Source organism: Strigops habroptila, chromosome 2 (genome assembly GCF_004027225.2).
Source record: "Strigops habroptila isolate Jane chromosome 2, bStrHab1.2.pri, whole genome shotgun sequence".
Lineage (NCBI taxonomy): Eukaryota > Metazoa > Chordata > Aves > Psittaciformes > Psittacidae > Strigops > Strigops habroptila.
The window spans coordinates 2918837-3165848 of NC_044278.2; the positions used below are offsets into that span (position 1 = coordinate 2918837).

The 247012-nt window shown below is 42.0% G+C and overlaps 5 protein-coding genes and 3 long non-coding RNA genes across 14 annotated transcripts; 4 read left to right on the forward strand and 4 right to left on the reverse strand.

Annotated features, from left to right (window-relative positions):
* The first annotated feature begins 800 nt into the window (after positions 1-800).
* Positions 801-6761, forward strand: CREG1 (cellular repressor of E1A stimulated genes 1). 2 transcript variants are annotated; one of them, XM_030471792.1, is made up of 4 exons: positions 801-1172; positions 3473-3592; positions 4441-4625; positions 5172-6761. In XM_030471792.1, coding segments are annotated over exons 1-4 (588 nt in total). In that variant the 5' UTR covers positions 801-890; the 3' UTR covers positions 5173-6761. The 2 variants fall into 2 exon arrangements, with proteins under 2 accessions (XP_030327652.1, XP_030327653.1); XM_030471793.1 differs by having other exon boundaries at positions 862-1172; positions 4441-6761.
* An 8595-nt stretch (positions 6762-15356) lies between these two features.
* On the forward strand, positions 15357-67312 carry CD247 (CD247 molecule). Its single transcript, XM_030472024.1, has 9 exons — positions 15357-15480; positions 16120-16458; positions 58564-58670; positions 59598-59651; positions 61035-61118; positions 61783-61818; positions 62811-62867; positions 64760-64801; positions 66229-67312. Exons 1-9 carry the CDS (start codon positions 15357-15359, stop codon positions 66292-66294), a joined length of 909 nt encoding a protein of 302 aa, XP_030327884.1. The 3' UTR covers positions 66295-67312.
* Positions 67313-69139: 1827 nt separating this feature from the next.
* POU2F1 (POU class 2 homeobox 1) lies at positions 69140-188069 on the reverse strand. 6 transcript variants are annotated; one of them, XM_030471786.1, is made up of 16 exons: positions 187975-188069; positions 124689-124754; positions 117421-117521; positions 114453-114506; positions 112639-112758; positions 110727-110906; positions 104495-104612; positions 95419-95513; positions 92897-93070; positions 89031-89172; positions 86785-86930; positions 85735-85914; positions 83018-83123; positions 82283-82628; positions 81426-81514; positions 69140-80257 (listed from the first exon to the last, which is right to left on the reverse strand). In XM_030471786.1, exons 1-16 carry the CDS (start codon positions 188036-188038, stop codon positions 79947-79949), a joined length of 2292 nt encoding a protein of 763 aa, XP_030327646.1. In that variant the 5' UTR covers positions 188039-188069; the 3' UTR covers positions 69140-79946. The 6 variants fall into 6 exon arrangements, with proteins under 6 accessions (XP_030327646.1, XP_030327645.1, XP_030327648.1 ...); XM_030471785.1 differs by having other exon boundaries at positions 104495-104621; XM_030471788.1 differs by lacking the exon at positions 187975-188069 and adding an exon at positions 129237-130336.
* Positions 152931-155154, reverse strand: LOC115601581. Its single transcript, XR_003989401.1, has 2 exons — positions 154676-155154; positions 152931-153225 (listed from the first exon to the last, which is right to left on the reverse strand). It is a non-coding gene; the product is annotated as an uncharacterized LOC115601581 (long non-coding RNA).
* On the reverse strand, positions 158245-178173 carry LOC115601580. Its single transcript, XR_003989400.1, has 3 exons — positions 177862-178173; positions 160273-160277; positions 158245-158257 (listed from the first exon to the last, which is right to left on the reverse strand). It is a non-coding gene; the product is annotated as an uncharacterized LOC115601580 (long non-coding RNA).
* A 634-nt stretch (positions 188070-188703) lies between the features above and the next one.
* On the forward strand, positions 188704-190855 carry LOC115601609. The gene is made up of 2 exons (XR_003989422.1): positions 188704-189614; positions 190653-190855. It is a non-coding gene; the product is annotated as an uncharacterized LOC115601609 (long non-coding RNA).
* A 22107-nt stretch (positions 190856-212962) lies between these two features.
* Positions 212963-224475, reverse strand: DUSP27 (dual specificity phosphatase 27, atypical). The gene is made up of 6 exons (XM_030471858.1): positions 224335-224475; positions 223469-223601; positions 220982-221076; positions 219879-220110; positions 218908-219125; positions 212963-216738 (listed from the first exon to the last, which is right to left on the reverse strand). The coding sequence occupies exons 2-6, from the start codon at positions 223579-223581 to the stop codon at positions 213905-213907; spliced, it is 3492 nt and encodes a 1163-aa protein (XP_030327718.1). The 5' UTR covers positions 223582-223601; positions 224335-224475; the 3' UTR covers positions 212963-213904.
* A 10154-nt stretch (positions 224476-234629) lies between these two features.
* On the forward strand, positions 234630-241288 carry GPA33 (glycoprotein A33). The gene is made up of 7 exons (XM_030472025.1): positions 234630-234657; positions 235453-235604; positions 235865-236075; positions 236579-236737; positions 238987-239100; positions 239624-239747; positions 240411-241288. The coding sequence occupies exons 1-7, from the start codon at positions 234630-234632 to the stop codon at positions 240490-240492; spliced, it is 870 nt and encodes a 289-aa protein (XP_030327885.1). The 3' UTR covers positions 240493-241288.
* Positions 241289-247012: the final 5724 nt, after the last annotated feature.

Consider the following 247012-nt stretch of genomic DNA (forward strand, 5'->3'; position numbering starts at 1 on the left):
CTTTGACACATCCTGCACTTTGCAACTGGCAACACCTGAGCCGTGTCCAGCGGGAAACGATCCCGCGAGCTTTTATGTCCCAAACCAGCTCCATCCGGACCCTGCTTGATCGGTAAAGGACGACACTCGCCTCGAGGAAGGCTGAGCCACAGGCGCTTGTGGTGACACAGAACCAGCCTCTGAGACTGACTTAGTGCCAAGGGCGGCGCGCCCGATGGTTCCATAGCCCGGCCAGACCAACGGGGGGCGATGCCAGGGAGCAGCCGCTGCTGGGCACCGCGCTGCCACCATGGCCCACATCGGCTGGGTCACGCACACCCTGCGACACAGGCGGGCTCCGAGCGAGTGGGTGCCGGCGGGCGGGCACAGCCACCCCGCGGCACCGGGACCGGGACCGGCACCGGGACCGGGACCGGGACCGGGACCGGGACCGGGACCGGCTCTCCCCGCCCGGCGCCGACCGCGTCCCCCCAGCGCCCCCCTCAGCCCACCGGCCGTCCGCATCGGCCACACGCGCCGCGGAACATGATTGGCGGAGACCTGCGAAGAGGCCTTTCATTGGCTGCTGGGCTGCCACTGGCTCCGCCCTTTCCCCTCCCTCCGGCGAGGCGGCGCTGTCCGAGCTGTTTACAACCGAGTGCGGCTGCGGGGATTGTCCCGCCCCCCCGCAGCTCTCATTGGCTGACACGGGCGAGTCCATTGGCTGACAGCCAACAGGCTGATCTCCCACTCGCACGGCTGTCCCCTGCGCGCCGTCATTGGTGCAGGCGGGCGGGAGGGTTTGTTCCGATTGGCGGAGTGCCGAGGGGCCCGCCCCCCGCGCGGGGCAGGGCGGAGGGGCGGTGTGTGGCCGCGCAGGGCAGTGGGTGGCGGCGGGCGGTCGGAGCGGGATGGAGGAGCGGTGGTTCCCCGGCGCTGTGGCGTTGCTGCTCCTGCTGCTGGCGGCCGGCGGGGCCATCCCGCCGCCGGAGGATGCGGCGCGCATGGCGCGCTTCGTGCTGCACAACTGCGACTGGGGCGCGCTGGCCACGCTCTCCGCGCAGGAGGGGCTGCGCGGCCACCCCTTCGCCAACATCTTCTCCCTGAGCGACGGGCCCCCCGGGCCGCTCAGCGGCAGCGGCGTCCCCTACCTCTACCTGACCGACATGGAGATCTCCGTGCAGGACCTGGAGGTAAGCGGGAGCGTCCCTGCAGAATCGGGTCTGACCTAGTGTGTGCAGGCCCCAGGTGTAAATAGTGACCCCAGTAAAGGAGACTTAAAGCCGACAAGCGTGCAGGTTGCAGATGCAGTGTAGCAAATGGTGGTTGGAATTTCTTTTTAGGAGTCAGGGTTTACGCCAGCGTTTCCCGAAGGCAATGTGATGGTGCTGCTGGCTGCCCGTTCCATGGATGTCACCTCATTTTTGAGCCCTGGGGGCAATTATTAGCCCTACAGCATCTGAACATGGGCGGTGCTGCCTGTGTTGACGCTCAGTAGTCATAAAATCATCATAGAAACATAAAATGGTTTGGGTTGGAAGGGACCTTAAAAGCTCGTCCAGCTCCAACCCCGTGCCACGGGCAGGGACACCTTCCACTAGAGCAGGTTGCTCCAAGCCCCTGTGTCCAACCTGGCCTTGAACACTGCCAGGGATGGGGCAGCCACAGCTTCTCTGGGCACCCTGTGCCAGCGCCTCAGCACCCTCACAGGGAAGAGCTTCTGCCTAATGTCCAATTGAAATGTCCCCTCTGTCAGTTTAGAGGAAGGGACTGAAGTTTCCAGGACCACTGAGCAGTGGAATGAGGGGCCACAGAGTATTTAAACGGAGAATGTCACAAAAAATATCAAAACAACTTGAAGTTGGCAGTGTGGGACTTGAGTGAAGAGGGCTCCTATACGGGCTATTGAAGGAATAGTAATTAGGTCTCTGGAGCAGATTACAAAGGCAAGCGCATGGTGGGAGGTGTGCTGAGGCTCTGAGTGTAATTTGCCTTATGTCAGATCTGTCACTTGGCTGAAGGTGAGAGAGTTGGCTGCAGAGTTAGGGAAATAGCGATTGTGTGTGTCCTTTGGTGGATTTTTTGTTTTATTGTTGTTCCAGTAACTATTACAGCGTTAGTGAAATAAGCAAACACAAAAATAATGGAAAATTTTCAAACTTTGTTTTACTGTAAACCTTGTTGCCTCTTCACTGTCAGGTTTTAGTTTGTTACATTAAAATAGTTTAATTATGCATCTAAGTGCTGTAGAAAGCCTAACTTATCTTGTGTGTGTGTTCTTCTCTATCCCAGAATAACATAAAAATCACGGTATAAACTACTAACGAACATTTTCCTGTGGAAGGCTCTTCAACAGGCCCTTGTTCTGCTGTTAGAGGGCAGAAACACTTGATTGTGACAGTCACGTGTGAGGGAGATGGTGCTGAATAATCATGAGTCAGCTGTTTTGTAGTTAAGCAACTTCCTATCTGTCAGCCGGTTGCTCCCGTGCCATCGGTTCAGCGGTGCTCTGCCTAGTGCTCAAGTGACTTTTTGGATGGTGTGGGGTTTTTTTGAGATGAGCTTTTTTAAGGAAACCTCTCAAAGCACATGCACTTTCTTTGCTGGGAAATTTGTATATGACATTCTGCAGTAGGCAGTTCTGTTTTGCACGACTACTTGTCAAGCTGTGTTCACCAAATCAGTTTTCCTAGATCAATCAGGTACAGATTATTTAATTCTTCAAATCAGGTATCTTAAATACCCAGGATTTTTTAAACCTACCTTTAACAGTTCACTTTAAACTTCAAAAGAACTTCAAAAGAACTTCAAAAGAGCTTCAAAAGAGCTTCAAAAGGCAGCAGAGAGGCTTGTTTTGATAGGGGTGTTTGTATGTTTGTTTTTGTTTTAACTAATTTTATCAACAGTTGTGAAACTCAGTTACCTTTTTAGTACCCCTTTATCCTTCTACTAGGATTATCTTGATGAAGTTCACTGTATGTGCTTGTGTTCTGTGCTGTGTGTATGTAAATTGGAATATATCATAGAATCCCAGACTCGTTCGGGTTGGAAGGGACCTTAAAGCCCAGCCAGTTCCAACCCCCTGCCACAGGCAGGGACATCTTCCACTAGAGCAGGTTGCTCCAAGCCCCTGTGTCCAACCTGGCCTTGAACACTGCCAGGGATGGGGCAGCCACAGCTTCTCTGGGCAATGTCATCATTTGAATGTGAAATATCTAGACTGTATATTGAATTCAGAGTTTTAAGGAGTGCTGTTTTGTGAGGTTTGTATTTTATACTAACAAACTTAAGCACACTTCTAAACTGGGCTTTCTTTCACATTCGAAGCTCAGCTAAGTAAGGCCTTCATATGTAGTGAGGAAAAGATGACAACAGCTTTGTTCTTTTTACCAGTAATATTGAACTTAATAAAGTACAAAATGCTGAAAATATGATGGTTATGACATTTTTCTTGCAAAAGTATGTAAACCTTATTTTACTGCTTGCATTTCAGATCAATTCAAATGCCTCCTTAACTGTGTCTTTGGCACAGACTCCTTACTGCAAGAAGCACAGATATGATCCCCAGAATCCCCTCTGTGCCCACATCATCTTCAGTGGGAATGTCATAAAGGTAAGTAGCTGAAAGTTGACACTGGATAACATTATGTGCAAGAAATAGTATTGTTTAGTGGATGGAGAAGAGAAAGGTTGGAATTTCTGTGTGAAAATATATGAAGAGATGTTACGTGCCACGATACCGGAAGGCTACTCATAGTTGGTGTGAGGAAAATGAAGTTACCACTTGATATTTGCAGGAGCTCTGGTGTTTTCACACCTCAGATATTTGTACCTTACACTCCAGTAATCCTTTAATTGCTTTCATGAGTTCCTCATCAATAACAGGGATGTTTATTTCAATTAGTTCCTGTTGTAGCATACCCAGAGCTCTAAGTTGTTGATTTATTTAACCCTTTAAACATTCGCGCATTGTATATTAAGTGCCACCACACAATTCAGCTGCCCTTCTCTGTGGATTCTGTTGTATCACCCTATTTGTGTTGCGTGTATGCATGTGTTTGCACATGTCTGAACATGGTTGGGTCTGTGTGTGTCTGAGCAGGTGCGTAGCAGGTAAAATTACACCCAAAACATTGCACTGTAATAATTCAGCAAGTATCCACACTTCTCTGTTTTGTGATTTGTTGAAAGATTTATTCTTATGTTGATGAAGTACTGCCTTGCTCATGCTTACTTTAAAAGCACCCTTTTGATTTAATATTAAAACCTTGGAGTTTTTGTCTGTGTCATACAGTTGTGTGCCCCACTGAATATGAAAGGACTCTGCCACAGTAGTGGATCCTTTGGGACAAGACATGGCTGAACTGAAAAGAGCACCTTACAGTCAGCAGTGGTTTCTTAGCTAAAATTTGTCTTCACATGACTGTATCTTACTGTAATATTTTGCTGGTTATCTTTTAGGTGAATGATTCAGAAGCGGGCTTAGCAAAAAAAGCATTATTCAGTCGCCACCCTGAGATGGAAAGTTGGCCTAAGGATCACAATTGGTTCTTTGCCAAATTCAACATCACCCATATTTGGGTCCTGGACTACTTTGGTGGATTGAAAATTGTGACACCAGAAGAATACTACAATGTCAAGCCTTAGTAAGTACTGAGGTTTCACATACTAAATCTCATCATATTTGGAACCCGTAGAACTTCTGCATATTAAGTTTGTATTGCGTGTCTCTGTTTTTTATACACATTCATGTATTTTCCCTAACTAGTCTACTGGATGCAGTGCCTGAAATTGTAAGATACGTTTGAATAAGGGATCAACCTACTTAAAAATATCAAGTATAGTATCTAAAGAACTATCTGTGGCTAACTTCACTTGTACCTTGGCTTAAAAAATAGAGTTTCTTGGGAGGAAGGACTCTATAGAGTGGGCGCAGTCATTGTCCCCTTTTTGAGTTAATTGCAAGACAGATGATGTTTTGGTAAAAGTAGTGAGATATGATGCTGTATTAATGGGATTGCAGCAATGTTGCTTAATGCTTTTTAAAAAATGCTTTTGAGTCTATCATTACGATGTTCAGGTATAGAGAAATGGTGTTTTATTGTCTACATAAAAATAAGTCTGGAAAACTTTCAAATACATTTTAGCACAGTCAAGACTTACACATTTGATTTCACTCTTACTCCTTGTAGGTGGAAGAAGATCCTCGCTGATGCTGATACACAGATGAATTACTTGAGTTGTTTCATGAAAGATTTATTTTTTAATATGTGTTGTAGAGCTGAATTAATCATGCAAAAAAATCAAACACTTTGCATTGTTAATGAGCTTGTATAACCCTTCTGAAGTAATGTGAATTCTCACTAACTAGCACAGCTTGAATCATGTCACACTCAGAAACCTTTGTGCATAAGTCATAACTAGATCTTATTCACTGGACATGATTCTGGAAAGATATCTGTCTGACAGTCTGCATTCAGAAATGCTGTGTTTACTGGAAAATAAAGGATTAGTCCAGTTCTAAACCTTCCAGTGCCTTAGTTAAAGAACAGTGGTTTGTGAGTATTTCCAATTTTGTTTTATTTTTAATACCAGTTTAGTTTAGATCTTTATGGCAAAGTACTACAGGATGGCTCAGCTGACTGTGGAATGGAAAGCGTTGCTTGTATGACGATGGCAAATGATATGCTGAGTTCCCAAATTGTGTTAAGAATTTTCTTTGCACACTAATACATGCACTTGTTTGAGCCATTGTTCTATTTGTTACCTATATTGAGTGTGCTGTAGAATACAACTTGTGTTTATACGAACTATGTGTATAGCTCAGGATTAAGTTCTTGGTAACACTTAGTTGGCAGTGGTTATGGGCCCTGACTCTTTAAAAGAAGCAGGGTATGGTAATACCTAAAGTATCTGTCTTTAGCGTAAGGAGTGTAGTGGCTTGTAAGTTAAAGAAGAATGTTGTAAAGGGTAGATGTTTTCTGATTATAATTCTGAAATCTTCAGCTGTGGTAGTCTGATCAAATAGCAACATATCAGCTTTTATTACCCTCAGCAGTAGCAATGAGCAGAGTTTTGGCTTTGAAGGCTTACACAGTAATTTTGGGTTAGTAACCCAGAAGTGAGAAGAAAGCAATACAGTATGATAGAGATGATTCATGACTTGTAGACAATGAAAATGAAAGGTGTGCGTAATTAATTCTGTGTTAAAATAAGCCCCACACAACCACAAAAAGAAATAACACCTTTTTGCCTCCTCTCTCATCTACCACATGCTAGGTTCACAAATACCCAAAAGTGATTATGAAAACTGTTGATTTTACAATGAGCAAATATTACCTAGTTGTCAGAGTAAAGAATGTGAGAACTTAGACTCCTTAGAGGCAAATCAATGTATGGAACAGTGGAATTCATCATATCAAATCATCCCTACAGCTTAATGTGGTTATTATATTGCTGCTTGCTGGAATGATTTGTGAAAGTATTTTTGGTGTAATGTATTATGTTTTCCTTCTCTGCAAGGAGAAAAAAGGTACTTGTTACTGCTATTTGAAACTTACAATATGGAAACAATTTATATTGAACAGATAACACTGCCATTAAATATGAAATTAGAAAATAGTTTTATATAAAGCATAACAATTGTGGAAACTCAAGTGATCCTCTGGTATGGGCTCAGCTCTTACCATGGGGGCACCTGGATGCCTTACATGTCACTCTGCAACTTCTGATGCGTGAGATTGATGCTGTGCTTTTATTAAAATTAAAGTATTTTTTGACAAGTGGTGTTGCGTGTTACTTATTACATGTTCAAGAATATTTGCCTCCCTCATGCTCTCTTTCACCTGAGCACACTTTCTTCAGAGTTCTTGCTTTAGTGTTGCTCTGGAGTCTTTCATGCTTACTAGAATAAATGGTGAAACACCCCTATTATACCCGGCTTTCCCTCCTTGAGTGGTATGAGCACTTCCATGCTTCACTTTTTTTTTCTGCATCTAATATTGCATCTAATATTGCATCTAATAGTCTGCATCTAATAAAATAACAACAATGGAGTTTGTGAAAATGAATACAAGGAAGCCTTATTTGATTATTTCTTCTGGCTAGGGCTTCTGCATTTCTAAATGGCTGTATCATTGGCAGGCAGGAGTTCATCCATCCCCAGGAAAGCAGGGCTCCATCATACGTTAACAGTTACTTGGGAAGACAAACACCATCACTCTGAACATAGCCCCCCTTCCTTCTTCTTCCCCTAGCTTTATATGCTGAGCATGATGCCATATGGTCTGGAATATCCCTTTGGTCAGTTGGGGTCAGCTTTCCCGGCTATGTCCCCTTCAAACTCCTCGTGCACACCCAGCCGGCTCACTGGGAGGTGGGGGAGAGAAGCAGCAAAGGTCTTGACGTTGTGTAAACAACAGCTAAAACATCAGTGGGTGATCAACGCTTTTATCACAAATTCAAAATGTAGCTCCAAACAAGCTACTGTGGAAAAAAAATTATGCCAGGCTAAAGCAGTACAACACCTTTAGAAGAATCGTTTTAGTTTGAGGGTTTGTTACAGAATAAAACTTGGTTTATTTCTGGTTGTCTTGTCAGATGTGATGTTCCCATTAGTACCAATTCCCAAGTCTTGTCTGATTCAGAGTGGAAGGGCTTTTTTTGGTAACAATCTTAAACAGTTTTATAATGCTACTGCATTTTATCGGAACAGTTTCAGATCATCCAAATCTCTTTACATTTGAAGTTTGATAGGATCCCAGCCAGATACTTCTGGAAAGTAGCAAACAGCAGAATGGTTAAGCTACACATTCAGAGCTGGATTTGAGGATTCATCAAGGAAAGAACTGTTTGGGGCTGTTGAATTTCTGCATCTCACTGAACACTTGGATAAAGAGATTTTTGTATGTAGAAGTGGAATGTAAAGCAGACTAGGGTATCAGTTATACAGAACATCGAACGTCTCTCCGTTTACCTCCCTTAGTAACAGATATGTAAATGTTAATATCACGAACGCAAGGTAAGTCATCAGCTTTGGTCCCATATTTCTTCATCTTCTTCTCCCTGTGCTCACTTTTGTTGTATTAGGTTTATTCAGGAATTTGCTTGTGAGCATGTTTCCTTTATTCTTAATATCCAGAAATAATAGTATAGCTTAGAACACGACAGGCCAAGTATAAGAAATTAACACAGCTGTAAACAATGAATCAGCATTTTGGCTATGTGTATCCTCTACCATGGCATGCTTGACGTATCTGAACATACTCTGAAGAGTAAGGAAGTCAGCCTCCATACCCAGAAGCTTACGAATCTGAGATACGGGATAAACTGAGGCACCTCGCTAAGTCACAGGATGTTTGTTAGCTAGTAGTCTAATTAGGATAATCTCAGCCTGTCTCTCTAATGATAGTCATGTTTTTCCTTTGTCTACCTGTCTTGCTCATTGACATGTTTGTGTTTCTATGCCTTGATTTTCTATTGCTTTATTGTGTTATAACATAGGACTTGTGCCCAGTAGATTCTTGTGACAATGCTACATCATTACAGAATAGCACTTAGGTACATCAGCTGTTAGTTGAAGCATTTTTTCAGTTCTATCTGGAATTAATTTCTTAGCTATTTAACGTTGTATCTGTGATTTTCACAATAAAATAGAGGTATCTTAGTCAGAGTATTAGATTAATACAAAAGGTATTAATCATAACTTAATGGGTTAATTTGTTTGCCGCAGGCTTTTCCTGAATAACACCACAAGTTTCAAAATCAAATAACCTGCTATATTGTTGTTGAACACCAGAGGGTGCCATAGACTTACGTGCTGGTTGATTGTTAAATGTTTAATACCGAAAATTGGTTATCGAATTCATCATAACTCAAAGGTGCTGAAAAAGCGTACGACAAGGGCATGATACGAACAAATTCTTTTTCTACAGTGCTTTACATTATGAATGCTTTCCTCCATAAACACAGCTAGCTGCTGAAAAAGAAGCATTCATCATTTTTTTGTTTTGTAATCATTTTGTACTAGCGAGTGCTCAGAAGTAATATCCATGAAAATGATTTAAAGGTTTTTAAATTAAGAAACTCTAGTAAAGGAAATGGAGACAGGTATAGATTGCCTTGGAACATCAGCTGGGAGAAGCCGCCTCCAGACTTGATAGTGTTTATTTCTCTTACTACTTACTATAAGAATCTGAAGTGAGGGTGTTCGTTAGCATGATGATGCTTAGGCTTATTGTTAGCTGAACCAAACCACCTGATTCTGATTCGTAATTTCCAACAGCTAATTAATCTTGTTGGACTTCTCGTTGCCCCGCAGCTGTTCTCCCATAGTCTGGGAGGCCAGTCCTGACTACGTGCAGGTGTTTGGGTGATGAAGTAGAGCTGGGAAAAGCCTGGAAAAGCTTTTCCTGTTTGCATGGGAGCTGTGACAGAGCTCAGGCTCTTGCTGCTTGCCTAGTGCCGCTGACCTGACCTCAAACCTGCCTCAACTGTGGCTCATCCTGGTTGCTGCTGCCCAGCCTCCTCTTCTTGACAAGGTACTGTGGGAATGGGTGGTGCCTTAGCGGCGAGGCCACTGCCCTGCTGACCATGATGATCCTTGGTGCTCCCCAGGAATTGTAGTTTCCTTGCTGGGAAGCTCAGTCCAGGAGCTTCTCATGTAAAACTCCTGGAGTTGCTCCAAGGGCTTTTTGACTTAAGAGCTTTTGCATCTAGAGGCCTCCTCGGAGTTTCTGTGTTGAATATTACAGTATATTGAGATTAGAGATAAGATTAGACTCATTCATTCTGGTTGTAGTGGTTAATGTTCTCCACAGGCTGGTTTTCTATGTGAAACAAGGCTTAGGTAATGTGTTAAGTGTTGGACACTTGATTTTTGTCGGATTTTCTTACTCAGTTGGATTTAGTTTGAAACAGGTAGTCTGACTTTGAATCCACAAAGCTTCTATATAGGTCATGACAATTCGGAGCTCAAGAGAGGAAACAAAAATCTGGTTCGTGTCTATTAAAGGTACAAAATTCTTGCTTTTTAGAAATTTGATTTTCATGAATTGTGCTGGTTGCAGAGCTGCCTGGAGCCTTCCAGTTGGCTGAGATCAGGTATGCACTTAGTACCTGAACATTTTCTTTTTACCGAAAGAACATGATAGCTGTAGTATTTGTTCTGAATTATTATCTTCTCTAGCTCTTCATATCCTAGATAGAAAAGCCTTAACAATTCCCCATTACTCTCTGCTGCTGATTCCCGCAGCTTTGGCTTCCTTTTGCATATAATTTCTCCAGTTTAAACAAAAGAGTTGGTACATGTATGGTGGCAGATCCAACAACTGCTGTGGGTCTTGCTGAGAGAGGGGAGTCTCTCCCTCAACCTCAATAGTGCTGTCCGTGTACCTATACAAGCCCAGAACTACTTCACACAATTTTGCTACTGCCGCTGAGCTGGGATTTAACCTTACTCATTTTGCTCCCTTATTCCCTGCTCCCTTATCTATGAAATGTAAATAGATACCAGTTCGTGGGATTCATGTAGAACACTTACAAATCATCTCAGTACTTTTAGATGAGAGGAATGCCTTTTTGAAAACAAGGTACTTCTGCTTGCTACAAGCACAGAGTAACCTGGCAAAGCCATGCAGAGGGTGTGTATGTGCATGCAAACATGGAGGAGAAACTTTCAAGAAGCACTAGGTAGTACATACACAATTGCATATGTAACCATGAATATTTCAGTGAAAAAAATGAAGATACTTTGTGTTTCTATAAAGTTTTATGCCAATGGAACCTATTAAATATCACCCAGTAATGAAAAATAACTGTTTCTAGGTTGAAATGAACAATTGGTTAGATATAAGAAATAGAGAAATAATTGCACAAAACCTGCAGTATATGATTATAAGAACCTTGTGTAGTTATTACATGTTCTCATTTAGCCCAAACCAGTTGCCTAATCAAGCATGAATTGGATTTTTGATTTGCTTGAAATGCTAAAATGAATTTCAGTTCATTTAATTAAGTTTTACCCGAGATCAGCATTTGAAAAATGCAGGAGAGGTATGAGTTAAGGCTGGAGAGGGGAAGAAAATAAATGCAGATACTTGTCACAGGTCTTAAAGTCTGGCTTTACAATACTTTTATATTCATGAAAGACATAACCTTATGATCAATTATAGTCAGTACAGCCATGCAAGAAAATATTTAACGTGACCTATAATTAAAAATAGCATTTCCTGAATGTGTGTTTGGTGGTAAAGTCCCAGAATTTTTCTACATATGCTGTAAGGTGATAATAGAAATTCACCTGCAGTTAACAGGTGAAAATGTTAATGATTGAGAGAGTGGCTTGACGTGCCTAAAGGCAAAGCAGCATTGTGCTTCCTTCTTCAGATATGACATGAGCAGTGGTCTCTCCAGCGCATTTAAGAAATAAAAAATCCAGAGCAGATCATAAAGGCTTCACTGGGGAGGAAAGATCTGGACATTACAGACCCAGTAGTCTCAAAACTGAGTATTCAGAGGGGGCACATTTGGCTTTCTACTAACATATCCTTTACAGGTTTCCAAAATCCATGTTGCACTAAAAATTTTAAGACCATAGTGGGAACAGGGAACTGCTAGTCACAAAAAAACCCACAAAACCAAACCAACCCCAACAAGCAAACCAAAGTAATGAATAGGAATTAATTCTTACACTGCACCAGGGTCTGTTTATCATTTCCCATAGGCAGCATACAGTCCTGGCTGTGTTTGTCTTTATGACACTGTACAGGTGTCTGGTGTTTGTTTGTGGCTTTTTTCTTGTTGGATGTGGCAGGGCTTCTATTTGCACAGTGCAGCTGCAAGGAGGAGTGACAGCCAAGTAGTTTTCCCTTGGAAAAGTAGTATTTTCATACACAGAGGGGAGCAGTTGTAGCAAGACCAACTTCTCTTGTTTCCCTGTTGGGAGCTGCAAATCAAGGCTTGTAGTTAGACACTGTCTTCTTTCCAGCTCTCCGTTTGCAATGCTGGCAAAAGTGCAGGGCAGGGACTAATCCTCTTGGAATGCAGCAATTATAACTAAATAAGTATTAATTGCTGCATTCCAAGGCGATTAGCACAGTTGAACCCAATTACAGCAAAGCAAAGCTTCACTGTGAGGCGTTACAGTGCATTGAAATGCAGTGAAGCAATGTAGGACTGTCAGTCCTCAACGTTTTGTCAATAAAAACTGTGGGCTTACACACTGTAAACAGCAGACTTTCTCTTTTTGATGTTTTAGTCTTCTGCATGAACAGTGTGTCTTGCTGGAGGCTACAGCTTGCTCACCAGAGAAAATTGTTGCTTATTTATCACCCATTATCTTTGTGTGAACCGCTCCAAAAATGATTTTAATACTTGTTGAGTTAGTTCTGGCACTGCTGGATCAGGGGCAAGACTCTGCAGTCTGTCTGGACTCTCCCATCTCAAAGCTGCCCAGCTCCTCCATCAGGTGATGTAGGAATTAATTTTGTCTGCCAGTGCTAGCCGTATCAAATAGGCTTAGGAGAACTTCTGGTAACTGACCTGTTCTCAGTCCCAGCAGTCTGTGGTGATGATTACAGGAGAGCTCTTTGTGGCAGCAATACACGAGCCAGAGGGCAGTGTGTAGCTATTTTTCCATCCTCAGCTTGACTGTGGTGTGGGTTTGTTGTTCAGTTTTCATTTATTTCCTGTTAAAACTGCAAGCTCTGCTGCCTTTTTTTTCTTTTTTCATAGTAGAAGCATGACTGGTAAGCATGAAACAGGGATGCTTCTGGGGATGAATCAGCCCATTGCATTAGAGCTGTTCCAGGATTTCTTGTGTCCAGAGAAAGAATGGCGTACTGGTGCACAGAACCAACTGAATGTATACCTTGTCTATTTTAGGAAAGATGTTATCCTTGCAGATAATGACCTGCACCTTAACTAGCGTTAAACACAACTGAGTTGTATTTGGGTACCACTTCAAGTCCCTGACCCATTCTGTTTCAGGAACCATAGATCAAATCTTGCAGTCTTACCAGTGCAGGTAATTCCTGAAATGCACTTTCCTCCACCTGTATGTTGAGATACAGAGTTAAGTTTAGCTGAGAGCTTTTCTTAACCCAGCAAGGAGGGGTTTATGTCTCCACTGTGGCCATGTCTGTACTGAGAAGAATAGCTGCTGCTTCAGCTGCGCTAGTGTTGGCGTTCATTTCTGGTCCAGTGTTAACAAAGTTCTTACGATCTGACTGAAGTGAGTAAACTGAAACATCAGTATGGTCTGAACTGTTGGTAAAAATGCGCATATGAGATTGCCTAAGGCACAACATGGGTAGGAGGTGCTGAAGTTTTTACTGTGCTATGTAGTTCCTAGAGATACAAAGACCAAATAGGCTGAAAAGAAGGCGGTGCTCTGAGCAAATCATTCCTCATCGTGTAATTGCAACCTGTAGGAACACAAAAAAGCTTCTTCCTAGAGAAGAGACCACTTCCTCTTTATCTTTTTCTCTACTCCTTGACTGCATGGGATTTGCATCTCGCATGCTGTGCTTGTTGCGAGAATAACTCATAATACAAGCATGATTTGCTCTTTTGCATACTTTCAGTGTATTTAGATTATAATAATAAGCTTGCCCAATTTCAAAAGCTGAGGGATGGGGAGGAGAGAATTTCTAGGGACACTGTCATGCAAAGCCTTTTTCTGACTCTATCCACACTTCTAACTGCAGTCTATATACTCTGTTTCTCTGACCTTTCCCTATCTAGACATCAAAACACACTGGCCCAACTGCTTTTCTCCCAGTGTGCCTACTGTTGCCATTAATCTCCCTTTCTTATACGGCTCTTCATTCCTTTTCCTTACCTTTGGCCTCAACTCTTTATTCAAAGTGATAATTTGCTGGCTTTCTGCCGGAGGGAGAAGCTATGATCAATAACAGGAGGAGACAGGGGTCAGCGGAATAGTGATGAGCAGTGTCATTTGTTCCTCTGAAAAAACTGTTACCCAAAAATATCAAGACCTAGTATGATATTATTTTAGCTGTTGGATAAGGCATCTGTGAGATATAGGGAGCCTGCAGTGGGAGCAGAGGTCTTTTTCCTCTCACTAATTCCTTATTTCAGCCAATCTTCCGTTAGACAGGGAAGTGGACAGAAAGGGCTTTATCCGGCTCGCAGTGGAATATAGAACACGTACCCGAGCACAGCCATTTCTGGGACTAATGACACCTCTTTCAGGTTCAGTGCATGGCAGCTTTCACGGGCTGTGCTTTGCCTTCTGCCTGGCAGTGACTCAGAGGTGACACAGCCTTCTCTTGCAGATTTTGGGGTAGAAGAACCACAAAGGAAACCCTCCCCAAGGCTGGGGGAGAGCAGAAGCTCAGCAGTGCTGTCTAGGTATCACAGAATGGCATGTAGCACTAGGTTTGAGTAATACTAGTGTCTAATAATTTTGGTATTGTCTGGCACAATATATAATAATTATTAAATAAAAGAATAATATTGGTTTATTAAAGTTTTAGCCCTCAGTACTCCAGACAGCAAGGTGATGAATTTCTTGGTCTCCTTCTTCCAAGAACTTCAATTTAATTTGCTTTCAAAAGATTATAAATCCTTACTACTTATATGCACAGTAACTTACCCTGCCAGTTGTCTTCATACTATTGGGAAATAGTTATCACCAATCCTGTTCCTGTACCTGCTGGGGATACACGTTCCTTTTTCCTAGAATTAGAAATAGGAAAAAATATATATATATTCATTGAGATACTTGTGCTTCCTCCCAGCCTAAGCTCTCATCCTGAGGTGTATTGATAGTATTACTATTGTAAGCACTCCGCAATCTTCCATTGAGCCAGTTGTATTTTGATGGTGGGGTCGCTAAGCTTTAGGCTTTAGGTGTATCTAAGTCATGTTTTAAAGCTTTTCTAATTTACCATTGTCTAAAATGTACTTTTTATTTGTGTTAATAAAAGTGAAAATTTACATTTGTTCACATTTGAAAAGAGCACAATAACGTGAGATTTCTTACAAAGTGAGAGTTGGCACCACTGTGTCAAGTGGTATGATTTTTTTCATATAAATGCTGTAAGACTTTGCTGGAGAAATTGCTTCCGCCTAATACCTTCTCAGGAGGATTATCCTAAACCTCCAGATTTCACCTTTCTTTCTTTCATTATGCTGGGTTCCTTCTCCCCTCTTGCTCTGAATGAATCCCCCCACAGAGGTGGGCAGGGGGGAGCAAAGCGGGTGACAGGGGCTTAGTGCAATATGGGAGGCACTGCAGCCACCATGCTGGATGGAGAACGTGGACCTGTAGGAAACCAGGCTTGGCTGCTGCTGGGCAGACCTGCTCTGTTTTGTGTTGCTCCAAGAGCTGTGCTAACGGACAAGCCTACAACATGGGGCTGAAAAGCCTTGTTAGCTCCCAGACCGCAGTGGCCTTCAAACCACTCATCCTGCTCCTGGGGTCCACTGGTCTGCCTTGGGATCTGTCGCTAGAGGACAGCTTCAAGCAGCAAGAAGGTTGAATCCCATGGCCCACCCGCTAGGCAGGAGCAGCATGCATAGCTAGGGGCTGCCAAGCTTTCTGTTTCAAGCCAAGTGAGGAGGAGATGCACACCGTGCTCTCCCTCAGTGGTGGCACAGGCTCTCCTCTATGCAGGCTGCGACGGCTCAGAGCCAAAAATGGCTCCAGAGCTCTGCACACACTAACACCTTTTCAAAATAGAAAGGTGCGGTGTGTTCACATCAAAAGGCGTCTCCGTTTCATAGTCGGGTATAACTGAAATGAGCCAGGCAGGGCCAGTTGTGCTGGTGTTTTATGTCCCGTGGATGCTGTCTGCAAGAACAGGCACAGTCCCTGATGCTGGCCACTCCATAGCCCTGCGCGTTCAGCCATTTCCAGTGCTCACGGTGAGGCCATATTTCAACTACATTTAGAAATAAACTTTATTATCTTTACCAGTTTAGCCAGCTACTTGTTCAAGAGTGACTATAACTTACAGTTTTAAACTTCTATTTGTGCCATACTGCACACTGGGAACAGTTATATAGATTTCAAAGTCAAGACAAATTTGATTCCAGACGTGCTTCCTGTGCTCCTCGCAGAGATCAGCAGCTGCTGACTGGGATGACCTAGGAACCATCAGACAAACTGAAAAGAACCCTCCAATCACCAAAAACCATCTTGCAAAGAGAAAAAGAAAGAAAAAATACCAAAGGAAACCCCAGACATCAATAGCAAGAGTGTAAACCCCAGACCTCAGAGGCTGCGAGGCAGAGGAAGGCTCGTGCTCCGGCGCTGCTGCCGGCAGGTGGACTCCGAAAGCCCTCACAGGAGGAGAGCTTCCTGTGGGGCTGGCAGACGAGCAGAGCCTGGGGAGGAAACTCCTCTTCTCCTCGCCCCTGGTCTCCCGTTCCCCAGCACCACTGGAGCAAGCAAGATGAAGTGGAGGAGGATTGCGATCTTTGCCATCCTGCAGGCGCAGCTCCCAGACGCAGGTAGGGCAGGCTTTTATTGATGGAAGGGCATGATGTTTCTGTGGTGGATTTCCCCCCATTTTGGAAGCAGGAGGGTATCTGCGTGCGGGCCTTAGCCGTGTCTGCCATCCTGATCGTGGCTGCCTGTGAACAAGGTGGCAGGGCTCGTGCTGGACTGCGCTGTGATAGAGAACCTCTGGAGGCCTGCGAGGAGGAGGTGGTGAGGACAGCCATTGCTGCCGGTGCGGCCTCCTCTTGCTGGAGTGACTGGCACAGCTGAATAACAACTTATAATTAAACAAGGCTCTCAGCCCTCACCTGGGTGGCTTTCCTTGTGGTTTTTAAAAGGAGAAATTTGATACAATAATGAAAACATAGTAAGTTGCAGTAATCTGCACGAGAGAGGCTTTAATTTGGTTAGGTAAGATGAGAGCCATGTTGCTTGTAACAGCGTTTGTGTTTGCAGTAAAGAGCATACCCGGTAGGCTGGAAATGGGAGCATAGGTGAGGAGAAAAAGGGTAGGGTCCTTCCTTCTGTGTCTCTGCTTTCATGCTTGTCCCTGCTAGAGTGCAAAATGAAGTAACTTTTACTTTTACGTATTTACTTATGGTGGTGTATACGCTGGCCCTACTTGGGCTGAAAGTGAAGCAGCTTTGGTATGCACAAATCTTCACAAATCATGTTAATTTGGGGAGAGAGGAATATACTTCTTGGTAGCTTAGTAGATCAAAAGAGCAGCAAAATTTACACCCAGAGAAGGCTTCAGCCAAGCTCTGAATTTGGGGAAGTCAGCCAATACTAGTAGGCCACGTTTGAGCATGTATTAAGGCAAAATCCATTGGAATATCTTCCCCCACAATGTATGCCCTAACTGTGCTTGACAAACACACCATCCTTGCACTGAAGTGCTTTGGTGACTGTCACAGGCTTTTTATTTGAAAGCTTTCTGGAGATTAGAGATGGGTTTTGCAGCTGCTTGTTAACGCAAGGGGACTCTGTCCCTTTCTGGTACCTAAGTGTAACTATCATACTTCTGGTACTTATATTTTGTACATTGCTCTCTATCTGTTAGATGCATATAAGGATATAAAGGTATAGAAATTACTTTAGGTCAAAATGCACCTGCAAGAAACTTTTTGCGTTTTCTCATTTTAATCCGTCACAAGACATCAGTAGTTCAGGCTCCTATTTGTACATTTTAGCCGAAAACTTTTACTGAAAAACATGAAATGGAGTTTGCAGATGGGTAAAGCTAGTGCTGTAATGGTCTCTGGTGCAAAGCCCTTAGGACTATTCACACTCACAAAGAACACATGAGATCAAATTTTGAACAGGCTACCATTGCCATTGATTTGGGGATGGTTGCCTGTGGATTTGGGGCAAAGTATTTTTGATTGGATACTTGCAACAGTTTGAAGAATAGTAGTATTTAGCCTAAGAGTATAAATAGAAGAAATGTAGCACAGAACTTGTGGAATTGTTGCTACATTATTGATGCAAAGTACATGGTAACAGAAATATAAGATCGCCATGAGTTTAGTTCAAAGATAAGACCAAAGACCTGAGCAAAAAATATCATCTGTGAACAGAAGCAATGACCTGCTGTTGCCTGGACTGTTTTCAAGCCTTTTTAGAGTGAAATGAACTTTTAGTCATTTTTTTTTTAATAAGAAGTTCTAGAGATGGGCCACATCCTGGCACAGATTTTGAACTGTTGACACCAGACCGCAAATATCAGAATGCTCCAATTTGGCCTTTGAGCAGTTACAGGGGGAAGCCATATCCTACATGCATTTAGTTTTCTGTGTTTCCCCTCCAAAGCTACAGAAGTGTGCAGCTGGAAGTTTAGCTGAGGTCCTCCTATAACCCCTCTGTTAAAAAGCGCGTAAAAATAAATGAACCAAATGTCTGAGCAGGTTGCTTTAGTAATTGTGGTGTTCATTGAAACTGAAGAAGAATGCTAAAAGACTCCTATCCAAATATCGCGATTAAAATGGCAAAAATCTTTTTACAGTTTACAGAGCTTTTAGTCTGAAGTATGACAGGCTTCAATAGCAATAGAACAGTACTGTGGGCAATACTGTAGAATCGCTCCCCTTTTTTAAGGCTGATGAGATGACACTTAGATTTGTACAAGTACCCAACACACACATGTGCAAGGCTTCAAGGACAGCCCTTCCCTGCTTTTCCCTTCTTTACAAAACCACTTTCCTCAGAACTGTCTGCTAAGCAGAACTGGACAGTGGCCTGTTTTGAGCTAACTCTGTGGAAACTAAAACATGTCAGCCTTTGGCAGATGTTGCTTGCACAGCTTAGCTTCACAATGTTTTGCAGCTCCGCATAACTCTGTCTTCTGCCCATTGGGCGCCATTATACCAGAAGCCTTTTTTCAATCGGTTCATGGACTGGAAGTTACAATAGGTAATGGGGTTTAGGGTTCATTTGTTCTTTTTCATCAGGTGACTGGCAAGTCCCCAGACTACAAAATTTGTGAACTAGAAGTTGTTTACAAGCCGATCTGGGAAATGCAAGCAAGTAAATGCAGACTATTTTGGCTACCATCCCCATGTCCTTGTGCTGTCCTAAGTTCTCATAGCTGAATTCTTGTTACACCTAGGAAGCGGGGGGAAAAAAAAAAGCTTAATTTTACATGTTTCATTTGCTTTTACTCCTGCCTGTCCACCATGGTTCATTAATAATTCATGGCAAAAACTATGAACTGGCACATTAGTGAATGGAACAAAATCTAGGCAATGTAGCCTTTCTTTGTAAAGGGACATCTGTTGCGCTCTTGCAGTGCTATGTTCAATACTCTAATGCTTGTTACAGAGCAAATGCTTTCTATCTGAACCTTTCCAAGCAAAATTCCTAATGAGTGAAGTAATAAGTTAGTGATCGCCCTTCCTTTTGGTTCTTCATATACGCTAGATGGGAAGTATATACAAAATAGAGCTATCTGAAAATATATTTCTCCTGTGCGTGTCTTAAAGTAAGACTATGTAGATAAAAAGCCAAAGTGTGAGGGGGAAATAGGAGGTTTGCTAGCAGCTTCAAGGGGACGAGAACTTGATTTATGAACAAACATTGATGCAAGGACTGCTTTTGACAGCCATTTTCTGTTATTCACACAAACTTGAATTGTGACTAGCATGATAAGTAAACCCATAAGCAAGGAAAGAAAGATATATATAAAAATAAATCATTTGTTTCCTAACTGTCTCCAAACTGTAACTGAACTCCCTTTAAAAAAGAAGTAAAAAATACATGCTTGCAAAATTGCAGATAACCATCAAACCCCCCCTGCTCCTCCAATTCAGCATATGTTTGAATGTCTATATTTTATGTAGAACTGTAAGACACATCAGCTATTCTGGCAGGAAAATAGAGTGTGTTTTTAGTGTGGCATGAAGGAAAGATACAGCTTCTTAAAAATACTTAAAATATATATCCTGTTAAAGGTATCTACTTTGCCTGTGTGCATGTGTACTGATAAGCATATTGCTGATTTTCACTGTTCTACTGATACGAGTTCAACAGCTAAATTAAAGTTTCGCAGCTGTTTCTTTTTAGCATTAAGAAAACAATTTATGGTACTCCGGAGTCTGTGAAAAGATGGATTTTTATGGATTTTTTTTTTTTATTTGCACTGTTGTATAATGTAATATTTTGAGACTGGGTTTGAATATTGTTTTCTTAATTAAATTCAGTTGTGCTCCTTTTTAAAAAAAATACACAGTATTTTTAGCTTTAAAAACGTGACAGTCTGAAGCAGATTTTTTCAGGAAAGCAGTGAAAGCATTGAACTCCAATTTGTCCTACGCAACTGATTTATAACTTCATATATAACAGATAAAAAGTGCAAATGAAAAGCTTAGTTTGCAGTTCTTCAGTCTACTCGCTCAAATGCACAGATCTCTGGAGACAGTGGAAGCGCCTGTATTTAGCCACGTACAATGGACATATCAATCTTCGTGAAAGTTAAACTTACCAATGTGTAGTTCTTTCACTCCTTTGACAATTCAGCTATTAAAAATAGCAGTGGAAACAGCTAGCTCCTGAGTCTGAGATCACAAGCACTGGTGTCTGTGCAAATGCTGTTTAAGCGATAGTAGCCATATCATTTTTTTTGAACCATATGGATTAGAAATATTTGAATCCCTACTAGTTTCCGAGGAATAAGCCATCAAGCTCTGGAAGCCCTTAATGTATTTTGCTCTTTGTACTTTGTTATATGTCTGTAAAGTCTTATGAGAAGAACAGCAAGTTTGGGGGTTTCCATCACCATGTATTTTTGGTATGTGAGAGTATGTTAAACACCATGTTCCTGGCATACAGGTTGTGAAGCCTGATGAAATGCTCATACGAGTTGGCTTATTCCTTTCATGGGATGAAATTGTGATGAAAACTACTATATCCTACCTTAGAGTAGCAGAACACTTTTTAATTTGTTATATTTTTAAATGAAGGAGAAGCTGTAAGAACAACACAACTCTGTGAAAGCTCAGGTAACATGGTGGTGAAATATATACCAAATCAGAATTTGATGGAAACTGGCAAGGGAAAAAGGTTGGAAAATTTTCAGCAAATGGTACCATAAACTGTAGTGGGACACACAGGGGGTGGCAAGTTGCCAACTTGTTTTTTTGGGGGTTGTGTGTGTGCGTTTGTGGTTGGTTTGATTGTTTGTTTTTAAGAAATCTCGCCATATATGATTTACTTAAAATATAAGCTGTTGTCTTAGGTGAAAATCTTAACTTTCACCATAAATAAGCTTCTAGTTTTCATGTCAAGTTTTCTAGCTTGTAAAGAAATCCTGGAGAATGCAAGCCTTCATGGCCCCAGAAATGGAAACCAGCAAACCCGCTGTATAACCTGTCCCATATAACTTTTTTCTTTTTTTTTCTTTTTTTTTTTTTGTTTTCTTCCATGACAATTGGGTTTTTTGGGAGGTGATAGGCCAGCCTGCCTCAGGCTGCTGCAGTGCTCGTTGTTTCAGTGTCAAAGAAGAAAAGCACGTAAAACATTTATAACTGGAGAACATGTAGAGAAGCTTTCCTAAGAGCCCCAAAATCAGAGCCATGACAATGAATTAACAAATTTTATTCTTTTAAAAAACCCATCATACTAGTTGGCCTGTTCCTTTCATGGGATGAAATTGTAATGAAAACTACTATATCCTGGCTCTTTCAAAGTAGCAGAACATTTTTTAATTTGTCACATTTTTAAACAAAAGATAACAATGGACTGAAACACTTTTCTAATGGGAGAAGATGCAATATACAGGAAATTAATGAGGAAATACTAATTCGGATAGTGTTTTATTTCAAGTAATTGTACATTGGCCATGGAATAAAGGACTAAAACCTTTTTCCTGCTTGTTCACCCCAATTTTATGATGAGTTTGTTCCAGCCAAGAGCATGGGTGTTTTACATTCATTTCACTTAGAATGTTGCTGTCATCTATGTGACAGCCAAACCCAAAATAAGCAAAGGCTTTATCAAAATGCTTCCAAAACATTTAATGAATAAGTATGTATTGTGAATTCATTCCAGTTTCCCATGGTGTATATCTCATCACAAAACAACCTGAGGCTCAGGAGGGGCAAAGGAAAAATGTTCAGTTGGTAACTATTAGATGGGTGAGAATAAACCCTCATACTTGCATGGATCCTGCAAGTGGGTCAAGGTTATTTGCACAGGCATCTGTGTAGAGGAGCAGGGCCTGGACTAAGTAGATACTTCATTTGAAAAACGGTTATTTTTAATTGCTTAATATAAAAATTCAGCTCAAACTAAAAATTAACATACCATAATTTATTGCTTATCAGATCAATTTGAAGCCTGAATTTTGTATATTGTGACCATGTCACTTTTTAAAGACTCTCGGCAAATGTCGTAATGCTAGGTGCTGCATGTTGCTAGTTAGCAGGTGTTTGTTTTGCCATTCAGAAATAGCTGAATGGGTGAATGGTTTCTTTTGAAAGTATACATACATTGGATTTCTGGGCTAGGACCTTACAGCTCACTATATACAGCAGAATTTTAAACCTTTGCAAAGAAAAAATTGATTCTTACCATGTTATACATTATAGTCACATAATTACTACAATATGAGATCATTTTTTTTGGTTGCACATCGGCAAACTTCAGTCAGAGAGCTCAACGTCAGATCTTTGGTAGGAGAAGTCATTTCTGTGTCTGTCTGCTGTGTTGTTGTGATTTACATTGTCTCCCATCCAGCCATAAAAACTAGTTGCAAGAAAGAAGTTTTACGGGAATTATGTGGAGCCATCTCCGTCTCTTTCTCTTCTCTCTCTGTGATGCACAGTGTTGTCACTTTGGACTTGTACCTAAGTAAGGTAATTTCAGCAGTGCTTTGTCCAAGCATTCAGGTGCATTTCTGAAAATTGCAGAAGTCAAGTCTGCAAGTTGTTAAGAATCATATTCCGAAGGAAGGAAGACAGGATACACAGAAAAATATTTTATAATTGGTACTTTGTAAAAAAGTCTACCTAAACTAAAGACAGTTTCTAAGAAGCAATTCTGTGAATTACTCTAATTGCTCTGTTCATAAAATGTCTTGTGACAAATCAGTTCCTTTTGATAATTTTTTTAAAGAATGTTAGTTCAGTTCTACAGATTTCTTCCTAACAACTTGCTGCTAATTTTCAGGATTCATTTCTTTCTTATTTTATGGTTTAATACCTAAAGATATGATGCCTGACTGGGTGTGCACAGGGTGAACTCAGTCATCATAGGCTAGAATGTGTTAAGGGAGTTTGTAAGAAAAGATTTTTAGGAGAGGTGTATGGGAGTGGTGCCGTATGAAGTAATGTGAGTATGGATTACTATGTTTGGTGGGGTTTTAGAATTGCATATTTCTCAGGAAATGCCAAAAATATTGCTATAATTAGTTCAACATTGTTGGAATTTGAAGAGTTACAAATGCAACACAGCAAAAGTAATTCATGTGATAATTAACTGACTTTGGAGGCTTATACTCGTGAAAGATTTGACCTCTGCCTGTTCCCGGTATTTTTTCTCCTCATTTACCTGTAACACTTTTCAGTAGTAATGGGCTTGTAAATTCTTTGCGCAAGTTTTGCTGGGGGGTTACTCAGGTGAAAAAAGTATAAGAATTCAATCTTTGGAGGTGGTAAGCTTAAAGAGAATTGGTGAAAGTAAGAAAGATAAACTCACCACTTTCAACAACCATCCTCTGTTTTTCCCCTTTCCTGAGGAAGAAAGGGAGGAATATCCCATCACAAGTTGCCTAAATTTCAACTACTTCAAACTATTTATCTTTTAAATGTAAAACTGAGCACTCACATATTATGAATGTGACTATACCTGGGGACCAGAGAAGATAACCAAGGTGAACGCATCTGGATTTCAAGCAGAAGGTCAAATGCTGTTCCAGTTAACTCAAAACATTAACATCTAATATATGCCATAAAGGCTTTCTGGAATTTAGCTTCTCATTATAAGCATCTATATTGGGGGAAAAAAAAATCTCTAAATCTCTTTCAGTTGTTTATGCTTTCAGCAGGACCCAGTCTCACTTCTATTTGAGTAGGAAGGTGTTGAGAACCTTGCCTACACACGCACACCATGCTGTATATGAGCAGAACTATGCAGTGACTGATAACACCTGCAGCGCAGTGCTGTAACCTGGCCCACAGGAGCCAAGGCACAGATGGGGGTCCGTGGGCTGCCAGGGAGCTGTAAAATGCACTTACTTGAAAGCCCAAATGACTGCATGGAGCAATTGCTTTTCCCTCCCCAATTTTGGCAAATGGCTACTACTTTCTGCATCAAGCTGAATACAGTTCGCTGAGAATATGGATTTCTTTTCCCTTGCAAATTAGGAATGATTTTATTGAAAATAGCACAGCATCGTCCATTTTCTTTGCTCAGAAAGTTTGTGAGAGGACTCGGAGTAATTTATTTTCAAGCACCACCTTCCCAGATGATTAACAGCACTGGCTTAGATGGGATGTAAAGTTCTGATGAAGACTGTTTGTAACTTCAAAATTATGGTTTATCCCCAGAAATTTGAAAATAACTACAGATCTTCAGGGTTTTGCTTTTTTGGAAGAGTTTTGCCTAAAATATAATGAAATATGAGCAGTTACACATACTGGGTTCGTTGCTTGACTGTTCCTGAGGATGTATTTTGATCACATTTCAAGTGTTTCTTGTTGACTCAAAAGTTAAAAAACCCCAAGAGCCTCTCAAAATTACTTCTCTCTAGAAGAAATGGCTTCAATTTACCTTGTTTTGAATTATCTCTGAAGTTTAAGATGTCTCTGGTGTTAATGTGAACTAGGCAGAACTGGAATTTTCCCTCTCCTGTTTATTCATGCAGCTAAATTAATTTCTTTTCATCCAATAACTCGGATGTGATTTTAATACTTGCCTCAAAACCCAGCGATGCTATAATGTGTTGCTACTGTTAGCTATGTCTCTTCTGACAGAAAAGTGGCAGCAGATTTTCAGGCTTGAGACAATTTCGTTTCTTTATAACTCTCTTAAAGAAGTTATATATGAACCTTCGGCCCTATCTTACTGTACCATCTTTTCCAAGGTGTGTTTATCTGATGTTATCTTTCTCAGCTGCAGAGTAGCAGCTAACGGGTTTGCCCCCTTTCTCTCTTGCTCTTCTTTTCACATCTTGGGCCAATTGTTAGACATTGGGTCTATTTATTAGACAAGATGGCTTTTGTAGAATAAATATCAGGTTTAAAATAGAGCTTAAAGGGATACAACTTTCTGCAAAACTTCAAGATTTTAATTCCACCTCCATCCCCCTTGTTTTCCATTGGGGTAAACCAAATCTTTCCAAAATACTTTTGTTAGATGCTAAACAAAGTCTGTGGGCAATGTGTGTTCAGTGTTGGGGAAGAGGGAAACCCAGATTGGACTCCTTATCCTGTCTGACTCAGAGCAGGAGCTTGAATGGGACTCCCACATGCCAAGCCATTTGAGAGACACTGGTTTTGATGAGAAATTCTAATGGCAGTTTAGAAATACTCCCTAATGGATGTGCCATCAGAATTTGTACTGGGGAGTGTTTCTGATTAACTGAATAAACCTATTAAAAAAAAATATATATATAATAAAAAAATCTCAATTTCAGTTGCAGTATTTTATAGAGTCAGTTTAATTCTTTGTAGTCAATGATGGAGTATGTGCAGCTAAGGGTTTCCCCATCCACCCTTATAAAAAATGTTGTGCTCTCTTTAGTATTGACTATATCTTGGCACAACCAGAATCCCTAAGCCAGCTCCTGGGTGTGAGACTGCAAGATAGGGTATAGAGGTGGTACTGTTCTCTTATGCATGGGAATGTAAAAATAACATCAATATAAGCAGTGATAATATATGCTTGATTGTTGATGATTCTGCCACGTCTGAAACCACAGGTAATTATACAGGACTGGGAGATTTAGAAGAAGGTCCTAGGCTACTAAATCTTAAGGGTACGCAGGGATCTGAGGGAGTCAGCAACATGAAATACGATCAGAAGAGGCAGTTTGAGAAAGCCCAGAACATGTGGTGACCTTTCTTGAAGAGAAGGATTATCTGGAGCCAGAAAGGAGGCCTTCAGGTATTTAAAGAGACTTGTCAAGAAGCTTCATCTCTAAATGCGCTGTCTACATGTTGTAACTGTAATGTGGGGATGGTATTTAATTTCAGTCAAACTTTGCCATTCTGATTAGGTCACATCAGTGTTTCAGTAAATGCTGCTTGTTTAAACATACCTACGCTAGCTTTAAATTAGCTTTCTTGTTTAGGCAGCTCCCCGGTGGTGTCAGCAGGAGTTTACTTCAGACGAACTGCTTGGGCATTTACCAAACTGCTCAGCCACGTTTTTGCAGCTCACATGAAGATCTGTGCTGAAGGAAATATGCTGTTATCAGCAAGCTGAAAACTAATTTGGTGATGTTTTTGTGAGCTGTTGACATCTCCATAATGACTGCAGCATATACAAACATTTTGGAAAGGAAAAAATTCCTCATTCTCTGTCTTTGGCTGGGGTCTTCACCTCTTTTGAAGCTTCGGGATTATACTATAGTACAAAACATAGCAGTATTCAGCTTTATCCATAGCTAGAAGGTATCTTATACCCAAGGAAAAGAGTGCTTCTAAATAGCTATGCTACCTGGCTTTTATTGGTCAATTTGCATGTATAAATGATTTTACAAAGTGGTTTTAATCAAGTCTGCAGTTAAATAATGTTTAATTCTGAAAGCAGTTTTCTTTTGAGGTTTTTATTTTCAGTGTTTTTCTGTTTAACTCCTCATTATCTTGTTTCATTGTAGTTCTGAATATTTTTAAAGTATTTTCTGGTGCTTTTTCATCTATCTGATTAAGAAGATTGCCATTAAGATACTAAAAAAAAAAATCTATGTGAATGGAAGGCAAATTTTTTTTAATTGGAATCTCGAACTTTGGAATCTCATCTGAAGGATTTATAGATAATTCTGACAATTCCTGTCATTGTCACTGCTTGACAAAGTCTCTCTTCTTAGTGAAGCAGTGCTATATTTTAGATAAACAAGAAAATGGAAAAAAGGGGTCTCAAGTTTTTAGTTTTAATTGTGGCTGACTTACTGTGTAACCTTTAAAAAGCCACTGGAATACGTGTAGGCTTTCCAACAAACCACTGCCAAGTTTAATCAAGATGGGCACTGTGTTAGCTGTTTTTAACTGTAAATTGTGTATCTACAGATAACTGTAAATTGCGTTATCTACAGATAACGCTTAGAAAGTGTTAACACATTTGTCCTGAAAAATATATGCTATTTTAGTGTTTGATTAATCAGCAAAAGATCTATTTTCACACATACACGATGACGTTTTAGAAACTGAGATCTATCGAGTATCCTTTAGATCCTCCAGTGTAATGTATCTCATATATAGAAAATTAAAATAGTGGCTGTGTCTTTTTTGCTACTATATTCACAGTGACCCTTACTGCTTACAGGACAGCCTTTGCTTGCACTGGGAAAATGGCCAACCCTTTTCCTTCCCTCTCTTTAAAAAAACCCTTTATCATTCTAGATTCAATTGAACTGATGAAAGAAACAACAAAGTAAAATCTCGGTTATGGACACACTGCTAGTCTTCCTAAAGTGGGGAGAGAGATAAAAATAATGTCCTGTAACAGACCGTGCCTTATTTCACACTTACAAACATCTTGAGCTCTTTAAAAAATGTGCTGTAGAGATGAAAAACATTTATTGAGCTCCATGCAACACATTCAAGCTGTCACTGCTGATGCCGGTACAGCTCTTAACATGATGGTGCTTAAGCTGTTTGGCAGCCGAGTGCTATTGTTTAGAGACAGCAGTATTGGGATGGCAAATATATGTGAACAATTATTCTAGTCACTTTTTACTCCCATGAGAACACCTGTCCTAGGAGCTGATGATTGTAATGTCTAAATATCTTATTTAAACTAATTACAACATACGTTATTTTTAATGGAAATAGTTCTTGCTATTTCAGTAGATGTTGAAGTTCAGCTCTCAGCTGTTTGTCTTCTATAACAGCACGCTGCTTTTCTCACAGGTAGCTCCTGGCTACTGAGGACTTGCCCTATGCATTAACTATTAATAGTAGGCATCAAGGCAAGGACATCCTTTGGGGATTGACTGCGGTTTATTTGCTCCTTGTATGGAGCCTCTGTTGCCTCAGGCACCAAATAGAGCACCTTGGTCTTGAACTCCCTGGTCTTTGGCTTCTGAGAAGCGAAGTTGCCTAAGGGGGGCTATACTTCAGCAGAGCTTTTATTCAGGGTGTTTTGGCTTATACAGGGTAATATCTATAATGTGGCTTGGAAAATGCTCAGTGCTTGGCACTTACCTATTATCTGTGTCATATGTGAGAATGAGGGCAGGGGTGAGCTTGCCTGAAAGCTGTTTCAGGCTTTTTTTCCCCAAAGCCTTTCAGTCTTGGGGTCTTGAGCTTATAAGGGACGAGGGAAAGTGTGAAATATTTGGCAATAGAGCCCTGAAGTGGCACATTGAATGAAGTTTACATATAACTCATCAAAACATTGCCTCTTCAATACCTGTATGTAGCATGTAAAAGAACACCACTTGTGTGTTCTTTTGTGCAGAGATTTGAGACAGGTGATCACTGCTGTTTAAAATGTGCAGGGAGGAGAGAAGACGAGATGAAAATGAGAGTGCATACTATGAAAAATAGCTATAAACTGATAGCTGAATGCTTCAGGGGGATCAGCAGAAGAATTCACACCATCTAAGTAACTGTGGCATAGATTATTCTTGGGGCAAAGGGGATTCTTACTTGGGAGCAGTTTGCTGTGTTCATGGAATGGACTTTTTCAGGTGGCTGGCTGTAGGAGCAAAAGGCAGTTTGCCAAGGAGACCTTTCTCAGTCCTCTGTTCTTATTTACATATTTGAGAGGTATAATAATAAATAACAAGAATACCCAATGTTTAATCAAGCACATTACAGACATATTTATGCCATGTAAGTTGATGGCTAGATACAAACACAGATGCTATTCATGTTGCATAAGCATACGTGCAGAGAGCAGGATAAAAATGCTTGGATGTGTTTGTAGGAATGTGTTACAAGCAGATCTGTGCAAACCATTAAGCTCATATGTGATATTTGGTATATCAGCATGAAAACATGTTTCACTTCTATTATTGAAGCCATTTTTAAACGTGTATTTAATAAGGATCAAAGATGATCTTTAGCAAGTGTTTTGTTTACTGCTATATGCATGTGTATTAAAATTACAAAATTTACTGACAGACTTTCAGTTTTTATTAGATAAACAGCAGTTTTCTGTAAGTGAAGATCTACTTCTCCTGAAGGTTCCAAGCATTGGAACAGGCTTCCCAGGAAAGTGGCGGAATCACCGTCCCTGGAGGTGTTCAAAAACTGTGTAGATGAAGCCGTCGGTGATATGGTTTAGTGGTGGACTTGGCAATCCTGGGGTAATGGTTTGACTTGATGATCTTCAAAGGTCTTTTCCAACCTAGTTGATTCTATGATTCTCCAAGTGGACCACTACTGATGGTTGGATTATATGAAATCATGGAAGGATAGAGACCTCAGTGCTATGTTGTTCAATGTGTGAGATGTCGCCTTCACACCCAGTATCATGTATTGGAAACTAACTGTGTGAGTGTTGCACCCAGTGCATTAAATTAGTTGAGGTTGGCTGCACCAGAGTTTTGACCATTATTAGTGCCTCAACAAGAATATGTTACAATATGAATGGGAAATTTCCTAAAAGCCTCACTGTGAAAGCATACAGAAAGAAGCCACTGTGCAAATCAGTCAACCTATGCTGCAAAATCAGTTTTTTGATAGCTGTCATTGCAGTGTGGCCAACACATTTCGGTATTGTGGTGTAGACAGGACTATGAATTGTGCCTTCACCTTGCCCTGAATTGTGAGATAGCCTTTGGGTTTGGTTGGGCTGTAACATAATTTGGGAATGTGGCTTTGACACTATCAACATTGCAGAATAAACTGTGCTCCTAGCAGGGTTCAGCAGTTATCTCACAAGTACCTTCTCCACCCCCAGTGTAGACTTTGTTTTTAATATTTTAATGAATCAGCTCTTGCTACTAATCACATGACTTTCATTAATAATTTCTTAGATAGTTGAAGTGCTTCATAAGCATTAATATGCCCTCACACTACTCTTCTGAAGTGGAATGTTCTTGTAGTTTCTATTCTAATGGGGTAAATCAAGGCACAGAATTGCCTTTGAGAAAGTCTCCAGCAATGCTGGGAATAGAACTGCCAATTACTTTAGCCATTAGCTGTAGTATGTTTCGTTGTCTGAATTCATGACGGACCAATATAATGGAAGACTAGCCTAGGGCAGGCAGGAAACTATTTATACAAAAATCTATTTTAGGACTCTTGATTATGAAATTTTCAGCCAAAGCAAGGGGAAGTTGTTTCATGCTGCTATTTGTGAACAAAACCAATGATATAAATAGAAACCCATTTTAAGATAAGAAAGGTATCTCCACACGAGCAGCTGCAGCCAAAATGAGAAGATAAATGCAGTGCTGAGGCATGTAGTAGATGAGTTGTAAGACACTCTACATATCTTTACAACCCCCAAATTAATAAATAAAATCATCAGCCAAAGCAAAATCTGCTTGACAGAAGGTAAGTACCATGCCCAGCATGCAGAGGCCCAGACATAGCAGTATGACATAGAACATAGTTAAAATCTATTCAGTGTCAAAATCTATTCAGTGTTTCAGCATTAACATGCCACCGAAGCAATCTAACAGGAGGTTGGGGATGCTGAAAGGTGACTATGCAGAAGAGTCCAAAAGGACAAGTGCAAAGAAACATGGAGATAAGGAGTGAATGAGGTTCATCAATTAGCATTTAGGTTAACGTAGGAAGGTCATTGGAAAAGAGAATTCTTACCTGATATCAGATACAAGGTTGTTAAAGATACAATAGTGGTTGTTAAAAAGATAGTGTGTTTGTATAATACTACCCTTGTAACTGAGACTACTGAAGATGTGCTGGAAACCACAGGAGTAAGACAGCAGGATTTCTCTTAAGCAACCACCCGTTGGTAATGGAAACAACAAAGCTGGCTTTTCCTTGGAAGAGCTGAACATCACCAGCTGACATTAGAATGGGTTGTGTTATGGCCAGAAGGGAAATCTCTTTGCTTTGAGTCTGTTTTTCTCTTGAAACGGCAGTACTGTAACTGCTGTGTTAAATTAAAGGCTTCAGTGGAAGGAAAGTGTGTTTATCCACCTTCTTATTTCTGGCAACATTTGAATAGAGAAGTACATTTTCTTTTTGTTTCAAGCAAGTTCATATGAAGAGCAGAAATAAGGTCTTGAGTTCCCAGGGACTTGCTATGGGACTGGATAGTGTGTCAGTCCAGGTGTCCTAGGATTAGTGTTGGCTAGTCAACCCTCAGCAAGGTTGCTACTGGCCTTTGAAAGCAGCAGGATGAGAAACATTTGATTACCTCAAAATATCAGCATCTGTAACTGAAAAGGTATGTGTAAACTTGAAACAGCAGAGGTTTTCCAAGGTGTTGAAAAGGAGCAGGGAGAGCAGGAGGCAGAGGAGTCACCATAAATTTCCTCCGGGCACAGAGGCTGAAAATGTTTTGAGTTTTAGACTTGCCAGGCTAAGTTGATGGCAAGAACCAGGGGGCTTTCAGGAGAGCTCTGTGTGGGTGTAGAAACTGAAAACACAGTAAGGCCACGGTCTCCAAATTCATACAATGAATAAGTTCAATAATGTCATGGGGTCTGAAGTTGTGATATTCATTTCCCTCTTATGCAGGAAAAAACATCGTGCCTCTCTATGCTGGGTGTCATACGATGCTGCCACATATCGTTTGCTTGCGGTGGTTTTGGATCCAGGACTGTCACTGATCTGCCACATGAACTTCAAACAGCCACTTGCCTCTTTCTGTGCCTGTGCCCCTTACCAGCCTTTGTTACTTGTTTACTTGGATTCTGATTGTGTAGCACCTCATACAGTCCAGAAATTAATGCACTAATTGAAGCTAAGATTAACCAGAAGCACAAGTCTTTGCAGGACTGAAGGAGTCTTGCAGCTTTTTGGAGACAGCTGCTGTATTTAAGCAGGTACACCTGTAACACCACAAACTGTATCGTCAAACCCTGTGATGATTGAGGGCTGGGGCTGGCAAGACTATTTGATGATTTACGGTATAATTCGAGCCTTGCTGTTGTCATTTTATGGGCACTGAACACTCATCAATGAGCAAAACACAACTCCTATATTAAAGCAGGTAGCTATTGGGAGTATCATGTGAAGGTAAACTGAATAGCCAAGTACCTCTCTCAAAAGTCTCTAGGCAATTTAAAGCAAGACAGCTCAAAATGTTTGTGGTTTGGTTTTTTGCTTAAATTTTCTGTGCATCTCCAGAGACAGTGGTGTTTTCTTGCAAGAGCATCTTAGAAACCACTTCTCTCCCACTGCTGACTTGTTAGGACCAGGCAGGTGTTTCAACACCAAGGCTGACCCCTTTTGTTTTCAATGTATTTTGCGCACAGCCTCCGAAAAAAAACGAGTTTCAGGCTGCTTTCCCCGCAACTCAGCAGAAAATGCTAGCACTGCTGATCTCTGTGACGGAGCAATGGGTGACAAACTGCCTTGTCATTTCAATCAAAGCCACCCACGCTTGTCATTAGATTTATCCAGGGTTAAACTGTTCATTACGCACCAGCCTGGGCTGCCTGGGGATAGCTGTTTTTCTTAATCTCTTGTCATAACTGTTGTAGGTTGGAGGCGGGAATGAAGGCACCTGCTGGGTGAAGTGACAGCTTTATTCTAGGAGCTGAGGACTCAGCTGAAAGGAGGAATAAATGGGGGCACGAATTACTGGGTGTGCAGTTCAGAAAGATAATGCGTTTTGTAGAATTAAGAGTTTGTTTAAAAGAAATTATACAGCAGTTCTCCTCTCCTCCTGCTTCCTACATACCCTACTTTTTGCATGTGTTTTTCTATGTTCCTCTTGTTTCCTTCTCCCACATGAAACTGCTTTTTAAGTTTCTTATGTTTTGGTGGGGGTTTTTAAGAGACTTTGCAGTTTTAATTGGAATATATCCAACAAAACTCGTTAACAATTCTTGTGCCAGTTTTTGTGTTTAAAATGCAAATATATAAGGCGATGTAGCCCTAGCTGGTATAATCCATTTCACATTGTAACAGCACAACTCAAATGCATCTTTTAATTTTGTTTTGTTAACCCACTGAGACAGTTAACTTGTCCCAGTGTGTTAACTGTCTCTGGATTGTAAACTTATTTGTCTTCATCTTGTCTCAATAGTGTGAGGGTAACACAGTTCAATGCCTTCTCTCTTGGAAGTGGGATTCTTGTTTTGAGTCTAATATTGACGTGCTTTTCCTCCCACTTACCATACAGTTAAGTGGAAATAAGGATTTATTTATTTGTTTGTTTTTCACGAAGTACCATGCTATTTGTGGTGAAAGCCCAGCCACACTCCCGGGAGACAGCTATACCCTGAGTAGCTGAGGGAGACAAGAATAATTAGATTTTATTCCCCGGCCCAGCCACTGGAATAAAATATCGGTATTTGAGTTATTTGAATAAATATTCTACACTAGACTTTTTGGTTAGTTAAAGCTTAGTACAGGTTCATTAGACCTTTGAATTTTCATAATATATTTAAGTGCTAGGTATAGTGCACATGTTTTTTATAACTTAAACCACCTAAAATCTGGCAGTACTGCCAACTACGTGTTGCCGCTGGATAACTTTCAATGACTCAGGCTCAGCATGTACCTAACTAGGCATGATTATGTTCTCGGCATGTTGGACGTGCCTTCTCCCCGCACAGTGTGCAAGTGCTTTGGGGCCTCCTGGGAAAGGACAAACCAGGGCTGTGGAGTACTCCTGCTGTGTAGGTGTCCTGCAAGATAACAGGTCCAGGGGACCCCCAGAGGGACTAAAGAGAGCTGAGTGCCGAGAGAAATCATCACATTCCCTCTCTTTTACCAGGAGAGATCTTGTGATGACTGTTAGGGAAGAAGCGGAGGAAAACAGAGTAACTCCAAAGGACTTATAGTCTGGTGGTTAAGCAAAGGGAAGCAGAAGTCACCCTACATGAGGGGAGGTGGGATAATTCTGAGACACAATGGGTGTCATCAGATCATTAAATTTGTTCATGAGGTAGCAGCAGATGAGCCCTTTGGCCTGATACTGGAGGGCTTGGACCTAGGTCCCTAAATCTCCTAGACTAGGAGGAATAAGAGCAGTGAGACCTCGATGGTTACATGGAATCAGGCCTTCTGTTGTTACATGGGATTATGTGGTTACCAATTCCCCATTTTGAGTTTGAATGTAATTTATTCCTGGATGTTGTAAAACTGGAGTCTCCCCACTCCTCATACGTCTTTTCTGTAAGATGATAAGGGGGGAAGAACGAAGTAAATATGCTGTAAAATGTTAAACTAGCAGAGACAGCCAAGTGGGAGCAAAAGGGAAAGCATCAGAGGATAAACAGCAAAGCATAAGATTAAGGGGAGAATTGTAGATATGATGGTCCAGTATCCTCCTCTTTGTGTCAGAAATTATCCTGGGAAGCCAAGCTGTGTTTCAGAGACAAGATGCAATTCAAACACTGCTTTGCTTGTGATTTCTAAGGCAAGGATAGAAACAACCTTCCTAAAGCTTTGCTTTATAAGTACTTAGGTTTGAATAAACCTAATATTGTCCATCTAAACTGTCCACATCCTCCTTTTTAACGCTTTCTGTCCTCAGGTATTTCAGTTACTCATGCATTGGTTGTCTGTAAATAATCCTTAATGTTCCTTCACTGACTGCTAAAACTGGGGTTGAGCCACAGCAAATGGAAGAGCAGTGATCAACTGCAAATCTCTTTGCCTTGCGCCGCAGGGGGCTGAAATGTTTCCAGGTAAATTCTACGGGACACAAGAGAGAAGCATGGAAAGTAAGAGAAAATGCAAAGCAGCTCTACCAAAGGTTGATTATGGGGATAACGAAACTGATTATTCAGTAAAGGATTTTTACTTATCTTCACAAAGGAATGCATGGTGGATTTGTCTGGATTGTTTTCCATGGTGCTACATGGAAGAGTGAGGAAGCAGTTTAGTATAGGTGTTGTAAAGGGCTCGCAAGAAATTGTCAGTAGGACATGCTGCATGAGAAAATTTGTGCCTGAGGAGATGACTAGTGAGAATCTTCAGGAACTGATCAGGATATTATTATTCAATATGTTTAATAAGTGGCAGAAAAAGTAGGAGTGTGATTAAAATATACTGAGGTCACAAAATAGGAACACGTCTTCAGCACAGAAGCAGAGTGTAATATTAGACAGGATTTCATGGCCTGGTAATAGCACAGAAAGGATAGGCACGCTATGGGAACATATAGCAAATTTCTGCCCTACTCCAGTTGGGCACATAGTGGAGGAGAAGGATTGGTATGTTGACTGTGTGCAGTATCAGTGTCATCAAAACTAACAGTGAGAGAAGCCTCATAAAAAGGGATTCCAGGATATATTAAAAGCTGTAAGCTCCATAAACCAGAATAATATTTATGTCACTGCATAAAACACTGTTAAGACTAAATTTTGTGTTTTGTTTTGATCACCCGAATACAAATAGAAATAATTCAGGTGGATGAGGCAGGGGCAAGAGCTCCCAGGAGGATCAGGGAAACGGAGATCCTGTTCATTTTTAATTCCCCTGCTCCCTGGCAGACAGAACCTGAGCTGCTGTAAGGGACACCAAAGGTCTTTCAGTTTCCATTTTCAATTTGTAAAACATTCATTCCACACTACATTTTTTTGCGTTGAAGGAAGGCGATAGGTGAAGGATGGTGGCTTGGGTTTGTGTCAGTGTCTAAGACTGGCATGAGTCCCTGCCTCGCTATCCGCGTAACTGAACTCAGTCCTGCAAAAAAATCTTTACCTGGTTCTGTTTACTACAGAACTGTCAATGTGCCGTATTTTGGTAAAGTATCCTGTGCTTTTGGTTTTGTTTACTTTTGAAAACAATCTAATTATTTATGTAACACCATATCCTATCTGAATTTGCTTGTAACTTGTCAGTAGCCGTATGCATCCTGCCTCTACAGATTTCTTTTTCCCGCCCTTCTGTAGCAGGTACACCAGTCCTAGCTGTGTATGTAGCTTTAGGAGTTGCTGAATGCTTATGAATGGTTACCTGCACTGTCTCTTCTTGACCTCACTGCACTCTCTGTTTTTCTTATCTGAAACTTGCAGACATGCTGATGAGCTGGAAAGCTTTTCTGCAGTGGGAAGGGGTGTACTGGCAAAGAGGTTGCCCAGAAGACTTAGTGGAAGAAAGTATTGGTGACGAGCTTTTCAGTAAACCTCCTTCAGTGTCAGAGTATCATGAGGTTATGACTCTGGAGCACAGCCTGGGCAGTGGAACATATGTAGCTGCAGCGCAGGGACTGAAAGCAAGCAGAAGAAAACCCATGTAGAGTCAGAAAGATGATGACTTCTGTGAACTCTCGTGTTTCTACATGTGAGGCTGACTCTCATGGGGTCTGCTCTTGCCTTTTATCGTAAACAGTAGCATGCAGCTGAGCTGGTGCTTGCCAGGCAGAACTGACAAGTCAGGTTTGACTTTCTGGTGAACCAAACGGGCAAGTCTGCTGCCTGGTCCCTTTTTGATTAAAGGCTGGTGCTAGGGTTCTGTACAATAGAGATGAAGGTGGTGTATATCCCAGAGAAGATTCTGGTTAACTAAACCAGAGAAGCTTTATAATAAAAACTATTTCCTTATCATTCGGTCACTGAATTTTCTTCATCTAAAACTCCATAGACTAAATTCATGCTGTTACAAAGTTTCATGTATAATTATGGTGAATTAAACTGATAAATGCTGACCTTTAAATACCAGGATAGCAAAGAGATGTTACTGAATCATACCAAGAAGAAGAGATCCCAAAATAGTGAGACTTAAAACTCTTTCGTGGAGATAACTGGAAATCTTTTCTGTTTTGATTTCTGCCCCTCCTCTCCAAGAGTTTTCTTATAGCAGCCAAAAGGTTCTTTAATTTAGAAAGGACACAGTGTTTGATGTTTAAAAAAAAGACTTAATGAGAATTAAAAATGAAATATTACATGAAAATGTACCTGGGTTTATTTCTACTTCTGATATGTCAGGAAACCAAACCAAAAATGATAATAACAACAAATTTGGTTTTAATTATTCAGAAGAAAATGCTTGTAAGTTGTAATCTCCTCCAAACAGGTTCACTGAGCTTAAATGCTGTAGGAGCGTTTAAGCAAAGACAGAGCCTTTTGGTTTTTGGGTTGGTTTTGGGTTTTTTTAATAATTCCATTGATACAAGTTAGTGGCATGAAGTATTAAAACTGTATTTTTGCCACTTTTTAGTGCAATGAAAACTGCAGCGTTGGCAATGAGAACAATTTGTATTTACAGCACATTGATCAATGTAGCTTGAACTTTTTAGCGTGCAAGCTCAGCTACGAGTCCGGGGCACCAGGAGGGCTGAGTTTCCATCAGTAGAGTGACTTAGAGCACACGTAGCATTTTCTCCAAAGTGCATGGGGACAAAATAACTCAGCTTTTCAGCTTTTGGGGGTGGGTTATCAGGTTCATCTCAGGGTTGAAAAGGATGTTCAAGCAGGCAATTAACTTAGCAGTGTAAGTTAGGGCTTCGGTTTGCTGCTTCAAGCAGGATGTAATCAGGCCCTGGGCAGTTACTTCTCTTTTAGCATAAATGAACACATCAAGTATGAAATTTCACATGTTCCTATTTCTGCAAAGAAAAATGTTCTTGTAGTAACGTGGTATAAATTCCTAGTGTAACGTAATATGTACTCACAATTGAAGATTTTTAAGACCAACAAAAACTGGAGGAATAATGTGTAAATTTTTTTAAAATAGAAGTTATTGAAGCCCTTTTTGTCTACTCTCCCAATAACAAGTAAGTCCTTTTCCTTAGTAGCATTAGCAGGCTGCACTTTGTATAGTTTATGTACTTTATCTTCTTCTTTCCTGGTGCTTTTAACTATTATTGTCTGAGGCTCTGCTACCTGTCAAGGCAGTTTTGGCTAGCATAGCGCTGTATTGTGAACGAGAGCCACAACAGAAACTTTGGTTTTGGTTATCGATTACCTTCTTAGCTTCTGTGACTGGTGACTGGGCTTGAACAAGCACACAGAAGTTGTGAATATTATAAATAAACTCTCAGAGAAGGAAGAAAACAGCAGATTTTTTAGCTCTTCTCTAAGCAGTTGAAATACCAAACACAACTCTTTAAAGCACCACACAAACTCTGCAGTAGCCTAAGATACCACACACTGAGTTCATTTGTTAACCTGATTTTTGTTAGCTTCTGAAGAATACATTTCCGACCAGTCGTTAACTTCTTACCTGTCTCTCTCCGGGACAGTTTTTCTTCAGACCTTGGCTGCTGAGGTTCATGTGATCTCCTGTATCTTTAGGATTGTTTCTGAAATTTTTCTGAATTTCTCAACGACAGAAAAACTTCAAAGTACGGACAGCAAAGATTCTGATTAGAAAGAAAACAGAGGAAGCTTCTCTCTCTCCTGATTGCTAGTATGAATGTAGCACTTTCAATTGCCTATGATAACACATGTCCCACTTGACAGGTTGTTGAAATACATAACAGTGAACAGGGCTAGCACACGGGTGTGTGTACCGACACGTGCATGTTGTTCTAACCTTTAGCATTGTCCCTGACACGGTCTAGTTGGCACTCCAGCAGCACTGGCAAAGCCTAGACTGTAGGCAAGAAAACGTCACACTCTCACCTAGAAAACTATAGATTTTGGCCAGGCAAAACAACCTGCTCTCTCTTTGTCAGCTGCATTCTTCCTGTGTGCCTAGAGTGTTAGGTGTCCCCTGGCTATACTCTCATGTTCAGGGATGCTTTCTGAGCTGGAAGCAAGGCTTGCCCACTGATAGGGGTGATTAGCGCTAGCAAGAACGGGACAGAAAATGCTGAACAGATGAAATACTTTAACATTGTGCTGTTTTGTCTATATTGCTTAGGTCTCCTCCTTTAAATACAGGAGTCAAATTAGACATGAATCTGTAGTTCCTCTCCACTCAAGTGGAAAATATATTATTGTCTGGTTTTATGAACCCATTTAAAGCTGCTTTCTCTTCTTTTCCATAGCTGCTTTCTGACTTTCTCCTGCTGTTATCCAGCTTATTGCCTTTCCCCAAGCTCCTTCCACTCCTCTCCTACTAGACACTGATGTGAAAAGAGGCAAGAGTGACACAGCAGTAAAGCCAGGCTGCGTGGATGCCAAAGGTGGTTTCACGCTCATTCTTCCCATGCAGCCAAGAAGGGAAGGGACCCTGAAGAAGGAAACCCCTGGGGAGGTGGGAGCCCTGTGCTGAGACCTATTTCCAAAGTGATGCGGCTTCCTCTGTGCTACCATCCCTGTCACCCTCCTGTTTCTAAGAGAGGAGATGGAGAGGATCTCCTGCAACCAGGCAAAGCAGGGCAGGCGGCTGCCTTCATTACTGAATCTTTTTCTCATTTCACGTATGTGTTTGCCTGGCTGAAAGTCACTGGTGTTACACAAGTGGTTTGTTTGGATGTGCACCTTCTGTGCTCTGGTCTGTAACCCAGCAAGGCAATGAGAAGAGAGGGCTGGAGTGAGTGTATGTAGACATATCTGTTTCTGTATATGTACATACCTGGATACACCACATGCCCCTTACGTATATATATGTATATATGCACATACACCCTTGGTATATGGTATTGCATGTATGTTTATATAAAAGGGAAAGACAGCGAAAACGTTACACCAAAGTGAGAGAAAATGGTAATGGGTGAACCAAAAAGTTTGATAGGCTGCTTATTTAAACTGCATAGTGTTGCTGATCTAGCCAAGTCCTACCGCTCTGGAAGACTGCATTGGAGCAGAATCCTATCACACTTCTGTATTTCTTTCATTGTATCTGTCACTGTCTTACCAATACTTACTTCAGGAGCAGAATGCTCTAAGGCAACATAAATGCAAAATATTGAGGAAAAGGCAAAACCAATGTTGTTGAATCGAAGATATTTATCAGAAGTTCAGTATAGATTTTTATTTTGATTATTCCATCTCTACTACATGTTTGGAATGAAGTGGTTTTTGTATTTTTGAATAAGCTGAAAATCTTCAAATATAAATGATATTTTGTGATGCCTTTGTATATCTGATTGCAGCTAATACCAGAAGTTCCAAAATACCACAGCTATGGGAGTGGTGCTGTATTTTGCGGTTACCTAGAATTTGTATTTCTTATGAGAAAGATATTAGCCTAACCTTGTAAGACTTGAATTTAAACTTCTGGATGTTTATTCTGGCTTCTGAATGACAGAGGCTGCATGTTGTTGCTTGCTCATGGGAAGCCAGTACAGTATATTCCAGAAGGCACAAACAGGCCTTTTTTTACCCTTTGACATAGTAACTTGACTTATTTTTCCCTAAATCTATGAAGTCAGTTACTCAGATTGAAACCTTCCAATTGCTCATTATGAAGGAGTGGGAGTTGGCAAAAAAATACTCAGAAAATTCATGCTGCTATTCTGGGTGCCTCTTATAAAAGAGAGGGAGAGAGAATTTGTGTACCAGTGGTTACTCTCTATGGATGTGGATTTCTTTTTCCCTCTGGCAGTTTCATTTTAAAATTCCAGAGTCAACGCTGTCTTCTCAAAAGAGATCTGTATTTTGCCTTTTAAAAAAAAGAAAAAGAAAAAACCAACCTTGTAGCCTTCACTTTCTGTCTTAGCCCATCAGGCAGCATTTACACTCGTGCTGCCCTGTTGCACCCCGAGTCTGGCTGTGCAACACAAGATCGTTCAGCATGGTTTTCTTCTCCTGGGATGTGCTGAGACCTCAGGCAGCAGACGTGAGATGTTGAGGTATCCAGGTGTCTCTGCTGAGCGTTCTAGGCATGTCTCATTTCATGGATGAATGCAACAACTATGAAGACAGCCACATTTTGAAAACAAACCAGCCACCCCTTGCCACAACCATCGTGCTTAAAAGAAAAAGTGCATTGGTGTGTAAGATTGCGTCACACACGTATTGCCTTCAAGGTGTCAAAAGGGCTTTCTTTGGAGCCACATACTTCAAAGGAAACCCAGTCCCCGCATGTGCTCTGTACCACACTGTGCAGTGGGTTTGCTGCTTTGCCTATGTTTGTCTGGTTGAAAACCTGTGTAGTCTTTCTCCAGGGTCTGGCACTTAGCAGAGGTGGGATGTTGATCCCAGATGTTGCTACTGCTGCTTGTGTCAGTGGTGTTGCCTGTCTAATCATTCATGGTGTTTCTCAAAGGATCACTTGCTTGCTCCTTAAAGTCTCAATTTTGGGAAAAGAATGTCTGCGATCCAGATTTAAGGAAAATACTGTATTGGTGTTGCCCTGTTTTAGTCAAGAGCTCTTTTTTGAATTCCCTCCTGTAAAAAGAGGCTGAAGAACCACGAAACTACAAAGCCCTCTCCTACACTTACTGTATTTTGAGGTAACAATTTCTAGCTTGGTAACAGCAGCTTTTAGCTACTTTGAGCAAGTGCTTTCTCAGACGCACTTGGTATTGCCTGTCTTTGCTAACAAAAGTCTCAGATGTGTGTTTGCTGGGGCGGGTGTGTAGGGGGGTAGATTCGTATCTGTCTCAGGGAAGCGTAATGTCTCGCTTTGAGGCTTCAAAGGGGCTAGGGTGTGCGTGAGTGAGGGACCATGAGCTGTTTCGTCACTGCAGCTTGTAAGTGAAAGGGACTCGGTGGGCATGGATGTTGTGGTTGCTGTCAGACAAGCAAGTGTGGCCCCCCATGATTCTCTTGGAGCATAGAAACAAATCTGTGTAAAAAGGATGTTCAAGCCATTTCATAATCAGCTTCATAGCCAGGTCTTGGAAATACTGTAAGGGCTGCCAGAAATCAGTTATTTCGTGGAAGGAAGAAAGGTGGAAGAAAAGGAATAGAAAAAAAGTAAACATGACCTTACTGGTATTAACCTGGCCCGAGAGACAAAGAGGATGGAGACTTCTGAAAGCAGCAGCCAGCCTGTGTTGTGGCAATGGAGCGCAGCACAGCGGGTTGTGCAGTGCTGGAGGTGAGTTCCCTCCCTCACCAGCCCCATGTCCTGCCTGTTGTCAGGGAAAAGTAAACCAGAAAAATCACAGGCGATCTGCTGGGCAAACGGTTCCTAAGGAGTTCCCAAAATGGCCTGGCTGGCCTGATACTGGCATCACGCAGGGAGACTGCCAGGGAGAGCGGCTCTCTGTGGTAACGATGGGTTTCTGAGGCTGTGCAGGTTTGCAGCAGCAAGGGCTTGGAGCAAGAAAACACATTCAATTTTCTGAAAAAAGCTCTGATTTGTATGGTCTGTGCTGACACACAGATCTGATGTTTTCTCATCAAAGTACAGCATATCTGGAATATAAAAGAAGGGCAAAGAGAAGGCATGTAGTATCTATAATATCATACAGTATCTAGGGAGAGAAGTGTATCGTTAACAAAAACTGATAAAAGGATGATGAGTGGAAGCTGTAATGTAGAGGTGAGCAACTTGGATAGGTGTAAGAAATTTATCTGCCTGCAAAGGATAATAAAGTACTCATTCTCCACTTAACTACGGCTATAAAACTATTATTAAAACCAGCCTGGAGAGCGTCTAGTGTGCAATGCCAAGGGGGGCAGCAGGCTTAAGAGGGTGCCCTTGCCTGAGTGCCATGGCTCTACGTTTTCTGTTGCTCTCTGAACTGTGCTGATCAGCACTGAGTATCGTTAAACTGCAAGTACTGCAAGTAATTTTTCCTGCTTAGAAATCCTATTTTTCTAACTTTTTACAGTACAGGGTAATTCCAAAGAATATGAGAAACACTGAACAGTCTGTAGGTAACTATGGAAAACAATTTAACAAAGTCACTTTAATGGTTTTCTGTCCTTTCCACCATTAAGATTGCACAAAATGCGCTTCGCAGACTTTCGACAAGTCCTCATGAACATTGTGCATCACTTGTTTGGGTAGGAACATTCTGATTTCAACGCATTGTATTTACCTCAACACTTGTTCCATAGATTTCTATTCCTGATCATTCACTATGTAGTTATTAGGTTATAAAGTGTATTTTTAAATAAAGACAGACATGATTTTGCTGAAACTGCATGCGTGCCTCTCTTCTGATGTAGTGTCGCATCTGCGATTTGAGGAACTCGGATAAAAATGACTGGGAGTGTAATGCCGAATTCTCTATGATCTTGCAAGCAACAAGCAGAAACAAGCACTTCTGCTTTTACACTTCTGCTCAATAATAAAAATAAAACTCCTGACTGAGAATAAGTATATAAATTTTGCTTCATCAGTTGCAAAGTGAGTAATTATTGAACAAATGGCTATACAGTTTTTCCATGAGACTGTTGGTGTCATCAGCCACACTAGACTAAGCACAAAACATTTCTGTGGTAATCAGTAGAGTCTGTCAGGATTTCTGGAAGTCAAAAGAGTTCACAGGTTGACCCACATGTGTTAGTAACTTTGATTAGAGCTTTTAATATCAATTTCAGCACTGCCTGGATGGTAACGTTTAAGCTGCTCATAAGCTAGTAGAACTTGATCATTCATCTACCCTGCATTTGCAGAAGAGAAATATGATCCTGCTGAAAAGCAAGTCTGTATGCAGACAGACAAACGTAATCCCTTCACTAGAATTGCACAAATCTGCTGTGATAAATTCAAGGAGCAGAGTTTGTTTTGTTTTCAAAATAGAATTTACTGACACTTCATAAAAACCTGAAAGTACAACTAGCTTTGAAACATGACTGGTTTTAAAATCTTAATTTCTCAGTTATGCCTTGAATTACAAATTGGTTGTGCATGGATTCCAGTCGTGCCCGATATCTGGTATCGGGTTATTCTGCAGATAGCATAACCAGCTGCAGAATTTAATCTCTTAGAAGATGCAGAAATACTAAACTCTGAACAGCCTGTCTATGGGGTATTTCTATGCTGCAGTCAGCTGAGAATTTTAAGTGAACCCAGATATTCAGTGTGCTACTCTATTTAGCTTTACCTAAGTTATAAATATCACCATAAAACTGTCATTTGTTTACTGCTCCTAAAGAGTACATAATAGTTTTGTGAAAGATTCGTTAAGTAATTTTTTGCTGTATATGCTACCAATAGTATAACAGCGCTACAAGTGCAAGAGGGAAAAGAGAAGAAATATTGCTTCCAAGCTGCTAAACTATGTCTTAAAACCACAGGGTTTGGATGAGTGGTTGTTAGCACGGTAATAAACCACCTGAACAGACACTTTCTCTGTCCCAGGTGGTTGGGCTTTTTCTCTTTTAGGGACTTCAACTACTGTGATCATAAACTCATGAGATCAAGATACGTAATGGTGGAGCACTGGGGGAGAACGAGGCTTGTAGCAAGAAAATTTGGCTTTAGGGTCTTACGACACCAGTTTGGTAAAATAAAATTATCTTGGGTCTATGCAGTTTGGCATATTTTCTGTTGATATTTTCTTCAGTGTTTTCTCCAGCATATGCTATGCAATGTATTTGTTTAATTTAATATACTGTTTACTCTAAAGCTGTATCTAGATCTATATGCATGTATTCAATTTAGGTGACTGCATAGAATCTGTTAGGCAATGACTTTGTGTCATGCCCAAGCTGAAAACTGGCTGACAGGACAGATACACGATAAATTTTTCCCCATTGTTTTTTGTGAATCAGTTTTATATTCTAAGCAATATCAGGTAAAACAGGTTACAAAGCCGGACTTCTTTTGCTTCATGCACATGGACTTTTAGACCTTCGTATCTTGTGCATGTGCTGCGCTCTTCCTCAATGAAATTGCTTGGAGAGTTACATACATATATTTGATCCTGTGCGATGAGCCAAACCATCTTGTCCTTCCTGCCTTTTTTCCCTTCCCTTTGTAATAATTCCTTCTAAGGTAGGTCTCGTAATAGACTTTGAGTAAAGCACTGCTAATGTTTGTTGATAAAATAGAAATACAATTTCGGGGTGTATTGCTGTAAAAATAATGCTGTTTGAAGGGTTCAAAGGCAACTTTTTTGCTGATTTCTAATGTGTAGGCACGTGAAAATGAATTGCAGAATAACAAATTGTAAAGTCGCTCTGAAAACAGGGCAGAATACAGCAAATCTAAAGAAAAGAGTAATGAAAAGTTTTATTTTCCAGAAAAAAAATTATAGCGTCATAGCTCCCCAAACTTACAGAACGTAAAGATTTCATGTGTAACGAATATTGTGTAAGAAAGAAACATTTGAATCCATCTTTTAATTGCTGTTTATCACTACGTGTTTCTTGTGTGTCCTTGAAGATATGTGTGTGCCTGCTTTGGTACTAAACCTATTTTCATTGAATTAAATGGCCTGTGTTAACTTCTGTTGAAATCAATGGCATGGAGAATTAATTCACCCCATTACAGAATCTGGTCTTTAGTGGGAAGAGAACTGGGCCATTTATTTATAGTCACTTGTGTTTCTTCCTCCATTTGGATGCAATAAACCTGAATATAATCCTCTAAAGTGCTATCAGTTTGAATAGCTTTAGTTTTTTTGTCCCTAGAACCAGTGTAACTTCTCCAAGCAGTTTTCAAGGGATGGATTGAAATAATTAATGCACATCTAATGGCTAATTTTGGTGAGATAACGCTTTGCTTAATGGGATTAGTTCCATGCTTGCATATACAAGAATCTCCCGGAGGCACAAATGAGGCTACTGCCAAACATCACAAAGTGGTATTTGTCCCTACTACCTTCCCTCTTCCCCTCTATCATATAAGGCATACACATGAAGTCCTAGATGTGAATGAATTATGGATTAATCAAAGCTAATATCAAAGCACTTGTATTAAAGGACAATGTTTTTGTTTTGTTTTTTTACAAGCCTATGCATTATCTGGGCAGCCCAGCTTTGTGTTACGTATTTTAAATAGTACAATATTCAATAAACAGTTTTATGGTAAGAAGAAATTATAATGGATCGAAGTAGAAGAAGGTTTTTCATAGAGAGTACATAGCAAAAGTAAATGTAATGCTAAGCATCCTTTTCAAATTTAGGAGAAAATTTCCTTCCTGGGGGCATTTGATCATTTGGAAATCTTTAACCTCATCCAGCAGTTCTATAACTGCACTTTCCAACACTGTGCTTCGAATAAAGCTTACCTAAGCTCCCGGTATTATGAAAAATAGAGCTTGTGTAACTTTCCTTTGCATTCTAACTCCATCTGAGCTGCACATAGAAAGTAAACAAATACAGTTTCCAGGCAGTCTTTTTATCTGTCTGCACATCTCGGAGGCTTCTTGATAAGGCTTTTTGTGGGGAGAGAGGAGGTGTTGAAAGTAAATAAAATTTGAACATTTCCATCCATTTTAGAAGCAGCACTAAAGATTTTAAAATAAACCTGTTTTCTGAGACTGACAAGCAATTATATCAGTGCAGTGATAGTGCAATGCATAATTCTACACTTACAAAATTAGTTGAAGTGAGAAAAAGCAGAGAGAACATAGTATCCCATCTTAAGTGGCTGTTGCAGATAGGTGCTCTAAAACTCAAAGGTACAAACAGATTTGTTCTGTAAACTATACCTGGTAAGGGGCTGAGAGCTGCTTGTCTACATTAAGATGTAAAGAATAAATACAAGGAATCTGTGCTCTAGAGAAAGCCATAACATTTCCCCAGGAAAACAAAACCAAACAAAATCCAGTTAAAAACAACAAGGTGTGATTTCTGTGTGCAGTGTTTCTGGAAAATCTTCTCCAGAGAAATCCTGCAGAAAAAACAGTAGGGTAAATTCAATGCTGTAGATGAAATGAGCTTAAATTGCTGACGGTAGCTCGCCTTTCCAGGTTTCTTATACTGATTTACATGACCTAGACAGAGCTTTTCAGAAAAGGGCTCCTCTGTTTCTACACACTTTACAAAGCGTGATGTACACATACTAAACTTCACAAGTAAGATCAGCACTGTAGCTTAAAGCAATATGCACATTACCAGCCATGTTTCCTATTAAGATCAACCTTATGCAGCAACTGTCTTTATCATTTGGCCCATTTCCACCAAATTTAACAGAGGAGTTCGGGTTTCAATAGGGCAATTGGGTTTCTCCAGGTATCATGAGAACTGACGGCTGGATGGAGGGAGAAACAAGTCAGTGCCTGCGTGGCAGCAGCTTGAGCTCAGCAGGGACCTGCTGGCCTTAGCCTGCCATTGGCCGGCTGATGGGCACCCACAGCACAGACCACCACTGGGAAAGGCTGGTGTTGTGTGACCTGCAGGGATGGGAGGGAGGGAGAAGATTTAAGGCACGTTCAGAGATTCCGGAATTGGTTTTTATAGTGTAGAAATAAAAACGGAGGGAGGAGAGGAAGCAGAGATTTGCATCTGGGGATATAAAAAAGAGAATACAAATTAGTGTAAGGGATTTCAATAGCCCTTTCCCCCCATTTGTGCTAACTTTATGTGTCTATAATTCAACTTGTTCTTTGTTTAATGCAAATACAGATCAATCTCTGAAATCCCATCTCTATCATCAGATGTTCTTGACAGTATAAAAATCAGAGAGCCTGCAGTGTTATTTTTGGAGGACCGATGTCAAACTCTAGTACTCACTCTGGTGGATTCACTGTTACTGTAGAAAATTGCCATTTTTTTCCCTTTACAAAAAAGATCTGCAAAACCCCTGGTGTGTTAATGTTCAAATAATTTCTTCTTCCGCCCCTCTGAAACCAGCGTGTTGAAGAACTAGATGAAACCTCAGGGTCTTTAGTGTGTTCCTGTTGTCAACTCATCTATTTTTCAGCATGCAGAACATGAGCTGGTCACTTTGTCGTTAAATACTTGCAGGAATCGCTGTAGGTTTCCTAGTTAAGATGGGGTGTAGAATTTGGCCTGTGCTTATCAGAGAAGCTGACCCAGAGCATTGCTATGGGTCACAAAAGCTATGTGCAACTCTGTCTGTAATTATTGCTAGCAAATGAACTCTGAAGTTGAGCCTCTTCTGGAGCATGATTTTATGTTATTAATAGACGTAAGCTTAAATACAGATTGGTTATCTGGACTGTCAACAACATAGAACACTGACAAATTTAAAACTGCAAAAATTAAATACTTTTCCAGAAAGCCAACAATGCTGAGGATTTTCTGCTTTACCAAAAATGCAATTTTAAAACCCATATTATACTTAAAAACCAGAAACTGTGATTTACTTTTCTCCCTAACCCTGCACTATTATATTCTTAAATTTGGTGTTCTTACTAATTTTAGATAGCTTTGCTCGGAAGCTCTCGTGTTCCCTTTCAGCACAGTAGTTATTACAACCAGTGAACACCTGGAAAAAAATATTGTTAATAAAAGAGAAATTAACTACCAGAAGAGACCTCAGGCATGACTGGAGACCTGCTATTTGCAAAAGCAGTTTGATGGCCAATAGATCTCTCTTTTAACATTTCTCATTTATTAGTGGTGCTGTACGGATACATTTTAATGTATATATTGAATACGGGAATTAACTTGATAGATTTTAGTTATTAGTTGCATGCAGTGTAGATGTGAGTAAAGCGTAATTGTTTACTTTAATCTCAGTCACAAACACTGACATAGGAACGTTTGAACTCTTGCTGTAAATATAGAGGAAATTTGCTTTGTGATGAGGGCTTGGGGTCCTTTTCTTCCCTCGTTTTGCTTTTGCCACAAGTCTTATCTTTCCATAGAGAGGCAATTAAAAAGGTACTAAATCCTAGTGTCTGAGGTTTTGAGAGCACTTGATTTTTGGACAGTGAAAATATTACTTTTGTTGTTCTTATGGGTGGCAAAATAAGGGTATCGCAGAAAATTATTAATGATAAGGAAATTCTTTCCTATTTCCCCCACAGGAATGCATTGCTTTTTAAGTCCTTAATTCAGTCAAAATGTATATATAGGCTCTTCATATTTGCCATTTCCTGCTTATGCATGAGAATTATAACCCCCCCCTTTTTTTTTCTTATCCCATAATGCCAACTGGGATAACGTTTTCTAAACTGGGTGTTGTCCATCCTGTGGCTTGGAATAAAATGTAGTGATGGAGACATACCAGCCGCAGTTACATCACCTGCCAGGCCTCAGCAGGAAGGTGTTAATGGGGACAGAAAGCCATGCCCCTGCACACCACTTGCAGAACCACAACTAATGCTCTTTCTCTTCAGCAGTGTTTTACTTTGCCATAAAACTTTAGCTGTATAGTTGCTACATTCTATGAAAATGTGAACGCTCCCAAAGTAAAGGAAGACCGTTGCAGAGGTGGAAGAAGCAATTCTTTCTTTTCTCAAGGGGAATTCATGATGGTCGATGGAGTCCGGGTTTGTTCCAAGGCCCTTTGCTGAAGGGCTCTGCCAAGGACGCAGGCAAGATTTCTTGTGGTATTTCCATTTTGTGATAGCTCGTCACTGGATCTTTCTTATGAAGCCTGTGAAATGCTTCACGTTCAGAGTGTTTTCAGAGTGAAATATTCCCCAGTGGTATTATTGCTAAGCTTTGGTGAGCAACACTGCAAAAAAAATTAATTAATATTAATTAATATTAAACCAAATCCTTAATCAAGCCTTCTCTTTACTCTGTATGTAACTGCTGTTGCATGGGTTTTTGTCTGTGCACGTTCTAGTAGAGGCAGGACATGACACGACACGCATGGCTCCCCATTAAGTGGGTCAGTGGCAGGGGACTGAAGACCTGCTCTGAAACCTCTCCCTCCTCGGTGTGTTTAGCTACTACAGCACATGGAGCCTCAGCCGTTGGAGCTGGTATAACCTTCTTCCTGCCTGATAACCTGAGGCCACCACTGCCTCTGTAAAATGATTTAACTGTTTCTCTGCTTGACACCAAGCTTCACTAGTAATTTCTTCATCCTCGGAAGCCTTCTTGCACGTGGATGTCTGTACAGGGAGGGCAATGAAAACATTGATATTTGTGAGACTTAAAATAGTCTTCTCATGGTTGTCCTGCTGGATGAGCTAAAGTAAATCTTGCAGTCTTTCTGCAGCTTTGCATATGTCTACCTTCCTTTTGATTCAGTCATGATATTTATCTGCTGAAAGACATTGTGTGAGGAGTGCGTTGAAATCTGTGGATGACACCACCTGGGTTTTGCAAAATGTTACTATATGTTCACCTAAAAAAAGTGGATGGCTTTCATTCCTGGGGCTTTGGTGCCCTTCCTGACACTGGCTGTTTTGGTACAGGTCAGATCTGGTGCTGCCAGTGAACTGGGGTGGAAATTGATCCTGGAGAAAGGGAAGGAAAACTGGTTTCATCCCAGCAGGATTAGCTGTGATGGGCATACAGTCATGGCTTTGACTGTGCATCAAGGACGGCTCCCGTAATCATCACAGCTTTGGTCTGTCTTGGCTGCAATGCAAGGAATTGCTCACGGCCTGACTTCTGTCTGTAAATAGCCTTGTAGCTGCAACTGTCCCTCCAGCACCCCCACCTCTAGTTTGCACCATTGTGAGGGAAGAGTTTCCTACTTTTCTCCTCTCTTGCAGCTGATCAAGAGAGTTGCAGTGGAGCTCAGAGACAAAACAGCTCTGTTTAGTCTCTTGTTGGGCTTGTGCATCTCTGCGCTTTGATTTCACAGCTCATGTCAGACTGAGTAGTCCCTCCCTGCACCAAGGCAAGAAGACACTAGTAAGTCTGTGCTTGCTGGCTGATTCAGAATATTTTGTGCATGGGTATTTCTATTCCTTTATTACCCAGCTAATAGAAAGCCATTTCCTAACAATGGTGGTAGCCAACATAAGCTTAACGACTTTTGGAAGTCTGAAACTAGGATAACAGGGAGTGGGGGGTGCCAGTTGGGAACCATTTTTCATGTTATCGGTATATTTGATTACCAAGAGCCATGGGCTGTGAGCTGTTTAGCATAACCATATTTCCACTGTTTTTTGTAAAGTCTAACTTAAAAGCACTAATTTAAAGTGCTAGGGAAACGTCTGCCACGTCTGTGAGGTGCTTACTGAGCAGAGAAACACACCTGACTGTGATCAACAGCATCTTGTGTCTGACCCTGTGACTCTTTCTTCAGCCCTGTGGCTTGCAGCCTCTTTGGGATTCCCAGTGAGCCAAGATGTGTAGACTGAAATCTTTTAAGTAGTCCTCCATCGTGTGCATTGGGCTGTAGAAGCTAAACATGCAAAGGCTACCTAATAGTAAATCAGTTTGAAGTGAGTTGCTATTGTGGGATGCACAGACAGAATTGGCAGGAGAAGGGCAGAGGTAAGTGACCTAGCAACAACCATTTGAGTAATAAGCCTTGCCTCTTGGGACACTTTCCACCAGATTGGATTAGACAACAGAAAATTTACAGCAGGGAACATCTTTTGCATTAACTAGATTAAACTTCTACTGCCCTTGATGAAGATGGGTCTAGTAAAAGGTCATGTCTAATCCAAAACCCCTGCAAAAGCTGAAGAAGCTGCACAGCTTGCATCTGCCACCTGAGTTTGTGGATATCCAGGTTCTACAGTCACCCTGTGTATGGTTTGGTGTCTCTAGGAGGCAACAGTAGGTTTGCTTCAGGAAAGCCCTTTTACCAAGTTCTTGCAAAACTGAGAAGTGAAAGCAGTTGCTTTTTCTGAGAATGACTGTTTGATAAAGCAAGGAGTCCCCTTCCAGAGATGAGCAAGGCACTCCCTCCCTTTCCGCTTCTGACGCGGCTCTGGAAGGATTTGGAGGGTGCAGGATTGCCTTATTTAATGGTATGTTCAGAGTTAGTCACCTTCCCTGTCAGACTGGAAAGGTCTGATGGTGAAGTTGTTTTCTGCACACACCACGTCCTCTTTCCACAAATGAGGCAGCTGTTGGAGATCTTCCTGCCTAGCTCCTGCTACAGTACCCTGGATTTTATCAGTCTTTATTTCCTGATGTGCTAGAAAATATTTGGCCTTTTGTGGTATTGTAATATTTTCCTCCTTTTGAATCTATTTCTTCCTAAATGTCAGAAGGAAAAGTGTATTATTGGAACTTTGTGATAGTGCCTCCCTGAAAGGCGTCCTAGAAGGAGTATGAAGGGCTCATAAGGATCCTGAAACGCTTTAACTTGACCTCATGTTTCCGTAGTGCTAACAGACTTTGGCATAAAGAAGTGGAAGTTAATGACCTGAAATACTTCCCTTTTTTGTATGTAATTATTCTGGCTGCCTAACATCTGATATTGTAACAGCAGCTTGCTCCTTGGCTTTGAAGCTGAGGACAACAGCAAACTATAATGTTGAACTTCATGGGCACAAGCTGTGCTTTTGGCCATATTGTGTTTCACAAATACATGATGGTGTATTAATGGCAAACAGGAGAATTCCTTAATGCTGCAGGAACTGGTGGTGAGGGGAAAAAAAGGCAAACCAGTAATGTAAACAGCTTTGAAGTGTTTGTGCCAAGGCAGTGGCTGCTATGGAAAGACAAACGTGGAATTTTTTCAGGCAGTGAGCTCAATGTAATTTTGCTGTGGTGGGGTTATTGTATCCTCTTGTGTTAAAAGCCTGCTGGCTTCCCTCGGGTGTCTTGGTTTTGCAGATATGGTAGTAGAGGAGTTTTACATTGAAAGCTTTACTTGGCCCTGTAATACAATTAATACAATTTAATAATCAACAGGGCTGTCGTTCGTCTCTGCATAAAGGGAGAAGCCTCCTGACTTCACAGACTTGGTTTGATGCAAGGGACATCTTTCACTTCACTTATTTCTCCTAAGTGGCTACTGTGCACATCAGACCTGGTAATACACCATGCCTGGTGTAATCCAGGCCCTTTCTTCCCCCAGTTGTTTTTGCTCTGATTTTTCCACCAATGTGCCCAAACAACGGCATGGAGGAGCCTCTTCATTTTGTGAGGGAAGAAGGATTTGACCTCTGCTTCTTCAGTCTTGGAGTGTCCCAGGCTTGTTTATTATTGATATCTGTAAGTAAAAAACCATAGAAATGTATAAATATAAATAAACTCCAGAATAGATATGTTCTTTATCTTTCATAATTTTAGGTGGCTAACTTTCAGGCATTTAGACTGGGCTGTCTCTTCAGTTGCAAGCCTGTATGCATTTGAAGTGTAGCACCAAGCAGGATGCTCATCCCTCTTCCCTTTCTGTCCCAGGCCCAGACAGCTCTTGGGTTCAGCATCTCACTTTCAGACAGCGTCAGCGTGGCAAGATCCGTCACACCTGACTTCTCCCGGTGTTTGACCTCCATAGGGAAGATCTGGTGGGTGCCTCATGTGCATGTCATATGCTGGCACCTGCAGCTGTGAAAGTTTGTCCCCTGGGGGTGTGTGGAAACACAAACTGCAGCATGAGATTTTTGGAAGATAAGGGGTAGAAGTGGGGTGAATTGGATGCAGCAACTGTGAGGGCCTCAGATCGCCGCTGGCGGACGAATGCTGCCTGCTTGTCCCTGGTGTGTAGCTGTGGCAGCTCTCGGTTGCTGGGAGAAGGTGCTACTGTTTGTCTTTAAACACCTTTGTATGTAACCGCAGTATAAAACTCTTCATTTATAACCATGTTACTGAATTCCGGTAACCCCTAAAAATTCTCAAATTAATCATTTAATGAGGGCCACGGGAGAGAGAAAATTTTATGGTGGACAGATTTGATCTGAATTTACAAGTAGTTCAGCTTTTACGGTCTGTATTTCTTAAACTACTGCCAGGAATCATGGTGTAACTCAATCCAGGAGCACACTAAAAATATCGGAGGGGGAAAATCCTGCTTTAAAAAAATGGAGTAATGTGTTTCAAGGGTCCAGGCCATGTTTTAGTGATTCTCTCCAGCAGATCCCTGTTGAGACTGGCTGCATGGAGCCAGCAGTGGGGGCCAGCTCTGTGGACTGGGCCATTGGCAGCCCCAGGGTGCTGATTGTGCTGAGTTTTGGATATGTCTGGCCATGGGTTTTGGGACTCCTTGGCTGTCTGTAAGCCCGGAGCAGGGGAGCAGCAGCAGCATGTGCTGGGCCTGAGCTGGGGGTGTGACACTACTGTCCAAAACCACAGTGCACAGGGCGGGCTGCCATGCGGGCACCTGCAGCACAGCTCCGCGCCGGCCCCTGCGCTTCCTCTCTTTCAGCTGATGAGGCTGCTGCTGGCCTACTGCTAGAGGGGGGGTTTCACTTGCTTGTCACCAGCAGTTGCTGTGAATTGCCTTTTTTTTTCCTTTTTAATTTTTATTCCCTTTCATACTTTAAAAAGTAAAAGGCCACAGGGGGGTGTTATAAGAGGCTGGCAGTGTGGGTCCAGGGACATGTGTGTGGAGCAGGATGAGGGAGGTGTGCCAGCCTGGGGTCCAGGCATATGGGTGCATGGACCTGCAGCAGCAGGAGAGAGTGCCTGGGCATAGAGAAAGGCAGGGCTCCATTGCTGGGTGGGAGCAGAGAAGAAGAGGGGAGAAAAGTCCAGGCTTTGGAAGGAGGAGGTGCTGGGAAGCAACTTCTTAATGGCAGAAGCACAGCTTGGGAAAGAGTCTCAAATGTGGTGGCAGTTACCTGGGGTTTGGGATTGAGAAGGGCTGGCAACCTTGTCACAAAATGCAGCAGCGTTCCCCTGACTGACTTGGTCTCCTTTCCTGCTGCCTCATCTGCTGAGGCTCTGCCAGTGCTTCCTCAGCCCGTATCAGCTCCTTGTACAAAACTTTCCACAGCTTTTCCTGTACAAATTCCTTAAAAAATAAAATAATTACTTAATGCTGTAGGTTGCATAATTTGTTTCTGGTTTTCCTTAACATCCTGGTGGTCTTTGAGTAAACGTTCCCACTGTGCAACAGGGAGATCGAACTGTGCAGCTACTTGCATAAGAGCACGTGGTGAGCAGGAGTAAATGCAAACTTTCTAATTGTTATTCCTTCAGAGCTTGCTTCCCTCCTGAGCAAGAGCACCACTTTGACCTCATCCTTAAGCCCTTGTGTATTTGCATACTTGGATGTTGACTTGTGACTCAACTCTTTTTTGATGCCTGCAGAGAGAGGGATGCTGTTTGCCCAAGCCACATTTAAGCAGTAAGCCTGTCATCATTTACAATGCAATGTAACTGTCTTCCCCGCTGGCCTGTGGCGTGACATTAGCTGTGCCACGTGCCTGTGCTTTGACATCTTGCTTTAAAACCCTGCTGTACTTTACTGACCTGCTGAAACTTGGACTGGTAAACCACTGGTATACGAAAAGACGTTATGCAACTCACAGTAGGCACTGGGTAATCTGTAAGGTTAACAGAGTGGGAATTATCAGTGAAATGGTCATTATTTGTGCTTTTCTCTGCATGAGGCAGCTGAGTGTGACTGCCCTCATGCCTCTTGGCTCTGCCCAGCTCCCAGCAACAGCCCATCATAGAATCATAGAATGGTTAGGGTTGAAAAGAACTATCAGCTGCAGCTGTGTGGCCTTGGCCTTGGCCCCCCAAACTGCAGCTCAGGGCTGATGAGGGGCAGGGAGTGTGTTTTGGTGGTGCCTGAGGGACTGGCCTTCTGGCTGTGCATGTTGTGCAAATGCTGAAGAGACAGTAACCTCTCCTCTAGCAATTTAAAATCCTAAACTCATCCTGTTCAGAAGAATGGGTGCTATCTGGTTTGAATTGTTTCAACTGCTACTTGTTCATTATGCTTCATATCTCTTTGTCCTTTGTTTCAATAGGCCTTAAATCTTTTGTCTTTTTCTCTCTCTCACTTTCTAATCTGGAAAGCTGTTGCAAAGGTTATTATTGAGAAAGTTCTTTGCATCTTTTTTTTTCTTTTTAAGAATACAGAACTTAAACATACTAAGGAAGGAAAAGACATAAAGTAATTAATTTTCTTGGTTTGTTTCTAAACATTGGACTTCATCATTGTCTCAAAACACTTATCTTCAGGAACCATTGCAGCCAGACTATGTCTAGCAGGATTTCCATCACCGAACAGCTTTAATCCATTGCCTGGGGTACTGGAGGCCAAGCTGCCCCAGATAAGCACCACCTAGGCACTTGGGTGGCTCTGCAGAGTCAGCCAAGGTTAACCACGGCTCACACGGAGCTACAGCTGAGTCCCTGCGCTCTTGACTTCTGCATATACCTCTATGTCTCCTTGAGCTCCTCCTGGTCTGGGGAGTTTAGTAGTTCTGGAGAAATACTGGACTCGAGATGACAGTGTGAATGTGCTCTGCTTTGGTACAGGAAGAGGGGGGTCAGGGCCAGGATCCCCAAAACTTTCCTCAGCAGCATCTCAGATACCCCCAGGCTTCCTGGCTCTGGCTGGCTCTGCGTGGGGCTGCTCACCTTCCTCACGGGGTGTTTCTGCTTCCGGACACATGCAGCTCGAGGCCAGGGTGCTGCACTGTGTGAAAGCAGCTTAATTACTGCTAGAAACAAATTGCCTCTGGATGCTCTGCAGCTGTATTTCCCCAGTGCTGCATTTTAGCTACCAAATCTAAAGCAGTTCAAACTGGTTTTGTGTTGAACCAACTCCGGCGTAAAATACTGTCCTGTGACCATTCAAAAGAGAAACTCGAGGAAGCTAATCTCAGCTTGTTTGTTGGTTTAATACACAGTGTTGGGCAAGTAACTTAATCTCTCTGTCTTCATTTACCCCAGATATGAGGTTTTATAATCCTGAAAAAAAAATGTGGTGAAGGTTATCGTTTACAAAATGCTTTGAACCTTCTTTTTAAAGTCATAGAAACAGAAGAGGAAGAAGGAAGATCATCTAGGATCTTAATTTATTTCTGAGGATTTGTTTCTAAACATATGATTTAAAAACAAAAAAAAAAAAAAATGGGAGCCCATGGTTCACCCAAGCAAACAAATCTCCTGTTTGGGAATTGTTTTTTTCTGGCTGTGTTAGGCTTTCAGTGGGAACAGTGATTATATCATCATCTGTTTGGAATTTACAAACACACAGGCACGGCTTTTCAGTCATGCTTGACACCAGTCGTGCTCTTGAGCGGTGCGACGGGCATCATCACTAACTTCAGTTCTGTGAAGGAGGCTTCCTCCCACCTGCAAGGTCCTGCTCATGAAATAGTCAGCATGGCCTGACGGGGCAGGGAGAAACCCCAGCACACAGAATGCTCCTGTTCTCAGCACTGGGGTAACTCAGCACCATGCACTGCACAGGGTGGTTCAATTACCCTCCAGCACTCGTGGTTAGTAAGAATTGCCATGAATCATACCAATTCTTTCCAACTTATCTTTATCGAAGAGCTTTACAGGCTTTTGATCATTCTTGTCTTTATCTTTTGAACTCCCTCCAGTTCTTTGTACAAAGCACATCCCAGATTAATTTTTAAGTGATTTTTTTATTTTAATAACTCTGCAATACAGCTTTTCCTTTGGGGATGGGCCTAGAACTGCATATTGGATCTATAGTTATTTAGGCTGCTTGACCTAATTGCTTTATTTTTTCTTTTAGTGACACTTATGAACTCGCTACGTGTCTATGAACTGAAATGCCAGTTTCATCAGTTTCAGCTGCTGGAGACCAGCAATGTTGCTGTGCCCTGCTACATATATATATCAGGGCATAAACATATGCAGTGTTAACTAGGAAATGAACATCAACATCTTCCATTTAGCAATTTTATGGAGCTCTCAATTACGGTAACAGTAGATTTTCCTTCCTCAGATAAGTTTTAATACTTATCTTAAAACCAAAAAACTAGTAATCTTTTAGGGGCAATCCATCCAACAAGAGGCAGCCAGTTGCGGTTCCTGTGCAGGGAATTCAGGTTTAAAACCTTCCTCAACCTTCCTCTCAAACTGAAAGCACATCAGAGTGTCTCATGGGTATCTCATGGATGTGTCCTGACATCTGGGGTTAAATGTCTGTCTCTCCTGCCCATAGTTCACTTTGCGGGATTAATGGTCTCCAGCATCCTCAAACCAAGAGAACCCTCACAGAGAAGACTGTGCAGGTTTAAGGTTACAGTATATAGCCTGAGCTACAGAGATGCACCTAAAATTCCTCTTCTGAATAGAGTAGTGATTTCAAGCTGGCTCTCCAGCCAGCTATGGTGGTCTCAATCTCTTTTTACATTTAACACAACATTTTGTCCTAAGAAGACTTTCACTAAATTTTTGTCCAAACAGACACACTTTCTCACACACACAAGTTTTAATTGATGAAGGAATCCCTAACCAGGACCAGTAATGAATCCCTGCAGGAGATGCTGCTGGGTTTTCCCAGAAAACAAATGCTTTGTGTGAGGCTTTCTTGCAATGGCCTTGGTTGTCTCCATGCAGATCTCCATGCAGGCTCTGTGGGTGGGAAACCCAAAGCAGAATGTCCTGCATTGGTTGAAGTAGGTCATGAGCATTTCTATCCTTGGATATACTCTCACTCAGCTGGCTGGGGTCCTGGGCAGCCTGTTTAGAGGGAGGGTTGGACCTGCAGTGGTCCCTTCTGACCTAATCAATCCTGTGGTTCTGAGACAGATTTCCACCTCCTTTGCAAATGCACACTCTTGCCCTCATACCGGCTATGTTTTGATGAAGCACTGCACAGCACTTCTACGTTGATCCTGTCAAGCACCCAGTGATACAAGCAGGCTTGTTTGTTGACGTATCTGATGTCTCTGTACAGGTGCTGTACCAGTTCTTGGGCTAACAGACCCAAGACTCTGCTACTTACTGGATGGATTCCTCTTCATTTACGCAGTCGTCATAACAGCCCTGTTTGTGAAGGCAAAGGTCAGTCTATCCAAACATTGATGCATTTGGCTTTGGTGGTATAAACAACCAAAAGGTTGGGCTGAGCTGGAAAGTGGGGGTGAAGAGGAAGCATGTCTTTCAGATTAAGACCTTTTTAAAATCTACTTTCTCTTTATTTTTTATCTTTCTTCCTTTTCTGGAGCCAGCCTGAGCAATCTGGGGGAGTTCTTCCATGAGGTTCATGAAGGGTGGGGAAGAGAGTATGTGAGAGTGTTCTGATACTATGGTTATAGTATGGATGAAGATAGAGATTCTGGATATTGTATCTGGGAAATGACTGATTGAGTGATGTGGTGTCTTCTGCTGCTTTGTCATTGGAAAGAGAGGAGGGAATACACAGCAAATTCAGGACAAATGCCAAGCTTGTGAAGGATATAGTAAAATGTCTCAAAAAATTAGACATCTTCGATAGAATGAGCATGATGATGCAAATGATATAATCGTAACAACCACAGGAGAGGAGTCGGGGACAGGATGGACACAATTTGATGGGCTGCTGTTACCATCAACATCAACAATAGCTGTTCTGCATCTAGGGAGACAGTGGCTTTAGTGCACTTCCACAGAAGATAACATGACATGATGGAGATATGTATGTTTCCAGACATGTAAATGCTCTGGGAGCTCTGCTAATCATATGACAGTGGCTGTCCCACCAAAGGCTCAGGGACAATAACGGCACTTTCACAGGGAAAGGGGTCGAGTAAGTAACATGTAATTACTAGAAATGTGCTTTTAAAAAACAAAGTCAAGTTCATCCTATGCCTAAATACAAACCTGGCTAAAAGTTAGGGTGGCTGTTTATGGGTTGGTCTGTTTCTGATGAGAGTAACTTGTAGGAGAGAGGGTACGAAAGGACTGAATGGAGCCACGGTCTCTCTGCTCACAGTATGCTTTCTCTTCCAGCTTAGCCAGGCCTCTGAACACCTGCCGCAATCAGGCCAGGATGATGTGTATAATGTAAGTAACTACTGATTGATTCAGATCTGCTGCCCAGACAGACTTTTGGGGGGCACTTACAGGGAGTAAATTGCCTGTGGATCAGATGACCCAACTAATGAAAGCGCTATCCCCAAGTGTGCAGCACAGCAGTTGCAAGGAGGAAAGATAAAACCTGACAAGGGCAGCTGTTGTCACTTATCCGGCTGGATGCTAGATAAATGCATGGGTTGTAGGTTCCTGATTTGATTCACTGAGCTGAAAATATACCAGGAACCCAGACCATTCCAGAGGCAGTGCTCGGTGTGCTGCGCTGTGCAGTGCACCTGAGAGAGCTGCGTGTGTGCAGCCACCAGACTGTTGTATGTGATGTGCACATCCCAGTTTCCCACCTGGCCCCCTGCAGCTGGCTTGCAGCTCCCACTGACTGCTGTTCCTCAGGCAAGTCAGAGGTGTTGCCAATGTGGGCTGGAGAACAGGCAAATGCCCAGGAATGCTTTGTTGCTGACTTCATGCAACTGTAGTTCTTGTATGACAAAGTGTGCGGAGCCTCAGTCACCACAGCCCAGCTGTCCCCATTCCGAGCTTTCCTGTTGCCCTGCCCAGAGACCTCTTGTACCAGGTCATACCAGAGTCGTACCTCATACGCTGTGCCCTGATCATAGCCAGCATCAGATGGCTTTTTAGGCAGTGAAAGAGGACAATGTCCTCAATGTCCTTCCTAGCTAAATTGCTCACTCATGGCAGCATTAAACTCTGCTATTTTTGCTATGTTTAGTTGTCTTGTGATTTTAATTTTTTCTCTCACGCTTTTGACCATAGCCACATCCTGTGATGACTTTTACAGTTTAACTGTGTAATGCATGAACACTAATGTGTTTCTTTTTTTGTCGGTTTAAGAAGTGTTGCCTGTCCCCTTTTCAGTAGCACTCTGCCAGCTGTGTTATTCTGACCTGAAAGCTCTCCTTTGCTCTCTTCTAAGCTAACTTTTCCCAGCTAAGAAATGCGTTGGGGGTAAAATGCCTGTAGCTTATTGTTGCAAATTTAAATGAGCTTCTTTGCAAGAAAACTCAAGCTCATGGATCTTCACCCACCAGTGGGAGAGAAAGCATGAATGTCAGTGTCCTCCCCCTTGTGTGCTCTCATTTTCAACTCATTTCTGCTCAAGAAAGATTCTTGATGCAGTGGCTTGTGCTTTATGCTGCACAGACCACTCACTGCCATGGCTTAGTCAGAGACATTTTTGTTGACAATTGCATTAAGGCATAAAAAGAATTTCTAGCTCGGTTATAGTACTTGTGAAGCTGGACACCAAATGGTGTTCCTTTCTTTTCCTGTGTTAAGTCAGCACCTATTTTCTCATGTTCACAATGTCTGTCACTGCTTCTTGCTTTCTTGTTTCAGAAACTGTCTCGTGGGCACAGAGATGAATATGATGTTCTGGGGGCAAAGCGAGGCGCAGACCCTGAGCTGGGCGGGAGACACCAGGTAACTTCCTCCCACACAGGCACCTTTTCAGTCTGGTTCCTTCCTTCTCACACCTAACGCTGCTCAGACACGCAGGCAGTGATGCCTTCCTTGAGAGGGGATGGCAAAATCCGTGTAGTAATTAACTCCGGGGCTGGCAGCGTGGTGGGGACAGGAGTAAACCTTCCTCCTCCCCTTTGCTCTTCGCCCCTTGCACCCCCGTCACTTTGCTGAGCACTTGCAGCCACCCAGAGTAGGAAGTGCCACCCGGCCTCGGGGCGGATGTGGAGCAGGGCAGGCAGCGGTGGGTGTTTCATGAGAGCTCACTGCACGTGATGCCACCAAACAAGTGCCAATGGAGTAGTACAGCAGCCAAAGCAACTGTGGCTTCTGCAGAGCCCAACAGTTGCAAAGGAAAAGGGAGGGGAAACCTGCATCAGTGCGTAGGGCTTGCCTGCAGGTGGCAGCTGTTGGGATTGGGCAGAGAAGCACAAAGTTTTATCAATTATTTTAATGAAATTAGTTTTCCAGAGCTTAGGGGTGGAGGCAGGATGGGCTGTAATGGGCACAGCCTGGCCAAAGAGCTGTAGCTGCGCCTTTGGACAAATGCACAGGCACATACAAAGTGGTGGGGGATACTGGTGCTACTGCAACATGGGGGCAACTTTCTTGTTTTGTTTTACAGCAGAGAAGAAAGAACCCTCAGGACACCATCTACACTGTGAGTAGAGAGAGCTGGAGGGAGAGCAGAGGGAAGGATGGCTGGAAATAGGAGTTTCTGTTTCATAGGAGACTTTTTCCCCCTACCCAATTTCAGCTTTGGTTCAAACTTAGCAGCTGCTTTCAAAGACTTCTCTTCCCTTCTATTCCCACTTTTTGCTAGAAAAATTTGTTTTGCTTCCCTGTGAGAAGACAAAAACATCGAATGCCTGTACAGATGGGGAAAAGAATTTGGATCAAGATACCTGCTGATCCCTTTATGTTGGCCATTAGTGCCTAACCGACCTTCATCCAATGTGACTGATGCAGCTTGTTCTCCAGCCTCTCTGGCTGCTCTCTGACAAAGGCCAAATCCCAGTGCGTCTAAGAGTGGCTGCTTAGGAACCTCTTGATAGAATTGATTTAACTCTGGCTAAACTGGTGGTCTGTGCTCCAAGGGAGCACAAATGCTAATACTTTTGTCTTAACGTGGGTCTTTCTGGGTGTTTGGTGCTTGCTTCCTCATTACTGAATCAGCCACTCTGACCACAGCTGGTCACAAGCATTTGGGGACTGCTTTGCCAGATGAAGAAAGGAAAAGCTCCCCTTTCTTAACCTTCAGCCTGTAGTGTTAGATTTCCCTTTTCTCTAGGCCTGAGCTGCATGTTTGTGTTTGTCTCCTGAACAAATACTACTTAAAACTTTTCTTTGGAGAGCTCTGACTGTGGTATCTGCTGCCAGTGTAGATAAAGGACTTGGTAGAGGGGTGAGTTATATTCACTTTTGTGTTTGGAGATGAGGTGGTATCGATATGCTAAGTAGATGTGGTTGTGTATAGCATCTATGCAAATGCACATCAGTCAAATCCTACCACTGTCCCTTCTTCTCTGGAATACAGTGAAGTTTTGAAGGCAAAGGCAGGCCCAGAAGCATAGGCATGGTATGCAGTCACCAGCAGCTGGTTTGGCTTTTCTCAGAACGTGTTGACTCCTCTTCCCCCTTCTCTGTTTGCAGTCGCTGCAGAAGGACAAGATGGGTGAGGCATACAGTGAAATTGGAATGAAGGGCGAGGTAAGTCCTACTTTCCTCCCTGATGAAAGATTTGGACGAAAAATTCTTCATTCCTGCTCCCTTACAGAGCAGTAGCCCTGGCTGCACGTAGCTGCCTCACACAATGAAGTCCCTGTGTTGCATGGCACCTACAGGCACAGCTGAGAGCAGTTACTTATTTCCTGTAGTAACCACTATGTTTGGTGTAGCAGGAACTGAGACATGTAGCTATAGCATTAAGTAGCCACAACCCAAGGTGGGGATCAGATAGTAAGCTTGGTCCCATCAGTATTAGAAACACAGCCCCATACTCCAGCAGTGTCCCTGGGTGCATTGGATAGTGTCAAGTGAAAACATTTCAACTTTTGGGCAGAACAGTTCTGCCCCAGCTGAGGAGGCAGAGGGCATGAGATGGGTGAGGAATAGTGGAAGGAAATGTCTGGTTTCAAGCAGTGCAATAGTTGTGGCCAAGCAACTCGCAGTAGTTGAGCATGTTCCTCCAGAGAAGTTCAGAGCTGGAGTTTCATTGTTTCCCCTCTGGCTGTCGAGGCTGGCCTGCTCTGTAGGCACAGCTAAGCATTTGCAAGCTCCTCCTTGTACCCATCTTCAGACAGGTAACAGGGGAAACATTCTCCTCCTTCCACCTCCACTCTCCAGTGTTTAAGAAGGAACACATTGGTTAAGTCTCAGGCTAGCAGCAAATGGCTAGTTTTAGCTCTGTGCACAAACTGCTAGGGGAGGGAAGCTTGTGTTGAAAACCAACCATCTGGGGACATCGCTTATGACGAAATGGAAAATTGATGTGACCTACACAGGTTCTATTTTATGTCAAAGTGTCTCATAACCTTGCATTTCCTCCTGGAAAACATAAAAGGTCCATTTCAAAACAAAGTTTAGTGATGAGAAACGTTGAAGCAACGCTGACATTTAATGCCATCCCCTTTTTCTAGTCTAAAGCCCCTGCGCCACAGCCAAGCTCAGTTTATGAGCCATGGGTTATGAAGTCACACCAGGGTTTTAAGACTGTTTCTGTCACTGGAGGGACAGGACCACCTGAACCCTTGCCTCATTCTGGTTATGTGATCATTTAACAGGCTGCTGCAGTTTCAGCTGGGACAGGCACTGCCCCTTGCCATGTGCTCCTGATGTGGTTCGTGCTGTGCTGCAGCCATGGGCTCGACGTGCCAGGCTCCAGCCGGGGGCTGGCAGCTCGGCTCTCATGGTCCTCACCTGGCAATGCACAACTTGGCCGCTTTGCCTGGCAGCTCCCGGTACTCCTGGGAATGCAGCAGCAAGGGGGCTTAAGAAGAAGGATTTCTTTGTACCTGCCTGATCTGAGTGACCTTGTTTGTGTGTGTGACTTGTACCATGGCAGTCCCAGTACCTGTTCTACTGAATCCTGGATGCCTTTGTCCTCAGACAGCCTTATCTGTGGTTCCTTTGAACATCTGGAGAGTTTACAAGTGTGTGCTGGTGAATTTGCTCACCAATGTCTGTCCAATAGAGGGCAGATTCCCTCGGACACCAGCTGACATGCAGCAACTCAAAAATACAGCTTCCAGGTGTGCCTTCAGCTCATAAAACAAGCAGTATCTATAGGAACGCTGCCAGGTCTTCATACATAGAGTAAATCAAAGAAATAGCAGCATTATAACAGTGTGACAGGAAAATATATCAGAAACCAAAATAATTTCCTTTTACTTCCAATCCTTGCTATTTTCTCCTTCATAGCCCTTGCAGAGTGTCTGGGCTGGTCCAGACTTTGCAGGTGCTTCACCTCCTGTGCAGAGGGGTGTCCAGGCCAAGCACAGCTCATAGTGACCCTCATTATGGGATGGGGGCAGTCAGAGGTTTCTTCCCTTTCCCTTTTGGGAAAGCACCCATTAATCTATGCTGCTTTTTCTTTCCCGAAGCAGCAGAGACGGCGAGGCAAAGGGAATGACGGCGTCTACCAGGTAGGTAACACATCCAGCAGCTGCTCCCCTCATCTCTCCTCACGGCTTAATTGCAGCCTGTAATTACAGATCTAACAGCACTCCTATAGGTGCACGAGGAAGCAGATTTCAGTGCATCTTTCTGAGGATGGTCACTCAGATTCAGGGCAAAGACCACGCTGCTGGTACTTTGGTATAAAGCAGCTGCACATTCTAAATACAAATGGCAGGAACACTTGTTTAGCTGCTCTGGTAGGAACCATTTCCACAGTCCTACATCTTGGAGAACCACCTTTTGACTGCAGCAGGTGACACATACAGTTCTGCCTCTAAATTGTTTACTGCTTCACATGGAAACCTTCAGGTTGCCAAACAGCAGTCATAGCTCAAAGCTTCAGCAGCTCAGCCTGTCTCAGTAACATACAGAGCACAAACTGCTCAGCACCCCCAGTCCCTTGGTGCCTTGGCAGGGTTCAGTGTTGCACTCAGCTCACTGAGGGCAAGGAGTCTGTCAGGCCTCATTCTGGCTGCCAGGCATTAATTGTTCAAAATGCATTTTACTTTCTGTAGAAGCCTGTACATTGCCACTGACATCTCAAAATGACAAAAATATATATAAAAAGCTGCTTCTGATGCAGCACATGCCAGGGAGTTTTCCTGTTACATGGCATATTTGTAGCTAATGGCACCTGCCTTCGAAACCTGCCTGCCGCGATAGTAGCAGGCAGCTGATAAGCAGCACTGGCCCATCTATGTCCTCAGATGTTGCTAAATACTGATAGCAGAGGAGTGAAGGGTAGCTGGAAGTTTTACTAGTAGAAGTTTTACCTGTCTTACTAAACCCTTGCTCCTGGAAGCCCCTGTTACCTCTGCACTTCTGGCAGCCTCCTGGGCTGACGTGACCTGTGGCTCTGCCACATCTGCTGCCACCATGCTCTTGGAGGAGTCGGTTCCACAGCAGCAGCAGGGATCTGGAACTTGTATGTTAACACAGACTTACCACCACCAGAGCAGGCTGGCAGGAGAAGGACTGCTGCATCCCAGGAAGGGCTGTGAGAGGATGCTTCCTGGGAGTCGCAGCCACCTGAAGCCCTGCCGCCAACTTACCCAGCGTTGCACCTGACTTCCCTTCCAAATTAAAGAGGAGAAGTCCAGAGAACAAAGCTCACGATTTGATATTTAGTTGTTTAGTTAGCAAGTTCACTGGAGCTTCAGTTAGCTCTTAATAGTTGATTACATGCAAATAAAATGTACTCTAAAGATCTGCATAACGGGTTAGGGTGAGTTGCTGTAGCCAATACACTCATAACAGTTACTGAGGATGTATCCTGGCTTCAGGTAACTGATGGCTGTTGACACCGTACAAAAACTAAGGAGTCACTCAACACCAGTCAGTGGGGAGAGGGAGGCACTCGATGTGTACCTCACCCGTTTCTTTTCTTTTTCAGGGACTCAGTACAGCAACCAAGGACACTTACGATGCTCTCCAGATGCAGCCTTTGCCCCGCCGCTAAGTGGGAGTCACAGAGGGGTGGGCAGAGTGTGAGATGCCCACCTGCTTTGGGGAGAGGAGGAGAAGAGGGACAACCTTTTCCATCCACAATAAGCACTGTGTGTTTCCTCAGTGCAACAACCTACTGGTTGGTGCACAGAGACAGTAGGGCTAGACTTGGTCAGTCCCTTCTCCCTTCCCTCCTGAACCACGTAACCACAGGCTTTAGCTAGGAAAATGTACATACCTGTAAAGTTGATTCCAATAATAGTGGTTATTAGGCTGATTTTTGTGAGATTTGTGTTGTGGGACCAGCCCACACCTACTAACACAGCTGTTTCCATAGCTCTTACCTTCCAAGATGCATAATTACAGTTTCAGTGCATTTAAAGAACTTGTAAAGATAGGGCTGTAGTTATTTCCTGTACTATTTACCTTAAGCCTATTTGACACAGGCCAGCTAAACTTCTTGCTCTAAAGCTACCTTTTAAAAACTGCTTCAGTGGAAGACAACTTTAACTGCAAAAAGCGATGCAATGTTGCTGTAGCGAAGGACAGCAGCTGAACAGCAGCTTTGCAACATGAAGAAAACACGCACCAGGCTCCAAGAAAACATCAAGCACTGGCATTGCCACTCATCCGGGACTTGGAGCGAAACAGGAGCCAGGTAACCTGCGTCAGAGACTTCTGAGGATGCAGAAGATCCCTTGTTACAACAAAGACAGGAGAACAGACCTGGATAAAGACAGTCATATTAGAAAAGCCAGGAAAACTCACCCTGGAGAATCCCATTTGGCTGAAGTGTTTTACCTATCACTGCAGAAACAGGCTCCCCTTGCAACGATTGGGTTGGGATCTCTCATGTCAGAAACAGACCCTGTCACTTCTGGCCAACAAACAATGTACAAAAGCCCCTATAAATGCAGTTTCCAAACCAGTCCATCACCAGGTTACCTTTAAAAGTGCTGCAGGTCTCATTCCAAAGAGATACCATTTCAATGATGTATTTTTGATGAATTAATAAAGTTTGTGTCAAAGACCTGTGTGTGCGCAGGTGTGGGGGAGAGCTGTGGGAAAGGTACAAGTTATGGTAACGTTGCTACTGGAAAGCACTTACATTCTTGATGCAAGAATGAAGAGTACTGAAAATAGCTCTCTTTTTTTAAAGGGCGATAACCGTATTTGCAAGATGTAGAAGTCACAAGTTTTGGCAGTCATAAAATACCAACCCCCGAACAATGGGGAAGAAATTCCTAGGGAGGTGAGGGGGGAAATAAACTTTGAGCTCTTTATATATAAATGGAACTCGCATCAAGCAGCATCTAGTGCTTGTTTTGGGGACACTCACCATAGGCGTGAGCTGAGTCTTCTCTCTGCCTTCAGGAAGGAACTGAAGCTGGTTTTTCTTTTAGGAGAGGAATTGATAAGACAGAAGCAGCACAGATACTTCGAGTGCTGTGCAGGGAAACTGGGGCTCTTCTCTGGTTTGACAAGACCAAGAGCACGACCAACCAACCTGCTGCCCATTTTGATGCACGGGGGGAAGTGGACTTAGCCTTCCTTCCCCCAGCACAGTTAAAAAACTACAAACAAGTGCATACATGTTAAAACACTTGGAAAATGGTTTAATGATGTTTACAACAGAAATGAACTGTACAATTACAGTAAGTTTAATATATATAAAAAATTACAGCAGACAAATGCATCTACACAAAATCTACCTTTTCATTCTGATTTACTGTAATCTACACAATCTCTCAATGCCTACAGCTATCTGTAGGCAACCACTGAGAAAATAATAATAATAATAATAATATAATAATAAAGGACATCTTTAAAGAGACAGCATTTTGCCTTCCTCCTCACCCCTAGTGTGATCAGCAAGGTTTTGAAATGTGTGGGACTCTCACATTTCAGTCTCAAGAAGAGCTTGGGTTGCGCTTGGGGACGGCTACTCCCCCCTGGCCCTCCATTTCAAGTGTTCTGCTGACCTGCCACCCATAGATGCAGTGTATGAGGAAGGGCAAGCAAAAAACCCCTCCCAGCCAGTGTAAGCAGCTGCACGGAGCAGTGAAACCATCAAGCCCCGAAGTTTGTCTTAAGCAGAAACAAAGTGAAAAGGGACTGCCCAGGCGCTCACAGAGCCTCGCCTCTCTGGAAACCATCACCGGCTTTAGAAGAAAGGGCTTGGTTTTGCACTCCCCGTTCCTCGTGCAGAGGGTCAGTTTTTCAAACGAATGTGTCAAATATTGGTTTTAAAATCAAAATTTAAGCTGCTACTTCTTTGGCCCATCCCTTAAAACCAGTGAAAACCCCTTTCTGCTAAGAAAGATCCCCAGGCCAATGGGGAAAACAAAAGAACATGCTGTCTCTTTAAAAAGAAAGAATGAATCCCAGTTGGGAGTGGCCATCAGTGAAAATGCGATCCAAATTGGCGGTCTGGTGGAAATTCCTCATGGAGTATTATGTACAGTTTAAAAACCCTTAGTTGTTGTCTTTTTTTCATTTATGAACACCTAGGCAGTGAAAACTGTTATGTTAATACATACATAGACACACCCAAAACATACAAAAATACTATTATTTCAAACTACTAAGAATAGGACAAGTTCAGTTTTCTCCATGCTATGACTTTAAGAGCATTACACTGAAACAAACAAGAATTTAAACGACAATTTTTTAATATCCCAGAAATATACCAAAATATACATCTAAGCTTTGGAATTACTGAGGTTAGACTAATGCAAGTGCTGGGTAATCGTACTTAATACACAAGTCTAAGGTTCTGCAGGAAAGAAATTATCTTTGGTATCTGCATCAGGCTAATAATATTAACATTTGGATTTTGCTTTGGGATAGAGCTTGTATGACCCTAGAACCAAACACCCCCCAATCAACTGAGATTAAAAAGATCCATGTAAAAAGTTCCTCCATTTGCAACCCCCCCCCAAAAGTTAAAAAGTCACAGGCATCTACCTAGCATAAAAGGTTGAGAAATACAATGCATAGTTGCACAGTGGTGCTGCAAAAAGAAAAGAAATCTAGAAAAAAGGAACTAGAGGAGAAATGAAAAGCTGTTTTTTTTTTTTCTTCTTTCAGGGATTTCTCACACAGGACAGCCTCTTCCAAGCAGTGACGGGGGGAGGGGGGAAGCTCAGAAGTGCACCTCAGCGTGTATTAATCAACATCACCCAGCCCCCAGAGGGTTAAAGCACCCAGCAGAGCAGCCAATCCTGCACCCAAGTCTTCAGCTCCTCAACCCACCTGCGAAGCCCAAGGCCGCCCCCTCCCAGCGCCCGGGCCCATGAGTCTGTGCCCAGGGCACTCTGGAGGCTGGCCCGGGGCAGCGTCCCCTCGCCTGGGGCAGCCCCTGGGCCAGGGCTCAGAGACCCTCACCCCGGCCAGGCCCGGCCTCGCAGGTGGGCTTGGTGCTGAAGACGCCCTTTGTCTTTGGTTTGTTTGTTTGTTTTGAGTTTATACAATCATTAGGAAATCTTTGGTTTTGGCTGGAAATTTTAAAAGAACAAAACAAAACAAAGAAACCTCCCCCTCCCGACTTATAGCAGCCTCCGTGACCTGACAAAGCTTCTCTTTCCCATGGGGGGGTAGGGGAACTACATTCAAATAAAGATGGACCGGGTTAAGGATGCAGCTTCTGGCCAGGTTGGGGAGCAGGGGAAGGGATACAGGATTGTCAAATAATAAAGAAGAAAATTAAATATCTGGAGATTTCTTTTTTTTTTTTTTCCTTTTTCCTTTTTTGTTTTTGTTTCCCTTTTTTGGTCATGTTACAAAGTGAGTAGCACGTGTGCAGCACTGGGCCGAGCGTGCCTCCGGGCCCCGGAGCTCAGCGCAGCCCCGCTGCCCTAGGGTGGGAAAGGCAGTGCGGGCAGCCCTTTTCCGCGGAGAGTGGAGGGAAGGGGGTGGATATTCACAGACTAACCAAGAGGACCCCTTGTAACCAAAGGAAATAAAGGTACGATTGCAATTTGCCCTCACTTTGCAGTAGCTTTTAAGCAGCGACATTCAGAGGCGTTTAGGGGGTCACTCCCCAGGTTGCAGGTCACGGGGTGCTATAGGCCAGAGTTCAGTGTTAATCAAAGGAGGGAGGGCAGACTTGGCAACTCTGTAGGGTTTGGAGAAAGTTAAAGCAAGTTACTCAGTTACGAGTTAGAAATGAGGTATACGACAGCTCCTGTACCTGTGGCGGATAAACACCCCACACCTACTCACACCTAGCCTTAGATACTACCACAGAGGAAGGAAATGGAACAATAGCACTGGCGGGGACGAAGCAGCTACCACTGCATGGGTCCTTCCCAGAGAGGGCTGGCACGCGAGGGGACCAGCGCTGCTCCAGACCCTGCAAACCGCCCGCGGGTCTGCAGCGATCCCTTCCCTTCCCCGCCTCGCAGGGAGGCCCGTGCCAGCTCCCCAGAACTCGCGGGGAGCGGCGCTGATCTCCAAGTCTTTCGCGTTGCGCTTTCCCCTCGGACTCGCTCGGGTGCAGGGAGCACCGGGGTCACAGAGGCCGACACGTGGAGAGTGAATGGGGGAAGAACTAAAGGGTTTGTCTCAACTGCCTTGTTCTCGGGACACTGTCACGGGTGCTCTTGCTCAAGGGGGATGTGCGACCTGCACGGTTTGCCCCTCGGCACGCCATCGCCATGGTCTTGGGATTCCTTCCGTTTCAATCATTTCAGATTTCTAGAGCACTGCAACATGCCAGCATCATCCGCACACAAAGCTACCACGTTCAGGGAATAGGGCTCAAGTAGCTGCTGCTACAAAATTCAGCAAAGGCAGTTCAAATCCTGAAGTGGGGCCTACAACAGATGAGAAAATTTGGGGAGGAAAGGGGATGCTAACGTGATAAATTAAGTATCTCATGGTTTTATGTAAAGCTCTGCCGGTGAATATTCACCAGCAGACCGACACAGTTTTAAGACAGATCAGCATTTTGGTCTGAGCTACTTGACAATGTCCTGTTTGGTAGAGAGATGAAATAAGGCAGAGGGGGTATGTTCCAGTTCTGGGGCTGAGCCTCAGCAGCACTAAGGAACGCCAAAGGGTATCATCTTCCCTCGCCTCCCACAAGCTGTTTCATTTCCTTCCTCAGATTTGTTTTCCTTAAAGCACACCTTGTTTTCCACTTCTTTTGTTCCAAGTGCTCTTTTCTTTGAGAAGTCATTTCTTCAAAATCCCTATTACCTATCTATAAATCTAACTAGCTCTTTGAAAAGTCACACAATATTAATACCACTTTTACATAATGTCAGAACAACAATTCTATTAGTAAAGCTTTCAGTGAAGTTCTGCAACCCGATTGGTGTCCGGAGGAAGGGTAGCTGGACAACCCACCTCTCCCCCTTCCTCCCTCCCTTTCTTCACAAGAGCTCACCAAGTTCACTGATAAAACAACTCAGCCCAATAGCACGATACATGAACATGTACAAGGCTACTTTGGGGAGCAAAGAAAGGAGTCTTCAAGGTCCCTCCCTTAAGAGAAAGACCGTACACAAAAGCTGTTGAACAGACTCTGACCTTGGACTACACTGCTTCCACATTCGAAGGAAAGAAACAGTTTTCCCTGACTGTATCCCAACATCAGCCTCGGACCTGCAGCACTGGGCAAGTCCCCACACCGTTTGTCAGCACAGAGCCAAAGCAACTCTGCGCAGAACAGGCAGGAGCACCCACAAGAGACGAGGTCCTTACAGGAAGGGACACTGACCCAAAGCTCAAAACCACCCCACCCAGCTTTTCCTCTTACCCGCTCCGAGAACAGCAGAGCTGACAACTTCTCAGTGCCTTTGGTTCCCTACGAGGCCACTGGGAATTCTCCCGCCCCAGTGGAGTCGAGCTCCTTTAGAAACCCACCTCTCCTGACCACCACGCACAGCCAGGCGCACACGCACTTGCACACACACCCATGCACACCCCTCCCTTCTCCGCCCGTTCCGTCCGCCTTGAAGGGAAATGAGAAGGGAGCCTTGGAGTCCAGATGGAGGGGGCTGCAACACCCTCCCAAGGCAATAACCACTCGCTCTTCTGCTACTCCCACCACACCACCAAGACATATGCCAGGAGAACGACCCACTCCCTCGCCAACAACCCCTCGAAGCTCCTCTCCCACGACTGTCTCACAGTATTTCCACCCTTTCGGGCATACCAGCCAGGTGTTAGGAGTAGGTTAGCTTTCACTTCTCAGTTTGGTTTTTTCTTTCATAGTTTTTGGTCTAGACAGGATTAGCATTGCTATTAGAAAAAGGAAGTGTTTAAAAAGTTTTCCACCTATTATCAAGCACTACAAGCCCTACATTCAGTAACAAGACAAGGGGGATAAAAGGAACCTGTTTCACTTTTGCTCTCCCAGATAGATTAAGATGCGACAACCATTCTTCTCCCTCCCCGAAGTTAAACGCAACCGACCCAGTTCAGCTCTGGAGCAACTCAACTAACTGAAATGGATTTACACCACCTAGGTTGATTCTAACCCAGTACAGCCATCTTCTTTCCCCTGAGCCTCCCGGATACGCGTTGCCTCATCTTTAGATCCCAGCGAAGGGCAAGGAAAGGCCAAGAGGGAGGGAAGTGTGCGCACACTCGAAAGGACCCTGAACAGCAACCCAATCAGTAACCTGCATGCCACCACGTGCTGTGCTGCAGATTAGACCACAGATAAACCAACCAAACAACAATCCCAAACCCAGGAGCGACAAAATGTTTCCTTTGGCAAGACAGATACAAGGAAAAAAATTCATGAGCAAACATTTTCCTTCTAACACAGTCAACCCCCTTCTCTGCCCCAAACATCCATCCCACCCCCACCCAACCCTATAAAGTTGTAACCTATAAACAGGATCTCAAATACATACAGCATAATCATGTTTATCAATCATAAACATCAGTTCAACTAAACTCTACAGCTAGAATTATCTCCACTATTTATAAAGTTTGCTTTTCTCTTCTGATTTTTTCAGTTTAAAACCAGTTCTGCGACAATGCTAAGCTATGTTGAGGTATTTTATGAAGGTGCCAGAAGCCAGTTGCTACCCACAAGTATTGTTCTCAGAGCTGTATGGTGCTACCTTTCGCTGAGGGAAGATGGGGGAAGGAACAAGGAGGGAGAGAGGAGAGAGTAAGGGAGGGAGGGGGCCCAGATTATTCCAGTTACGGACGGTTCTTAGCAGTGTATCGCTGCCAGAGCTAAAAGCAGCCCCAAGACAAAGCCCAGTAGTTGCTTTGGGTTTAGGAATATGGTCAGAAAAGAAGTACCTGATACGTTCTACATGCTGAGCTTATTTGTCGACTCGACTAAAAGGTGTCCCTTCTCTTCTCCCACAGTTGAACTATTTGTAATTCCAGTGCAATCTTCCTAACACTCTCCTAACAGCATCCCACCAGGGTAAAAGCTCAGAGCATGAGCGTCCTGGGATCTGATGAAGATGGGTAAGCTGAACAAATACCGTGTTCTTTTTCATGCATTACTCTGTGTGTTTGTCTATGTAAATATGCAAGTATGGGAATCGCTTCATCATTCCCAAAGCACTGCAGCTACTTCCTACTGCATACTGACAATACTATGTCAGTAAGCACTGACATACAGGGAACCAGGTACCCTTTCAGATCACGGAGCCAAAGATATGAACATTTTAAGAAATTACAAACTGTGAGTCAATAACTTTACAACAAAGCCTCCTCTGTCAAAAATCTTTAAAGTATTTTAGGGGTCTCCCCGCTGGAAAGAAGAGAAGGACTCATGAGCAGCAACAGGAGTGAGATTTAATGACTGAACAGGTATGATGACTCTGCAAGGTATGCATCTTGAATTTTGTATTGCTATAGTATTCTGGAAAGGGAGGGAGAAGTAGGAGGTATTGGTTGCAAAAATATAAAGGAATTTGAGTGGGCTATGTGAGGACTGACAGCCACAAACCCAGTGGGGCAGCAGGCGAGCTTACTCCTTTGGTACAGCACTCCACCCTAGGCAACAGTCAGGTGTACATCCAACAGCTATATCCAAGCCCTATGGATAAACATCGTTGTGCCGTTTCAGGCAGAACAGGAATAGGGTAATAGTGACTCTTAATAAAGTTAATGTGGCAATAAATAGATCTGCATTTTAAACGTCTTGTTTAAAACCAGTATCATTGAAAGTTTGGACTCTCTGTCCTAAAATACTCTAACGAACATGAGAAGCTACTTGTCTCTCTCAGATGATTTTGTAAAGTAAATTTTTATCTAAGAAAATATCAATTGATGTTTAAGGTAAATTAGATGTTGCTTTGGCTTAGCATCTCTGTCACGGCTCCAGCTGTAACGGGTTCTCCTCCATCTGTAACAAAGAAAGAGGGAACTTCTCTTCTAAAGAATGCCGCTCTGCAGGAATGTACACATAGTCCAGGAACTAACTCTGCTGACTCCTTCAGTAACTCAACTGCAGAAACGTGTGCTGAGCCAAAGCACACCACAAGGCTTTCCAGAGGTTGACATTTAAACATTAAAATGAATCATAACATTAGGTTATAGTTCCAAAAGAAGTAAAAAAAACCAACCAAACAAAATTTTCTATTACACAACTGTAGGCATGGATGCACATGGAGAATTTTCTCTAACGTGTTTTGGTAACAGCCATTCTCTTACTGCCCCCTGAGCAAAACCGGTTCTTTCTATGCTTTTTTTAAGGAATTAATTATCCTAAAAGATTTTGGCAAGATACCAAAAGATCAGAAGCATCAAATCTTTGTCTACATTTAATGCTCACTGTTAAGTATGTAAGATTAAAATAAGAAAAGGGGTAAAAGTAGAAGGAGTGCATTGTTCTTGCTCAAATTAAAAGCTACCTTACTATGAGAGAACTTGTATGTAAGATCAGCAGATAGCTTCCTTTGCTCAGTGTTGGCATCTCCCTGATTAACTCAGGAGGTGCAAAAATCACAAACTGTAGTTCCAAATGCATCAGGAGCTATACTGTTTCCACTGAAAATCTCTTTGTCAGCTTGTTCATTTAAAGAGAAAATTCACATCTGAAGCTTCTGATGTCCTAAAATGTCTACAATTTCAGCCATCAGAATATACGTTTTCCTCTTAATGTTCTAGCATTTTTGTTTTCTCTTACGAGATAACCTCACCAGCACTCAAACCAAAGTACTGAGAAACAGCAGCAGCACATTCCTACATGAAAATCCAACTAACTTCTCAGCATGCTCTCCTTGCTGGTTCAGCCGAACACAGACTTCCCATTCATAGTAAAATGACTTTTTTAATCCAATTTAACTTGTGTTTCGACAACTATTTACTGAAGCAGAGGATCTTGAGAAGGAGCAGAGCAGTGATGTGTCATCGTAAGTTACCCACAAGTTAGCCTATGGGCTGGGGGAAAAAACACTCTTATGAATGAGGTACTTGTGCATGTAACAAGCGTGGTACCTCCCCAACAACCGAGTGCATGCACACAGGCACCACCTCGGAGGAAATGCTAAAAATGTGCTTAGACTAACACTGCACAGTAACTCAGAAACAAAACAAATCCTCTTAAGGAGATTACATAGACAGATGTGACTCTTGTAAGCCGCTGTATCTGTGTGCACTTTCTATGAGCTCTTCATGAATCATTCTACGGTGACTACAGAAAGTGTGTTCTAAGGAGATCAAGTGTGCTAAAGCCAAACTGGAATACATTTTCTTAACGCCAGCAGGAATTTCATCACCAGCCTACAACACCCTCACACCCTGAAGCCATTTCCTAAATTGTTCTTGACCTTCAGGGCATATCGGTATTTGTGTCTCTGTAAATCTCTCTCTTTTTGAGCTAACTGTCCTTGGCTATATATAATGAGAGAGTTCTTCACCTTCTCTTTTCCTGCATATGTACTTTGGCATGCTTTCAGCTATGAAAGGCAACCCACACATCTTTAAATATGGAGACATGGAGCTTTGAAAAAAAGATGCTATTATCCTTTCCTAACATGCTATGAAATTCCTTTTGACTGTATTTACTAGGTCTACATACAATTGATATTGTCTCTTTTCAGATGCATCAATTTCTGCTGTCAGCATGATCATGATTTAAAAAAAGACCCTTCTGCTAAATTCTAGTACATGATCTCATATTCCTTTCATGCTCTGAAGGAGCATACGTGTTATATCTAGGCAGATGTACATCCACTGCCAATTTGATTTCACCTAAACACTGGAGATAGCCAGCATCCATGAGACAAAACACTGCTAGGGATGAAAAGCAGGCCTCAGGAGTCAATTATCGGGATGTTTTAGGACAATGAATCAGAGGACACTGGTAATAAACACCACAGGATATGTGCTGTCTGGGTGTTATGTCAGCTTCTGCAAGCAATACCAAACACTTCCTGGATATGCGGCTACTCTGCGCTTCCAGTTTCTCTCAGAAAAAGACTTGCTAAGAAATTCCCTGGAATCTGGGCCCCAGAGAGGTTGACAGGGTAGAGAGGAGGAGGGTAAGGGGATATAAGGTGCTCACACCAAAGCCATGTGACCAATGCAAAGGTAGTCAGGAAAAAAAGCAGATTTTTATAATAAATAAACCATCCAAGCTGCATTAGTGTTCCAGATATGTACTCAACAAGACCCTCTCCCAACCACAAACCAGCAAGAATGGGACATGAAAACTCATTCAGACAGCTAATGGCACAGTCTCTTTGAACTGTGGAGAGGATTTTCCGCTGATTTAAGGCCCACCTTTCTTTGTGTTTCCTACATATATGCAAGGATCATGCCCCCCACCCCACCACAAAACCCTTAGGGAATAGAGGATACACCGGAGAAACGACCGGTCGTATCCTCCCTGCAACAAAAAAAGCTTCCTGATAAGTGGTATTTTTGCACAGGCGTGAAAGTAAGCGGGAACTTTCAGAGTCAGGAACGAACGTTTCCCCATCCTCTTACTTCACTGAACTCAAGTCCCAGGGACTTGCATTCCTTTGGTAGAAACTGTGGTCTGTGCTATGGCCTTCAGACCAACATAGTTGGCACCAGCACCTCCTCTTCCACTTCTTCCCTACCTCCCTGAAGCTCACCCAGCTATACCTTTTACGGCTCTGAAGCTATTACTCTGGGCCATTTCCGTTTCTGAGGATTATTCCTAGCCCTAAAAGTCTCCTGCACAGCCTGAAGTCATAGAGCAAAAATACTCAGATTTATCCATACTGGTGGGATGAGGGTGGGACCTGTTGGATTAGCAATCCCCTGACATTGCCATTCTATTTACACATCAAACAAAAGAAAACAAATTAAAATCAAGTTAAGAGTCTGCCCCAAGGATAACACAAATTACCAACCAACCAATAAAAGAAAAAAAAAAGATTAAAAACAAGCAGCAACTTTTATATAAAATTAATAAAAACAAGAGACAAATGAAAAAGAAATTGTCAGTAGCATCTATCGCCTCTCTGCATCTGAACTGCACTTATACAAACTAGTCCATTAGTACAGCAGCTTGCTAGAAATTGACTTTGGTTCAAGCTTAGTTTTAAAAAAATAAAACATAAAAAAATCAAAAACACATTAGAAACGGTGGACGGACATTTGTTAGTTTCCCTGCTTGCAGTTCACTAGTTTTGAAGTTTTAGGGATAATTGGTTTAAATATTCAGTAAAACAGGAAGGTGGAGAGTTAGAGTTGAACAGAGCAAAACCATGGTGGTGGGGGGAAAGGTAAGGGGTTCTGCCACTTGAGTGCAAACACAAATCTCACATGCTCAGGTCACAAACCAAAGCATATGTAAAGTTTAAAGTTGCTGCCTTCCGGATCTTGGATGAGAAGCTCCAGGATCCCCCTGAATCATCAACAAAATGAACATAGCTGCATCAGCTCATTATTTTAGGACACTCTGGTGACAAAAGAAAAGGGGGTGGGGGAAAGGGACTCTTCTAATACCCCTGCTAGCTAAAAGTAGTTTAGTTTTATACACATGGCAGAAACCTTTAAATCTTAAACCTTCAATCCATCAGGAATGGAAAGTTCAAAGTGAACTGCATTGCAGTGATCCAGTCTTCTCTTTTTAAAAATCTTTTTTTTTGGTTCAGATACTAGATAGATTGTATATTTAAGAATATACAGATCTAACTTCGGTACAGTTCAGTACTCTTCCTCATCCATGTAAATGCCGTTTGCTACGTGGATCAGAATCAACCTTGAAAAGATAGTTACGGTGGCAGGCAAGCCCTGCGGCTCTGGTCAGACATGCTCACTGCCATTTTTACATCGCTAGCAGCATCACAGCTCAGACACTACACAAGATGACCCAGGTATGTGCAAAGCCCCAGAGTCAGCTCAATTGCATTGGCATAAACGATGGTAACTTCTGTTCTCAGATCGTTGGCTTCTGTGTTTTGTAGCCAGAGCACTTTTTTATGAGGAAGTTTTTTCCTAAATGCAATGTTGGAAGCATCAGAGTTAACGGAAAAGGAATATTGCTATGAATAGGGAGAATCTGACCTCTTAAAGTCCTGTACCAGTTCACCCGAAGGGAGTCTAGGACTGAAAATGCTGCTTTACATGCTGCCAATTAGCTTGGGTAACGTGTTTTTAAGTATTTGTGTATGCTCTCAACAGCAAAATCAAATCAATAGAACAGAAGAGCCATCGGCATGTCACACAATCTAGACTCGGGAGGTCAAATCCTACGCTCTGGCATAAAAAGGACCCATGCACACAAAGCTAAGAGCAGAATTTGGCCATTTTGTCTAAATAATTGAGAGAAAGAGAACTGCGGTTCAGAACTAATTCCTACCTTTGCTTAAGAAGCATAGACCAGCCTGGAAGTTTGCACACAATGATCTCTACTGCTACACCAAGCTTCCTGCAACAATGATGAACAGAAATTTTTCTGACCCCTACAAGTAACCATTAGACAAATTCAGAGATGAGGAAACTGTTCAGAACGTTCCCAGAAGATGAGGACAGAAAGTCTATTTGTGCTCCATTCTTCCTCTCCACCTTCCCGCCCTCCCCCCGTGGTGTGGGAGCTCACTGAATATAATCCAGGAGCAAAAGACAAACGCGTCCAAACTATATATATAAAAATAATAATAATAATAATCATAATAATAATAATAGAGATACACCAGTAATACAGGCCTGCCTAAATTGTACCAGTTAAGAAAGGAACCCCCAACACAATTGATACGATTATAAACACCTTGTATGACATAATGGCCTGTACAACAGACCTATAAAATGATAATTAAAAAAGAAAGATATTTAGACCAAAAAGAAGCAGGAAATCCCCTTCCTATGTTTGAGTTGATAACCCACCTTAACTTGTCATTGTGACTGCTGGAAATGATAAGTAGTCCTTTCACTTTTTTTGTGGTTTTTTGTTTTTTTTTTGTTTGTTTGTTTTTTTGATTTTTTTTATGGTTTTTTTTTTTTTTTTTACATTTTTGGTTAGAAAGTTCTCCGATCCATGAAGCGATCCTGAAAAGACAGTGTTTATTATAAAATTAGGCAAACGTCTGTCCCAGCTTTAAATCCTTCCTGTTTTGCTTTTGTTTTTTATATCTTTTCCTTCTCTCCCTTGTCCCCAGCAACACGGCGAGAGGATGCCCATCACATTTTCAGTTTATAAACCCCGCTGGCAGCCAATCCCACCGCACAGTGAAACAGGCTGCTGGCAGCACAGCTCAGCCCGGCTCACTGTGCCTTGGAGGCAGTAGTGGTGGTGGACGTGGCCCCGCTCGCAGAGGCCACCGTGAGGAGAGAGTTCTGGATGGACTCAGCTGAGGTGGAGGTGGCGTGAAGGCTGGCGACTGGTCCAGAGGCCCCCGCGGAGGCTGCAGCTGCAGAGACCAAGCTAACCGGGTTGCTGGTGAGCAGAGAAAGGTTCTGAGGGTTCAGGAACAGAGGGGCAGTTACGATGTTAGGAGTACCTCCAGCATTGGCAAACACCAAGTTTCCAGTTGCATCCAGTGATGTTATTGGAAGAGAGCCACCAGATGCAAGAGCTAGAAAAGGGAAAATGAGCAGTAAGCAACAATGCAAAATGTGCCTAAAAAGAAACCGGTGTCTGCATTTTCCTTTCTCTGATACGCGTGCTCTCTACAAGCCTAACGACAGTCATCTCATCATAGGTTGTGTTTTAAAAAACATTTCTTTAAGAAGAGTGCACAAGACTTTGCAGATACTAAAATGCTTCTGCCACCTGCTCCTAAGCTAATTCCATCATGTCTTTCTTCAGATCTTTAAGCACAATACTGGTCTGTTTCCTGCCACAGAAAACCTGTACATTGAGGCAACCTGTATTGGAAAGTGTTGAGACGAATGTTCACAATGGCATGACAGCTATCACAAGATGAAGAAGGTCATGTAACCTTGAGCATAACATTTTAAATGTCAATATACAACCACTGCTACAACTTACTCTCACAGGTCTACAGGGTTCAGTCTGCCTTAGGTTATGATCTCCTAAATTTAGCTGTGACACTACAAAATGGTTCTTTCTCGTACCCTGGAAACAAGATTTGTTAAGCTAGTTTAGATGATATTTGAATATATAGGTTAGCTAGCTCTTTAGGTACTTGCACTATCTAGTTTTTACAGATGACAAACTACGAACTGAGAACAACTCTTGCTGTGTGGCACTTCCAAAGTAAATCTTTACTCCTCTTAATGAGAATTTATGGATTTAAAGTTATACATAAAGACTTTAGGAAGTAGGTTGTTTGTTGTGGGTTCTTTTTAAATACAAATGAGGACAAGTATTCAGGGTCAAGTCTTGCTCAGAACTGCCCTCCTAACAGACCTCAACACAACACAACTCTGCTCCAGCTTATGCTGGAAGAGCTATAAAAAGCAAATCTCTAACCTACTGCAGATACATGCCAAAGAGAGAAGGATAACAAAATAAATTCCAGATCACATTCAGTATCTTAAAATGGCTTGTGTAAATCACTACAAGATCATACACAGTTCTAATCCCCACTCTGAAGTTGTACCTGCTCTTACCTCTGTGATACATAAAATGTATTTGCACATTTGAATTTTGTAAAACCTTTACTCCTAAAACATTTATGTCCACTGCTGAGGAGTCAGTGTTCTTTTCTGGTAGGGAAAAAAAAAGCCTCGTAAACTGAAGTTGTATGACAGAGATGCATTACAAGGAACGCTACTGACCTTGAATAGTTGCCAGTGTACTGTTGCTCATCAGGGCCGGGCTGAGAGCACCACCTAATGTCCCTGGATTGAGACTGAGTAAGGCACCTCTACAGGAAGCAAGATCGACGGAGAAACAAAGACAAAAGGAAGGAGTGTTACTTTTAAGGAAAGGCTGTCACTGTTCAGAAGTACACCATCGTCTTTTCTTAAAAAAAAGGGGAGGGAGGAGGGACAGATGATGCCTTGAATAGACGTTGCCTTTCAGATGTGTGCTTAGTGACATGCCTTAAGCACAGGCACTGCAAATAAATGACTTGTACTGTTTGTTGCTGTAAAATATTCTTGTATTTGGAGGAAACTGCCACTCATTAGAGAGCTATTGTCATCTCCCAAATTCAGATAAGAAAGACGTAAATCAAAAGGAATTCAAGATACAGTCACCTCTCAGAGCAACATTTTTAAAGCTAAAACTTCAACAATGCAGCATCACGCATCTTTTACAGCTTCTTGCTCACGATGAAGAAATGAGCACAGAGGTGGGAAGTGGGCCTAGGCTAGCTCTCCACTTTACAATTAGTAGAACAGAATCTATGACTCAGCGGTAAGCTGCATCTCTTAAGTTAAGCTCTGCAGTGGGATGGATGACTTATCAAATAACAACACTGCTGCAACACAGCTTTTCCATCTGTAAAATGAAAACAATATTTGTGTACACTGATGGGAATGGCCAATGACCATCTATAAGTAAACCTTCAGAATCTGAGATAAATGACACTAGAATCACCAAGTGAGCTACGAGGAAATAGTGATACATAAAAGCCATTTATCCCTCTTCTGTCACCTCACCTAAAAGGGTGTGAAAAATTCATCCTTACCCAGCTGCAAACTGTGAGGATGCCATCAAGCCTGGGTTTAGTCCTGCTGCAGCAGCCATGGCAGCAAGACTTGCATTTGCAGGCAACTGTGCAGCTCCTTGTAACGCGGCTGCTGCCGCTGTTTGCAACCCTGATGCCGTTACCATCACCTGGCTGGTCCCAAGAGGGGAGGACAAGGGAGTGGAGGTTGTCTGTGTTGTGCTGGTCTCACTGGCACTGGATGCCTCTGAAGCGGAGGCTGAGGCAGAAGGGGAAGGACTCAGGGAAGGTGATGTCACTGCTGAAGAAGCTGGAGGTGCTGTTGAAATCACTGTTGCCGTGTTGTTGGAGGTGGTTTCTGATGTCCCTAGAAGATTGATTCTGGTTAGATCAGTACAAAACATTGATATGACTGAACAGAAACTACCACCCACCTGAACTGAACTGTACATCCAACTGAAAGGGAGATGAACACATATTTCTGTAGGACCAAAAAGCACCCAAGAGTCCAAATGAGAAGCTCAGACTACAGCAAAATGACACTTCCCCAGCAGTAGGCTGAAGAGCTCTAGAAGCTCACAATGGAATACAGCAAATGTCATTTCAGCATCACCTGTGATTTTATTCCCAGAAAAGTCAACTGAATGATCACAAGTGTCCTGGGATACCAGTGACCAATACTGAATGAACTTCTGAAGAGTCTGAAAGAGTGAAATGGTAGAGGTTAACGTGGGGACAAGAGAGATCAGCCCTTACCTGTGACTGACAGACTAGTTACAGCAGGACTGGTCAGAGGGAGCACAGGATTGACAGTCAGGGTTGTAGCTGCACTGCTAGTCACAAGGCTTGGCGTGGTTGCCACCTGGAGGTCGAAAAAGAATACAACTGCTCAACCGTTAAAAGACAAAAAGAGTTAACTACTAGAATCAGATTTCTTTTTTCCCATCCTCAGCCGAGGAAGTTATCAACGAAAACTACCAGGGAAAACACTGCATCCCATTACTTTATCATTCAGTGGACCAACCATAGTACCTTCTCTAATTACCAGCAATATCTATTCTTAATCATTCAGTATTTGAAGGGAGATACATCCATTACATCTAGACTGCCTGAGGACTGCAAGTTAGCCCTCCCTCTCTTTCTGCCCCCACCCCTCAAAGACAGCACCTCGTTTTAATAGAGTCACTCTCCTAGAAAGAGTTACAGAATATATTATTTCTGCAAGGGTTTTTTCCGTGTTTAAACATCTTTTCAGCTCCAAATCCCTTTCTCTGATAAAATTATTTAAATGCCCCAGTGTTAACAAAGGTATTTAGGGTCATGTTTTTACATGGGTAAGCGGAATAGTATTTCACTTTTACTCAACCAAACTATAAGCTCTACTTTGACAAGTTTCCTTGTGCCAGAGGAAGGATCTCTGAATTTTAAAACATTCCAATGACATTAGTTGATTTTACTTGTGGACAGACTACAAGAAATCTACAATAAATTGAAGACGTTACAGATTAAAAAAAAAAAGCCCACCAGAGATTTAAAGCTGGAGGAACTAGCTTACGAGGAAAAATGAAATATAAGGAGAGAAAGTACTTTTTATGGACAAGAAATGGTGTCCAACAGCAATATTTGAAGGCTGTTATACATCAGTGAGAGAAATGAATCCTTTAGAATTGCCCAAGAGAACATAGCCAAGGATTTAGGCCGAAACCTTCCTCCTTTCCCCTCTCTTACCTGAAGTTTATTATCAGAGAAATCTCTCATGCTGTATATCCTTATAGGAAGTCAAATGCTTCATGCATTTTAAACAAGACTGGGCCAACTGGGACAGATCTAAAAGCTTTCTGCCCATCTCAAATAGCTGTATGAAATAAAAAGGAGCTAGATACATAGTACACTTCCCTCTAATGCAGCCCAGGCATCGTATCTGTCATCAGCCTACTGAACAGTTAAGACCAAGGTCACAATCCATATTTCAGGGCAGTGAATGACCTAGAATTAATACAGCTAACCCCATAGTTAAAATGACTGACTTCAGCCAATGCAAAAGTAAGCTGCCATGAAAAGGAGCGCTCCCCCCCAGTTCTGCTTCAGAGCCCTAGCAAGCTACGAGTTAGACTGGTTATCTAGCTATACTGAAAATTCATCACGTGGTTAATTTGCAGTCAAACTAGTAAACTAAGACCAATCATCCTACAGACACAGAATCTCCAGAGCTGACACAGGAATCAACCAAGCACATAGCCAGTGAAGGCTGGGGGCAGCAGGACGAGAACATCCATTTGAGTGGTAGCAGTGCCTTAAGAGAAGCTTACAATAAATGAAAATGCTTAGTGGAACATCACTGAAAAAATGGAGACTGTGGTCAACACCTCCATTTCTTACATACATGGCAGTTTATAATAAAAGGGAAATTTATGTAGCAAAGCTTTCTCAAGTTGCAGTCCGAGTAAATGTGCATGCTTACTAAACCAGACTATCATAAATCTCACTATGTTCTGCTTTGGTAGCAAGGCATGCAACCTTGCTTTCCCATTGGGAAAAAAAGTAAAATAAACAAAAAGGCTAAGTACATGTAACACGTCCCTTCCCCTGAAACAAAAGGTTGCATGCACACATCCTGAGACAAGGATGAGGGGAAAGAATGACACAGCACCAAAATTAATGGTTTAATGAAGTACTGGAAGATATTAGCTACTACAGTGATGAGGGTGGAATAAATACTACAAAAGGACAGCTACAGGCTACATAAATTCCACCACATTCCTATTAGCATAGCTACTATGAAATCTAATAGCTACTGTTTCTATTTATGAAAACAGACCTCCATGGACATTGGTAGCAAAGGAGCTGAAGGAACCTTGATGCATGTGTTTTGTTACTCTTATTTTCAGGAAGTTTGTGTTTACCTGAGGCAAATACAAGTGTGGGAAATAAATTACATGAGTATTAGCTAAATTGTTCCTTTGTTCCACGTCTTTTTTTATACAAATCATTCCTGACTAAAAGTGACAACAGTATCATTGGATTTGTGTGACTTAAGTCTCCAAATGATATGTTTTACTGCTGCTCATCTACTTACCAGAGCAGCCAAAATAAGAGGGAAGGGGTAGAGCTGTTGAGCATTTTTTTATTACTATTATTTTACAAAAGAAGTTTGGGCAAGAGAGAAAGTCCAGATACAAACCGGAGTTACTATCTGGTATATGTTCAAAACAATAACCCCAAATGCAAATCTGCTAGACAGACTATTTACTCACAAGCTGACTAAATTAAACACTGAAGGCCCAACTAGTGCCTGATTTGTAAGCATTCTCTCTCTCAGTAAGCAAGTAGGATGTTTAAAATGCCAGTAAAATACACACTTGTGAGAACAAGCCTGGTGTACACAGAAGGTGTAGCATGTGCAGCTCCCACAGTGAGCACAGTAGAACTCTCTCTTCCAGTGATTTTTGTCAGCACGGTTTCTTGATTCTTACCAGTGAGGTTGGGCAAGGGAAAATTGCTTTGATGGGCGAGCTGCTGGTTCCACCACTGCTGGGTGGGTTGATCCTTTTCTCCTTCTGGCGCCGGTTACAGAACCAAACGCGGATCACCTCCTTCTCCATGTTTAGCTGGTCAGCTATCATGGTGATCTCATCCGAGGTAGGCTTTTGGTTCTGAGAAAAGGGAACACTACTTGAAAAGCTGTGAAATTACACTCTGAAGTTTTACATTAAATAGCTACTTCTTCACTAGGCAGAAATATAGATGGGTCATTTATACCCAGAATCTGGTCAGTAGTACAGTAGAGATGGACCATAATAGATACTTCTGCCCTCCATCTTCCTAGTTACAGGAACATCTCTACCAATAGGAAGCTGTGTTCCTCAGAGATGGGTGATGAAGACTAAGCTCACATGCTTATTTTTGAGAGAAGGGATCTAACTTGTGAACTAATCCTTCAAGGAATTCTGGACCTTGATAAGGACATCTTTCTTTCATCATCTTTTAAAAAGGAATAGGAGACATTACCTATAGCAATAGCCAAATGAACCCCAAGTTGTCTAGACCTATAATGAAAGACAGGTAGATTGAATGGGCTACTCACAGAGGTTATCTGTCCATATAGCTGCACAAAGTGCCTAACAAGAGTAACATAAGGCCAGCTAAAAACCTCACATTATTTATGCTGGGACTGTCACCCCATTTATCCATCCCCAGAAAGGGTAATCTGTTTTTCTTCTTTCTGACATGCAGAATTTCAATATTAGATCTATGGCTCAGCATCTTGGAATGCGAAATCACAAAGTCAGCAAACTGCAAGAACTAATTAGGTGTTTTGAGAGGTTTTGCGTTCCTTTGGTTGGTTTCTTTTTAAAGTGAATTAGACACTGATGTGTGCTTCTTGGCACATCCTTTGTATCCACCTTGTTTAGTACAAGCACTTTTCTAAATAGCACAGTAATGGGTTCACTCTAATAGATATGATTGTTAAGCAAAGTTTCTTCATTTCTTTATAGGCTGCGCAGTGCAACAGGATCACTGACCTCCAGGAAACTCTTCTCTAAGGCCACACGTATGTTGGTCTCTATGCTGGTGCGTTTCTTCCTCCTACGGTTCAAGCCTTCACTCCCCAGCCCCGGAGAATTCAGGGCACTTGGGCTGGAGAGAGTTGAATCAGATGAGAGGTTTTCTGAAACAGAAAGCAATGTAAATCAGGCAATTTTATTTTATGCAGTGCAGTCTAATACGAATGTTCTTCACCTGTGCAAGGTGTGTTAAAACCCACCCTGTACCTATTCCAGATATATAGAAATTTCTGAAGATCACATGCATTAATCATCCTACTTGGAAATTACAACACATACTTAAAACTTGAAAGCTACAAGTAAGCCCAGAGGGCGCACTCTGCTCTTGTATGCCATCAGTATCCCTTTTGTAATACCTATACAAAGTTTGTCTCTCTTACCTCACCCCACACTCATTCACTGCAAGTCACAGTTTCACGAAAAGAAAGCAGAAACTGATACCCATGAGCCACAGCAGTAAGGCACAGACAATTACGAAAACATCTGAGCAGCCTGAAATTTCTTCTACCCACCCTGCAACACGCTAGAGCAAGAGGAAGTTCATAGCCAGCTTCACAGTGTGCAACCTCTTCTCTCTGGAGATCTTAGCAGATACTCAGTGCTGTGCAATTCTACCAAACAACCTACACAGCTAGCAGCTCCCCTTCCTTAGCTACACCAGGTCTGTAGCTGTCAACCCCTAAACCTAGCTTTTTGGCTCCACAGAAGAGCAAAGAGAGGACACACCTGACCCTACTTTGTAGCAGTTAGTGCAAAATAACCAACAGGCAGGTACAAAATTATTAATTATGACTGGAGATCCCTCACTGCACTGGCATTTGTGGGTGATGAGCAGGTGTCAAAGTTCATAATGCCTAAGACCATTCTTGTAGGGTTAAATGGGCAAGTACATTCAGTTCATTACTTCCTACATTTTAAATATTCTTTTTTTTTTTCAGTAGTGGTATCCATAAACATGCTGAAAGCTCTCTCCACACTGAAAATCCCACACAACAAAGTTCTGTAACAATAAATTCCAATGTAATGTAATAGGAAGGATCATTGGTATGCTTCTCCTGCCTACTTTTAGTAGGCTTTAAAGTCATCTTAATGTTTTTCTCAAAGATTTTCATGAAACTGAATCAGTGCCAAAGACAACAGTTCCCAGTTTCCAGGCTGTGAAGGACCCTGACACTATTTACAGTCCTTAACTTAAATTTACAGATCCAAATATTTCTTCTAGCAACTCATCCAGTGTTGCTGGAAGGTTTTGGGACTATTGTCCTGTGGACTAGTGCACATGTGAAGTTCTTCATGTTTTCTATCACAGATCTAGATTACCTAAAGGTAACCCCTGCCAGCACAACAGGATGACTCTCCCTTGTTTCAATGCAGGACAAATTTTCAACACTGCATGCAATTACTTTCAAAATTTCAGAGAATACTGTAGGCACCAGCATAAAGCTCTCTTTGCTTTGGTAAAAATAGGAGGGCACACACCGTCCCTGCCATCTGTTCAGCAGATCCATCAGTTTTACACTATACATACTTGGAAGAAAAATCTGGCTGACAGCACTCTTAAGCACTTTCTATCCTAACGCCTAGCACCACCATCCAAGCTCCTTTTGCTGGTGGAAGAAAAAAAAGAAAACAAAAGAACACTGCCAACATTGGCATCATTAATAACTTATATCCCAGGAAAAAATAATCCTGGAACTAAAAAGCAAAACCTAACCCACAAAAAACTCTTCTATGGGGAGAGAGAGGGTGCTTTTAAGAACCCTTGGAGAGAGCTTAAGAGAACACACATAGTGGTGTAGGAGGAGATGAATGCAATAAGATCTGCCTACTGAAACAACAAACCATGCAACCCTCCCTCTACTACACATCTGAAAAAGAAAGCTGGAAGAGGTTTAGAAGTTATATGCATTAACACACATGAAGGAGGAAAACCATGACACATATTATACCTCACCCCATGCAATTATTCAGCTGGCTGCAGAACACAATTCTGAAAGTTCATATTGGAATGGTTTTGGATGAGGACAGGCACATGAAAAGGGAAGTATGGACACTTATTCCTACACCTTTATTTGCCCCATGGACAATTACAAAGATTGGTGGCTTCATAAAACCGTAAGGGCACAAAAGAAGCAGTTTTTCGGGGTTTTTTAGAATCCTACTGATTTTGGTAGGCTGGTGAAGAAATACACAGACTCATTCACCTGCATCATTGAGCCACTTTTCCAGAAGTGGCTTTAACTTGCACATGTTCTTAAAGCTGAGGTTCAAGGCTTCAAAGCGAGAGATGGTAGTTTGGCTGAAGTCATTTCCATAGAGTTTGCCCATAGCGAGCCCAACATCACCCTGGACAAAGAAAGAGAAAAAAGGGATTCACTAACATAGGCACTTCCAAAGCAAGGAATCCTTTCACATTCTTGAGTTCTCTTAGTGACTCCACTGCTGCATGGGATTTCAGTTTCACAGAAACTTGCTCAGTGCTACCAAGATTCATGCTAAAGCAAATAATCACAAAGAAATGTCAAGCTTCAGTCAGTGCAACCATGTAACTCTTTCCAGGAAATCCCTGATGCTTTGTCTTCTGAGCATTATCACTGAGTAGAACATTCCACGGAATATAAACGTGTAAATTTTTTCTTAGTTGTTTAAAGTAAGTGAATGCCAAGCTCTCTCCAGGAGCAGATTTAAGTATCTACATATTTCACACTGAAGAAGAAAAGTTCAAATAAGCAGAAATGCAGTGAATTCATGTTCTCAAATTAGAAGAAAACACTCCTGAGAAGATGTCTGCAAACATATATCACATTTAAAGAGATGCGAAAATATTCTTATCTGAACTTTTAGTATCTTCTGAGGTTCAAACCAAACTTCTCCTCACAGATACACATTTCAACGCAGACATGAAGTTGAACCATTTCAAATAATGATTAACTGTAGTCTTCACTATCACTACCCATCTGTCAAAAAACTATCCAGGAGATTTACAGGCAGATGATCGTCTCTAAATCTGTTGTTGCTCTTCAAAACTCAGTTTTAGCTAGCTATCAGAGATTCTGCTTATCCTAATGTACACATACACACATCTATGTAGCTTACACTTGGAAAATCTTGTTTAAAAAAAAAAATCAATCCATTCTTGATTGTGGCCATTAAAAACACCATCATGTTTTCTTGTTTTGCTTTAAAGCTGGAAGGTTCTGCCCTTTGAAAAAAATTAATTATTTAAGTATGCTATTTGGTCTAAAGTAGTTTAATTTAGATTTTTATTTTTTAACACAAAAAAGTATGAAAATTCTAGAAGAAGAGACTGAAAAGCTTGAGCATAGTTAGTGGAGTTTAATTGCAAATGGGTTAGTCGGATTGTGCGTAAAGCTTGCTTTCTTTCCTTTTAGGTCAGATCCACAACCACAGCTTGATACAAGTATACTAACAGCATGCAGAGTGGCCACATACAAGCAAGGAAGAAAACAGCCTTTGGTAAACTTAGTAAATTGTGCAGGTTGTGTAAAGAAAATAATTTCCTTCCTAGAAGAGGAGCAGAACAATTGGTTTGTATGCCCTCCAATCACAGGAAACACGTGGGAAATCACATTTATACCTCTACCCATATGCCAAGAATCTGTGCATTTTAAAACTCATAAATCATTCCAAGAGAAGTAACATGTATGCTCTACTGGGTTTATGAAGAAGAAAACCTGGCTATGTAAACCATTTTAGAGATAAGTTGATTTATGTCTTGGCAGGAAAGAGTTATGAAATTTGCTCCAGTCCCCCAACTAAATTTAATTCTGGTATTTATGTTGTTCTTACTAACATTTGCTGTCTGATTTAAAATGAATAGTTAACCGTTTCTTTGCCAAGAGTTTTCAGTGCCAAAAGGTGGCAGCATTTCAGCTGTAAGCAAAGGAATTTATATATTGGGGTGAGAATTTTATAAATAGGGGTGGGCCACTGAAAGGATGGATGGAACAGAGGATGAAGGCACTGTATACATATCTGATCTACTCTGTAGGTCAAATGAAGCTTTGGTACTGAACTGAAACTGATTATAAGGTACATTATTGTTGTGTGTACTGGTCTGTTAAGAAGCTCAGACAGACCAGCAGAGGTAATAATACCTTTAAAGGAAGAAAACTAACATTGTCTAAAATGTTTACTCATGCAGCTTGAATCTGTACTGACCAATTAGTCACATACCTGCAATAATGCTAAGATGCCGCATGCTCATTGTGTCTCTACGTCAAACATGGAGATATTTTTAAGGAAAGCAATCAAACAAAAGGATTTAAATCCATCACCCACTTTTCAGGGTGGGAGAAGAGACAGAACTGCTGAAATTCAAAACCTGTTACATTGTTCACAAGACAGAATGTAGTAAGTGATTAGTTTGCAATGCAAACTAAACCTCACAATTATTTTTGAAAGGCAGGGGTGGCGTGAGTCTGAGAAAGCTTACAGTACCACTGGAAATACATTTCTTTTATCCTCTGAAAGGCAGTCTATTTATTCAGCTATAGGAAACCAGAGTAATAGGGGTCTCTAATTATCATCCAATTATGCAATTAGGTAGAAGTTATTTGAACTGCCTAATTATTACACATACAAACTCAGAGCAGGATAGGAATGCTCAAATGCAATTTTATCACTTTCTCAAGATTCTGTTTTTCTAAGCTCAAAAGCAAATACTGAAATGTAAGCCTGAGCAGTTGTGTTCATTTTTCCTCACCATGAAAATTCTTAACAGGGTCAATAAAGTAGGGTTAACCCATAATTTAAAAGTCTAGTTGAGCCTTTATAATCATCTCACAGCAGGGCAGATTAAACATAATAACTAAAGATCTACATGAACCTCCTCAGTCAAGCTATAGGGAAGCTATTGTATTTTACTCTATTCTGCTCTGCTCTATTCTAGCCTTTGTGTGTGTCCATCACTTGTATTTCTGTGCCTCCCTCTAGTGGAAAGAAGGGAGGGAAGGAGGCACACATGCCAGCAAAATCCACTTCATTTTACTAAGAACATTTTGTTCTTGAGTTATAATTAAGATGCTACCAGGAACTTTCATTATGAACCCTGATTTTCCGAACATTTAGGACTTTGCCAGAAAAATAAATCTGACTTCAGCACATACTTTCAGCTAGAGTAGATTTACTTATTCTGGAGGGAGAACAAATCACATATGTTGGATTGACTGCTCTGAGCTCAGACTTTTAAATACCTACTTTGATTTTTGCAAGCTATTTCTTCTAGCAAAAACACGCCTATGCTTACCACAAACTCCTGCCAAAATTAATTGTTTACCTGGACAGATATTTTAATTTTTCAGGGGCAAAAAATAATTTCTATATTAATAAGAAAGGACTCCTGGATCCAAGCAGCGTTTCCCCTCAACAGAATAACAGAACATATAAATGCACTTTGTACTTTTAATTGTATTTCTCATTCAACCATTTTCACCACATTCAAGATTACTTTTCTCCCGCCCTGTGGATATTTCTGAGCTTTTAAACAAACCAAAACAAACCGCAACTCCAGTTCACCTCTGTAACGAAAGAACTTCAAAGGTTACAGTCCTTTCAGGTTTTGTTTAGGAACCTTAGCAAAAGCGTTAAATACAGAAATCATTGATATTTAATAGAAAAATGAGCTTAAGAGATAAAAACCCTTTGACATCCAAAGCAACTGCACAGTTGTGATACACTTTTTAAACACACAGAGCAGTTGATTGTGCTGTATGATTTCTGGAACTTTGTACTTCTGAAGACAGCTTTAAAGTGCTTTGTCCCATTCATTTTACATCCTATAGAATGAATAGTGCACATGCAATGACATCTGGCACTGGTAAATGCACGTACCTGCTGGGAAAATGGCTATGCTTTAAAACCAACAGGGAAGTAAGATGGATGTATGGCTTTTTCTGTTATTTCTTAGAAATCCCCTACACAAAGGCCAGAGCATAACCCTATTTAAGAAGGTTCTCCTAGGAAAAGGTGGAAATGTAGTCTCCCCTCCAGACTTGAAAGATGAGGCCTCAGATTCCACACTGGCAGGCACTAAGTTACACAGTCTCACCTGAGTGAATCCAAGTTTGATCCGTCTTTGTTTGAAAGTCTTGGCAAACTGCTCAAGCTCCTCAAGGTCACTGGGCTCCTCCAAGCTGGGAGTGTCAATTCGCTTTGGTGTTGACTGGCTCTGTGGAAGTGGCTGAATGGGGGTCGCTGCTATTGTGCGTGTTGGGGTTGCTGGCTATTAAGATAGCAAGGAAAAGATGAAAATCAGACTTAAAAGAATAACCAGCAAAAATTAAATTCAAAAAAAGACAAGTGAGATTTCTGTGAGAAAGATCAATGAATTTGACATTTCCAGCAATCTGAAAGTTCCTGCAATTTATTTACATTCCTCTCATGAATGAGCAATCACAATCCAGAAAACTGTATTAGTATGACAGCCTTTTAAGGGCTCTGTCAGCACCAATTAAAGAAAAGAAAGAGATGTTCAATGCAGCAGATAACCAACAACTTTCGCTTGCTGCAGAAGCTGCTCAAAAGAAGGCTGAATACTCTTACTTGATACAGTTCTAGCATTTATAGACAGCTTGGCATTCATCCCCTTTTAATCATTTAAAAATTGAATTTACTGCTTGTGTGAGGTGGCAGATTGTCATCAGCCCAAAAGATTCAAGTCTCCTATTTAGTCTTGGAACAGTGAGTACATACAGGTGCAGCAAAGATGGCAAGTTTCCTCGAATGCCATCTCTTGTGACTGACTCATCTCTTCCTGTAAGAAAAAACTACGTCTACCTCTAACCCCTCTGTGGATACTTGCAACAGTAAGGATGAATGTACTGGTGATACAAGAAATTAAGTAAATGTAACCTGCATAAAATAATTCCTTTTAGCTCACATTTTATTTCTATATAAAAGGCTAATTTTCCACGGAGTCTCCGTGAGATTCACTATTCCTGAACATGGGCAGACCAGTGCATTTTACTATGCAACAATAATAAGAATCTGAAAAAAAATGAGCATAATAGAAAATATTCACAGGTGGACAAAATAAATCAAGATCTGATATTGCACAGTTCAGGCTTTATATGCAACAGGAACATCGGAAACGTGTTTTGAGTGCATAAGTCTACCTTCTTACATGCCATAGAGGAACTGAGATGCAGAGACAAATCATTTACTCTAGTTAAGTTCTACTCAGTTCAGCTGTGGCTTTTAAATAAAGGTGACTTCACGCTTTTATATCCTACGCCCAGTTCTGAAACTACAGACTCCTTCAGGGCAAATAAGAACAGCCTCAAGTCTACGCAACATTACAGTACTATGCAAAGTCTATGGAAGGGTCCAGAAACGGCTGTTCTTAAAGAAATGGCCTATATACAGCTAAGTCTTTACATAGCTCCTTATGTTGTTTTTCTTCTGCGTTAGTACAGTGTTTTGCAGTGCACAGCAGATGGTAGAGGGAGGTCAGGATCTATAATTCCATTTCTCGAGAAATAATGTGATCATATATGATCTTTCTAGGATTGCAGATATATGTGTCACACTATAAAGGTTTTCAATATTTTTTAATTTACATTAAACATAGTGGGTAATTACTGCAATATGTCTTCACTGACTTCACACCCTTTACACAATTTATTTTCTCTTTGCAGTTTTGATACTTTTTTTTTTAATCCAAGTGTAATCTTTAGTAGGGAGTCATGCTGCTAACTGAGGTATGAACTACAGAGCTGAGACAAATTCCATTGTCCACATGGCGCATGAAAAATACTATAGGTAGTATAATAGAAAATGTAGTTTTCTAAGACTTTGGTAGACTCAGGCATCTTATTACAGAATAAAAAATTCTTATATGTAACCAAGTTGGCAGGAAAATACCATACAATATTACATGGTATTTGCAAAACAGCATGCAGTCATGTAACTAAACTGCACAGTAAAACCCAGAGTGAAGCAAAACTAAATTTGCAGGCACATGCAACCTTAAAATTGCTTTTCTTACAGTCTGAAAGCTTAATCATAGAACTTTAATATTTTAACATTAAAATCTAACAGAATATTTTAATGCATTTTTAACAATCTCCTCACTTTCACAGAAAGTAACTAGTAAGACTGGCAATGAGTTCGCAATAATAGCAAAACAACTGGGCTACAATAAAGATAGATTACCACTGAAATTTCTAGAAAGAAAGATACTTGTCAGTAATCCTCTTTAGGGGCTTTTTAGGTAGCCCATTCCTTGCTCTTCTGCATTTCACAAATTTGTAGATTGTCCAAAAAAGTCTTACAAGAAATCAAATGATGCTCTCGAGCCATTAACTCAAGATATCAATCATGGAAATTTTCAGCTAAAAGTAAAAATATAGAACCTTAAATGCATGAAAAGAGGCACATTAGGGTGGAAACCACAAAAAAAGACACAAAAAAGAGTTACTGATACTTCAGTTCAACACTGAATCTATCTAGCAAGACAAACTCACTATTACAATTGCAATACCTACTCTGATAACTATTACAAAGGGTTCATTCACTTGCAATAGTTAAATCCCCTCAAAGTAACTCATAAACAGTAGAAATAAGCCTGACCTGCGAGGCAAGGGTGATGCTTGGCTGAGACTGCAGGAGGTTGGCTTGGCTTTGCTGAGGTAGTTGCGTTAAGAGATTCTGCGCTTGCAGGAGACCTGGAAAAAGAAAAGGGTGGGGGTTCGGCTTGTCATTTTAGAAAACTAAAACATGAAATGAGATAAAACAAGGCTCTTGCCAAATAATGAAAGTTACAAAATCTGAGATGCAAGCCTTCATTTCATCCCTGCATAGGTATCTTCAGACTTTGGACTTTTCTGTTCAAAATCCTTTTGTATTTATGGAAGGGTAAAAAAGAGAAGTCTGCATCAGTCTCTCCTGCAGAAAGAGTTTGCAATGATCTAGGTTATCCCAGTTCTGTGTTCAGGAATCATTTATTACTCCTTTCAGCTTGCAGATTTGGAGTAAACCTCTTCCTGTAAGCAACAGTTGACCAAGAATTTGGGAGCCATATAAAAAAAACACAACTGAACACTGATCAGATCAAATCCAACAACCAAATACTAACCAAAACCACAAATTTGGCTCCTTGATCACCCTTCTTTCTCTCCTATCACCCCATGCAAGCTGCCTAACAAGGCGGCAACTTTCTCTGGCAAACCTAAGCAGACCACGCCAGAAGACCAAATAAGCCCAGATAACCACTTCCTGGCTAAAATAAAGAAGGAATCTTTTGGAAATGTAATCAGAACTTAAAGCTTAGGTAAGATACTGAACACTGCTTAAACTGCACAAATAGAATAAACATTACACTGAATGTATGAAAACCTGTGCTATTACGGAAAGGTGACAACATTAAAGAACAGTTGGGACTGATGCAACCAATACACACAATATGCTGACGTTCTAAAAATAAATTCTCTTACAGTCTACCATTTGTATGGTTTATTAAATCTTCCAGGAAATTGAGATATAAGCTTGCATATATATAGTTTAACTAGAAGCTATCTGATTTTTTCATTTCCAAATGAGAATATATATATTTTTAAGGTATAAGGATCTCGACAAAAATATACCTAGTTAGTCAATTCCCTCAATTTTATTGTTAAAAATATTACTGCTATTCTTTAGGTAACTCCTGGCTATGACTTTCAATTTCCCCTTATTAATTTAAGAACCTGACTAATTAAACCTATGCTTAGTAGACATCTTCAATATACCAAGTTCCTCAAACCAGGAGAGAACGATGGCACAACAACAACAGATGGACACTATGGCCACTCAGAGGACAGAACACCAACTAAGTTCCGCTTAAATTCTGTAATTTTGAATTTGACATGGGCTTTTCTGGCTCATCAGCTGGCTGATCAGAGCACACCACTCACAACCAGCTACCTCTCAGTAGAACACAGGTAGGAGGCACAGGAATTTAGGACTTGATAAATACTGAGTGAGAAACTGGATGTTTTATGCAAGGTTAAGGCCATAGGAGACACGAAAAGAGGGACTACCATGGGTAGGAAGAAGAAAATGTATCCTCGATGAGGGATACACAACTACAGAATTGTCTTCTGACAGTAATATTACTATTACTTTTTTTTTAACAAAGTGTTAAATATGTATTTTAAATAGAATGCATTGCTATCGAATGTCAAGACCCACAGAATAAAGCCAGCTGCTCATGCAACATAATAGCACAGTATAGACAACTATGTAAATTTGCTTTGCACCACATAATCAACATGTTCCAGCTGTGTTTTTGAAAAGCCGCAGCGAGGGAAGGGAGCAGCTTAAGGAACTTTGAAGACGGCTCCCTACTACACAGTGCTTTTTACAACACAAATATTTGTTCGCTTGAAAGATGACTTCAGCTGCCCAAATCTAAATGTTAATTAGCGAACAATCACCCCCAAGTGAAGAGGTTTTGACCTTCATTTAGTGACAATGAATTTTAACTGACAACTTGAAATAGAAAGGGGCAAGCCATCACACTGATATTGTAGAGCGGCCAACCAATAATAAAACAAAAAATAGGCAGCTGACAGTGACCACATTTGACCTCTAGTGCACCAATAATACCATAGATCACAAGTTACTGACTCGTCTTATGACTGTAATCAGAGTCATTAGGACTGTCCTTTTGGGATTTTTTGTCCTCAAAGAAATCCCAGAGGATGTTTTTCTGGCAACGACACTTTTGCTGGAGAGTACAAGATGACTACATTTTTCCTCATTTTATTCCCCCTCTGAAGTAATTAGCACTGAGGGGCAGTATAAAATATTCTGTATGTGTTTAATCTACTCAGTTTTTACATCAATTTATCCTATTTAAGAGATACTGACACAAGGTATCTCAGGCAAAAACTGAAGGACAAGTTAGGTCAACCTGCAGCTGGCTGAAGTAATGATCAGGGCATGGGGAGCTGAAGTGTTTCAGCAGAGCATGCACCTCTCCCACTGGTTTACAATCTTTCCAGACAGTTTTCATGCACATGCTTTGGACTCTTGTTGGCTTCCATGCAGGTCTGTTCTTTGCAAGCATGACTTATCTAACCTTCACCTTCGGGGTGGTTTTTTCTGAGAAGAAACTACTGGTCCTCACTTCCATCCAAGAAAACTTCAGCGACTTAACTTATAGGGCACAGAGCACAGCCTTTTAAATACAGTTTAAGTCCAAAACTGCACCTTTTAGGCAACTGCCGAGATACTGGTGTTTTGAACCTTGCTGTTTCCTTAGGGACTTCATACTGGCATCAATACTGTTTAACAGTATTGATGATAATAATTAATGGATATTAATATAATAGATATTAATATCTTTATTACCAATAAGGCTGATGGGACAAAATATACTCTCAGCGAGTTTGTGGACAATACCAAATACAGGGAAAATGGTCAATAAGCCAGAAGTCAGAGTCTAGAGAGGCTATACAAATGGAAACTCATGAAGATCAATGCAGGAAAATGCAACATCCTGGATGGGGGCTGGAATAACCCTGTATAGCAAAACAGGGTGGGCACTAGGTGGCTAGAAAGCAGTTTCACAGAAAATAGACCTTGGTGTCCTGGAGGTCAGTAAGATGAGCATGAGCCAACAGTGTGTCCTTACAATAAGGACAGCCAACAACCACATCCTGGGTTCTATTCAGAAGAGTGCAGCCAGCAGGTCAAGGGCTGCGATTCTTGCCCTCCATTTGGCACCAGCAAGACTGCACCTAGAGTACTGAGTTCAGGTTTTGGTTTCCCTGTACAAGACACGATACCCTGGATTTTGTACATTCAAGGCCCACGAGGGTGGCTAACAGGCTGGAACACCCATATGAGGAATAGGTAAGTGAGCTGGGTTGTTCAGCCTTATGAGAAAAATAAGGTTAGATCCTATTTCTGTCCTCAGAGATAGAAATGGACTCTTTCAGGGTGCACAGTAATGAGATGCAAGAGATTAGGTGGAACATGGAAAACTCCAGACAGACATAAGGAAACCTTTCTAATTTTTTTTAATCGTGAGAGTGGTCAACTACTGGGGCAGACACTTGAAGAGGCTGCAGAATCTCCATACCTGGTGATGTTCAAAGTCAACTGGCCAAGGCCCTGAGCACTCTGCTGTAATTGGACCTGCTTTAAGAAATACTACATGACCTCTAGAGGTCCCTTCCAACCTGTGTATCTTTTTTAAATTGTACTTGTATACTTCCGTTTACAGAGGTAGTATTTCTAACCCTCTCCTTTGGGTTCTAAGAGTCCAGTACTATTATTGCACTAAATATGCCACATGTATCACCTACATGATGCTCCAAAAGAATGGAGGAGATAAGGATTTATGCAAAGGTATGATGCTTCAGATGTTTTGGAGGGTTTTTTTAATAGTTAAAGTAAAGCATCTATCATCATCCAGGACTCTTCCTGTAATGTCTACAAGTAGCATGAGTACTTTTTGGTCCAAGGCAAGAAACTCTTCCTGCCAGCCAACAGTCCCCAAGGACTAATCTGGAGTTCAGTTCTTACTAAAATTAAACAAAAGATAAAACAAACATTCAAATGCACATTTTTTTTCAACATAATTTTTAAAAAGTTGGCCCAGAAGCATAATACATAATTCATTCCTATCTGATCTCCCAAAAGAGTGATGATTTTTTTTTTTCCCCCATCTAAGAAGAACTTGACTGCTTTTTCTCTGCCAAAGCCGTTCATCTTCTCACAGACATATCCTGGAAGTCAGCTTGCAAGACAAAGCCATTAAAATGTCATGATTTGATTAACTGGAAACAACTGAAAGGGAAGAAGGAAGGGTGTCATACCACGTATTACATACAGTGCTATTTGTATCAACTTTGTTGATCACTGTTGATGCAAAGAACCTTCTGGGCACTTTGGTGTATTTCATTTTATCAAATCCACATCTTCCAAAATGAGGACTCGTAGCTGGAATTACATTGGGATCCAACACAAGAGAGAAAGTACTAACCTATCCATTCCTATAAATCTGTTCCACTGAGATCTTAAGCTGCGGCGTGCTGCTGCACCATTTGCTGCATCCAGGTACCCTTTAAGATCAGCTCAGGAACATGACGCAAATGTGCTCAAGCTGCTGAACTGTGGTTTTGCAGAGTATCATTTCAGTGACCCATGCAAAGGTGCTGCCACATTACTTCAATGAAAAGTCAGCATTTTTACCCATTGATGCTGTTCAGATGGTTAGAAGCAAAGACTTGATTTCAAAGAGGACAGGAAATACTAGAGGATTTAATTCAGATTTTGGTAACAGGTATTTGTAGCACATGGGGAAAAGTCAACATTTAAATCACTTCTCCCAAGTTCTCCCTTTATTCCACTTCAAGCTCCCTCCTCTTATGTGCGGAGTCAGCTATATTTTATTCAACTGCTGTGTCAGCAAATATGCTGTCATCAAGAGTCTCTTAATGACAATGAAATGCTGGGTCTGCTCATCTGCATATTGAGGAGACCAAAGCACTTTCACCTGGTTCACAAAGCATGTTACTAACAAAAAGAGGAAGAGTCCTGTAAGGGCAGTACAGGTGCACAATCTCAGATGAGATGAACACTTGTCCATTACAAATTCGATGCATCTCAGAAGAAATACAGTCAATTTCAGGCATCTTCCTCCATTCTCCCTCTGGGTGAGGAAGCTGCACTCTGATTTATGGTACCAGAGGCCACCAGGGTAGGTACCAATGTTTAACATTCATTATTCTATTTTAAAAATGTGTTTGATTGGGTTTTTTTAATGATACAAGTGAAGTCTCAAAGTCTGTTGGACAAGTATGAAAGAAGAGAACAGCACTGGATTTGGCCTGCCATCATCGTCCCAGGTATTTTTACAATAAAATCATTAAATCATAAACAAGGTTTTTAACAATAAACAGGAATAAATTGAGAATAGGTAGGCCCAGTTTCAATGTTTAAAGCTACTTAGTAGCTTGTCTTCCACATTTGCCTTTTTGGATACTTTCTTTATAAGTACTGATTCTAAATCTCCTTTACAATGATGCATTCTTTTCTCATATCTTCACTTCTCTTTGCAAGATTAATTTAAATGAAATGAAGCACCATTTCCCCTCTCCATTCAGATTTTACCGATATGATTTTTATTGGCAGTATCTTCCGAGTAGAAAGGCAAATGGTCATTTGATGAGGGTAATATTTTTAAGAAACAGCTATAATTGTAGTAAAGGAAGTTGAATTGATTATTCTAGAGACAGATCTATTAGATAGAAGAATGGATACAAGAGGTATAAATACTGTACAAGGTGCTACATTCCTGCCTGTGACTTTAACAATAATATGCGGACAAGAATTGCTCTGAATAAGAAATTGTTCCAAATTTATATTTCCATTCAATCTTCTGCATATCTGCTGAGTCTTGAAACAATTCCTTCAGTTATGATGTTACCTATTACCAAACGTGAAAAACAGGAACTTTACAATTTGTTTCACCTCAGTCAGAGAATAACCAGAAATCATGTGGAAAGATGACTACATTAGACATATGGCAGTGGATTTATAGGGAGAATTTCACATCTGCTGCTGTGAGCTATAATGTGTGTTGAAGAAAGATAGCAGAATAACATCCTGATTGTTGATTAGTATTTTAGGTATTGAATTCTCTAAATTTTTTTCAGAAGTTGGATCTCAGCCATGACGTTCAACCCCTTCCAAGAATCTCAATATGATTGCTGATGATTGCATTACTCTGCACACCATCACCTCCTCAAGCAAAAGAAGCTTCTCTCTACCTAATGTTTACATTTTTTCTACAATCTTGCTTAGAGATAACATTCTTCATTTCCCTTAACTATTCTCTTGTAGTAAAAACTATATTTCTCATTTACATGATTGGCATGTACAAAATATGTAGTCTGTAAAGCAGTAGATTTCTTCCAGAACAGATAATCCATAAATAAATCCGAATTTTCATTAGTTATTAAATGCATACATACACATATATAAAGCCGTATGCAGTACCAGTGAGGCAGCAAAAAAAACCTGAATGCCACTGGTTTTAAAGAAAGCTCTACGCTACTTTCTTCAAAATATTAATATTATTTTATGAAGTTGACTAATGGACAAGTAGGACTAGTAGGACAAGAAAAACATGGGAAAGCCAGCTGCAACAGCAAATAAAATAAAAATACACACTTTCTCAATCTTTCTCATAAATAATAACATACTGTTTGAGATCTTCTAACAATAACCATGAAATACTGCACAAAGCCATACCAAAAAGTGATATAAGGGGTATTATGACATACATGTTGCTTTATCATTGAATGCTCACGAAGAAAATTAGATCCATTCAACCATTTCAGTTTGGAAGATTGTCACACACTAATGGCCTATCGTTGGAATATAAATCTTCCAACATTTTTGAGCTATTCAGTTGTCCAGGCTGCACATTACCAGTAAAACATGGTGTTTCTACACACACTGCGTCACTGATGACAGCAACATGCAGGTCTTAAATTGCAGTGAAGAAATCATTTTCAGAGATGGTCCTTCAAAAAGGTACTATGAAAACCTCTTCTGGTAGTTATTCTACTTCAATAGATTTTTTAAACAAACAAACAAATAGCTTTCCTTCCTTTCTATAATGAAGTCAATTCATTTTGAGAGAGTAATATAAACGCTTCTGTTAGCCTCCTTTTTTGTGAGCCATCTTCAGAGATGTTTTAGCAAACCAGCACAAGTTAGCTGAAAAATGTAGGCATTTTTCAGAAAACCACTAAGTTTTCCAAAACAATGCTTTTTTGTTGCTGTTTCCTTAAAAAATAAAAAGAAAGCTGCCTATTTTAAAGAATCCTTGAACTAAATTTTGGTTAAGTTTGAATTCTTCTAGAAGAATACGTTAAGCTTGTAAGTTCTGCTTCTTTTTAAGAAACTAGTACATCACTAAATGCCTCCATGAATAGCCTTTTAGCTACTTTCTACCAGTGCTGGTATAAAAGCTCTCCTAAATCAAGTCCTATTTAAAAAAAAGTTAATTTTGACTAACCCTTTATCCAAATGTGAGAGCATTCAGACAGCGTGAGGGCTTCAGCACAATGGAAAGCCAGTTCTATCCAATTCATAGTATATAAGAAGGAATGATGCATGAAAAAATTGAAAGAAGAAAATGAAGTGCAAAGAGCTGCTTTATAGGACAGCCGGGCTCTGGAGGACTCTTCAAGCATAACAGGATTTGCCTTCTGAGCAAGAATCTTTGGATTACCAGACCTGAACAACTGAGTAGAGTTCATATAGAAAAGAAAGGGGAGTGTGTGGGGGGAAGACCATTGGAGTATATCAACATAAGAGACCACGGCTAAATGCAGTTTTCTGTGGACATCAACAAACGGGGTGCAACCAGTACTCAGATTTGTTGCAACATGAGTGCATTAGTACTTAGAGCAAAGTTACTGTACGACAACAATACCACCTACCACTGCCTTGGTTTGCCTTTAGCGTGTAAGCCATACCCAGTGTACCACCAAAATAATATTTCCAGGAGGAGTTATACAAAAGCAAGCATTCTAGCTCTTTTCCTAAGGTGTAATTATTATTTCAGTTCATGACAAAATTCACTATACCCTCCTTAGGTTTAAGGACTTTTCTAGTCTCCCACAAGGTCTCTTGACTTTGTCATCTTTTTCCAGAATGTCCCGGTTTTGGCTGGCATAGTAATTTTTCTTCCTAGTAGCTGGTACAGTGCTGTGTTTTGGCTTTAGTCTGGGAATAATGTTGATGTTTTAGTTGCTGCTAAGCAGTGCTTACACTAAGTCAAGGACTTTTCAGCTTCTCACCCCGCCCCACCAGTGAGTAGGCTGGAGGACGCAAGAAGATGGGAGGGGGCACAGCCAGGACAGCTTGACCTAAACTGGCCAAAGGGGTATCTCATTCCATGTGACATAATGCCCAGTATATAAACTAGGGGAAAGCTGGCTAGGGGCGGCTGCCCAGGAACTGGCTGGGCACCAGTCAGCGGGTGGTGAGCAATCGCACTGTGCATCACTTGTTTTGTACATTCTAATTCTTTTATTGCCACCACCATCATCATTATTCTCCTTTCTGTTTCTGACCTATTTAACTGTCTTCATCTCAACCCATAAATTTTACTTTTCCCCCCCTCTCTCCCCACAAATCCTCTCATCCCACAGCAGTCAGGGGAAGTGAGCAAGCAGCTGTGTGGTGTTTAGCTACCTGCCTGGTTAAACCATGACCCAGTCTCAGCATTTTGTGGCCCTTTTAGCACTGACCTAATCAGACCTCCACCTCTCAGGATTATGCCTTTGAGTTCTGGAGACTTGTCTTCTCCAAGTTCTCTTCCCAGCGGGCTTCCTTCTTGAGAGCCTGACCCAGCAATTCAGAGCCTGAGCTTCAGTATATACCAAGAGGCCTTGTTGTTAACAATGTTCCCATGACACGATCTCGGGATTGATCCTCCCTGAGAATTGAGCTACACAAGCTGTGACAGGCTGAGGTCTAACACCCAGAAAGGGACACTCCCTTTCGAGTCTCCTAATTGCAATACTATTATTTCTCCTAGGGAGTATCAACAGTTAGTGAAGGTGTATCAACCACCTCAGTTTCACCTTCTCCTCTAAAAAGCTATGTACGATTTTCTTTTCTGGCAAGGAGCACTTACCCTGCTGCCCCTGCGGTGTTTGTGAGATGATGAACTGTGCTGGCTGCAAGTTGGTTGTTGGATGCACCAACACAAACTGTTGCAGGTTGAGATTCTGTTGCTGAAGCTGCTGCAAGTGCTGCAAATCCTTAAGGAAACAGGGGAAGGGGGGGGGGAAAAAAAGGGGGACAAAAAAAGAAAGAAAAAAAAAGGGGGGAAAGAAAGAGCTGTGCGTTAGACATTTAAGTCAGCCATGACTCCCAGTGTAACTAGATTTCCTATCAACCAGTTATATTCTAACATTTAAAGATAAATGTGGATGTCCAACACAGCAGTCCTGCTACTTGCTACTGAATATCCTTTTGTCCTGGGTTTGAGTTGCTCTGTCCTTTGTAAAACCAAACAAAAATTGTGTACCAAACAACCCAGCAAAATATTTCCAGCACTGTTCTGCTTTAACAAAAAAGAAAATCAATTCCCTCTCTCCCCACCCCAAATGCAGTGGTTTTCAAATACTTTTGAATTATCGGCACCCATATTTTTCAGACTTACTTTCTGAGCATGCAACTCTGCTACCAAACTCACTGTTGACAAATCAAGCATATTAGCTGGGAGCTATTTTGTTTATAACAACAACAATCTGCAATTACCATTCTAATCAGCAACAAGAAAGCTAAAAATTACAGCTTCCTAGTTTGCACTCTGGTTCTTCAGGTCAAATTTCAGAAAGCAGCTAACGCAAATAGTAGATAAATATATTTTATTAGTTCCAAATCAAATTACAATAAGCTTAACAAACATGGTTATAATTAAAGATTAAAAGGAATAATCCAAAACACTGCACTACTGTAGAATGCTATTTTTATGTATATAAACCATTCAGAACTATTAATTCTCTATAATCAAATGACTGGTCTCAACATAAATGCTAATCTCTGAAAAACTGAATCATCAAGAAAAATGCTTTAACTTTCTGTTTAGCTGGAGAATGAAAACATAGAGAACTGATTAAAAATATTCCCCCCAAACTAGTCTTTTCCTTTCATCTTCTTCAAGCACGACAATAACAAGAGTAACTGAAATTTGAAAATGGGAGCACAACATGAAGCTGGCTAACATAACAGAGGTGATCTATGAAAACTATCTGTTTACTTGTGTAGAATCTTTCTACCTTCCTGAGAAGAAACTGTTTCAAAACACCCACCAAGCAGGTGGATAAAAGCCTGAGATACTGCCCAGACGTAGAATTTCCCATTAAACAAACCAAATGAACCAAACAAAAAAACCTCTCAAAACTCTAGTTCTGATGAGTTACTCAGATACCGGGGTACCCGTGTGCAGACAGATGCCCTTTTCTGGGTCTGACCATGTCAGAAGATGTTAACATTGCCAGTTTGTCCCTAAACAGTGCTCAGTCTTGCTGCCTGAGTGGAGCTGCTAGTTTTAACACACTTGATGAGCGAGACTAAGACCTGCTTCTTAAGGCCCATAAAGTAGCCCCCACACATTTTGACTGATGCAGGTTACTGAGCACTCAAACAAGCTGCTCAGGCAGCAGACGTGAAAGGCCATTAACTGCCAGCAATGGAAAGTCACGACAGACTGACAAGGATAACTTTTTATTTGCACAATACAATCATTTGCAGAATATAGTTATCTGACTATGACCTTAGATGATTTTTAAACTGTTAAACTAAGACTTCAAAGTTGCAACAATCTCCTCCTGGGGAAGAGGGATGGGGAGTATCCGTGGGTAGAAAGGAAGGGAAAAAAAGAGTCAATTGATTTATGAGACCACAGACAGGCATTATAAGAAAATTACTACTTAACCTGCATTACAAAGACACTGGCCATCAATCACTTAGGCAACTTGGTCATGTTAAGCCAAAAGCATGCAATGTAATAATATGGTAGACAGACAACGGATGGACTGACCAAGCAATGCTCTTTAAGAAATGGAAACTTACATTCTATAAGAGAATGGTAATATTTCAAAAAGTGCCTGCCAGCAGAACAGAGTGTTTTTGAAGTTGATAGTATTGTTTGCTTTGAGAAAATTTGAGAAGTACTGCAACCATTCCTATGAAATTGAGGCAAATATCCTTCCAAAAAAGAGAGATATAACTGCTCCAGTTTTTCCCCAGGAACTCCACATATTTTCTGACTTTGTACTATGAAGTTAGGTTTGTCAGAACTGTTACTGAAAACTCTTACTTCTTCAGCCCAAACCATGACAGCAACATGGACCTCCATTCATTTATCCACTTATTTCCAGTGCTCTACTGGCTACCTTTTCAGATTGAGCAGACCCTCCAGCACAGAAGGGGCTCCTACTGAAATGGATGCAAGGACTAGATGCAGAGGAAGAAACAAAGATAGAAAGAGCAGGGCAAGCTGACTAAGGCTGTGAACACTAGGTGGAAGAAAAATAAATGGAGACTGAGGGATTAAAATAGAGGTGGATAAGAGAAAAAGTAGAAACACAAAAGGAAGAGTTGGGAAGAAATTTTTGAAGGAAAAATTGTGGACAGAAAACCACATAGGTTTTCTGTCTGGACCTCCCCCACCAAAAGCAAACAACTGAACACACACACACACACACACACTGGCCCCAGATGACCATGTAGATCTCAGATGATGTGAAGAAGTACCACAGCAGATGGAGCTACATAACAGAAAAAATACAAAGAAACGGTGGCAGTGTATTTTTAAGATCAAAGGAGGAGAGCTTTTTGTTTAAAACTATAGTATTCACAAAACAGGGTACCCAGCTAAGACATGACAGCTCTTATCAGGCTCTTACACTTTAATATGAGAAAACTTTTTAAATTGAGGCCTCAGGGATAACTGGTATAAGCAATCTTATTCTGTGCATCTGCCTTGGTAAATGGTATGTTGGCTGAGTCTTGTTTAAACACAGAAATACAATTCCATAGCGCAGAATGGAAATGATACCTCCAAGGCTAATCACTCTTAAACAGCCCTACCAGCCCCTCAAATTCATTTGAAATACAACTTTATTTCTACCTTGGGAAAGTCCTATTATTTAGTTAATTGTAGCATTACAATGAATCTCCCAATAGCAACCATGTGAACAAACCCAACACTGTTTCCCTATACCGATCTTTTTTTCTCTCAACGGCAAAATCTGTCTACAAGCACAAGCAGATGGAAAGAGATGGAAAGACTTTTGGGGAAACATGCACGTCTTCTAGTGCTGCCTAACAATCTAGAAAGATCAAAACAATCCAACTCCTATCTTGGCAGAATAATCTGTCAAGTGATGCATCCTGACACGAGGAAGTTTCTTGGGTTTGTTTTTTAAAGTCATCTGAAGTTCTAAATTCATCAGGGACTGTAGCAATAGGACAAGGGGTGATGGGTTTAAACTTAAATAGGGGACATTCAGGTTAGATCTAAGGAAGAAGTTCTTTACTGTGAGGGTGGTGAGGCGCTGGCACAGGGTGCCCAAAGAAGTGGTAAATGCGCCATCCCTGGCAGCGTTCAAGGCCAGGCTGGACAGAGCCTTGGTTAACACGGTCTAGTATGAGGTGTCCCTGCCCATGGCAGGGGGTTGGAACTAGATAATCTTAAGGTCCTTTCCAACCTAAACCATTCTATGATTATCTCTAGCTATGACTTCAGAACAAACTTGAGCATCTTTGACATTTTGAGGTTTACATCATAGAAACACTGATCATGGATCCTGAAAACAAGTAACTTTTACAAAGAACTCCAAAACTTGGCACAACAGTTTAGTGACAATCTAGCATCAGCCCAGCAGCAGCACTAACCAGACTTACCAGACTGCTGCAGCTAATATCTGACATTAACTGAGCGCACATGAAAGACGTCATGCTTCTGCAATTAGTTAATTAAATATGGTAACCCCCTGCTGCAGAGGCCTGCCAGCTAATCAATTATTCAAAAATCATCAATTAAAACAAACATGCAGCTATCTGTGTAATCAGCTATATGTTTACAATAGCAATGCAAACAAAGCTGAGCCCTGCTTGTAAATGGTTGTCAAGATGGATCAAAAAGCATGGTTTTATCCACCTACAAATGTACAGTAGAAGTTTTCCATAGGGTATCTCAATTTATATCCAACACCTGCACATATTATGCCCTGCACTTTCATCATAAGAAGCTAACAAGATTCAGCTAAGCTACATTTATATATCAAAATAACCTATCCTAAAAGAAATTAATTGTAAAGTCAAACATTTAAGTAATGAGGAATGCCAGAAAACAAGCAAAACTTTATTTTTTAAGCCTTGTGCTACAAATACACAATATATGTATTTGTATAGGTGGCAACTACATGATCACATGCTATTTTTCATAGGGCTTTTAGCTCATTCACACGCACAAACCAGACAACGCTCACTTCAGAAGCTCCTATTTGACAGCACATGCCTGATCTTTTCAACTCTTCTCAAACACTTCTCTGAAGATTCTGTACGTTCTGGAGAAAACCCCAATATGAAATTAGTAATTCTAAGCACTTCACACATTTTCATAGCTTCCCACTGAAGGGGAAGAGCGGGATTAGCAACATCTTGCACACGCACAATAATGCCTTCAAAAATACCCGCTAATTTGGTGCCATATTTGATAAATGTAAATAAAGCCAGAAAGTTAAAGGCACAGATTTTGTTAATATGAAATCTTGATACTTTGCAATTCAGTAAAGCAGACCTCACTATCTTAAGCTGCACACCTGGAAGACAAGAGTCACTCATCTGTGGATCACTTACATTTAGGTTGACTCACATAATATCAAATGGGAACCCTGTGACAGATGCACAGAGAGATGTTAGAAGCTAATGACAAGGACATTTCCCATTCTTTTCATGAAATCTGCCTGTATTACTGGCTAGAGACAAAGGCTTAACAAAATTAAGAGATAGTCTTGGGAGTTATGAGCTTCCTTGAACGCTGCATTCTTGAATCATCTCCAGATCATGACAGTGAAGTGGGACACTTTTCTAAAAGAAGTTGTAATATCTGCTCACAGTGCACCAAGAGACTCAGTGGGCAGCTTCAATTCTGGCCTTTTAAAAGTGGGCTGGTGTCACTCTGGCCTCTGTAAGGACAGCCAAAGAGGTCAGAACTTTTAGACCAACACCATAGAAGTTTGCCACCTCAGGTAAGAAAAACCTGATAGCACAACCAGGCTGTTATTCAGCTAGCAAACTAGCACAATAAAGGAATAGCACATTTCACCAATGGATGTCACAGGTAATTGCAGCATTTCCATTCTTTTACTTAACCAGCCCTCATCTTCACTTCTTGGACACTTCATCCCAGTTAAATGCAAGTGAAAACAGTCAGAACAGAAAGCATCAGACAGTCTTACAGAACCTGGTCACTGTAAGAAGCAGCAACTTTGGAGATTACATACCCAGCACACTTTGCAGAGCTAGACTAATCAAACTGAAATATTACATACCAAGAATCTTAATCTATGGAAAGATGGACCTCAGCAACACACTCACCTACTTGTAGTACTCAAGATGCCTATGCTGTATATTTGGTTATCCTTGTTCAGAAGCATAGAAGATACACCACAACATTTGCTAAGCACAGAGTCAGTAGCACTGCATTCTCCACACTGAACTAAGCTAACCCTGGAAGACCCAGGAACTTTGCTGCTCCTAGTACGCTGAACTTCCTTCGCAAGCAGAATAAAGAATTAACGGGTCTTCTAGCACCACACCATAAAACTGGACAGATTCCGACACCTGACTCATTACACACGAGTGCCTATTCTTTGTCACTGAACTCTGAGCAATAAGCACCAAGCCAAAATACCACACAACCGTGTCAAGTCAAACTGCCTTTCTTCAGCTCTATCATTTTGTTGTTTGGATCCAACAAGCATCCTTTGTGATACGTATGTGTCCCTTCCCATCCATACAGGTCTTGGCAAGTGCCATTTCTATGGGCATCCTTCTATACCACTTTTTCTCCTTTATCAAGCTAACTACAAGAAAAAGGAAAATTCAGAAAATACAGCACCTGGTCAGATTCTGGAACAAACTGAGAAGCCCAGTGGAACTGATAAGCAACTGGTACGGATACTTTGCTACAACTATCAACTTCAATCTCATCAGCTAAGGATGCATGAGAAAAGACTAACGGTACTCAAGGACTCTAGAAACTCACTGAATGAGAAGAAAAATATCATTTGAATGATGCAATTAGTCAAACCTCTTTATTTTCCACCCTCTCAAGCCTCAAGGCTCACCTGTGCAATCTGTATTGGCTGAGATAGAGGGATCTGCGTCATCGGCGTTGCAGCAGAGGCCGAGATGGTGGCACCAGCAGCGCTGTGCTGCTGACTGGCTGAATGCTGCACTGCAGCCGCCAGCAACTGTGCCTGCGCCTGTTGTAGCAATAACTGTTGCTGGGCTGGCGTCAACGTGAGCTATAAATAATTAGAAAACACAGCCATTAATAATGGAAAGAGCCACTTCAGCTACAAAGTCATCAGCTAGCTCATTACTAGTTGCATTAACCAGACATGCCTAGAACTGTTACTACAGTTCAGCCATTAACTAGCCAATGACTCCGGCCTTAAGTAAGGACAGCTGGCTACTCAACACGGTACCAACCTACCACACACCTGCCATAAACCAAACCGCATGAACGCAATCATTTGCACTCACTGGAACCTACAGAACCTAACTTTACCCCTAACTTTTCTTCACGACTCTACCAGGAGGTTCAGGAAAAGGGTGATTAAGTAGCGAGCAAAAGAAAAGAATCAGTATTGCCAGGATTTGAAAGGAAATTTACACCCAGCAGAACAGCAAGTGATTTGCCAGATGAATGAGAAGCAGGAATGCTGGCTATGGCTACTGAACAAACTGATAACACCCCAGCTGCTTCACATTAGCATGAATCCCTGCCATATTCCATCATTCCCATTATGCCGTAAGATATAAGAACATGAGCTCCATTTGTTTCTCTCCAAGTCTCCCCATCTGCCTTTTTTTTTTTTTTTAATAGAATAGAGTTGGCAAGTTTACATCCCTTCCTTTTCCCAAACACGCATTATCTCTGTGAAACAGGTGGCAGCAGTCTCTCCTTTACATGTAAATGAATCTTGATGCCCATATTTACTACAATCCATATCTGCATAGGCCTGGAGTTTTGAATGTTTCACCACTGCAGACAATCCTAATTTAAACCAAACCCATTTCTTTGAGAATGGGAAAAATAATAAAATATGCTGAGTTTTAAGAACCGTCTCACTCACATATTAAAACAATCTCACTTTGAAAACTTGGAAATGTAATTAACCAAAAACTAAATAGGATGTTTACTTACACACTAGCATACCAGAAGATCTAACAATTGAACATGAAATTAAGATACTGTTCCATTCAAGAGTAGAGATGATCTAACCTAGTACTTCAGATCATAAATACATTGTTGAAGCAACTGCCCTACACTCCTTATTAACATGCAAACTCTTAACACTGCAAAGCTGATTACATGGAAGCAAACTCTTTAACCAAACCAGTCCATTCATAAAACTTGCTCTGTTTTTAAATGACTGAAAGCATTTACCACAATACAGAAACACCAGTAATCCTAAAACAACAGTTATTTCTCGATTACTTCCAAAGCTGTGCAATTAAAAGAATCAAAATTGGTAAGTTAAACCAGGAGGGTTGAGTGGGCTTAAGGCAAGCACTAATACAGTTACTTAAGAAGAAACGTGTTTGAGAAGAGGAAGAATTAGGGTCAGCAGTTCCCATCATTTTTGTTCTTCACCCAGCTATCTGATAAGATTTAGTCTCACGTTCCCATGCCTCATTTTAACCTTGGGGCAAAAAAACGAAAATCCTCTTTCTGAGATCAGTGACTTTCTCATTTGTACACACATTAGGTTTTAATTTCACTGCAGAATCAGGATGGATATTTAGAACAGAAAGATTTTTTTCTTCAAGCAAATATTTTGCAACAGAACTCAAAGATTAAATTCTGCTTTTTTAGAGGAGATATTTTCTGTCCCCTCTTTCACTTAAGTTTCTTCCTGTGCTAAAGGAAATGACAATAACCCTCACTGATAGTTCTGTGGGGCCTGCCACAGGCAGTGCCATCATTTGCTGGACAGGAGGCTTACTACAGTATACTTGGGTAAATCTTACCCCAGTGATCTGTCCTCCGGCCAGCATGAGCTGGGTCTGGGGTATGGCCGCCTGCACTGAAGGCTGCTGGGAAGGCTGGCTTGGCTGCTGAGAGTCCCCAGATTCTTCATTAGATTTAGACTAGTCAAAAAAAAATACAATTCTTTATAGTGTAAAACAGATGTTAATGTAGAACACTGCTATCTCTCAACACTGCACAATAAAAATGTTTCATCTGCATACAAAAAGCCCTTGGGTTTATTTTAAGAGTGTGTTTAAGCAATGGCTCTATGAGCCCACCATCTCAGCTACGATTGCTCAAACATGTCTGTAGGTAATGCAGTTTAAACAAAACAAAAAGACTCTCAGGTCTTTTGTAACTCTTTGACATAATTTTCAGGTCTCGTTTCATTTTACGCAATGCAGCTGAAGCTGACACTACCTTTCACCATAAAGGAAAAAAAAGGTTATTAAAATTATTCACTGCCTAAAATCCTGAACAATGAAATGACGGGAAGAAGATTGTGTTTCCATTTTCTGTATCTGCATCCTACACCCCTAAGTCATCATTCTGTTGGCTTATAGGGAACTGGTTTGAGAAATCCTCACAGGTTTATCTACCTACAGCGAGATACGTAATACATACAGTGCTTTTAAATAACCAAAGTTTAGCATTTATTTAATTGAATGCTGCTTTATTTTAAAATATTTGGGGACTTGGGGGTTTTTTTGTGGTTTTCATTTTGGGGGGGGTTTATTTGTTGAGGGTTTTTTGTGGGTTGTTTTGGGTTTTTTTAACAGAAGAAATTGTAAAGACATGAGGGAGGAAATGCAAGTGCATGATGAGGGGGAGAGTTTTATGATAATTAAAACTGGTTATGCAGAACATTAAAATTCTGCATAGATTTGCATATTTTCCACCACCTGTTTTGGGGACTGCAGAGCAGGCTAATTAACATAAAGGCTCTGATTAATTCTGCCAGTCATTGAGCGATAATTACAACGCAGGACTGTAAACACTCTGCACTGGAGATACAGCCTGTTTGCCAACATCTCTCTCAGGGATGGAAGTTTACCATGGCAACCAAGGCAATTTTCTGCCTCCTTCCTCTTAGAAAGGAAGGTCACTATACCTCCTCTTCTTTCCAAATTGTTATTATGTATAAGTGGGTCCACATTCTATTGCATTCTCTGTAATGCACTACCTACATTCTTTAATAGCAAGCACTACTGAAACCAGTTTTCAATAAAACTGCATCCATCCCTTGCCCCTTAAACTAGTACTGAGAGGAAGTGGCACGTTAACTGATACACTGAAGTGTTCAGCATCTGAGCACAAAAAAGTTTGAAAGCTTTGATGTCTCTCGTACTTTATTAAATAACAATTGCTCTGACTTCTTTTAAAAATCACTGTGTTATTTACACAAGCAATCTACACTAGCCACATTACATAGTTAACGTTACATTATACTCCTATGTTCAGCTACCGGAAGCAAGGACAAATTGCAAAGTAATACTTGCTATGTTTAAAATACGTGAATAAATGGAAGAACATGAAATATTGCTGGAGGTTTATAGTCCTAATGATACAACACCTGTCTGAAATTCAGTATAAAGTTACGATCACTGCATGTTTTAACCCCAGTTTCTGAATGCTTACAATCCTGAGCCTGATTTACAGTTGTAAAATTATTATTCCTTCGTACCTACACTTGCAAGACCAGTCAGAATGAAAAAACAGAGTAGCATATTGTAGGTTAAAAACCATCTCTAATGGGACCACAATGCTGTTTGGAATGAGAGAAGGATGAGCAATGGAAGGTAACTGTCTTTACCTGTACATTTAAGGACTGAGCAGCAGCCTGTAAACTTGTTCCAGCGAGCTGGACCTACAACACAGTGCAAAAATGGAAATGAAATCATGTAGAATGCACAAAAACCTTTAACAATGTAAAAAGAACCACCTCAACAAAAACTCCCCCTAGAACAATGCATGCCCCTCTAACACCTGAATTAGTGAAACGGATTGTGCTCCAGGCCGAAACAAAATCTGTAACTCTTCCACAGTGTTCTTTGTCTACCTCTTGTTGAACATATTCCTGCCAGAGATCTAGACATTATCATGAAATTGAGTTGAAACAGCATTTTGAGGTGGCCAGGCTAACTGTTCCTGTTTAAAAAAATAAAATTGAGGCTTCAGAGGAGGGCAGTAAGCTCTCCTCACCATCATCCTTCTTGTGTTTCAGAACGGGTATTTCCCCAGATACGTACGCTGCATCTACCCGCTTTCTTATACGACAGAGGAGCAATCACCTGCATAGCACAAAACCCACAGCATAAACACTCTTCCTCAAATCAACCCATTCAAGTATGTGCAGCCCTCAGCCAGTGAAAAGAAGATCTCAATACAGAGGACTGGAGACACTTTAAAAAAGCTGTATTGATTCAGGTATACTCAAAACTTGAATGCAATGTTTGCGATTAACAGGTCCAAAGAAGGTCTTTGTGGGTTAGCAGTGAAGAAAAACTGATGCTTCAGAAAGTGAGATTTTGAATCTCACTTGTTATTTTATCTCTAATAAGGATTTTCTCTGTACAACAAATGTTGAATTTTCATTTACTGAAGACCTTTTTAATCAGTCTCACTTTGTTTCCACCACCACTCCTACTGATATAAAGAAGGAATGCTATGTAATTAATTACTAACACTTTCAAAGGTCAGAATTACAACCTGTAGTGAGTTCCATCTCTGGTCATGTTTGAAAACCACTGCTCATTTGAAAACCAGGAAACACATAAGGATACAATAAAGCAAAGCAAAATGTAGCACTTCTTGCCTCTGTAAAAAGATGTCCCCACATAATATACATCACAAAAGAGAGTCCACATTATCTGCAAGCACAGGAAGGAGAGTTTTAATTTGAATTGCAGTACACGAAATTAATAACTGAGTATTTGAACAGGCAACCCTTGAGAGTCACCTTGGAAATATTTCCTACCACTCTAGACGAAGGTGCTAAACTTACTAAGCATATTCTACATCTAAGCAAACACTCCCAGAAAACCTCCTCCTCATCACAAGCAAAATATAGTTTGACAAAGTTGATGTAATCTCAACTTTTAACGTGAATTAACAGCAAAGAATAATCTCAGTTATAATAGCCTGCCCTCCAAAAAGACACTCAGAAATAATATTTTTAAATGAATTAATAATATTAAATAGACCACATAAAACACTAGAAATGTATCTCGCTCAGGTACAGCCAGCATATTCCCGAAATTCTTTGACTGCAATTTGGATACTGCTTCCACCACACAAAACCCCCCCATTTCTAATTAAACTGTTCCTGAATGTTGCCTACAACCTGATAGTTTGTATCAGTCTGGAGGAAAGCACTGTGTGTGAGTAACAGTGAAAAATAAAGCTGAATAACACCCCACTAACAGCCACCACGCTAGAAGCGGACAGTTTGACAATAGATTCCCACACACCTGCAGGTGCATAAAAGAATAGCTGAGATTTTCCTTTGAACTAGAGTTTCAAGAAATGAATCACACTTTATCAAACATGGAGTTATAAAGATCCTGACAACTGTTTAAATAAATACATTTCCAAAGCAAGATAAAGCATTGTGCTAAATACAATTACTGTCCCAGATCAATCTATATAACAAAACAAAGACTAAAACAAACACACAAAATTCAGCAGAACAGCTGTATCTGTCTCTGTGTTCAACACATACTGACAACCCATGAAAACTAGTCAGCTTCTCTCTACATAAAGGCAGCCTACAACAGCCTATTGGTTCAGCAAATTCAAGCACAGGCACTCCCTAGGTCCTATGTAACCCAGTCTACTAGGAAAATTGTAATTATGTGACGTGTGGAATGTTCCACACAATAAAATGGCAGTTCAGAGCTCTTAAAAGAAGGCATAAAAGCTTCAGTACGTCAATTATACCACAGTAACTGTGCAACCTCAGACCTCAAACATTCAAGGTCAGCCAATTAGGTACAGTATTTTAAAGTTTAAACTTGGTGCTGAGGAAGGGAAAGAAATTAGGACATTTGTTTTCGTACATCAAGTACGAACAGATTAAAAAAAAACCTACAAAAAATGCCCCTTATACTTCTCTCCACCTAGGGATGCCCTATTTTGCTTCAGCCTCCATCTGAAGTTCAGCTTTGATTCCCTAAACACAGCAGCAGCAGAACAGAGGGACAGTAGTAAAAGCCTGAATATCATCTGACAAACAGGTCCTTGAAATAATTAAAAAAAAAAATATATTAAAACTCACAAACAGTGTATGCTTAAGTAAGTACCATCACTTTATACCTCAAGTTACTGTGCAAGAGCTTGAAAGATTGAACCATTCAACACCACTTCTGGTTTCTTAACTAGGTAGTGACAGCTTCAGAACCTTGGCAGCTGCTGGGCCAATATGATCCTTCACCAAAATGATTAAATTCTACCTTGCCTTTCAATTTGTTATCTCCATTAAAATTTAGGGAGAGCAGGGGGGAAATCAAAATACTTTAGGCACTTTTAAGTCCCCCAAAAGGGGCTTTCTAGTTCCCCCAAATAGGTCTCACCCTATTTTGACATATTCTGCAGCCTAATGCAGTGAAGTGAGTGAAACAGTAAGAACTTTTTCCCACCCAAGCTCTTTAAGCATGTGGTCTACCCATACGTTCCTTTGCATGTTCCTATCATTCACAGAAAGAGACAACACAGAACATAGAAGAGCAGCCTTGTTCATACCTGTCCGAGTCTACCCTACTTTGAAATGGGTCTTCTCTTACCTGATGAAGGTGCCCAAGGAAGGCCTGGGCCTGGGCTGTAGAGATTGCTCCTCCGACAGGCACAGGCTGCTTTTGAAAGTCCAGGCCATTCGTTTGCGTGCCTGGAGAATGAGAGATAAGAACTATTAGTTATTATTTTTATGCAATAAGATTTCATATTCCTAAGTCTCCTGCTATTCTCTCAACACTACGTAGCAGAAAAGTGCTCTGAGAGTAACAAGAATTGAAGTTTTTCACTGAAAAGGGAATGGGGGTGAGAAAGCAGTGTCACTTCCAGGCTTCAGTAATATAGCATGTGTCAGCTGAATTAAACCAACGTTGTATTTTCCTTAGCTTCTATCACCCATGTACACTATTACCCCACCATTCTCTGCCATGGTTTGAGAATCAAATGGGTGCATGCTGCTAAGGTTAAACTGCATTTACATTCTCCATGTGCTTTCTATCTAGCAGCTGAAGACTATCTTCAAGTTCAGAAAGTGGCAAGAACAAGGTTCTCATAAAAATCACCTTTCATTAAAGACAGTTAAAATAATTCTTGCTGAAAACAGAAGTACCATGTACACGTAGCAGTTATAGGCCATGGTTTTGCTCTTGATAAAAAATACCTCCACATTTCCACGAATATTTGTGCAGAGCTCTCATAACAAAACTGCTTGGGCTTGCTTTGCTCACACTAATTTTCACATAACTAAAACCTGATTATTTTCCTATATTATTGTTGGTCTTCTTCCTAAACAACTCAGAAGACATGAAAAGCCCCAAACTATCCCCAAATAATCTGGTTGTGAGAAGAACTGGAGCAGGGGTGGGATGTGGGACAGAGACAGGCTGGGACATTTTTCCACAAGAAACTAACACAGATATCTCTTCTGCCAAGAGGGACTATAACTACAAACTTTTAAGAACCATTCTGTGGAGAGGTGATAAAATCAACGTTAGGAATTACCAACAACTGGGTTTGCATGGTGGGCATTACTGCTTAGAGCAGCTAAAAGGAAGGCAGACTCAGTGTCTGCAATTTCTAGAACAGATGATGCAATCTTAAAAATTGTGTGACTGAAATAAAGTAAAGCCAGCTTTAGACTTGCGTGTTTACTCTTGATGACAGTCAGATTTTGGTCAGTGCCTATGGACAGGTGTTCAGCTGACTCCTATGACATCATCTACATTTTTTGTCATAAAAATTAACTTTATCTACTAAGCAAGAGAGAGTCAGAGTTGTTAAACAACAACAGGGGTTCACTACTCCTTAGAAACATCTGCAAAAGCAAGCAGGCCTAAAATCTGATCAGCGAAACACACTATTGAGTATTTTACATTGCTCTTTTGACCTACAAACGGCTTGCACAGATAAAATTTCCAAAGACAGAGTCACTGTTCAATTAAATAATGACACAAGCTTTCTAGCACCTGTGTAACGCAAACCTAAGGTGGCCCTTTGATGCATGTCTGGTGAAGGTGCTGTGGGAGAAAAGTTGGTCTATTCTCAAGTTTTTAATTCTGTGCTTTGGGCCAGGGCTTACAGACTTAAGAGACGCACGTGCAGACAAAGATCTACAGACATGCTAAACGTATTTAAAATAAAAAACTTTAAAGTACGTAACATTATTTTGCTTAATGAGTCTAAACTTCCAATCCAAAGTGAAAAGGACTAGCACTGGCCTGAACTGATCTTGAATGAATGCAACTTGGTTGCATTTCTCAAAAATAAGTTGAATAAGAAGGTCTGCTGGCAAGAGCTGTAACAACATTTTTATAAGAGCAAGCAGTGATAGGATGAGGGCTTTAAACCAGATGAGAGTAGATTTAGATTAGATATTAAGAAGTTCTTCCCTGTGAGGGTGCTGAGGCGCTGGTGCAGGGTGCCCAGAGAAGCTGTGGCTGCCCCATCCCTGGCAGTGTTCAAGGCCAGGTTGGACACAGGGGCTTGGAGCAACCTGCTCTAGTGGAAGGTGCGCCTGGCCCATGGCGGGAGGGTTGGAACTGGATTCTTTCCAACCCATTCTATGATTCTATGATAATCTCATCTATTTTCATTTTTTCCAGTAAACTGCAGAATTATCTCAATGCAGAAGGTCAAAGGGAGTGGGAAAATGCTTGGGTAAATATATATAAGTAGTTCCTGACAAACAGCTACTATAATTCAAAGGAAACAATCCACCACCTTCTCATTTAAGCAGATGCTTTGAATCAATTTTCAATCTACGGGCAGGGACCTCCAAGCAGGAAAAAAAATACAGATAAGAAGACTTACTCTAAGGCAGATATTCCTCATTTCAATTGGAAACTTGCAGGGTTCAAAAATATTATTCATATCTGAGAAGACTAGCTGGAAGCCTCACCTTAAATAAATAAATAGGTGAAGCCGCTCTAGTGAACTGTCTTCTAAGAAGAGGCTTAAATCACAATACTGTAATTAAAAGAGCACTGTTATGCATGTGTACAGAAATAATGCTCCAGTTAAGCACTTCTGCTGACTCTTAACATGGAAATTTAAACAAGCCTCCTAGGGTTAACAGCTTTGAACAAAGCAACTTCCAAGACTGAACTTAAAACCTCCATGGGTCCCAAAAACCAGTTTTGACAGGTATGAGGGAAAACAATGTTTTCTTTAAATTCAACCTTGAAGGACTCCAACTCCCTCTCCCCATGACTCCTAAAACCAAAATCGGAGAAAAAACCTAAACCAAACCACCAATCCACACTGCTCACTCTCTGTCCTACTTGCATCTTAAGCTTTCTTCAGTATTTGGAAGTACAGTAAGTATCCCTTCTCTTTCGGATGCAGCCTTAGTTTCATAAGGAATGGTACCCAGGTTGCTTGCACTTATCACAGGATGCTTATGCCTTTTGAAGACCAGCAAGGAAAATGAACTCTGAATCCAGCACGAGAGGCCTTGCTCTTAAGATGCTCATAAGGATGTGACACCACCTCTCTGGAATCCAAGAAATCTGATCAGAACACTGGAAAATGGGAGCTGTCAGAAGCAGGTCAGCACATTGTAAGGACATGAAAGGACCAGAACGCCACTTCTGCTCAAGATAAGGAGTTAAGTGCAAATAGCCATGGTGATAAACAGACATGGCAGATGCAATCACAAGTATTGTGATTTTAACAATCCCAAGTATTTATATCTTATCCACCTCCATCCCAGCTCCCACAACTGCTAGAGCTGATCTAACACCTTACCAACACCAAAAAAAAAAAAAGCCAGGAGTGGGAATTCTATCGTTTTTCTTGGATCCAACTACATCGTCCCTGTCCTGCCTCTCCTCGTAGTTCACAGACACAGCAGTAAGACAATTCACTTTTCTAAACTGAGTAGAAAACTATCCATGTGAACTGTTTCTTTTTTCTTTTGGCCAAGTTAGTTTTCTGCCAGTGGTGTGAGATAACTTGCCTTAGGGCCCAGCCAGCAGCAGATAATGCAAAGCAGGGGAGGTGAGAGATGTGTTTAGTAGGGAAATGAGCCTCCCCTAACCCAGTTGTTAAGACTGAATCACGCTATAGGATGAAATTTCAACCCTTATAGCCCAAGTCCAACGCAACTTAAGCACGACTAAATTCTGCCATAAATTCAGCCATCTGGTTAGCTACTTCATGCAGTTGGTTTGGATGAAACCAATATTAAGTGCAATTAATTTTCAGCCAAATCAAATCTCTGAACCATCTCATTCAGTGCCACTCCAGGAAAAGGAACAGAATACTAAGTAAGTACCAGGACACCCTGAATGTGGATTAGTTTATGGTTGCTTAAAATTGTACCTGCAGAGGATAAAGGCATGACAAAGTAAAATTGCACCTGCGGTCAACAGAACAACATACTCTTAAATCATCATAATCATCAGACTTCAGTCAGAGCTCACAAATTGCATAAGAAGAGTGAGGAAGTGCAGGTCTGGGGAGATGTGGAGTAAGGTGCAAGAAAGGACTCGGGAAGGGAAGGCAAACAAGGAGAAGGAAGATTTCAGAACTATCTTGAGCGGGTATCTGCACAGTGCTCTAGGAGACATCTTCCAGCACCAGCAGTACATTTCCTCTCCCTACATGGATTGAGAGAGAAGTTGCTGATTCCTTGTCCACATTACTAAGAAGTTTAGCATTAATATTTGCTCCAAATTTTCGCAGCTGAAGAATATTTCATGGCTCCTCTCCAACACCGCTATAAAGTTTCTTTATATGGAAACTGGAAAATCAATCTCTGGAAATGGAGCAATGCAAACAAGAATCCTTAGAATCCTTCCAAATACTACACTTACACTATTATTTTACTGCTATGTCAATGCATGTCCTAATACTGCAGTTACCACAGACATTATAACCTTGGCTTTCATAGTACTGCATTCACACAGCTTTCAAATACAGAATATGCATTGAACAAACAAATAAAAAGGGTTGAGTTGTTTTGGAAAATTTTATGCTGCAACCTACAGAAAGGAAACCAAAAGGGCTATCCGTTTACTGTAAGACGCACTATGTACTTCTCTTTTTTTCCAGTAGATATTAAACAGACTGTCCAGCCACAACTGAAGGTTGGAAAAGATTTGCGTAATTCTGCAACACCGAACACTGGTTGATCAATTCATGTTCTTGTGAAAGCAGCCATCCAACAACTCTTGTACTCACAAAGACTTTTGTTGTTGTTTTTAATGCATATGAAATATGGAGTTGCTTTTGCAGATGTTTAAAAGGGGAGCCCCGTTAGCACAGAAATTTTAAAGTTAAAATCTGTTTCAGGCATTTTATTGTAACCAGTGTATTCAGGGGATTGTACTATGTTCCCTAAGTAGTCAGAGTCAGAAACACAAAACCCTGATCTGTTGGCTTCCATGAAACTCAGCTGTTAGCTGAGAGAACTACTGATGTTAAGTCATCTTTACCAGTGGCAACTGTATTTATTTTTTTCCCGGAGAAGACTAGCTCTGCCAAATGTAAATTCCATGCCCTACAGTAATTTCTCCTCAAATTTTCAAGTTGCATGAGCTTAGTACAGTTTAAAACAGAAATGATCCAAACAAACATCCACTGAGGTTTAAAAGATAGCCTAGTAGTTCTTACACAGCAGACCCACGTGATTTACAAATGTCACTGGAAAATAGACAGTTACAGGAAGTTACAAAAACAAGAACTCTGAGTGTTAATAAAAACACTCTTCATGCATTTTGCTTCAGAGCTCCCCGGCCAATCAATGGCACTTCCAGCTCCTTAGCATCCAAGCTGAAAGCTGACTTCTTTTCACTAAGTAAGCACAGAGCCCAGAACCATAATCTAAGTACCCCGATCAGAAGCCTAAGATTACATTCCATGAGTATTCCTCTCAGGGAACACTCACATCTGCCAGTTGACTAATGCAACCGATGCTGGAGCCCCCCAAAAATGTCACAAATGCCATTAGTCATTACTGCCAGTGTTTTATGAGCACTGTATTTTAAAAAACACCCACCCTAAGACTGAGCACAAAACAAAGGGTCCTCAAAAATTCTACATGATTTTAGATTGCATTATTTAAAAAGTCAGGAAACAAAACTGAAAGGAATGTCCAGAAACATTTAAATTGTAGAAGCAATGTTTGCAAAAGGTCCAAACACCAGTAAGAGTCAAACTTTCGTCATAACTAACCTGACTTTTAGACTATAAAAAAATAAACACATTGTATCCCCTTCTGTAATGAAAGCACCTACATGCAGCTTTGCAATGCATCGATTTTTTTATCACACTGATAAGTATTTGCCTAGGAGAGCAGAGCCAGGGTTCTGCTGAAGCAGATGCAATACTTCTGTGATAATGGACTACAGCTTTGAATAAACCAAGTCCTCCTCTTTAACGGCTCAGTTCAGGTGAAACTGCTAAAGCTGTGCTTCAGGAAGTCCATTGGGAATACACTCCGGAAAATGCATACGCAGGGAACTGTAGGCACACAGAGCAGGAAGTCTGAATTTGTCAGAAGTTTACACACACCATCCAGCTACAAGGATTCTATAGGGATATTTAAAGCCATTGTTCTCTTGATGCTGTTTATGATTATGAAATATTTACAGCCCATGTTTTTTGAAGTAATGTTTTATATCACCCTAAACCAGTATTAGAACTAGAATAAATCATTTTTGTACGTAAAAAGAATTTATCTCTCTCCTATTACAAATACATCAGAAATTATCAAAACTGAGATGCCAGTAACAAAACACACATTAATAAGCAAGCAGAATTCCTACTGACTGCCCCCATGCACTGGCAGAAAACATCCAGCCTCTCGGATCAGTACTGGGAATGTTCAGTCACTCTTATCTGTATTAAAGCATTGCACAAAGAATGAGGAGACAGCAGCATAAAATAATTGTTCATTTCATCACAACTCCAGAGTTTCATTTTAAACTCTGATGACTGAGCCAAGAGGAGGAAAAATAATTTTCCTCATACAAGGTAACTAGCCTTCTCTCAAAGCAACAAGTTCCTTTGCATTAAAATTTTCTCTTCCCAAATGCTATTCTGACCTCAGAGAAGATTCTGACTTAGTTAAACTATTTGCTTTCCACTCAGAACTGTCATTTCTCTTGTTTCCAAAATGAACATTAAATTACCTCCAGAAAGGAATTAACGCCTGAGATAGCATGATGGAGTTTTAGTGGCTTAACAAGCTTCTTCAATGACTTCAAACTTGGCCACATCTTAACGATGTGCTAAGAGGCACATTGGCCCTGACACAAAGACTGTTCTTTCCCAGCCAAATTTCAAGGTTCTGTTTTAACACATGGAAAAATGACAGGAAAGATGGCTCCTTTTTTTGATGTTGAGAAATGATGCTTTCTCCCTTTGCCTTGTTCTTAAGAACTGTTTTGAGAGCTTAAATGAAATCTAAAATGGAAATAAGATCAGCCAGTGGCCCGCATCTGCCAGGGAAAATTTCAACCACACATAAATGGTCAAGTTAGAGGTGCTGAAGATGTGTTCTGCCAGGAAAATAAATGAGACTACTTATGGAGAGCTAGTGCCACCATACCTTCCACAGTATCAGAAACATCACAGAGAGGAAATGGGGAAGGGGAATCATACACAAAGGGTGGGTAGTGCTCTGTTACAGCAGGTGTGAAAAAAGCCCTGCATACAGTAGAGTTATTGACAAGACAAAAGTGTTCCCAAGTCTCTGTGGGCCCTAGGTGTGGGGTTTGGTTTGGTGTGATTCCTATAAACTGGCAAAGAAAATTTGCTTTTAATATCCACTCAATTCCACCAGCAAATACCTGTGCACCAATTCATCATTTCTTACCTGTATTCCCATCCCCACTCTCCATCGATGTTTTACTGGTTTCTGACGGATTGTTCATTCTTGAGTCTGCATTAAAACAGAGATAAAGATAAACTAATAGAGGGAAAAGTAAAAAAAAGAAAAAAAAATCATCTATTCATACCTTTATGTCCAAGGAAGTACAGAACATCAGAAATGTTATATGTACTTTACCCTAATTCAGATTATAACACAAAAAGAATGATCAGAAGCAGAACACAATACTGAATCTTCCAGATAAATAGTGTTTCAAAATTTAGTATGTCATTATTCCCACATGTGAAAACATGGTGTTCAGGGAATAAATGACAGCATGCTAGAGGGCAAAGATAGGTAGAAACCGAATTTTCAATACAATGAAAGTCACAGAAGCAAAAAGGAGGGAGGAAAAAAAAAAGGAAGGAACAATGACTATATCAAGATTCAAAAACATTAAGTCTGACCACCATGGCCTGCATTATTCTTGTGTTGTCCCTGTCATTCCTCCCCCCTTCTCCCCAGCCAGGAGAGAAAGGAAATTCAGTCATTTTAATTAAATAGATGCCATTTTTCTAATACTGCGTTTTCATTTTACAGGAATGCCTGTAAAATCACTGCTATTAAGTGATTTTATATTTCCTATATATTCACGCAAAGCCATACAAATATAAAACAATTCTCCTTCCTTCTCCCTCTGGATGAAACCTATTGAAAAGTCTGCTCTTGGTTTCAGCTTGTCAGCTGCACATAGTGCAATGCAGAGGGCCTCTCCAGATGGCAGACAGAGAATATAGTTCCCTTATACAGGAATCTATACAGATGTTCTGTGTACAGCATCAAGTCTCCATCTTATTACCTCCTCTCATCTTGCTACTGACCTCCGTGTGCCACATTATCACAAACAAAAACTACAAAAAGAATCTCAAGACAGTTCATAAAATGAAGCGTAAGCAAATCCTTAAGTGTATTCTTCCATTCCCACAACCAGTTAAATGCAACTCCAATGAATGCTTTACTCAGGATATTCTCTTGCTAGGTGCTTAAAAGGTTACCTCTGTCATGTACTTTCATCAAAGCAGCGATTACCAAAATATCAACGGGCTGAAGAATACAGTAACAGCATCAACTGCTGCATCTTTCCCTGAGGTATTTCCAAGAATGCTCAGACACTTCTCTGCTTGGCAGTCTGTGAGACTTGGAAATGAGAAGCCAGACTGCTGCCGTATACTGTCACCTGCTACTGCCCAGAGAGGCCAGTGCCACCTCCAGGCTGATGGAACCAGGGGTGACAGCAGCAGAGGAACACAAGCACCAGCCCGGAGGAACGAAGCACGTGCACGGGGCCTGAATGAAAACAGGAGTCAAGATGAAGCCTCGCTGGGAGTGTGGGGTGGGAAGAGGAGGGAACTAATTACAAATGCAGCATGTGTGAGAGAAAAGATAAGAGACATCCAACTTGGAAAAACTCCAATAGGCAGTTAGGAAATACAAGTTAAGAAATGTCAATATTTTTAAAACTAATGTAAACTTCCACATAAACAACTGCTGCAGTTGAATGCAGAATGTTCCTATGCCTAAATCTTTCAAAAGTCAGCCACACGTAAGAGAGATCTGAACTATCAACGTTTCTCTTAGTATAAAGGCAAACGTGTTAAACTGATTTTGGAAAGGGGAAATGAGTGAGAAGATACTTTCCAGCTCAGCACTGCTGGCCCAAACTTCAGCAAAAAGCTTTTTCACAACCTCTGCTTAGCAGATTCAAGCTACAAGTTCACAGTCTTGAAAGACAGAGCTCTGCTAATGTTGGAGATACAGAACCTATTGCTTCCGAGATCCTTATTTTGTTATTTTCCACATTTAGATAGCATGATCCACAACCTAGAAACAGAACATGGGTTCCACTGACTGCACAGAAACGTTTGTTGTTGATGTGCCCATTCATGCTGATAGATCTGTGTTTAAAACATACAAAGTATGTTTCTATCTAGAAGTTGCATGTGCCTTAAATTGCGTTTATTGTTGTGGCAACAGCACATTTATTTAAAGTGATTACAGGCAACATTCATTTGATAAACAGCATTAGTTCATTCCTTGACCCACAGCTGGCTACTGAAATCAGTTTAGGTTCAGAGAACACTGAATGGGAGAGTTCCCTTTAGACACAAAGGGTCCTCATCCAACAGGAATGAATATGAGCAAAGAGGGCTTAGAAGGCCAGTATATTTGGTTGTGGAAACTGGGTTAACTCATGGGGCTATTAGATATAGGATGTATTTTTTAAACCCAGAGCATAAGGTTAGCCTGAACTCCTGACAGCACTGACCACAAAAAGGAAGAGCACAGCCTGAGAAGGTCATCTCTCAATAACACGGGATCCATGCAGCAAACCACTTCAGAAAGCTCTTGCAAGAAAAACAACACAGGACCTCCTGTACTAGTTTCTTACAGAAATTAAAGCATTGGAACCACCATGCAGGATGCTAATGGTGAACAAACTAAACCCGGAAGGGGACACAACTGTCCTGTGCACAGAACTCCAAACAACATCGTGACTATTCTCTCTGTATGAGGAGGCTCCCACAACAAACTTTCCTGCAAGACCATCAAGTTTGCTCAAGGACAAAATTATAACTGTACAGACCTCTTTTCATAAATGAACCAAGACATGTTTTTCTGTCAGGCTATGCCGCAAATTAAATCCTTTTAAAAAAGGTTTTCAGTGTTTCCTAGTATCAGACATACACATGAAGTTTACCCAACTACCAAAAGCATGTCTAAATGAAGAATATTTTACTGTAAAGGTTCATTTCTAACAAAGACCTCGAACATTGCTATTGCAAAAAAGCAGCAAGTTGAGTGAAGAAACATCAGGTTCAAATGAAGGATAGCATCCATTATTTCACCAGCTGACTATGTCTTGTTCAATCTGTGGGCCTTCTGCATGTAAAGCACCAAGAACAATGCAGCCATTTCCATTGCAAATGGTATGGCATACATCTGAAGCACAAAACTGCTACCAGCAAAACAGACATATATCCGCAGGATACTAAACTTATGGATTCATTACACGTCAAATAAAAAGATTATTTGGTTACATACACTCATACAATTTCTGCTTTAGAGTTAAAAGAATAACAAATGAAGTGGGCTAATAAATCCAAACCATAATGCCCTCACCTTTTCTTTTCCCTTTAGATTTTACTCAGGTTTTAAATAAAGGCCCTGGGCTACAACTTCTGCCAAAATTATCTAAAAACAAACTCCACAGAAGGAAGGATTGAAAGCAGCAGGTGCATGATTGAAATCAAACTCTCAGGAGTGAATACATTGAGTGCTGCTACTCTGCTAGTGGGGCTGAGGGCATCGCGAGGCAGTGCTGTGCCAAGCTTTCACACACCCCCAGTAACACTGCAAAAGGTATTCAGAAGAAAGACACAGCAGACACTGGGCCAACCTGGAGTATGAGGGACTATACATAGCTAGCAAAACACAGAAAGTCTTAATGTGGAATATGTCATTAACTTTTTCCTTTCGCCCATTAAAGTGAAACTGCCCAATACTCCATCAGCACCAGCAAAAATGATTCATTGATGTGTATGGAAAAAAACAGCCAAAGTTCAATGTGAGTGAAAACATGCCACGAATTCTTTCAAAATTCGTTTTCAAAAAAACACTTCATATTCAGAAACAAGTATTCAGATGTCTGCTTCAAAATTTAGCATCCAAAAATATATTCTTTTACTTTGGTATATAAGTTACTACATGAACTTATAAAATGGAATCAAAATAATAACAAAAAAATCTACACATTGAGCTTTGGGGAAAGAGCCTTGAAAAGAAATAAAATCTATTGTCAAATTAGGATGATCTGTTATCAGAAATAACTTTAAAAGACATGAAGAGGAAATTATGGCTTGTCTGTTCTGCAGTGCTGATGGAATCTCAGTGCAGGAAATACATTATCCCAGTAACCTTAGGCTTAGCTTGCAACGGTATCAATGGCAACCACCGTGCACTCCACCTTGTTTTCTATTACGCATGAAGAACCTTGCTATTACATTAGAAATACACACACATAATATACATTCTGCTGGGGAATGGCTCAATACAGCTACTAAATTCTTTGAGACTGGGAGACTCTCTCATTTATTTTAATGCTTTAGAATTCATAACACAGATCTGCAAGTCAAGTCCGATGTTTGTTAGAAGCCAAATGCTTCTCAGATTGAAATCCTAAAAGCAAAAGGTCTGTATTAATATCATCCAAGCCTAGCAGCAAATCTCTCTAGTGTAGAGGAAACGAATTCTCCTGGAGTGAGGGAAAGAAGGAAAAAAAACCCCAAACAACCAGACCATGTATTTCCCTGGTACAGATCTATCCATCTGTCTATCTACCAGGCAGCTACTTGCTGCCGATTCACTGGTGAGCTTCAGCCTTACAAATACTTCCTCTCACCTCTGCATATGCAATTAAGCCTCTATGCATAGTCAACCTCACAGCCCCTATGTCCATATTAAACGCTCGTAAGAAAGAGCTGAGCTGGTACCCACCTAGAACGTAGTCGCTGCAGTCCAGCATTGCTGTGGTATCCTCTACAGGTTCAGATAGTCCAAGGAAAGGGAGAATGGCAATTTCTATCAAATCTACACTACTGCTCTCGACCGAACACGAAAGGGAGTGGGGAGGTGGGGGAAGAAATACAACTTCAGTTACACCATAGCAATCTTCAACTGAACAGGGAAACTTCAGTTGCTCTGTGGAGTTTTAGTCTCTCCTACTAGCTGTGTCTGACATTGTCAAGGCGACTGAAGCGTGAAAAGTTCCCCTTTTTGTAATAAAATAGAAACAAAGATTGCAGCTGGCAGTTTCCATAATGAAGCTTAATCAGTATGCGCCTGATTAGGGCCTTATGCAAATCTCCTCTCGTTAGCACAGCAGCCAGCACTTTGAAGTCCATGAACAATTCATTTGCAGAGTACACTGAAAGCGCTCCCTGCATAATTTAAATCACGGTATAAATATTTATCAGCTCATTTGCATATTAATTGGCAGTGCATGAAGGGAAAAATTATCTCCCGAGCGCCAGCATAATAATTAGGGAACAAAATGAATTTTCTTCCAATGACTTGGCTTCTCAGCCCTAGCTCAAGCACGGTACCACAGGGGAGCAGGGAGGGGAAGAGACAGAGTTCTGTTCAAATGCCACTGAAATGACACGTACAAATTAGAAACAACTCTACAGACTTAAGCACCTTTAATCTTATTCCTGCTGGCAACAATAACTTCAGTAATAAAGGGGATTTGGAAAAAGCTTTCTACACAATCCAAATAATCCACGAAAACAATTAGCAAGGTAGAAGCTGAACACAAAGCTGTCAAACCGGTGCTTGCACATCTGCGTGGAGTTTTCCACCTCCAAACACGAACTGTCACAGGAAGGTCCCGGGCAGGAAAGAGAGTACCACCAGGGCAAGGAAGCGGCATGATTCCCTTTAAATGGCTGAAGAGCTTGGTGATTCATTATCGGGTAATCCCTTTGCCACGGCCAGCTTAACAGCAGTGGATATGTCAAGTATTGTGTAACATTTGACACCCACTAATCTATCCCGAGTGAAATCAAAATAGATTTACTCTTTTGCTTTCCAATGACTTCCAAGGAAAAACAAAAAACTAATACTAATCCCTTCCACAAACGTACACAATATAGCTAAACAAAGCTTAGTGCGGAGCTCTGGGCATTGAAAGGGGCACTTTACAGCCAGGTTACATCTCCGAACCACTCAGTGATAACCAGAACATGCTTGCAGCCGTCACCACAAGGTACGCTGAAGGACCAGAGAACTGGGAAAAGGCTTTGGTCTGTGGCGGAATCAATCTTCTTTTCCAAAAGTGCTCCACAGAACTAGGTGTACTATATGAGGCTGGATTAAGCCATTTCAAATCATTTGTTTAGCACACAAATACCAAGATATATAATGCAAGAGCATTTAGAAAAAAATTCAAGTGTAATGTGGACATCACGACATTTAATATTTCACATTCTGATCAGGAAAAGATAATGTGATGATGCAGGTGACTATAGGCTTGAGCCACTCGCTTCCAGATGTTAATGTGAATTTAAAGAGGAAGGGGGGTTTTCTTAAAAAAAAAAAAAAAAAAAAAAAAAAAAAAGAAAAAAAACTATCTCTACTTTTCTTCTCATTTCTGAAGTGAATTCAAGCACCACCTCTCCAAACAAGAGGGAGCAAGAGAAAAGCGACTTCTCAATCATTCAGTACTGACTGGAATTTATTTCCACGCTTGACCTCTTCTTCTGTTTGGGTTCATATCTCTACTTAACACAAGATGTTCCCTGCTATATATTTAGCATGAGTGAGCTACACTTGCAAAAGATTGCAAGAAGGGAAGGTGATCCCAACTGCAGGGAAACAACTGCGTGTGCTGAATAGGTTTTCCTAATACTTGTTTAAAACTTGGTTTTCTACTCATTCACGTGTCCCATTGAGAACTCTGAGGTACATCTCCATGGTTCGCAGACCCTTCAGTAAACGTCACTCTTTCATACATGCTGCTGGAGTGCACTGGGAGATAATCCGCTTGCTTCATCAGAAGAGTCTGGACACAAATGCTGTAACAAGCCAAGCACTTCACAAAGCAAGTGCCAGTTTAATAGTGGCTGAGCGGAGGCAGCCAGAGGCATAGTAAGAGGACAGCAGTGTTATCTTTGGGATCCCTTTCAAATGAGAGCCTGCGTTGAGCTGGTTGAACACAGGTGCAGCATCAAAAGCACACGACTGCAGGAAGTGGCCGTTAAAAGCAGGCACGTGTGTAGTGATGGATGACTTGTATCAAACAACAGAATAAGCAAACAGCAAATAAAGGCCAGGGAAGGACATGCCTGAAGCAGTGTTAGCAAGTGTGTTGGTGGTACCACAGCCCATCCATACTATCAACATCGAATTGACAGCTAACAAAGAGAAGGCAGAAATTTTCTTCCCATTCCTGAACGTGAATGCCAACCCAAATACAAACAAACGTTCCTTTGAACTGTTACTTCCAAATACAAATACAAACATTCCTTTGAACTGTAACTTCCACTCAGCTGCCAATTGAAATAAAACCTTCTACTTTGACTTTTCAAGCTAACAAAGGGAAGGAGCAGAATACCATTCTGCCACTGACCACTTCATTCTTTGCCAATTTTATTATCTTCCCTTTTATGGAACTTCTTAATTTTTGGCCAAAATAAACCCTATTGTTTCATTTAGGCCACACTACTGCAACTATTTATCTGGTAAGCTTCTGAAGGAGGCCTGAAGACACAAGTATGAAAAGATTTGGGGAGGAACAGTGTATACCACCCAGCTTCAAAACCAATAGCAGGATATGCTAGTTTGACACTCTGTTTAGGTTCTGCCACATCACTGGCCATTCTTTTCTTTCTGGTTTCTTATGTTAAAAGTTACTTAACACCCTAAAACCAAAGTCATTCTTCCAGTACTCATATTAAAACAAAATACCACTCTGGGCTCTGCATTCAATGTTTCATTTTTCCTCCAGATGCACCTCTAAGAAGAGAAATAGTTGTACCTTGCACTCATCAGTACAAAAAACTCTCTACATCCCACACACCTACAGACACCTCAACAATTATTTTTCTCCTCTTCTCCCAATCCTACAATTCTTACATTGATGATTTTCCCCACATAATTCTATTCATACTTTTCCTTAAAACCAAAGGAACTAAGCCAATAACATGGAGCCAGGTATGGCAAAAGCAGCTCTTCTTTAGTCAAATGCTTCAGAGTCTGCAGATAAAGCTTCAGAAGACTTCTTCCAATCCATTTCTCTTCTTCTCTTTACTCTTTATGTATCTTCCATATCTTCCCAATTCAAACGAATTCTTTTGTTTTGCTGTTTTCCACAAATATGTCACTTTATTCAGTTATAATGATCATACTTGGTACCTTAATACCTTAGATTTTAGAAAGGGAACTTCATTTTTCCCTGCAGGTTATGCAACTCATGGTTAGACCTCCTTCTCTTTTATTTCTCCTCTTGTTTTTTTTTTTACCATGTATTATGCCCAACTGACAGAGTGTAAACTCCAAAAAGTTATTCCCCAATGTCCTATAGATAGTGAAAATTGACAAAAACTAGGAGAAAGGATGCTTACACCCTTATATTCAGACGGTATGTCTCTCTCTTATGTGTGTTTTTTTCTGTTTTGTTAAAAAGCCGACACGAATGAGGCAGAATTAAAGGGATAAGTTATTACCAACATCATTCTATTCAACATCTTTATGGGGGAACAGAATCTTCATTTTTATATAGGTATGTTTCCATATATTACTAAAATGTCATTTACTACCTGCCCTCAATGACAGCTAGGAAATTTCTGCCACTAGTCAGCTCTGTGACAAGCGTGACCTTTGCAAGCTTCAAGGGGGTGCTTTCTGATACAACACGGCGAGACTACCCTGTAAGACAACTCTACTCATTATTCTCCTTTTGTATGGTGTACTTGTAATGATACAAGGAAAGGAAATAAAATATAAACTGTAACATGTTAACATACTGCCTTCATTAGTCTATCAGCATCTAGAATATTTTATGCTGAAGAACCAGTGAAGAAGACTTGTTACCAAAGCTTTGCAGATAGTACCTGACTAAGCACGACAACAACAAACCCTGGCAACGCTTTGAGTAAGGCTGTTTTCTATATGCCATGCCAGCCAGGGACTTAGATATAGCTAGCCCTAACCTGACATTACACAGAGCTACTACATTTTAACTCAAGACATTTCCAAGTCTCCATTCCACAAGCCAAATGAAGCCTAATAAAAATTTCATCAAATGCAACTCCAACATGCTATACAAGTTTATAAAAATCACATACTTCCACAAAATAAACTATTATTAAAGTTGGCGAATTCTCCTTAGAGTAATTACGGACAGACAGACAGCAGCCTGATCATAGTTAGGGCTGAAAACTAAGCTCTAATTTTAGCCACCACCTTTGCCTTTGGCTAACAAAATTGATTCTACCTGAAAATTGCTAAGTTTGCTCTGAAAGCCAAAGAGCAGTTATCTGGAAAAGTCAAATAAAATTGGTCTGGTTTTGAATTACCGGTCATTACACAACTGCTATGAATTGGAATTTTAGTCTACATCTGATTTTACTTCTCTCTCACAAACGCAAATCATAACTATCCTTTCAAACTTCCCACCACGCAAAATGTTATTCAAAATTCTTTCTTGTACCTTTTTTGAAGAAAATTATGTAGACAGCTAAGCAGCAAAGCTAAGTCAGCTTATCAGTGCAGGGCAGCAGATACTCATAAGCACCCGACACATTAATACAAAGGGGGTTGTTTGTGGGTTTGGTTTTTTAAGCCTCACTTAGTTTTGTCCACAGAAGGTAATAACTATCATGGCTTAAGAAAACTTTGGTCATGACAAACTCACTGTATAGTACCACTGTCTGAGGAGGGGGAAACAGTATAGCACTCACAAGCAAACTGAGCCTTATTTGGAACTCCTGGCTAATTCCATCATTCTAGAGCATCATCTGAACAGTTTTGCCCTCCCCTTCCTGCCTACAAGCCATAGCACATATTATATTTATGCTAAAGCTTTGCTTTGATTCTGTCGAGTGTTTTCTTTTCAAAAGCGTAGGATATAAATTCAGTGCAGTCAACAGTTGTTCAAAATTGCAACTGCGAGCCATAAAACCATCATAATATTTACTTAGAAATCATGGAATATTCTGAAGAGTAAAAAACCTTAGGTTTTACCTCTCCTGATTTAAGCACTTGTGTTTCACTCACGTTTTCATTTCAAAACGGCTTAAATTTTTAGTTTTAATTTTTATTTATATGCACCAAACACTCCATCCTAAGCACCCACCAAACACTCCATCATAAGCACCAACTTCAGAATTTAATTCAAATAAACATCCCAAAGTATCACACATTTGAAAACAAAACTGTTATTTAACCAGCATGTTGCATATGCCATAGAGCTGTTGCACAGTAGCACTTTTCAGTATTTGCAGGAGGGCACTCACCTCCTTTCAACTTAACTAGAAGTTAGCATTGAGAATGAGCAAACTGTGCTTTGAATCCACCACACCTGAGGTATGGTTCTAAACCATTACATATTCCTTGCTCTAGCGAACTTGCACTTGAGAAGTGGTAACCAAAGCTAAGTGGGATTTTTTTAAAAACACACATACAAAAAAGTTTAAAATGTAAATATTTTAAGGGAGACACTTCACATTGACAAGTACTGAACACCTGCCTCAGATGTATCTTGTTTTATTAGTAAACACCTCATATTTTATTACTTTTACAAGATCCACGTGCCTCACATCGCTCTTCAAAAAAACCACTGCAGGACACAGTAGAGAAAGACTGAAATGAAGCCCGATGTGAAGTTACATGAACTGAACACAAGGGAGGGCTGAAGAACACGATCAGTAAAACTTCAAAAATTATCAGAATAATAAAAAAAAGAAGAAATCTAAAGGCTCAGGTCTATGTAACAGCAGTAATGAAAGAAAACAAAAAACCCACCACCTTGAAAGCTCAGAAGCTTTTATGGGATGCTGCAGCTTGGGGCAGCTGGAGAACCTGAAGCAGTGCAAACTTCCCCGACAAGGAATGCCAGACCATGCTCATGCATCCCCTGACTTGGTCATCCCCCTGGTCATCTCTGGTCACACGCTGTAATAACATTTATGGAACATGTCTTCTACACACACATGCAGTGGCTACTGAAACTGTGCACGCAGCTGAATGGAAAAGGTAAACACAGTTCATACTACCAAAGAAGATGGTGTAATTACTGCTAGTTTCAAATTGTTAATGCAATACACATGAAAAATACCAGGTATTTCAGTAAAACAAATATTCTCTAATATGTAAGTCAAACCACAATTGATCTGATAACATCTGAAAGCTACTTATGCCAAGCTCAAATATTGAACAGCAATATTTGGTTTAGCAGTTGTATGACCTATAACATTTTGGAAACATCACTGGATGTGCATTCCAAAAGCATTAGATTTGCCTCCCCATGTCTACCCACACAACATGGACAAGCTCTCAGAGCTTAAAAACGTTACTTTGAAACTCACCTGTAAATCATCATGCTTTATGCAAACACGCTGTTTCTCTGTTCTCCGCTTTGCCAAGGTAGTAATTACTGGTCTAGCTTGATGAATAGGGGCTCCACAAAGAATAGACTAATTTAGTATGTGACTTCACCACACAATTCAGTTCAATTCAAATCCCAGAGTCTCCATGCCACTTGCCCTTAAACACACTACAGGTCACTCTCAAAATACATAAATCAAAGTCATGGTTTAAGTTTATTATGATTTCTGCTGGAGCCAACTGGATACATCAAGATCAACAACAGAGATAGTATTTAGCTCTAGTGAGCATTAGAGTGCTTGAGAAACAAATTGATAGGAAAAAAGCATATGCAAAACCTCTACACTCCATGGTATGAATTGAAGTTGCACTGCTGTTATCACTGTCCTTTGCAGAAACTGCTTTTGCTCTCTCTTCCTTAATAACTATCTCAAATCTGAAGGAGGATATTGCTTTAATGCCCTCAGCACACTGATCCAGACACTATTAACACCTGTAGGAACCACAAGACATGTCATGAGAATGCTTCTTTCTGAAGCTTAAATTATTTGATCTCAAAGAGGAAAAGGCCAAACTCCAGACAAGCTGCTTTGTATGTTACAAATTGAACAAAAAATTGCCAGATGCAAGATCTGAAGAAAGAAACAGAGTTATTCACACTGCAGACACTGATTCCATCCATCAGCACACCTATCCAAGCATCTATCATTTTGGATGGTCAGAGCTAACATAAGACTGCATTTGCCATCAGTCAGAAAAAATTAAAAATACAAGTTCCTGGGCACCTGGGTCTTTAATTTACAATGATATAGGAACAGTAGGAAGTGAAAACCACAGCGTAGCTACACATATGAAGTATCACCTACATGTGCTTTTCCGGGAAACGTTCACAAGCACGGTTTTGCTCATTTTAGCAGCTATGCTGTGCTAAAGCACAGAAGGCATTGATTAGCTTTTCCAGGAAATAACCACAAGAACAGTTTTACTAGAAGCAATGCTGAGTGCATGCTGCATGACTACCACCTGTGGCTGTGTTTGCGCAGGATTTGCTGGGAAGACACACACATTTTATCTGCAGGCCCACAGACACACCACTGAAGGCAGCAATGTCTTGCTTGTTTGTCCAACAAACCGGAGCAAGGGTAAACTTTTCCTCACTGCTTCACTTTCTGTAACTTATTTTGATTGGAAGTGTTAGGTTGACAAATATTGAATCCTCTAAACAAATTCACAGAATCACAGACTGGTTTGGGCTGGAAGGGACTTTAAAGATCATGTAGTTCAACCCCCCTGCCATGGGCAGAGACACCTTCCACTAGAGCAGGTTGCTCCAAGCCCCTGTGTCCAACCTGGCCTTGAACGCTGCCAGGGATGGGGCAGCCACAGCTTCTCTGGGCACCCTGTGCCAGCGCCTCGGCACCCTCACAGGGAAGAGCTTCTGCCTAAGAGCTCATCTCAATCTCCCCTCTGGCAGGTTAAAGCCATTCACCCCTGTCCTGTCACTACATGCCCTTGTAAAAAATCCCTCTCCAAATTCATGATGTAGTCAAAATTACAGGGTAGGTCAAAGGCCTAATTAATAAAATGTTTAAAAGTGATACCCAGAATACTTTCATTCTTGGTTACCAATTCCTCAATGAAACACAAGTTTTGTATATGCATATCTCACCGTTTTCACAGAGAAACCAAAAATTAAAAACAGGACACTTCATTCAGAACCTTAAATAGGTGACTGTCAGAACTGTAGCCATGGGCCATGAGCTCTGAGGCAGGAAAATGCCAGCAGGAGCACCAGGAGCTGCAGCGCCACCCATCCCTGCTGCTCTACTGTCTCCTCTTGTGCTGCCATTACACAACTACGTAAGAGAATCAATCTGTGTTAAAACTACTCCAACCACAAGGAGAAAATACCAACCCAAATCTGTTCCTTTGCCCAAGGGAAGAAATGTTTAAAGCACAAAGGTAGCAAAGAGGCAGGAACAAACAACTAGGCAAGACTGTTTCAGCAGCAGTATTACCTTAAAACTTTTATTGTCTATGGCTTAAATCCACTCATATGTTATTCATCTTACGAACGCTATCACACAACTTAAGTGACAAGTAGAAGAAATTAAAATCTCATAACAACTATTTATTTCCTCTTTGGGACACTGACTGTCAGCCCTAATGTTGAGAACTCATATCAATTAGTATACTTACATATGCACATACCCCTCCAATTCCACTCTTGAGAATACTGGTTTTGATTTCTGGTCTCCACACACACACCATTTCCATGCTCAAAAATGGAAATGTGATTCCTACGCTGTGTAAGGCTTAACTATATAATCACTTATTTTCATCAGAAGTGTTGAAGAAGGCATTAGAACTACAAGACTTTGAAAGTAAAGAAAACGGGGGGCATTGACGAGCAACTAACAGAAGCAGCAGTGGAGTAACAGCTACAATTACACCAGTGAGTAGACCAGCTTAGACCTGGCTTACAGTAGTCCTAAACTCCAAATCCAAGGAATTAGTCACAGAAGAATTCAGAAATAATTACTAATAACTCTGTGATATTATAGTAAAACCAAACTGTAGCAAATAAGTGAAAAGCACACCTTGTAAAAGTCTGAACCATCTATATAAAAAGCCTGTATGTTGGTCTATAGCATCACAACAGGCTTAAAACCTGAAGCTTCAAGGGGGGCCAAGACATTACAATAGATCAGAACTGAAAATATTTACAGATAGACAACCATCCATTAACCCCCAGATTATTTTACATATATATATACATGAACTTTGTGTGTGTTATATATAAAAATATATTCTATATATACATACTTTGTTTTATATAAAAACGTAAATAATATGTATACTATTTAGTATATATGAATATATATACACACTTCATATATAATTAAGTATATATATTATTTAGTATATATAGTATAGAGGGTGTATATGTAAGTTTAAAATTTTTAATATATAAATTAAAAAAGAAGGGTACTGAGGTGGTGATTTCCGACTTCTCAGAGCTTCTAAGCATACTGTCCTGAAAACAGTTTGCATGTTCCAGTGAGACATTCCTGCAGAAAGGTAGCAAGGCAGTTTGTCAGCCCAGTGGAAGAAACAGCATACAGAGCAAGTCAGCATACAGTGCTGTTTTAATCACTTTTGTCCACTCTTGGTCAAGAGGCACGTGGATGTAGTGAGAATGAAGCAAGAAAGAAGTAAAGCACTTAAGTGCCAGGACACCATCATCCCCAAAAATCCAGCCACAAACAGCCTGAGAGCTGCTGCTGACGAGTGAAAACTGCCAGAGCCTCCTTAGGAAGTCACAGTCACCACTGAAAGAAGAACAACTCGGTATTCAGAAGCAAAATAAAAATCACACTAAGCTCAATATTGCGCTGACATTTTAATATTGCGCTGAGTTGAACTAACATGCCATTTAAAAAGAATGACCTGTATTCTGTACTGCCTTCCCAACCCCTCACCGTCACAGAGGGAATACTCATTAAGAATGCAGAGAAAGTTAACAAGTTCGCCGGGATTTAACTAAGTTAGAGGCAATAACACAAAACCACAAATCCTCTGCGACATTACGTTTCCAACAAGCCTCCCAACACTGGCAAAATGCACGAAAAAGGCTACAAAAATTCAGAGCCCTGCATCAGTCTGCAAGAACTATGTATACGAGCAGCTTGTCCATCCAATGCGAGAGTTGCAAACTGACAAGCCCATTTTTGCCTGCCTACTGGCCACTCTATGCTCCTCTTTTCTTTTGAATTTTCCCCAACTTAAATCGAATGCAAATAAGCCAGGTGTGGTCCCCAGAGCAGCGACCGGCACACAATCCCCACCGAGTTCCCATAGCAACTTGCACAGCTGGCCATGAGAAAGAGGCTGTATCTGCTTCATATTGGCTACAGAGTTTAAAGACTCGGAGAGTGAAACACCAATTACAGCATCGTGTAAAGGAAACATCTCCTGAAAAGCACATCCATTTCTCCTTGATTAATACAGGAAAATAAAACTCTGGATATGCTCCTAGTTCAGCATCTGCTCAGCATGTAAAGTGAGTTTCTGTTATTTACAGGAGGTGATGCCTGTGAAGGAAATGGCTTCTCTCTCCTGCTGCAAGGTGCTGAAGTTTAAGAAACTATTTAGAAAACATCTGTCATGCTGTATATTGCAATCAAGAATACACAGCTGAAAAAGAGAAGTCAGAAACCCAAACAAAAGTACTTTTGGTTAAGTTACAAGACTTCCACAAGACATCTGGTAAGTATTTCCCATTTTAATTCTACTCTTTCTGTATCAGTTTTCCAAGTCTCACTCTAAAAAATCTAAAGTTACCCTGTGACTGACAAACAATTGTTGATCCCATACAAATCCTATCCTTTGTTCCTTACCTACAAACAAGTATCCCACCTTCTATTCATTCCACTCCTCTCTGTGTCCTACATAGGCAGCTCACTGCTTTTGCCTACATCCAAGCCCGCAACTCGTCTCTTTTGCACTTCACCCCAGCTTTCTCATTTTCCATATCTGCTGGCTAAACAACAGGGAGAAGGCACTGGGGCTAAGTTGGAACCACAAGTGTACTGACTGCCCATAGAATATGTACTTGTTGGTCAACTGACCAGATAAGCAAAACAGGCAAGGAGCACACTTCCTCTGCTTTTCATTCAGTGTGGCCACAACTCCTCTACTCAGACTGTGGTTTTACGTAAGAAGAGCCCCACAGGCTTAGGGAAAAGGGCCCATGTCTCCCAACTAATAGCCTATGGGTAGCCAGGAACCAACCAAAAGCGGATGATTAGGCTAGAGTGCAGGAACACAGAAGGTACCTAAAGACACTGACCCCCCAGATTACAACTCAAAGACTTTTTGAGGCAGAGGATGTTCCTAAACACTAAGTAACCCTCAGCAGATTTTTCTCTCCCATGAATCCATGTCAACATCCTGCTGAACCCTTTTCAGGAGCCTGCCGGCAGCAAGGAGCCCCACAGCTTAAGTACACACTGAAGAATATTCTTTTTTATTTTGTTTTGAATCTATCTTTTGTAGCACTGCTTCAATTTCCCCTACTTCTTGCACAAAAAGAGGCTGTGAACTGTAAGTCTCTATTCACCTCTGCATAACACTTCACTGACTTCCGCCATATCCCCCCTTAGCTCTATCTTTTCTAGGATGATAATCTCTAGACTGCAGAGTTGTTCATAAAAAGCGTGAATGGCTTCCGCACAATGATTCCTAATACTGCTTTTCTACATCTTTTTCATGTAGGGGGAGAAGACTGCACAGTACAGTACCCAAGAGAAAGTAGTAATGGACTGTGGCACAATGCTATTTTTTCTTATATTGCTTTGCACTCTATTCTTTTCCTGGCAAGTCCTTGCATTTGATTTGCCTTTTGACTACTTGTTGAGCATGAAAATACAGTAGATATTTCCATGAAAAATCATAATATCAAAGATGTCATACCTGGAGCATTAAGAGTGCCTATACTACTGCACATAAAGTCAGGATCTTACCTCTAACTTATTCATCACTTTCAGGAAAACTACAGGAGCTTAGTATCACTGAAATCCCCTGATTTGTTCAATTTGCTTAAAATTGGCCAACTTTTCATGATGGAGAGCAGAAAGGGAAGTCAGACAAAAACAACACGAACCTCTCTTTCCTTATGAAAACTGGCTAACACAGGAACAACAACATGTGCTTATCTGTTTCCAAAAAGCAGGCAGTTGATAAGAAATAGACTCAGCATCAGTCAGTTCTGTTTGTGCTGACTTTACGAAATGCCCATTACTGTACCTGGCTTAACCATACCCCTGTGAGTGATCCATGTTTTTCAAGGAGGGCAAGGCAAGCTTACCCAGGAACATTCAGCATCTAACCACGTGAGAGGTCACCATTATGCTAGTTGTCTCATATGAAACTACACACTCACATATGAATGGGGAAATACAAGCAAACAGGAGCAGTTTAATGTGCATATTGGAAGATAGCTATAAATTTTATTCACCCATTAGCATATACAAGACATTGTACACCTGCAAGCTCTATCCATCACCCCACCTGTGGGAGCTAGCGTTAATCCATCACTCGCTTGAAAGCTGTTCATTTGCTTAAGTAGTTCTAGTTTTCTTTCCTACCCTTTCTGCACTCCCTTCCAAATTTCTTTTCAGACCAATCAGCAGCACTTCAAAGAAACAGCTGAGCTGGTGGCATTAAAATGACCAGGGAAAAACACAAAGCTTTAGCAGGGTACAACCACTGAGCAAATGAAAGATGCCATTTAGTGTTAAAAATGATGACTGTAAGCCCACTCAATTGGGGGGAAAAAAAAAGAATCACAATTCATTATATGGCAGGGAAAAAAGTAGTATTCCTCTATAGGCCTAGCATAATTTGCACTTTAAGAAGCACACCATATTAACATTAACAGCCCATCGTATGTTAATAAACACCAAAGAATTAAAAACTGAAGGATCTTGGTCTGTATTGCAAGCAAGAGGTTTACACAACTTGCAGAAAGAAAGGAAATGGACATGCAAGTGGCAGAGTCTGGAATTGGAGAAGCTGAAAAGCGAAGATATTTTACATTCAAAGTTAATATGTCATTTTGAAAAAAAAAATAAAGCATGGTACCTGCTATTATTTAACAAGTATTTAGTATCAGGTGTTAAGGAGACATTCCAAATGCAAATATGCACGCACACAAACACACTCATCTGTATCTTTTATACCAGCAAAGAGGCAGGTTTCGTACATCTCAAAAATACAGGAGATTTCAGCACATATTCTGTCCTCTACAGCTCATATTGCTGCTGCGGTTTCTATATATGACAGCTGATGCATGCTGAGGACAACCTTGCCATGAAGTTTTCCATATCTAGAATGTCATTTGGCTTGATCAGTGCTAACCCTACACATGCTACTTGCTTAACAACTTAGATGGAGGATGGAGGGGAAAGGAAAAGGTAACGGAGAAGAGTGAAGGTTTTGACTTCTGAAGAAACTTGAGATAAGCATAGCATTTCTGAAATAAACTGAGCCCATTAAGCTCTCCTGTGTAACCAAGGCCTCAGCTTCCAGGTGATGGATAGGTTTTGATTAGTACAGTCCAAGAGATGGAGCTATACCATTTTCTTAGCTTTAGCCTTTAACTTGAAGTCCTTTTTTTGCAAGTATAAGGCATGCTTTAAGACAGAGATCACCTAGAAGCAGTTTCCGGTAACTGGATCTTGTTATATACCTTTGGCTGGTTAAAGAAGCTTCCTTAATCAGAAGTCCCTTTATGTACTGTGAACAAGCTACTGTTCACTCAGCCCGATTTGGTTTAACCAAAGATTCTGAATTTTAAATTCAGTGTGACAGACTTTTCACACTCTGAATCCATCAGAGAAACACCTCTGGCTTTGTCAGCAACTCTTCTGATGTTACAAGTTTCCCCATAGCACCATAAGGTTAGTCTCATCTACATTTATCATTCCATTATTGTAATTGTTATCATAGGTATAGCCTCATTCCAAAAGCCATTGCCAGACTGTAAGTCATCACAATTCAATTCATTTTTAGAGTCCATGTCTTTCAGAGGACAGGCTCCTCTTCCAAAAGTGAAGTCTACATCTCTTTTGCTAGGTGTTTAGCAGACACTGTATTTAGCTAAATTAAAATACACAGTTCATTTTCCAGAAAACATGGTGAATCTTAGATGCCTGTGTAGTAACTGACCTCATAGCTGCAACTCCACCAATCTTTGCATCCTCCAAAAACTCTGCCAACAAAGTTTCCATATTTCTCCCTGATCACCAGCAGATGCAGAAGAGAAGGACACAGCCAGCAGACTTTGACTTTCCATTTGTACTGGTTTTGGCTGGGGTGGAGTTAATTTTCTTTGTAGTAGCCCGTATGGGGCTGTGTTTTGGATTTCTGCTGAAAACAGTGTTGATATTATGGAGATGTGGTTACTGCTGAGCAGTACTTGCTCAGAGTCAAGGCCTTTTCAGCTTCTTACCCCAGCCCTCCGAGTAGGCTGGGGGTGCATGAGGAGCTTGGAGGGGACACAGCCGGGACAGCTCACCCCAACTAACCAAAGGGATATCCCAGACCATATGGCGTCACGCTCAGCATATAAAGCTGTGGGAGAAGGAAGGGAGGAAACACTGGAGGCGATGGCATTTTGTCTTCCCAAGTACCCGTTACACATGATGTAGCCTTGCTTTCCTGGGGATGGCTGAACACCCCCCCACTCCCTGCCCGCCATTCCTTGTTTAGCTTTGCTTGTACGTGCTTTAGCTTTTGTTTTACCTATAAAACTATCTTGATCTCAACTCACCAGTTTTCCCTCTTTTACTCTTCTGATTCTCTCCCCAACCCACCACGTGGGGAGTAAGCAAGTGGCCGTGTGGTGCTTAGCTGCTGGCTGGGATTAAACCACGACATATGAACAACTATATTGAGATTTTTCAGTTACCTTGTCCTTAATGCTTTTAGTATGTGTTACCATTGATTTTGTATCACTTTAATTTGGTAATCAATGAAGTAAGCCATTCTAAATCAGATACATTATAAAAGAGTGCATTTTATCAATACAATTACAAAACAAAGCTTTAATCTTAACAAGAACTGAAAAAGCTTACAGCAAATTCATCTGAAAAGACTATCTGACCTACCCCAGAAAATTGTATAAACTGACATTAGATTATTTTTATTGACCAAAAATTGTCTATCAGTAAATAAAATTATCTACTCACTCAAGTAAGTGCAACTGGCCTCTAGCTTTTTAAACAAACCTGCTCCCTTTTTTCACATTATTGTCTTACTCATTTTCCCACTCCCTTTCTGCAGCTTCCTTGGCGTCTTCAGATTTACTGACATCAACCAACACAAAACATCAACAAATTAGAAAGATTATTTTCCAGTCATTGCAAATTACTTCATCCCACACAACACCCTTGCCTCTAAACTGGAGAGACATGGATTTGATGGACAGAACACCTGGTGAATAAAGAACTGGCTGGATGGCCACCCCCAGAGAGTTGTGGTCAACAGCTCAATGTCCATGTGGAGACCAGTAATGAGTGGTGTCCCTCAGGGATCGGTGTTGGGACTGATCCTGCTCAACATCTTTGTCAGCGGCATGGACAGTGGGATTGAGGCGCCCTCAGCAAGTTTGCCAATGACACCAAGCTGTGTGGTTCGGTTGATACGCTGGAGGGAAGGGATGCCATCCAGAGGGACCTGGACACGCTTGTGAGGTGGGCCAATGCCAACCTTATGAAGTTCAACAAAGCAAGTGCAAGGTCCTGTACCCAAGTCAGGGCAACCCCAGGCACAGCTACAGGTTGGGCAGAGAAATGATTCAGATCAGCCTGAGGAGAAGGACTTGTGGGTGTTGGTTGATGAGAAGCTTAACATGAGCCGGCTTCAGTGTGCGCTTGAGCCCAGAAACCAACCATGTGCTGGGCTGCATCAAAAGGAACGTGACCAGCAGGTCGAAGGAGGTGATCTCTGCTCTTGTGAGACCCCACTTGGCGCACTGTGTGCACTTCTGATGTCCTCAACAGAAGAAGGACATGGAGCTGTTGGAGCAAGTCCAGAGGAGGGCCACAAAGGTGATACAGGGGCTGGAGCACCTCCTGTACAAAGACAGGCTGAGACAATTGGGGCTGTTCAGCCTGGAGAAGAGCTGCCTTCCCGCATCTGAAGGGGACCTACAAGGATGCCAGAGAGGGACTCTTCATCAGAGGTAGTGACAGGACAAGGGTTAACGGGTTCAAATTTAAACAAAGGAGGTTTAGATCAGATGTAAGGAAGAAGTTCTTTACTGTGAGGCTGGTGAGGCACTGGAACAGGTTGCCCAAAGAAGTGGTAAATGCTCCATCCCTGGCAGTGTTCAAGGCCAGGCTGGACAGAACCTTGAGCAACAGGATCTAGTGGAAGGTGTCCCTGCCCATGGCAGGGGGTTGGAACTAGATGATCTAAAGGTCCTTTCCAACCCTTATCATTTTAACAGCCAACAGGTAGACTCCAAGATCAGGAAGCCCCTTCAAAGAGTGTTTCTCACAATTCCTCTCAAATTTTACTTCTCTGTGCAAGTTGGAAATCTTACAGCATTACCTCATTTTACAGCTAACCTATCCTATCTGCACACTGAATCATCAGTTTGACTATTAAAATAACAGTCAAATTAATTATTTCTTAGGGTTTTGGCCTGCCTAATTACAGAAATGTATGTATCATATAAGGGCCCTTCTTACTGCTGCTGATCTCATCCTACTTGGTTTTAATACAAATTTTTACTAATAGATTTTTATTATACTATCGCACTGAAAAGCAGAGATGTTCAGGTCCAAATTGTGCACCTGCTATTTTAGCTGTTAAAATTCTCTAATTCATAATGTTAATATCACTAACCTCCCCCCTGCTCCTCCTCACTTGCAGTTTTCACTGTACACCCCTACTGCAAATAATCGTCCTTGTCAGGTTTCTGGTTACACTTCGACTATAGCAGACTCTATCCTTTCTCCAGAGGTTCCCTCTTCCAGAAAGAGCTCTCTGCATAACTAAATTAAAACTTTGCTTCCCTAGGCAGTCTTTCCCACTACACATTTCTATTCAAATCAACAGATAGTACCTGTTTAAGCGGTCATACGAATTGTTGAGAAGAGATGAATCACTCAACCTAAAACTCACCTGACTGTGATTAACAGTACAAGAAACCTCACAGTGGACACCCATGGAATAGCCTACTTACCAGAGAAGTTTCTTCCTAATCCCCTTTGGTTAGCATTTTATTTGTTCCCTGTTGTATAATGGTTTTTCAGTCCCTTACAAAGGCTTTACAAAGCTTTCATTTAACCTAACATAATGTACTGTAAATGAATAATCCCTTTTCTTTCCTGGCCCTGTTAATCTTTTGGCCTTGGTTACATCTCACAGTCGTGAGATGCAAATGTTAATTATGCAAGAAGTATAAGATCTGTATTTCGATTTCCATCTGTCCAATACAAGTCCAGCACAAGACACAGATAACTGAGTGCTTTCCTATCACCATGGGAACATGATTGCCAGGAACATACCAAGAACAACGTCTCAGACTGACTCCCAGAAACCCCCCTCAAGAACCTTCTACCTATTAGAGCCTCTTTTATCTCCTTTGTTGATTTGTATTTTTAACAAACTCCTAATTATTCTTACTGTAACTCAATCTTCCTCAGGACTGAAGAAACATTGTCTAACTCATGTAACATCTTCCTCTTGCTATATGATGTATGTCAATCATCTCATCTACATAATTTATATGGATGTAGAAGTTGAAATGTTTTATTCACGTGATAGTGAAAACAATCCAACTTGACAAAGTTGTAGGCCACCCAGCATCTTCCTTGCCCATACTTCCCAGAGGATCACACCAGCACTCAACTGACCCCACAGCAAGCTCAGAGAATTGGGCAGCAGAAAATCAATCCTTCTGAAAAACAATTTCAGCAGCTCAGCTCCAAACCTGTATGACTAGAGTCAGACAGGGCAATGGAGCAAATGCCACCAAGGGTGGAACTGAACAGAATCAACTGAGTTTGCTTTAAATTGTTTAAACCATAGCTTCACAATATACTTAGATTTTATAACCAATCCAATCTAATTAATGGCTGTCCCCCATAAAGAAAAAGGCCTCATTTTCTTTCTTTCCCGCAATCACAAGATGGCTGTACCTCTTCCCTCACACTGGCCCTGCTGCTCACCTAACCAGCGGGAGAGACAATTTGACTTGGCAATCTAGAACAAAATTAACTTCATAAAATGCTAATAGAAGATTATTTTTCTTTCATGTTAAATTTGCTACAAGTGGAAGTCAATGACTGAAAACAGATGCAAGGACAGAGGATGAATCATGAAGGAGCTAGGGAGAAAAGAGAAATGGTCTGTCCTTCTAGTGGCATGGAGCTTAAAAAGGTTTGTGTTAAACTTCAGCATGAGGGTGAAGAGACGGGGTACAGTAATGTGACAGCTTACCACTGTTAAAGAAGGCCATGCTCCCCACTTGGATTTCCCCCCATTACTGGCTATGTTGTGCTGGCTTTGTCACTAGTGAGCCTCTTCCAGAAAGGTATATAACTTGCCAGAATGGTAGAAGACTTCCCAAGGGAAGAGGAGTAAAAGCAAGAACATAAGGCTGATGGCAAGGAGTAGGGGTAGTCCCATTTCAGCTTCAGAGAGCTGTTACCTTGGCTTAGCTATGCTTGGAACTGTAATTTAAGTATACGCATTCCACTTTCAGAAATAGCAGTGTATGGTTATACTGTTAAAGTGCCTAAAAAATAATGTAATCAGATATACTTACGTAAGAGTCACTTGAGTCACCATCAGTGCTGTTGGTAACCAATTGCTACCTTCTCCCCTACGTTAGTGATTCCAACATTAGCTTTCCTCTTAAACAAAGCTGTGGACTGTAAGACCCGAAAAGTCTTACAATACAAAACACGCTTGCACTCTTATGTTTTCAGCTTCCTTGAAAGACGAGACAATGTGCAAAACCCAATGCATCAAACAATGTCAAGAGAAAGCCACAGAAGACATTGCCACAGTATCAGGATGTGTTTTGTCAATACTGACTCGAGACAACTGAAGCAATGCTCATCTCTTAGAATTACTAGTTAGGTTTTACTGATCAATAGCTGATAAATGAGTTTGTTAAAAATTATTTGATATACTGCTCTGACTGCGAGATAACACAAGTCTGAGTGCTATGAACTCTGATCAGCAACAGAGAAAAGATACCCATAAACTCATCATTTTTTCTAGGGTATTTCTACTACCTCCCATAGTAGTGAAGAGCAAGACAGGGCCCACCATACCATGAACGCATTTATTTTGGCTTGAACTAGAATCTGAAACGTGCAATATTCTCAGAGAGGAAGTTCATAGAATAAAAGCTGGCATGGCACTGCTCACCTTCAGAGTTCTCCATAAGCTCTCCATCTATTTACACACTATCTACTTTCTCAGAACAAAAGCTTCCAAGAAAATATGGTGGATGCTATTTTGAGTTTGGTAAAAAGTAGTCCAAAACATTTTTCCCCTTGAAACCACACAGGATAGAAATGTTATTAAAACACAGGCACTGGCAGTGTAATTCAGTGGGCAACAAAACTAGCCAAGGTTCTTTTCCTAAGTATTAGTATCTTGCATTTGTTGTATTTTGGCATTTTTGACCAGATTCTGATTTAAGCAAGAGTTTACCTCTTTTGATATATCAGACACTCCACCTACAAAAAAGCTGTTATGTGTGTCCCAATTTCCAGAAAAGCTTAAAATCTGCATTGCCTCGTGACAAGAACCTATGCAGCAGAGAAGCCACCTTTTTAGCAACCATGTCTTCTGAACCAAATCCTATGCCCCTGCACTTGTTTGCACCCCTGCTCTACTCCCTCAGTTCTACCAGTATGATCATTTGTATAGTCTCCCAGGAACAGGATTAAAGAATTGATGACAGAGGTTAAAAGTAACCATTACAGTTCACCATACAAAAGACTTGTCTACCTTAAGGGTGCATTACATATACACGCAATAGATTAAGGATGAGTTTCTCTGATTTACTGAACTTCTGCAATAAGTGTGTTTATAAAGGTCTCTCTTCTGCATTAATTTTCCAATAATCTAAGTCTCATTCTTAGTGATTTCTTTCCTTTCATGAGAATGCAGCAGAGTTTCTCCTACTTGACCATCTACTGGTAACACATAAGAACCTCATCTCCTTGAGACTTTCATGCCCCTGACAAACATGACCAACTGGGCAGTGGATGGACTAAAATTAGGAGAGATGGAATTAACAGTCAGCATAATCAACTAATCTCAGCGTTCTCTGGAAACCAGGCTTCAACATCCCACTGCCCAAAAAAATCCTGCCAACCTGAGGTTTAACAGGCTTATAGCATAAAATCTATGTTAGAGATTATAAAGAGGTTAACAACCAACAATAATATATTACCAAAAGAAGAAAATACGACCTTCTGCCAGTACAGCATCTTTTTCTCTGTATCTAGAAACTACGTAAAGGCATATTCATGCTCCTTTTAAATATCTCTTTCTGTTCTCTTCCATTCTAAAATACGCTGTCCATTTATTTCATATCCTCTCACCCTCAACTTGAGGGACAGGCCATTCTCTTAAATCCACCTTATTAGTTTCACAAATGCATGATAGCCCAAGGTCAAGGTATAAGGAAAAAAATCCTAAGGCTCAAAGCAGGTATAAAGAATGGAAATGCTTGAAATATGGGCTGAAACAGTACATGCTCTAGGAGGGCATGCCTCAAAGAACCAGATTCACACAAAGGGGAAAGGAAAACGTCGCTCTCCAATTTAATCAAAATCCACTGGACACAACAGCTGACTGCGCCGTGCAGGTGACCTGGAGAATAATTTATTACTTACATAGAAATATCCATTTTCAAGTTCCCACCTTCATTCCTCCCTACTTCCCCGCGACGAGGAGGAAATTTACACAAGCAGCATTTTTACAAGTTCCTCCTCAAGAAATTCTCCCAAACGGAATAAGAGAATTCCCTTCCTTTATCTGCAGCAACCCACCTTTTTAAATAGCTCATGTTGAAATACAAAAAAAATCAGCACTGGCACTTGGAACTTCTACACACATCAGACAAGCCCAAAACACGTCTGAAGAAACAATTTTGGAAACTTCAGCACACATATTTCCACAAAATTTAAATTTCACTACAGTTTATATAAATGTAGCAGGAGTGGAGCAGGCAAAGCTGTCCCAGTAATGCTTTAAGTATCTGCTGCACAGCAATTCGGTTGTGTTCAATTTTCACCTGAATAAAATACAGTTGCTACCTCTGAAGGCAGACTACAACACACTGCATATTTTACACACCAGTAAATGTTAAGAAATGTTCCTGTTATTTTAATAGCATTTTTCCCATTTGTATACAGCATGGTGTTAACTTGTATCTTTAGTTGTGGCTTCCCTATGAACAAGAAAGGAACATAAAAGTGATGCTACTTTTGTGTTTAATATCTAAATAGGTTCCCACTACCTGCAAGTCCTATACTATAACTTGACCCACTGATGAGTAAAATTGTTGAGCAACAGAGGCATCTCAGTAGCTAACTGTAGGCAAAGCAATACAAACATTGTGTAATACACATTTGGTTTGTATTTGGAAAACTGTCCACCATTATATGAGTGGATTTTTATATTATGAAGAACTTCAGTTTTACAGGTCTGAATGGCATAAGTCACTACCCCAGTCCAGAAAACCTTAATTTATCAGAAAAGAAACCACAACAGAAGTTAATATTTAAAGCTCTCCTGTTATTAATACCCGAATATTTCAACAGAAAACAATAAGGTAACTCAGCTAGCACAGATTACCACCAGATATGCACATTTTCTCCATGAAACACAAGACAACTGAGCTCTGCAGTCTTCACTAGATTAATTATTTCTCTACCTTTGCCCTGTGCAAACTCTAGCTTGCTTTGAACCAAAGACCTTTATGGTTCAAGTCCCAGGAGACGCTTGAGAAGGTGTTCTCAGTGGAGCAAACTTTTCGAGAGAAATCACATTCTGATTTGAGAGAATTCATTTCTTTTGGCCTTTGGGGGAACACTGCAAGTCCCATGTATTTGTTCAAGTCTTTACCTAGTGAGAGCAAAATCCCTTCTAGGCTCTGTCAGGTTCATGCTGATCTTGCAACATCTGGCTGTGTACAGCCACACCGTTCACATATTTTTAATTTTGTACATCAAGTAATTTTAACCCAATCTTTTAAAGAACACTGTTTTCCAATCCTTTAAAACATGAATTTAAGAGAAACCTTCAATAGTGAGTCAATTATAGAGAGTTAAAATATAATATGTTGAACAACAAACAAACGGGCGATTAAACAAAATATACAACTAGAAAGTTAAGGTGAGGTACAGCTTAAAAGACAGGAGTGAAATGCTGCGAAGGCGTGTGAACCACTTCTAATATGGCAATAAGATCATAAAAGACATTAATGAATATGAAAGGCATCCACTGGCAAAAAAGCCATTTTTAAACATTTGAAATACGAAATCTTATTATTTAGGGAAAAGTACAGCAGGGTAAATTAAGAACAAACAAAAAAAGGCTGCAGCGGATGAGAAAGCAATTCATTTCCGAGCAACCCTCCCATTGTGAACAGCCACAAACATTTCAAGCACCTCCACCATAACTGCTCATGTAATTAATTCAGCATAGCAGTCAGAAACAGCAATAGTGAGACAGCCACAGTTCAGCAGTCTGCACTTTGCTGTAAGGAAATTTCTCCTGAAGACAGATGCCACCCGGAGGAACGAACCCAGAAAAACAATCGGCTGCCTGACCAGAGGCAAGGCAAGGAGAGATTAGAACTGCGAGTCTCTCTCTCCTCCCGAGACTCACAGAACAAACTCGCACAGCCAGCAGCGGCAGCAATTTTCCGAAGGAAGACAAAGCAAGCAGTGCTCCGGCTACGAGACAAGCAAAGGAAAACGCAGGCTGGCCTCTCAGAAAGGGCTTCTGTGTTTCTCCTAACGGCAAACACAACCCTGAACGCTACTTTCGAGTTGCCTCGGATCACATGAGTGTTCAGTGTGCACTTTTAGCCAAAAGACGGATTTTTCTTCACGAGATCATTTTTTTAAGTGGATTGGCAGCAGGGATTCTCTGTTTAGGAAACCTGTGTTCTCTCAGCTGAGAAAATAATGCCTTCTGGGGAAAAGAACTGTTTGGCCCATGCCCGTAATTCCCATGGAGAGCTGAGCATTTAGACTGAACAGCTGATAAGCAGCCACAAACATGATAGCTTCATTTCCTTTCTACTTTCTTAAACCATATGTTAATACACATCGGGAAATGTAGATCTACCTGCAGCGGTAATTAGTTCTGTTAAGTAAGCTTTCCACGTATGGATATGGGAGACATCCACAAGACTTTAATACAGATTGCAAACTGCAGGACTGCTCTTCCAATGTGGGTATTATGCCCAGAAACAGAATCCAGGATCAGGGCCCTTAATCTTAGATAGCGAATTTCACGCGGCAGCTCCAAAGCGCAAAGGTCATTTATACAACTCTCTAGACCTCACCAAGAGCACTGACAGGTACTTCAACACAATGTTACAATAAATGCTTCTACAAATAAGTAAATGAAAAAAAAAAATCAGGGGGGATGTTCCCTAAAAGTAAACCACAGAGAACAGGTAAGTGTAGGCACCTCACATCTCTCTAGGTAGCATCTTAGGATTACGTTTTAGGAAATGAAACCCTAAAACCTTCTCTTGAGAATGGATCTTCCTGGATTCTATCACCACACACACATCTAAAAGTCAACGCTACAGACTCCTGATCTGAAAATTAATTATAGGCAGGGAGATACACACACAAGGAAGGATCCAACTTACAGGAGTTTAGAATATCGCAGTAGTCCCATCCTATCTGGAAAGACTATTCTGTAGGGGTAAGCAGAAAAAGGAAGATATCTAATCGGAATATAGATGTAATGGCTTTTTTTGCTACTATTGTTGTTTTTAGCAAGAAATGCTAATGGAAGGGTTAATATTCCTATAAGATTAAAGTCCTGAAAGAAAAAAAAACAAACCAAAACCAACAAAACCAAGCAAACAGAACCCCGAACAACTATAATGCTCACTGTTAATAAAGTTAATAAACTTTGGGCACAGGAGACATGGTTTCAGACTTCCCCGTTTTGAACAAGTCATGAGAAAATCCACGAGAGACAATTAGGCATCCATCTGGGCCTCCCTGATGGCACCGCTAACAAGGTAATGCTACAATAAGAGAGAAGTACCGTATCTAAACATCTTTATAGGCCTGCCCTTGGCGCCTTAGTTTGTTATCTGTAAAAATCCTTCCTGCCTCACAGGATACTGTGAGGAAAGATCATGAGGCTCCCAGATACTGCAGCTGCAGTGACAATGATCTAAACCAAAGACATGTGGCTTCATTCCAGACCCAGAACAGAGAAAATCAGCTAGAAATAGTTCTGAATGCAAGATAAATCTTCAAAAATCTACACTTGAATGGGTGGCACCAAAAAACTGGAAGGGCAGTGAAACGAAATAGGTTGTAATGAGTAAGAATAACATAGACTGTGTCAGTGAGAATTGATAAGAAAAACAAATATCAAAGATGAAGAATAAGAGTTGGAGTTTTTTGGTATATCAGGGTTTTCTGTTTGGGTTTTTTGGTTTTGGTTTGTGAATTAGATTGGGGTGGGGCTGTTTGGAAGAAACAACAACTATATGCTTCACTTTAAAAGAAAGTATGCAATCTTGACAATAGCTCACTGGATTTGACACCAGTAATCTGTGTTGGGATGGATGATTGTGCATTGCTGTAATTTTTAGAAACCACTCAGACCTGACAAACATGGCCATGTACTCCCGAGACAGTCAAGTGACTAGAGACAAAAGAACCCAAACTGACAAGATTAAATGAAGGTTAATTTTATCAGTTGTGTCCGAAAGCTCCAGAACAGGTTGCCACTGTCTCTACCTCAAACAATAAGAAAATGTGGGAGATGAAAAGAAGGAAAGGATGCTATAATGAAACAGCTTGACCAAGGTCATACGGGGGAGGAGAAAAAGAGAGCTGGGGGCAGAAGCCAGTGCTACCATGCTAGTCAAGGTGATGAATCCGCCTTCGTATTCCTAATGACTCTAGAAACAGAAACACACAGAAAACACAATGATTCTTTTGTTCTAATCCAGGGCATGGTATGAAAAAATATAAAAACTATCAAGTCTCCAGCACCACAAGTGATAGTGTGTCAATAACGTGTGCTGAACAGCTGTGTGCTTGCAGCTGTACAGAATAACTAAGGTTAGCTTTGTCCTTAATAAAAGCAGATTACAGTCCAAAAGGTGCTGACCATTCTTATACGTGGACAGTTACTGTATGCCCCTCAGAGCTAATGGTTACCGTAAGGTAATTTGTTTGTCAAGTCCTGTCTTCTCTTTTTTAATGCCCAGTCAGGACAGACCACGCTGTCATGGCAAAACAGACAGGTAGTCATTTCCTAAACCAGAATGGCCTGAAAAATTCACCCACCAAAGAGGATTCTCTCCTGAATGTGGTTGAATGGATTTTGCTACACCAATTTCTAATTAATTTAATGTTTCATTTTGCCTTTAAAAGGAAAATGTCAGTACACAAAACCTCCTCCTCCTAAGACTGACAAGAGATTAATTTAACATACAGCAGAACAGTAATAAAGTTTGAAAGTGTTACTCAAGTGTTCACAATCCAACATGCAACACAATCTTTTTGCAAAGTTTCTGGTTTGTGCTGCTGCCTGATAAAAATGCTAAATACAGGCAGCAAGGAAATTAAACAAAAAGAACCATCTCCATATTATAACCTAAAGCGAGCCAGTGGAAACCAGCCTGTTCCAGTGGCAGAGAACTCAGAATGCCAGCTACAGTTGACAGTGCATGGAGTCCTGCTTATTGTTGTCTGCAAACCAAAGCATATAAAAGCAGAAGAAAACTATTTGTTTTAAGTCAATAAATATTACATTTTGTGTGATGAGCACGAGATTAGTTATACAGTCTCAAAGCTCTACTAGGAATCTTCGAAGAAATATTAGCCCTTTGGGCAGAAGCACACGATGTAAGGGACTGCTTATCCTGGACTGACCCCATGAGAATCTGAATGGCTGGAATAACCAATCTAACATCTCAGAGCTCTCACAGTCATTCAGGAAAGGCTTGCTTACGAGGTCAAAATTAAGACAAACCTGAGGAACTTCTGGCAGTATCAGTACAAACAAATTAAATTCCATTTTCACACTACAGGGGAAAGTTTTAGAGATAGAAAACCCTTTCAATTGAAGTATCAACCATTCAATCCGTAGGGCTCAGTCGCATATGGTGGCTTGGCACTCGTAGTAAGGAGCATTCGGGATACCACAGAGATCCAAGAATGCTGAGATGTTGAAAATGTAGTGGCAAACTGACAACCTTCACAAGAGCTGTGCTCAAATTAAAATACTTGAAAATCAAAAACCTCTTTTAAAAGTTTCTTCCAGAGAGTCACAGGAGTTTAGGGCAAAAAAAACTGGCACGGAGACTAGAAAGGCATCTGGTGACAGCACAGCCACCTGCTGACGGCACCCTGTGACCTAAGCCTTGGCTCAGGAATGAGGGCTGCCATTGGGACAGTCGACCCTTTCCCTCCTCCACCTCAGTGTTTCTCGATCAACTTGAGGGACTGTGCTGCCACGAGGAGAGAAAGACGGTTGAAAGATTCTCTCTGTATGTCACATTAAGTGCTTTTGAAGCTATGGCATGGGTCTCAACTGAAGTGCCAACATGACGGTGCAAAATCATTCTGAAGACGTCATCACTTCTAAGGATGTTCAGTTTATTTCAAGAGCAGCAATGCAAGCCTTTTCATTGTGGGGCTCTGCCTCAAGGCACTAGGTACTAATGTTGAATATTTGCAGTTCCTACGTAAGTGAGGAACACGGTTTTGTGTATACTGCTAATGTATTGTTCCATTACTTATTTCAAGAAGCCTTCAATGGAAGCTGCCAACTCTTTACTTCTACCAGCCTTTATACAGAAATTACCAAAATTCAGGCCCTAGGTCTGTTTTGCACAGTCATACAACTGAAAATTCACAGTGGTCTCTTCTGGATGTACATTACGTGTTCTCAAGAAAGATGAGGAAGCATTGCGAGAAGTGTGGCCAGCAGGATGAGGGAAGTAATCCTCCCCCTCTACTTGACCCTGGTGAGGACACACCTGGAGTACTGTGGCCAGTTCTGGGCTCCTCAGTACAAGAAAGACAAGGAGCTACCGAAGAGGGTCCAGTGGAGGCCACAAGGATGATCAGGGGTCTGGAGCATCTCTCCTAGGAGGAGAGATTGCGGGAGCTGGGCCCGGTTAGTCTGGAGAAGAGAAGACTGAGAGAGGATCTCATTAATGCTTATAAATATCTCAAAAGTGGGTGCCAGGAGAATGGTGCCAGACTCTTCAGTGGTGCCCAGCGACAGGATGAGGAGCAATGGCCAGAAACCAAAATACAAGCAGTTTCATCTCAACATGAGGAAGAACTTCTTCACGTTAAGGGTGGCAGAGCACTGGAACAGGCTGCCAAGGGGGGTCGTGGAGTCTCCCTCTTTGGAGACATTCCAAACCCACCTGAACGCTTTCCTGTGTAACCTGCTCTGGGAGGCCCTGCCTTGGCAGGGGGTTGGACTAGATGGTCTCCAGACGTCCCTTCCAACCCTAGTGATTCTGTGAGTATAATCTGATGGAATTTAACACCATTTACAGTAGTATTAAACACAGTAGGATTAAAATCATATTACAAAACTGCATGATACAGCCCCACCTACCTCAGAAACTTTTTCTCTTACTATACCAAATATGAAGCCTTTTAGTCCAGCGGTTCACAAACCTCTCAGTGGTGGTATGTTATGTACTTTACACTCAATACACAGCAATATTCCCAACAAAAGCATCTCTGTGTTAGTGACTGGCTGTTAACACTCATCGCCAGTTGCTGTAGCTAAACTGTGGATGTGGCAGCTGCATCTCCTCACCCACGGCTGTACTTCCAGCAGCTGCTGCAACCATCCTGGCACAGTTGAGACCTGCATTTGCTGCTCAGGAGCAGGGCGAAGAGCTGCTCCCAGTGTCAGCCAAAGACCACTCTGACCAGTGAGCAGAACCAGCCCTGTGGGCAGATGGGGAGGGAGGGTTTGGCTCCATTTGTGAGGCTGGGGAAGATGACTACAGGTCCAGCTGCATGATGGAGTAAGAGGACATAGGTTAAATGACAACAGGAGAGGCTACATGACAAATGGTGCATGGTGAGAAGGAGGGGGAAGACAGAACAAAGGTTCATCTTCCATACCCAGGCAGCTGTAGCCACCGCCATTAATCACAGCATCCACATCTACTACAAGTAGATGTACTATTGCTACCTTGCAATATTCTACCAGAACACCTGAAGTTACAGCTTCCATTTTAGACAATCCATTCTTGCATAAAATATGGATCAAAATAAGCCAATTATATACTGAAAGTTCATTAAATGCCAGCATCACCCCCACACACACACACAGCAGGAAGCTAAGGAAACCAATTACAAGTGGATGGGGAAGCGAGTTTAATTCCTTTGCGGGGAAGGAGATGTGTAGAAGTTGGCTCACATACAGAGTGAGGAAAAATCTGACTATAATCAATAAAATTTATTGTAAAATTTCTTATGCAACATGATCAACATGGGGGGGATCAAACTTGCCATAAAAAGTCATATTTCAAGGTGGATTTTCCTTCCCTTGTAATCTCCAGGATAGACTGATAAGGGTAATTGTTCTTTCTTTAAATAGCCTTGTTGACATTTTCTCTGGAATTACTATGTTCATAACTATACAGTCAATAAAAGCACATACTCCAAGAGGTGAGGTGGTAGCATTAAGGAGCAGTGCCAAAAAATAAAAATAGCAGGAGATGTTCTGTTGATCATAGCATATTTAACTGTGTTACACAAGCTAACATATTACTTCATGTCAGTAAAAATGCAGAACTAGAAGATGAAAGCAAGCACAAATACCAAACCAAACAGATATCCTTGAAAATAATTTATTTGGAAATAATAAGTTGGGATAACATAGATTCCAAATTCCAAGAAATACTTGTATGCTTTACAGTTTCCAGACAACTTAGGCATGGATTATGCTATCCCACGTCGATTATTTTCACCTTTCAAGACTCTCTTAGAAAAATCAACCCCCCTAAAGATGTGTTTTAAGCTATTAGCAAATTCTGTCATTTAAGTAATAAAAAGTTTAGTTGCAATTTTAGGCTTAAGATTGTGGTTTACACTGGTTTCAGGGGTTTTATATGCATGCGGACATTTCAGTATATATGGATGCTATTCAGTGACTGATTTCTCCTAAAAAGGTGCACACTACAAAGTTCACATTTTACGTTTACCTAGGAATGAACCTCAGCTGGTACTTTTCACCAGAACTCTGGAGCAGATCACTGTCCAAAACATAAAGATAAATAAATAATCATGAAGGCTTGAGAGATTTCTGTAGCGCATCTTGTGGCATGCATTTCCTCCTAGCTCGGATTTGGCCCTATTTCCTTGTTTGTTTCTGCAACAAACAGGAAGAAATTATCAGCTTCCCCGAGATATGTAACTGTAGCTGGGGCAGAGAGGCAACACGTTGAGAAGAAAAGAAAACATCTGTATTTCCTTCCCATTCTCTTCCACCTGAAATAAATTCTTTGGCTGCAGTTTGTCTTCTTTTCTGGAAGCATTTACACAGTATCTAATGCTGTCCACCACCATGACTACCCCTGGGGCTTTTATGAGGGTGGGAACAATCAGTATAAGAATTACTAGGGACATCAAAGAGACAAAACATTTATTGAAGAGGGAAGAGGAAGAGAGTGTGAGGTAACGAGGGTCCTACTGTATTTACCTTATGTGCCAAGCATGTGGACAGCAATAAAAACCATGTAGGGAGCAATTTTGGTCAGAGAAAGAACACGGCGGCCTAATGGGAGGCCTTTGTTCTTCAAAAGGGTCTCCTTTTCCCCTTTTGTGCTTCACTTAATTCATGGCATCTGAGCTGCTCTTGAACTTGACAGACAGAGAGAAGGAGGGGGGGAGAGATGGAGAAAGGGGGAGACAGAGACACAAAGAAAGAAAAAAGAAAAAAGGACTTCAAAGAGTTTTCCTTTGAAAATTCAGTTGTGCTGCATGCATTGCTGAAGGTTTTAGATTCAAAAAAAAAGGGCAGAAAACATTTCATATAATTTCATCATGGGGATAAATTGTCCAACGCTCTTATTAAGAAAGCTAGAAGAAAGGAACGGAACAAAAATTATAAAAAATCAATCCATCTGAGCTAAGGAATATAAATAAAATAGAATTACTCCCCTGGGTGCTTTTTATTTATTTTCATGTTAAATCTTATTCTCAATAGATCCCCATACATTTATCAAAATCTTATCAAAAACATCTGGTTTCCAGCAGTCACCTGAAAGCATACATTTTCTCCACAGCCCCATCAGAATTCCCAGCACAGCGATTGCTGCTCGGACAGCAGCCGAGCGCCGGAGCAGCCAGCGCCATCTGCGGGGCTAGCTCCCTGACAAGGAACACCGAGCCCATCTCCTCGGCAGGATGCAAGGCTGCGCCGCTCGCCCCGTGCAAAGCCATGGGCTCCTCAAAAAACTCCTCGTCGTTATTTATAACGACTGTCACCGCATGTTAATTCTTCAAAAGACAAAGTAGCTTGAACTCGGTTATCTAAAATAAAAACATTAGGGTGTATCCAAGACAGGCTTCCAAGTTCGGTCCCCTCCTCTTTGAATTGCTTGAGCATGCTCCAATAGCTCCCCAACGGCAGCTAATATTAGCTCTTGTAATATATTCGGCTTTTCACCCTCTTTAAATATCCATGCCATAGGCAATATTTATATGAAATAATTCATAACAGCAGACTGCACTTCTCAAGCATCTTTTTTTTTGCCTGCTAGACCACTTCCTCCCCGCAATGCTGTGCGGCAACTACTTGCACATAATTTATATATTCCTTTGTGGATTTTTATCTATGATGTATATACTGAAAATGTTTGCCAATTGTACTCATAATAAGATATGACATTGCAAAATGTAGAGAGATTTATGTGTCAGTATCACAATAAATTATTAATAGTTATTTAAATTAATTCAATAAAAATATTTTTAATCTTCAGTTGTCCCTTATCAACAATTAACCTATCTCTGTCCTGATTATACTCTGACAACATAAGCACCTACCTACAGCACACTATTTCCAGAGAGCAGAAAGTAAATCCATAATGTAACTTTCCTATTTGATAATGCTCTTTCCATTACTCGGTATTCTAATTTGAGAAGAGATCTTTTTTCTTCATCTGAATCAAAAAGGCACCCAACATCAACATTTTTAAAATCATTCCAAAACTTAAAACACTTTGCTTCCTTTTTCAAATAGGACTGTATTTCAAATTTAGACTGCACTAAAGTGCATCTGTTTCTAACGATATGTATTTTAATAAGCCTGCACAAGGTTAATTTTAAAGTCCAAAGGCACAATTAGACTATGGAAAGGATACCAAAATGCATGCTTATGAACTGACCAGCAGACGATTGCCAGTGCAGCCACTGACATAGCAGGGCTCAGCTGTCACTCTGCTTCATAGTGAGGTTTCTGTCTCACATCAGCAGCACATTTATAACCTATTACACTACCTGTAAGGTAACCTGGGAAACACCATGAAAATAAAATTGGTAGAAATGTTTCTTTTTCACAAGCCTGTTTGCTATTATTAAGAACAGTGTTTTCTGAAATAATTATGGTGAATTTTTGTTTGTTGTTTTTTGGTTGGTTTGGTTTGTTGGTTGGTGGGGAGGGAAATTCCACTAGAGAAAATTATAGAACTTGTACCTATTATGTCAACTTTACAAGCTAGACTGAATCCATTTCAGATTATAGATACTGAGTAGAAGCGAAAAAAGATGGAAATAAAGAGCTTACAGAGCAATTTCAGTAATTGAAAATAAAAATTCAATCTGTTTTGTGCACCAGGAGGGTCTGAGTTTTAATTAAATTTATAAAACATTTTGAATACTGACAGCCATATAAAGCAGCCAACAGTGAAAAGCTTCCGATGTACTAATTAGAGAAATGTAAAATATTTGAGATCATTAGTAACGTGATTTTGGATAAAAGAGTTGAAGCCAAAGAGTCTTTTGTCTTCTCTTGGAACTTGTTTGCCTCCACACTTTTTTCTTTGATGGAAAATTTTACCTTTGCCGCCCAAAAATCTCACACAATACCTGTCACAAGCATCTGGTGATGCAGACAGGGAATGTGTCTACTGTATAAATAGTAGCTTTCATACAGTCTTCCTTCTCCTGTGACGTGCACAGCAATCACCTGTCTAGAAGCTTTCTATTCTAGAAGTCACTATTTAGATTATGTATTCTATCTTAAACTACTTCTTTAATTGTGCATGTCCACTGGGAATACTCCAGAGAACGTCTCCAGAAATGTTGCCACACTACCGAAACCAGGGGGTTTTTATCTTGCTTTAAGTACATGAGATTTCAGGGCTATTCTAGACCCACAATAAGTAGTAAAAAAAACCAAACCAAACTAATAATCATTGTCATTATCATCACCATAATCATCATCCCTGCATGTTCTCACCCTCTTTTTACTTTTCTGATATTCTTCCCTAATCAAACCACAGCCTCAAAAGATGAATGAGTATGGACTCTAGGCTTCCTACTGGTGTCTGTAGAAAAAGCAGAAGTACAAAATCAAACCAAAATGGGAAGAAATCAGGCAAAACATTTCTTCATTCCAAAGATACTTAATACCAATTGCTTCTTTACAGAGAACCTCAAGCAGACCAGAAACAGCATCGTTCTAAACCAAAATAAAACCAGCTTATTATACAAAGTTCTTGACTTGCCATCCTCTCCCGATGTCTGTACACTTGACCCTACCACTGCACTTGCCTAGCAAGCGGCAGCAAGAATCAATCTAGCAGAAGCTAAGTGGTGGTTAGGTGGCACCACGAATAAAAGAAATACTGGATGGGCATGGAAACATAGAAATAAACCACCACAGAGCTGGCCAATATACTGGTGCCATAGCTCCCCAAAACAGGTAAACCAAGGTGTAGTTAGCTGCACAAATACGAAGTGAAGGGACCAGGTTTCCCCAAAGAGCAAATGCTCCCACTGCTTCCACTATTTGTTAGATAGTTACTACGTGTCATCATGGGAATTGGTTCCCCTAGCTGATACAGAGGAAAATCAGCCCTGAGAAGAGGGATAGATTTCCACTCTATCAGCAAATTAAACCAGCTAGATTTTAATTGTTCAATTACAAATCAAAACACTTGGGGAAGAAAGGTATAAAAACTTAGAGTCAAAGGTAAGGGGATCCCCTTCAGCAGGGGGCAGATATCAGATAAACTGCAACTTGAAACTGCACTAGAGATAACATTTCTGCAGGATTTAAGAGCCAGTGTGATTACAGGAGCCACAGCATAGATAAAACCTATCTTCAGAAACAGACCATCAAGAGAAAAAGAAAGTAGGGACATCTCCATCAAAATACAAACCCCTCAAACTTGGTTGGTACAAGACACTGTAACACGACAGATTCTATCATTGCTCTATTAGTACCCCTCGATACTCATATATGCCTGCATCAAGCTGTGTTTACCTGATAGGTGCCATACATGCACGTCTTTTCCACCCGCTCTCACTATACTTTTATAAAATAGTATGTTCCATGGAGGCAGATTTGGGGGATATAATCTGTCCTTTTCTGCAGTTGAGCAGAAGCATACTTACATTTGCTCTACCTGCTCCCATTTTCTGGCACTTTGTTAATTAGTAAGTCCTGAATGAACATGAGATTTTGCAGCAATATTAAGCCAGTTTAGTTATTTCTTCTTCCAAGATTTGTTAGTTCAAAAGTCAGTATAAAAACAGTGTGGTCAAACAAAATGGCCAATGGCTATTCCCATCTTTGCAACTTTTTCAGTAAGGTAAGAATGTCTCATAAAGAAGGAAATACTGCCTTGGCAGCTCAGCTTTTCTGATACATATATTCTTACCCAGACACAGACCTGCTACTGAAAGTCAGAAAACACCAGGCAGTTGCTGCATGAGTTCTCCCTAAGGCAACAGTGCCACCCATCTCCAGCTTTGCAAGCTGTAAGCCCTCCTTGTTTTTGGCCTCCCCATCCTTCTCTCACAGCAGCTGCTGCTGCTGGAAAAAGAGAAGCTATTGTTTGAATGACAGAGGTGGATACCCTACTGCTTACACAAACACGGGATTAGTTAGCACTTCTGTCCCCCAAAAAAGGTACGGTTTGGTCCATATAGAGTACAACCTGTCGAGTAGTCTCAAACTCTGCTGAGGAGTTTACATAAGCTTCCCAAATCCTATAAGGCAGAAAAACAAGGAACCTCATCCTTACCACAAACAAACAAATCAGGCTTATGAAAACAGCAGCATTGAGACCTATGGCTTCAGTGTAATCTGAAAGCTTTAGTTAAATGGTGCTAAAAACCTACATATTGTTTTACCACATCTTGATAACACCACATTCTATTTTTCGCACCAGAAGAACACTATCTCCCTGATATCTCCTTTAAAATTACTAGAAGAGTCTGCTTCTTGTCTCGGCACAACACAACTTCCATGGCAACTAAAAACACCCTTCATGCTTATTTTAGAGAAGCCAGGAGGCTCATAAAGGAAACTAAAGTAGAAGGAACAACTTCCCTCATGACAAGGCGTTGTGCACCATGAACTAATGGGTGTTTAAACAAAGACCGACTCATTTCCTCTCCATTTTTTCCACCTTATTTTACCATACTGAAATGGCATTTGACACCATCTTCATTCTAACGGCACCTGATTAAGATATTGCAAATACATGATTATTGCTTCACAAAAGCAGCTGCTCATAGCAGGCAGTTTACAAATGCCATCTAGGAAGAGTGTTCCTTAAGTCCTTCTGACCATTGCATACCTTTTGCAATGCACTGCTGGTCACTCCTCACTTAGCTGTGCCCATATATTAGTAACTGATTTGCATTAATAATGAAGGATGCTCTTAAGAGCACTCACTATTAACTCAGTTAGAGAAGCATGCTGCTACAATAGCGTCTCTATTTGCATGGCATTTCTTTTTCAGGAACCTGGTGTAACAGAGCCAAAGCATTCTTAGTAGCTGTACTTTTCTATTCTTTACCAATTCTTATTTTTGAGAATTCAAAACAAATAGATTTCTGCCATCAGTGCTGGATTACTACACCTGTGATCTTGAAGTGTTAGTGAGCTCCAAAATATCCAAGAGAACTATCCAAAGCTAACCGAATAGCACAATGCAGGTATTTGACAGCAATCACAAGACCAAAGCCTGAACACACACTGCAATAAAAGCCAAATGCTGCACAGGGTTATTGTAGCTTGAATAACACTCTGAAAACTACAAATTGAATATGGAATAATATAAAGCAGACTGGGGATTCAGGGAGAAAAAAAAATCTGAATCTAAACATTAAATTCAAGACACTTGGCATTTCTTGGGCAGAAGAACATACCTTTGTGTATTGAGCCGTACCTGCTCAGAAGAACCTCTTTCTTTTTTTAGTGGGGCAACATTAGGGATTACTTACTCAATTACTTAATTGAAATATTAGGGGAAGTTCAGGTTGCATATAAGGAAGAAGTTCTTCCCTGTGAGGGTGCTGAGGCGCTGGCACAGGGTGCCCAGAGAAGTGGCAAATGCTCCATCCGTGGCAGTGTTCAAGGCCAGGTTGGACAGAGCCTTGGGCGACATGGTCTAGTGTGAGGTGTCCCTGCCCATGGCAGGGGGTTGGAACTGGATGATCTTGAAGGTCCTTTCCAACCCAAACCATTCCATCATTCCATGTTTCTAAGAAGGGAAAACCTAATTATCTATTACTGTACATTTATTCAGTATATTTTATCTATTGATTGCAAAATACATCCCAAACATTAAAACTGCAAAGCACCCAACAAGGCATAGAAATTTTTACTATCTGGGAGTTTGATTTAGGGGTGGGTTTTTTGTTTGGTCTTTGTTTGTCTTTCTTTTGTTTTTTACTTGAAAAAAGTGAAAGCAAATCAAAACCCTACAATTTGAGAAACTGAGGAACATGTAAGCTAGGAAACTTGCTTAAACTACCATTTGGAGGCAGTATAAACCAGTGAAAAATCTCTGAAGTCCCAGCCTCCTCTTTTCTTCTCTCTCCTTCTCTCAATTTACTCACATTAACATCTTTTAAAGTAGCATACTAACATTTTACTTAGTAATCAACCCTTAATTTAAGGATTTTATTTTATTTTATGTTTTGCTTTGCTATGGAACCTAGTATCTCAGTTTCCCTTGCTCCATCAACACACAAGTTTATTGCCAAAACAACATTGGAAACTCTTTCTTTTAATACATCTTCCTTGTTTGCTCCTCAGTTAACAGTGGTAGTTATCCCATTGAACTGGTTTTCTTATTTCATATCTCAGAACACTCAAAACCTCAAATAGAGAGTACATTATGTATATGAAATACCTTTAGGTGAATATGCGCAAACTGAACGCGTGCAGACTTAATGTAGGGAAAACACAGCAACACCTCAGGGCAGAATTTTGTTCAAGGGAAAAAGGGAATATCTGCTAATACTTATGAAACAATCCCCCCTCCAGGAATTTCAGCTGAGACAAAGGAATCCCTAACCAACAATAAAATTAAAATTTGGTGATGATGGCTACAGGCCAAGAGCTGCAGTGCTCCTGCAATAGGTAGCGCCTCTCCATCGCTGGCTCCAACATCAAAGCTCAGAGACCTGGAAGTCTCTGGCTTAGAAAGCAGAAAGACAATGCTGAGACTTTGGGTTTATTATGCCCCTTTGAAAGACAATTTTTCAGCTTTCAGCAAATTTCCACTAGCACATAAAACTTACGATTTGGACAAGATAATATCCAACTTCTTTTTATGTCTAGTACTGTTGAACAGTGCTACAAAGGAATCTGTAAGTATCCCTACTCATCCCATTACCAGCTTTCATTCCTTCCTTCATATAAACACTCGAGTTTCACCAGAATCCTGATGAACAGACATGCTGTTCCCCATGACCTCCATGCAAAAATAAGTTTTTATCTATAAATGAATTCTAATAGCATTCCTAGACCCTCTGTTACTGTCATAATGTCATTAAATTAATTCAAGATATTACAGGTAAAAACACATTCTCCTTTCAGTTGAAGAGCAACTGTGTAGTTAATATTGTTGCTGGATTAGACCCATTCACTTCACAGTGTTGAAGGAAGCCAAGCCGAAGTTTTGTAATTACAAGTTCCCCATTCTGAAAGAAAAAAGTAATTGGAACTATGGCTACTTCATATAAGGACAGTTCTTTACCTTGTGATACAATTTCCCCTCAGTTGCTGTTAAACAGCACATTAAATATTTGTTGTATAGGGTCAAGCAGTCTTTCCACAGAACAGATGACACCCTACTGAATGGAAAAAGAGTTCAGAGAGTATTCATTTCCTCTGCACATGAGGATTGTTGATTATGGTAGCCTTGAGACAGAACAGCAGGCACCAAGAGCTGGATTCTCAGGCAGAAAGTTAGGAAGTGCTATATAATTTCTTAATATTTGCCCATTCAGTTTTACCTTGCATAAAAGCATGTCATATGGATAAAACTCCTCTAACAAGCAGAGCTGTATTCTTGCAGTATTAGCTTCACATTCAAGACTTCAGGAAGAAAAAGAGTACCTTTGAATTGCTACTCGATTGAAAGGTGATCTAACTGCCATCATCTGAAAACCCACAGAAGGGCATTTCAAAATTACTGTTTTAAATATCAGAAGGCCCCATTTTGCAGCAAAGACATATGAAAATCTGTTTTTACTACAAATATAAGCTCTGGCACTCAACTGCAGCTTTTTGCTGTGTTGCCAGTTTACAATTCCTGCCGCCAGTTTACAATCCCAATATTTACAGACTCTATTCCTACAGAGACTTTAAGAGCAAAAAAAACTTCCCTGCTAGAACACTATAAATACAAAATAGGCTTTTATTACTGTATACTTGGACTACCCTTTCAAGTCAAACATTCATAAGACTTCATATGCCAAACATTGGTTTCTGCTCACTGAAAGCATCAATGCTACAAGCAGCCTGGCTAGCATGGGGTTTTTCCTGTGATTGAGTCTCTGTAAACTGTACCATCTATCCTTATCTGGCCAGCCTGTGTCTGGAGAACTTTCTTGTGTCTAGAAGTGACAGTAGGTATTACGCACCTTCCTGTCCCAATTCCCATTTCAAAACACTTTTTACTCAGTTATAAGCAGAACACACATCAGTGCTACTGCTCAAAGTCATCAAATAAACTGGCTTTAGGAAAAGACACTATCTACACGATGGCCATCATCTGCCTGAACTGCTCAGTGACTCACTACACACAAATCAGAGTTGCCTACCAGGAGCGTGATATCCCTGTGTTGTCCAAGTGGACCTTAATAAAGCTTAAAAAGTGAAGTCGCTGCAAGCGGGATACAAGTATTCTGTAGCTAGAAACAAGCTCTTCTGGTACTTTTTAGAGAAAACAATGTCTTTCAAGCAAAAAAATTATCCCAGTACTGTGATCTAGCACTGTTCCACTCTCTTCAATATCATAGGTGAAAGAGTCAATCACTCTTAAGACCAATGAGCACAGTCTGGAACCAACCACTTTGGGTACAAAGTTTTTCACATCTGATCCTGCACACCTGGATGGTTACAGGGTTTCTCACTTCTGCCTTGGGGGCTTGGGGAAGGAGAAAGGGAGGAAGAAAAGAAAATAAAAATTACTCCGGGTAGAAGCATTTTAACAGAAAAAAGGAGACCAAGCCAAAAGTTTATTTAGAACATTATCAATCCCCCCTCCCCATTGCCAAAAGAAAACAATAACTGAAGCCTAGCAATACATATTGCACTCAAGCTTTTTACTCACAGGGTGGCTGGAGTGCCCTTGTACAGGCATCTGTCCTCTACATACCCTGCAACCTCTTGTCATGGCTTTAGTTTTGCTTTCAATCTACTTGGGCTTTAGGAAAAACAAAGAAAGAATAAAAAAGGTAAAGGCAAAAATAAGTTCTCTAAAAAGACCATTACAGTTAATTAACCAAATGGGGGGGGGAAGCAAAACTGAATAGAATCAGATTGTGTCAACCACGCCAAGTTTGCGTCACAGAGGACAAACCTCAGAGGAAAGTCATCAGAAGAGGAATTACATTTCTATGATCAAGATGAAGGGTGAACATGAGAGGAAAAATGAGCAGAAAACTGTGTAAGGTTTCACTCATACAAGCCAAAAAAGCCCCCATCTCTATTCTTTCCCTTCTGAAAGGCCATAAAGAATAAAATACTCCAGCTGTTAATTTTAGATGGCTTTCCTTTCTTTTTTCTTTTCGGAACTTAAAAAGTGATTTCAAACCAGTTCTTACCGTTTCCTCCCCTCATTAGAAAATTCTGATCACACAACTAAAAGCACTGACACCTGGATGAACTGAACTGCTTGCCAGTGTTACAGCAGGAAGAAAAAAAGAATTCATCAATTGCACTACTGAATGTGAGTTCATTTACACTGAAAAAATGCGCATCTTATTGAATGAAAGCAGCATGAAAGGAAAACGCCTCTGCAGCAGCACATCATAGTAGCATTTAAACAGTCGAGTGTTCAGGATAGCTTTTTTAAAATCTAAAAAGGAAATAAACCCAATACACCTTCTCAAGCAAAGGTTCTGGAACAGAAAATATCAGACATGCCTGTTTTCTTCCTAAGGGTCTGTTTGCCTTCTGCCTCTTGTAGATGCTGCACAAATTAAAATATGAACCTGCCAAGTGAGCTCAAGCACTCGAGTTGTGTAGCCTCTAGATTTTAATTTCATTCTGGATCAAAGAACAAAACCATTATAATGTATGTGCATTTAGTAAAACATGACGGTAAAGGAAATTCCTTTATCTCAAAAGAGATCTGCCACATGCACAATGCTCTACCTGTACTCAGAACTGAAATCATCCCTGGAAATCACATATGGAACCTTGTGATCCTCTCAGAGCCCAATAAATGCCGTTATCTCTGCCGTAGCGGCTGTTTTAAAGAGACTGTTTTAAAGAGAACATTTCAAGGATACTTCAATCTGACTAGATAGACGTCAACCTTATATGTTTATTACTCTCATCCTATAATTAGTTGTTGCTGTCTACATATGAAAGATAGCGTTTATTGTAAACAACATCATTTTATTCTACTCCATCAATGCTATCCAAGAAGGAGAAGCCAATGAAAACACCACAAACCTGGGGAGCCAGAAATGCCAATCTCTGCCAAAAATCTTGAGGTTGTGTTACTTTTGATCGTTGCACTTACTCCGACTGCTCTTTTTTAATTACATGATAATAGGTAACTGAATGACAGAAGAGCAAGTCCACTGATCATAAGATTTCTCCTTGACTGTTTGTGACTTTTCGCTCAAGAAGCATTTACTCCAACAATACTCTGCAATTACAACCAGGCAAGTATCTCTTTACATTTACTACACCACAGACATAGATTTTAAGTTCACCCACATGGTGCACTATTCATAAAGAAAAAGAATATGCGGAGTATTTTCCTATTGAGCTGTTCTTTTCCTGATAGATCTTTCTCCAAACAGTTTCTAATGGCTTATTTTTCCCTGCCTTTGTGCTTCCTATCCCTTTCGCCCAAATCTTTTCTCCGCCACAGCACTGCAGAAGTAAGTATGTGTGTGTTTGGTAAGCAAGGAGAGAATCTTAAGCAAGACAGAGAAAGGGCGTAAAAATAGCTCCTTTCCTAAGCCCCCCAAACCCAAACTTATTTAGAGAAAGTAAAAACAGAAACCAACAAGTCTGATCATAAAAGCTGTTGCTGGGTTACTGAAATTAGCCTTTCCTTTCTCTTATTTACTACTCTCTTACTCTATTTGCAGCCTACATTTTGCTGCAAAGGCAGCACGTTAAAAATTGGATCACCTAACATCATTAAACGGTGCCATCTTATGCTAAGCTATCACCAGTGGTTTTCATTTACAATAATACAGAATGCAGACTGATCTTTGAAATTTCATTAACACATGCATGGTAATCTGGATACACAAGGAGCACTGACTGCTTCATGCCTCCGATTTGAAACAAAAGTCAAACCTGACCACCTGAGTCATCACCTACACTGACTGTAGAGGAAGCCTCAGTAGGTTCAAATCAGTTAGGGATGTATTCATAGAGCTCTTTGGGGGGGGAAGACAGTTAACCTACTTTTATTTATATTTGTATTTATACAGACAACTTTATCGAACTAAATAACATGCATGGTATCACAGTATTTCAACCACTAATGGTATGTTTATTTCAGTAAAATCACAACTTAGTGCCAAAAGGACAGGAAAACTCTTCAAGAAGGAACTGCTGAAAAAGAATCCCCATTTTTTAAAGAAAGTCTACCAGACTTGCAGATTTCTGCGTGCAAGGTAATGTTTCACTATTAAAGCAGACACAGTAATCTCCCAAACTGATGATTTGATGTCTGTAATTTAATGATTATTGTTGAAACATGATTCATTTTATTATTGATTCATTTAACGCCAATATAGCAAGCAAGAAGAAACAATAGTTGAGGTCACCATGAAAAAAAGCCTCATGTGGCACAGATGCTGGCAGTTAATAGAGTTGAAAAGTTATGTGCTTAAGTACAACTAGGGTATCACATCTGATGATTAAACTCAAAGAATGTCAGAGAATGCTCTGGCAGTGATACATGAAACGAGGAAGTGTCAATTTTTTTTGCTTTCCCAACAAGAGGGAAAAAAAAGAAAGAAAAAAGGCATTTTTATTGTCATAGCACTTCCAGCAAGTTGATATTAAAAAGGAGATTTCATGCCAAAGTCGGCTGTTTAATCAGATAAAGAAGGCTTTCCTATTTCCCATTGTATAGATCAAGTTGGCTACAGGAGCCACACAGAGCTTTGAGTAGCACATTTTTCCGTGAGGGCTGTATCGTTTGATCATAGCAAAGCACAAGGACTGCTGGGTAATGTGAATCAGAGCTGCAGAGAAAGGGAGCCAGGCAGCCTGCTGAGGCCAAGGTAACCATGTCACCCAGCACCCCACAGCACTGCTCCCAGCGCGGAGCAAGGTGCGTGCAGGAATCGCCTATCTCCACTTACACATTTGTCATGGAGGTTTCCACATGGCACCCAATTAAAGCAGGACGTTTTCTGCAAAGCCCAGCTATAACAATTTTAGTATATGCTTTTTAAGGCCAGCTCCCCTGTACCGATGAAGATTCTCCTGATTGCTTTCAAAACATGAAATTTCAAACCCTCACTGCTTTGAAAGATGATACATAGAATTTTCTATATAGGTCCTTGCAAGAGATGTAGCAATTTATGAAGCCAATAAAACCCTGTCCTCTGAAGACAAAGTTTCGGTTAGAGGACAGGGCACAACTAAAAAGGTGTGAGTCTACCTGTGATGCTGTTTATAGCCTTCCCCAGCAGACTGGAAGCAGCAGTGGGTAAGGTCATCTGATATTCACAATGATGACAGATGAACCCATTGACAGGTTAATAGGTCAGAAGGGCCCCCTGACCAAGACCAAGTTTAGAAGTTCAGCTTTTCACCGGGTGCTGTCCCTGAAACACCTCCCCGGCATTTCCAGCCTCCTAACCTTTCTACATTAGGAAGCAGCCCTTCAAACCTTCACTTTCTTCTGTTATTTCCTTTCATACACTCAGATTCTGAACCAAATTTGGCTCTGGGCTGTGAAGCAGGCACTGCAAGGTGACCCATCCAAACATGACCCATCCAAACTCTTTTCACTGAAATCCTGTTGAAGCTGCTGGCCTGGAGAAAAAGTCTTTAAAGCTGCAACCAAAAAAAGTACCAAAACACCACCATTAGTCATAGCCCCTGAACAAACACAAACTCCAACCACTATGTGCCACTGTATCCTGAAATGCAAGCTACTTACTTTGCCATACTTCCAACAATACTGCCATTCTTCCATGCACTACCAGTATCGGTGACAACTCAGAAGACAAGTTCTAGTCTCTCTGCTCAAACAAAGCACGTAGAAGCCTGTAATATGAACTAGGAGTTAACGTACTACCTTGGCGTTATGCTGTATTTTTAAGTAGAGGCAACAGCACTGAGACAATTCCAATTAGCTTATTTATTTTCCGAGTGCCATTGGGCAAGAACAAAACTGGTTCTCATAAAAGAATTTGGAGTAGAACAAAAGACAGCACTGAATGTTGAGCTTGTTTCATGTAACAGTGCTAAAAGAAAACAGTTGGTATGGGATGGGGTGGTAGTGTTTTCTTGTTGTTGCTCCCCACACACACATTATCATCCCATTCTCTTAAATGTCAAGTTTGAAAAAGGGAAGTAGGTTCCTTTCTGATCTGGGAACTGCAGATAGTCCGTATGCCCATCCACTCATAAAAGAGAACATGGACTCGCACAGCAAAACTTAGTTTTGATTTTTCCATGGCATTTGGAATGGAACCCAGGACACCAAGTTTTCCTTCATTTTCCATGCTGAGGTTTTGTAGAGGTAACTAAACCTCTACAAAAAACCGCTATATTCCCCTTTCACGTCTTCAGAAGAATCTGTATTGCCAAGACACCTGCAGCCCAGAACTTTAAATTCCATATTGAGAATTTAAATTCCAATTTGGATTTAAATTCAGTCTGGCATTAACTGCCATAATATTATTTCTAAATACAATATTCATTCATGCAAACACTGCTGGGAACTGAATGATCTCATCTCCACGTGACTAAAAAGAGTTTCGAGTTAGCAATTTTTCATGTACAGTTATGTCAGTTTGCCATTAAGAAAGCTGCTATTTCTTCCAACAGCTCAATCCTAGAATCCTAGGTTGGAAGGAACCTCAAAAGATCACTGGGTCCAGTCCAACCTTGTGGAAAAGGGAGCCTACATGAGATTCTCTAGCACCTTGTCCAATCACATCTTGAAAATCTACATGTCTAGAAATGAGCAGAAACACAAAACCCAACACCTAAATTATAAACAGATTACTCCGAGGATCACATAAACCTAGCATGAAGACCAAAAGCTTTAGCTATCAAATCATACCAGTACCCTTAAATTAATAAAATCCTCTATGTGCACAGGCGCTACAGCAGGATAAAAATGTCTGCAGTTTTGAAAAAGCCTTTAGAGAACTGAACACAAGCTACCTCATCACTAGCACGTTTGTACCTATTAGTACAAAACTACCAAGCACAGCTGCTACCAACATAAACCAGCAAATGCTCAAGCACAGGTACTCAGGTAACGGGAACAACAGTACCTGCAACAGTATTTTGCAGTTTGCTCCGTGTTAGTAGCTCATTAACAAAACCATCACACTCACATATTCTTAACTCCAGTTGCAGCAATTCAATTCCATGATATGCTTTTCACCTGTAACAGGCTACACAGGATATTTTGCCTTTTCTGCAGAAAGACAACTGCAACGTTGATTTTCCTGTTGTGTTTCTCATCTTCCTTACATTCTGTCCATGACACCCTCCCATTTGCTAGCGGGTGCTTTTCAAGTCTCCATCTTTCTTCAGAAGAAGAAAAATGTGAAGAGGTCATTTAATCCTAACCTCACCTAAACTGATAGATATATGCTCAATACAATTTAATGCAAATGATCGCGGCAGCAGTAAGCCACAGGAAGAAATCAGCACATCCTACATTTTTTCCTGTTATTAGAAAGGCTTTCAGCACACTTACAACAACATACTTGGGTCCTATTACACACAGAAACTACCTTTGTCAAACTAAGCCAAAGGTGAAGCACTTTTTACTTGCAGAAGCAAAAAAAAAAAAAAACCCTTACAAAAAATAGCTGGCATACCACTTTAACACACTTCATGCTATTCATTGATAATGTAACATCAGATAACCCAGAATTCTCAGGCAACCTTTAAGTTAAGCCAATAAGCCAGCTCTAAACAGACACATAGTTATGTCAACAGCAGAAATGCAGGCTAGTTAAACTCAGTGTTTTTATTGGCATTTTTACTGGGGCTAAATTTGGAAGTCGCATCACTTTAAAATTATAGGAAGAATGCTAAATACTTCTCTGACTATCAGAAGGCAGTGGAGGACAGGGTAAGAGCATGCACTGAACAATCAGCTGTGCTACCTGTGAAATGGAGGTGCACAACCCGGTGATAAATGCAAGTGCTCAGAGAGCAGAAAACAACTGACCATTTCCGAAGGCTGAAGGGCAGGAAGTTTCCTGGTACAATATGCAGGTCAGCAGAGCCTTGAAAAGAGACTAAGATAACATTTCACCTACTTTGGAAAAGAACAGGACTAAGAAGTGCAAGCCAGAATTGAACAAATTATTCTGGGAGAAGCACCATAACAGGACACTGGTACTATCCCATTTTAAGGTTTGAAAGTATATACATTTCTCTCAGCTGCATCACATCTGAATGACTACAAAAAGTATTTTCCTCTTCATTCCTATCAGCAAACTTCTTGCGCTAGATAAATTAAAATGCAAGGTCTCCGTTTCCCAGCCTGGGGTGAATTTCAAGGTAAGCAGCAATTAGGGTTACTTTGAGAGAGAGATCGGGATGCTATCAGTCATCATTATCACCTAATGAAAACAAGTCGCAGTATCACACACAGATGCTGCTTGGTTTGCTAGCAAGATGGGAAGAAAACTGAGAATAAAGATAAAATACACTGCAGTGAAGTCACTGTACTGAATTCATGACATCATAATTGTTGCCACGGCAACTAGCTAGTATCAAGCACAGAATACTGCCTTCACTGCAGAATCAAGGAGCACCTGTGCCGCCACAAAATAAATGTTCTTATTCAAACACAAATCTAGTCAACAGCACAGGAAATAAGATATTACTGCAAGTAGATTGCCTTTTCAATGCCTCTTATTTTGGTCACCTGGTGTGAGACTTTTTAAACACTCTGGCACACATACAGAGGTCTGACAAAGTATACACATGATAAGGAGTCTAATTGAAAAAATGATGGGTTTTCTTCCACAGTGTTCCTCAGCTTTTCCAGTGCAGGGTAATTCTTCTCTTTGCGTTTCCCTCTCCTATGCGTATGATTGCAGTCGTATACAAAAGACGTTTTCTGGTTCTTATGTCCACAAGCCAGACAGACAGTCAAACTGGAACTATGGCAAAGCAGCAGAACAAACTGATAAAGAACATGTTCCACGTTTAGAGCCCACAACTCCTTTTGTTTAGGGACTGCCCCAGCAGGGCCTTTAAACACCAGTGTGCGTTTCTCATATGTCCTTGCTAAGCGCAATGCTTCAGACCTGCAGGGCTGTGAGAACAAGGAGAGCAGCTTTCTTGCAAATAATTACATCAGCCCTTTTCCTCTAAACAGTCCTTTATTTACACGAGGAATACCTGCTATTCGCAGCTCCTTACCATTCACAAATACAAAAACTTCAGAAATTCAATCTTTCCCAAAAAAAGGTAAGCGTTTGACAATTCATCTGGTCACAATTGGGCTTGTGACTAACAATGCACAAATGCCACATTTGTTGTTGCAATCTCAACTATTCGTTGAAATAAATCACTCAGTATGCCAAAGGCACATGAAGGAAAACACACCTGAAAACTAGCTTCTTCATAATAACCTGCCAAATCAAAGAAAGTCAAGAGTTGGAGGTCAGTAATGCCAGTGTCTCACTGTTCAACCTCAGTTGATTAGCGCCAAATTCAAAACACATTCTAACAGACCATACTATATAGTAAAGTATGTTTATTTGATACATCCATGCTTCTTGAAGAGCAATCCATAAATTACTGCTGGACCAAAGAACGCTCCCACACAATCATACGTAATCAGTCAATGTGTCTGAACAGTTTCAGTATCCACTGATGGGGTGGTTTTTCAGCTTCAATAAAGAGGAAAAAACCTCCAAACTGCCCCAGTTACCAACTAAACAAGAGCACCACATTTCTATATTGGCTTTGCACCCTTGTTGGACGCTTTCTCTATTGCTACCAAGTACATAGAAGGACAGAAGCACTGAAGTAATCTGCCTCTCCAGTCCCTGCTCTCTGTATAAAGACTGTCTCAACAAGCGAGAACTAGACAGAGAATACAAACAATAACATGAGTTTCAGTTACAGATGATTAGCAGACAGCTGTATTCCATATACTTCTGTCTCCAGTGTTCTAGTATTATTTCATACAACCAAGAATGATGATCACTACTTGAATAATGACACCATGAAAATCTCCAGTTTAACCAACCTTCCACAATATGAAGTGTACTTGGGAGATTACAGTAAGTTGACAACACATTCTAGGGAAATTGTTAGTGTGTCAATCCACTCCCTGCCACCGAAAAGTAAAGAAATAAACAATCTTCCACATATTCTTATGAACTTTAGAAACAGATGCTGCCTTTGGTGCTAACAGCTTGTTTATACAAGCATATATCCTAATACACTGAAAATAGTTACTACAACTGCCACAACCTCAGAAAACTGGAAGACGCAAGTTGATAAAACCTCAAGAAAGTTACATCAGAAATGTAAAGTTCTCAACTTCTCTGCAATTCCGAGGATAAATTTCTTGCTGGGTCTGTATCACACAATTCACAGACCTGTTTGTGACATAAATATAAGACAAACGGCAATGACATTCCCTTCCTCCTTAGTAAACACAGCATTTCTAGCTCTGACCCACACCGTATGAAATCATAACTTAATAAGTAATGAAAAAAAACCATACCACTGTGCCAGCAATTAATTTTGCTGTTTGTAAAACTGACATTATGTGATCCCTTAAGCAACTAATGTGTCTCCTCTGAGCGCACACAGAAAATCATGGATCGCCTCAAGACTTTGGAGAGCTTTTTATGTAACTTTAAAATGAACTTACTGGATTAGGTTTTCCCCAACAGTCCTTCTGTTAAGTCTAACTTTTGCTTCTGTTCACGCTAGATAGGGGAATGAGAAGATGTAAGCGGTGGACCACCTTTGTACATGGTATTTTTTCTTGTATTATTCATTTATCAATATTGTAACAGAAGCAACAACTGAAAATTTTCTGATAGGATCCTTAGAGATGCCCACAACACTTGCAAACCTGACTAGAGACACCGCAACACAAGAAACACTACCTGTCCCTCCACTCTCCCCCAGCAAATCAAGCTGAGAAAGGCGAGGGGATTTCAGGTGCTAAACGACTATTCTACTGTTTTATGCCTTTATATTCAAACTTCCATACAGCAAATCCTTTTCACTGTTTTAGAGTTCATCATCCACAATTACTGAAAAATTAAGTGTATAAGCACAAATACGATGCTGTGTCCTTTACGTTTACTTGTTACAGTTATGTTTACTATGGATATTATTAAAATAGATTATAAGATGTGCCCGGATCCATTTTAAATTTTAACTATGTTCAGAATGATATAATACAGTAGTTTTTCCCAACACAGAACACTAAAGCATGTTCTTAATAAGTTTTATGGCACTGAGCTTTAGCCAGTCCTTAGCATATTTGGAACAAGGCTCTTCTTCTCCACTGAACTGAACCATATAAAGTGCAACCATGTTGCAAGCAGGTTCCAAATCAAATTAAATCGTATCATGGTAAAATACAGCATCTTTATCTCTCAGAACTAAGAGGAGGTATGCTATGTAAATATGTAACAATGCTACGTAAAGCATACATAGCTTTGTTTGCTCCCACTGCAATGAGAAAAAGAATAGTCTTGAACTGAAATAAGCTTGAAAATAACACAGATTTCTGCAATTCCTTTCTGTAAGCTAATTCTCAAACATGCTCAAGACCCTCAGTGGGTCTTCAGGAGTTGAGAAGCCACTCAGGTGTGGATCTTGTCCATGAAGCAGTAACAGAGGCTGAATTCTTAACACCCACCTTCTACCCTTCCCTTATATTCACAAAGTAAGACAACAAAAGGAGCTTCCAGTTCTCCAGTTCCCTGGTAGGGAACTAGAAATTGGAGAAAAGCCCTTGGAGCAACCTCTCTGATGTTTCCCAGAGCCGAAAATGTGCAGAGCAGACAAGGAACATAATCTTTCCTGACCACTTCAGGATAGGAAAAGAACCACATACAAAACTTAAGATGAACTGAGAAATAAGTGGGAAGGCGAGGGATTTCTGATGTTTGGTTTTTTGATTGTTTGTTTGGGGTTTTTTGTTTGGGGGGGTTGGTGTTTTGGTGGTTTTTTTTGGGGGGAAGAGATTAAAAATCACCAAAAAAATCACACAGTGGCTCTGACCCAACGTCTACCTGACCCTCCTCCGACAGCAGACACCTAGGAAAGAGTGTAAAACCAGGGATAGTTGCTTTGATTACATTCCCAAATGCAAAGAATTTGCAGCTCAGCACTTGCCTGAGCCAGAGGTGAAGAACATGCAACTGACCTGCTTAGTCCTTCTTTGTACAAGCTTACACACAGTGGGGGGAAGGGGGAGATAAGCAAAGGCTGGTTTAAAACCAGATACATGAAAGATTTCTGCAACTTTAGAAGATCTGGTTCTTTTGCAAAAATTGAGTAAAATCAACTTCGGAAAACAATCAGGTTTATGGTTTACAGGTTTCTACCTGATGTGTCCTCATTTGACAGCTTTGACTCAAAGTCTGTCCTACAACTACTGCTGCTACTTCAACCCATTTTTCTAGGACAGTAGTTAGCAAAATTCAACAGGCAGCATAGGTGCGATGGTGTCTTCCTTACTTGGGCACCCCCATCCTAACCAAAGAGAAGCTATGTGACAGTAAAATAATAGTTGAATAAAGGTGAGCAACGATGTGATTAAAACAACTTGCTGTGTGAGACATTGTGGCTGATTTGAAGCCAGAAGCTAGACTTCAGACTAAAATACGCAGAAGTTCTCAACTGTTCTGAAAGCTACTCCCAAGTTCCCATGTTTAGCTTTGTTGCCATAAACTGTCTAAAGTAACTATATCCTGACTGAAATGGAACAGCAAGCAAAGATAATCTTGTGATAAAGTTCGTTTAAGGGAAATGACTTGTAAATCGCATGCTTCACTTGAGATACTGGAAATACTCATAACGATTTACATTGTATAGTTCAGATCAACATAAATTCAATAAAACCAGGAAAGTACCGCTGGAAAGTTCAATAAAACCTGAAAAGGACCGTGTCTTTAACATTGAGAACAGACACCCTCATTCACAAGCGAACGTTACAAGTGGAAAGTTACTGCTCCCTTTGCCCTCCTACCTCCAGTTTCTCCACACAATCCCAATCCATTTCTGCCAATAGCTAAGACAGTTTTACGCAGGCTCTGTCAGAACAGACAATAGTCCAGAAAGCAGCAGCCCAATACTCTTCCTCCTTATGTTCCCGCTTCTTTTTGGCAACAGCCCACCCTTAAATTGGATTAAGTGTAACACGAACTGTACCCTCAGGTATGATGACAAAGCAACTCAGACAATCCCTCACCCAGATTTCAATCAGAATTATCTGGGCTACTTTGGGCAGCTTAGATCGCAGTCTTTACTAACCCAGCCAATTTTAACTGAAATGGATTAGACAGTACCCGAATGGGCAGACCCACTCATAGATGCAGGGGGACAGTAAACTCCAACAGTCAGAAGCAGTCACGTCTTCCACTACTACAATCAGAGCTAGAAGAAACTGTCCCCAGCCCAAGCTTTTGGTATTTTTTCCAAAGCTCATGTGCACATGGGTGTGTGTACATGCATTGCAGGATAAGGTGGGAAACACTCCCAGAGGAGTTGGTAGGGGTAGCATTTCCTGGCATATCGATAACCTTGCAGCCTTAGAAATAAGCAAATTCAGCTCTCTATTTAAACTTATGTTTGAAAATTCAAATAAAAACAGTAAGTTACCAAAGATCAGGAGGTAAGAAACAAAATCATGAATAATTAAAGAGGAATCTTTGCAACAGCATTCCTGAAAGAAACTTGAATCTCATTTCTCATTCAGTAGACTGTATTAACTAATAATGTAGGACTGAGTGATTCATCAAACATCTGAGTCATTTCTACCTGTATTTGCTGTATATCTCCCCCCAGCTATGTTCAAGTAGTATAAAGCTACAACTTCGCCCTGGCATGGTCAGGCACAAATTACTAAATCACGTGGTATTTTTCAAATAAAACTGAATCATCGAAAGGACAAAGAATAACCAGTGAAGGAGCTCACTGCAAAAAGGATGTTGACTTGCCACCAGCCCTTAGAGAAGATGGAGCGGGCAGGAGAGGGAAGAAGCAAGCTCCGTCTCCAGCCTGATTCAACAGGTTTTTCTCAACTTATTTTTAATTCTTCAACTGGGTTTACTATTTTAGTAACTTAGCTGTTCATGTCTTCCTTTTCCAAAACTCCATGCCCTGACATACCATGTCAAACTCCACTCCCTGTCATACCATATGCTACTTAATTTCTATACCAAATCGGACTGGGAGGGAGAGGGAAGGAATGAATGATGAGCGAAAGGCTCCTTGTCACAATATCACAATTTACAGAAAAGATAAATCTGTCTCAGGGGGATCACGTTAAGTGACTGAAACAGTTACGCTTGGCATTTTTGTGGGGGTGTTGTGGGGTTTGGGGTTGGGTTTTGTTGGTTTGTGAGGAGTTTTGGGGGTTTGGGGTTTTCTTGTTTGTTTCTTTAAGGTTGCTTTATGGGGATATCAGTCCAAAATTTATCACAAGTAACAGTGTCTGTAATTTTCCAAGTATTTTTGCCAGTATGTCCTTTTAAGCCATAGCTCTTTTTAGAGCAGTGTCTCACTAAGCAGCATTAAAATAATAGGAGCCACTTAAAAGGCTCCTCCACGATTTTTATTTAAGAGTTTCTGCCATTGCTACCATTAACGCAACCATACCTATGACAGCACAAACCACACCAAATAGTCACCATATATTGTTTTCTTAGCTAGTCTTTTACTTTGGTGCAGTTTCATCACTGGCTTCAGTGATCTATGTACAGCCTGTTGCTAGCACAGGAGGACCAGCACAGTGCCCACGGCTATCCATCCCTTGGGCCAGTACCATTTTAGATTGACTTGAGTTTATCAACACAATCAGTTGTGGTTTCACAGTGGTTTATACAATACAACTAAGGCAACCAGAAGGCACGCTGCTGCTTTGAAGCTTCATTTCTCTTCCTTCTTTCCCCTTCCTCCACTTGCACTCACATGGTTCTACTCTCCCTCTTGCACTTGAAGGCCTTTGTTGAGCCAACCTCAACCCACAAACCTAAGCCCTAAATCATCTAGGGCTAGGTTTCCAACAGGTTAGCAAGTTAAGCTAGAGCATTCTGGAAACCAGCAAGTGCTAGGATAGGTGCCAAGTAAGTGGTAGGATCACACGGCTGAGAGCATGACTCCCCGATTATGCCAACAGGAAAGCCATCAGAGAGAATGAAATTATGAGAAGACTTGGGTCAACACGTGTGCTCCTTGTTCCCTTCCTTGATTGGTACTGCTATTTGCCTAATCTTATTGTAAGCCAGTTCAGAGAGCTAAACCAACAAAAAAACTATTCATTCTTTTTGGCAAGGCTTGTTTTCTGCCAATTTAATTCTCTGAACTAGCTCAGCAAAGGAATCAGGCAAGCATCTGCGCCAGTGCAGAGAAGGGGGCAGGAACACACAGGGAGATGAGGACAGGCTTGGACTGATTTAAACTGTCACTGAACTGCATACCCTACAGCAGATCTACATCACCTTGTAGTTAGAACTGACAGTAATCTGTGCCTTTACAACAGGAGGACTTCATTGCTGATGAGAGCGCACGAACAGCACTGAAACATGCTAAGCAAAGTTTAACTTGGGCACAAGCTTGGACAATTCCATGTAAAAGCAGAAGAATCAGATTACTCTTACCTTCAGAGATACTATAGAACATTAGCTAATTATTCCCCCAGCAGAAATGCGCTCTGTAATTCCCATTACACGGATTTAGCCCAGAACAGCAAAGCAAGCAAAACTGGTGACAAACTCAGGACTGGAACCCAGTAAATCCTCTATACCAAACCAACACTTCACCATTCAGCTGTGTTGTTTATTAACCCTAAGCTAATTCAATTAGATTCAATTAGCCAGTAGCAGTCTATAACAAACTCCTTTTGCATGGACTTTGTAACAGACTGTAGAGCTCATAATTCATAACACAGTTATATTAACAGATGTGGATATTTCATAGCTACTTGTGAAATAAGAAGCTAGGGAAAGGAATAATGCTGAGATCTTAAGTAATTATTTCCTTCTTTACAGAGGGAAAAATAAGTGTGCATTAAGCAGCAGGAGTCCTATTCACACAATTAAGAACTTTAATGTAAAGAACTATAGAAAGGAAAACACATCCACATAGATTTTCTTTTTTTTTCTCCTCAGGTTAGCAATTGCCAAACAGTTGCAAGCGAAATAGAAGCAACTACTTAATACACACTAACCAAGACCAGAATCTTTTCTTAAATGTATCTCCCGTGCTCAGTCCAACAAATCCCACCCTTTTTTTGCCTTGTGTAACAAAGTAGCACATTAGGAAAAGGGGTGGGGAAAATTTGTTAACAGAGGAGCAAATCTGGGCAGTAGTAAACAGCCAGCACTGTAAGTCTATCCAGCAACATGAGATAATCTTTCATTCACATACTAGCTTAAGCACTCCAACCAAGCATATCACATTTGGGACATTCAAGTCATACTTAATTTTGTTCAACACCTTCTTTTGACAACAGCTTTGTCACAGACACTGAAAATACATATGTCATAAAAGCCAGTCATTTGCCAGGACTGTCACCGATTCTCTCAAGATGAAAATAATAAAGCCATAAGTGCAAGCAGCAGAGGCTGCTGCATAATTGTCAGCTGCATAAAGTATCAGCATTGAGATTATTATCCTATGGGAAGCAACAGTTTGAATGCTGGAAAAAATGTAAGAAAATTAACTGGGCTAGATTTGCACATTAAAAATGCCGTAATCTGGTTCGAAGTCTTGAAATCCGCAGAAGCCAAAAATCTGAGGAAAGCAAATGCAAACTCACCGCATGCTATAAAAGAAAACTATTGCAAATTTGCCAGAGAACCAGGAGAGAAAACCAGCACGTCTCTGGAGGAGATGAACACTATTTAACAGAAAGAAGCTGGATGACAGATGACTAACAAAAACATTCTGGACAGCATGGACAAAACATTTACCTAAAAATATTTGCATCCTTGAGCATCTGAACATAAAGAAACCAACAAAAATGTGCTACACTAACCACAGAATTTACCACCTGAAATTTGACAAAGATTAAGTGACAACGGTGTCCAAAATCTCATTTTTCTGGGCAAGGCATTATTACAGTCGAGCAGAAGTAGGAACAGCACTTCTTCACTCCATGTAAGAGACTCCTAATGCAGAATATGTTGGTGCTTTCTAGGTTTAAGGGATAGACTGAGTTGAAGGCTACCTCATCGATTCCGTCAAGCGAGGCAACTCCAGACATCAGCACCATTACTCGCCAAGACAAGCATCCAAAAGCTATCCACATGCAGCATCATTAAGTCAGTATTAACACTTACTGCAGGCTAATCCTTGAGAAATTCTCAGTGACATAAAACCTGAGATTTTTTTTTTTTTCCCCTGTTAAAATGACGGGGTGGGAAGTTCAGATCCTTCCCCCTTCCTTCTAGAAAGCAAGGAGTAAGCCTCTAGCTCCTCTAGTTGAGCAATCGCCATACTGACACACACCTTCACAATTCTGCACCACATGCAGCAGCATGGCTCCTGACACAGCTTAGCCTGTTCTCCAACCAGCTCTTAGACTGGTCAGTTTTCTTTGGGAAAAAAAAAAAAGGAAAAAAGAAAATAGAAGAGAAAAAAGGCAGAGCCACCTTGGTAAGTGAGCAGAGGTAACCAGGCAGGGGAACTATTTCATGGGGAGGACAAGCCCTCTTCCTTCTGTCTCTAATAAAACAAAAGCTGAAAGGACAGCAGAAATAGGAGAACATATTTCCCTGGTAAGAATTAGGAAGCACTGCAACAGTAGCACAACCCTCCACTGTAACCACTGTCCATAGGGAAGAAAAAAGTTTCTTTTACTCTCCCACCCACCACTGATAAAGGTCCAAGAAGCAGCTAAAAAACTGACACGCAGCAGTGATAAACTAACACTAAAGTCCTTACTCAAGACTGAGGAGTAATACCCACTCATCAGTCTCGGCACCTTCCGACAAGTGAAGATGACACCAGGGTTTGGAAAAAGGGGCTTCCACTAATGTGTTGCCTACGGGCTCCACTGGTGAGGACGCATTTCTACCCACATCACGTTCCAGTAAAATTTTAAGCTACAATACAGACACACAAATATATGTTTGAGAGAAATACATCTGTATTTTGGCATGTAAATACCTGAATTCAGAGTTATAAACCCCAGCTCAGCCGTAAGACCACACAAGGCCACTGCCCAGTATTCCACCCTATAAAAATTACTAAAACCTCAGCGACAAAAGAAATTTTGTTTGCGAGATGCAATGTACATTTTTATCATGCTGGATAAAATATCTACAGTCTCAGCAGTGGTTAAATTGCTGCTATAAAGGAAATTGTCCTCAGATAAATGGTTTCCCTATGAGAAGGTTTCAGTGCTACACCTCACCCCAGGTCAATAAATCAAATTAACTGCACCTTGTCCTCTGGCCAATGACATCATCGGCTTGACCACATCTTGTGAAGCGAGTGCAGAAACATATGCTATTTAAGGCATGAAATCATATTACTGCTTTTTGTCCAGCCAGCCTTGTGCTGCTGGTCTGTGAAACAGTCAGTCACCTGAACAGTCTCATTACCGCTTCTACACATTTTTTTCCTTCTAGTATTCAAGGCCTGTCTTCACCGAGAGTGAAGAAAAAGGATAAATAACCCAAGCCATTATTTTTTAAATCAAAATGCTTTTCATTAGCTGCAGCGCAGTATTTTGTGACAAATTAAATTTAGCACCAAACTACAAAATACGCCATCTGCATTTGTATGTGAACTCTCTTCCTAGTCATGTCGCAAAGATGTTTACATGCTAATCTGGCACTGCTACTTTGAAGTACCCTGCTGTTAGATCCTTTTTCTCCACAGGGTGAAAACAATGGTCACTAATGAAAACCTCCACAGTTTCAGCCGAAACCCATCCCTGCACAAATATTTCCCTTTTTTTTTTTTTTTCCCCTCTAATTACTACTTCTTTCTAATAAAGTAGCCCATTTGTTTTCTTTCTAAGACCACCAATATCCGGTTCAAAACTGAATTACTCCAGACAATTTAAGAGGATTAATTTCAATTTTCACTTGGTGTTCTTATGACACAATCACAGAAAACTTGTCTTCCTTTCTAGACCCTGCACTGCCTAGTGGTATCTTCTGTCATGAAAGCAAAATCTAAATGAAAGGGGAAAATAAAAGAAGAAAAACCCAAACCCAGAAGAGTCAAAGACACAAGCAGCGACAAAAGCATCTGACACACCACACTGTTAAACTGCATCCACATTAAGCAAAAAGAAGGTGAATAAGATTATCTCCAATGTATTCAATTCTGTTTGTGTTCAGAGGGAGGAGGAAAGCTGTTCAGATTTTGAGTGTGTCTTCTATAGCTCTCTCAGTGCCAGGAAACGTAAATTAGAAGCAACTCTCCTTTAAGGAAAAGAATCAAGGACAAAGGGACCAAAAATGCCCAAGCCTCTGAAAAGCAGATATGAAAGGAACAGCTTTACAGTCTTGAGTTGCTATAAATTAAAAATAAGCTCCTTATTTAAAAGACATGAGTGTTTGAGAATCTATGAGCAGATCTGATACTGCTCAAGCCCCAGGAGGGTTTTGTTTTTGCTGGCAGGGGTGGAGTGGAGATGGGGGGGTCATTTTGGTTATTAGTAAATAAATCAAGCAGCAGAGTGAGGCCTAGGCGCCTGCCAGAGCAGCCAGGGCCTAGCTCTCCCCCCTCCTCTCCTCACACAGCCTGGGTTTGATCTCGGGGCCCTGTGGGTTGCCAAGAAAATTTAAAAAAAGCGAGAGAGCGAGAAAGAAGAATCATATTGAACCACAAAAGCACATGGGGCGAATGTAAAATATAAACACGGCGTTGGGCTCTGAGTGGCTGTTATTAAAGGTCTGAATTACTAAACATGAGAGGCGGGGAAAGCCAGGCGGCCATTTCAATAATATAAACCTCCCCGAATTAGACATTATTCAAATGAGAAGGAAAGGGAAAGCGAGCAAAGCGAGGGAGAGGGACTGGACCCGCACCCCCAGTGCCAGCCCACCCGGGCTGCTGCCACCACCACCCGCTCCTGCCCCGGCGCCCAGGGCGAGGGGACGTGAGCCCGGGTGCCCGGCGGCGGCGGGGGGGGGGGGGGGATTTGCCCTGCTCCCCACTAGCCCTCGGGGCTGCGAAAGCAGGAGGGCAAAAGGGGAGGAAGGCAATCACCTCTGCCGGGGCAGATCCAGCCTTCGGGGGTGCAAAACACGCGGCCTCTCCCGTCGGAGGGGGGCACGGAGAAACTCTGCCCTCACACCCCACAAGTCACCCCACACTGAACCTACCCTTGGGGGGTAGGGGGAGCTCTGCATAAAAAGCCAAACCACGCTCTCATCCCGTCCCCTTCCCGAGGCCATCCGCACCCATCCACCCCATGCCTGCAGGCCCCAGGCTCTGGGGAAATAACCCTGGCTGGGGTGATGCGGGGGGGGGGGGGGGGGTGTTAACGAGAGGACAGATGAGGAAACCAAGTCTTCCTCGCTCACCCGGCCCCACCGAGCGGCCAGCACACCCGTCCCCCTCCGTCCTGCCGCCGGGGGGACCCTGCCCCACTCGGGGGGCCGCCCGCCTCCCCCCGGCCCGGCGGGCCGTGCCCCCCCTCCCCCTCGGCCGGCGCCGGGACCGCTCCAGCAGCATCCATCCCCCCCCCCCCCCGCCATGAATATGTAAAGCGGCTTTTATTGTGGGCGTGCGGGCCGGGGCCGGGGGGGGGGGGAGCGGCTACCCACCTCGGGCCGCTTTTGGGTGCGGGGATGCACCCCCCCCTCCCGGCTTCACCCCCCACCTCCTCCCGCCCCCCCCCCCCTCCTCCCTCCCAACGCCTACTCCCCACCCCGACCCCACCGCCTCGCCGTTGCGCCGCCGCCCCCCATCGCCCCGCTGCCTGCCCCGGCGCCGGTGCCCCGGCATGCGGGCGGGTGCGAGTGCGGCTCCGTGTGAGGGAGGGAGGGAGCGTGTGTGTGTGCGTGTGTGTGTGTGTGTGTATATGCATGTATGTGTGTGTGCATCTCCCCGCACGGGGAGGCTACTTTCCTTCTCTCTTCCCCCCCCCCCCGCTCCCTCCTGTGCCGTTAATTATAATAATCCTGAGTACTAATAAATTATGCTAAGCGGGGCGGGCGGGCGGCGGGGGGGCCGCGTGTGCGAGTATGAATATGAATATGTAAAACGCAGTAATGATTACCTGCCGCTGCCGCCACCGCCGCCGCCGAACTCTCATCTTGACTCGCTGCTCCTCCGTCCGCCATTTTGAATATTTTAACCAAAATCGGCCGCACGATAAACCCTCCCTCGCGCCGGGCCCCCCCCCTCCCTCCCCCCCCCCAGCCTCCTCCTCCTCCTGGCCCCTCCCCCCCTGCCACCCCTCCCCTCCCCCCCCCCCCGCGCCGCCGCCGCCGCCGCACTGCGCAGCCGCCAAACCACCGCGCGGCGGCCGCGCTCTGCGCACGCGCAACCTGCCCCCCCCCCACCACCACCAACAACCTCTCCCTGTGCTTGTCCAGCGGGCGGTGCGCCGCCGCGCATGCGTCCCATCCCTCCGCCCCCCCTGGCTCCCACCCGCGCCCCTGGCCGGGGCAGGGTGCGCAGGGGCGGCGCTGCCGTCCCTTCAGCGATCGTTAACGTGTGGGCCGTGGCGCCGGGTCGGTCACACACACACCGCCCCCCCCCCAGCCCCGACCCATGGCGGAGATCGCGGAGCCTGGGGTGTTTCACTCCGCCATCACCGTCCCAGTGCCTCACCGGGGCGGGGGGCTTCGGGAGGCCGCGGCCGTGGGTTAACGGCGGCGGGGCAGGGAGGAGCCGCTCACACTGTGTGTGTGGGGAGTGCCCGCCGTGCCTCATGCAGCCTCTGTTAAGCGTGCAGCCGCCACACCGGGGGTAGCGGGAGGGGTTAATCGCGGTGCTGGCAGATGACATTGGGTTCAAATGCAGCCGTTGGGCTGAAAGGGCGTTTCTGAAAGAGCTGTTAGCGGCAAGTGGTGCTGTGAAAATACCTGTCGTAGTCGCGCTTGCACGACAGGTACTCCCCAGGCTCAAAGCGACATGAATCCCATGTGAATAAAGAGGAATTGCGTGCAGAGAAAATGAAATAACAACCCGAGGTTGTCCGTGGTGGAGGGCAGGAGCGGTGGCCCGAACAGGGCAATTGCTAAAGAGGTGATTCTCCTCTGTTAAGAAACGCACACATTTCCACACGATTTACCCCTCGTTCTGGGCAGCACAATGCTCCTGGAGTGTCTTTCTCAACCAAATACTTCGATTTCCCGCATCGGATTTGGCTAACGTGAAGAGGAAGTCAGGCTTCGCGCCTCCCTCGTTAAAAGGGAGTAAATAATAAGAGACTACAGGGACCAACAAATAAAATTAGCCTTAGATTCGAAACTTCCAAATGGGGACAAACAATTGGCTAAGCAGGCAGAGGGGCAAATCTTGACAGATTTGGCACAGTAAAAATAAAACTTGCTCACACGCTTAACCTTAATATTGCATAAATACAGGTTATGCCTGAGCTTTGTAATGTACATCCATAAAAAGCAAAAGAAGAAACAGAAGGTGATGCAGAATGGCATTCATTAAGGACTCAATGTTTTCCAAGAGTCATTAACTTCAGGAGGTCAGAGTCCAAGCTGGATTTTCTTCTGGGGCTCAAAACCCAGAGAAGAGAAGCGGGCAAGGATCCGTTCTTGCATGCTGTTGCTGAAGAAATTGCGAGTCGTGTCAGAGGCAGTCACTAGATGTTTTTTCATTGTGAGGGAAGAGCCAAAAAGGAAAGGCTGAAGGAGGGAGACAGCAGGGTTTCTCTCCAGGGGCTGAATCAGAAAGGTAATTTTGACATTTTTATTTAAAAATAAGTTCCTCTGGTAATGGGATTTTTTTTTTTTTTCCCCACACTACAAAAAAACCTATTGATACTGCAGAAAACATTAGCAGAAATAGACTGTACTATGAAAGCGAAAACCTTCCCCTAACGCTGGTTCTACTCTCGCACGTTCATTTAATGATACTCCACACTAGTAATTAAGAGCTTTGTCTCGGGAAGATCTGTGTTTCACTCTCAGAAGTGAACATGTAAACAAAGGCATACTGTCGTGCTCTTCAGCCATGATCCTCGCCGGCCAGTTAATCCAGTTTTATGGCCAGGTTATACCAGCACTGCAGCACACAGTGGCTGCACTGCAACAGATAAAGGTGTAGAGAAAGGGCTGCCTAGATTAAGACTCTGCACAGCTCTAATCCTGCCTATGCTGAATATTCTCTCCCGTATCTTCCCATCTCACCCGCAGACTCTTCTCGGTCCTGCGTGCTACTTCCTACTAACCTCCTCCCTCATAGTAGCAGCTTCTCACAGGGGAGAATTTGCTCCCATTACCACACCTGATTTAGCCTTTGCTCTTGCTCAGCTTCTGCATAGTTAGCTGGAACCCACAGCTGCCGAAGAAAAGATGTCCAAAAACAGATAGATACTAGGGGGTTTTTTTGGGGGGGATGTGCTCGTTTGGTTTTGGTTGGTTTTGGGTTTGTTTTTTTCTGGTTGTTACTAACCTGCTCCATGTTTTCTAATTGACCAGCTATAAAGAGAACTTCATTCCGTTTGGCCACATAGCTGCTCTCCCTCTCTCTTTAAAGATTGCTCTCAACCTACGTCTGCATCCTTTTCCCTGCTTTACTTTGAATGCATCTCTATCTGATGCCTTCCCCAAGGTGTCATACATCCCTGTGGCTATATATCCAGGAAAGCTAGCCAAATCATTAGTGATAAATAATTTATCAGATAAATTTTACCTCTCTTTCAGTTGTGAGTTGTCTGCAAACAGCTTGTGATTTCTGCAAACTTATTACTTGATGTTACTCGCCACATAGTGCCTGACTGGTGTCTTACTCATGAGCAGCTTGCTGGAAATACTTGAAATTTGAGATAATTGGACACAAAGATGATACGTAGCTTAGTCCTGCAAGAAGCTGAGCACTCTGGAGTCATAAAAAGACATAAGTGTGAAACTGAGTTGTTCAGCTGCAGTCAGCGAGACTGGGCTCACACTGGTGCTTAGTAACACGCTTATATCCTCTGCTGAAACACAGCCCAAAGCAGCGAGCGCCTTGCGGTACTCCGTGTTTCTGTTCTCTGACTGGACATGTCAGCCTTGTAGAATCACCTCTTGCAGGGATTTTGCTTTAAAAATATTTCCTGACTGTGAAAAACAATACAGTGTTAAAAATCAACACACCTGTAAAGGGAAGAAATAGTGTTTCAGGATCTTTTAAAGCTCTGCAGTATGTCTCTGTCCATTGTCTGGATTTTGATCAAGACACCTCCTCATTCCTAGCCCTCCTTCGTCTGTTCTCCTTGTGCCTGTAACCCCAAATTTTCTATGATTGCTGTATTACATTCTGAATTGTCTATCTCCTGCTAGAATTAATTCAGTAGTGTTTCAGAGCCAATTTTTATTTTTTAAGGTGGGGAGGCAGGGGACAAAAGAAACACAAATCACAGTATTTAAGCAAAAAGCACATTGGGAAGGAAATTACCCTTTTCCCCACACAGCTCTAAAGTATAGAGAAATTAAGAGCGAACCTATCTGCTCTGCTCCAATTCCACTGTGCCACTCGGATGTGAATCCCAGATGCTGCTTTTCTCACACAATGTCCCTTCTCTCTATCCTCTTCACAGCTGATTTCCTTCCTCAGGGAGGCCCTGTTTGTAGAGTCATGGTTGCTTCAGCGTTCCCTTTGGTCCTCCAGATATTGCAGCAGAGGCTTCTGCCATGAAACAGTTGTTCTTCGCCCCTTAGGCTTTCGTGCATACTGCCCCAAAACCTCTCAACTCATTCCACTTTCAGCCTGCTCAGACTGTCTCACCTTTAATTAAACTTACCTTTGTGTCTGTGTTTACCATTTTTCATGTGTAATACATGCCTTTTCAGAGAGACTGGCAGTCTCTCGGTTACAGTCTCATTTTTTGAACGTACTATCAATAAATGAACAACTAAAGACAATCCATATTTCAAAAAGGTTGCAATTTAGAGAGATGGCAGGCAAAGAACGTGGGAAAAATCGGATTAGTAGCTCCTTGATTGAGGAGAAGTCATGAAAAGCAATATAAAGACCATGCATAGCTCCTCCAGTGTCACAGCACCATCAGTGGGACCCAGCCTTGGGCCTAAGTGCTCTGGGGCTGGGGTGTTCAGTACCTTAACCACAAAGCTGTTTGTCCTTTCTCTCCTGTGTTGCTCCCAGCCCTCCTCCTGTTCCAAGGGTGGCAGAGACTCTCTGCCCTCACCCCCGAGGCTTGGGACCCACCAGCACTGTCCCTTTCCAGCATTATGCTCTGCCCTCCCTTCAAAGCTCCTTCCTGTGCGCCTTGTGAGTGCTGAGCACGAACAGCAGAGGAGGAATGGAGACTGTCCGTTGCGTGTATAGGCTGTTATTTTCCCCTGCACACGCCGCTGGCTGCCTTTGACCAGATTGCTTTCTAGCTCTGCTTCCATCCCCCTTCTGTTGTCTCTGGATTGGAGAAAAGATGAGCCCGAATCTCTCATTTCTGAGACTTGTTGCCGATCCGCTGTATCTCCCAGCTAATGAAATTGTAAGCAGGGAACTTGTTCCATCTCATAATGCTCTGCCCCTCCCAGGTGCAGCTAGCTGCTTTTTTGAAGGTAAGAAATGGAGCACAGGCAGAAAGAAGCATGTTTTTCATATTAAAAAAAACCCAAAAACCAAACCATAATTCAGAACCTTCACACATCCTCAGGAAAGGGAGAGGTAATCACTAAGAGGACACTTATCTTTTCAGATGGGTTTTTCAATCTGTTTCTTGCTCTCTGCTGCTTTGGCTGCACTTTTTCTAGCTCAATTTTTTGTATGCATTTCAATGGTGGTCATCAATGCAGCATCCGAGCGCCCTCCAAGTTTAATCAATTACGTCTTACAAATCACCAATTTAGAAGATACAGGAAAATTATCACTGTGCTTTTTTAGCAATGGTAGAGGCAGAGAAATTCAGTAGCTGTCTTCAGTTGCATGTGTGGCTGGGCAGCCCAAGAAGAGAAGCTCCAATTCTCTACAGTGCCTTGACTGAAAAGCCCTAGAGATCCGCAAGGCTGGATCCATCTTTACCTGTCTCTCTACTATGGGAGGGACAACAACAGGGTCCTAGAGCTTGATTCAGATCTCTTGCAATTGCCTGATTCAAGTTGCTACTCTAAAGCTGCCACAGATCTGCATTCAGTGGTTTTCTCTGCCTTCTCTTACTACAGAGGAGCCCTTAAAAATACATAATATTTTTTGTTATGAGGATTATTAACTAAGACTCAGGGAAAGCTCGGCTCTTACAGCGAGAGTGCTTGCAGTCTGACCGACCCCATATGGAAGGACAAACTCTGTTTTGTACCTATACGAAAAAGAGGGATGAGCTCCTGGTTTTTGACCAGTCATACAACATGCTTTCTGCTGTAGACCTTGGGAATGCTTTGGTGCTGCTTACATGAGGAACCAAATTGGTTTTGACCTCAGTGAAGAGGGGGCCAAGAGGGACACATCTGACGCCTTTTAGCAACCGCAAGGTTTTCTGTGGAACAGACATAGCCTATGAAACAAACACACAGCTGGAGTTAGGGTGCTTTTGAAAACATTGTCTTTATTCTCTACCTCCCTTTCTTCCAGGACAGGCTTTTCGCTTATTCCCTCTTCAGAAAGGGACTTTTCTGTCACACAGCCTAGCCTGGCTGGAGATTAGGGATTCTCTCTGCCCCTTCATCCTTGAATATTTCCTTTTAATTTCACAGTTTAAATTCCAATTGTGTAATTACATTCTGCCTACCCCAAATTCCTCTGTAATTTCAATTGGACACGGTGTCCTTCACTCTCTAGGCAGAACTCTTGCAGTGCTGTGGGGCACCGTTAAAAGGCTGCCACGCTCCACTCTAGTCCCATTTCATGTAAATGGGGAAAGAGAATGGACCTAGATCCCTTTGAACTAAAACTGCTGCTCCATATAAGCAAGACAGGGCTTGCTATAGAGTGACAAGGCAGTCTTACCCCATGGCAATACACTGGGCACTTTTTACAATGGCTCAGTCAGAACAGGTTTTTGGAGTAAAAGTCTAAATCCGTGCAGAGGTATTTCTCCCCCACACCACCGTACCCTTTGATCGCAAATAAAGCTGTACAGGGACCCCCAAACCACTACTTTGCTGAATTTATGTGGCCTAGGAGTACCTGCTCTCACCGTTTAACATGGCAGAAATGCCATAGTGATTGAATTTAGGTTCAGGGAGTTGTGTCGCAACAAAAGGGTACACAGCACAGATGCCTAGTTCAGTAAAACGCCTTACTTCAGTAAAACACTGGTGAGTCCTATTCAGTTTATGACCCAACCCCAACAGTTCTTACGCGTTTTGCTGTGCCAGCATTTTCCCTCAATCCCTGCTCTGGTGGCAGTCACCTGAGTCCCACATCCCCATTTGTTTTATCACAATATTCCTTTTTCAAGTGTTGGTATCTACATTAGTGTGAAAGTATTTCTGCTTCTCCCACTTTCTCTCTCGCTTTCCCCTTCCTTCTCCGCTGGTGGCACAGCTGCTTGCTTGGTCAGTGTGCCTGCATGTGGCCCTCCGCGTATCAGAGGCACTCACCTTTTGTGTTTCCACCACCACCTGCTGTGGCCTTGTGTGGAAACTCAGGGTGGAGAAGGGGAGGGAGCATGTGTTGATGGGAGGATACTCCTCCCTTGTCTTGTCTTTTAGAACAAACTTCCTCTCTTCATACAAGTTCCGTTGCAGGGTCATGGAAGGAATTGCTCACCTGGTTTAAAGTGATGTTCTGTGCAGCTCAGCAAAAAGGAATTGGTTTGATATAGAAACTGGAGTTATTTGATGTTTGATCATCTTCAACCACAAGCCATATTTTTTTTCACCATGTGTACACCGTTGCCAGAGGAACATGGTGTTGATACGATCATTAGCGACGAGCCCTCTGCCAAAGTTCATTTCCCCTTAGTGCTAAAGTACCCTGGGTAATCCTCCTGCCACACAGTGGTAAATCTTTACCTGAAATAAACATCATCTCATTGCTCGTAGTGCCGTATCTACATGGAGCCTCAGCAGCTTTGAATTTTAATGGGACTTCTGCTATATATATTCTGCAGGTTTGGTCCTGCTCCCAAGGGATGCCTTTATGCCTACTGCCGTGGTAGCAGACCTGAGGCTGCTGTTTGCGTCTCTGGCAAACAGCAGATAGATCAGGTGAGATTGAGTAGACCCTATTTCCATGTTTCCTTGGTTAGCTTATACTGTTAAAAGTGAGTTGTTGTTAGGAGGAAACAGAGCATGTAATAACTAGAGTTGGGTTTTGTTTGGCTTTGAGTCATAAATCTTAAAGGAAAGGAAAGAGCCATCATGTTCATCCCCAAGTTTGTCATACAGTCAGCAAGGGGCAAGGCAGTAGTATGGGCAAGAAAATGAAACATGTGAAGGTACAAGTGCCAGCGGGGGGGAAGTCACTGTTGCTTATTGTCAGTTTTGGTGTGACACAGAAAGTTCAGCTAATCCTCTTAGTTACAGAGACACATGGGTGGGGGGAGATTGTTATCTCAAGCAATTTGCTGGCTCTACTCCCTTTTTTCCTTGGAGTTTCTTTTCGCCTAATTGAGCAGCATTTCTTCCTGGGACTGGTTTGCAATAATCCTGGGGCCTCATCTGGGAAAACACTGAAAAATACAGGAGAAGCAGCCCAAGCGAGGCAGCTGTCACCATGGGTTTCTCTCTTCAGAAAGGTATCAGGTTTGGCCTCAAGTGCTGAGGATTAAAAATAAGCTAAAGAGTCACTGTGATGCAGAGCAGTGTGTTGAGTGATCACTCAGGAAGGTGTATCTCAGACATGAGCTAGAAGGATGGGTAATTAACAGCCATTCAGAAAACAAGGAGCTTGAGGTGGAGCAGGGGGTGAGAATTCCACCGGAGCTTGCACCAGAAATGTGTTGATTCCACTTTCATTGCCAAAGGGATGTATCTGCGGTAAATCTAATCAAGAGTCAAAAGGTGAACAAGAACAATAATAACTGGGGAGGTTTGTTTTTATTTATCCAGGAGATAAGGATTCAACTACAGGAAGAGAATGAGAAAAAGGCGCCTCTTTCTGAGCAGACAATTATTCCACCCACACTCACTCATCATCAAGGTTTTAATATTCTGTTACTAAGGCTATTTAACAGTTTCTCAGCCTTAGGGCTGGGAATGTTGATGCAGGTACTCTGCCAGTTGCCACAGGTGTCTTTTTACAAAAGACCTGAATAATTAACATGGGAGAGTGCTGAAGATGGCAGTAGCTTCAGCAGACTCCCAGCATTGTTTTTGGTGATAGAGCAGGGTTGGTGTTACTAGTAGGAGGACACATTTGAAAACCCTATTTCCATATGCAGACAGAGCCTTAGTCCCTGCAGGCATGAGGCTGTTTCCAGCACCGTGACCATACATCCCATGGCAGATAAGGGCTCTGGTTCCCAAGCCCTGGTGATTCACCCTGGAGAGTTTTAAGACATTACTGTCTTCGGTTTACTAAGGTTCTGGAGGTAGTTAACCCAAAGAAGGGGTGGCTGAATAAATGGTGTGTCCACTGCTAACTGTCTCAGCTTGTAGCCTGATGCACGAATGTAAATCTGATTTCATCTGATATCCATACTGGACTGAGAACTGCAGAAATTAGCAATTCAATTCAAAACCATGTAAATGTATTTTGCTGTGGTTGCTAAAGAATGTGTTATCTCTGGCTGTGGAGATGGGTTACCTTTCAGTTAGGGTAGCTAAATCCCACAGAGACTATGAGTCAGAGCCACCAGATGTGAGAGAAAGAGCCAGAGCAGACATCACTCACAAAGCAGTTGTAAAATAAGTAGTATAGTGCTCTTAAGATAAAAGGTGTTCTGCTGATGTCCTGCTAGCACAGGACAAGGAAGTGACAAGTTTGGTATGCACGTCATATCTAGACATATTTTTTGATTCAGCTGAAGTTCTTCAGTCTCTCTCTAGTGTTGGCTGATGGAACACCTCCGAGCTCACAGCGCCTGTTGCTGGTTTCCAAACAAAGGAAACTCCAAGGGTGGATTAAACAAGACTCGTGGTGTGTTCCACCAGGTTTTTGACTCAGGTGCTTGGAGAATGAGGGCACCAGCATGTGCTGTGTCCTGTACCTTCAGGTCACCTTGGTGTGTCTCTGCTGTGCACCTGCATCACAGATTATAACTGAGTTTCCTTAGTTCCCGTCCATATTGTGAGAATAAATGTGTTAAGAAGTGTAATTACCAGGTGCTACAGAGGTGAGGGCATCTTCAGTGAATTTCTTTTAGTTCTTTTGTTTCTTTAAGTATATTGGTAAAGTTTGATCAAAGCCAGAATTTGCGTTTCTGAGCGGTACTGATTTATGGTTACATTGTGTGGGGAGCAGGGGCAGGAAGAAGGGAACTTGTACCTTGTGCTATGTGTGACCAGCACAAAGCAGCCCTTGCACCACGAGATACACAGGGAATGCTCCATGATGACTTCTCTGGGATACCGCAGTGCTTCAAACAGCACGAGGAGGAGTAAAGAAAGGGCAGGAATTCCTGGATTCATGGATCTGTCTCTTCCTTTTGCAGGTCTGCACATTCAGCTAGTTGCATGCAGGTCTATTGCACACTCTTTAACCCTTTCAGTGAGCATTTCAGCTTGCAGCACTGAAAATATATGGAAAAGTCATGTGGTTTTTAGCCACAGATAAGCTTTCTGAATCCTACTCTGTAGTATTAGACTGCAGCTCTGACACTGAGATAGCATTCACACTTGCAGAGGCTGAAGAAATGAGAAATTTATGAACTGCATACATAATGATTTCTAAAAACATGTTTACTTTAATAAATATTCTTGTGGTTGTATTTCAGAGAGAAGAGCATTAGATTTCTGTTAATCAGAAAATGAATGTCTAACACCACTAGAAGAAACACACAGAATTGCAGCTGAATATCATGAATGAAAAAACATTCACCACTGTGAATAGGACCATCATATTTCCCAATAGCAGCTCCCTGACTTCCCCTAATTCCCCCCTCCTTTTCCCCTCCCTCCTTAAACACATACGCATACACTATGGGAGGAATGACAGCTGTTCTTCATGGAATGACAGCCCAGGGATATTGCATCCTCCCTTAAAAAAAACCAGGCAAGGTACAGAATAAGGTCAGGGAAGGGAGACAAAGGGGTCTCCCAGAGATGGCAAAGGGTAATTTATTGACAGATGAGATAGACGTTACTACAGAAAAATATTAAATGGATTCTTTTCCCCTGTCTTTGGAAGGGAAAAAAAGTGGGAAGGGTTAGGAAGGACAGATGCCAGAAATAGAGACAAATTTCCCAGGAGAGGAAGCAGAAATCCTGAAGGAAATTAGGATCATGACACAGCACCAAAGGAAAAAAAAATCAAATCAGAGCATCTGAAAAGCTACGAAATTCTGTCCTAGAATCCTGTATAGAAACAACAAAATAAGGCAGTGGAGAAGGAACCCCACCACTGTCAGCAGCCACGCTTCAAAGGCGCTCTGTGAGAGAAGGAAGTGCTGGGGAAACAGAACGCCTGATTAAAAGCCAGTGTTTGAAAAGGGCTGTCGGGACATTACAGAGCTGTGCATGCGCCCGACGTCAGCACTGAGGAAGACTCTGGGAGCACTAATCAAAGGGAGGCTGAGGGAGCATATGGAGCATGGAGATATTATTAAGGACAGGAATGAGCCAGGGTTCATATAAGGGGAGCAGCCGAGCTCAGGAGATGGGAGGAAAGAAAAGGCCAAGTCTTCTGGTGCAATAAACTGGCATGGTGCTGTCAACTTTGACAGTATGTCAGTTCCCGCTGCAAGGAAAGAACCTGGTGAGAGGCCTAAATAATGGTTGTTATGAATATAGTTTCCCTGGCCTAGATTCATATCTTCCCCCAAAATAATTGCACAGAAGAGGGCAGGAAAAGCCAAGGTACCAGTGCACTCTCGTTGGGGTTCTGCAACTTCACGTCGCCTCCAGCCGAGATAGGAAGGTACCAAGGACATGTTCCTAGAGCTGCTGACATTTAGAAAGGTTTACAATTTTCACCTCTCAGGGCCAGACTGATGACAAAGGCGTCACCAAGGAAAATTTCCACAAAAATAAAAGCAGCAGAACAAAAGAAATCTGAAGGAGAACAAATTTCATTTACAGAAGGAATAGGTTTAAGCTGAACAGTATTTTATTCTGCTCCTTCATGCAAAGAACACGGTTTTTAGAGTGTGTGACTCAGTCCATGTGGTAGAATAAGGGAATTGGAAGACTCTTCGTATGTCCACTGTAATGTGTGGCAACGTTGTATATTTTAATCCTGTCACTGCCTGCCTACATCTTGGCCAGACATTTCCCTCACAGCAGGTTCTTCTGCCAGTTGGCTAATCTCACCCAAAATCACCACAGCCCTCCCATTCCAGCAAGCACCCTGAGCTCGCAAAATGATCTCTTATCAAGTGCAAGTTAGTCAGGAGCACTGGGCATTGTGCTGTCAGCCGAGTGCTTTCCAAACTAACAGGTTAAAAAGTGACAATTAATACTAAACACAGGTTTTAAATTATCTAGATGGGGAGCGTTCATCCCATCTCCATGACTGCCATGCTCATGGCTGAAGGGCAAAACAGCCAAGTCTACACTGGATATGAAGCTTTGATACTCCAGAGGCATTTGCAATCTTCTGAGCCTTGGGAGAGTGAGTAGGACAAAGCTGGTGCTTTGCTGAGTTTTGCTGTTAAATGCAAAGGAAGTGTTAAATGCTAAAGAAGGCTTGTGCTTTCACTGGGTGATTTAGCCTTGCTTTCGGCTAGAAGGCTGCCGCATGCTCGAGTGCAATCTGCCACACAGAGCCAGAACCAATCTGATTGTTTATGAATCATTTCTCAAACAGAAAAACATGGGTAAAGCTGCCAGTTTTGCCAGGAATATATGCCCCATCCATGTGATGGTCTGAATTTACATTTGAAACCACCTGCACCATCACAGAGTGACCCAGATCCAAAAGATGATCTCAGCACTGGAACATTCAGAGCAGCATATGTAGCTTTTAGGGACTCGCCTGCCTACCGACCCTGCAGTTCTCTGTTGGGTCTGTTGGGTACCTGGCTTCCTTCTGTAATTGTCCTAATGCCACCACAGTGAACGGGGAATCTCTTCAGAAAACAAATAAGAAATGCCAAAGACTGGGTCTGCTCCAGTCTTACACTGGTATATTTGAGGATTCCCACTGACTTAGGGTCCTGCTGATGCTTTTATCTTGGAGATAGCAATTTCAGTGGCCACAAGACAGTTATTAACACCATGCCACAACCTCTAAAAAAAAAGGATAATTTTTCTGTCAAATCAACAATTTGATCTGACAAGCCCCATACCCACATCATTGCTAGTTCTGACATAAAAATTGTGATGTCCTTGTGCTTCCTGGAGGCTGGGAAAGGCAAGCTGAAGGAGATGGGACCACTGCTTCAGACAGCAGTTATACTGAATTATAATGGATAAACATGAAAGTTCAATGAAGCACTTCCTTGCAGCCTGTGCTCACAGCCCTGAAGTTACCCTTGGTTCTTACAGCAGCCTTACCCACAGACAAGCCTATCCATGGCCCATAAGCAGGTAACAAAAAGCAGAGAGTGGCCTTTGTCAACTCAGTAGCTCAGTGTTCAGGCCATCAGCACTTTAACTTGCTGAGAGAACCTGAATCCACATCTGAGGAAATAATCAGACTCTTCCCTGTGGTGTTGGTTAGCCTACCCTAGCCGAGCCTAGCTTATTTCTATATTTCTATATTTCTGCATTTCTGTATTTCTATATTTTTACATTTCTACATTTCTATATTTCTATTCTGTTCTACTCTGCTCTAAACTGTCCTGTCCTGTCCTCTCCTGTCCTGTCCTATCCTATCCCATCCCACATCAACAGCTATTTCCCTTTGAATTGATTATTTCAGTATTCTTTGGGCCAGAAAGATGCAGCTCAACTTTGCAGGTTAGCAGTCAGGAGCCATGGCTTGGGAGGGGAAAAGCCTGTACTGATGAATGCTTAACTCTTTCACATCGTGTGTTCTCTGGCAAAAGGCCTGAAACGTGTGTCTGCCCCTCTCAGGCAGCCTTAATCACCAATTTAGAGTCGTCTTGTGCTCTCTGGAGGCTAGGGAGTATTTAATTGTGCCACACAGAGCTAAGTGATTGCTCAGGGACAATGACTTTGTTAGCAAGACGAATTTAACCTCATCTTTTGAAATTTTCCCCAGACTTCCTCTGCTGCAGTATTCAGGTACGATGCTGGACTCAGTTTCGGGATCTGAAACACACTGACAGATGCAATCTCTTTCTCCCAGCCTGGGTCTGTTTCATTCATTTAATTTGTAAGTCTTTTAGGGTGAGAACATCTTGAATTGTGCTGCATGCAGTACATGCTGCAGCGGGGTTCTGGTGCTAGGCAAGACCTCTGGATACTAATGCAGTAACAGTAAATAACTATATCCTTAGCTATTACTAAACCCAAAAGGATGCCGAGAAATAAAAGGTCATAAAGGGGAAATATTTGGAAGTGTTGAGCATGGCTATCAGATGAAAAAGGCTCTCTCCACAAAAAGCAGGAAAAGCCCAGCGTCTCCCTGCATAAGGGCTGGTTCTCCGGCAGGGCTCTGCCCTAGCACTGCGGCAGGCGGAGGAGGCCGTGCTGTTTGGGAACAAGGTTTGTATTTGTAGTCTTAAAGGTAAGCTAAAGCACCAGTTTAAAATGCTGGTTCTCAGTGTGGCAGAGGAAGTGTCACAGTTCTTGGGAAAAAGGGAAAGTATGAGCTGAAGGCAAACAAATTTCTGTTCCTGTTTCCTCATGTATAAAGTGGAGGAAATGTTCCCTATTAACTTCAGCAACCAACACTGAAAAAATTCTTTGGCATCCTCAGATAGAAAATGCCTGGTTTTGAAATTCAACATTTGTACTTTTTCCTTAAGTGGACTAAATTTTTTAAAACATGGGACTGACTTGTCGGAAATATTTCTGATGGTCTCTGCCTTTTTCCTAATGCTTTTGCAGTGAAGAGCTATGATTTTTTCTTTTTTTGCAAAATAGAGACTATTTCACTGAAATTTTCTAGGAGAAAAATGATTTCTACTTAGCAGTAGCATTAAAGCCCTTGAATTGGGCCACATCCTGCTGCCCATACAGTTTTAGGGACACTTGGAAAATGTTTCAAACAGCAGGGAAGAGCAGTGATTACCACTACACAGTGTCTCAATGGTGTGAATATTGTGGGTTATTTTCCCTTCGACTGTTTATGCCCTATTTACAGTATAATCACACCAAATCAGGTTATAGCACAGCTCTTTTTTTTGGTAGTGAAAATAGAATCTAACATTTTTTTCAATACATATTTATTTACTGTAGCTCTCCCTAAGAGCAAAGGAATTTTCAGGCATTAAGCAAGGATGATCTCTTCTCCGGAGCATTCGCAACTGAAGGAGAGACCAGGAGAAAGGTGACTAGCAAAAATAATAGGCAAGTTATTTAGCATTTCTGTGCACTTGCAATAGCTATATTGTTGTGAACTCGGCAAAAAATATGGAATCATAAAGGGGACTTAACTGCAGACTGAAGAGAGATTTGCCAGTGAGGTGAGGGATTATTTTACAGTGTGTAACTGTTGTCAGACCAAGCTGTGGACACATGTATGAGGTCAGTTCAGTGAAATAATATTCTTACCACGCCACCCATACCAGGCAGTGACACTGTGTTATGGGATTAGAAGAAAACACTTAGTTGTCTGAATTTGTAAATGGCAGTTTAACAGGGTAACAGCTCTGCCATGTAACGGATCATTGTTACATTGATGGAGCAGAAGCTTCACCCAAGTATGTGCTCACCAGAGAAAATCTGGCATCAGAACTAGCCAGCACTGAACCCCTGGCTTCCTAGCATGCTCTTTCTAGCATCCATGGAAGGGAGACTCTGCTAGCCAGCACTTGAGAAGGCCTGGGCATCAGTCACCTCAGAAAGCAGAAGACACATAGTTCTGCCACATACCTACTGATGGAAAGTCATGTCCCAGCTGCCTCTCCAGTGAGCCTGTGGGAGAAACAGGATGGGTCCCAGTGTTCAGAAGAACACATACAGATCAAAAGGGCAGTTTGCTAAGCTGATGGCAGTTAGCGAAGGAGATGCTTTCAAAGAGACAGCTGTGTTTTCCATTCTTTACAGTATGACACCATCTTCCAACTGTGATTCCTTTTTGTTGTGAAGGAGAAATAAGCTTAAGTGAGAAATTACATATTTGTTTACCTTCTTAGAACCACAGAACGGTTTGGGTTAGAAAGGACCTCAAAGCTCAGCTAGTTCCAACCCCCTGCCACGGGCAGGGACACCTTCCACTAGAGCAGGTTGCTCTGAGCCCCTGTGTCCAACCTGGCCTCAGTTTTGGTTTTTGGTTTTTTTAATTTGTTTGAGATCCTGGCCTTCCTGTGACCATTCGCTCAACTCCTGCGTAGATTTTGACTAACCCAGCTCAACCCAAGGCCTGATCTGTGCTGGCAGCAGCGCCTTTAGTCATATCTAGAGCATCAGATAGGCAGGGTGGGTGGCCAGGAAGAGCTGAGAGACCATTGTACAGCCATAATCACTTGTAAACTGCTGTCTCCTGTGGCCATCATCTTTTGTCTGATGGTTTCCTGTAAATTTGAGATTTAAAGAGGCTGTAATATTTTATTGGTGTCAGAAGAGGGATCTCTCTTTGACATGCTTTGTTCGCAAGCACTAGGTGCTTTGCCAGGCCTGTTGAGGCAATCGGTTTGGCATGACTGTAAAGGTATTGTTTCTGCGTGTCTCTTTGTGCCATGAAAAACGAGACACTGACTGGCAACTACTGGGAGAAGAATTTGAGAAAGAAGAGTGGCAAAATCCCAAGTGGGTCGAGAGCCACTGCATGATCATATTTGGCAGGAGTTTGCCACATGGCGGGCTTCTTGTAATTTAAAGAAGGGAAGATGCTACATGCTGGATGCTAGGCAGTTGTTGTAGGGCAGCAATGGATGTGACTAATGACTTGAAAGGGGAAAATGTTCAGTTTAAAAGGATAACGACTAGGGAGCCAGAGAATGCAGGGGATGTAAGCACAGGGATATACCCAAATCTATATCCCACAAACACGCAGGAAACAAGGGTGGGAGCTTGGTTCACTGGCAGTGCTGGTGGCCGCTGCTCCCACTGCTAAGGATTCCAGTCCAGAGGTGATGGTTATAGTTAATGATCCCTACCTTACAGCATTCCTCATTGACACAGGAGCCCAAATATCGATGGTAGGTAAGAAGCTTACAAAGGACAGCCTCCGCTTAGCAAGCAGTTAGCTTCTATTGTAGGCATTAATGGGAAAACCACTAACCACCCACTGGTCAGGGCTAACCTAATTCTGCCTAATGGACAGACAATCCACCTGACCTCACTTTTAGGTTCCCATAATGTATAGGGTATGGATGTATTAAAGGGTCGGTGGTGGGGAAAATGGGGAATAGGGACACCACCCTCTCTGCCCATCAGTTTACCTCCAACAAATGTATCCCCAGATGTTAATCTGTTGCAAACAGCTGCTCCTTTACCCCATAGCAAGCTAGTTAATATTCCACAATACAAATTACCTTCTGGTGCTATTTGTCCTGTTACTGAATTGATAAAGGACCTGGAAGAACAAGGAATCATTGTCACGTCTCATTTCCCCTACAACTCTCCTTTATGGCCAGTAAAGAAACGTAATGGCAAGTGGCAACTAACAGGAGATTATGGAGCCTTGAACACTACCACTGACCTGCTCACTGCAGCTGTGTCCAGTATAAGTGATGTAGTCAGTTTTCTTAATGAACAGTCCCCTGTGCTGAACCAACACCAGCAGGATGCTTTGAACAACTCAGTGTGGCATCCAGGAGATCAGCTGAGATCACTCAGAAAACACTGGATCATTTTGCAGCACTTTTGAGGGAAAGGAATATGGGAAACTGTGGATACTGTGGGAGTGAAATTAATCATTACCGAGGCTTGGATACGATCCAAGACCTAGGTCTTCTTTCCCTCTCCCTAGGAACTGTTGAATTCTTGGATAAATAAGTGAAACCTGTCATTCAACCAGCATACTGTGGAAAGTATCCATCTGCAAAGTACACTTAACTTTGTAAATGCTCTCTGTGGTAAAGTGTTATCGCTGGAGGTAACGTTGACAACATCTAAAAGTCAAGAGCCTTCGTGTGTTGGACAGTTCTAACCCTCACACTGGGGCATCTGGCACTGTGTTATGTAAATGTAGATGTCCTGTGCAATGACCAAACACACCCACAGAAGCTTGCACCCTCCACACCACTTCCAGATATGCTCTTTGCTCGCCGTCATGGGCGACATGGTCTGATGCGAGGTGTCCCTGCCCATGGCAGGGGGTTGGAGCTGGATGGTCTTAAGGTCATTTCCAACCCAAACCATTCTGTGATTCTATGATCTCTGTTTGTAAGACAGGGATGAGGACAGAGACAGGAATATTGGACTTTGGGCGCCTAAATCCTTTTTGTTGGTGTTCAATGACTAATAGCCCCAAATTACTCCAATACCTTTTCAGAAATGAGTAGTGAGCTTCAGTGGAAGAAAAAGCTCCCTCAGAATAGAACAGAATAGTTTTCTCAGGGCTACTCTCATACTTCTACAGCTTTAAAAAAAATAAAATAAAAAAATATACATGAGGGAGGTATTGATGAACAGTAGTTTCAGCCAATGAAACTAGAATGCTCCAGGCTGAAATCTCCTAAAAGCAAAAATGCTCAGTTGCAAGCTATCTCCACAGCCCAGATCACCAGACGGCAATTAGTTTCTCAGGCACTCACTCTTCCTTCCATCTTCCTGATGGATATTTCATCTGAGTTCATGCTCTCCTCCCTCGCCTTCCCTTCACCTCTCTGCCTCTCTTTCCAATAAGGCTGTGATCTGTCACAGACTCTCAGTGGACAAGACCTATACATCCCATCACTGTCATAGCCAGTTACACTAGACAGGCCAGGATGAAAAGCGGTTTGGAAGGGAGAGAAGCCGTCATGCTTCAGGGCATAGACTTGAACTCTAACCAAGGAAGAGAGATGAAGGAGGGCTTTGGGCCAGGCAGGGAGAAAAATTTACTCAGGGCAGGTTATTCCATAATTACCCACTTAAACTTTCTTTATACCTTCTGAGATGCATCTGGTTCTGGCCAACATCAGACACAGAAGGGGTGGATCACTGGCCTAGGAGGGGAATGAGTTTCTTCATTCTTTTTGCCGGGGCACTGAGTTTATAACGTCTTCTGAAACTGCAGTGAAATCCCTTGCCAAGCATGACCCTTGCTCTGCCAGTGATAGCCAAAACCCCTTCCCCTAGCCCCATCCTTCACACTTCCACAAGCAACACAGACAGAAGCCAGTACAAAGCCAGGTCAAGATGATAAGAACAAAGCCTTGAAGACTGCTTTCAGATACCAGCTTTACTTCAACAGAGGAGGAAATTTTCAAAGAGGTGAACTCTTTCTGCCTCTTTCTCAGGCAGGAGTCTCCTGGGAGGAGAAGAAAACAGCTTTCATTTTAGCGAGTCATGATATTTATGGCCCTTTTATGGGTTTTGTTTGAAAATATAAAAGTAGATGGACTTAAATCTGTTTCAAAAGAGAGGAGATGGGAAGGGGAGAGACAGAGCATATGAAGGGCATGCAGGTCTGAATCATCTGCCCATGTTCAAAAGAGGATCAAACACCTTCTTTGTTTTAATATGGACCCCTTCTGCCAGTCATGAGGATAATGTCTGACCTTTTCTTGCATAGACCCTTTTATCCCTAATGACTTACAAATTTTCTATGTACACTACCACCAAGAACACTCACCTTGGGATGAAACATGACAACTATTAAATTATGCAGCCGCAGCACCATGCAACAGTTCAGGTGGGATTGCCCCCAGAAGCAGACTTTCAGATCACATCTCCTGCAGAAATGAAAGCTTTATACTGTATTGCTGAGGGGCAACTGTCAGCTTCTGCTTGCTCACACACCAGAGTCTCATGTGGGCTTTTATCCGTCCTATTTGTGGTGTCTGTTCAGCAACTGAGGTTGCACCCTTTTGAGGGCCTCCTGCTTTTCAAATGTGGAATCTCCTCTGACCCTTTGCCTCTAGGCAACACTTTTGATCCAATTCACAGACTAAGGAGCACATGCCTTGCACAATTATTGAGGGAGGGAAGTTTAAGTTGAAGAACTGGGGTTTGCATTTAGTTTTGAATGTAGTTAGGCCCATGGTCATTTTATCTGCTCTGGGAATGAACCTTCATAGGTTGTGGCAGCTACCAGGAAATCTCCATGAGCAAAATGTACAAAGCTCCCCATTAATTGGTAGTTCCATAAGGGCTGTTGTGGTTTCACAGAGCTCTCCTCTCAAGCAAGGAGGGAGAGATGTCCTGCAAAACTAATGAACAGCTTTCAACTGGATCTGAGTTCAGCATGTATGAACTCAGTACGGAGTCACTGCAAAGAACCAAACTGCTGGGATGGTCCATGATGGTCCAGTTGCAATGTTTAATACCACTTGGTTGCGAGCTGCATCTTTCTTTGATATGGTGCCCTGCAGTAATCAAATGGAAAGATCACAAATAGCATATCTCTAAAATTAGGTATGTTCCTGGCAGGACCTGACCTGAAGCATGTAGCTACCTGGCCAGTTCTAAACAGTTCTTGCCACCATGGTTATTTTCTAGTATCACTCAGAAGTCCAAAAAGACTCTTTAGACATTGAGCTCCAGGTAGATGCTGTTGGTAGCTGGATGATGCTACAAAAATGATCAGTTCCTTCAAGTATTTCTGTGTTTTAACTAGTATCATCCACGTCTTGGTTCAGTTTTATGCCTGCACACATGCCCTTCTGACTGGAGTCATCCTTTCTTTCATGGTTACTTGTGCAGAGTCCTTGGTAAGTTTGAATCAGGTTTGAAGATTTATTGATCTGGCCTTGTCCATTCTGTGGTGTGCTCTCTGATTTAATTTAATGACCGTAAAGCATTCAGGTATGTTGGCATGAAGGGTGCACTGGAAAAAAATAGGTGATTGATTGATTGATTGATTGATTATGTAGAGGCTTTATTCTCTCCATAGTTAACAATGAAGCTAGTTTTCCATTGTACATTTGTGTCATCCAGGGCATACATATCTGAAGTAAACCAGTCTGCCTGCAGGTATGAATCATACGTGGAAGCAGTTACACTCTCGAGTAATGAATAAATTTGTCTGTTTTAATGATACATGCAAATAAAAATCTTTGAAATGCAGTGCAGAGGGGATGGTTCAAAGCATAGACAGGATATCCCTTCTCCTGCTCTCTAAGACAGTTTTCATGTCACCACACCAGGATTGCTTGGCATGGACATCCCAACATTTACTTTAACCTGTTGGTCCTGGGAAGATCTGAATTCATATTGTTGCCTGCTTTTATAAGTCACAAGTAATATTTCCTCTTTTTATCTGTGTGTACGTGCTGTGGCATGGGAACAGCAGTCACAGGAAAACTCCAAGCTCAGAAGCTGCTGAATGGTTGTAACAGGGGGATAGATTAAATCAGCTCCTGAATACGCTGAAATGTACCAAAGAACAAAAGGCAGTCTGGAAATAGAAAAAAGAAAAAAGGGGAGGATTCTTCCATGTCCAAAAAATTTCTGTTCCTAGGAGCAGCCAAAAATGGCAGGGGGTTCATTTAAGCGGATTATGCTGGTATTGGTAATACACAACCTAAATACACAACCTCTCTCCATTTTTTACACGAAGAACAATGTAACACATCTTCATGGCATTTAAATCCTTACTCCTGGGCAAGTAAGTTAGCACCCTGCTTTGATGACTGCGGCAATGCACACACCATTTAGAGCTATGCTCCCACCTCCGTAGAGAACTATTTGTTACGTATAGTTCCAATTTTGTAAGTTTTCTTCACAATTAGAACAGCCAGAGATTTAACCCACTTTCATTTTTCTAGATGACAGGTGAAATTCCAGAGAATACGCAGGTAGCTCACAAAGAGATTTTGCTGGAGTACATGAACACGCAGTGTCTGTTTCCAAGCCCTAGACTATATTAAGCACATTCTTTCTGCATCAATGTTGGACTGTCTATAAATTTAGGAAGGTCATGGCTACTGTGTTTTGATGTTATAATGTCTGTATTGAATGTATTCCAGCTGAATCCTTTAAGGACTAGCTCTCCACTACAGCTAACGTGTAAGCATTTCTCAAGGAGCTGTGAAAGAAGGAAAATGGTGCTAAACTCCTTTGAAAATTATCCAGGCTAAACTAGTGCCGCACGCAATAAATCACACTGCTCTGAAAATCCTAGATGGGGGGAATGGGCCATGGCCCCACACCTATCAGCGTTATGATGCAGAATGCAGCTGTTAACACCAGGAATAACTTATTTCTCATTTCTGCTTCCTTCCAAACTTGCTTCTGCCACATTGAATTCCCAGTCTAGCACAGATGTCCTTTTATCATCTCTCTCTTACTAACGTCTCTCACCCTTTCCATTTCTCCCAGTCCCCTTCACATTTCTCACCAACCTGGAATTTCTGTAAATCCCACCATCTCCTTCCTTCCCACAGCAGCTCCCCCATTACCTTTCCCCAGATTTTTATACATCTAAACAAATTAATGTTTTGCATTAGCCTCCTCAGCTTACACACATATCCTACTGTCTCCATCCAGTGCAGGTCCCCTTCTTCATTTGCCTGTTGTCTTCAGAGCTCTTTTTGAACACTCATGTCCTACCTGTCCAGCTTTCATCACTTTCTTACTCCTTACTTTCATCACTTTGTTACTCTTTACTTCACTCAGACCAGCTTCAAATGGGTTTCTCTCTCATGTATCCCTCCACATATGCTGAGTTTCTACATTGTTCAAAGGACCTTAAGGAAACAGAGTAGTAGAAATGAGAGGCTGGCTGTGAAAAAATGCAGAAGGACTTGATGAGACTGAGCGCTAAGATGGCAGATGAAATCCAAGGCTAATAAATGTAAAGCATTACACATAAGAAAACTTAACTTATGAAATGATGATCTCAGAGCTGACCATTGCCATCCAGCAACCATATTTTGTGTATAAAATAAATATACACTGGATACTGTGTGAGGATTTGGTCCCTCGTCTCAAACACAACAAAGCAGAACTGGAAAGGGTTCGGAGAAGAACAGCCAGGATAATCAGAAACATGGAGCAGCCCCCATACGAGGAATAAGTAATCCGGGCTGAGAAACAGAGAGCTAAGGATGGGGCACAATGATAGAACGGGGTGAAATCTTGTGGGGCACATAGATACTAACTAGAGATTATCTTGGCATTAAAGGAGGCTAACGGGCAGCGCGTTCAGAACAGACAAAAAGGAGATGGCTCAGCATTCAGTGTAGAATAAGTTGTGGGACTTTTTGCTACAAGAGATCACCGAGGCTAGCGGGTACAAGGCTATAATGGCTATAACTCAAAAATTACTAGGCACCTCCATAGAAGGAAAATCTATCAAGGGCTATTAAATACAAAAATATCACATCTGGCTCAGGAAGTCCTTGAGTTGCAAATGATTAGAAACTGGAAGATCATGCTGGGGAAATATCACTTTATATTCTTCCCTAGGTATTTAGTGTTGTTCTCTGTCAGAGACAGGATATTGAGCCAGGTGGACCTTTGGTCTGACCCCATACAGCCTTTTTGATGTTCCTGTGTTTATATTCTTAACTGACTGTATGGATGCTCCTTGCACTTTCACCTTCCGCTATACAATGCCAAAAAAACCCCTTCTGCCTACAGCAGCAAACTGAGGCTGAGCAAAAATACCGGTCCCAGTGCATTTTTGCTGGAAAATCCTTCCTAAATACTTACCTGCTCTTTTAATCTAGTTTTAAGACCAGCATCATAGCTGAAAAACCGTTCACTCTGCAGCTCTGGTCACCTGAAACAATCTGTGCAGACTTCTCCCCTTTCACCGATTCCCTATCTCCTTCTAAATTCTCATCTTAAAACCTGACTTTGTAGCCTGCCTTCAACCTCTCCATTTCTGTCTCTCCTGGTTATTGGTCTTATGACTGAATGCTTTAATATTTTCACCATGCAAGGTCTTTATGTCACTGTTTCATGTAATTTATACCTGTGAGCTGGAGCCTTTCCCATCTTGCTTTCAAGCACAGGCCATACACAGACTGCATGGAGTCCAAAATGATCCCCACCCCCTTATTGCTTTGGGGGTTTGGCTTTATTAACAAGGATATAAGCAATAAGAAAATAAAGTTCAGCTATTTCTAAGGCTTCTCCCTCATGACTGCTCAGCCAGCATCTTAGATGGCCTCTCCCCAGCAAACCATTTTTATCTCCCTTTTACACAAGTGAACTAATAAGCCACCTACCTCAGTGAGTCAGCAGAACCCACTTAACCCTTTCCCAGAAGGGTCAAAACTTGCTATCAGGATGGTTTGGCTCAGGCTTGTTACAGAACCATATTCTGCCCCTCGGTCTTGAATAATTTATTTGTGCGACAGACCTAGACCTGTTTAAATGAAAATGCTACCCAAACAAAGGCTGTGCTGTACAGTGCAAAATGAAACCAATTACTACATCATATAATGCTCGTCTTTTACAGTGTAAGATGCCCCCTACAGTACTGCAGAGAACAGCAGCCAGGCATAGTAGGAAGCCGGAGAGAGATTTTTCCAAGGGAACCAGCCTTTGATAAAAAGTAAACTCAGTGTCAGAAGCTATTGCACACTTCCACTTTGATCCATTAAAACTTAAGACCTTTTCTAGACTGAAATTAAAGCAGGCTCCAAATATGCATATGCATATTTGTTGTTGTCCACAGAGCAACCTGACCAGGAATGAAGAAAAGAGGAAAATGCGTATCCTAACACACATTGCAGAAATTCAATAGAAAGTCTCAGAATGTGGATCAAAGCCTGGAATTCCACTACTTTAAAAAATACAACTGGCAGAAGCATGCAGAAACAAGAGATGCATTGCATTATATATTATATTGCAGTAGAAGTGAATTAGAAGCCTTATAGCATCTCTGGATGCCTGAAACACAAACAAGACCATGTTTCCTTATGTCTTCGAAAATGTAATCTGAGTTTACTCAAAAAACCACAAAAAAACCCCGAACTCCTCAGCAAAAAAAAGAACCCACGCAAGTAAAATATGTTCTTTCTCTTATTTTCCTACCCCTGTTATTGTTCAATCACCTGATTTTGAGACTCCATTCACCTGAAAATAAGTAGCTATCATTTACCCTAGTTCTGGCTGTCAGAAAGAGTCATCTTTATCTTCAGAGAAGCAGGGATAATGCCTAATCAGTGAGTTATAGTTGAGAGAAATGATTCTAAGTTTAGGAAAATTGGCAGCTGCATTTTGTTATCAGTAACCATTATTTAGATAGCATTGCTGATGTGCGTAGCGTCATACAGACAAGGACAAAGACCAGGCCCTCGCCCTGTGGAGCTTACTGTCTATATTACACAATTAAAACAGAGAGAGGTACTAACGTAATAGTAATAGTGAGCTCTAAGCATCACGGTGGGAGGGAGAAGAGATGGCAAGAAAGGCAAAGCTTTCTGTGAGAGAGCAATACCGCATCATCCCTCCATTGTTGTTTCATACTCAGCTCTGCCAGAGCGTTTTGTTGTTTCAAAATACAGCCTGTGCAGGGGAGGGAGCAGATAATTCCAGAGTAGAAATCAGGAGAAACTGGCTGGGGTATTTATGAAAGAGGTGAAGGACATGGACTGGTGACAGAGTTGGGTGCTTTGGTGCATCAAAGATGCAATGTCACACAAGCCACGCAAGTGATACTGTGGCAGGCCCGGCAGGTCGTGTCACATAAGCTCACCAGGGTTCTGCAGGGCATGGAAAGACCTCAGGCTCTCAACTTGGTGTACTCAGTTAACGTGGAGACTGTGCTCCTTCTACCCACTCTGCAAAATGGGCTCTGTACCTCATGATACCAGCAACATGTTAATGTAACACGCCGGCTAAACCTACCATCTCCTAAAAACGAGCTTCCAAGTCCCACATTCAACAAATGCAACTATTTGTCCTTACGTGCATGGTGCCTTCTGCCAATGCTTTAGTTGTACATCATTTTATTATGAGGTCAGTTTCTGTATTATTCTTTTAAGGCAATCATGTTGAAAATTAATACAGGACAATCTGACTATAGACATAAAACCCCAGACTCAGCTGAGCTGCATACAGTACTTCAGCTAACCTAACACTAATCCTAACTCTAACTCCATCTCTTTAACTACATCAGAACGAAAGTTTTAGACAGCATTTATATCACTGCATTTTTCCTTTGTTGACCCAAAAATATTAGCAGGAACCAGCCATACTGGAGCAGAGAAGATTCCATCTAATAGAAAACAATGGTACCACAGGAATACATTCATTACTGCATTGAACTTCTGAAAAGATAGCGGCATCTTCTTTTTTCTAGTATTCAACTTTGCTTCTGCTACTTAGTGAAGCAAAACAGTACATGTATTCCCCTGAACTGTCTTATTTCTGTAGACATCCATAAGACTGGTGCAGAAAATGGAGCCTACCTGGCAGTATCTTCTCAGTGGTATAAAGTAAAATTGATTAAGAGAGAAACATTTTCCAAGTTCCTCGAAAAGGCTGTTGGCTTCTTCCATTTATGATCAAAAAGATCCTAGAAAAAATATGTCCACTCTTTAACGAGACTAGGAAATTGAAATAACCAAAATGGGATGCGATTGGTCTTTTGACTTGAGGTGCTTTTGCTACTGAAACATCGTCTGGCTCCTAATGGCTTCTAACATTGTGCTCCTACCTACATTGATCATTTAATACTAGCATCTTCTTTCTGACAAACCACAAACACTTCCAAAACTTGACCTCTTCCCTTTATCGCTTTTGATTAAGAATAGAACTATCTGCAGGAAATGCCCTACAAACCACAAAGGATTATCAGAAATATAATGATGAGTGATTCAGGGACTCTGTGGCTCTGCTTGCGTTTCTATAATCTCATCTTGGTCACTCTTCCCTTCGCCGCCGAAGCTTTGCTGTAGTTTCTTCTAGTCGGCTTCTCCAAGCAGCAATAATGGCATCATCATCCATCTCTTCTTCCTCTTCTTTCCGCACGGTTCGCCTGTACTGCGAGAACTGTCTAGATGCAAATCTTTCTTCACTTTGTTCCACTTTTGCCTCCTTCTTTCCATCCTCTTCAGACTTTGAAAAGCTCTGCCTGAACTTTCTCTTAGCTCCAAATTCTGACATGTCTGACCTGGCCTCCTCTTCACAGGCCTCCACATGATGAGATCTAACTCGACTCTGTGTAGATGGTTCAGGGGATTCAGAGTCGAAGGCTGGTTCAGGTGTTTGTCTGAAAACATGCAGCTCTGGACTCTTTTCTCTGGAACTTGTTGTCTCACTGACCCTTGATCTTGAGAACTTATACATCTTCTTGTCCTCTTTTGCAGAAGCAGAGGAAAATCTTGACATGGTTCTCAGTGAATCTCCTTTTGACTCGTAGGAAGAAGAGCTGCCTAACTCTTCTCTTTGGGATCTGGAGATTCTGTAACTGGATGTTTCTGAATCCGTCTCTCTAACTGTGGATGATCTGCTATATTTCTCTCTAGCCTTCTCGCTTTGATCATAAAATGATGATGGTTCTCTTTCTGCTTTCAGGCCGCTGAGCCACTTGGTAATATCAGTCTCTGACTTCGGTACACCTGTGTTTGCAGGTTGACTGAACAGATCAAAGACTGTGTCAGTTCCTTCAAGATCTGCTTGCAAGGGGCGCCTGTGGCTGTTTGTTGTACTCTCTCTGTCATCTTCCATTTCCTTGTCCTCTCCTTTGGTCATCTTTTTCTTAAATAAAGTGCTGCGTTTATTGTCTCTGATCACCTTTTCCGTTTGGTAATCTGTCATTTTTTCTCTCATTTCCATTTGCATCTCCTTTTCCTTCCTCCTAATTTTCTTTAAGTCAACCTCATCAGCAAAGAGGCTGTACAGTGGCTTGCTTGTCTGTGCTGTCTTCATGTTTGAACTACTCCCTTCTGTCCTTGCATTCGCTGAGGTATTGCAAGACAGGACAGACTGAGACTCAGCCCTGTGCATGTCCTGCTGGCGAAGCTGAGAGGTAGCAAGAGATGAGCTACTTCGACCACTAAGAAGAGAAACTTTATCATCATCTACACGCCTGCCAAGGTCTCCTGACATTATGGAGGCCATTGCAGATGATGGACGGGACAGCATCATGATCTCATTTTGCTTTTGAGCAATGGTTTCACTGACCACGTTAGCAATCCAGTTCTGAATGCTTGCCATGGATATAGTGTCACCTGGGCCGACTGGGAGGTTGGGAAGGGGTATACTTGGCATCTGAGGCTGCATTGCCCCTGTGCTGCTCCTGGTCTGTGATAAAGATGAATGATTTGTCTGCATGCTCAGTGCAGAAGCTGCATCCTCGGCACCGCTTGCAGAAGGTGCTGAGCCCCAGAAAGCTGACAGTGGGATACTCCCACTCATCGTACTGTCTGTCTCCCAGCTACACATGGACTGGCTTTCTGCTAAAATCTTCTTTGAACGTTCAAGGAGCTCTACACGCCTCTGCTTCTTTTTAGCTGATGCAGAATCCTCACTTTTGGCAAACTCCACAAATTCCTCCTTGCTTTCACTGCCCACCTTCTTCTGGCGCTTCATTTTCCAAGCCTGGTAGGCAGTCAGGTTAATATCTGACAAACTCTTCCCTTCTGTCCCCTCCCCACCTGCCTGGCTGCCATCTTCTGCTGGAGATGGTGCACCAGATGATGATGGTTCTAAATCCTTCTTGTGAAAGCCAAACTGGATCCTCTTGATCTTCCACCTTTCCAGAGGAGTCAATTTGTCTTTGTTCTTTTGGCAGAAATTGTAAAAGGAGCTACTGTCTGAAAGCACACTCTCCTCATCCACATCCCTCTCCTCTCCTCCTGTTTCTGGGGATTGTCTCTCCCCACAACTTTTATTCTTAGAGTGATACCTTCGAGCAGCTTCCTTCTCAATCTCCAGAAGCCTCTGGTTCCACATGTCCCACGTGCTCTCTGAAGACATAGAGCCTGTGCGGCTCCTCCTCATCCTGCTTAAGCTACTGGCTTCCATCTGTTGTCTTAGGGTTCGGATCTCAAAACTGCTCACACTCTCAACATCACTGAATTCACCTGGTGGGTAAGGTCTTCCTCCCGTGCTGGCATCTCCATACTCCTCCCTAGGTGGACCCTCCATTTGGTATTTCTCATTTCTGCACTGCCAGTCATGGATCCTCTGTTCCACATCCTCCTCAGATTGTTCCCCTTCCTGCTCCAGAAGCTTTGGTGATGTTCTTCTTCCATGGTTAACTCCTGGTTCCTTTGCAGGCAGGCCTTGTTTCTTCCTCCATTCCTCATACAAATGTTCCTCTTCCTCCTCACTGATGAGGGTGGAGTGTTTGGAAACCCAGCTAGTTTTTTCCACTGATGAAGAGCTCATAAAACTACCCAGCAGGCTGGTGGTGTCCTCTTCTTCTACTGTGATGGAGTGGGCTTTGGCTCCCATGGTGCTTTCTGAGTCCCCAGCTCCAGATGGCTGGGAAGAAGTCCCTGCATTGACAACAGGACTTTGACTAGGAGTGACTTCTTCACTTCCAGTATGCTCCAGCTCTCGCTCCTCCAACAATTGCTCATTGAGATCCCTTAGCTGTTTCAAAAAGCCATCGTTGGGGTAAATGGCACGCTTCTTTCTCAGAGTCATCAGAGCCTCCAGAACAGTCATGTGGTGGTAGATCATCAGGTAGGCAGCCACCAGCACGGCTGAGCGACTGATCCCCATTTCACTGCTGACAAGGATTTTGCCTACAGATATTGAATATAAAAGCAATTAGCTATTTCCAGTAACATAGAGAAGTTGCCCTGATATGTATCACAAAAGCATTCTCTGAATAGTGTTAAAAATTATATGCTATATGTTTCAGTGACTGGAAGCAGTACTAAATATTTGTTAGCTTTATCTTAATAAAATCTAGCTATGTATGAATAAAAAGCACATTAGTTTTAAAAGCTGTGGGCAGGCACATTTTAAAACAAATAATATCTGTATTTTCACCTACACACTTCGCTTCCCCAAATAATCAGAAAGCTGTTAATACATGTTAGAAAGACAAGTGACACACTATTCTTGACTTGCTGGCTGACATGGGGTAAGATGTTTAAGCCTTCCATGCTTCAGTTTCCCCAGATGTAAAAAGGGAGATACCAGCATTAGCCTCCAGGAAGGTATTGGGAGGATAATAAAATAACTTCATTTTTTACACAGCACATTACAGGACTTACATACAATTTAACATTAATTATATTTTTGCCAGAATCCACATCTGCTGTTTTGCAAGGTACATTCAAACAGTTGCATATAGACGGGCTGGAGACCAGAGTCACAGTGTATCTCAGCACAGGAGAACCAAGCAACTAGCAGAAGAGAGCTGATCTTGACTCTGACAAACTGCTTGATACAGCTGCTTCAAACTACTGGGACCCACTGTTCTGCAAACAGTGACTGCAAGGGATAGAGCCAAAGCTGAGGGTATGCTTTATTTCATGGCATTTACACAAGAACCACCTCTTGCAGAAAACTAAGCTTTGGCACAGAAGGATTGTTTTTTAAAGTTACTTTTATAGCAAATTACAGCTAAAGAAAAGCTTGTAAATATGAAGAGAGGGTTAAATGAGGATTTGCCAGCTTGCAAATAACTGAAATTACTGTTTCTACATGTATGATAAACTCCAGTTAAACTAAACTGTTTGCACTGAAACTTAATGAAGCCAGTTTAAACACCACCTTTCTGCCTGCTGATATGTTACCGCAAGTATTTACCTATTCCTACAATCCCAAAATGTCTTTTACACCTTTCTTAGTATCAAAAGCCTCAGCTGCCTTCCAAGTGTTTTAAACAGCCAGTAAAGCCTATCGAACAGTTCACCGAAAGGGGGAGATCTCATTCCTCTGCTTGCTTTCAAGGCTTCTCTGCCTCCTTTCCTGTGTCAGCTCAGGTCCTCACTGGACCCTTCCATGAGGCAGTTCAGCTGACTAACCCAAGGGAAATCCACCTCTTCCCTGCTTGGCTGTCATTTTTTGCTAGGTTAGTGAGTTGAAGGGTCAATGAATGCCAGCAGCAGTAAGCACCTGTACTATGCCAAGGCTAGCAATGGGAGTTATGAAGAACATCAATGCTCCTCCAAGTGCCTCCTCATGGTGCTCGGTGAGCTATTAAAATTAGCTCAACTTTTCTTGTGTACTAACAAAACTTCTCACTTTTCTTCCTGTCACTTCTAGTAGGAGGTAACCTGTTGTGTCTTTACAAAAATTAAGTGCATTGAACACATATATGAAGAGTATCAGTGATATCACTGATTATGGTGTTCATTTGCATATTGAATCCCATAAAGGTATTTCTAACTGTCCACTGAAACTGCAAAAAAATTGAGCAGTATGTCCTGGAGGTCCACGGAATAACACTTGCCATGGAAGAGGAGTCCAGCAAATTAGACAGTAGCCTGGGTGTACACCCAAGGGTCCAAGCCAGCTGTTTGGATTCTTCTAGTAAATCAGCCTGTTCTTTTGTAGTAAGCACCCTGGCAAAAGTGAAACTCGCAGTGTGCAATATATAACAATATAGAGTATTATATAATATCAATATCTTAAAAATATTTATTGGAGCAGGGCTTCACCTCTCTGCAATAATAAGGTACTTTTAAAGCAGCTGAGGGAGGTGCCTCACAGCCAGTTTGAGTCTGAAGACATTGGGCTTGCAGCAAGAACTGTCGGGCTGCCTCCTCTCACTAGTTTGCCCCCTCCTGTTTCGATTAAGGCATGGCAGGAACGGGCAAGGAATGTTCCCTGTAAATGGATGCAGAGAACAAAGTATCTGCCTTCTACCCAACTACAAATGTGGCGTCGGCTGTTCATCAGAGTAATGCTTCCACCCATTAATTCCCAAGCACTATGGAACCACCGTAAATTCCTCTTACCTCTGTAAGTCAGCAGTGCTTCGTCAAGGAACTCTGCAGCTGGGCGGAAGTGTTTGGAGATATCCATGTCTGGAAAATCATCCACTTCAATGCCCAGGTATTGGATATTCAGACCGTTGTAGAAACCTGGTCCTGTGTATACACCTGTACCATGAGCTGCATTCAAGACATGTGTGATCCCCAGTCTCTTCAAACGGCTTTTGTTCACTGCAACACTTCTTCAGAAAGGAAAAAAAGATGTTAGATATCAGTGCTCCTATTTCAGGTAGGAGAGAAGCTGTCTGCTACAGGTCTACAGAGCTCCCAGTCTGTATAGACACTGTCTCTAATATGTGGCTCCACTCAGACCTTAACGTCCTTTGAGAGTTCTACAGGTATTTCTTTTCGATACTCACTGGGAAGAAAATGAGAAACCTGCCCTCACCACTGGAGCTGCATGCGTAGTTTCCACTTCAGCTCGGTTTTAAACTCATCCTGCCATCCTAGGTTCAGGCTGATTACTTATTTCTCAATTTTTATCACTCTCTAATTGCTGCTTTACTCTATATCCACTAATTCTGCCTGGTCACTTGCACAGGTGTCTCAGACAGCTGAGCCATAGTACAGAAGACCTAACCGTTTCCACTCAATATTTGCTATGACATTTTTTTTTTAACTCTCTTTTACATAATAAAGACTTTACTCCCAATTTCAGAGCCAATTCCAATCAGAACAGTGCAATTTGGGCTCATTTGCCTTTCCCTCTCCTAAATTGTTGAAGCATCAAAAAAGCACAGGAAAGCTGCTGATTCTAATCCAGAAGTGTTTACTTTTCAGCGCAGAGATCTTTCTGAGCATATTCTGAAAAACACTTTGGAGCTCTCTGGGGATGAAAGGTATTAGATGCATGTAATACATGTTATGCCTTCAATGGTTCCATCTGACCCTTCACTGGAATCTCATGCAACTTGATGACAAAAGCTGACACTCACTTTTCTGCTATGAAGACATTAGGCCAGACTTCATCCACAGCATCCCTGGGGGTCTCCAGCCTGTCCTTCACAAGTGCCCTCTGCAAGTCCATCACACATGGCGTGTTAAACAAGCTGGTGTCATCAATCTTTTCCTTAACTCGGTTGTACAGGTCTTCCACCATCAGCTGCCGCGCAGACTCTAACATCCTGGGACACGCTGCATCTACGCTGGCATCCTTTGTCTTCAGTTCTGGAATAAACTGACATTGTAACTAAAAGCATGTAAACCCCATGCAAACATATGACCTGTCATTCTTTGTTCTTTCTTTGTCAATTCTTTGGGGACTGCTTTTTCTCCCAGTAACATCACACCATCCTGTCTGCAATGTCTGCATTACATGCTCATCTAGAAGCCTCAAAGTAGTTAGTAATGGGAAGAGCATACTGCACTGTCCTCTCAGTACAGAGACCCACACTGGCCAAAGGCCTGGGAATTAAGGGCTCACTCATTCTAGCTGCAGAAGAATGCAGTCTGCAGCTTCCTGAGGAGGGGAAGTGCAGAAGGAGGTGCTGAGCTCTTCTCCCTGCTATCCAGTGATAGGACACTTGGGAATGGTTCAAAGCTGCACCAGGGGAGGCTCAGACTGCACATGAGGAAGCATCTCTTTACAGTGGTCAAACACGACAACAGGCTTCCGAGAGAGGTGATCAATGGCCCATCCCTATCAGGGTTTAACAGGCCTTTGGACAATGCCCTTAGTAACATGCTTGAGCTTTTGGTCACCCTGAAGTGGTCAGGCAGTTGGACTAGATGATCACTGTAGGTCCCAACTGAAATACTCTATTCTGTTCTGTTCTATTCCATTTCTTACAGAGCAACCAGCAAACTGTATTCATCACTGTGGTAGATGATTCTGCCACAGATTCTGTGCACAACTTCAAAGAAAGTCACCAAACCTTTCTGTAAATTGTTATTTTCTTTGTGCTTTTCACCTCTGCCTCAGGTAGGGTTTTCTCATAAAGGCTTTTTTATCATTTAGGACCTCTGGATGAGAAAGGCAAAACAACTGCAACTCAAGTTTCTACTACTTACATAGTTCTTTTACCCTACCTCCTCTTACCTTCATTGATTATTTGTTTGGCGGCCACAGCAGATGACAGATGGATTGGCTCCATGAAGATGCTCTCTGTATCAGCATCCGATATCACTGAATACCTGCCAACCAACCAAACTGCCTATTAGGCAAATGCCCTCCACTGGGATCCCATCTCCAGACTCCAGCCCTTTCCACCCATTCCAGAAGAGAGCAGAAGGAACTGGTAGAAGGGAAGCCCCAGCTTTTCTACCAACCCTCAACCCCTGCTCTCCAGTGTGGCACTACAGGCTTCAAACATGCCATGGTATCCAGTGTTTGCAGGACGCAAACAGGTCCCATAGGGAAAAGTTTCAGTGGGCTGGGAGTGCAAGAGAATAGACTGGTGGAGGAGTTTTTGGATAGAGAAGATCAGTGTCTGCTTTGGGAGTGGGAGGGGGAAGGATCACAAGGAATAGTCTCACAAGTAGCTCTCGCTTAAGACAGACATAAACATTGTCCTAACTAGGATTTATTGAACAATTCAAAACAGATTATGCTAGAAAACTGTTGGGTTTTTTTTCCTGTCAGCTAATTACCCAGAAGCATCCTTTGAGTTATCACAAGCTGCAATACAAGCATTAAGATTGAAGCCTGTGAATCTCTTCCTCTGTACTCAGTGAACACACAGAAGCATGAATCTGTGAACAGTCTTTCCACTCACATAGCATTGTCTAACTGCAGATCAGAAACAAATATGAAACCCACAAACACCTTTGATGGGAGTTCTCTGACACAGTGTGATTTACATACGTTTTTGTTAAGCAAAAAAGGGCCACAAAACCAAATGTATTTCCAACCGGGTCCGCCTGTACAGGCCAAGCAAATCTTTCCTTATTTAGACAATCTTCACAAAATGTTTTACAGAGCTTTTTCCCTGAGGCACACCCTCTACATTTCCTTCCGAATCGATGGCACAGATCATCGGGACAAGTCTGCAGCCACCACAGAAGCTAGCTGGCAATGCAGGCTTGCAGCACTTGCATCACACTGTGTGGTTTTGTTTAATCAAAGCAGGAGAGGGAGGGTGATTAACATGCAGCCAGGCTGCAGCAAGTGTCTGGAGAACTCAACTGCTTTCAGTCTCCAGAATCAAAACGGAGAGCATGGCCACCGAAAACCACTTAACGGGCTCGTCTAGGTCATTTAGTTGGGTTCCAGCACTTGTCAACCGTGACTGAAAGTAATCCTCTTCTAGCTCTTCAAAGGAGTTTATGAGATGAGCAAGGGGAGTCTCAGTCTCATTTACAGGAGCTGGCACAAATTTGCAGCTATGCCCTGCCTTCAATTCCTTTCGCTGGAAAGGTTGCCTCCAAGCTCAATAAAAAGATAACAGTTGGTAATAATCTGCCACCACAGCCTCAACAGATTTTACCTGTAGCTGCCCCAAGCATCCATGAAGCACACAGGTACAGAACTGCCCAAGCCTGGATGCTTCAAGGGCCTCATTCTGGTTGGGAAGGACCTTACCATTTTCATCATTGCTCTTGGCACTGACAGCAAGAAAAAAAGAGGGGAAAAGAAAAAAAAGAAGAGAAAGAAAAGGAAGGGAAGGCAAGGGAGAGCAAGGGAAGGCAAAGGAATAAACAGGAGAGGTGCTTCTGTTCACTTTGATTGAGAGATGAGCAGTAGGAGAGTGATTTAGCAAGTTCAGTACGTAATTTTACTGTATGTGAGCCCAGTGAATTTCCTAAACAATTTAAAACCACATTTAGTTAATTAAATAAGCACTCCATCTTCATTTTTCTGCAGTGCTCCACAGGTAATGGGAAACATTTCATAACCTCCTACTTGTTGAGGGCCACTGGGAGGGACCTTTTCAAACTCAATCCCTACTCCCTGCCTTCAGCTAAAGCATCTCAAAGTGTACTGAAAGCCCTGCAGAGCATTTTGCTTTAGGAAAAAGAGTACAAATGGATGTATTTTTCCTTATATTAGGCGAAAACACATCTAATCATGCTTGTTTTGCTTGAGGTAACTCAATTTCTGCTTGTGCTGTGACAGCCTCCTGTTCAGTCCCTGAAGCCTGTAGCTAAGAATGGTTCTGAACCACCCAAAATCCAAAGACCTTCAGTCTTTTGGGGGCTGGGAAAGGCTAATATCAACATAAAAAAATCCATAGGTCCTTAAAATAGACAGAAAAACAGGGCTGAATTTGGGAAGAGAAATTCCAGCATGGGGGTGGATGTAAGAGGATGAGACAGGGAAGAACAATACCACCCCATAGTAATGCTTTCTGCACTTTGCCCCCGCTGTGTGCGCATACACTTTCGGCAGGGTGGGTGAATCAGCACAGGAGCCCTGTCTCCGCAGTCTCTCTCCCTGCTGGCACGCTAACCCCCACCACAGAAGATGGAAGCTCTGGGATCCACACTCGATCCAAGTGTGGGTGCGCAGAAGAGGCGGTGGACGAGGAGGGAAGGCAAGCTGTTCTGTCACCGTGCTGCCGGGAGGCCTGCGGCAAAGCATACTCACCGGCTGGGCGAGGGGCTGCGCAGATAGTGAGCCTGCACGGCCTTCACGTCCGCTCCCTCGTCCTCCTCGCCGGGCACCACTTGATCGCTGTCCGAATCTCTGCCGCTGGCCATGGCAGCTGCGAGAGGATCCGCTGCAAGGGGAGCACGGCAGGAGGGAGGGCATTACAGGAGGCCAGCCTGCGCGGCGGTGGCAGGGGCGGGTATGGCAGAAGGGGCTCCCACATCTTGCTTCCACAACCCTGCGAGGGGCCCTTGCCAGAAAGCAGCCACACTGGCTCCTCTGCCAGGGTGCCTGCCGTTCCCGAGGCCTTGTGCAGCTCTCTGGCTGCTGCCCAGCGAGCACCGATGCCCTTCTTGCCTGTGAGTAAGTGTGCAGGAAGGCCAGGAAGGAAGGGGTGGTGGGGAAGAAACTCTATCCCCTCCCTGGCCGGCTCAGCCATGCGTGGTGGCTGGAAGGAGCTGTACGCAGCCAGAGCTGGACTGGAAGGAGCATCGGGGGCAAGAAACATGAGACCTCACCTCCCCAAAATGAAACACTCCTAAAAACCCAAGGCCAAAGGCACTTCAAGCCTTGGGACTTTGTCCTTGTAATCCTTCGTGGGGAGCCTGCTGTGCCTGCCCCGGGCATGGGAGAGCAAGGGGGGCCTCAGCTTGGTTAGGGGCACGAAAACACAGCAGCTGACGCTTCCCTGGCTCCGGGCAGAGTGACTCCTGCCTCGCTGTGCCATGGCTGCTGCTGGCGGCTCCGAAGGGCCCAGCAGCCGGCCTCAGGCGGGAGAACCGCAGCCATGTGCCACCAGTGGGGTGAGGAGCGGCTGCTGCTCATGGGGCAGTGTGAGGGGGGAGCAAGGAAAGGGCACTTACCCCTGTGCCGGGGGTCCCTGCTGGAGGTACAGCGACAGAGTCCAGTGAAGAGGGCAGGAAACGTGGCAGGGAACAGTACTGGGGAGAGAGAAATCAGCCCTCCACTCTCGCTCTTTCTGTGGCTTCTTCATCAAGCGGCAGGACAAGTGTCAGCACCAAACCTTTATCAGCTTTCTAAATATAGGGCTGTCCTAACGCTGGCTGCTGGATTGCACAGGGAAAGAATTTCGTGCCTCATAGACGGCAGCTGGTCAAGCACTTAACTCCTTCCCTGCTGTGGGCTGGATCCTCCGACTTTTCCAGTTGCAGGAGGAGCCCAGAGAAGAGCTCAGAGCCAGTGAGGCTGAACCTTTGCCTGCAGTGAGCATCCAGGCAGGTGGGATCCCATCAGGCACAACGTGAAATGCTGGTATGACCTCTGATGTCCTAGGGAAACACAGTGAAGAATGAGCCACTCCAGGCTTACTAGAAGCAGACCAGCTGGACTTCTGCAAGGTTTTTGATACGGTTCCCCACAACATTCTTGCCTCTAATTTGGAGAGAGTTGGAGTTGTTGGCTAATGAATTGGCTGGATGGCTGCATCCAGTCACAGCCAACAGCTCGGTGTCCAAATGCAGATCGCTAACAAGCGGTGTCCCTCAGGTTTCTGTACTGAGGCCAGTACTGTTCAATATATTAATTAATGACAGAGACAGTGGGACTGTGTGCACCCTCGGAAATTCTGTGGATGACACCAAGCTTAGTGATGCAGTTGATCTGGTAGAGGGAAGGGATGCCATCCAGGATAACATGGACAGGCTTGAGGAGTGCGCCCATGTGAGCCTCATGAGGTTCAACAAGGCCAAGTGCGAGGTCCTGCACCTGTGTCAGGGCAATCCCCAACAGCAGTGCAGTCTGGGGGATGCAGGGATTGAGAGCAGACCTGCACAAAAGGACTGAGGACACTGGTGGATGAAAAACTGGATGTGAACCAGCAACATGCTTTGCAGCCCAGAAAGCCAACCGTATGCCGGGCTGCATCAAAAGGAGTGTGATTCTCCCCCTCTACTCTGCTCTTGTGAGATCTCACCTGCAGCACTGCATCCAGCTCTGGAGCTCCCAGTACAAGACATGGACCTGTCAGAGAAGGCCCAGGGGAGGGACACCAAAATGGTGAGAGGGCTGGAGCACCTCTCCTATAGAGAAAGGCTGAGAGAGCTGGGATTCTTCAGCCTAGAGAAGAGAAGGCTCTGAGGAGACCTTACTGCAGCCCTTCAGTACTTAAATACTACAAAAAAGACGGAGACACACTTTTTACCAGGGCCTGTAGCGACAGGGTAGATTTAGATTAGACATGAAGAAGAAATTCTTTACTATGAGGATGGTGAGACACTGAACAGGTTGCCCAGAGACGGCTGGGCATGCCCCAGCACTGAAGTGTTCAAGGTCAGGTTGGAAGAGGTTTTGAGCAACCTGGTCTAGTGAAAAATGCCCATGCTCGTGGCAGGGGAGTTAGACCAGATAACCTTGAAAGGTACCTTCTGACCCAAACCATTCTGTGGTTCTATGGTTGTATGATCAGCTGATTTTTGTCCTTGGAAGAGCTAAGACTGAGGTACACTCAGTTTTCTTTGATTTTCAAAGAGGAAACCTTCAGTTCCCAACTCCTGACTTCCCAGCAAAGCTCATGAGCCAGGCTGGTCTGAGAGACAGACTAGATGAAAGCCTAACTGCTATTTACCTGTACTGGGAGCTCCAGTTCTGAGTCATGCAGTGACATCCCACTGTCGATTCCTTTTGCAAACAAACAAGCAAACAAGAAAGGAAGTAGAAAAGAGAATTGACCTATCTCATACTATAGATACCCTTGATGCTGCATCATGCTGTGTAAGGCCTGCATACCCCCCTTCCTTCAGACATGAGTGCTGCATCCCCACATGGGGATGGGGTTACATCTGTAGGGATGCCACATCACGGCAGGGAAGAGCTGTGAAACAGGCACTCAAGTCTTTGTGTTCTCATATCCTAGACTTGTGTTAATACAGTTACTGGGGTGAGCAAGTAGGAACAAGAGAAAGTGGTATACTGAATCTCAGGTGTCATGTGAAGGGGAGAAATGGATTACTGATTACAGGTTTGAAGACATCCAAGAGGGCGATGCAATTTTTAGCTGCTTCTGCAATGCAGTGCCACATATGTTATCAATTACTGCTAACTGAGGCAGAAAGTGATCTAAAGATATTTGCCCATGGACTCCCTTATTATCAGAGAACAGAGTTTTCAAAGGACCCAACTGTTGTGGGAGCATGTATTCTATTGATATCCAATAAAAACTTTTAAGTCACTGAGCTGCTTCTGAAAATCCTGTTTGTGAACCTTTAGGATACAGCTGCAGCAGGGGATGATGGCTAGACCTGCAAGCCCTGCCATGCCCACCACAACTGTCCACATGTAGAGATGCAGGTAGGATTGTGTACGTTGCAGAGTTGTGGAGAACACACAGACTGCGGGCAGCCTGGCAGCTCTTCCTCACGGCTTGTTACAAGTTGGTGCTTTTTGGGCTCAAGATGACCATGCAGAACAGAGGCAAGGGTGCTGGAAATCTTTGCTAATGAATGTATGTATGCACATGCAAACATAGCCGAAAGTAACAAGCTGCAAGTGGTTGGGCATCTGTCATTGGTGATTAATATATCTATTCACAGATGAACCCAAACTGAATGTGGCCAGGTGCTGTCTTCTCAGGTGGGAATGATGGGATCTTGATTGAAGGTTCCTCTTTCTCAGTCTCAACAGGAGTTACTATCATTTAGTATTAGCACTATACTACCTACACATTAATCTTCACAGGCTTTTCTAGGAAAGCCTTATCTTAGTATGTATTTTTGGAAAGACAACGAAGCCACCCTAGTTTCATATTAAAGCTTTTTATGTCAATGACAGTTTCATCTAAATAAGCTAATAATAGCCCTGAAAAATCCTATATAGAGCAAAAAGATTCCCCAGATCTGCTGCCATCAGCAAAAATGTAAGGAGTTTCAGGGTTTGCATTGCTCTTGGGTGAGTGTTGAAGAAGTTGATGTGTGTCGGCCTATGCTAAGACACAGGCTTGCGTTAGCACAAGTAGGGCCATGGCAAAGCCAACAAAACTAACAAAAGCAATAAAGTGCATCTAAACAAGTGTCTTAATATCAGATTTATGTAAGTACCAGGTGTAGAAGCATATGAAGTATGTAGAGATATGAAGCATCATATCTCTATGATGCCTAGGAAACCAGTCTTATTTAGCTGAGTCTCCAAACAAACAGAACATTATCTCAGCACCAACTTATCTGTAATGCAACTGAGTGGCTGATAGAGGCAGGGTAAAATTGTTCCCGCAGTGAATCATCTCCACACCAGTATTTCTACACAGACACCAGGTAAGGCAGCCTGCCCAAGTTATGGACTGTGAGGTGAGATCCAGTGCCTGTCCCTCCTCCCCAGCACAGTGGAACTAGACACATGCCAATATGCTTGGAGAGGATGCACCTTGTTACTTTTACAGTTAAATGACAAATTTATGTGAAAACAGGGCATTTGTTTCAGGGTTAATGTGCAGTGCTTAATTTGCATTGCTGGTATTTAGGTTACTAAACTCAGACCTGCTTTAGGTATTTGAGGAACTCCATATGCACTGTTTTCAGCTTAACTCTGCATGTTCTCTCTATTGTGGGTTTTTACTGGCAAGGTTAAGAAAACACACTAAACACCATGCATTTCTGCAAGCAGTGGGATTAAAAAGCCTGGTTTCCAATGGATATGTGTACTGCAGTCCAGGTGCCCCAGCACGATAAACACCCCTCGTGGAGCCACAGCTCTGGCCCCTGTGCCTGCTCACTGTACCACGTTTCCCTACCTGCCTGGCTGTGCAAAAGATGAGACAGACCATGGTCAGGTGCATCAGCTGCGCAACCATGGATTCTTGGAACGGAAAACAATGACCAATGCCTAAGAAGGACCATTAATTTAGATTTCTCTTTTATCCCAACTGATTGGGATTGCTGATTTTTATGGGACTGAAAGGAACCTCCCATCTTTAAGATTATGATCTGTCTGTCAAATTTAGCTAAAGTTGGTCAAGTGGGTTTTGAAATTATTGTGGAGAAGAGAGGGAAGAGATGTTGTATAAATGATAATGAAAGTCTTATTTCTGTGAAAAGGGTAACAGCAATTTTACCAAGTTGGTACAGAGTCTATCAGGGACTGTAACCAAGCTCTTTCGGTGAATATTCAAAGCTGTTATGTAGAGAACTGAGAATTAACAGAGGGAAGTATGGTGCACAGTGGTGGCATTTCTGTCACTATCTCTGTTCATCAGGTTCAGTTAAAATATTAAACAGAAGCAAAATTGAAAGAGTGAAACCTAAAGATCACACAGCCTCTCCCTGGAGGCTGTGGGATAAAGTCACAAAAAGCTTAAAGTCTTTAAAAGAGGTAAAAATTTAAGAAACTCATCCTTGTGAGGAACCTCTTCCTTTCAGGCTCCAGAGAGGAGAAAGGAGACTACTGACCTTGCCCCGGTTCTGTTTACATCTTAAGCCATTTGTGGTTAGCATTTAGAGGTCAGCAAGCTGGTTTTGGAAGAAGGCTCTCCTCTCTTTGCAGCGTCCTTGCCATCTCCTAATCACAGAACCACTAGGGCTGGAAGGGACCTCTGGAGACCATCTAGTCCAACCCCCTGCCAAGGCAGAGCCACCCAGAGCAGGTTACGCAGGAAAGCGTTCAGGTGGGTTTGGAATGTCTCCAAAGAGGGAGATTCCACGACCCTCCTTGGCAGCCTGTTCCAGTGCTCTGCCACCCTTAACGTGAAGAAGTTCTTCCTCATGTTGAGATGAAACTTCTTGTGTTTTGGTTTCTGGCCATTGCTTCTCATCCTGTCGCTGGGCACCACTGAAGAGTCTGGCACCATTCTCCTGGCACCCACTTTTGAGATATTTATAAGCATTAATGAGATCCTCTCTCAGTCTTCTCTTCTCCAGACTAACCAGGCCCAGCTCCCGCAATCTCTCCTCCTAGGAGAGATGCTCCAGACCCCTGATCATCCTTGTGGCCTCCACTGGACCCTCTTCGGTAGCTCCTTGTCTTTCTTGTACTGAGGAGCCCAGAACTGGACACAGTACTCCAGGTGGTGCCTCATGAGGGTTGAGTAGAGGGGGAGGATCCCTCGACCTGTTGGACACACTCCTCCCGATGCACCCCAGGATACTGTTTGCCCTCCTGGCCGCAAGGGCACACTGCTGGCTCATAGTGAACTGATCATCCACCAATACTCCCAGGTCCTTCTCAGCTGAACTGCTCTCTAATAGGTCAGCCTCCAGCCTGTACTGGTACTTGGGGTTCCTTCTCCCCAGGTGGAGGATCCTACAGTTGCCTTGTAATGCAGCGTATCAAAGATGTACACATACAGCAGGATGGATTCTTTTCCTTTGAAAGATTGCTAAGGAATACGGTTTCCGTACTCATACATGCTTTAATTTGCTTTGTGCTAACAGCTTGTTTGAAGAGAACTGAGGTTATGTATCAAACACAGGAGTATAGACAGTCCTTTTTATCAGAGGGATTTGATTTCCAGTCATTCTTAAGTTTCATTGTCTTGGAGGTGTTTTGAACAACTGCCACACAGATGAAAAGACAGTCTTTGGCATGGCTTCTGACAGGTTTAGCATGCAAGTATGGGGTCAGCACAAGATCAAGATAACCAGTGCAGCCACCCACTTTTGAGGTAGCCTCCTTCAAAAATCAATACCGAGTTCATCAGTATTATCGCTGCATTATGAGTATGGTTAATTTAATCTGAAAATGATGTCTAAAGATATGAAGTCCCCATCCAAGACGCCTAAAATGATCGCTCACACCCTAAAAGTGACTTTGTCTCTCAAATGGCTAGAAATAGAGCATAGATGACTATCCTAGATGGAGACAGCCCTTGCTGTCTATTGGCAGTGAAGAGTTGAAAAGACATGCTAGCCTGATGCACTCAATTAAATGTAATGTCAGATATTTGCCTGAGCTGCCATCAGTCTCCCTTTTATTCTTCAGTCAATTATAGTAGCAGTTATTTGTGCTTTCCAAGTGCCCATCCAGAACACGTGAGCAGCGGCTGGACTTGCACTGCACACCCCTGAGTGAGTATGTAGCAGGTACACAGCGGGTATATGCATGCTATGAGCCATTCATCAGCTTTATCTAATGGCCCTCTTCAGTGGAAAGGTGGACAAGACTTTTGGTACCTATGGCTGTTATGCAAGCCACGCAGTGGGCAGTCGAATGGTAGACAAAGGAACCTGGCTGAGTTGCATCTCACTTATATTTAGATAACCCATTAGTCAGCAAATTATCATAAATTATATATTCTTACAGGTATTAAAGTAAGTGGAATTAGGCACCTCAGTTCCTTAAAACCCGGATTGGGGAAGCTGCCTGCATTGTGAAACACTTCAATACCTTTGTAACTCTGGCTCTAGGCTCCCTTAATAAATATTTAAGGTGAATGAGGCTTATCCTCCCCCAGTTATGTATCATCACCTGCCTTACTTCAACTGTTGTATTGTACACTCCCAGCCACCGCACCCTTCAGCCTGCCTCTTCTCTTGCTTTATGTACCTGCATGTTCGGATAAAGTCGGAAAGGCAGTTTAATTGGGGAAGAAAGTTCACAACTGGGGCAGGAGTTCACAAGCGTGCTCTCTGCCTAGGGGCAGAGAGCAGCGAGCGATGTCAAAGCCTATTGGCCATGTGGCTTGTCCCGGCTGTGAGGGGAGTGGCAGACCAGAGCAGCACCACTTTATAAGAGACTGAGCAAAGGAACTTGGGAAGCAGCCCTTCAGCTAAAGCCCATTACTTACCCGGCCACCTAGAGCTGACAAGGAAGAACACCCTGAGGTGAAACAAAGGAGAGAGGAGGAGGACAGCAATGAAAAGACTTTGGCTGCTTGTTTTCAGTGCAAGTGAGTACTAATTCGGTTGTGTCCTCAAGGGCTGGGTAGAAGGAAACAGCACTGCAATGGAGTGCTCTAATGGACATTGTGCGCTGCTTTTTCTGTTTAGTAAAAGTTCCTTCATGTTTATGATCAAGCAGGGTTGTTTACTGTCTCTGAGCATCCAGACTCACAGGCATTTCCTAAAGCTGCAAGACAGTGTTAGGAACGGGAAGAGAATGCCATTCTTCATGAGGCTGGAAAGTATCTTTGGAAAACCGTTTTAATGGTTTTCATTAAGTACAGGAACTTCCTCAGCTAAGAATGGAAAAGCCCTTGGATTTTGTTATTTTATAACTAAATCTGCAGGTACCATACACATCCATAGCCTAAATCCTGTTGTTTATGTGTACTCTGATACAACTTGCAATCTCTATATATTATTCACACCAAGGGGATGCACAACAATCCCTACTAACCCATATAAACCAGCCAGCTCACCCTTGGCCTTCATTTCAGACTTGCCCTTTCTCATCCTGTCTTGCAGAGCCTGTGGTCTCAGTTCCACTGCTTCTTAACCTGTTTTGTCTTCTCATACCTACGCTCCTACACCTTCTTCCAGGCTTCAAAGCTGCACATATGGGAATAGCTTGGGTTTTTTTAACCAAAATCCTGAAAACCTCACTTCAGTAAGAGCCACAAGAAGGAAATTCACAAAGTTTAACGTAATTAGAAAAAGCGGATGTGCTCCAAGCAACAAATGTGACTTGGATCACGATTTGATGATCAATATGTACATTGTGTAACACCACTGGTGTTCATGCTCCTTTTTAATTACTCTCCGCTTTCATGCTATCCAAAATACAGACAGGAAACTTTTCAGAGCAGAAATGTGTATGCTGGGTGAAACTCTCTTGCCTCTTTGGGTAGGACTAAAATGGTAATAATTCAGTGTTAAAATAGTAGCCTGTGAAAAAATGTTGAAGGTATAGTAGATTCCTGCAATTCCTGCACTGCACTGGAGTGAAGAAACAGCACAGGACATGGCAGTGCAGGCTGATGAGCCTTTGACTGCAGTTGCGTGCATAACTGGTGCTGTGAACTCCTTGCTCCTCACGGTCATTGTGAATCAAACAAAATATTTACTTTTACTCCAAATTTCACATTTAAGATGTTTCCCCTTTCCCACTTCGGAATTGAATTTCAGCTAAATGCTGAGGTTAAGTATTGAGGAATTAAGTCAAAGCATTTCCTTGTAAAAACATCTCCATGTTTCCAACTTTTCTCACTTGCTCAATCTACCAAGACATATGAGCAATGATAATTTTGCTTGATCAGAATATCTTTTTTTTTTTTAAACAAAATATTCTTATCATTGTTTCCAGTTGTACTAACTGCCCTTTGTTCTAATTACACTTAGTAAGAAAAGTGAAAGGAGACAGGTCACTAATTTTCTTCCTCCTTTGTACAAGTATAGATGTTTAAGTTGAGCAGAGGGAGATAAAACCTTTCTCAATTTCTTACAATGTTATAAACGTACTGATAATCCAAGGCTCAAAGGTAGGTGATGCCATCCCTCTAGTACTACACGGGCTATTAGTCCTCTCTCCTCTTCTGAAATTCTTTCAGAATTGGCCCTCCCCTTCCTTCAGCCATACTTCAAATAGATTCTGTTTTCTGTCAGAAAACATACCAAAAAAAACCCAAACAACCCACCCCTGAAGAATAAACCCCTATTTTTAGACATGCTGACTACAACCAGCTGCCTGTTGGTGGCTTTGTGAAGTGAAACGTAGTGAGAAGGGGGAAGGAGGAAATCAGTGTGAGTAAACGGCATCCTAGACTGAAATAGTGCAGCTTCCCCAAAGCCAGGAGGAGCCCTAAAGAGAGAGGAGTGGGAGCCAGGAAGACGTCATGAGTGAAAAACAGGAGAGCATCAGAAATCAGGCACTGGGGTGACAGCAACAGATGAATAAGCAGTCTCACTTGTGTGGGCTGCATCTCTTGTATGTGGTGTTTGGTTCAGCTGCTCCCTGACTCTGCACTGAAGAAACCAAAGGCCTCATTTATGGTAGGATTTGACCCACCCAGTCGGAAGAAGGAAGAGCACTTGTGAGGGGAAGCCTGACGGTTGGGCCATCTTTTCTCTGGCTCAGGGCTGAGTTAGCAACCGGTCAATAAACCCCAGCCTGGTGGAACCAGTTTCTGAGTGACAAAAGGGTCAGGAAATGGGTTTTCCTCCATCTCGTAGTACAAGCAGTAATGCTTTTCAACTAAATGCAGGAAAGCGTTTCTATCCAGTCCCGACAGGTCAGGAGAAAGCTTTCTAATTCCAAGGGCATGATGAGAACATCGACAGTTAGAAAGAACCTTGGGGCTATGCAAACACGGGTGTTGCACTGGGTGCCCCAGAGCAGGAAAAGACCTGGGAGTGGCTGCAATAAAACCATGTTAGCAATACTTTGCCCTGCTGGTTTCCTTCTCATAGCTGTCAGCAGCCATAAATGAATTAATCCCAGAGAGAACAGAAACCACTACCACCATGTCGCAGAGGAAGAGGCTAAAACACACATATAACTAATGAAATGTGCAAGTCCACAGGATAACTCAGTTATAGGACAGGGAATGCAGAAAAATGGGAACTTTGGCTAAAAGCAGATCCCCATGCCAACTGCCCCACGTTACCCTTTGCAATTACCTGAATTGCTACCACCAGTGACAACAAAACCTTCTGGGTCCCTACACTGTTGTTTTCTAACAGACACTACTGTTCACTGCTGTTCTTGACTGCAGTCAAGGATTTGGTAATGCCCAACTTGCCAATGGCTTACTCTTACTTACCTAACACATGCGGCTGTGGTATTTTCCTGTCTAAAACAACCATGTATTCACAATCAGTTTGCCACTCAAGATGGAATCCAGACATCCTCTGCTCTCACACATTACATTTCCTCATGGATCTAATGTGGACAGAGATGTGGCAAAATGAGGACGCAAAGCTTGCTAGACGGCAACTTTCCAGTGCAATCCTCTCTAGGGAACACTGACTCAGCCTAGTTCTTTCAGAAGCATGCTTCCCCACAGCATGGCCCTCCTGGGGAGAGCATACAACTCTGCCCTCCTCCACTTTCCTCCTTACTGGACCATGTTCCTCCTTACCACGGGAGTGCCTCTGAGCAGCACTCTCTTTCCTTCGTCCCTGTGCTCCCTTTAGCTAGTTTCAGACTTATTGTTTTTCAAATGATTCAGTTTTGTGCCGAAAAATGAAAACAAAACAAAATACAACCACCACCCAAACATACATACCAAAAACTGTAGGGAGAAAGCAGGTGGTTTTAAACATAGGTTCCCACAGACATGAACATCATCTATGGCAGGGGCAGAGGTAAACCTCCAGCTGAATTCTGAGAATAACTAAGGCCTGCCACTAGTTAATGCTTAGGTATGATAAATTAAGCATCAAGTCAAATAGAATGCAGCATACAAGAAATACCTGCCCTGTGCCCTGCATGCTTCACCAGGGCACAAAGGGATTTCTCTGTTATTCAACTCTCAGCTATTCCTGTGCTCTACAGTTCTTGGAGAAAGGTGACTACTCCTCTACTCATTTTTAAAAACTAGTAGCTGTTCTTTTGTTTCTTTCAAGCTCTCTTTGCTTTTCTAGGTTTTTCCCTTTTCAGGGCATTACACGAACAGGGTTTGATCCCTTAGCACAAAACATCACTTGTCTATGGACTTGGATTGAGGCAAGTTCTTTGACAGCTTTTCTGATCCTTGAAATTCAACAATACAAATTTGTTTAGCCTGAATCCTTAAGACTGCTGATGCACTTGTATTATCTGTTTATCTGTACATTTAGAACTGTCAAAGGATATCAGACACACTGAAAGAGGACTCAGGAAAAAAACCCCAAACCAAACCAAATATCTTTATAAACTCCATGACAAAGTATGTCCAGGTAAAGAAGAGGCAAGCAAGGAACGGGAAGGAGAGTTTAGCTCTTAGCCATCCTGTGGACCAGCTTCCTACATTCAACATCACCTCTCGCTCAGTGGGGAATGTCACAGATGACAGAGTGGATGTGGGGTTACTGTGGCATGTAAAAAAAACCCCAAAGAGACAAAACATGGAATCCAGATCCTATTAATTTTGCTGAGCACAGCATTTATTCTCTTCCCAGTTCTGGTGACTGCACATGCCCTCACTGTGGAAGCACCTGTCAAGGAAACACAAGTGGCACGAGGGAACAATGTTACTCTCCGCTGCCAGTTTAAAACCGACGCTTCCGTTGACTCAGGAGACATTGTCGTCTGGAAAAAACTCAGCAGTGTGGTAAATCAAACTGCATAAAGAAACATGACAGGGCACAGAGGAGGGGTGGCTGGGAGGGGAAATGGAAACAGGACTCAGGGTGGGCACGTGTTAGGAAAAGAAAAAAGATTCCTTCAAGACTTTCCTTAATCTCAGAACTACACAAGCAGAAACTCTGATTCTAGAGACAATTTATCCATGCATGGGCTAATCCATCAAGTTAGACTGTAGACTCACACAGAAGAAACTAAGACGGATAATTTCCCCTCCTCCTCTCTCAGGAGGATGCTGTCACTAGGTACTTCGATGGACTTGTCCAGTATGGCAAGGATTACGAAAACCGCCTGCAGTTCAGTGGTGATGTAAACACGGGGGACATCAGTGTCACCATCAGCGCGGTGACCATGGCAGACAACGGCACGTACGCGTGCAGCGTGCGCCTGAGGAACGACCCCCCGCGGCAGACCGCAACCTTGTCTCTTTTCGTCCTTGGTAAGCATGATGGAGGCAACGCCACATCCGTTACATAGAACTGCCCTTCACTTTCCCAGGGAGTCATCGTCCACCATTCTTTGGTCTTTTCCTACTACTATGGAAGTAGGTTGGAAGGCTTAGAGCACCCAACTCCCTTAGGTACCTGACTGCAGAAAACAGGCTTTAGAGTTGTATAGTTCCCTTTTCTAGTAACCCTTGTCTCATTACAGGTCATTCCTCATTCCCCCTGTGGCTTGTCACACTCCTGTTAACATAGGATGAGTTACCCAACACTATCGGACATATCCCAAATAGCATCTTACAATTCCTTCTTGGATGACCAGTGCCAAGAAGGGAGAAACAAATTAGATACAAGTTCACTCCAGTTCCCTTGAAAAGAAGGTGGTAGGTGCAATACCAGCCTCTGTTCAGCTAGAATAAAACACACAAGTGCGGGAGATGGGTTTAAACAAAAGAAATACTTCTGATTAATAAAATTAATTCCTTTTTTCTTCCTTAAGTTGCACCATCCAAGCCAGAATGCAAGATTCTGGGGACAGCAGAATATGGACAGACAATCAACCTGACCTGCAATTCTGAGGAGGGCTCCCCAAAGCCCAGCTATACCTGGCAAAGCTTCGATGTACAAAATGTGCCCCGTACACTACAAACAACAGAAGGTATGAGAAATTCAAAGACATCACGTCTCTGAGCTATTTGTAGATCAGGGTTGGAAAGGTTTTGAAATGCAAATACAACAACACACTTAAGGGGTTTTTTTAGGAAGTTCTCTGACCAGGATTTTGAAAAGTTGTCCTTTTGATGCAAGACACACTCACAAGTCACTTAGCAGGGCGAAAGGACTGTCACCTGAAGGAACAGTGGTCAGCAAGGTTTTCACTTCAGCTCCCATCTGGTGAGAAAGCTGGCTCACTCTGGAAGCAGCCAGAATGATTCCTTCTCGACTGCTGGGTGTAAGGGCATAACATGAGGAATAACACTGAGGTTTCTAACCAGTGTGTCTTTATATCCCAGCTTGCTCAATCATGATCAGGTTGCTTTCTGGGATGAAGGCAAACAAAAGGTGGCTCTAGAAGCTAAAGTAGCTTTCAGAGATGACTCCTCACATAGAGGAAGGTGGTATGAGAAACAGTTACACCATTCCTGCTTTGAGCATAGGAGAGGTTTCTGGCTTAGGACTGTCACAAAGGCCCAAATATTTAATTTGCTTTCATTTTAAGTCAGAATCTGGGAGAAAAAAAACCAACAAAACAATCCCAAAACTGACTTTCCATGACAGGACCTTTGGTAGAACTATTCACACAGAAATAAGGGCTTAATTCTCTTTGAAGTGTAGTAGTGACAGAGAACTAAGATTTATTCCTTTAAACAACTTTGTTTCTTCCCGGTATGTTCAGCACCAGAAAGACTGAGTATCTGAACCTGCCCTTCCTGGTGTAACTTGTAACATCACTATGTAAACTAAACATGATCAGACTCAACTGGCTGTTCAACACTCAACAACCGATTCTTGCATAAATTATGCAAAAGACCAAGTACCACCGGGGACACAAACCTCATTCAGTTGACTGGCCACTAAGTGGTGCCAACGCATCACGCACAGCCCTGAACACACCGGCATTTATCGGTTTATAGCAGCAGCTGCCTTCCTGCTTCTGCCGACATCCCGCTCTTCCCGGGGACAGGAGGCTCTTCTCATCCATTTCCACCTCATTTTTCTCACCAGAGCACCGATGTCCAAGTAGTGTGCCGACTGTCCCCTTCTGCCCCAAGCTGGCTGGAGACCCTGCTGTCACTACAAGCGATTGCTTTCTGTGCTAAGCAAGTCCCAGTGCTGCAGAGCATGCAGAATGCCCTGAGGAGCCACTCCAAAGCTGATAGTATCCGACCCACGTTTTTCCCAATTTGACTCACCAGTCAATTACTTTTGACTTAATATGGGAGAATTTACAGTCCAGTTACATGCTGCTGCTCTGAAAGCCATAAACCTCATACTGCACCCACAAAACAAGGCAAGTAAGCACGGACCGTATTTAGAGACTAAACTAACTCAATCATCATGCAGCCTGTAACTTCTCGCTTTGCATGCTCTTTAACTATCTGGCGCTAGGCGCCAGCAGAGACTAAACAGAATCCCAGTCCTACAAGTGGGCTGGAAAGAAGTGAGATTAAGGGAAAATAAAATAGGAAGATCACCAAAAAGTATTCAGAGCCTTTTACTTTTAGAGCTTTTATCAAGCAGATCACAACCAAAAAGCACAGACTACACAGACAAATGCCAGCTGGAGATGTGACAAACACAAACCGACTGCTTGAGCAGCCAGAGCTAAGTTTTAGCATATGGTTCTGAGCTCTGTTAGGTTGGACAGAAAGCATCAGTATCATACCAATCTCATGTCATTGCATTTCTTTTCCTCCATTTACTTTTACAGCCTTCGTGGCCTCTCCCAGACCAGAAAACTATTTCACCCACTGCTAAATAATTCAGATCTAAAGTCCCAAGAGTTGGAGGACCGAAGAGCTTTTTGTTCTTTTACAAGTTAATTCATCAGATGGCCAGTTCTCAACGCCAGATCCTGGTTTAGGCCACGTATTTCTCAGCAAACTCCAATGCAAAAAAGCTTTCGCTAAGCACACATACCTCTTCACCCTCCACCTACAATTTTCTTTCTAAAAGGAATGTTTGAATGCCACGCATTCCCTGTAATCAACTCAAAACAGCACACTTCCATTTGTCCTCCCACAAATCGCCCTAAAACCTAGGGATGAGCATGGCAGCCCCTGAGCATGACAGAGCAATCCATCAGCTTTAATAACCTCTCATCACTCCAACTACCCTGGGCTGGAATTGAAGGGCTGCTGTCCCCTACTTCCTTCCCTTCTTTCTTTCTTTTCTGTTTCACAACAGGGCAAGTAATAACTCTGACGAATATCTCGGCGGATACCTCTGGCTTTTACATCTGCACTTCAACAAACATTGCGGGAAAGGAGTTTTGCAACATGACAGTCAGCGTGATGCCACGTAAGAGACAGACTTGCTTACTGGAAGAGTGGTAGCAGAGAATGGATCCTAGCTAAGTGTCAAAAGATTAATGGAGGCAATGCAGGGAGAAATATAAAACTCTGCTTTCTCTCTCTGAAAAAAAGCACACTTTTTTACTTTTAAGGCAGATTCTTTGCATTGGTTTACATGCTAATAGAGCACTCACTAACTCTAGGGTAGTTCACAGATGACAAAAATATGTGCAGAGTGAGACAGCACTGAGCCCCAAGAGTCTGAAACTAAACTGCATCTACAAAGTACAGCAGTTGTTCAGATAGGGCTCCTCCCTATCACTATTTAACTAATTGCTCCTGCAGAATTACCAGTTACCTAGTACAGAACAAATTCCAGTTGCTGCAGTCAAACAAACATGGCTTCTTCTCAGTGTGGATCTGGTAGTGAGATCTGACCTCTGGTGGTGGGAGTGGAAGTCCAGTGATTGTGCTGATTGCCCTTGGTATTGTTATCACTGCAAAGCACTAATCCTTTTCTTCCTGTCTAGCATCCATGAACATAGCTCTCTACGCTGGCATCATTGGTGGAGCTGTTGCTGCAATTATAGTTATTAGTATTTTAGTCTATTGCTGCTGCTGTCGGACACAGAAGGAGAAGGACTATGAGATGACGTAAGTACCTTTCTCTAGAAAAGTGAATGGGAGCTATGAAGGATTCAGGTTCTCCTTCCACCCTCAACATATGGAGTGGAAAGCACAGGAGGAAGAAAGAAATCAAGGAAAGCTTTCTCCCTTCAGTTTCTACCCTAGTAGCTCTTATCTCTTCTCTCAGGATATGCCCATTATTACAAGACACCTTTGTGGCCTCTGGGGTAGAACCACAACATTCAAACCTTGGAACTGAATTACCAAGCCAAATTCAGCCAAGCATGCACAGCTCCCCGACAGGCAAAGCCCAGACTCTTTCTCATTTCCCTGAGCCCCTACAGCTGTCTCTGTCCTTGCTAGCCTAATACAGAACCAAGGGGACCTGTATTCAGAATTATCACTCCAAGACAGAAACCTTTTGTTTATTCTCATGATGGAAACAGCCCATTGGAAGAAAAGTGGGATAAGAAAAGATACACCAGTCACTCTTTCTCTACATACATGCTATTGAAAAAAACAGTAGCTCACACACTTCTTGCATCACCAGTGAGACTTAGTTTCTGGAGTTCAGTTTGGCACACTTCCAGGTCAGCTTGGGGCAGTCTAAAACCCTTGTAACACAAAACCTCTTCAGTAACATTTCTAGCTGATTTAAATTAACATCTCTACCCCTCAACGGCATTTTAGGGAGCAAGAAGATAGAAGTGAACAGTCCAAGGAGACGCCTGCAACGAATGTGAGAGCAGAGGATGATGCTGAAGATGAATGAAGAAAGAAGCAGGAGGCCAGTGCCATCTTCAGGCTTTACTGAGGCACAGACACCACTGCAGAGGAGAAACCAATCCCTCTTTCTTACGGCAAAAAGATTTTTCAGAACAATAAAATGAAAGCTGATGGCTCTGCCTTCCAAGTTCTGCGAGAGAATATCCTTGTCTCCCTGGAAAGAAGCGCTTACATACAGTGAGTACATAACCTCCTAGCAGAAAATGCATTTGAGGCACTGTTTTACCCAGTCATCTAAAAATAACCAGTCTTCTAGACTTCCCACTTCCTCAAAAAAGAAGCCAGTCAGGTCTATTTGGAGAACAGAGTTACTGCTGTATCCCCAGATCCACAGAAGCTTTCAAGGTCACCAACTGCAAGTCATCAAGGAAAGATGGTCTTGTTCATGGTGCTACATGTGCCACAGCTTACAGCATGGTCCGGTACAGAAATTGTTTTATGCAGGCTGGGCAAGCCAGAAATAATCCACTGCTGCCACTTCTGAAAAAATGACAGTGTGAGAACATGTACATGGCAAATAAATCTTTAATTGGGGGAGGGGGGGGAGGAGAGGAAAAAGTACCATTTTATTCAAAATTGTAGCAATTTAATCAGAAACACTGTGTGTGCAAATGTGCAGAGAACTCCCATCACTAGTTTATCATCTTTGGAAGGGAATGGACTGTCTTTGTCCAAAAGACTGGCAACATGGTATTAGAACAGTATTAGAGCTGTTTGAGCTTTTCTTGTTTGTACAATGTGGGGTTTTTTTAGGACATGTTCAATAAATAACTTACACTACATTTATCCTTTCGAAGGTCTCTATTGCATTGTCATGGAATCACAGACTGGTTTGGGCTGAAAGGCCCTTAAAGCTCGCCCAGTTCCAACCCCCTGCCACGGGCAGGGACACCTTCCACTAGAGCAGGTTGCTCCAAGCCCCTGTGTCCAACCTGGCCTTGAACACTGCCAGGGATGGGGCAGCCACAGCTTAAATGGGCACCCTGTGCCAGCGCCTCAGCACCCTCACAGGGAAGAACTTCTGCCTTATGTCTAATCTAAATCTCTCCTCTTTCACCTTAAAGACATTCTGCCTTGTCCTGTCACCACATGCCCTTGTAAAACGTCTCTCTCCTGCTTTCCTGTAGGAACTGGAAGGCTGCTACTTCTTCAAATTCAGGAGTTTAAGAGAATTCCTGCAATGCCTCCCCCATACCCTTTACCCCCAAGTCGTTGCTTTTAAATCTGTAAGAAAACTCCAACATCTAACTTTCAAGCAGAACCAGCAATCCTCCTACACACAGGCAGCACTTTCTAGATTCTGAACTAAGAAAATCAGACTACCAGCACTGTTATTCTGTCTTCCTTTCTGGCTGCCTTTGTTTTACTTAGTACTTAAAAGATAATCATTCATTTCAGCTATTAACAACTGCAAAAACCAACAACCAAAGTTCTTTACAAAGTACACACAAACCCAAATCTCTCTGGCAATGAATAACCTGAAATGTAACTCAGCAAGACATTCTAAGGACCTATTCCCGTGCTCAGTTTGGATGCATGACAGAATGTTGCAGAAATGGATTACTAAAAAAGAATTTTGCATAGGGAAACTAAAGGCAGATAAATGAGGTGCACAGCTCAGAAACAGAGCTGATACACATTTTATTTTGTAACAAGCAAGGATGGTACAGATTATCTGATCTGCATTATAACAAGTTTTTACTGTGAAACAAAACCTATTTCTCTTCTAAATGTTACAGACATTTGTCAGCACTCTGCATTCCCCCAGAAACACCTCTACCCTGGGGCTGAAGAGGGCTTCTGCTGAGGGGTAAGAGTGCGTATTCAGATCTTAACTGGAAAGGACTTAACCATTATCAGAAGTATTTATGGCCAGAAACTGGCTCTGGCCTCTAAGCCATTTTAACACTATGTTACCTATCCCATACTCTTCACTTTTAGGGTATGTGAAGCTTAGTTGCTGCTTGTTCAGCTGAAGTCTTGAAGTAACATTTGCACATTGGTTATTTTAAGCAGAAAGAAAAATGCAGATTTGCTAATCTGCACTAAGTTACCTGAGGAAACCAGGCACAAAAATACAGAAGAGAGAACATAACGACCCCTAAACCCATGAATTCAATTCTCTGTAAGCAGGTTTTATAACAACTAACAGGGAAAAAGCAAGAGGCAAATTTGACAACCATTAAAGCAGAACTACTTACATTCTGCAACACTGAGCTCAGTTCTACACTGGGAAATACAGTAAGTGATAGCACATAGAGAGATGGCTGACGTATTTCAGTGCTGCTTATAATCTCCCCCCCACTTTGTTTTAAAGAAGACTAACATTTTGGAAGTTGTGTATTTATCAGAATGCTACATGTGTTTTTCCTCAACCAATTTGTTAAACTCAGTCAGCCAGAAATACACATTGAAATTCCTATCTTTCTCTAAGGTTTTCCTGTGACTGAATTACTTACTTGTGTGTCTTATATGTCTTTTGAAGCGGGAATAACTCCAAGAGCCTGTAGTATACCCACAGCTTTAAACAAAATTAAAGCAGCACTGAAGTATTTGGGGGAAGATGGGGAAAGCTACCAATGCTCAATTAATTCCAAAGAATGAATGTATGTATACCCAACTTCAATACTCACTTCCCCCAAAAGGCAGAAAATGAACGACCAGGCAAAAAAGTAAATTCCTACTTTACTCTCTAGTAAATCACTGTTTAGTTATGTTCAATTTTCACAGTCTGTTTCCAGTCTCCCTCTTTTCCTTCACATACCCAAAACCATGTTCCAAGAGAACTCGCCCCATGACTTTTCCAAGAACAGTGGAGCTGAGCAGCCTATGGTTTCCTAGATCATCCTTTTGACAGGTGGGTGCAATATTTGCCTGCCTTTGCTGTGGATTTTCTGTGCTTTCTGGGATCCTTAAAAGGTATCAGGCAGCTTTCTCAGCATCCTCAGATGCAGCCTATCTGGCTCTGTGTACTTGTATGGGTCTGGAACTCCCAAGTGATCCCTGACCTGCTCTTCATCCACTGCTGGTGTTCTCTTCCCTGAACACTTCCTGAGCATAGAGATCTGAGACCTTATTAGAAAAGGCTGGAACAAAGAAGCTTTGAGCACCTCAGCCTTACCCATGGTACTCCAGCTATGCTACTAAATCACTCACACCGTTCAGCAACAGGACTACTTTTTCCTGTTCAGGCTATCAGAAAAGCTGTTCTAGTTGACCTTGATCCCTTGCAAACATCAATTCCAGGTGAGCTTTGGCTTTCCAAACACCATCCCTACAGGCCTGGCCAGTGTTTGTGCATTTTTTCCTTTGTAGCCCACACCTGCTTCTACCTCCCTTCCCTACTACTGGACTACTGCACTATACTGCACTATAACTAGGGTGCAGCCATGAGTTCCCTGTAAAGACTAGACAGTCACCCGATCCATCTACCTGCATTCCTGGACTTCCCTTGCATTTGGAAGATGCTGTTCTTTATGAACTCCTTTATTCTTCAGAGCTGCCTCCCAGGGATTCCACTCCTACCTATTTCCCACATAACCCCCAAGGTCTGCTCTCATTGCCTTCCTCTCTCTTGTCAGGATTTTGAGAAGCATTTCCAGTACTGGAGACACACAAAAGCTGGCACTGCTACTGCTTATTTCAAGAGTCAGTGCACAGTTCAGAACTGATCAGACAGACAAGAGTTAATTACCTCACAATCCTTGTTGCTAGAGTAACAGCACTACTTTTCTATTTATTTGTATCATCTGTTCCAGGAGAGACACCAAGGCAGGCTTCTGTCTGATGAAGTTCACAGTACAATGAGCAAACCGTCAAGATTAATTCTGGATGTGTTGGAACATAAGGGGGACTTGGAACTTCTCTCTCCTGAATTTTACCTGTTCACTAGGGAGTGAGGGGGACTGTTTGAGAATGGTAATTAGAGAAGCTTGTGGGAGCTCCTAAGACAGAAGCAAGGAAAAGTGAGGGAACAGAGATAATACAGGGTTAGACTAATCAAAGTGTTTGCCCATTTCTTCATTTTATTGAATCATTGCAATAAAAATTAATTGGCAGCTCATTCTGTGGTTCATAGGGATGATAATCCTATCAACCTTATCCCTATTAAGGGATGAGAATCCCGCAGAAAACATCAAGAGGGTGGAAACTAGATAACAAACTTGCTATTCCTCTGCCCCACTACAGTATATTTACTCTGCCAAATGGAAAGATACTGTTAAAGCCTTTGCAATCGCCTGCATGTACCTCCATCTATCAACCAGAAATTAAAACCTCAGTTTCACACACATACTTGAGTCACTGAACTTCAGGAAAAAATCTGAAATTCTTGCTAAGAGGAAGGATTAGCGTTTTTGCATTTAAACTAACAGGTCAAAAGCACAGTCCCTCTGTGTTAATTATGCAGGGTTTTTAAAAGACATCAGGACCAGAAAACTACAGCTATTTTGCTAAGAAATCCAAACAGGGCTTCCTTGAATCTGACTTTGAGCACACCACCATCTGACTGCGATGGCTCAAGACACAGAGTCCCTGAAATGGGAGCAAGTTTTCTATGTGGAATATGGCTCAGCATGGACTCACTCCAGGTAGCTGGCAAAGAACACACCCAGTGAAACTAATACCAACTATCCCATTTTGCTAAAGGATCATAGCACTGATTTCTCCAGTTTGACATGCACCTGAACAGCAAAACCCACCACCTGATATTTAACAGACCCTCCACTCAGACAATCCCCAAACTATTGCCTTCCTTCTATCTTTTAGGATTTTGATGACTAGCATATTGCTAAAGACATAGTAAAGATTTGTCTTGCTTTAGACATAACAAACTCTCTGGTAACTTAACAAAATGCAAATCCTGAAACTGGCACAAGTATTGAGGTCACAGACCTCAGGAGTACAGAGACTTCCCTTCCCACACATCAAGGCGGCAGCAAGAAGGACTTCTGTGCATGCATCTGAATGAGAATGGGGAGCTGGCCATAAAGGACAAGGTGGCAGCCAAGGCACTGAATGCCTTCTTTGCCTTGGTCTTCACTGGTAAAAATCAGCCTTCCAAAACAAATTTCAAAATTAAAGACATCAAACTCAGCTGTTACTGTATCTACAGTATATGTATGTGTTTAGGAGAACATTTCTGCTACAGCAGAATACTGATAAGAACATTCTTAGGTGGAGCAGTCAGTGGTTAATAGGAACTTCTGCATACCTAGTTTCTACAGTTCATTGAAAGAAGGTGGACAAGCCAGAAATGCACACCAGTCAAATTCATAGTTTCTACTACACAGAAGCAGTAACTGCTTACTCCAGATGAACATGCTTTATTTTTCAGTATCAGTTATATACTCTCTGAAAAGAATGTAAAAGAATATGTTACTACAGGTTAATATCCTGATGTCATAGACTACATCAACAACAGTACCACAGTCCATTGTGTTTTCATGACCCTTAGACAACTATTCTCCCAGCCAAAACTTTTACAGTAGAGAGTAGTAACACACAATTCAACAACATGACTACTATTCATGTAACAAGGACAAAAATACATATTAACTTTGTAATGTGTATGCAAACCCAGGACAACTTTTACCAACGACTGTCAGGGGACTGAGTGAACTACCATCATAAGAGGACACAAAGTCAGGTCTGATAGAATCTGTTAAGTGTCTCCTTTACAAAACCAACTCCTTAGTTCAATTTATATGGTACCTATAACACCCATATGCAGAGTATTAAGTTGCTGTTACTTTTTACTACGTGGAAAGTACACGTTTAAAGCTCCCAGGCTGCATCACTCAAACTCGGCTCAAGAGCCATTCTGCCTTTACTTGGTTTTATTTCCCCTTGAGAATTTTGTCATGCAAGTGAGGGGATTTTGTTCCAATTTTAACCCACCATTTATGCCTTACCAGTACTATTCCTTGCACTTAAGAAGTGTGCTAAGGTTGTAAGTCATCATCTTGCCCTCATCTTTCCTTTTCCATTGAAGGAGAGAAGCATTACTGCATTGTGCTTACTAGGCAGAATTTACTTTTCAAGAAATCAAAGATTCAAACTGTAAGACCACCAGGGAAGCAGAGCTCCAAAATGAGTGAATTTTCCATCATCCTGCAACAGTTCTTAGGGATCCCCCTCAATATACACAGAACAATAGTATTAAATGGGTTACATCAACTTAGTGTACTCATTGTATAGATTTTACAGTTTTCACTCCCAGAAACACCACAGGTTTTTGGTTACTAGGACAAGACAGTTACTGCCCTAGTTAACAGCCCACTGCCTACCTATAAGACTACTTTTAACTAGGTCTTCTATAGTTTATGTACTATTTTAAGATACAGGTGATAAGGTATAAACATGTCATGTAATCCTAACCCTGTATTTCTTCATTTCTGCTCAGATTCTTCATCTCAGTCTTGAAGATACACAACATCTTAAACATAATAATAAATGCTTTTTGGTTTGTGTACTCTAAATATTTTGACAATAATGAATTCTCTTCT

What these genes read in the sequence shown, in the direction of transcription:
- GPA33 (XM_030472025.1), top strand. Translation starts at nt 234,630, where the DNA reads ATGAACATCATCTATGGCAGGGGCAGAG. An exon ending in GGAAAAAACTCAGCAGTGTG is followed by an intron (nt 235,605 to 235,864) that starts GTAAATCAAACT and finishes CTCCTCTCTCAG; the next exon opens with GAGGATGCTGTCACTAGGTA. An exon ending in TACACTACAAACAACAGAAG is followed by an intron (nt 236,738 to 238,986) that starts GTATGAGAAATT and finishes GTTTCACAACAG; the next exon opens with GGCAAGTAATAACTCTGACG.
- DUSP27 (XM_030471858.1), bottom strand. Translation starts at nt 223,581, where the DNA reads ATGGCCAGCGGCAGAGATTCGGACAGCGATCAAGTGGTGCCCGGCGAG. An exon ending in CGCAGCCCCTCGCCCAGCCG is followed by an intron (nt 221,077 to 223,468) that starts GTGAGTATGCTT and finishes GTTGGTTGGCAG; the next exon opens with GTATTCAGTGATATCGGATG. An exon ending in AGCACTGCTGACTTACAGAG is followed by an intron (nt 216,739 to 218,907) that starts GTAAGAGGAATT and finishes CAATATCTGTAG; the next exon opens with GCAAAATCCTTGTCAGCAGT.
- CD247 (XM_030472024.1), top strand. Translation starts at nt 15,357, where the DNA reads ATGGGGCTGAAAAGCCTTGTTAGCTCCCAGACCGCAGTGGCCTTCAAA. An exon ending in CAGCTTCAAGCAGCAAGAAG is followed by an intron (nt 15,481 to 16,119) that starts GTTGAATCCCAT and finishes CAAACTGAAAAG; the next exon opens with AACCCTCCAATCACCAAAAA. An exon ending in AAATTGGAATGAAGGGCGAG is followed by an intron (nt 62,868 to 64,759) that starts GTAAGTCCTACT and finishes TCTTTCCCGAAG; the next exon opens with CAGCAGAGACGGCGAGGCAA.
- CREG1 (XM_030471792.1), top strand. Translation starts at nt 891, where the DNA reads ATGGAGGAGCGGTGGTTCCCCGGCGCTGTGGCGTTGCTGCTCCTGCTG. An exon ending in TCTCCGTGCAGGACCTGGAG is followed by an intron (nt 1,173 to 3,472) that starts GTAAGCGGGAGC and finishes CTTGCATTTCAG; the next exon opens with ATCAATTCAAATGCCTCCTT. An exon ending in TCAGTGGGAATGTCATAAAG is followed by an intron (nt 3,593 to 4,440) that starts GTAAGTAGCTGA and finishes GTTATCTTTTAG; the next exon opens with GTGAATGATTCAGAAGCGGG.
- POU2F1 (XM_030471785.1), bottom strand. Translation starts at nt 188,038, where the DNA reads ATGGCGGACGGAGGAGCAGCGAGTCAAGATGAGAGTTCGGCGGCGGCG. An exon ending in GGCGGTGGCGGCAGCGGCAG is followed by an intron (nt 124,755 to 187,974) that starts GTAATCATTACT and finishes GTTTTAATGCAG; the next exon opens with ACTCAAGAATGAACAATCCG. An exon ending in TCCCTTGCCCAACCTCACTG is followed by an intron (nt 83,124 to 85,734) that starts GTAAGAATCAAG and finishes TTCGACCTCCAG; the next exon opens with GTGGCAACCACGCCAAGCCT.